General features: G+C 33.0%; 11 protein-coding genes and 1 long non-coding RNA gene across 26 annotated transcripts; 8 read left to right on the forward strand and 4 right to left on the reverse strand.

The window, feature by feature from the left end:
- Positions 1–33,893: 33,893 nt before the first annotated feature.
- Positions 33,894–41,710, forward strand: LOC148280426 (popeye domain-containing protein 1-like). The gene is made up of 5 exons (XM_088228398.1): positions 33,894–34,552; positions 36,016–36,210; positions 39,887–40,107; positions 41,031–41,231; positions 41,688–41,710. The coding sequence occupies exons 1-5, from the start codon at positions 33,894–33,896 to the stop codon at positions 41,708–41,710; spliced, it is 1,299 nt and encodes a 432-aa protein (XP_088084524.1).
- An 18,722-nt stretch (positions 41,711–60,432) lies between these two features.
- On the forward strand, positions 60,433–76,780 carry Dbct (Dihydrolipoamide branched chain transacylase E2). 3 transcript variants are annotated; one of them, XM_088228375.1, is made up of 9 exons: positions 60,433–60,653; positions 63,759–63,934; positions 67,342–67,559; positions 69,032–69,126; positions 69,295–69,537; positions 72,508–72,774; positions 74,050–74,178; positions 76,347–76,418; positions 76,545–76,780. In XM_088228375.1, exons 4-9 carry the CDS (start codon positions 69,115–69,117, stop codon positions 76,707–76,709), a joined length of 888 nt encoding a protein of 295 aa, XP_088084501.1. In that variant the 5' UTR covers positions 60,433–60,653; positions 63,759–63,934; positions 67,342–67,559; positions 69,032–69,114; the 3' UTR covers positions 76,710–76,780. The 3 variants fall into 3 exon arrangements, with proteins under 3 accessions (XP_088084501.1, XP_088084500.1, XP_088084502.1); XM_088228374.1 differs by having other exon boundaries at positions 60,433–60,649; XM_088228376.1 differs by lacking the exon at positions 60,433–60,653 and adding an exon at positions 61,966–62,650 and having other exon boundaries at positions 63,025–63,934.
- An 11,074-nt stretch (positions 76,781–87,854) lies between these two features.
- Positions 87,855–98,478, forward strand: LOC148280428 (beta-1,3-glucan-binding protein-like). Its single transcript, XM_088228378.1, has 7 exons — positions 87,855–88,073; positions 88,821–88,975; positions 91,964–92,127; positions 92,245–92,496; positions 96,042–96,193; positions 96,845–96,943; positions 97,939–98,478. Exons 1-7 carry the CDS (start codon positions 87,855–87,857, stop codon positions 98,053–98,055), a joined length of 1,158 nt encoding a protein of 385 aa, XP_088084504.1. The 3' UTR covers positions 98,056–98,478.
- A 1,343-nt stretch (positions 98,479–99,821) lies between these two features.
- On the forward strand, positions 99,822–115,146 carry LOC148280429 (uncharacterized). Of its 4 annotated transcripts, XM_088228385.1 has the most exons (6): positions 99,822–100,363; positions 100,972–101,170; positions 110,492–110,716; positions 110,879–110,987; positions 112,480–112,555; positions 112,666–112,697. In XM_088228385.1, exons 1-3 carry the CDS (start codon positions 99,986–99,988, stop codon positions 110,680–110,682), a joined length of 768 nt encoding a protein of 255 aa, XP_088084511.1. In that variant the 5' UTR covers positions 99,822–99,985; the 3' UTR covers positions 110,683–110,716; positions 110,879–110,987; positions 112,480–112,555; positions 112,666–112,697. The 4 variants fall into 4 exon arrangements, with proteins under 4 accessions (XP_088084511.1, XP_088084512.1, XP_088084509.1 ...); XM_088228386.1 differs by lacking the exons at positions 112,480–112,555; positions 112,666–112,697 and adding an exon at positions 113,301–115,146; XM_088228383.1 differs by having other exon boundaries at positions 112,480–112,697.
- Positions 114,838–125,163, reverse strand: LOC148280430 (rab-like protein 3). Of its 3 annotated transcripts, none has more exons than XM_088228387.1 (6): positions 124,822–125,163; positions 120,319–120,528; positions 119,057–119,199; positions 118,834–118,970; positions 115,758–115,812; positions 114,838–115,144 (listed from the first exon to the last, which is right to left on the reverse strand). In XM_088228387.1, the coding sequence occupies exons 1-6, from the start codon at positions 124,865–124,867 to the stop codon at positions 114,995–114,997; spliced, it is 741 nt and encodes a 246-aa protein (XP_088084513.1). In that variant the 5' UTR covers positions 124,868–125,163; the 3' UTR covers positions 114,838–114,994. The 3 variants fall into 3 exon arrangements, with proteins under 3 accessions (XP_088084513.1, XP_088084514.1, XP_088084515.1); XM_088228388.1 differs by having other exon boundaries at positions 124,932–125,147; XM_088228389.1 differs by lacking the exon at positions 124,822–125,163 and adding an exon at positions 121,531–121,964 and having other exon boundaries at positions 120,319–120,587.
- TfIIEalpha (transcription factor IIEalpha) lies at positions 124,730–148,876 on the forward strand. 3 transcript variants are annotated; one of them, XM_088228380.1, is made up of 10 exons: positions 124,730–124,873; positions 140,235–140,397; positions 141,629–141,745; positions 141,894–142,034; positions 143,090–143,268; positions 143,519–143,745; positions 145,238–145,454; positions 146,617–146,746; positions 148,474–148,581; positions 148,663–148,876. In XM_088228380.1, the coding sequence occupies exons 2-10, from the start codon at positions 140,274–140,276 to the stop codon at positions 148,836–148,838; spliced, it is 1,419 nt and encodes a 472-aa protein (XP_088084506.1). In that variant the 5' UTR covers positions 124,730–124,873; positions 140,235–140,273; the 3' UTR covers positions 148,839–148,876. The 3 variants fall into 3 exon arrangements, with proteins under 3 accessions (XP_088084506.1, XP_088084507.1, XP_088084508.1); XM_088228381.1 differs by lacking the exon at positions 141,894–142,034; XM_088228382.1 differs by lacking the exons at positions 141,629–141,745; positions 141,894–142,034.
- Nrk (Neurospecific receptor kinase) lies at positions 125,289–134,601 on the forward strand. The gene has a single exon (XM_088228379.1). The coding sequence runs from the start codon at positions 125,532–125,534 to the stop codon at positions 127,515–127,517; it is 1,986 nt and encodes a 661-aa protein (XP_088084505.1). The 5' UTR covers positions 125,289–125,531; the 3' UTR covers positions 127,518–134,601.
- Positions 148,877–151,341: 2,465 nt separating the features above from the next.
- LOC148280433 (putative ATPase N2B) lies at positions 151,342–162,352 on the forward strand. 5 transcript variants are annotated; one of them, XM_088228394.1, is made up of 8 exons: positions 151,342–151,960; positions 152,720–152,905; positions 154,069–154,313; positions 154,391–154,565; positions 154,651–154,794; positions 155,273–155,392; positions 155,528–155,686; positions 156,632–156,757. In XM_088228394.1, exons 1-7 carry the CDS (start codon positions 151,562–151,564, stop codon positions 155,648–155,650), a joined length of 1,392 nt encoding a protein of 463 aa, XP_088084520.1. In that variant the 5' UTR covers positions 151,342–151,561; the 3' UTR covers positions 155,651–155,686; positions 156,632–156,757. The 5 variants fall into 5 exon arrangements, with proteins under 5 accessions (XP_088084520.1, XP_088084521.1, XP_088084519.1 ...); XM_088228395.1 differs by lacking the exon at positions 156,632–156,757 and adding an exon at positions 161,920–162,352 and having other exon boundaries at positions 151,372–151,960; XM_088228393.1 differs by lacking the exon at positions 156,632–156,757 and adding an exon at positions 161,920–161,940 and having other exon boundaries at positions 151,372–151,960; positions 155,528–155,673.
- On the reverse strand, positions 158,642–161,104 carry Dus3 (Dihydrouridine synthase 3). The gene has a single exon (XM_088228390.1). The coding sequence runs from the start codon at positions 160,634–160,636 to the stop codon at positions 158,798–158,800; it is 1,839 nt and encodes a 612-aa protein (XP_088084516.1). The 5' UTR covers positions 160,637–161,104; the 3' UTR covers positions 158,642–158,797.
- A 2,573-nt stretch (positions 162,353–164,925) lies between the features above and the next one.
- Dera (deoxyribose-phosphate aldolase) lies at positions 164,926–171,724 on the forward strand. Of its 2 annotated transcripts, none has more exons than XM_088228397.1 (6): positions 164,926–165,765; positions 167,833–168,026; positions 168,456–168,618; positions 168,765–168,994; positions 170,019–170,165; positions 171,349–171,724. In XM_088228397.1, the coding sequence occupies exons 1-6, from the start codon at positions 165,735–165,737 to the stop codon at positions 171,553–171,555; spliced, it is 972 nt and encodes a 323-aa protein (XP_088084523.1). In that variant the 5' UTR covers positions 164,926–165,734; the 3' UTR covers positions 171,556–171,724. The 2 variants fall into 2 exon arrangements, 1 of the variants encoding a protein (XP_088084523.1); XR_015822606.1 differs by having other exon boundaries at positions 164,932–165,765; positions 168,741–168,994.
- Positions 171,725–172,337: 613 nt separating this feature from the next.
- Positions 172,338–205,598, reverse strand: LOC148280436 (uncharacterized). The gene is made up of 5 exons (XM_088228396.1): positions 205,374–205,598; positions 176,143–177,150; positions 175,635–175,731; positions 173,280–173,424; positions 172,338–173,194 (listed from the first exon to the last, which is right to left on the reverse strand). The coding sequence occupies exons 1-5, from the start codon at positions 205,392–205,394 to the stop codon at positions 173,023–173,025; spliced, it is 1,443 nt and encodes a 480-aa protein (XP_088084522.1). The 5' UTR covers positions 205,395–205,598; the 3' UTR covers positions 172,338–173,022.
- Positions 205,599–246,725: 41,127 nt separating this feature from the next.
- Positions 246,726–248,199, reverse strand: LOC148280437 (uncharacterized). Its single transcript, XR_015822607.1, has 2 exons — positions 248,047–248,199; positions 246,726–247,307 (listed from the first exon to the last, which is right to left on the reverse strand). It is a non-coding gene; the product is annotated as an uncharacterized LOC148280437 (long non-coding RNA).
- Positions 248,200–272,185: the final 23,986 nt, after the last annotated feature.

Genomic DNA, 272,185 nt, shown 5'->3' on the forward strand with positions numbered 1-272,185 from the left:
TCATACTCATGCCCACATTTATACGCAAATTCCTCGTCGACTTTTAATTGACACCATTAATAATGTACCCTGGGGCAATAAATAATCCATTTAGAAGAAACGGTGCGAACCCCATTTTTCATCAATTTATCACGACCACTAAAACGGCACTTTTGCTGTCAGGAACGCCCATCTACAGGTTAACAGGTTAACGTTATACATATGTATACAGAAATAATACAATGATTTTGTTCGTGCTTTTTTGAATCTGTGATGGTTTTGAAAAAAAACATCTTCTATTTATATAATCTTCTAAGACCAACTTCGGTTTTTATGCCCCAATGTCCAGAATGTGTAGATTAGTCAATTCATCACACCACTTGGAATTCTTTGGGTAGATCTTCCGGCTTTTCGTAGATCTCTTCGCGACTAAACAGTGTGGGATGAAGTTGGATTGGCATGGTTCAGCTCAAAGTTTTAGGTCTTTCGTTTTTTTAAATATATTGTGTACAATTATTATTTTGCCCTCGTTTGTCTTTGCTAAATAGTTTAATGTTCTTTTCGTTCACTTTCTTGCATTTATATTTTTTTATGTAACTGTTGTAATTGGCTTAGGCCGTGTATATAATAAATAAATAATAAAAAATTTAAAAACCTACAATAATTTCTATCTATCTGATAAGAGTTTTACACGGTATATGGGTATATTCAGATATTTAAATGTGTCTAACCCTTAAAAATCCACCATATTTCTGGAGTTTTGATCTAATTTGATTAATAATTTTTGAGATATTATAAACATTGATTAAATTCCCTAAAAAACGTATGCTCAGGACCAAATCAATTAAAGACCGTTATGATGGTGGTACCAGTATATTTATTTATGATTTTATATTAAGTTTCATTAAGGCTAAATGATAGTAAATATAACTGCTTGTTCACAAATCTTTTCGTTTTTGATAAACTATTGAATTTATTAAAAAATAGCATTAAAAATACATTAAACATTAAAAATGAACACAAACTTCAATTTCTAAGATCACGTTTTAATAATTTAGTACTAATGTAATAATTTATGAAAGTATTTAAAGAAATCTTTTTTTTATCCTAATATGGAATTTATTTTAAAACTCTTTACTGAGTCTATCAATACCATCCTACGTTTAAAAACCATATAAAAACCTTTTTATTTGATCAAGTAACAAAAACACAAACATACTCGTAATAATCTAATCGAATTATCAACAAACGTAAATTTTTATTTAAATTTGATTCTATAATGAGTTGTGTTTTAAATTCTTTGATAGACACGAAGTATTATTTTTTAAGCTTAAAGCCACACACTGACTGTAATTATCATTATTATAATTTAAGTAAAACAATTTATTCTGTCTTCGTCTGAAAACATTGAGATACCTCAATGTCTGAAAACGAAACGTAAATGGGTTAAAATGTTTGGCACGACGAGATAACGACCTCGCAATAAGAAGGTTTATTCGTTTAACTATAAATACTATTTGAATAAATAAAATCGTATTGCATGCTGCATACATGTTCTGGTTTATCTACTGGAGTAAAGTTGGCAAACGCAAGAACTTTTCAGTTCTTATTTTTTATTGAATAAACGACATTCTTAACATTTGATCACGCAACAATATTTATTTCTTTTATGAAAATAAAATTCTATGCTAAGTTGATTGCTATCTACATGCTCGAATATTTTTTATGTAGGTGGAGCGAACATGCTTTTCTGTTTTGTGTAAACTTATTGAAAGTGTTCATGATTAAAGTTGAAGTTTTAAGGTTGGCTTTGGAGTCACTGAGAATAGATATAATACGGATTAAAATTTGATAAAATAAAATTAAAAAAATGGATTTCTTTGTTAGATTTTTACGGTTTATAATGTGAAGGTAGAAATTACTTGTATTACTTGGAAACTGTAAATAATATTCCTTATTATTTTCAATAGTATTATTATTAAACAAAGTAATAAATGTTAAACAAATTTTTAAATAAAAATAACTGCACATATAAATAGTGAAGCGAGAGATTTTTTTGAAAAATATATGTAAATCAAAAAACGTAGTGTTTTATATAATTGGTACACATATTATTTATATTTTTATGTATTTCATTGCTTTATATTTGTTATATCATATTTGTACTATATTATTCATGTTTAAGTAACATGTATTCTTGGCACATATATAATTTATATTTATATAACAACGCTTTTTAATTTCTTACATTTGATTAGCTAGGCATAATTAAGTAGTTTTAGTTATTCTTTTTTATGTTATCGTTTTATTAGTATAAGACTACTTTTGCTCTAAAGATAGAAAATCTCCATCTTAGAACAGGCTGTGCCATGTTAGATGGAGACTATCATAAACAGAGAACACTCTGTTTTCATTTTACATTAATTGGTTTTATGTAGATTCCCTGTTATTAAGTATACATATTATTTTTTGCTATAAAATTATAAATAAAAAAAAAACAAAAAGATTTTGTTTAATATTTAAATTTATAAAAAAACAACAATAGCATATAAACATTAAAGAAGTACGAGGATTGATTGATGATATATGCTCTACCCCTGATCTGCTTCCAGTCGATCAACGAGCTGATATGCATGTATGCATTGTGTAGCCTGATATGCTGAATGAAAAGTTGAAATCTGTAACGGTTTAGTTATGACAGGCCGCTGCATACTGCAAAATGCTGCAGGGACCTGTCTCATCAGGATAAAGCTCCGACACGAAGTTAGTATCAATGCCTGCTATCCACGAAGATGAGTTTGAATAGGTTGAACACTTTTTTTATTAATCTGATCTAGCTCCCATACTATTCCCAGATTGATGATATATGCTCCACTCCTGATCTGCTTCTAGTTGACCAGCAAGCTGGTATGAATATTATGTATGCATCAAGTAGTCTGATATACCTACGTGTAAAATACCGAGCGACAAGTTGAAAACTGCAAGGGTTTAGTTATAACAGGCCGCTGACCACTGCACAATGCTGCAGGGACCAGGGAGGATAATGCTCCTACACGAGGCGTTAGTATTAATGGCTGCTATCCGCGAATCTAAATTTGAATTGGTTAAACACCCTTTTTATTCATCACCAGGCTGATTCTGTCACAATTTCGTGTTTCGTAAGTTCGTTCGCTCGTCATAAATCCATCTCACTCAATCCAATGAAAGTCGTATATCACTCTCGTTTTTTTTTTTTTTTTAATATATATTTAGACCCCTGTATTTAGTAGCCTTACGTGTCATGTACAAGGCTAAGGTACTCGGAAAAAATATTTTTTGTTTGTCTTGGAAATGGGATGTTCGATCACTGATTTTGGTTTATTACCTTTATGAGTCCAATCACCATTGTTGCAAAGTTCAAGAACAATGGCGCGTGATAACTACTTTCAACTACATTGTGGATATCTGTTAAGGATATTCCATCTTTCCTGCATTCTGCTTCAAGATTATAGCGTTGCAACTGAAAATGGGCACTGAAATAACAGATGTTACTCTGTGAAGAAATATCATCGCATGGACAATAGTCATCATTCCTTAATTTAAACCCATATAGATATCTTCTCATAGCTCCGTGTCCGGTAAAAATTTGGGTCTTTTCGAAATCACTCTCGTTTACTCTCATATGGTACGAATGAAATTACGAAACTAATTAATTACAGAATAAGGCCACTGATCTAGCTCCTAGTATTCACAGAGGAACCTTTATGTGTAATTTTTTTTTTACGACAATGAGGTTATGTGCTGTATAGTTGAGTGTGTGGCAAGGGTTGGACAGAAGTTCTACCGAGAAGCTTAATAAATATTAGACGAGCTCTAGAAGAAGTGCATGCTAGTCCAGGGAGACTACGTCGATAAATAATGTACTCAATATTTTTTTCTCATCTATTTACAAATAGGTCAGGGATAAAGCATAATAATCAGCCCTCGTATATTTATATATTACGTGCACTAGTAATGATGTAATAATATCATATCTACCTACCCCGACTATAAATTGTGCTAGAGAGACAAAATACATTATATTATAACTTCCAGCGGGGTATTGGGGATTTGACGAATGATAATACCCATTTTTAACTTAAAATTGTTTACATGTTTTAATTATACAATTACCATCATAATCTTATAAAAAATATAATTATCAATAAATAGGTTACTTGGACGGTATCAGATTTCTCATTTGAACTAAAAATGGAAGATATGCGGTATTTGCATTATTTATTACTTAATTAAAACTTAATAATACTTGGAAATCCTTCATTATTTTCATACGAGATTTTTAAAAATAATCATATGCAACCCTTTAAAACGAGATAAGGACAATTGAGATTAATAAACCAGGGACTTAAATTATACAATAAACTACCAGATAAAACTCAACAAAAGACTTTTCAAAAAATGTTAAAACTCTTATTACCAACAACTGAGTATGAAAAAAAAAATATCTAATGTATATTTTTTTTTTTAAAAGCGATCAAAAATTTTTTTTTCTTGAAAAACATACGAAATATAATAAGTAAAAAATACAATTGAGACGGTGAATCGTAAAAATGATATCATCTTGTGGTGAAACTATTTTTAATTATTTCTGATGGTTTTTCATATAGTTTCTTTTACTTTCAGCCTTTCTTTGTAAAAAGAGAAGGTCAAAGGAAACTTCATGTATTTTGGTATTCTAAGATGTGGTTGGAATCCATCACAAAAATTCACTTCAAATAAGGCCTTGTGGTACACGTTTCAAAACCTTTACATAAATAGCCACCAAGTCATTAAAATATTCCATTGAGCATGTTGGAATCATGTTTTTTTTTTCGTCTGCGTAGTTTAATAAAAAAAACAAGAGCCGTATGGAAAAGGGTCGAGCTTCTTTGGCAATCGAGCGTTATTAACTGGGTAATATTATTTCTCTGTTTTTATTATTATTTGAGTGAGGTCCCTCTCAAGGTACTTCTACTCGATTTACACATTGTGTTTTTTAACTAGATAAAGTAGAGCATTGGACAAGAAATTATTGGTGTTCTGGTAGTTAAACCGTCCAACCAAAATGTGATTGGCTGACCGTCCTTATCGAACATATTTCAGTTCAGTGCCGAAATACGACGTTTATTGGCAAAAAAAGTACATACTTTGAATACAAAATAAATATTTGACATGTAAAAATTGCAAGAAAATATTCGTAGCAGCTTCACTAGATACAAAAAATACCTGTTCTAAAGCTACATATATTTGATAAGCAATCAACCAAGCACGATTTAAATATCGACCCTACTGGGTCTGCCTCTGTTTCGTCAAATCAATAAATTATTGTATGTCTTTATTTTCCAAATCGAATATTGTTATTATTAACATATTACAACACAGATGAATAACAATTTAGAGAAGGTAAAATAGAAGTCTAGGCATCTACAGATGAAAAAATTGAAGGAATATAGATGTTCAAATATGGGCCGAATTGGGAATGTTACACAGTGTGTAAAGTGGCCACTTAAACCAGCCAATGACAGGTCATAAGCCTTATAGATTCCTATACTTCTATATTACCTTCTCTAAATTGAACCTAGTTATGCAGAAAGCAGCCAGCCATAGAAAAGTGAAACTGAGATAATAGCGCTTTTGTGAAAAGGGTGAATAATCGAATCTACACAACAGTTGGAATGTTTTTGACTTAAACAAATGATAAACAATGAGTACACTAGTTTTTTTACAAGACAAACAAGTATTTTATTACGTATTTGACCAGTGTTAATAATTTGAACGTACCGTAGGATTTTTCTAGTGCTGTGGGTGTTTTCTGCAAATTGAGAAATGCCGTTTTTGTAATCGACACCATTTTCAGAAGGTGATTTTTACAGTTTTTTTTTTGTATGACAGCAGTCTGGCTGTTTAGTAGAACACAAAATTGACCTGACTACACCCGATAACATCAATATCTATTTTTTTCAAAATTGTGGACTGGCTGCTTTTTGCATAACTACGTTCAATTGTTCTTCATCTCTTTTGCAACATGTTAATACTAACAACTCCCCAGGAAGTTCAATCCAGTCCTTGTCTACAAAAATTTGGACAAAGTTAAAAATTGTGTGCATTAAATTAGGTTTAAATTCTGAATATACTTTTTTTGTGAGACTGTTGGGTCCATACCCACAACACCAGTCACACTTGACTTTTTTAGGTATTTACAAAAAAATAAAAATATATTTAAATGTGGATTAAAATGTAAAGCGAGATACGGATGAAAAGGCGTTTTCTTGATAATTTTCCTTAGAAATTTTGTACATTTGCGCCAAAGAAGTAAAAATTGGTTCAACATACAGTCGTGTAGACGATTTCAGCAATCATGAGAGGGGACGGATGGAGGTTGTTTAATACAGGATTTCCAGTTATACATTTCTCTGTTTTTATCGGTATTTTCGACTGGTATTGTCCGAGATTGAATGGATGAGACTATGGAGTGAAAGACTCGACCGTTTGTATTTGTCCTGTATCGCACAAACCATTTATTTATCTCCATCATTTTTCTGCACACCTGTAATTTAACATTTCCCACAGCAACGTACCTTGTCGTCTATACTCATTTTGCAAAAACTCGTTCCGCTTTACCGGTCTTTAACCGTTATATTTAAAGTGTAAACCTTTCTCTGGTCCTAGGACATTATTTTCCGAAAATATTTTTAATTCGCCTTTTGTTGATTTATGCTGTTGATATCGCAATTTCGAAACTTTTATTTATTGCAAAATGTTCTTATGAATGAGACACTCTTCCTTCTTTGACCGACGATACCCAATGTAAAGATTTCCTCTTTTGCGGAGTTCTTCTTTGAGATTGGTTGGAGATAAGCATTTTATTCAAAATTTAACCGATGTCGCTTGACTGGTATCACTTATTTGCTTTCTTTGTATGTGTCGTCTAGTCAGCGTTGCCATTACTACCGATTTTTCAGTAGATCTACCGATTTTGAGAGCAATCTACCGAGTTCTATTGAAATTCTAGCGATTTCTATACATTTCCTTGTTTTATTTAAAATCATTTATTGTTTGTTTGCTCACCTAGGTTGCCATATGTCTGTTAAATGTAAAAAAAAACTGCTTGTCTATAGTACATAATATGTATATATAATGAATAATATATTTATGAAATAAATTGGTTGTTCTTGGTGAAGGGTGATTCCCAGTTACTTTCAAATACCGGCCTATATAATATTGTGATAAAATAAAACATGACCACAGAATTTCGTGACATTATTAAAAAATGTATATATTTTTTTGTTAATTTTATGAAGAGAAATGTAAGAAAGATCACCTTTCACATAAAAATGACAGAAATGGTTTTTCTTCAGTTAATTATTTATTTTCGGTTTAAATTAAGTTGAATCGTTGTTTTAAGTAATTTGTTCGGTACTTTAGCAATTAGCAGTTTTTACATTTAAAGAATTTGAAATATGAATTATTTCTTTATTTGGCAATTTTGTTTGACAACAAAGTTTGAATGATGATTGTAAAAATTACCAGGACATGGAGAGACAGAGAAGAGCCATCGATGTCAAGGTCTGCAAGACCTGCAAAGAAAACCTATTTATACCGAGTTATTGATAGGCTAACAATACACAATACTTGAATTTCATTATTAATAAAAATCATTGAATATATAATATGAAAATAAATTCAACCGATGTATCGGTGTGCATAAAAAAAATTGCAAACATAGGTAACTTAGTGTGATTTGATTAGTATTTATGCCTTCAACCCTTGAAAAGTGTGTATGGTTACACAAAAAACAGTATTGTTAAAATAGAAATTAAAATATCAACATAACCTCGAAGTAATAAAACAAGATTTACCTGTATTCTGGGCCAGTTTTGCAAGCCAGACTCAATATATTTTAATGATTCACATATTGCAGTCCTTCTGGTTTAAAATTGTTCATTTATCAAGCGTTTTCGACTTTTTACGGCCTAGGGCGAAACGGCGCTTTAATTTTTAACTGTGGAATTTATCTTTGTCCCCCCCCCCTTCTCACCCCCTCCGCCATGAATTTACCGAAATCTACCGATTTATTTTTCTGAATCTACCTATTTTCGCTTGACCCAGTCTGGCAACCCTGCGTCTAGTGAAAATATTGCGAACTTAGTGACTGACTGTAGTAAGCAACTGACGTAAGTGAAATTCGATTTTTTATCGAATTTCACAAAAAAAAAATTGCTGTGTATGTATGTCGCTTAGGCAATATTATTTCTTGAGTAAATTTTACTATGGTTTAACTGTATCTTTATGTTCCTACGACGTTTCATCCAAATTTATGGACCATATTTGAATCGGGAAAAATAAATAGCGCACTTTCAAGTAGAGTCTATTCAAACATTTAATAACATCCGCTTTTGTGTGCTTAACAATAAGTTTCCTAAAATCATTATATTTTGCCTACTTACAAACGGAATGACTAGGTTTACTCGGTTCACCAAGAAGCACTCGCACATTAAGATTTGAAAGCATTGTACCTACGTACGTTATTAACTCTTCAATGGGTGTGAAAACTTCCCTTGGGTGCGGTGCTGTAAAATCGTATTACATCAAGCAAAAGACAGAATATTCTGAAGTTCAGACATTTGAAAAAAATAAACAACATACTGTTAATAATAATTGCACAAAAAGCTTTAATTAAAATTATCTTAAAAGTCCCAATCAGAATTAGCTCTCTCGGTGTAATCATAAATCTTAATGAAACATCTGTAAAACAACTTTATGTAAAAGCTCCGTTACTGTACACACACAAACATTCTTCTTTCCCTTCCATAACTCATTTTACGAATACAAGAGTCAACAATATTTTGAGTTTGTTCAAATTTTTGTAGACAAGGACTGGATTCAACTCCCTGGGGAGCTGTTTATATTAACATATTACAACAGAGATGAAGAACATTTAAGAGAAGGTAATATAGAAGTCTAGGCATCTACAGGGTTTATGACCTGTCAATGGCTGGTTTAAGTAACCACTTTACACACTGTGTAACATTCACCATTCTGCCCATATTTGAACATGTTTATTAAAATAGTGTCTTAAACTCATGTAAGTATAGACTTTGAATTTATTATAAAGTGCAAAGCAACCTTTTAAGGACAAAGTGGGGCCACGCGTGGGATGTTGGATGTAGGATTTCGATCGACTCCCTACACCATATTTTAGCCTGTAGCACAGGACTAAAAACACCTACGCGTAGTGTATACACGCTTATAGACCTGGCTACTGAGCCAATAGAAGAGTCGACAATTAGCAGATCGCTAATGAGTGATCTTCACCACAACTGGTGATCTACACCACAATTAATGAGGAAGTTCAGTGTTTTTTTTCAAATGTTTTATTCGTTAATAGACTGTTAAACTAAAACCATTTTTTTTTTTTTTAATTTTTACATATCGTATTATCGGCGCTACGATTTTTTAAAGTTTTGTCTTTCTGAAATAACTCCGCGTGTGACGTCAGAGGTTCATTTCCGCTTATTCCCATTCAGTTCTTCCTATTGGTCCAGAAGCGACAAGCAGACCGGAAATCTTCCATATCTCTCAGATCATAGGTTGATTCACATGAACCAGTGACGTCATTTAAAGTAGTGTGTTTTTATCAAAATATTTTTTATTATTTTTTCTGTACATTTTCAAGAAACTTTGCTGTACAATTTAATGCTCTAATTTTTACCCCGCGTAAGAAAATATTTTTTGTATCCAATTTCCCGTAGGGCTGAAGTTCCTCATTGGTGCCTGCCACACAGTAAAACAGATTTATTGTTGCATTGGCGTCCCTTTTTTATATTCTTTCGATAACAAAGATAAATATTTTGTTACAAAATCCTGCATATTTATTCAAGTTTTACATTCCGAATAAAATTACAAAAAATCAACTTCATAATTAAAAAAAACAAGAGAGATAGGTTTATCAAGTCTACAAGAATTCAAATCTAGTTATTTCAATGAAATCTTTTTTTACAATTGGAAAATGGATCGAACATACTAGCGCTTACAGTTTTTTTTATTAAAAAACTCCAAATGTTGTACTTCTAACTATAAATTCAGTTCATTACTATCCATTGAATAACAAATCAAAAATCAAAGAATAATGTTGGACCAGTTATTTTTATTCAAATTAATAAATAATAAAATTGATTCTTCTAACCTACTTGAAAGACTTCGATTCCGTGTGCCATCTAGACCGACAAGACAAAATCTTCTGTTTTACACAGAAAACGCGTCAACAAACTATTTTAAACAATCTACAATACCTAGAATATGCGACCAATATAACAATATACGAGTATTTACCGATGCTGATATTTTTTGTGACAATGTATGTAAATTTAGGTAAAAAATATAGAAATTTTGAGAGAAGCACATATTTAACTTTAACAACATATGTTTTCATTTCGTTTCTTTTACATTTATTATATTGAACATAATTAAAATTATTGTATTAAGTTTAAACAATTTTTTTGGTGTGTTCATGAGTGTCTTACACTGATATACAAAGAAATTGACAATATTTGTGTACACACTGTCAAACCTAATGAAATAAATAAATAACAATTTACCCAAACACATTTTAAAATCATTACAAACACATGTATGTGACATTATAGCTTTAGAGGGACACTTTATCACTTAAATATTTTCGCTGTCTCAAAAAAGTATATGTGTATACACTACATCGAGAAATAATAATGGCTTTCGTGCGGTGAGCAACAGGAATCGGAAATGGTGAACTTCCTTAGAATCCTACGCTTCACATACTACGTTGTGCTCGCCATCCAGGCTCCGGTGTTAGATCAAAGTAATTGCTTAGTTTGCTGGACTGTGTCATAACGCCCCCGCCAATATACGACATGGAAAACCTTTCGCCCTATTCTCCACAAAAATGACCGCTATGAGGACACGCCCTTCTGTCATCCGTCAAAGAAAGGGAAATAGAGTGACAGTCGATTTATTGAATGTCGCTCACAGAATAATGAAAAGCTAATATTTTTCCTCTCTAGGGAAGATATCTACCTGTATGTAATAGAAATATGCCATCGGTAATCCAATAACTTTAATCGGATTATTTATCAACTGCCATCCGTGTTCGGGCGGATAAAGAATACAGTTATGTATGTGATATAGAACAAGGGTCCTGGACGAGCGCTAGCGACTCGACGGTTTCTATGGTAAAAATACTGAAAAAGGAAATTGATTAAGAATAAGTTGGCCTCGCATTCGCCTATCAGTTTTAAGATTTCCCTGGACTGTTGCCTGAAACAAATGACTGACCATTTTACTCTCCATGTAAGATAAATTATCTAGATACGCTGCGATCGTAGTGCCAATAAGTACAGTACGCTATGTACCACTGGGCAGGGACAGTGAAATGATTATTATTTTATATAAAGTTTATATTTGAAGCACTAACTTTGTGGTTATTCATTATAATAAAATAAATAAAACAACTTTGTTTTTAACCACTAATTTTTATGTTTCACCGACCGGTTTCAAAGCAAACAAGCTTCTTTGTCAAGGTTTACGTAACTAATGAATTGATTTCTTTTTATTTTATTTCTATCATGTTCACTAAATACTACACGTAGACCCAAAAAATCAAGTGGTTTTTTCTTTTTGAAATTTGAAATTGAAATTTTCAAGAGAAGTGTACAAGTTTAGGTTAGGTTATAAATATATGTTAGTCAAAGGGGAGAGACCATTGCAGGAGACTGCTGCGAAACATTGCATATATTTATATAATAGTAAGCGTGTTGTCCAAATGTTTAAAAAAATGTTTATGAATTAATTTTTATTTTGGGTATTCTTTAATAAAACGCATGCTTCCAATTTCCATTATGTTGTATCCCAACTCAACACAGGGCTCTTGGCCTCATAAAGAGAAGGCTACGATAGTGTCGCGGATTCAAGGATCAGTAGTCACAGGTTCAAACCCCACTTCACCCCAACATGATTGCCCTTTTCTAATGATGCGTTATTTTCAACTTGAAACACTCGGGTAATTCATCAGAAAACATTTTTTTTTCTTTTATTTTTTTTTTCTCTTCCTTACTCGCGACAGAGGCAGTCTGATTTTCTCGCTGCAGAAAGTTTTAAAAATCTGAAAAAAATCCACTGTTAATCTAATAATACATAATATGTAAGAAGAGTTTACAAAACTGTATGAGTGCGACGTTTATATTCATGTGTGTGAATGAATGTGTGCATTTTTCTGGATTTTGCCGCATGTCGTTCGCACTCTTTTCCGGTGTTTCGAATCACATTTCATATTACATCTTGCACTATCTATTTGTAACTATATACTCGTATACTTAAGATTCGTACCATGTCGCAATCCCCGAAAATAGGAGCTTTAATGCGATACGGGACATCGGAGAAAGCTCGAACGACATACGGCATAATAACCTAGAAAAACTGATTGTGTAGACTTCCACAATTTATAAACGGCTGTCATAATAAATTGAATTGCAGGCTTCGTAGTACAATAACGTGACAAATAAACAGCGTTTTTGCGCTGTGCCGCCCTTCGCCACTATTACAGTCGTTCAGATTTGGCATTTGGAACAACAAAGGCTTTGTCCAAGCGAAAATATCATGGTTCGTCTGAAACATTATACGTAAGTATTTATACCCTAACCTCCCATGTCCAACATTCAGTTTGTAGAAGCTTGGCTATATTTTTATTTTCAAGATTCAAATTAGTATTATTTTCGCTGTGTCATACAAAGTTCATATTTTTTTAATTGAGTGATTTTATTTTTGTTTTCGGAAAGAAAAACGAAGATAAACTTTATTTTGTCATTTTTTTCATGAAATTATTTTCTCCGGGTCTAATCGAGCGACGCATGACGCGACGGGAGTGCAATATTTCAACTGTGGACGGATAATACTCGTATTATTTGATTATAAATTTTATCAATACCTTTCAACGGGCTGAACCCGGCAATGCTTTGCTTTTGCTAGATTTGAGTATATAGATTAAATGATGACAGTAGAAAAATTATTGGATTAAATTATAGTACAAGTTCAATTTTCAATTGAAATTTACTTTAAACTTTACTTTGACGTGACAATATTAACGTGTTCCGTGTTCTTAAATAAAACCATCAATCTATTAATACACATAGACGCACCCTGAGAACTCTAAATTTATGACACTTAACTCATGCCCAAACACTCAGTCATGCTCAACGTGTATTTAGCCCTTATTGAACCGCCCAGCAGGCTTTGACGTCAGCTTGAGATTTAATTAGAAACCAAAATACCTGATTGTGACGTAAAGGTAAAAACGTGTACCTAGGTACTTATTTATGATTGATTTCGTAAATCTAATAATAAATTATGTTTATATGTATAATTATTTTTGCAAATGTCAAACTCTGCAATTAATAAAAAAAAAACAAAACGGTATCAGCATGCCAACGGCGTTATTTTTTTATATGTCAAAATTTACTCTTTTTACCAACAGGGGTGCACTTAATGTAGGTATATGATTCTCGAAAATATATCAAATGTCAGTTCATATTATTTTAGCCGAAAATCCGGTTTAAAGAAATAAATTAATATAAATTTTGCGGAATTTAAGGAAAGAATCTGATTGGGAGCCATAAAAAAACGAATGTTGCTTGTAAACATTCAAAAACATACTTTTTTATGTACGAAAAATAACATCTTTGCAATTTTTTTTAATCCTAAGCTCTCTATTAAATGTTCCTTCAATTTTTTTTTTGAAATAAACCTCTTCCTCGCAATCCTCTCATTTTATCTAATTATAGGCATAATTCATATTTATGGTGAACTTTCGCTAATTTCAAAGCAATTACGAAATCATAAGACACAAATTTATTTGACAATAAACAAAGCGGCGCGGCGTCTGCTTTCCGAGTAATATGACTTTTTCTTTTGTTTGGGTTATTTTACTGCTTACCTATCACTTTTATATTTTAGAATATATTACCTTACTGTGCCTATGGCGCGGCGCTACTTGTGAAAATCTGTAATATTGTCTTATCTGTTATTGTTTTTTTATGAACAAAAATTGAAGCTGCTAGTAACCCAAATAAATATGTATGTTTGTAAATATGTATATATATAAATATATTTATATGTATATATACATATAAATATATATTTATATATATAATAATATGCATATATATATATATAAATATATGCATATTTTTACTAAAGCTTGTGTATTTGGTATAAAGCTTTAATCTTTAATATAAATACTCCCGGAACAATGAGGAAATTTAGACGTTTTTGTATTTGTTGTTAAACTATAAAACTTAGCCAAAAAACATATTTTTTAATCATTATGTATCGTATTATCAGCGCAATGATTTTTTACGTTTTGTATTTATAAAAATACTGCGCAGTGACGTCTCAAGTTCTCTTCCGCTTCTTTTCGGTCTGTTCTTCCGATTGGTCCGTTAAATTACCGTAAACTGGAAATCTTCCACAACTCGCTTATAATTGGTTGATTCATATGAACTAGTTACATCGTTCAAAGTAGTTCGTTTATATTTTTTAATTGTTTTTTTTCGTACATTTTCAAGGAACTTTGCGTTACAATTTAATGCTCTAATTTTTAGCGCGCGTAAGAAAACATTTTTTGTATCCAATTTCCCGTAGAGCTGAAGTTCCTCATTGATAGCGCCTGTCCTGGACAGGCCCGTTTGACATCCATACTAATATTCGAAATGCGAAAGTGTGTTTGTGTTTCCTTCACATCTTAACGGAGCGACCGATTACGTATTTTTTAAAAAAATGAATAGCCGGAGAGGTGAGAAGTAAAACAAGATCGTTTTTATCCCGAATTAAAAAAAACACAAAAAATATATAATATGTCACCAATGAGCTACATTATACAAATACTCACTACACTTATAACCGTGATTTTCACTGTCACAACAACCTATTCAGTGGTCACAACAAAAGACAAAGACACAATTTACATCCACCTGATACTCGTACTACGAAATTTGGTCTAAGTATCTGCTGTACCTGGCTTGTAGGGAATATAACAGGCTTCCTGAGGGTATTCGAGGCTCTAATAATGTGGCTAACAGCCTAAAGCTGTATTACCTCAGGCAGGATGTGGAAAGTGTTAATAATTAATATATTAGTGTATTTGTATTTCGATCTTTATTTTGCTGGTTATAATATTTTTGTGTTAATAATAATGTGTTCTGTCGTGAATGTATATGATAATAAATGTAATTACCTTAATGCCCAAAATGAGTTTTTAAATATTGAATACAAGCTACTTTCAATCTCGAAAAAATATTCAATTCAATTAATTTATTAAAAAATAACGTATACATTACAAACATACATTCAATACGTACATATTATAAAAAATAAAAAAAAACATGAAAGAGACTCATGTCAAAGTAGTATGAGAATCCTGCTCCGGAAAACCCCTCCGGATACATAGAACATATCAATATCCAGAGCGATGTTGTTAAGCATGGCGGTAGCCCTTCCAACAGGCATAACCACCGGAGGTTGGCCCAGTAGATCGGAATATGAAACAACCTATGCTGACGCTGTTTTAGGTAATTATAGGGAATAAACAAGCCGATGCTCATCATATTCTCAGTATTATCGACCATAGCGCGCAACAATCGATAAAAATGTGCAGTCTAATACACATTCCTTCTAGTCTCTAAACTGTTGTAGCCAAGCATACCCTGGAGAAACTCGGTCGGGTAGAACCAAGGATAATACTCATAATTTATTGTTGCATCCGGAATATTTTTATTGATAAACGACAGAACAAATCAATTACCTAACTTATTTCTACCTAATACCGTGCGAGCGTAGTCACGGGTAAAAGCTGTATTTTTTTTATCTGTAAGGGTGAAATTAGGGTGGGTGGATACTTATTATTCTCCTTTTTTGTTTTGTTTCTTCAGTTTCTACTCGCGGATGAAAATTTTGCTAAAATAAATCAAGTACACCTGGTCCATAAAAAGTATAGAAATTGAAAAAATAAGATTATCAGGCGTTGCCTAGTATGTAGGTGAAATAATTCAATTAGATGAATCTCACCCGCATAAATAAAGGTTTCAACTCTTTAACTTCACAAACATCAACAGATGAAAGAATCGAAGGAATGTAAATGTTTGATTTTGGGCAAAATGGTGAATGTTATACATTGTGTAAAGTGGTCACTTAAACCAGCCATTGACATGTCATAAGCCCTGTAGATGCCTAGACTTCTATTTTACTTTCTCTTAAATGTTCTTCATCTCTGTTGCAATATGTTTATAAATCAAGTAGATATAAGTCGGGCTCCCACTGTACTAGTTCATGTGTTTACCTGCCAATTAACATTTTGTATCCCGGAGCCGTGTAAACACGTGATTATATGACCACGCGTTGCGTCCCGGTCCCGTGTTTTCACGTGGTTTACCAGCTGTCTAAAAAAGTGCATTTTATTGACATCTAGTGACTTTTATTAGTATTTTTTACTGCTGGTAAACCACGTGAAAACACGGGACTGGGACACAATGCGTGGTTATTATAATCACGTGTTTACGCGTGCTTATAATAACCACGCGTTTACGCGAGTCTTAAACCTACAAGTAATTTTTTTTACAAACTATCGTACCTGTAAAAATAAAGACTGAGGCAAAAGACGATTTTAAAATATTATTTGATTACGTTAACGTTTTGCCTATTAACAAACAGTGTTAGTATATGATAAAGACAGATCATTTCCTCGGTTGCAGTTTTAAATCCAAAGTAACCCAGCAAATCGTGACCCGACAAGTATCGGCACAGCAGCTGACGGTGCCACGACAGAAGAACTACTATGGGGAATGTAGTATCAAAACTGTTTAGTTACCGATTGAAAATCGTAAGGAAAAAAACCTAAATACATTGTTTTTAAATAGTTTTTTTTTATTTTAATTTTTTTTTTTTTAATTTTATTTTAAAAGTATGATTAAACATTTTTACAATTTAAAAAAAAATTCACTTGTTATATTTTAACTAAAACTAAAATCCTACCAAGCCACTTCCTGTAGCTTGTTGTCAAAAACTTATTAAAAACAGCTAGTGAACTTTAAATGTGCACATAAATATATTCTCTTTATCTATTTATACACTCTTTACCTACCTTTTATAAATTAAAAATAATATATATATTGTAATGCAACCCGCAGACAAACCTCGGCTTTGCGGGAACAAATATACAAAAAAAAAAAAAATTGTCAACAACAACAACAACAACAAACCATTACGCCGTTTCTATATTTGCATACAGATCTCGCTTCCTCTACATTTATACATCTTCTCATGCACGCGCGCCGATTATTCCGACTTTTGACATGTCCTTCTTTAAGTATTTGTTTGATTTGGTCATGCCATGTCTTTCTCAGTCTTTTTATATTTCTGCATCCATCAACATTCGCATTGTAAATATTATTAGCCGTTATTTCGCTGTCCATTCGCTCTACATGTCTAAACCAGCGCAGAACCCTTTCTTGATTTTGTCGATAATGCTTATCTCAGCCTTATATAATGTAAGGATCTCTTGTGCATCTATCTTACATAGTTTTACCACACATTCGCCCGAGAGATCGCATTTCGACAGCATTCAGCCTACTTTCATCCCTGTTTTTCCAAGTCCATCCTTCGCTCCCATTCATCAGGGTCGGGAACAGGACTCTATTGTGAACTGCTAATTTTAAGTCTGGTCATGTCAAAAGCAAACGCAAACAAATGGCACGTATGAATGTGAAGAAGCTAGGAATGTACGTCAGGATAGGTGGCGGTCAGGAGGGTGAAATAGCGTGATGGTAGTAGTAGCACAATTTTTGAATTTATATTTTTTAAACATGTAATATTTCTTAGCCTTCTGTTCGAATTTTGATATTCGTAAGAGTTTGATATAAAAAATTCCTGGTGGTATTAGAGTTTTTTTTTTCTAGAATAATGCCAAAAAAAATATTGTGGTTTAATTGTTTGTTATTTAAAAAAAACTTTAAACAAAACACAAAACATCCATTATCTTCTAGCTACACTTTTCAGATTGTCCTACTGTTGCATTGATGTAGCTCTAAGGCAGTGGTTCTTAACCGGTGCTCCGCAAGCATGTTGCAAGTGCTCCGCGAAATAATGAAAACCAAAATTTAATGTTTACTAATTTGCTGTGCAGTTTGCAGATATAATGGCTAGATGGCAATACCCTTGCAAAGGTGCACACATCTTACAACAGAGTTTTTTTTTTCACACACCTTACTTTATTAAGAACCGTTGCTCGGTTACTAGCACTTCAACGCAGGGTATACCCCTTGCGTTATTGCGTTTTTACAGGGTGTTCTTTGAACCCTGTCACATCCGAAACTGTAATGATCAGTATGGGCAAAAATACATATTAGCATATTAAAAAAAATATTTAGAACCAAGAAAATTTTTAAAAATAAAATATTTAAAAAAACAAATGGTTGCTTACTTCTGCAGGGGAGAAGTGAGGAGAGCACGGCGCAGTATCAACCTCTTCCCTCCTCCCTCCTCGTTTTTCCCCTGCAGAAGTAAGCAACCATTTGCTTTTTTCGATATTTATTTATTTTAAATTTTATTCGTTCTAAAGAAATAATTTCATGTGCCAATATGTCTTCTTGCTCATACTGATCATCTTGGTTTTGGATGTGACAGGGTTTATTGAACACCCTGTATAGCTAATAGACAGACCCTGTGATTAAATAATCTTTTGTGTGTTTATTTCGATAGTGTTGTGGGTATACTCTTTATAACATAAGTGCATCATTAATTTTTTTTTTTAATTATTAGTTTTCAACCCCATATTTGTGTGAGCTAAGTTTCTTGAAATTAACCAAATTAAAACAAAGAAACGCAAAACCCTTAGGAATTTGCATGAAGAAATGAGAGTAGCTATATAAAATTTTAAACCTAATATCGCTGAAATTTGTAAAAGCCGACAAGCTCAGTGGTCACATTAAATCATTTTCACCACAAAACGTTTTGTTGGCGTATTTCTATATTTTTTTTTTATTAACTTGTCTGTAATAAAAAAAATGGTTGATTTTTATTAAAAGTTATCTTTGTATGTTTTTTTTTAATCTTTAGTTTTGGTGTACAGCGAATTTTCCTTTTGAACAAAAGTGCTCCCTGACTTCAAAAGGATTCAGAACCACTGTTCTAAAGCTAGGGGGTGTAGGTGGTCCAACACAAGGCAGTGCCGGCTCCTACTCCTGCCCTTTGCACGAGGCACGACAACGGGGCGACTCGCACATAGCGATAATTATATTTGTTAACGAATCGATAAGCGGCAGGAGCAAACACTGGCGCCGCTATCTGATGTCACACGATCCGCATTACCTAATTAATACGTTCGCCCTCCCCTGGCCCTGTAACCACTGTAATTATAATTACCGCACCTGTAAATAAATGCTCTTTACTTTGATCGCCGAACACTGCATATGAGAAGTTTTATTTTTAATCAATTAATAATAGGACTTTTTTTAACGTGTTGAAAGAGTTCTACTCATAGAATCAAGAATAGTCCAGAAGGAGCGTAGAATCATATTTGAATACATCGGACTGTGTCCAATAATTCCCCCACTATGCTTCACTTTCGCCGCGTGCATACTTTAAGTCTGCGCGTAATATTGCCAGATTGCGAAGAATTCAACCATAACACAAATGTAACGTTAAAAAAAAAACAATTTTTAATTTTTCCAAAAATTTATTGTACACTCGGAAACATTGATTGACACAACAGAGTAGATAAGTAAAGGGTTATTTAATAAGAGTAATTGAATTAATGAACTTTGAACTTAAAATATAAAACAAATTTTATTTGACATAAAACGGATATTTTTATATCATGTTAAATAATGTTTGTTGTTTAAAATATAATGTCGTTCAAATGTTCCCCACGGCGTGGTTTAATCTGAGGTCTAATTTTCATTATTTTTTTTATTAGATGAGCAAAGTAGGGTAAAAAAATTTACTACCCTGGCAACACTAACGAAATTTCCATTTTGTTTCTTCGACAATCTGACAGATGGAAAAATAATATAATTTTTAAGTAATGCATTTGTTATATACACATTCATTTGCAAATTATATATGAAATTTCTTTAAGATCCTAGCAGTATTTCTAAACTTTAAAAGGACACAACACAGCATAGTTGAATTCAAATCAGAAGTTGCGTACTGAGCGACGTCTACAAAGAAACTAATGGGTCCAAACGTAAACCTACTTATTTATGAGTAGTTGAGTCGCCTTCTGTTTGATGGGCATATGCGGTTTCTGGACTGTTTTTAATTCTATGGTTCTACTGTTGCAATTACTTATCTTTATATACATAATTCCCCTGTACGAGTGATGTCACTGAATTCATCCTAAACGGCTTAACCGATTTACGTGCGGTTTTCAGAGAAATATAGATCTTTGCGCTGTGCGTGTTTATAGATATTAAAATCTTCAATCTAATATGTAAAAAAGAAGTAAGGAGCATAAATGTTTTATTCATCGATCTACCAGGGTTGCATTCGAGGAGAATGCATTTACAAAAAAATGTAAAGATGTTGTTTTTTGTGAATAAAAAAAGTTTGTTTTTGAATGTTTACAAACAGCGTTAGTTTTTTGTGGATCTCAATTAGATTCTTTCCCTAAATTCCTTATGATTTCTACCCATTTATTTCTTTTTACTGGATTTTTGGTAATACTTATTTAATATTAAATTCAATACATTAAAAAAAATAGTATTCCTATAAAAGTACACCCCATTGTTGGTGAGAAGACCTGAGTTTGACGTTTGCAAAAAGATTTTCCATATTTGAAAAAAAATATATATTTATATTTTGGAATTCAACCATAAACAAATACCTAGGTACCTACTTAAATTCAATATTTAAATATTAACAATTTTTAGTTTAGGAATTTAATCACAAACAAATACCTAGGTACCTACTTATCAATGAAAAGTATTTTCCCAACGTTCGGGCAGGACAACGTCTATCGGGTCCGCTAGTCTGTCTATATAATTCTTCTGTACGTGTGATGTCTCTGAACTCCTCCTAAACGGCTTTACAGATTTGCGTGGGGTTTTCAGCAAAATGTAGATCTTTGCGCTGAGCCTGTTCGTAGATATTATACTTTAAATCGAATCTGTAGAAAAAAGTTAGAAGCATAAATCTATTTTTCATCGATCTAACAGGGTTGCATTCGACGAGAATGCATATACAAAAATGGAAGGATGTTGTTTTTTTGTGTACAAAAGAAGTTTGTTTTTGAATGTTTACAAACAACATTCGCTTTTTATAGATCCCAATCAGATTATTTCCTTACATTCCTTATAATTTTTTCCCATTTATTTGTTTTTAGTGGATTTTTCGTAATACTTAAATAATATTAACTGACATTCGATACATTTTCGAAAATCACATTAATAAATAAAGCGCACACCTGTTGGTGAGAAGAGCCGAGTCTGATATTTTCAAAAAGAATTCTACGTTTGAAAATTAATTATATATTTGAAAATTAATTATTTTTTCAAAAAGAATTTTATATTTGAAAATTAATTTATTTTTATTTTAAAAAAAAATATTATTGTAATACTTTGCTCTTGTCGTGTTATTAGAATGTTTCTTTACAGTTTAAGCATTGAAGTCCTTAGCGGTGAAGCACTTCATAGATCGAACCATCACGGTTTTTTTAAAAATGCGAAATGTATCCACTAATCTTGATGAATTCACAGATAGGGCATCAGATTGACGCTCAGTATCCAGACTTTAGCAAGTTTTTTGACAAAAACAATCAAAAAATCTTTCTTCATAAATTACAATGTTATTGCTTTCGCGGTTATCTTCTACGTTGAATTTAATCATATTTAAGACATCGCCTCCAATCAGTTGCACTATTAAACTACCAGTATTCATTTAAACAATGCTTTTTCAGTGTTTTTCCAAGGATCCCACGTGGGTTCATTATTGTTTTGCTTTTAAATCAATGATAAGGAAAACATCTAGAAATTTTCCAAATACAAAATATTTGCCGATGGTACAAAACTATACAAGAAAGTCGCTTCTCCGCAAGATTGTCTTGACATGCAAGCAGACCTTGAAAACTTCTCTACTTATTTTGTGAATAATAAATAATAAAGAGAAATGGCGTGATGGTTATTTTTTCGTTTGTTTATTTCAAAAAAAATATTTTCTCTTTACATGTAAAAGGCAGAAAGCTTTTTAAAAGTATTTGAATAAAATTTTGTTAGGCTGATCTCCTAACCTTATAATTCACAATCAGGAAAAAGTTTATGGCATAAAAATACGGTGCCCGACGTACGATTACGTTTTTATAAAAGAAAATGACGCGTAAGATAAAAAAAATGTATAAAAAGTTTGATTTCGTCATCATGGGAATCATTACGTGGACTGCTGAAACGTCACACTTTCATCAATCAATATCTTTATCTTCTTTTGTCTTGTATCTGTCTGCCCCATTTACCCTGACTAGTATCTATGCGCCATTACGTCATTATTAGTCCTCACGGAATAAATGCTTTCAGTTAATACAAATGAAATGGCCAAGCTTTTTTCACATAATTAAATTCTGTAATAGTAAGCGTACTGTACAGCGAAAATTGGCCAAGTCGAATTTTGCAATATTGAAATTATTCTACCAAGTTTAAGTGCTGGACTGTATCTTTTGCTGAAAAATTGAATAAATATAAATTTATGTATTTATTTATTAACGGACATTATCCATGTACACAATTTAAAGGTTTTAAATAAAACAATAAAACAATAGTTAAAAACATTTCCAAAAAAGAAAAGAAGCATTGACAAACATAAGGGACATCAAGACAAGATCTAAACTATTTATTCAATGCTCGTTTAAATCGTTGAAAACTTAACCAAAAAAGTCTAGATCTTGTCTTCAGTTAACAATACGACAAAGACGGGTTTGTTTTTTTTAGTTTTTTTTATTAGGAATAACCCACTAAGCCTGTATTTTGAGGCTTGTCAGCAGGTGAGATAGAGGGGATATGGAAGGAGGTAGTGAAAAATTCACTACAACACCCAGACCAGTTGAGGAAAAAATCAAGAATTCGCGAAAATCAAACCCGCGACGCTAGTTTCACAGTTGGCCGTCTTACCAACTGCGCCACGGCGACTGTCATTGGAGAATTAAGGCCCTAGTTTGTTCTATGCTGATCGATGGACTGTACTTCATTGTTTCTCAACCTACGATTTGGAATATTGAATTTTACCTGCCCCAGTAAAGATGGAACACCGATTATACCATTTAGTATGCCGAACATATATATGGAATCAATATAATAATATTTACCTCATACGAAAAATATTGCCAGGGTTTATGTTTTGTATATTAAAAGAAAAAAAAATGCATCAAGAAATTACTTAAATTAATTGTTAAGAATCAAAGAAAAATCAAAGGGAATATTGAATTATTCAAATTTAGCAAATAAAATTGGCAAACATTTCTAGCTTCATCCACATTCATACATCGGGGGCTTAGGGTCATAAGGGCGAAACTACAAAAAATTCTGTTTTGTGTTAAGTACTAATCTGATATACAAACAAAATATCCTGTTAGTGACAAAAAGATGAAACTCATCCGATAAGTAGTTACCTAGATAAATTTGTGTGAAACTACAAATGAAGCGTTTTGTTTAAAGTCAGAAGAATAAAACGCCTTTTAAATCAATTTGGTAATTTACTAATGTAAGCGCAATTTAGGGTCATATAGACGAAAGCGTAGTTTCATATTTTTGTCTCTAAAACATTTTGTGCTCTATTAACTGTATTTTTTATTTTCTTTATTTGTTACCCTTAAAAGACTGTATTATTTTTTGAAAACTGTTTTATCATTTATCTCAAAACTGTGTTTTTGTAGTTTCGCCCTTATGACCCTTAACCCCCGACATGTCCTTTGATTCTGCCTGCTTTTGACATGACCAAACATAAGATTTAGGTTTGTCTGATCATGCCACGTCTTCCTTGGTCATCCTCATCCCACGTTACCGTTCATTCTCGCCATATATACCTGCTTTACTATTCTTTCATCATCCATTTGTTCTACATGGCCAACCATCTTAGAGACCTTTTCTTAATCTCATCAATTATACATGACTCAGATTTACACTCTCGCCTGATTTCATCATTCGTAACCCCGTCATACATTGATTTTACACACATTCGTCTAAGAGATCGCATTTCAACCGCGTTCACTCAGCTTTGAATATTAGGATAAGTATGTTTATCTGAAATCGACATTTTTCATAAAAAACTATATGGAATATATCACGATCATTTGGTCTTTACACACTCCAGTACTATGGAATTTACCATTTCACTCATACAAATTTACTCACACTCACATTGACACACACTCATTAACATTCTGTCAATAAAGCACACACATTTACACTACAAACACTAACGCCTACAGTACACACAGGAAGCTGGTTTTTTTAATGAATTTTTTAACCCCTTCAGACCTGAATTAATTTCAGTGGATTCAAAAATATTTTGTATCCTGTACTGAACACTGGATCTCAAACTGAAAACTAATCAAAACAATTCATAAAAAAATATTGTTTTACAATAATCAATTAATGTAAGTTCATCATCATCATTCCCTTTCCACACCTAATGGTGCATAGGGCACTGCATTGGTACACCAATCGCCGCGTATCTTGATCATTTTTGTTACATAAAGGTAAGGTGATCAGTCATACGCTTCAGGTACCAGTCCAGGGACTATGAAATGTTCTTGTGTAAAAACACCTTTTAAAATAAATATTTCATATCAACCATGTCGGGAATCGAACTCGAGACCTCTTGCATGGTAGGCAAATGCGCGGACCGTTACAACACGAGGCTGACCAGTGTAACATAAATCAACATAGTTAGTTTAAATTTATTTATTTATATTACGGCACGTGGTGCCTTTTTCTTTACAAAAAATACATATTGTGTAGAAATAAACACTTCAAATAATATACAGTAGACAAATGAGGAAAAAAAAGCATAAAAAAAAAATACATGTACATATTAAAACACAATGGTTTCATTCAATGAACATGCTAACATATTGTGAAAAAAAAAAATCCTTAAAAGGAATATAAAAATTAAAAAGTACGAAAGAGTTTTTTTTAAAAAAAGGGCAGGTAGGTATATCTTCAGTCATAAATACATTTAACTAAAAATATTTTCAAAAAATTACAATATGTAATTGTATTAAGTTTAAGAAATATGTTTTTTTTTAAGTTAAAATTTAGTTTATTATAATAAAATTCTGTCTTAAATATAATTTATAATAGACTATATAAATTCTTTCTGCCAAAAAAAACTGCCAAAAGCCAGCAGTCAAAAAAATACTTTGGAAAAAAAAATTGGAACCTTCTTACGGATACCAGTAATCAAAAAATAAACCCGCCACTTTTTAATTTTGGAGGTACGCGAGGAAATATTGTTTTATTTAGTGTGTATTCTAATACGAGTATACGCCAGGGATGAAAAGATTTTAATAAATGTACATAATTACAACATAGAGTAACAGTTCCTTCAAAAAAAAATTTAAGAATCGTCGATAATTTATAATGTACATGAAGGTAATATGATCAGTCTGAGTGTTCAGGCGCCAGTCCAAGGACCATGAAATTCTAAGGTGTTACCACCCATTAAATAACTTTTTGACGTCGATTTTTCCGGAAATTAAACCCTGGACCTCGGGCATGATAAGCAAACGAGATACTGAAAGACAACTAGGCGTACCAGTGTCCACTCGATTTTCTTTCCAAGGATATTTCATGATGATAAAAGGCTTAATTTAATTTTATAAAAGCATTGACTTTGTGGTAAAAAAAAAAAAATCAATTATGTTTGTAAATAATTTATTATATAGTCACAAAATAAGGTATCTGCTAGAGAATTATTAATATTTATTATCATTAGTAGTACCTCCGCGTCTGGTTGGAAATAACACTCGAGCTCTCCGTATGAAATGTTTTTAACTCAATGGCTACGTTGGACGAAATCGAACGGGGGTTAGTCCCGTAGTCTAGTGGTTAGCGCATTTACATCGCGTTTGCCATGCAAGAGGTCCCGGCTTCGATTTCCAAAAAGATCGACACAAGAAATGTATTTTAAAAGTTCTTTACACGCTACGTTATTTCATGATCTCTGGACTGGCACCTGGGCTGCTATTCCAAACGCTCTCGAGAGCATTTGAAATAGCAGCCCTGAAGTGAAAGTATGTCTTACATTCACGTAATAGACGATCGGTTTACGCTGCTTTGAAGAACAGACCCACGTAGTTGTGACCTACATACCGTCCTACAGCGCGGATAGAGGAATGATGCTGTGAACTTATTTATGTGTTTCCAGCAATATTATTTATTTATTTATTTCCACGTCTTACGCCTTAGACAAAGTATAAAATAATATTCAGAAACAATTATAATAAAACATAACACCTGTACACAGTATAGAAGATATATATACATAAAATAAAATCAGCAGAAAATAAGAAAATAATTAAGAAATATTAAATAAGAAATTATAACATAGGTACGCAGCAAATTAACAATAAATAAAGAGTTTAAATATAAAAATTATTGAAGTAACAGAGGCGATGTAGCATGGCATAAACAGTAAAACAAGCACAACACTTAGTACATTTTTATAATTTAGAAAAGAAGTGATTAAAAAGTAATGATTTTAATTTGTATAAAGATAAATGAAATAAATCTAAGTTTCCATGTTTGTTTGCTAACATGTGGAACCGTGGAATAAGTGAGTATTTAGCTTTGTTTGAACTACACAAATAAAAAGCAAAAAAAGTATTTTGTCTCGTCCCATTATTATGTTGAATTGACCAAACCGTATTAGTTTTATTTCCGTTTTTGAAGCAGTTTTATACACAATTTCATAAATAAAGTCCTGCTTAGTTGCATACATACAACTCGTCAGCAAGTGTAACAAGATACTACATATTGTATATTCTTATATGTAGTTACATAGGACTTGCGTAATGTAGAAAAGTTATTATTACGTACTGTTTTATTATTTCAAAAGAGATGCAGCCTTTTGCCTAGGACCATAAACCAGAAATAATTTGGCGTCGATGTAGGAAAGCGAAGAAAATTCTCGATACGCCCTATTTCCCAATTGGAATTCATCCAAGGCCTTTTTATTACATCTTCTAGCGCCAAGTAAATAAACCGTTAATAACAATTTAAATTTGATCGCTTTGTATTTGTTAAAAAGATTTTAACTCCCGCAGCATATGAGCTCTGTTCGCCACCTAAAGTTACGAAAAAATGTGAATGAATGCTGTGTGCACAAACTTTCATTTCATTAATAATTTCATTTTTTCCTTATTATATTACTCGAATTATCAGGGTTAAATCGGATTAATTTAATTATTACTTTAACATTAACAAATTAGGTACAACCATGGTGGAAAACATTTCAGAGAAGTGGCTACTTATCACACTTGTAACATTCACATTTTTATCTATGTTTGAACATCCGTATTTCATCAATTCCTCCATATGTTGGTTTTAGTAAACATCATCATCTTTTCCTTTCCGCACCTAATGGTACTGTATTAGTGCATAGGCACTGTATTAGTAGGGGAGACCGAGGAGAGTTGAAACAATGACGATTTCGAGAAATCTGTGATTGATGGCAAACTGGCAACATCGAGCATTTATTGTTTTTTTTTTTACGTGAAACTTGATGGAGTCTGCAACAGCAGTCTACAGGGAGTGGTTGTGTGTATACGACATCTGGACGGAAAAAAATACCCAAAGCAAGTTTTTGGACAGTATTTTGATAGCCTGTTATTCGATACGTATTACGTCAACGCTGACATGATATTATTTTTTATATGCACTGACTATTCAAGTTTCAAAGCGTGATAAAAATTCTCAACAAGGTCTGATTTTTTGGGCCTAGGAGAGTTAAAACACCTTGTTTCAACTCTCTTCTGTTATTTATTGTATAACTTAAATGTTTTGTGGAGTGAATTTGGACACCGAATTGTTAATTGTTCTTGTTTCAGAGTGCCCAATCAATGTGTACGAAAGACTAAATTGCTGTAATTTATTATTTCTGCACGATAAAGCCTAACCAATATATTTTTATTGATTAACATATTAACGGTTGATTACAGCAGTTAAATTTGTTTCACGCGTATTTTTCCAAATAATTTTCTTTATTTAAAAAAAAACATTCTTTTTATTAGAAAAACGTTATAATCCCCAAATACCAAACTGTTACAACTTACCTTAACCTCTGTTTCAACTTACCTCGGTACTAGGAGAGTTGTAACGCAGAGAGTTTTTTCAGTTTTATCTGATTTTCAACGATTTTCACCTATCGACACCAATTATTTTTTTCTGTTAGTTTACTTAGATTATATATTGTATAAAATTGGTTACTTTAAGATATAAAGTTCATTGAGGTAGGTCTATTTTAGGCTGAGATATACTAAGAAATGTTAAAACTGTTTCAACTCTTCTCGGTCTCCCCTACACCAATCGTAGCGTATCTTGATCATTTTTGTTACATGAAGGTAAAATGATCAGTTTTACGCTCTAAGTACCAGTCCAGGGACAATGAAATATTCTAGTGTGAAAAAACCCTTTTAAATAAATATTTCAAATCAACTTCAACAGTGTCGGGAATGAAACCCGAGACCTCTTGAATGGTTGGCAAATTCGCTGGCTTATTGTAATTTGTTAATCTTAATTACTCCCTCGGAGGTGAAATCCAGTCTTCTGTCCACAAACGTTTCGAAGAACTCAAAATCTTGTACTCTTTACCAATTTGGCCTACATCACGATACACACGTAAAATAATTTAAGACCCGTAGATTTTCACGGTCACTGTTATCAGTGCGTGATACTTTTACTTATACGCTTTGACTCAATTTTAAAATGCGGGAAATTTAGTTTCTAAGGCTTTGTGAAATTATTAATTATCTAGGTACAAATAGACTGCCTCAGTTAGTGATAACCGCAATACTGTTTGCTTTGTCGGATGGAGTAATCCCGGATCGGCTTAGTGCAGCAAGATATCGCCTATCTGTTTCTCGCAACAATTATTCTGTCATAGAAATTCTGGCCGTGTTCGATAACTTGACTTAATTAACGTATCAGTAACTAGTAACATGTCAGAATAACATATTATCAGAATAGTTTCTCTTTATTAGGAGATAACGTTTATCCTAAAATGTAAATATCTGTCACTAACAAATAACAATCGATCATTTTTCTTTGATTTTGATCAAAAAACCGATCAAAATCTTATTCTAATACTTCTGGCTAAATCTGAAATCATCGAACAAAAATTTTCCTATTTTACCGATTTGTAGGGTAATCGATCACAGGATATAAAAATTGTTTGACTAATCTTTTCTTTAGTTTTCTATTTGAAGGGGTATTTAATAAATCAATTGTATATCCATTATAAACCGAATTTTTTAAATAAATTTAATTCATTTTCGAAGTTAAGTTTAGAAAGAGGAACATTTATTAAACGATGTAAAGTGACGACGGTTGAAAGTTTAAACTATATAAAGAATAAATATACTATACATTAAAATAAAAAAAATATGGACAAAACGAGGAGATAGTGGGAAGGAAAATAAGGAAATGGATAAAGAGTGGTGAAGGATGATTGAAGGAAAGTAGAAGTGGAAAATTGCATTTGATTTCATGATTAAGAGGAAGAACAGAGACAAAACGTCTAGTCTCTGTTATTTCCAATCAAGTCTATTAGTTCTCTTCTGTACCTTTTATATGGAGTGTTAAATATATCAAGACTATTTAAATTCTTGTTAAATGCTCCACATTCACGAGGGATCGTAGAATGTTTCCGATGATTAGTTTTATTATTACGAATATGGAAAATATCAGAGAGTCTAGTTGGTCTGAAGGGGACACGGTAAGCAAATAGATGAATTAGTTTTGGAGAGACAAATTCATTATTTACAATTTTGTAAAGCAGGATCTGATCGAAAATATCTCTTCTGTGTGCTAATGAATCAAGGTTATGAAATTTTAAAGAAGCTATATAATTTGGAAAATGCAAATGAAATTTGTATTCTACTTGTTTCAGAATTTTTTTAATACTCTCGATTCTATTGATATTTTATTTATAAACCGGGGACCAGATAGCAGTGCAATATTCAAGATGAGGGCGTACTATGCATGTGTAAAGTGTTATAATTTTACGTAATTGATATTATGAATACCAAAAAATAATTCAATAAAGGAAGTCTAGTCATCTCAGAATTTTCTTAGTGACAAATTTAAATACGCCAGTGAATAGAAAAGTTTCGATACGAAGAATAATTTCTGAATAATTAAAAATTCAATTCCCACATGGCGGTTGTTCGTATTTTTCATTTTCCGCCGCCACTTTCCCAAATAATACTTCATATAATATTTGTTTAGTGTTTGGTGATAAAACTGTTTTACTATCTTTTTTGTCATGTTTACCTATTCCAAAAACGAAATTAATCAAATAATAGTTTTTATATCTGAGTCGGAAAAAGTAGCCAAATAAAATCAAATAATTTTGATCCGCAGATTATTAATAAAACATAATTGTCTCAATGATTTCATGTATTGTTTTTCCTTTTAATATTATACTATTATCTGGTGACGCAATATTCTTAAATAGAGACATACCCCAGTAGTTTATACGATAGGGCCCTGCTTACAATGGAAAGTAACAGCGTTATCTTCGACTGTCTATAAAGAAAAATCGATATTTGTGAACGAAAATGAGATATTTCTTTAAACATTTATAGTATCGTCATCGGTAATCTATAATTGAACATGTTAAAAAAAAAATGAAAGCATATTCTGTTTTTCATACAGAAAACTTAATTTTACTTTGTTGATAAAATTGTAGATACATGCTAACTTCCCAATGTAATCGGGGCCCTGCTTTGCATTGTGTTATTATTCCTTTAATTGATTTGATGTAGTTGCATCTCCAATAACCACTTTTCCAACAATGAAAAATTTATCAGTCTCTTTTGCTCTTAACATTTCTTTTCAAAAATGCTCAAAGACTACTTCGAACTACTCATCGATATATTACTTGAACTTTGAACTTTATCGCAAGTCATGTACAGCGCAATTTAATATGTAGATATTGGATTTCAATACCGAATCCCCTTTTCAGGGCCCCGATTACAACGGGATGTTAACAGAGTTATCTTCGACGGTCTATAAATAAAAATCTATATTTGTTTATGAAAATTAGGATATTTGCATGAACATTAAAAGATCTTCATCGGTAACCTATAGTTGAACATGTAAAAAAATATATGCATATTCTGCTTTTCTTACGGAAAACTTAATTTTACTATGTAGATAAAATTGAAGATAAACGTTAATTTCCCATTGTAATCGGAATCCAGGAGTACCTATGTACTTACAATTCAAAACAAGCATTCATTAACTCTCCGACATTGTATAGAATTTGAAAAGTAATTTTCATCTAAAAAATATTTTCTCTCTTTCTCGCCAACGCAAGATTTCGTCCTCTTTTTGACGTTCTCTACAATTTAAAAGTTTTTTTTTGTACCTAATGTACTATAATATGTTCCATGAAAAACATTAAACGGCGGCCTCCGTGGTGTAGTGGTCAAGAAGCTTGACTCACAGACGGAAGGTTCCGGGTTCGATTCCCGGTGAGAACACAAAAATTAAATGTGATTTTTCTCAAGCCTGGGTGTTCTGTGATGTTATTCACCACTGTAATTGGGCCTCCTAGCCTGTTGTGGTGCAAAAAATAAAAATAAAATTAAAAAAAATTAAAAATAAAAAAAAATAAAAAAAAAATAAAAAAAATTATTTATTTATGTTTCGCATGGGCTATCTTACTTTTATGTTTTACTAGCGAAAACAGACTGTTACACACTAAAAAAATTGGCTTTTTCGGCCTCATCTAATTGGACTTCTGGGCATCGTTGATTAATTTCTCTTACACCTAGAGTTATCGTCCGTTTAAGCCTTACAATATTTTTTTTTGTTTTTCGGAGCAATCGAAACGTAAAAAAAAGAATCTGTCACTCTAAAGCACACAAAATAAACAGATACGACGATCATTTAGTCTATGGTGACGTAGCATCGTTATTCTGTTAATATTAATTTATTTTTTACAAAGATTTCGTTTTTTCACTAAGAGTTTTCACGAGAAGGGTAAAATTTAGCACATGACACTTCAGCCTTCCGGTTAGCTTTATGCAAAGTATGACACCTTTCAATCCCTCCGTTGCGACGTGAAAGAAACACAAAGAAACAGACAAACTAATAAAGTTTGCCGCAGTACCAATACAGTGTTCTATGCCCTATTAGGTGCGAAAAGGGAGTGATTATGACGAGAAAATAATTAAATTTAATGTACATAATTTTTAAATCTCTCTAAGTCATTAAAAATTTGAGCCCAAATAATAAATATCATAAAATATTACGAATTATATTCGAAAAGGAAACATTTTTAGGAGTTTTGAAATATTATTATTTTGGATACTTCCATCAATAAATAACCAATTAAAAGTATATGGTAAATTAGACAATATTTTATTATTGCTTAGGCATAAAAACAAAAATCCTAAAAAAGCATATTATGGTTTACATTATTGAGAAGTTTATAAAAAATCTAGGAGTAATAATTGACAAACATCTATGCTGACGAGCTTATACTTATGAATTAAGCCGCAAAATATTTTTCAGTCTACATTCAATTAGAAGGTTGTAAAAATTCTTACCCGATAATACTAAATGCACTCTTTTACGAGCATTACTACTACCCATTCTAGATTACCCTGATGTTTCCATGACTGATTTAAGCTGAAGAAGAAATGTATAAGGTATATTTTGGGTCTTAGGAAATATGACCACATTTCTGATTGTAGGCAACTGAAATGGCTCAAAATTAGACAGCGGAGAGACTATCACTCCCTCTGACTTCTCTTCAATGTACTTCATGGTCCTAACGCTCTTATATACGAGAACATCCGTGAAATTTTTTGAACGTTTATCAGTTCACGGTATACCTCTTCGTTCTAATTCTCAAAGCACTCTTAATACGCATCCACAATTTCTTTCTTCTCTAACTCATGTAGTGTCCATGCGGCTTGACTGTGGAATCATCTCCCATCCACCATCAAAGTTGTTACTAATGTATCTCTGTTTAAATCACGTCTGAAGAAACATCTTCTTTCTCCTTACTTAATCTCTCCTCATTTTTTGTTTCCTCTTTTCCCTTTTTTCCATTGAATAATGGTATTCATTTAAGATAATTTATTTATATTCCTATTTATATAAAGTTTTTTTTAATTTTTTCTATTGAATATGTTTCGCAACTTGAATTTTAAAAATGAAACATTTATTTTATTGGTTGGTTAAAAGAAATTGGCGTTTGGCAATAAGCCCGCCAATGTACGCCACATTACGTACAAAAAGTCAATTTAAAAATAATTATAAAGGGACGACAGAGACATGGTACAAATCCTAAGCTCACATAAATACATACACAAATTAGATCAACCCTGATTATGGATGCTGTAATATGATCCGAAACTTTGGAAAACAGTCCAAACGTCTTAATAACCCAGAAAAACTAATTGTTCAAAAACGCTCTCTAATAACTATTACTTTACCTACTTAGTTTAACGCAACAAAAAACTTTATTTTTGGGTGTCAAATTTCGAAGTAGAAAATATTTATAAAAACTATAAGTTGCAAAACTTTCGTAAAAAAATTATTTTTTTTTTAATTTCAGATCGATAAATCTCATTAGAGTTGCTAGCAGATGTTGTAATGGAGACTCTAATGATAAAATCGCGATCGTCCATACAACATTTACTCCAGGCGCTGAACTCGAGCACTCTAGGCCCCCCGGGGGGGCAGTCCCCGCCCCCAGCCCCCGCGCGGGGGACCGCAGAGCCCCGGCCAGGGGAGCCCGCGCGTCCGCCGCCTACCATGGGGCACAACCACTCCATTCCAACCCCGAGCCCCACTGACAAGCCATCGGAGGGCTCTTTCACTACACCGGAACCTACCAACTTTACGTACAACAGAACAGACGACTACTTCCCTAATTACTGGTCCAACACGGACGATCCCCTGTGGAATGGATCCTACTCCAACTCTACTAATGCAACAGGATACAACGCGAGCGATTACGAACTTGCCGGTATCAGCAACAGCACTAGTGTGCAGTACGGGTTCTGGTTCTGCGCGAAGTGGGTGGACGCTCAACAGGACCTGTTCCAGGCAGCCAACTTGTGCCTGGCTGCCGCCTTCCTGGTGCCCAAGGGGTTCAAGCAGAGCATCCTCCTCATGCGTGCACTGGCGGCTGCTGGCTTCCTACTCTTGGCAATATGGGCTGGCACGGAACTATGCTCGCCGGATGTCTTGGCGTGGAACATCACCCTTGTGATCATCAATTCAATTCACACAGTTCTTCTCGTTATAAGGTGATTACAATACAATACGTAAAAGTGATGTCATTAATTCCTTTCTCGTCTTGTCAGTAATATTTTAAATAGCAACTGGCGCCATGGCGCAATTAGTCAGATATGCAACTGTGAAACTGACAACGCAGGTTCGATTCCCACCAGTTGTCAGGAAAAATCTAAATAGTGTTTAATTGATCCGGGGATTGTGGTGCTGTTTTCATATTCTTCACCTGCTGGCAAACCTCTAATATGGAGGTTTAAAAATAAGCTTGGAGGTAATATGATTATTTATATAATTACTTTAAAATTACATTACAGGGCCCTCCAACCCCAAATTAAATAAATGCAGAATCCCTCATCTCAGCTTATTGAAAAATCATAAGCATGTAGATTTACATATTTTACATTTGTATTCAGCTAAAAAAATATTTTCAACTCCATATTTTTGAGGTAATTTTGGAAAAAGCTCTCAATATTTCTTCACTGTTTCTCTCAATATTATATTATTACATAATCAAATTCCACCATTTATTAGTCAAAACTGTTTTCATGTGTATATAAATATCTCTTTACTTTTATTTTATTTATGTAATGGTCCTGATTGTAACAACCAATTTATTTTGTTTTACGTACGTCCTTTGATGTTAATTTTTACATATCTGCAAATAAATGGATCGCCGCGACCGCGCTGTATGCTTACAATAACAACATACGAGTACATAATACGAGGGTTGCCTTTTATATTTCGAGATTAAAGTTTTAAAAAAACGTAAATTTGGGATCGAAAATGGCTTTATTGTTTTTTGAAATATTCTCCACGATGATTAACACACTTTTGCATCCGTTTAAACCAATTTTCCAAGCACTTTTGCCACTCAGACTGAGGTACCTCTGAAACATGCATTTTGAACGCATCAACCGCTTCTTCATGTGCCGAAAAACGTTGACCTCCCAATTTATTTTTGATGTTCGGGTTTAAAAAGAAGTCATTGGAAGCCAAATCAAGACTATATGGTGGATAAGTCATTAATTCGATGTTTTGACCTATTAAATATTTAATTATTTGTGCCGATGTCGTTGTTGAACAAACTGCGGCCACAATTGAATTTCGTGGGTACACCATCGATAAATACTGGTCTTTGATAGTGTTTTATTGTCAAATGTCAAATTAAGTTCATCAATGCACTTTTGTTGAGTTAATCCACGTCGAAAGACGTAAAAAATAATCGCACGAAAATGTTTACGTTTTAATTCCATTTTTGCAGTGATATGAAATTTTGACAAACTGAACAGTTGAAAATAGTGACCGTATGATTTATTTTTTTGGTAAATATAATTTCTAAAATGTCAAAGTCTACGGTAGAGGTGTCAGTTCCCAGATAGCAGCACCAGTGTTGGTCAAATCTTGAAAAATAAAAGGCATCTCTCGTATTAACCAGAGGCATAAGGTATTCATAAATATTATTGAATACCAATTTCAGATTCCTCCCCCCGGCTCTCTCTTTGGAGTTGACAGAGCTCTACCTCCGGCTGTTCAAGCCACTGAAGGTGAGCAAGAAACACTTTAAGGAGCTGGCGAGAGAGGCGCGTGTCCTGCGCCTTTACCCCGGGGAACCTTACGCTGTGGAAGGGGTTACTACCGCTGATGAGCGCCTCTCCATTCTACTCAAGGGAAAGTATGTATTGCTTTTTTTAAATTTACCATGTAAGAAAATTTATGAATATCAGTGGTACTATTCTAATTTCTCCTCCATATTTAAAATAACCGTAACGTAGGACGAGAATGACCAACAAAGAACCAGATAAACCAAAATCATAAGTCTGGTCATGACAAAAGCAGATACAACCGAAGGGCATGTATAACGAGATGCATGAATGTGGTAGAAACTAGGAATGTATGTCAGGATAGATATGTTTTCAGTCCATCCTCTCCTCCTACCCCATTTATCCATATGGAGAAATGTTGTGATGGTGGTAGGTCAGTTTTTTTAACAATAACAAATTGCTAGTAACGCTTACTTGTAAATACATACAAAACAAAATAAAATTGCGCCAGTAATTCTTCATAACTGTCAACAGCATGCGAGTTACAAACATCACAAGGAATTTAAAAAATGAAGCAAAAAATAAAATATTGAGAAAGAAACATAAAACTCAGTGGCCAGATCATAAAAACGGGAGGTTTGCTTGTAAAAGGTCATGCTATTTTGGATAGTCTGCTGTTTGTTACTAAGCCCTAAAATTCCCAATTTGCTTATTTGGCTAGCCTGTGCGCGGGTCAGTACCTAGACCACTGTCATCTCACTTTTTAATGATTTTGCTATGGGGATTGTTTTAGGGATTGTCAAAATCAATAAATCAGTCTTGGGAAGCGGGGTTTAAAATGACAAACCAGTAAAATGCCATTAAAATTGTTATAATTCATGTGATATCAGTTTGAAAAGAAAACACGAAGCGATCCGCCAAATACCGTAAACCTTAGCTTGGGGCTTGTCCTCTTTTCTATTTTATATCGAAACGAAGAAAGGGTTTCATAATATTACTTTACCCTTAAAAAACTGTGGTAAATAATTCCTTTGCACGCGGTGATGTTAACATCGTTGTACCACAAACAAAAGACGTAATATTCAAAAGTTCTGACCTTTCAAAAAAAACATCGAGAAATACTGTTTAATCATTCTTTTTCCATAATTTATAAAAACAAACATTCAATTTATCCCAGTTATAGAAAAATAAATTAAAAATTAAACTCGTTATTCGATCAACTTAATTGGTAATATAGAGATACATATATAGTCGAGGATACAATGTTGTAGAATTGTGTAATCAACTAGCGTATGTTTACTTTAAGAAATTAAAATTGTTGTGCTATAAATGAAAGATCCAATAAATGGAATAATAATACTAACATTATTATTGATTTTGAAATTTTCAATGGATGTAGATATATTATTTTTTTATTTTATTTATTTATTAATATACACGGCACGTAGTGCCATTTACTTTACAAAAAATATATATTGTGTAGAAATAAAAACTTAATATACAGTAGATAAACGAGAAAAAAAAACATAAAAAGTTTATAACTACATATTATGGTTTTACACAATGGTTTCATTCCATAAACACGCTAACAACGTGTGTTAAAAATAAATCATTAAAAGGGATATAAAAATTAAAAAGTACGAAAAATGTTTTTTTGGTTTAAAGATTTTTAAAAAAAGGACAGGTATTGCTAGTAGATAGTGAATAAAATTTAATTGAGGGCTTTTAAAATAATATCGCCAAGAACCAAAACCCCAAATAAATAATGTTATGTATTTTATTACGCTTATTGGTTGATAATTCGTTTTATATTATTTCATAAGAAGATAAAATAATATGTTTTTATTTTATTTTATCTTATTATTCTAGATCACGGTTATCTGATTTCATGTTAATTAATATTTTCTCAACAACCCTCTGCTTTATATTAATTCTTTTTTAAATATAATTTATAATAAATATGTATAATTTCGGTGGCTGAAGGTTGGTGGAACTCCTACCCCAGTCTCGGGTAAAGAATGACAGAAGACATGAGGTTGCTGTTTAATGCGTTTTTATTACATGGCGAATAAATTGTGAATTTTGTTGCGCGAGTGTTACGTCGATGAGGAGTTGAACTGGCTGCACTTAAACTACATGCTGGAATCGAGTGACTGCGTTGAACTGACTGTTCGGGCTGATTGGGGCTAACTGACTGGGCGTTAGCACACCCCGTGGTGTCTTCATAGACCGTATTCCTTTGTTGTTTATTTCTCCTTAGTAGAAATAATATTAATGTACTGCTAGACGTTGATCTCGTGGTTCGCAGAATGTTATATATTGAATTCAATAGAAAACGCTGAGTTTCTTCTTGGAGTCGTGATCAGTGATGTAGTCCTAAATAAAAAAAGTACCAGAGCGCACCGCTACCACTATTGTGAAGTGGGAGGGAAGTGAGAGAGGGGAGGGGGTACACATGTTTAGACTTTTGCCAGTTATCGGCAATAAACACGTTTGTCGTTATTTTGAATTGTTTGAAGAGACTTAAGTTCGCGCCGCTCCGCTCAGATAAAAAGTGCCGGAGCGCCGCTCCGGTGCGCTCCGGCCCGACTACACCACTGGTCTTGACACTATATTATTTCAGGTGAAATTGTTTATCACGTATTGTGTAAGTCGTCGATCATGTACGATGAACCCTACAAATATGAGCATGATCTGTAGTATAATTATAGTCTTAGAATTATGAAGTAGGCCAAATAATAGTTTATAAAGTGTAAAACAGTCAAGTCTAGAAAAGCGGGAGATACGTCCATCACAAAGAACGACAAGAAATAATAAAAATTAGTAGGGAAGCCACAACCGAACAACCCAGATGGAACAAGAAGTGGGTCCAGGAGGTTAATCCGAAGATGATTGGAGTAAACTATTTGGGAGAAAGGCTCAGAGTCCGGCAGGGAGAGTGTGAATGAAATTCCAATAAAATACAGAAGAGGAATTATTCGGGACATACGCGATGTAAACACTCAAGTCGCCGAGTCCAAGTTGAAGGTTAAGGGCGACACACGGAAAATTCACGATAAACGATCAATTTCACTAAGTCCCCCAAGCCCGGAGCGAAACACGCTGCTGTCAGCCGTACGCCAACGTTACCAAGCACAATTTTGAGCCCAGAGTAAATACTTACCCGATTAAACCATAATTGCTTCGGGGAATCATCCCGCGTTCGTAAACGCCTATTTAAGAAAAGCCAAGAGAAGATCTTCCTGAAATGACCACGTTGAGTTCTTCAGCCGCTGACCTTTGTGCCTAAGGTCTCCATTTCAGTTGATGCATCTAGATCCAGTCACCAGAGCCTGCCCGAAGACGCATCCAGCTTCTACATGACGCTCTCAGAACCTTCTTTCCGTTACACACTCTTCGTCAGGTTATATTTAAGTTTATTTAGAAGTTTGTTACTAAGGTTAGATTAATGGTAATGGTTGTATTATTAAATGTTGTATTTCTCTAATACATACCATTTATTTTACGAAGCCGAAGTCAGATTTCATATTTTCTATGCCAATATTTTGTAGAGGGTCGATGTCAATTAAAAAACTTAAATATTTAACTATTTTATACACAAATATATGTGTTGTAATGTGTTTTATTCATATTACAACCATTACTTTCTGTGTCCAGTTAAAGTAAGAAGAAGAAATTAAGTGAAGGTAAGTCCACCTTGTAGTGTACATAGTTGTGGATGTATTCAGTGCCCTATGCATCGTCGGATAGAGATAAAGGGACGATATTTTATGATGAATGGTTGAAAATATTGAAATAAATTTCTAGGCTGAAGGTGAGTTGCGAGCAGACCCAACTGCACATGATCCACCCCCAGCAGTTCGTGGACTCCCCGGAGTGGGAGGCTAACCACGAGCAGTCGGACGACGTGTTCCAGGTCACTATCGTGGCTGAGGAGCCATGCACTTATCTGTGCTGGCCACGCATGCGCCTCGAGAGGGTGCTCCGCCAGAGGCCGATGCTGAAAATCGTACTTGATAGTCTTATAGGTGAGGTTCGACTCAACCAAATTAAATATGTTTACCTTTAAATATGTTTACCTTATCATTAATGACCGTCACTGTTTATGGTAAAACCAACTTAGCGTTCAATGTTTTGACTTTCTTTGTATGGACATGCGATCCCCAAAAATGACAAATCATAGAAATTTTCAAAGCTTTTATTGTACCGCTCAGTGCGGTTCTGTCAATATGCGATATATGAAATATACGTGATCTTCGTTGATCCTTGTTTAAGTTCTCCTTTACGACAGTGAACAAATAGTGTGTCAGTTTCAAATTAGGATCGCTGACATACTTCCCAGATCCCGCTTCTAAAGGAAAAAGAACGAAGCAATCCAAACAAAATTAACAGTCACACTAAACTCCCATCTTTATATATATAATTCTTCTGCACGTGTGATGTCACCATACTCCTTCTAAACGGCTTAACCAATTTACGTGTGGTTTTCAAAGAAATATAGATCTTTGCGCTGTTCGTGTTTGTAAATATTAAAAATCGAAAGATGTTGTTTTTGGTGTATAACAAAAGTTTGTTTTTGAATGTTTACAAACAGTGTAACAGACGCGGCGGATCACTGGCTTTCGTAGCAATCGCACCAGTCACAAGAACTGTAGGGGCTGATGTCAACGCAGGGTGGCCGGGCGTAGGCAGGCCTCGGTCGACGAACGATAAGCTCCGGGGGAGGTATCGCTGCCTAAAGATCCCGTGTGGGGTCGCTAGTATAATATATATTTATGAAACATTCGCCGAATTTGCCTAGTACGGCACGCAAACAAACAACGAAAAAAAAAAACAAAACGCATTTCAAAGCATCATTTAATTATCAAGACCCTATTAAACTCACCCTAAATTCCCTTTGGTCTTAACATTAATCCGGGGATTGTTAGCGACATTCCATCTCCCGTTCCAGGTAAGGACATTACACACAAGCTGTACTCGCTGAATGAGCAGCAGCTGCAGGCGGCCAGCGAGGTGGCGCAGGCAGCTACTGCTGCCCAGGTGCGGCCGCTGCCGCGCTCCCTGTCGGCAGACACAGTCCACGTGGGCGCGCGCGGCCGCGTGCGCTCGCTGGGCTGGACCGCGAGAGAGCGCCGCACGGGGACCACGGAAAGTGAGTGCCAAAACAATAATAAACATTTAAATATAACCATATAAAGCAACGATTTAAACAATACAAAAAATAAAATGATAAGTAACTAAAATAATCTCAATAACAAATAATAAAATTAATACTGGCGAAACAAGGAGGCAGTGGGAAGGTAAAATATGATATGTAACAAAAAGTAGTAGAGGACAAACGATGGAAAGTGGGAACGTAAAATTGCATTTTACTAACGAAAATAGTGGAATTAATGATGACGAATAATAAAGAATACAAGAAAACAAAACCTCTTTTCTCTGTTATTCTGAATCAAGTGTGTTAGTTGTTTCTGTACCTACTATATCGTGTTAAATAAATATACACTATTGAAATTATTGTTAAGTATTTTGCAAATGGGAGGGGTGGTAGAATATTTCCGGAGATCAGTTTTAAAGTTAAGAATATAGAAAATATCAAATGGTCTAGTTCATCTGGAGGGAACACAGTAAACACTTAGACTGATTAATTTTACTCGGGAAAGTTTATAAGTAGTCGTTGCTATACTGTACTTTTTATGTGCATTTTTTATAACTAAAATACTAAATCTTATAAGTGTTTTCAAAAAAAATTCTTCAGGGGGGTTCTTGGCAGGTCCAACTTTTTTTTATTTACAAATTCATCCACGGTTGGACTATAGGAATCAAAAAATTTCTTTATTCTTCCGACTCTCACCTAAAACCTACGGATTCTGCATTCTGAAACATTTCTTTTGCACTACTACGGTACCTGAAAAAGTAAAAAATTTAGTGGTTTTTTTAGTAGTTTTCTTTCTTTAATTATTAATTATATATATTTACGCGTATGTAGGTCTGTATGTGTATTTGTGTGTGCATATATGTATCTGTGTGTATATAAATGTATATAATATTAAATATTGTTGGTATATATGAATGTGTGAGGGTGTGTGTGTGTGTGTGTGTGTGTGTGTGTGTGTGTGTATATTTGTTTTCATTTTATTTTTGCACTGTTTTATATTTACTTAGTCTTTCTTCTTCCTTTTTCCCTTTCTTCCCTTTTTTTCCATTCCACTTCCTTTTACTCCTAGCAAACTCAACGTTTTGGTTTTCATATTTTTGTTCCTATGTTCCCAGAAAATTGGTCTTGTTATTATGTTTGTATTGTTTATTAATATGACGGTGTTGGTTTCACAAAAATTAAATAAATAAAATAAAAATAAAACATAATAAAATCTGGTAAACCTGAAGAACTGTCTATAGAAACACATTCTTACATGTCATTATTTACGAAATTCGTGATCTTGCCTATTTTATATGTATAAAATGGTGCTCACTGGTATAGTTTCGCTACATTTGAAAAAATAATATATAACTTGAAGTAAAAAGTAAAAAATTTAAAAATCAACTACACGCTGTGGCGGGTCGACAACGACGGCACGAGCCGAACATTGCCGAACGCCGACGTAGAGCGTACGAACGGGCCAAACCGGCAGGGGAGAATACTACCGGATTCCGACCTCACCGCACGCGTCTTCGAGGCACAAAATTACCGCCAATTTAGATTTACCAACTTCATTTTATTTTGCCTAATATAGTTATTAGAATCCTTCTTTCAATGTGTTAGCTTCAGTAGTTTAGTTTCGTGAATAAATCTTTGTGTAAAACGTAAGTACCCTGTTTTACTTGCTCTCATTCTGTGCACCCACATAACTTTGTACATCACAAAATTAGGCCACCAACTAGGTGCCTACATAAAGGTGGTACTTACACCACCAAAGTGGTATACCCCGACGTTTGAACACGAAAACACAACATTAAACAATCAATCACGGTGACCCCATTCAAATTCCATAAAAATTGCGCAAAATTTCAGACAGAAATATCTTCGCTTGACAAAATTGTACAACAATTACTTTTTTTCGGTCGGTACATGAAAAATTTAAAATTTCATTTTTAATTTGATTGCACTTTTAATTTATTTGTAATTAATCAAGGTTAATCTATTTCAAGGTTAACTTATTGTAAGGTTAATTAATTTAGTATAATAGAATTATATTATAATAATTATAATATATAATAGAATTAGATTTTTCAAAGACCGAGCGAATCGAGTGAATTTTTCTGTCGGTAACAATCTTCAATGTAAATGTAACTAATGTAAATGTAATTAATGTAACTAGTGAATTGATTAAACTGTGATTAATTTCTTAACAATATTACTCGGCCGGGATTAATTCAAACAGGTGATTCATAATTTAACTAAAATTATTATAAACAAACATAATATAATACGTTCGAGCGACTCGCTCACCAAAAATCGCACGCCGAGTAATACATTCCTACAACACATATAAATTTTATTTTTTTTATTTTTCTTGAGTCGAACACACAAACAATTCACACGAACATTTACATAGGGTGCCAGATTGAGTAGAGGTACTTACAGGGTACCGGAAAATAATTGTTATTTATAGTTCTTAAATTTTGTTTTTTTTTTTTTTTTTTCAAAAATCCGGTACATAATTATTTTTGACAAATATTATATGGCGAGACAAGCGTGACGTAGGCATCCGAAAGTTTTCTCCTTGTGAACGCACTGCGGGAGTAAGTTTTTTTTTTTACCAGCGAAATCTATCGGAAATATTTTTCAGCTGGCGCAGTCGTTCACAATACTTGCAATTTGTAAAATTTTATTTTTGTAAACAACTTGAAACTATCAAACAAACAGATATTCGGGCGGCTAAGCCGACGAATGTTTAACTTAGTACGTGGACATTAGTATCCATACTTTTTTTCTATATACATTATATTGTGTGACTGTACTATATATGTTTATATTTTTAACCTAGGCTATGCATGTTATTATGTGTTACAGATTTGAAGTTTTACCATAAACATTTTTAAACTTGATATATTGTACAACGGACAATCAAAAGGAATATTAATATTGAGGGGACCACTCAGGCTTGGAGAATACAAATACCTAATAGTTGGAAAATGTGTTCCGCCGTATGGTAAAATAATTATTTAAATTTTCTGTTTTTAATTTTCTTTTCTATAACTTGCACAGTACATACATAACAAATAGTGACTCTGACATTTAAAAAATAAATATTTTTGTTTGAAATTTAAATTTAAATTTAAATTTAAATCTAATAATTTAAACTTAACTTTTTAATACAACTACACTCATTATTGAATACTTTTATTTCAATATTTTAACTTATACTGTAATCATTATTACATACATTTTTCTGAATTTTTTTTTTTTTTTTAAAAACGAATATTTTTAAACTGTAAACAATGGCTAACAAGGACAACACTGACTTGACAAATATCAACACAGCAAACAACATGTTCCACACGGATAGGATTAGCGTTAAACTACCACAGCTATGGGTGAACAACATCGAACTTTGGTTTAAACAGATAGAAGCACAATTCGAGTTGGCAAACATAGTTTCAGAAGACGCACGTTATAGTCACTTAGTGTCAAAACTTGAACAAACGCACATAGAACAAGTTTCAGATATTTTACTCATGGAACCGAACCGAGCAAAATATACGAGGCTGAAGGAAGCTATAATCCAACGCATGGGCTGTCCACAGGACAGAAGGAGAGAAAAACTGTTTTCTTCCTTACAGCTTGGGGATCGAAACCCATCCAGCCTACTTAGAGAGATGCGGACGCTAGCAATAGGTTTACAAATAGACGAAACGACGTTGCAATACTTGTGGATACAACAACTGCCCAAGACGATCCAAGCGCATTTAGCCATAAGCGAAGATGACTGGGATAGGCAAGCGACGATAGCAGATCGCCTAATACAGGTGTACACACAGGATAATGTAGCGGTAGTAGGTACCAACAATAAAAATAACATTTGTAGTTTAGAACAGTCCGTACAAGCTCTAACCCATAAGGTAGAGAGTTTATTTCACACAATCAACAAACAGCATAGTCACAACAACAATAACAATAGATTCAAACACACAACAAGTAACAGCAGTAACAATTTCAATAACAACAAATACAACAACAATTTCAACAAAACAAGCTATAGGGCCAACGGAAATAACAAGAAAACTATTCTTTGTTACTTCCACACAAAATTTGGCGATCAAGCTAAGAAATGCGTCACACCATGTGAATTTAAACCGCATCTAGCTTCAAAAAACTAGATGGTCGAATCATAGCGGAGGCGGCTGATTCAACCAACACAACACGTCTCTTTGTTAAAGATCGTGATACCGGTGTGTCATACCTCGTTGACTCCGGATCGGAAATATCATTAATTCCTAGATCTTTACACAAACGCCATGGAGAAAAGTCTAAGCTAATTCTCTATGCAGCGAACGGGACTACGATCCAGAATTTCGGAGTTACCACGGTAACACTGAATCTGGGATGTAAACAAATGTTTACATGGAAGTTTATAATAGCGGATACGACACGCCCTATTATAGGAGCAGATTTTCTCCACAACTTCCACCTGTTAGTAGATGTTAGGAACAAACGGTTAGTAGACAATACAAACGGCAAGATAGTCAGAGCATTTGACATCTCCACAAACAACAACATAACATGTTCCATATCATTAACAGACAAAACCAACATTTACCACTCACTCATATTGAAGTATCCACAACTAGTAGATATCAATAAACCATACGCAGGGCTGGATAAACACAACACAATCCACCATATAGATACCCGTGGCAAACCCGTTATGTGTAAGACTCGTCGGCTGTCCCCAGAACTACTGAGGCAGGCGAAGCAAGAGTTCGATCACATGGTGGCTCAAGGTATTTGTAGACCCTCCAAGAGTGAGTGGGCCTCTCCATTGCATATGGTGAAGAAGAGCGATGGTACTTATCGCCCTTGTGGCGATTACCGTAGCTTAAACGCACAGACGGTACCTGATCGTTATTCCTTGCCACATATCCACGATATATGCAATGACTTATTTAACTGTAAAATTTTTTCCAAAATTGACTTACAACGAGCATATCACCAAATTCCAATTAATGAAACTGACATTAAAAAGACAGCTATAACCACACCATTCGGGTTATTTGAATTTGTAAGAATGCCATTCGGACTATCATGCGCTGCACAAACATTCCAACGTCACATCAACGAAGTCACAAGAGGTCTAGAAGGAGTACACGCATATATCGACGATATATTGATCGCTTCACCAGACGAAGAAACACATGTGGAACACTTAAAAGCTTTGTTCCAGCGACTTCAAGATCATGGAATGGTGGTAAACCCATCTAAATGCGAGTTTGCCAAGAAAACACTGTTATTTCTTGGTTATGAAATTTCGGCTGAAGGCATCGGACCCTCGCCAACAAAAGTGGAAGCCATCACGAACCTCAACAAGCCAGAAACCATTAAGCAGTTGAGAAGATTCTTGGCCATGGGAAACTTCTACCGAAGATTCATACCACGAGCAGCACACAAATTGATACGACTACACGATTACCTCAAGGGAGCAAAAAAGAATGACAACAGAAAAGTAGAGTGGAACGAAGTCACTACACACGATTTCGAAGAGGTCAAGAACTCGCTGATCAACGCCACTAAGCTTAGCTACCCAGAGGAAAGCAGCAAGATGTCAGTGTGGACAGACGCCTCAGATTACGCAATCGGAGGCGTGCTACAACAAACCACAGACGGCATCAACTACAAACCGATAAGTTTCTTCTCAAAAAAGTTGAACAAGGCTCAGTGTTCATATAGTACGTACGACAGGGAACTACTAGCCATTTTTGAGACTGTAAGGTACTTTCAACATTATCTGGAGGGCAGAGAATTCTGTATATACACGGACCATAAACCACTACAATTCGTGTTTAGAAGGAAAAGTCACGACAAAGAAAGCCCCAGACAACTCAGATATCTAGACTACATCTCACAGTTCAGCACGGACATCAAATACATAAAAGGAGAAGACAACGTCGTCGCCGATACCTTATCAAGAATCGACATGATCGAACAAGAGGCAAACATATCGTTCGAAAAGATCCATAAAGAACAAAGGCAGGACAACGAACTACTCGCACTCTTGGACGACAAGAACACTGCTCTGAACCTGATCAAAACCAACATGCAGGGACAAGAAATCGTCTTCGATCTCAACAAAGGCAACATGCGACCGTACATCCCAAAAACGCTACAGAGATCTTTCTTCAACCAAGTGCATAACCTCAACCATGCAGGAGCCGACGCCACGACCAAGACCATCAGTCAAAGAGGCGTCTGGAAAAATATGAAAGCAGACTGCGCAGCTTGGACGAAGGCCTGCATACCCTGTCAGAAGAGCAAAGTCAACAAACACACGAGGACACCGATCATCAAGATCGACATGCCGAGACAGAAATTCTGCGTGGTCCATGTCGACCTCATCGGACCTTTTCCACCATCAGAGGGACTGAGGTACTGCCTCACATGTATCGACCGATACACTCGATGGGCGGAAGTAATCCCTATCGCAGATATCCAGACCCACACAATCATCAGAGCCATCTGGGACAACTGGATTGCGAGATACGGCGTACCGGAGAAAATTATAACTGATCAGGGTAGGCAATTCATGTCTACGGACTTTAACTTGTTTTGTTCCAGATCAGGCATAGCACACTCCAACACGACGCCTTACCATCCACAAAGTAATGGCATGATCGAGCGATTTCATAGAACGCTGAAGACGGCCATTAAAGCTCACCACCCTGTTCCGTGGACAAAATCGATCAGCACCATACTACTCGGACTGAGGGCCACACTGCGCACGAATGCAGAGCACTCAGTAGCAGAGATGCTGTATGGGTGCAAACTAAAGTTACCAGCAGACATCCTGGAGCAGACGAACGACTACATTGACCCGGACTCCTACACTAGGCAACTGGTAAATTTCATGCAAAACGTCAAACCAAGGCCAGTCGAGCACCACAATAAAGGTAACGTTTTCATCCACCCGGAACTAAAGAGAGCCACACACTTGTTTCTGAGGGACGACAGAGTGTACAAACCCCTGATGCCGAACTACAAGGGGCCCTACAAGGTCATCACCAGGGCGGAAAAGACGGTAACACTGGACGTGGATGGCGAACATAAAAAGGTTTCGCTGGACAGGTGCAAGCCGGCGTTCCAGACAGCGGAAGAACGAGCCAGTCCAGCAGAAACGGAAACACCAACAGAACAACCGGCATACACAACGCGTAGCGGCAGGAGGGTGATACAGCGTCAGTTTTGAAAAACAGATTTCAAAACTTGGAAGGGGGCTGTGTGGCGGGTCGACAACGACGGCACGAGCCGAACATTGCCGAACGCCGACGTAGAGCGTACGAACGGGCCAAACCGGCAGGGGAGAATACTACCGGATTCCGACCTCACCGCACGCGTCTTCGAGGCACAAAATTACCGCCAATTTAGATTTACCAACTTCATTTTATTTTGCCTAATATAGTTATTAGAATCCTTCTTTCAATGTGTTAGCTTCAGTAGTTTAGTTTCGTGAATAAATCTTTGTGTAAAACGTAAGTACCCTGTTTTACTTGCTCTCATTCTGTGCACCCACATAACTTTGTACATCACAAAATTAGGCCACCAACTAGGTGCCTACATAAAGGTGGTACTTACACCACCAAAACGCCTTGCTATTTTGGATTACTAGCTCCATTATATTTATTGCCAAGCAAGCCAAATCAATCATTTATTTGATCAAGAAGGCATTCCAATATAACTGCAGAGATATTCCTTAAAATATACAACCCCTACATAAGACCTCTATCGAAGTATGGTTACCGAGTGTAGAGTTTCTACTTCACTAAAGACATCGAGCTACTGGAAAGCTCAAAGATGTGCTACAGAAATCCTCAAATTACTCAAAAGGATTCTCTATCACGGTGACATTGATTAAACACACAACACTTTACTTTACACTTTCCCTTTTCAAAATAAATGGCACTGAAATTCCTTTCATGATTTCTGTCAAAAACTTAGGTGTTATCATAACTAAGCATTTAGAGTGGCACGAATTGCTTACCAATTAAGCAAACATAGGTCCAGAGCTTACTTCTCCCACTTCTTGATTATGAAGATGTCTGTTACCCAGATGCTAATTCTGAACTGCTTGATAAGTTGGAACGATTGCAGAATGTTTGTATACGTTATATCTTTAATCTTCAAAAATTTGACCCCATAACCGAATACCGTACCCAACTACACTGGCTCAGTATCAGGCATAGAAGAAACATTCACATTCTATCAATTCTTCAAAATATTTTGAATAATCCTACTTCGCCTGTTTATCTGAGAGAGCTTTTCCAACCTCTATCACAACGTGGACTATCTCTTCACTCTAGTAACGAGAGAACCTTTTGAATTCCTCTTCACTACTCTAATTTTTTTGCCTACTCTTTCACAGTAGTAGCTACTCAATTATGGAATAATCTACCCACTAATTTGAGAGATTCTTTATTTACATTTAAATCAAGTTTGAAATGTCACTATATAAATGTTTAAGGTGTTTCTTTCTCTTTCTTCTTTCCATCCTATCACTTCTGTTCATAGTATAGAGTAAATTTTTGAGTTAGTTTTTGTTTTAAATTGTTGTATTAAATTATAAGACTCTTAAAATATGTCCATGTACTTGTAATTTTCTGAAACTGAACGGTGTGGGTAGGTAGGAAGAAATTGCCTTAAGTCAATATGCCCGCCCTTACATGTATATAAATTGTATATGTAAATAAATAATTAATAAATAAATATAAATATTTAAATTAAAAGCACTACGTTTAACATCATTGAAATGAAAGAACGGCAGAAGAGAAGGGACCTGATAGAAACTTACAAGATACTAAATGATCGCCATTACTGCCTCCTGCGCGAGATGTATCAATTAAATCCCAACACTAACTTTCGGGGTCATAACTGAAAAGCCTATCGCCCCAGTTCCATCCCGATCCCAAGAAAAACTTCCTATCCAGCAAGGTGGTTTCAGACTGGAATGAATTGCCAAGCTTAGTTGTTCATTCCATTTCGTTCAACCAGGTCAAGAACCGTTGGGATACTTTTTTGAAGGACGAAGAACGCAGACAAAAAGCAGTACACGAGGTCTAGGCGCACCAGCAAAGACCGCCTGCCTATAATAAACAATAACAAAATACATATCTATGGAGTTTGAAAAATATAACAAAAACTAGTTACGTTTTATATAGTTTTCTAATGTTGGCAATAGCCGAATGAGAACTTCCAAATATCTATTGTGATTTGCAGAATGCTCTCCATTGTCGTCCCAGCAACATCAGCAATGGAGACCCGTGGCGAGTCAGTTCCCGCGCAGCTCGCCTTTCCCCGCGCGGAGGGCGGCGCCGCCCCCGGCGCCCTTCAGCCCGCAGGCCTCCTCGTCCAGCCTGCCCTTCCCCTCGCCGGGCGCGCCGCTGCTGACCCCACCGCGGCGCGCGCCCCGCCGAACCGCCTCCTCCCGCCGGACCCGCGAGGTGAAGTTCGCGGAGCCACACGACGCGGCCTTGTGACGCTCGCCCTCGCGCGCCCCGCCCGACCTGCCCCGCGCCTCCTGATGGGCGGCGCCCGAGGATCGAGCGCGACTGCTCGACTCCTGACTCCCGATTCCCGACTCCGGACCGCGATAACTACCCGTCAAATGGCAGACATTAATGTAGACTAAACCCTTTTATATCCTTCGTCAAATTGTACCTAACTAAACGTACTGTCTTATGCGAACATGATAAATCGTCAGATTGAAAGAGGATTACAAAAATTAATTCTAGTTTGTGTTGTGTGTTCATTGGACGCCGATGTCGTTTGTGTATCTAAATGTTTTTTGCGAATATATTTTTACAAGTTAGCGTATTTTTACGAAAAATATAAGACTTCCAACCACTACACCACTAAACTACGAACATTGATAGAAAAATGTCCGAGTTTCAAATTCGTGATACAAGTAGGTTATCTATAAAATTCGATGATTTTTCATTTACTATCCAAAATTCAGTATTGTGTTTCATCTTTCACCTTTTTACCCGGAACAAAATATATCCTACTTGTACCTACATAATATTATAGATGGTGTAATTTAATTCTTTAGACCTTTTTGTTATACATGTATATATTCTACCTATCGACGCTAAATGTGTTTATCCAGACCAAGGCCTCAACTACAATGGGAAGTTAACATTTATCTTCAAAGTAAAATTTCGTTTTCTGTATATAAAGCAATTATTTTACATACATTTTTTCTTCTAAACATGTTCAATTATAGGTTACCTTTGAAGATACTTTAAATGTTCATGCAAATATACTGATTTTCGTACAAAAATATCGGCTTTTAAAGATAGACAGTCGAAGATAACTCCATTAACTTCCCATTGTAATCGGGGTCCAACTTCGTACAAACCACTTGATTCGAAATATTACTGGTTATCTTTTATGGTGACTTGTCCTCCGCTTTTATGAATAAATGTGTAGAATAATTTGTAAATTAAAAGTTCACAATTGGCTCAACTTTTTTAATGATAAGGAATTTTCTTAATCACACATATTTCTATTAGTTATAATTTTATAAAGCCTGTAATACATAAATTAACCAAATATTTATGAAAAAACCGTCAATGCGATGTTTTCTCGATTTTTTTTCGTTTGGCGCGGTACTTTAAAATGGCTACTATATTTCAAGACTGAAAACCAATCACGATACAGTGCCATTGTTTCGTTATGTTTTAATATCCACTCTTATTTTATAAGTTTCTTATTATTTCTTTTAATTATAACTTTATTTAAATTTAAATACTTTATTTAAATTTTAAATTAAAAATGGTAATCATATTTGAAATATCTCTCACATTAATAAATTCGTGTTTATTTTGAAAACACGCAATCTTATGGACCTGTGAAATAAACCACTGTGAATGAAAGCAGCCAGCCATTGAAAAGTTAAACTGAGATACCTGAGCACCTTAATGAAACGAGTGAAGAATCGAATCTACACAACAGTTGGTATATTTTTGACTTTGACAAATGATAAACAATAAATAGATTCGTTTCTATATTACAAACAAGAATGAATGATTTTTAAAGTACCATCAGATTTTTAGAGTGCTGTGGATGCAAATAGAGAAATGCCATTTTTGTGATCGACGCTATTTTCAGAAGGTGATTATTACAGTTTTTTGTATGAAAGCGGTCTGGCTGTTTTTAGCAGAACATACAATTGACCTTACCGCACTCGATAACACTAATATCTCATTTTATCACAATTGTGGACTGGCTGCTTTCTGCATAACTACGTTCAAATGTAAATTGAAAAAATACATAAAGTTTTCACCGTTGGCATTGCACTATTGCCCGCACTTGGGATTGCATGCAGTATAAATGTGCCTATAAAATCAGACACCCTTTCCTTTTCTCTTTTTTTCCATAAATCTCTCAAGTTTTTTTTGTATAATACGTTGAAAACCATTGTTTTATGCGTTATTTTTCTTCGTATATCGATAAAGAGTACATTATAAGCACTGATTAGTTTGTTTTCAGTACATTTCAAAATTGTTAAATTGGTCGTAAATAACCAATATGAGAACCAAGTAAGCCTTATCATTATTTTGTAATCGAATTGTGTGATGTAGGTTATACCTAATAGTAATAATATCGGTACAAAAATGTGTTAAATATCTAAATAGTCTATATTGATACCTAAACAAAAAAAAAACAAAACAAAATTTTCAAAATCTATTAAATTAACACATATTGGAAAAAAAAGTATTTATGTATGCATGATAGAGAAAAATATTTTATCAAGTACCTTTCTGAATTTAGAATTTTATCGAAGAAACGCGCAATAGCTCTGATAAAAAATATGCATCCGTAGCGTATTTATTATAATCTTAAGGTATGAATTTAAATGACCCGACGTTATGTGTGGCAGTAGGAGAAAGTGGTGTACTTTGGTCAATTTTTTTTTTCGTTTTCGTTATTTTTTTCTCGAATGTTAAAGATATAGATGTTTTTTTGTTTCTGTCTCAGATTTATAATTTTATTGCCATTAACCCACTAATTTTTAAAATGCTAGAAATGACACCCATTTTCTTTTATGACGATTTTAACCCCCGACACCTAATCTTCGTATGCCGCCTCTTTTTGCCGCCCACGCCGATGATTGTGTTTTCAACTCGGTGCTGGCCACAGCCTCTCGAGAGACATGTATGTCCAGCGGGTAAGCACACAATTTTTTGACGTATTGCCAATATACTTGACATTTCCACGAGTGTTTAGGGTTTGCGTTTACTTTTTGGTAAAGTCGTGATACTTCTTTTGCTGTTTTTTACTGAGACTTTAAATCAATGGTGATATCACTCGTTTTTTATCAAAATTTAGATTAGAGGAATCATTTGGCAGCGAACAAGAAGACAATGTGGAAGTTGATGATGTGGTGATATTCAAAACGACCCGTCCGACAATGACGCCAATCAACTGAATGCGGGCGATTCTCACCAGGTTTACTGGATCGTATGTTGCAACCACAATCACAGCTAACTCTATTGGAAGACAACTCCGGCAATTCATAAATCTTGACTTTATCATTATGAAATATCCACAGTCAGAACCGTCGTGTTTAGACTTCGAATAAAGGGCGTACTTCAGGCAGAGCAGCTGCAATAAATTAATATTGTAGGAGTTTCCAGAGGAACAGCTTGCGCTGTAAACAATATGGTAGATTCACTGATATTTGACCAATACGTTAATAGACAGATATTATAAGAAATTGTGAAATGGACGAAACAAGCCTAAGCCGTCAAAAATGCTTTACCTATTATCTTCTTGTGATGAAGATGTTATAGTTAACTCCATAACAAATTAACCGCTTATTACTAAATTTTATAACTGTTTAAAAGGTGGTTTATACGAGTATACATTTGGCCAAATGTGCCCTGTATGCCACACAGCAGAAAAACCAATGGTTGGCCGGTGTGTTTTTTCTAGGGCATGATAAATATCACATGTCTTACAAAAATTATTTACTGCCACAATGGTTCTACCCTGAGACAAAATATAACGAGCCGTCGTGATTTTATGAAGAATTTGCATTCTCAATTTATAGAACCGTGACTCAAAATCCAATTAGAAAGTTGCACAATGCCGATGCACAAAAATACTACAATTCGAGATATACCAGCTGCAAAGACTGATGAAAATCAAAGCGAAAGTCAAAACATATAGTTGATTTTTGCCTTACAAAAGTTAGCCTTTACATTATTTTAGGGTGATGAGGACCTTATAATTTTAGTTCGATAAAAGAAGGCTATTTTACGTTTTTTTTTACAACTATATACATACGAACTTATGATTTGTTAACTCTAAAAACCAGTGCCATACTAAAAATTATTTAAAAAAATGTGTGTTTTGAATAAAAAATTTATAAATAGTTTTTTTTTCATCAATATAACCTTTGCTGAATACATGTGTCTAATAAACATAACAAATTCGTGTGTTTTTAATTTAAAATATCCACCTCAAAAATTATTTGTCGAATCGATGAATGGTTAGATTTAATGAGGTTCGAACGAACGTTAGGTTTCCAGGGTTAAAACGGTACGTTTTTGTCCACAGGTATAGTCCACACTCCACACGTTTATGTCCACATATGAGTTGTACCTGTGGACATGTGGAAATAAAAATAGTTTTTAAATTAAAAGACAAAATGGTTTGTACAAAAAAGGTTTTACAATATTAAAAATCGCACATTGACATGAAAGAACACAAATATAAAAATATAGGGAGGTAGAAAGGTATACAAAAAAAAGTAAGAACTAGAAAAGGAATGACGGGATTTTTCATTTTGGATGTCAGAATAATTCATGAAACTCTTCAAAATCGAATGAATTGGATTTCGGAAGAATTCAATTCATTCGATTAAATCTCCTGAATCTGTCCATGGCTACAATAAAAATGTAAAACTTAAATTTCAACAGTCTTTTAAAACACATGCTTAAACAAATAAAGAACACTTTCAACTACACATAATATGTAATATAAAAACAGTAAAAACGAGACTTTATCGTGTGGTAAAAAAAGTAGCTAATATAACATGAACACTTACTTTTTGTTGCAAATAAATTCAATTCACAATAACAAACACGTTTTATGGGTGATGTAAAAGTTTGACAGAAACGTGTGGCCGGCTGATAAAAATGTAATCCCAGTATATTTTTAGGGAATTTTTATCTACTACTAGCTGAAACCGGCAATGCTTTTCTATTGCTATATTTTAGTATTGTGTATGTATGTATAATTAACCCATACTTCTACACTAATTTATATATGCGAAAATGTGATTTTTTGCATTAGGATAGCCGAAGAGCTAAAAAGTTGAGCCGGTTACTTATTTGTCATCTCAAAATTGAAGAAGTACACCAAAAAAATATTAAATATACCGACAATGAGCGACATTCTTTGAAAATAAGTAGGCGGCAAGGTGGATTGTCAACATTTGGAATTTATTATTTAAATTTCCAAAATAGACTTTCTTTGCCTGTAATTAGTTTCTTTTGGTTTTGGTTTTGTAGTAGGATTTTGGATTTTTGTGAACTGAATAACCGCCATAGACTAACGGATCGTCGTATTTATTCATTGCAATAGTTGGAAGACCGGCAATCGATACAGGCTACTTTGTATCCAGAAGAAATATATATTGTTTCATCCTTAAATTTATTATTTAAAGCTAAACAAAAAAAAATATTATTTTCTAACTAAGTTTCCTTAATACCACGCGAACGAAGCAACGGCTAAATAAATTAAATGAACTCAATTGAATGTTTCATATTATCAATAATTATTGCACGGGTAACCCTCCTTCAACACGGTAAATAGGTTCCTATAAAATACCGTGTTATGTGAAACTATGTTATGATACTCAAAGCCAGAACATAAAGGCGGGTTACGATAAAAAAAAATCAAAAAAATATATTTGTTATAAAAAAATATCATATTTATACATCAAATAGTAAAAAATTGCTTTTCCAATTTATTTATTTATGGTTTATTAAGTAAGTTTATAATATCTTAAGAGCTTATATAAACTTTTAATAACATTGCAATTTTTTTATCATAATTTCTCAATAACATATTTTTTCAAATTAATTTTAAATATTTCGACATTTTCAATCTCCTTTATTCCTTCAAGTAACTCATTGTAAAGCTTCAATCCCTTGTACAATGAGTTTTGAGATTCTGTTTTTCTTCTCATTGGTAATCTTTTTTTTATCCCTTGTTTCATATGTATGACATTGTTGGTTTAATTTTATTATTGTTTTTATTTTATTCATCCCCTTAATTATTTTATGCATAAACATTGCTACATTATATTTAATTTGCTGCTTTACTGTGAGTGAGCATTCTTTCTTTGTGCATTCTTTCTACATTAGAATAGATATTTCTTTTGAGTATAATCCTCATCGCCTTATTTTGAAGATTTTGTATATTTTTAACTTCTCCTTCATCACATAAAAAAGAATAGATAAACAGTAATTTATGTGTGAACATATGATTGTTTTATATATAAGAACACTTCTCTTTAAATCTATTACATTTCGCATTCTTCCGCAATTGTTAAATCTTGATTGAATCTTTTTTTCCGTCGCTGCTCGATACTTCTAAACGTAAAAATATTTTAGGTATAAAAATAATGTCATCATCCTTACTCTCTGAATCTTTTTTATCATTTGCGCTTTCCGCTTTCTTTTAAAAATTGTAATTTTGGTTTGCTTGCGGTTCCTTAAAAGGTCGTCGTAGATCTTCTGGAAAGGAAACAGGTAATTTTCCAGCTGCCTTTGAATTTTCGGCTTCTTTCAGCGAATGGTCCTTTATTTCAAAATTAATATTTTAATTTTTTGCTAGGTTCAGGCCTTCTTTAATATTTTGAGTTTGTCCAAATGTTTGTAGACAAAAGACTGGATTTCACCCCCTAGGGAGTCATTAAAATTAACAAATTACAACAGGGACGGAAAACATTTTAGAGAAGGGAATATGGAAGTTTATGCATTTCCAGGGCTTACGATCGGTCATTGGCTGGTTTAAGTGTCCACTTTACACACTGTGTAACATTCACCATTTTGCCAATATTTGAACATCCGTATTTTTTCAATTCTTTCATCTGTTGATTAAGCGAAGTTAAAGAGCTGAAACCTTTATTTTTAACATCGCTAAAATCAACAGATGGAAAAATTGAAGAAATACAGATTTTCAAACATAGGCATAAACACTTAAACCGGCCAACTATTTTCAAAAGCGGAATTATGGCCTGGGTTTTACTTAGTGGGAGGGATTTTAGTGGGAAACTCCTTGTGTGTGTCCGATGTGCCATATATGATATGATATATGTTTTTTTGTTTTTTTTTTGTTTCTGATCCTATATTTGTGGTGACATACTCATGTGTCTGTGTCAACTAATTGCTCGCCCCATCTCAACACTGGACTTTAAGTCCCATGGAGTTGGTACTTGTCTCAAATAATGTGGAATAAACTACTGTATGTAAATAAATAAATAGATAAATCATAAATGACAGGTCATAAGCCCTGTAAATGCCTAGACTTCCATTTTACCTTCTCTGAGATGTTCTCTATCTCTGTTGTCATTTGTTTAAGTCAGTTAGTTTATTTCACAATCTACATGTCCGTTGTTCTCATCCTTGAGATCAATTTGAATGTCTTAAACCATTTTCAGCAAACCCGTTCCGTCAATTTCATCTTCCATTTGATCGCCCTGGATGCTCATATCGTCTAAACTAACATCGGAGCTTTCAAGCTGGAAATTCTCAGCATTCAAGAAACACCTAAAACATTACTATATATATCCTTAAAACCCCATCATTTCAATGTTTTTTTAAAAATATTTTTTTATTCCTTTCTTTTCATTAAATCATCTTTCTCTCTCCTTCCAAACTATTAACCTGATTCCACATTCTGCATCCTTTAATATGTAGGTATAACAAAATGTACTTTTATTTAGGTTAATACCCCATTAAAAAACAGCTATTATTTTTAATGAATTCGTTTTTTAATGTATGTATCTGTTGATACATATTTTGTTTTTGAGAACAATTTTTGACCAACTCTTCTTTTGACAAGTCTGTTTTTTGGTTGGCTGGAAGATATTGCTTTTAGCAATATGTCCTCTGAAGTTTATTATTTTTTGTATTTAACGATTTAAATTATTTTTTTAAATATAACTACTAAGCCCGGACGAACAGAGACAAGTGGTTATAATAAATTATAATATGCCAATGTGAATATAATGGTATTCAAATCACGCGAATTATTTTATCAAACATATCTGGGCAGAGTATAACTAGATGATATTCAATGTTTTGTGTGTAGCATAATAATGGCCTCTTTAATCAACGATATTCCAATTAGTAGCAATCTAAATGTCTATACTTACAGCTTATTCTAATAATTGTTCATATGTTTAGTAACGTTAGGTTTGTCATTATCCAACTTTTGTAGAAGAGACAACAGTTTGACTTTTGTAAACGCAATTTGCCCACCGACGAAGTGTATATTTATTATACTCACGTTATATATTATCGATGTCGCATTCATGCCCTAAACGCCTTACTCGTTTATGTATAGTAAAGTTGTACAGACTGCAACAACCAACGGTCTAAAGTATTTTGTATTTTTACAGCTATCGGCACCTTGTGTGTGAAATAATAATAATTGGTAATATAAAAGTATAGAATTGGATGAATACCTGTGTTGCAAAATCGAATATTTCTGGGTAACCGTATGTACATTCAACCGCAGAACTACATATTCGCTATTTACTTTATCAAAAATATAAAGATTGTTTTAACGAACTACTCTGAGTGATGTTTGCAAGTTGTTTGCTGTGATACGTGTTATATTATGATTGTTATTTTATACGTGTTCTTATTCGATGTCTAGCCCCCTTTACATTGTGTAAACCGCCCCTAATGGGGGTGGTTGTATATAGATATTCGCTGTGATTGTAATATTACGTTACCACATATTGTAGATACCTATATTCAATAATTCATTACTTATTTCATGTACCATTGTTTTCGTTTGTTTAATAAATACAAATTCGAAACCGAAAAAAGTTCTCCTTTTCCTGCTTTCATCCATCATCTGGCTACAGTATACTATGATTATCCACTTGCAATTTATTGCATGGTTTAGCAAAAAGCTTTAGGTTTGTATATGCTGTTCAAATCAGCTAGGATACCAATAACAAATAAGGAAAAACAGTAACTACTCTACAGTTTTGGTAATGAATTGAATAAATCGGGTTGTGATCCAGTGGCTAGAGTCTCGGACTCACGGATCAAAGGTGCGTGGTTCGAATCCCGCTCTACTTCAACATGATTCCCATTTTCTAATAATGAGTTATTCACAACGCGTTGAAAATGGCCCTCAAAATGAAATATTTGGGTTCATCATAAAAATGCAAATATTTCATCGCTAAAAAAAATAAATAAATAAAAAACAAAACAAAAATAAACATTTAAAAAAAATATATATATATTTAAAAAAAAAAAACAATATCGATGTTTTGCTGCTATATACCAAAATTTAAAAAAACGTTGTTTTTAATAACAGCAACAAATTATCGGGTCTAAATAAATTATATAAATTTTTGCCATATCATGTTCGAATCCCATTTTTTATTTCTGTTTATATTTGTAAATAATAACATCGTAAAATAAAATTTTAAAAAAATGTACGTATGTAATAATTGAAAAGAAAAAAAACCCACGTCATCTTATCTACGTCGTCCTCACTGCTGAGGGTCGTGACAGTCCTCCCTTATTGTCTTGAACGAGCTATGAATCGTTGTTCCCCACCCCTTCGGACATACCTCGGAGTTTTTTCAAAACTCGATATTCGCTGTTATTTTATGTCTACTTTGATGGTTCCTTAGAGATAAAAATTATTATTTATCTGTTCTTGTCATATTTGACAGACATCATTTGAATTGCAAGTATTTATTTTTTTTGCCAATAAACGCCGTATTTCAGCACTGAACGGAACTGAACGGAAATCTGCCTCAAATAAAACAGTAAAGTTATTCTGGCTCATGAACATTCGTTTATCATATAAACCAAACAACAGTAGTCTCCGATATGAGTTACCCGGTGCGGGTACCTAGTGCCTAGTACCTACAGTCCACAGTGTTATCAGTACTCGCCTCTGCTATGAACGTGTCAAAAACAACTCGTTTCGGGCCGAACTGAGGATCGAAAAATGTGTTTGTAGTTTTTATCAATCAGTGAGCTGTGGATTGCAGATAAGTGAGATAGTCAGCTAAAATGTCTATTTTCGTTAGGAGAATTTCAACCTCAAACTGTTTTACAATGGCCAACTCAAGTCTCACGGCACGAATATTAGTAGGTATTATCGTTCAAATTTCAATACTTCGTAACATATTATACTAAAGTATAGCTTATGCAAGATCGGAAAAAAAACATACTACGATAACAAAGTTTGAATAAATTTATCTTATATCTTATGTAATTCATTACCTATTAGAATTCTGAGTGGATCATGCTGGTTAGTTATTTTCATAATTATTACTGGCCCAATAATTTGCTGCATGGTATTAGGTACATGTACGATTTTTACACCCGATAAAACATAAATCAAAATACTCTGTTTTTTTTATCTTATCCTGCTTTTGCGTGGTAATATTAATTCAGAATAAATAATAAACGGCATTATTCCAAATTATTATTGCTACCGCAATGACCTTTGAGAGAGGCTTAAAAATAAATTACGTACTTTTATATTTTACAACAAAGTGTTATCGATAGACAACTTCTTGTCATGCAATTTAAGAAATATGGATGTTCAAGCAGAAAAATGGTGAAGGTTACGCAAGTGTTAAGCGGTAACTTAAAATAACCGACGACCGTTCATAAACCTTATAAACGCCCAGACTTTCATATTCCCTTTCCGTCTCTGCTGAAATATATATAAAAATACATCGGTTACGCTTCTTGCCAAGAAAAAATCTAAAAATACTTACTATTAAATATCGTTTTGCTCGACATATTTTATTGTATTTACAACACATGCCTTCTTTCGAAACCAACATTTATTTATTTTTTAATTAATTATTTCTATTTAGGTAAGGAAAATAATGTATTTTAAATTACCCTTCCGTCGCCATCGGAACCAATTTTATTTTTACAAGCCTCCTTTTAATTAAAAAAAATAACATGTAAATTTAGTTAGACTTGGTGGAACTGCATTTTTATTATATGAATAAAAATACAGTACATATAAAGTTTTGTCTGCTTAACTTATAATTTTTACAGTAGTTATACTTGTTATTTAAAAATAATATTAAATTCTTGAAACAAAAAGCGGCGCTTGTTCGTGGATAGTTTCCTGGACTATTAACAAAAATGATGCTGATTACTCGTAGATAGTTTATATTTATGTAAACACGAATAATTAGATTCTACATATGTATATACTCCGCACATAATAACTTTTACGTATGTATATAGAGGTCAAGACAAGAGGTTAAACTGAGTATCCGTTACGCATATGTACATGTGTGAATGCTGGGTATTAAGTATTACTTTCATGTTTATGCAAAGTTTAGTTATCGCGTACTCGCCATTCAAAGCCGCTTAAACATTTATTTAAAATCTTTACAAATTTGACTTCATCACCGAGTACCGTAACCAAAATCACTTCTTATTAAAATTGAAAATAATTCCACTTCGCCTGTTTATCTGAGAGTGTTCTTTCAACCGTTCTCACAACATAGGCCATATTATCGTCTTAGTGGCGAGAGAACACTTGCAATACCACTCGCCGCTCTTATTTTATTTCCTCTTTCGCTGTGGTAGCTGCTCGGTTCTGGAAAATCTTCCCTCTCATGTCAGAGTCGCCTCTTAATTCTTCACATTTAAATCAAAGTTAAATTTTCACTTTTTGAATATTCGACGTTTTCGTTTCTTTCCTTCTCTGCTTCCAACTTTCAATCCCTCATCTTCTAACAGTGGATATACTGTAGATTTTTGTTTTTTTTTACTTCATTTTTTTTTCCTTTTGAGCAGTATAGGTAGGTAGTGTGAAATTGCGCCAAGGCAATATCCCCGCCTTTTTATATATGGGTACATACAGATATATGCATTTATAAAAAGTGTATGAATGTATGAAAATTCACCTTTAATGACTTTTGTTTTTTTTTTTCTTATGCAAACTGGAACGCATTTGTGTAAGTAGGGGCATGGGGTACATTAGTTTACTTTTTTTAAAACCCCGTAACTCTGAAGTTTATAGTTAAATTCTGGTCTCTCTATTAAAATCGAAACAAACATTAACAATCTTTAAAGCAGTGGTTTCGGCTTGTTCAGTTTCTCAATTATTTGATTGTTCTATATATATATATATTTATATATATATATATATTTATATATATATATATATTTATATATATATATATATATATATAGTTGGATAATTTATATAGCGCCATTTTTGTGAAAATCACCTCAAGGTCACTGTACAATTAATAAATATCCCAGTCGTCTTGCAGCTACAGAGCGCATGGACGGCTGGGATTCTAGTTCCTCGTTTTCAATTAAGATCAATAAAAAAATATAACAGATAGGAGCTAGATTACAGGACGTCTTGCAGCTACAGAGCGCATAGACAGCTAGAAATTTAGCCCCCATTTACACATTTTAAAAATTGACAAATAAATTTAGTGTATTAATGATACTAAAAAAAAAAATATATAAACCAGGCCTTAAAAATAAAAAACTGCATTTTATATTTCTAGTCTATTTAGGGTAAAGTTGCAAAAACGGATTTCCCTTTCCGTCTTAAAACTCTTCCCTCTTTTCTTAGACCCGCTTTCGATAATAAACGAAACTGGAAACTAGCTAGTTCCTCTCCTAACGAATTGAAATAATGTACTAACAGTATATATATTTTGACATTGACCAAAAAACGGAAAAATCAAACCTTGCGACTTTCCCATCCATATAAAAACAAATTATTTTTTAAATACACCTAAAAAAATATTTTTTTCTAACGTATTGACCGAAGCATCGCCGCATGTCCTCCAGCTCTGATGTCCTGAAGGTAACTAGTTCGGCAGAAGGGGGTTCGAAAAAGTGTCAACATAACATGTGTCATCTTGTATAATTTTTAGGTTGAATTTTTTTATAAATCTCGGGTAAAAGGAAATTTAAGTTTTTTTTTTTAATACTTAGCCAAATATGTTGGTATTATAAATTTTTGTAAAAGGCAGATTTGCCGTTTATGTTAATAAAATAAATAACGTGCATTTTTGTGTGTGCGTGCAAAAGTGATTGCAAATGATCCACGGTAACCTGTGACCCGTGATCCACTGTTACCCATGCTTCCCTATCTAAGGACTTATGAAATTATGCCATAGCACAAACATATTTTTAAATCTATAGAACGCGCAGAATACCTTTAAAATAAACAATAATATTTCAATTTTTTTTTCAGAAAAGACGAAAATGTTTATCCTACGGAAAACTATTATTTAATCAAAATAGAGAATTACCTGTTTTTAACTTTCATCTAAATAATTCATTGCACACATCAGCTTCATTGAGCAAAATTATTCCGTATATCCTTTCTGATATAGGAGAAGGGATCAAGGAAGTAAGCGTTAAAGAATGGTAAGTTTATTTTTATTTAAACACGTTCACAGAGCGACCAGTGGCCTTATTTTGTAACTAATTTGTTTCGTAAATTCATTCGAATCGTATGAGATGAAACGAGAGCAAAATACGATTTTGATTGCGTTAGAGCGAGATGGATATATGACAACGAACGAACTTACGAAACGAAACTGTGACAGAATAAGCCTACTGCATCTTCGACTATTCTCTGAGTATCGATGAAATTACTAGTCAACTAAACTGGTTTTATTCAGGCGTGATTCAAGTCGTGAGCGGACCATATCCATAATATAAGATGGATAACAAAGCAATGAAATCAATTCACCCCTTACGAGTTGATTCATTGACTACGAGAAGACGTTTGATAGTAAACTATCCTTCTGGAATATTCTCGATGCGCACGGAATCCTTTCCAAGATCATTGCTGTAAGGCTCTCCATGTAGATATAAATTATTGTCGTATGAGAATCGGCAGCTCTTATTAGAATTATTGGTTCGGGGTCTTCACTGGAGAGAGGCAAGGATGCGTCCTCCCTCCATTCTTATTTATTATACTGATAGATTACACTTCATGTAAATCAATACCACCCGACTGAGGTAAAGAAGTGAATTCTTCCATAAAAATGTGTGAATTGGAGGACGCTGTTGGTTGCAGGGGCGAATCGTCAAAGTAAGCGATTATGCACAGCTTACCATTATATTTTACTTTTAATAATAATAATTTATAGTAACCATGTTTATGGGAAAATAAATAAAGTAATGGTTATTTATTATAAATCACCGTTTAAATATTTCTACAAAAAAAATTCTATGAAGTGCGCCCAGCCCATTCTTACTGAACGATGAAACTAGCCGATTACCTCAGCTTATTCTTCCATACAAAAAAGTACACTGTATTTTTCGTCTTTAACTCAAGTCGGCTTTTTTAGTACTAAAACAAACTTGCAGATTACAAATATTATTAGAAGATTCTCTATTTGGAAACTAGTATTTCGAACGTTATGTCCGAAGTACTATTTTTCTTTGATGGGCTACCGTTGACATATTATGTATCACATAGGACAGGTGGCGTTCGCAGTGGCCGTTTTAGGCATTATTCATTTTAAAAGAAATCGGCCAGTGCTCAAGTCTTGACAGTACTGTCAATGACAGATCATAATAGAAATATCTGCGGAATGTCATTGTGGTATTTGTTAATAAACTTTTGAACAAGTATTGTATAAAAATAGTGTAGAATAAAGCCACGTTTATCGCGTGGTTAATAATAATTGTTGTTTGAGTTGATTTTTACAGAACCACAAAAAAATAGTCATTTATAATTACATTACTTACATGTTATGTAAGTACTTATATGTAGTACAAATTAATGAATATTTTTAATAGATTACCTATAAAATAAAGCACGGATCGCCACTGGTTGGTTATTCTCGGAAAACCTATGGGTGATTTTTAAGAAATTGTTAATCGACAGCAGGAAAATTCTTCTTGTCTATCAGCATTAAACACCAAAAACACCCAGATTATAAGAAACAAGTCCTGTTCTGATAAGCATCACCCTTTTTTTAACAGTAGAGAAAAGAATCTAAAAAAAATGACAGGTTCGAATACCTAGTGGGCCACATAATTAAAGACAACGGAATGAACAAATGCAGCAACTTTTAACACGATGCGTGCAGTCTAGAACGTTGTCAGTGCTAAATGCCGACTTTTCAACTCTCATATAATGCACAGTACTTCATATGGGTGCGAATCCTGGCCCCTCCCCAAATCTTAAAACACAAACCTTCTGAGTTTGGAGAGATAGTGCTGGAGAAGAATATTAGGTATATGGTGATTTGATTGTATAACCAACACCAAAGTCTGAGATCGGACACAGCAGGCTCCCATATTGAGCATCTTGAAGATGTGGTGGGGAAACTGGCTTGAACAGGTGCCTCAAGAGAGGCTTAACAATGAAAAAGACGTAGCTACGATCATTGACAAATTAAATAATATCTATTCTCTTACTGCAGATTTTTAACCGACGTTCTTTTTAAAAGGATGTGTAGATTTTTTAAAGGGGCCTCTTTGTATTTTATTTTATTTATCATTAAATTCAAAGAGTCTTTCAGAATGCTAAATTAAATGACTAGCCACCTCCAAAACTGAAAAAACGTTTAACATAGCTTTTTTGCATAAAAAATTTTAAGTTCTTACCCAGGTGTCCCTCAAGAATCCAACGTGGGCCCATTGTTGTTCTCTATTTTTATTAATTTAAAGTGTTGTAGTCAATTTGCGTTTTTTATTATTTGCGGATGACTTGAAGCTATTTTCGAGGGTTACAGCTTTGGATGATTTTTGTACTCTTCAGGCGGACATAATAAACGTATCTGAACGGGAAAGACGAAATAAATTAATCTTTAATATTTCAAAGTGCTCAGTTATGTCTTTCAACTGGGCCCACAAAACGCGTTTTTCCGCTATATTACCATTACATTTTCAATGAACTTTACAGTACAATTCAGTGCTCGAATTTTCACCGGGCGTAAGAAAACATTTTTTGTATTTAATTTCCCGTAAAGCTGAAGTTCCTCGTTACGAGCGCTAACTGAAACCGTCCATTTGGTACACGTTTGTAGTTAAATTAAAAACCTAATTTGTTATTAACTGTATTTATTTACGAGGAAAACAAAAAACAAACCGACACGAGCGTTGACTTAGAGATTAGACACGCGCTGACTTATGACTACGATAACTTAAGCATGTTCATTATTGTTCATTGTGATCGCTCAAATGCTTAGCATGTTTTAACGCACGTCGATAGCTATTTATGATTAGTTTTGACAAAAAAAAATTGAACGTTTTTGTCCTATGCAATGGAGCTTAAGGTGTGCTCTAGAAAATTATAACTCTGAAGTTTGAATCAATAATTTGATGAAGCATCATCTCTATTTAATTTTACCTCAGTGGATAAACCCTGGGTCATTCAAAATCAACAAAACATTACTTTTTGCAAAAAAATAATATAATGCAAAAACAAAGCACTTACAAACAAAGCAGGTACAATAGTACCTACTTGTTAATACATTTTTATCTCCACATATGAAAAAAGGGTGTTTTTATAAAACTAAACTTTTCTTTCTATTCTTTTTTTCTTTTAATTTTGGATTCTTATGATTTACCCAAATATTTTATTTAGCTGGACATTTTACAGGAGTTGAAAATAACTCACTATTAAAAAAATGGGAATCAAGTTGTGGTAGAGCCGGATGCTAACCTCGAACCCTTGATCCATGAGTCCGTGACACATCCACAGGACCACATGCCGATTCTAAGATTCTAGTTTGAAAAACTAGCATTCCGTTCTAGTTTTCAATTCATTTTTGCAAAACGTTAAAATAAATTCTAACTTTTTACGTTTACAGGTTTATCAAAGAAGGTGATGTTATAGAACAATTCCAAAATATCTGCGAAGTTCAAAGTGATAAGGCGTCGGTCACTATCACCAGTCGTTTCGATGGCAAAGTGACTAAAATATACCATAAAGTGGAGGACATAGCGCAAGTTGGTCAGCCCTTAATAGACGTTGATATTAAGGATGAAGAAAGTAAAACAACCTCAACTCCTGAAGCAAGAATTCAAGGTATTGTTCTAAAAATATATTAAACACTTCATAATTTATGTAATTATGTTTTCTCGGCCTTTTAAATTCTGCAAAAAGGAGTATTAATACACAGCATAATAACACAGAAAAACCTCACAAGAGTATATATTTTTTTTCTTTTTTTACCATAAACATAAGTGATAGAACAGAATATTCAAAAAATAAGGCATAATTACACAGCAATGAAACACATATTAATAGTAAAAATAGAAAAGAAAAAAAAATCCCAAAGGCATGGCCTGTTCGTGGGTATACAAGAAAATGTTAATGAATTTTTACTCCTATAATATATAGTGGAGAGTTATAATATTTTTGTGTAACATAAGAGAGAAAAAATAAAATATTCTGTTAAAGATTATTTGGTATTTTTTTTATAGTAATTAAAAAAGGAAATAAAAAATATTTGAAAAAAACAACAAAATATTCTTTATTATTAAAGGGCAACAAAATATATTCTAGAAACAAAGAGTTCATATTTTTAGTTTGAATCCAGGATAGTGCATGTTTTTTGAAAGAAGGAAAATTTTGAAAGTTTGGAATCAATCAAATATTATCAGTATGTATTATTTTTTTTGAAATCAATCATTGTTAAGTTACTGGAAAATTTCTATAAGGCAATAAATAAATAAAAAGCAAAGTTAGATATATTTTGACGTAAACAATATACTTATGACTAGGTGCGTAGGTTTTCACGATCTCTGTTATCAATATGTATCTTTTTTGGATGATCCCGTGCAAGTTGGATACTTTCCGACGTTTCGGCTATCATCGCAGGAGCCGCAGGAGGGTAATCTGCGTGTTTCATTTTTTTTTTTAAATGTTTATGTACTAGTAATTTGTACCATGTTGCAGTTGGCAGTAGATACATTCCATATAATTTTTGTAATGTGGAGTGCCGGAAAACATAGTTCAATTTCATCCAGTCGGCGTCGTCTTTCTTTACGTTATTTGGGTGTTTGTGTATTTCAATTGCCTCTTTTATTATTGGTAAACTGTAATTTCTAGGTTTACGCTAAATCTTTGGTTGGAAGGTGAAAATATGTCTCGTTTCTAAAAAGTGTCAAGTATTCCGCCACTACAGATTTTTCAGGGTGCCCTAGCTTACACGCTAATTTATGGTCATGAATGGATTTCTTTTCGGTGCGACCTGTTTGTCAAATTTACACTCTATCACATCCTTGGCAGTTCAGTTTTCAGGAGGTTCTTGTCTTTTGGGTTTAATAAGTGGTCCTTCATTTTCACTAATTACTAGTAAATTAACACATTTTCACCATGGATCACCAAAAAAAGATACATATTGATTTACCTATGAGTTTGAACATAATATATGATAAAGTGTCCACAATTTTTTTTAAACAAGAGCCCGTTAAAAAGTACCAGAACAGTGAATTTAATAAATCAACAATGCACCTAAGTAAATAAATGTATTTTTTTATAATTATTATTTTCAGGTAGTACTCATAAATATGATCAAAAAATCACATCGGTCAATGCAGAAAAAAAGTTAGCAACTCCTGCAGTTAGGAGAATTGCTATGCAGAATAATGTAAGTGTTTTATACATTTATTAAGCAATAACTTATTGAATTTACAAATGCATTATAATGCGTAGTGTTTATTTAACAGCGTGTTGTATATATTTTTGAAGATTTCCATTAACAAGCTTCTAGAATATACATAATAGTACATGCAAACATTACGGCTTTTATTTTCAGTTAGACTTATCTGACGTCATATCATCTGGAAGGGGTGGAAGAGTATTAAAAGAAGATATTCTAAAGCACTTAAATATTTCTTCAGAAGACTCCAACAATGTGGATAAAATGAAAGAAGCGGCGAAGAGACCAATATCACAATCAGTCCAAACTTTTATACAAACATATCCATTAGCACAAGACAAAGTTGTGCCCATTACTGGTTTTACAAAAGCTATGGTAAAAACGATGACAGCCTCTTTGGTGAGAATAAAATTATATTATTTCAAGAAACGGTCGTGCATAAAAACTCGCGTATGATTAATTGATTACGTTAATATTCACGTGTATTATCATCACATACCTACAACAGAGACAAACACCTTGGTACCTTTTTATGAATAAAACAGTTTTGAGCGAGAGTATCTCGCCGCGAGGGTAGGTAAAGAGGAAAGAGCGCTACACCACTCTGTATTTGCAGACAATCCTGCCTTCCTCTATTTTCATACATCTCATGCACATACGTCGATTATACCGACCTTTGAAATGTCCATCTTCAAGTATTTGTTAGATTTGGTCATGATATGTCTTTCATGATCTTCGTCACATCGCGGCACCCTTTTCTTTTCATTTTCTTGATTTTATCGATAATAATTGTCTCAACCTTGGATACTGCTCATGCCTTAATATGTGTGCATGTATCGTAGATAGTTTTACCACACATTTGCCTCAGATATCGCATTTTGACAACATTCAGCCTACTTTTATTCTTGTTTTCCCAATGTAATTCAATATATTTAGGTCGGTACCAGTACTCATTGTGAACTCACCCTCCTTTCAACATCTTTCTGTGTATTACCATCCCCAGTAAACAAACGTCACAGATTCAAAAATTCTTCTGTCTGTTTCAAAATATACTTTCACAATGATCTCTCATTTAAGTCATACATACATATCTTCAAAAAGACACATTTTTTTTGTATCCATGGTAGATCTTTGTAATCAAGAGCTGCAGATCGTTGCTAGTTAAAAACACGGCGTCATCGGCATACAAAAGGCAACTGACAATAATTAAATCACCCATTTAGCTCCCATTCTTTTAATCCAGTCATTTCATTTAGCCATTGACGTATACATTATTTATTTATTTAAAACTTCAAGTACAAAGAATAAGTGGTTTAGCGGACTTGTTTCTAAAAACAATATCTTTCAGCCAACCTAAGCCAGTCAATTAAACAGTCACGGAGACATCGGACAATTCTGTTTGACATAAATGAAGGATCAGGAATATCGAACCACAATGTAAATGATCCATTTGACATTTAGGTGCTGATTTACTCTTATACTACATAATTGACCTTATCGGCTGTATCAGATTGCCGTTCACACCATACTCTTATAAAATCTTCCATAATCTCTCTCTGTCAACTACATCAAACGCTTTTTCTCTCTTCGATCCGTGCCTCATATCTGAGGATGGTGATTACGACTGACTCCAAATTTGGCTCGTCTGTGGACAGTCTCCCTCCATCTGGAACGGTCTTGTGCTCTTTTATAGGCATTCGTCAGTGATTATTCTGATAATTCAGTGACTGTGCCAATCCATTTTGTCGGTTGACGTCCACGCGACCTTGTCCCTTCGATACTTCCCAGGAGAATGGTTTTCTCCAAACTATCAGAGTTTCTCCTGGAAATATGCCCAAAAAACTGCAGGATTCTTTTCTCGCACATAGATGTTAGTATTTCTTCTATGTCCAGTTCCTGGAGTATAGATGCATTTGCACGTCTGGCCGTCTATAGAATCCGCAGCATTCGCCGCCAACACCAGATCATCAAATGCGTGGAAACGCATTTACAGATCATCAAATGCGTTTAAAATATTTAGTTCTTTTGTCAGAAACTTTACTATTATGTTTCGTTATGCAAATATTTTATTTATACATCCTCTTTCAATCAAGAAGCCACTCTGTATTTCCCACACTTCACTTCACTTCTCTTACTCTTTCAATCAGTATTCTACCATACATTTTGCCTAATGTGCTCAGAAGGCTGATGTACTTTCCGCACTCTACCGTCTAGCCTTTTCCCTTATATAGAGGCCTAACAATAGCCTCTCTCCTATCTGGGGGAATATATTTAGGAAAACATCACTTAAAAAGTCATACAAAATGTATTGTACCACCCGCCTTTATAAAATCTATCGCAACATTATCAAAACATTGCACTTTTCCATTCATCACATATTTGACAGCACTTCTCATTTCTTCAATACTGCATTATACTACAAATGTGTTTCATATACCTCCCCAAATTATTTCTCCTTCATCCATAATATCATTCGTTATCATTGTTCCATATTTTCCTATTACTGCTATCATTCATTCTCTTTCGCTACTGTTTTGAGAATTTACCGCTTTCTCGTATACTTTAATATTGTTTTGTAAATACCTAAATATATTTTTTAAGTTTAAATATCACGGAACTCTCTTCTGTTATATTAAATAAGCATTTAGTGCATTTTTTCTAAAGTTGAGTATTTTAAAATATGTACTATTTAAATTAATATCATTTAAAGTTGATGCCCATGAATCCCAATAATTTATTAAATATATATACCATATACTAACAAGCTACTAATATCATACGTAAATTAGCGATCCCTTTAATAAACTTACTTTATTAAGGTAATTTTAAACGAAAATATGAAACTAATTATTCATAGATGGTGCTTTTATTATTTTTTTAATGAAAAATGTCATTTTTACCTTTATTTTCAACGGAAATTTTACAAAACTTGGTTTACGGAAACTTTACACTATATTGATTGTAACAAATACCATAACAATATAATTACCAAATACCATAAAACAAGATGAATATTTTTTTTGTTTTATACACCATTTTGTGAAAATGACCGAAATTACATTGTCGTGGTATTTGTTACAATTAATATAGTGAAAAGTTTCCGCAATCCAAGTTTTGTAAAATTTTCATTGAAAATTTACGCAAAAATGGCATTTTTAAATAAAAAATGATAATTAGTTTCATATTTTCGTTCAGAATCATCTTAAATATTAGTTTGAAAACTATGAAATTTTAATTCACGAGAAATCCACAAGACATACAAGTGAGTTAAAATTTATTTTTTTGGTAGCATTAAAACAACAAAGTAGTATTTACAATTATTACACTAGGTTTAATAAACGTCATAACGTCCATTTTGTGGATTTCCAGAAAATTCCCCACTTCGTGTACAGTGACGAAATCGATGTGTCCGAATTGGTTGCTATCAGAGAAAAGACAAAGAAATCGGCAGCGGATGCGGGGGTGAAGCTGACCTTTATGCCCTTCTTCATAAAGGCGGCCTCGCTGTCCCTCGAGAAGTTCCCGATATTAAACAGCAGTGTTGATGAAAATTGCGAGAATATTACGTACAAGGCGACCCACAACATAGGGGTTGCCATGGATACCCCTAATGGGCTGATCGTGCCCAATATTAAGGTAATTTAAGTGTCTCCGCTTTTATAACACTCAAAATATGCCTGCGAAACGTACACTTGCGTCATCAATGGGGGGCCGATATTTGTTTTTTCGAATTTTGAAATGAAAGGGCTCTTAAAAGTTGCCTTTTAGATTACTCGGAATGCAAAAAATATTAAAAAAATATTTGACACTACTTTTGACCCTCAACTAAAGCTTGAAGTCCAATTTTTTTTTTATTACGCATCAAACATTATTCAATAAGCATTTAGGGGCGTGAGTTGTACTTTGTCTTGTAATAAATAGTTAGCATTGTTTTAATGACTTGTTTTCGTCAATATTAGCCAGGCGCTCAACGGAATCAGTTCTGCGGAGTGTAAACTTTTTCCATTCCGGTAGCTTTAAAACGTGTTTGGATTTGTAATGTGATTAAGTTATATCTTTACTAACAAAAAATAATTTTATCAATTTAGATAATTAACAAAATATTCAGACAGTTATAAACTTAGGGCCAAAAGTAGTATGGAATATATTTTTTAATAATGTTTACGTTTAATGTGATCCAAAATGCAACTTTTTAGACCCCTTTACTTTGATGTCTAAAAAAATAAAAAACTTCATACATCATCGGCTCACTCTAATGTAAGTGTTTACTTTATCAGTAGTGAACTCGAGATCCTTCAGAGGAAAGTAAATTTTTCATTATAAGGAAAATACAATTAATCAAATCTGGCTACCGGCCACCTATGTATGTATTGATTTCTTGAAATCGTATTTCGTTTGGAGGAATCTGAAATGAAAAATTAAAGAGGGGTCTTAACATTCTTATTTACGACATTAAATATAAAACTGTTGGCTTCATGGTCAGCGCATTTTTTTACCATTCAAGAGGTCTCGGGTTCGATTCCTGACATGGTTGATATGAATTATTATTTAAGAGGGTTTTTTAGCACTAGAATATTTCATAGTCCCTAGACTGGTACCTGAAGCGTATGGCTGATCAGCTTATCTTCATGTAACAAAAAATATCAAGATACGCTCGATTGGTGTACCAATGCAGTGCCCTATGCACCATTAGGTGTGGAAAGGGAATGACGATGATATAATACTTCCATTACTTCCTATGTTTGATTCTGCTTTGTCTACCTAATTTTAGTCTTAAGCCTCATAAATGCCTAGACTTCCATATTTCCTTCTCTAAAACATTATCCATATTTGTTGAAATATGTTATTTAGCACTATACAATTTGCTACACATTTTTTAAATTTCTAAAAATATTTCCAAAATTATTATAGAATGTCCAGCAGAAGTCCATCCTCCAGATCGCAGCAGAGCTGAACAGGCTCCAACAAGATGGAATCAGCAAAACCCTCAAACCAGATGACTTGACTGGAGGCACCTTTTCTCTCTCCAACATTGGCATCGTAAGCTAACCATGACACTCCTAAGTAATATGAAAAACCGATATTCTTCTGAAGTATCTCGGCAACCCTTATAGGTGTAGGTAAACTAATTAAAAAATATATTTAGTCAAAAGGTTACTTTAAAAATTAACCGTGTTTAATTTATCATCGGAGCTTTACAATGTTATGTAACTTTGATCGTGTAGTACTCAGCGCGTTGTTATATCTTGTATGTGGCTTCAGGTTCGATTCTCAACTGAATCATTAAATAATGTTCATTTTCGATTTCGTAAGTGACCTGCACACAGCCACATAGGGAAAATAGTGGAAATAGTTTTGTAAAAGTAACGACGCAATAGTACTAATGCGAATGGTATAATTTTAATTCCCCCACCACCACCGCGCGCCGGCGTTCTATGAAAATAATAATGAAATAAAGATACTTCAAACTTTGAAACGATAAGCTTTTGAAGTTTTGTTTTAACCCTTAAAATACTGTCGTTTTAAAAATCATTTAAAAATATAATTCATAAAATAAATTGAGAATGCTGGATTAATATTAAATAAAAATAAGTCCTACTAAATGAGTCTTTACTACCTGAATTTATTAGAACAGATGTAAAGAACATTATATTTATTTATTTATTTAAATACAAATAGTATTGTTGAACATTATTTGGCTATATAAGTCCCAACTCCATGGGACTAAAAGTTCTGTGTTGAGTTGGGACGAGCAATTTGTTGGCACAAACAAATGAGTATATCACCACAAATATGGGATCAGAAACACAAATATATATATTTTTAAACATATACAAGTACGAGTATATGGCACATAAATATGGTAAACGATAAACTCAAACATTCTAAAAATCATCAAGGAGTTTCCCACTCAAATCCCTCCCACTAATAAAAATCCAGTCCTTAACTCCTATCTTGAAAAAAGTTTTTGTCCTTGAGAGCTTAATACTCTCTTCCAAAATATTGATCAGTCTTTTTATATTAAGGCAATCCATCCTAAGAAGGATGATTTTTGATCACTCTCCGTACGATAAATAGGTTTTTTACGATTATTTTACTTTTTTATTGTTTATTATGTTAATGATAATTAGCGAAATTGGATGAATTACGTTTTTTTTATTGTTATTATTATGTTAACTTTGTTAAATAACTAATCTTAGGCATGTTTCACATTTTGTAAAATGTTTCCCTAGGCACGGGACACCCCAGTGAGGGAACATTATTCTGTATAAAAAAAAATTAAAAACAATGTAAAATTGTACACAAAAAAAAAAAAAATAGGAATGCCTCTGGGCAAAAGTCGTACGGGTTTTTGGTATGACATAATTCGTGCTCTAGAAAAACCGCGTACGGACACTTTGCTGCGATCTCTCCTTATTGTACGACCAGAAGTGTGTAAGTGCTTCTTTTAGGTACAGTTGTCTCATATCCAGCACCTTCGTGTATTGGAACAACGGTTCTGACGGGTATGTTGAAGGGCGCCGGAATATTATTCTCAATAATTATTTCTGTGAAATTATAAGAGGCTTTAAGATGGATGCCGCACACCCTTCCCACTATAGAAGGGAATATGGAAGTCTAGGCATTTACAGGGCATGTGACCTGTCATTGGCTGGTTTAAATGGCCACTTTGCACGGTGTGTAGCATAAAACAATCTGCTTATGTTTAAACATCCACATTTCCTCAAGTTGTGAAGTTAAAGAGCTAAAACCTTTAGATCTTAATAACTCCCTTGGGAATGAAATCCAGCCTGTATACAAACATGTGTACGTTTCCAAATCATTATTTATTAAACAAATTGGTATAAGATGTACGTTTATTTTCAAAAGTATTCAGGCGTTGCTTAGTAGGTAAAATAATTAAGCCAAATGAATTTCAGCCACATCAACAAAGCAAAAAGATGAAAGAAATAAGGAAATGTCGATGTTTAAATATAGGTAGAATGATAGAATGTTACACAGAGTTTAAAGTAGCACTTTAAACCTGCCAACGATAGGTTATAAGCCCTGTAAATGCATAAACTTCCATTTTTCCCTTCTCAAAAATGTTTTAGATCTTAATAACATCCTAAGGAATGAAATCGGGCCTGTCTACGAGCATTTAAAAATAATAATTGGTTCTTTAACCATATTATCTGATTTAAGTGACCAATCGATTATTTTTTTAGATTGGTGGTACATATACAAAACCGGTCATATTGGCTCCGCAAGTATCCATTGGAGCACTTGGAAAAATTCAGGTAAAAATTTAATACATTATCCAAAAATAAATTGTTGATTATAAATAACCAATCCGTATAAATTGATGTTAATATAAAAGCATAAATATTGTTCTTATTTTACTAAACACCATTCTTCCTCCACAGGTCCTGCCAAGATTTGATCAAAATTGGAACGTTATAAAATCTCACATAATCTGTGTCAGTTGGTCTGCAGACCACCGAATTATAGATGGCGTCACAATGGCTAACTTCTCCAATAAATGGAAGTTCTATTTGGAAAACCCCAGTCATCTTTTGCTTGAATTATGAAGCTGAAAAACAAAACTGTACACGAATCGAGGCAATAAAGATTTTTCCAAATCCGTACCAAATAAAGAAAATTGTTTTATTATTAATATACTCAATTTGCGAACTATACTCTATTAAAATAATAAATCACTGATATTTTAAGGTGTTATTAAAAAATCTCCAATGAGTAGGTTGAATGCTACGGCAAATTGGATATAAAAAATGATTTTTTACACACGGTAAAAATTAAAGCATTTAATTTTACCGCGAAGTTTCTCTAAAATGAATGAATAAACTAATCAAATTGATTTTAATAAAAATATGCTACTTTGAACTACGTCATAATTATTCCAAATCAACCAAAAGTAGTGAAGCCACATCACCAATAAGGAGATGTCCTAATGTGAGATGTCACAAGAGGGAATTCGTGACGTCATTCATGCGCGTCATCGTGGCGATGATAGTACGATACGAGTTTGGGAAATCTCCAACCGTCAACTTGCTGACATTTATCTGGTAAAAATCAAAGGCAAATCAAAACCCAATCAATTTCGATAAACCTTTGCAGATTAGGGATAGTTGCAAGGTTTCATACAAGGTAGCAGCTACAATTGCATCCGCTACCCTACAACCGGTTAAGTCTGTTTCTGGAAATAATATTTCTTGTATATTAGACAACGAGCTGAGAAGAGAAAGAATAAGAATCAGAATCCTTTTAACAAAAAACCTAATTATCCCAACATCAAATTATTCTTTTTCGATGGACTCTAAGACAAGACACTTTTTTGTAAAAACAAAAAATAGTAAAAATATTGCAATATTACTATATTTTCACACGTAATATTGCATATGCTGTCTACAAACATTTGGACAAACTCAAATTATTGTAATAAAACGAACTGGTCCAAGAAGAAGTTGAAAAATGGGAAAATTATTTTTAGGAGTTGCGTAGTATGTGAAATAATTCAATCAGATGAATAAATTAAACACAATTAGGGTTTCAGCTGTTAAATTTAACTAAAATCAACAGATGGAAGAATTGAAGAAATATTGATTTTCAAAAATGGTGAATGTTACACAACGTGTAAGGTTGCCACTCAAACCAGCCAATGACAGGTCATAAGACCTGTAAATGCCTAGTCTTCTATATTCCGTTCTCTAAAATGTTCTCCATTCCTGTTGTTATTTTAAAAAAATATTGTACACGAATAAAGGTTGAAGAGCATATAATTCTCTTGCCGGTTCCTTGGTGTTTTTTTTATATGTTTCTCTTTTAGAAGGCACTACTAGAATAATCTAGAATATTGTCAGTATATTTTCATTTTTAAAAGAAAAAACTCATAACAATCGTTGCAATTTTGCCCATCCTAAGAATCTTTTTCTGTCACTAATAACCAAAGACGACTGTAAAATAAAAGAACTTGGTTGCAGAAGAATTATAAAATCTCGTTCTTTTAATTTCTCCGGCATCAAAAAGAGCATGTTCCATTCCTAAATTAAACACAATAATCATCAAGGTTTGATTGACTAGCATAATGTAGTCCTTGTTTCGACAGAAATACCGCTCTTGCGAACCATAACGACGGAAGTGATAGTGCAACAACTAAACTCAGGCAATGTGAAGGTGTTGGACTTTTTGAAGATTCCCTGCCACACACAATGGCGATTCTCGTGGTTTTTTTACTAGCTAATAAATTTATATAATAACATTACATGACAATGAGTACTATTCTTATAAACATCACTGATGAAATAAGAGAGATATAAATGATTAAAGTCTGGTCATTTCAATAAAACTAAAAACAATCAAGGATGACGTTTTCGAATGATGTGTGACGTCTATTACTTACTATTGTAACCACTAACTTTCTCATTTAAATATAAATCAAATATAAGATTTCAAAATATTACGGTGATTTAAAAAAAACTTATGTTGAAAAATTTCTTGATAAATAGATAAAGAGGACAAACAAGCTTGCTTGCTCATCCAGTAAAATTATTCGTTATATTGTGTATTAGAATTTGTTCATTAACTGACGTTATTATCGAATCAGAAAGAGAACTTATTATATCCGTTTTAGGTATAGTAGAAACTTCATCATTTACTGCTTTGAAAACATTTATTTTACCAAATTACTTGGAATCTGTTACTTTTATTTCAGTAAAGCTATTCTTGAATTGAACGTGCGTAGCTAGCTTCTTACGAAGAAGTGAAACATACTTATTAGCCAGTATTAATTTGCCATATTCAACAGTGCTCGACAAGATTGCACAAGAAGTACAATTGAAGTGTATGAGGTTCTTCTACAAGCATTTCTTCACAATTAGCTGATTTACTTGATGAATAACTTCACAGTTACCACCGTTCAAGGACGAAGTCTCACATTTCTTCCGCTCATTTTTAAATGAAAATGTTTTAGGACAAAACTTTTTTTAAATTAAATTACGACACGTTTATACGAGTCAAAATATTTAAATTTATATACTGAAATCCTGTACGTTGAGGGGAAAACCCTATTCCTCACATTTTACTATCACTTGGTAAAGAAAAATTTCCTTCTGTTCTGGAAATACTGGCTAAAATACTTTTAAAGATGTTTAACTTTATATAATCTTACAGTTCCATAACATATTTTGTATTGGTTGGAAGCGGCCCGAAACTCCGTAAGAGTTTTTCTAGTATATAAGCAAAATATTTTTTGTAGGCTCTGCATCGAAACTTTTATTAAAAAGTGGACATCATGTCGCTCGCAAAATAAAAACGTCGAATAAATTATCAATTTCAGCCCATTTTAGAAAACCTCTTGTTATTTGTTAAATAAAAATTTAAATATGCGAACAATTGTAATAATGGACACTCAAAGGTACGAGTATTCATACCTGTGGTGTCGAGACAATGCAAATTACACGAAAGTACTTGTATCATTAAATAAATATTTGAAAAGCTAACATTTTAGTATTTTACTGATAAAAAATTTCAAAAACCAACTTCACTTATCAACTACAAATTTCTTAAATTCTTACTTGAAATAAAGTTATCACATAAACTTTATATTTGAATCACTAACTCTGTGGTTATTCATTATAATAAAATAAATAAAACAACTTTTTAATAAAGAAGCTTGTATAGCCTAAAGATACTGTTTTAATTATTTTATTAAAGTTAAAATATTTGTAATTTTTTAATTTGTTGCAACCGAGAGGGAAAACATTTTTAAGAACGGAATATGGGACTCAAGGCATTTACAGGGCTTATGACTTGTCATTGACTGGTTTAAATGGCCACTTTTTATACTGTGTAACATTCACCTGTTGCCTTAATACATTTGGATTCATTATATATATATATATATATATGTATATATATTATAATTTTTATTATTTAATTATGTAGGTGCTTCCACTTTCCATTATGTTGTATCCCAACTAAACACAGGGCCCTTGGCCTCAGAGTTTGGGATACGTCATTATTTTATATTTTTGTAAATGCATGTATTTTTATAAATAAATACTCGTAAATATATGCGCCATACAATATTCGAGAAAAGAGATGCCGACGTCTAATTATAAGAAAGATAAGTTTGTTTGTTTTTTTGCATATAGGTACCCCGTTTCATATTTAATATTTATTAAAAAGTTTTAAGAAGTGAAATAACTGCCATAAAAACGCATGCAATTTTTTTTTTGTTTGTTTCTGCTATTTCATGTTCGTCTAGACCAGCGTTTACTAACCTTATTTATCCACGGACCCCTAGGAAATAAAGCACAATTTTCAAAGACCCTCATAATAAAAAGAGTCACGACCCGCACGCACTTATTTCAGTAACTGACCAGCGATGCCATCTTGACGGATTTGCCGTCACATCTGGCGGATTGGAGTGCTCTTATAGCGGGAAAAATTTGTATTTAACGGGATTTTTAAGATGACGGAATTCCTGGAGGATTTGAAGAAATTAATGAAAGAAATGTTACAGAGGCATTTAAAAATGACAAGTTGGCAACACTGTCACTGACTCACTTCACTTCAGTCAGTCTCGCACACTGCTCGCTGTCGCACGTTCGCCGTGTTAAGTAAGCGCAGCGATTGCATTTATTGATTATTGTTAAATGGTCCAGAGATGAGACTGCGGACCACGGGTTGAGAAACACCGGTCTAGAGCATGACGCGTGACACACCTACTAGAACATTCCGGGTCTCCGACTATACAAAACATGTTTATACATAAACATAATATTGCCGATAACAATTCCAATATTAATTTTACCAAAAGTTTATCTAACTAATAATGAAGTCTCTTTATCGAAGATGATTGAAAACTGATTGTTATTTTATATGTTATTTTTTAAGTTTTCATAAGACTAAAGTTCACAGGCTTATTGTCATTCATTATTATACTAATACCTACCTACCACAATTTTTAAATCAGATACCCACTTAAAATTATTGATATTTTAATCATAGATGGGTGATTCTTTAAATATGCATACAAGGGTATCGAAGAGAGCGTAAAAAAAACATTTTCGAATTTAGTTCCTCATACGTTTTTTATTTGGTTTGAAGTATTGTCATGCCACTAATATGATTTGAACCGAGATTGGGCTATTATTTTTCGAGTAATTGATGTTCAAAATTTTTATCCGAACGGTAGTTCGTACCGTTCGGATAAAAAAGAACACGTAAATGGCAATTTAAATCCCATTGATGGTAATTATGTATGACGAAACGGTTATTTTAAATACAACGTAATATAAATAAAAAAACATTTGAAATGAACATAGTGTTAGTTTCATAAGCGAGAATAATTTTTATTTAAATTATTATGTAAATTACAACAACGCCATATTTATTTATATCGAATTTACATGTGATTTTAATGAGAACTTGTGTTTTCTTCGAGCTCGAGGTAAAAATTTGTCAAATTTGAAAACAAACATATCCATAAACATAAACATAAAACGAAACATTAAAAAATAATAACTGGAGTGAAATCATAAAACAGGAACACAAAATTCATTTGGCTTCAACTGGAAATATAATTAAAATAATGACTAACTAAGAAACTACCTCTTTAAATTGCGTTTTTTTTTAATATTGGTGATTTCGTAGTAGGTGTCTCTCATTTTAGTAAATTAGGACTTTTATTCTCTCGGGGCTCGATTTATACTTTTGTGACATGATTCGATGAAGATAATTTAAAAATCAAATTGTCCTCGACGTAAGACAAGAACGGGGGAGACCGGACCTTGCGTAAATTCCAGAAAAGTCACCGATATTGAATACGTTCAAAATCTAAATCAATAAAGGAATATACACGCATTTTATTGTATTTTATATCAGATAGCATTGTTGCATAAGAACCATTGTTGCCTTGCGGCTTCATCATATTTTCTGTCAACTACTTTGTTCTGTTTATCTGCCAACTACATCTGCTAATTATGCGTAGCGCAACGTTCCCATAGATTTGATATGATTGTAATTAATATTTAAGCAAACAAAACAACTAGTTTCTTTGAATATTAAAATATGTTTGGCTTCCTTTTGCCATGTGCTTTGACCGTTCCTTTTAACTCTTGTGATGTCACACTAGTCAACATACTATATCAGACTTGATATATCTATCTTTTTTTTTAAATATTAAGTTGTATTTTTTGCAATCTTCAAATGGACATTTTTACACCGGATTAAGAAAGCATTGCAATTAGCAATTTGTATCCCTATGGCGGAATTTAATACAAAAAGTATTTATCTTTGATATGCGAACAATGAATGTATTAGAGCACGAATATAGAACTCATAACTAGAAATAAAGAGACGCTGTTCTGTTGCCGGTGTTGAGAGAAACATATTTAGTCGGTTATTGACAGTAATGGGTTACGCACGCGTATAATATGAATGGCGTTTTTTTTTTTGCACCACAACAGGCCAGTCCCAATTACAGTGGTGAATTACATCACAGAACACCCAGGCTTGATGAAAATCACATTTTATTTATGTGTTCTCACCGGGAATCGAACCCGGAACAGGGCTTATGACCTGTCATTGGCTGGTTTAAGTGGCCATTTTACACACTGTGTAACATTCACTATTTTGCCTATGTTTGAACATCCATATTTCTTCAATTCTTCCATTTGTTGATTTTAATGAAGTTAAAGAGCTGAAACCTTTATTGATGCGAAGAGATTCATCTGACTGAATTATTTCACATACTAGGCAATGCCTGAAAACAATTTCCCAATTTTTCAACTTCTTCTTGGACCAGTTGGTTTCATTACAATATTTGAGTTTGATCAAACTTAGTACCCCCCTTGCAGGGCGAAAGCTGCGGAAGAGAAGGTCGTAACCGGGTGTGCGGTTCCTGTATTCGTCTCACGACGGATCACAGGGTCCTGCTGTCACACGGCTCCCAAACGAGGACCACCACCGATCGATATAGTACAAATAAGGAGTCAAAAACACGCGCGTGGACCAATTTAAAAATCGTCTTCATGAATGGTAATCAAAGGGAAACACAGGGACATTTTTTCACAGGACACGGAAAGTTCCGGGTGAGAACACTAAAATTAAATGAAATTTTTCTCAAGCCTGGATGTTCTGTTTTTTAATTCACCACTGTAATTGGGCCTCCTGGCCTGTTGTGATGCAATTTTTTATTTTGAAAAAAAAAAATTCTTAGAAAAACTCTATTAAACTTATTAACTTTAGTACATAACTGATAAAAATTTCGTATTAACTATATTGATTATTCTTTTCAAAAATTTATAATAAAAATCCAATCTTCAAAGTAGTTTTTAGGCATGTAAAAAATTACCAAAATCTGAGATTTGGGACACAAATGGTTATTCAATTTTCTATGGTTTTAAAAAAATAGGTAAGTAATGGTAAAAACAGTGTAGGGTACAAGTGTTTACTTTTAAAAACCGAATATTTTTTTTTGCTACGCTAAATCTAATATATTTTTGGCCATTTGCCGTACAATATGTACATTTTCAAAGAATCCCCATGTTCATATGGTGTTTGATAAGAATTTGCACTGTAGGTAAAAACAATATGTAATATTTCTTATACGATTCTATTTATCGAATTGGCGTTGTACCTATACTTACATTAAATCCAGCAATCAGTAAAATAACATAAAACTGGCAAAAATATTTTAACAGAGATTTAAATAAGTCACTAACATTACAAACAAAATAAAAATTCAGAAATGTAAACTAGAGAAGGTCGATTATTTGTTGTGGCTTTACCCTATAACTAAATGAAACATAAAGTTTGATTAGTGTATAATATGTAAAATATACGGTCAAAAGAGCGCATCTCGTAACTCTCAAAAAAAGAGACTAACTCTTGTGCTTGGAAAGTGACTTACACTGTTGTAGTTGTTTATTGTTAATTATAAGAGTTTATATAATTTTAAATACGAGTACATGAGAAAAAATTTGGTTATGTAAAGAAAAAACATTACACAATAATACATTCATACAAATTAAAATTTAATGTAGTTTTTACACGTGTTCAAAAAATTTCTTTAGGTTTAATTTAAATGTATTTATTGATATATTATTTTAAATAGTTTTTAGTTCATTGGGGAGATTATTATTATTTTTTACACCCCTGAAGACAAAGCTATTTTGACCATGACTTGTGTGAAATTTATGAATTTTAATATTATGTTGATATCTGAGTGACTTATTAATCTCAAATTCTTTTTAATTTTTTTTTATATATCTGTATAATATAATTTATTTTATAAAGAGTGTCTACTGAATGAACATTAAATATTTTAAATAGACTTTCCGTATTGAATGTTGAGGGTTTCTTTAGAATTATGGCAAAGACACTTAAAATCCTTTACTGTACATTAGTGCGAAGCAACTTAGAATATGCATCACAAATATGGAATCCTATGTACAATGTGCAGATATCACGCATTGAAAATATTCAAAAAAAATTCGTAAAGTTCATGTGTTTCCGGTTGAAACTTGAGTTTAAATCTGACCAGTATATTCATATATGTAAAAAACATCACCTACTGCCTCTGCAAAAACGTCGTGAAATAGCGGATATAATTTATTTACTTAAAATTGCCTCTGGTTCAATTGACTGTCCTGAACTACTTTGCAAACTTTCTATCAATGTTCCTTCCAAAGTTTTAAGAAATAACCCTCTTCTTCACATACCTCTTGTTTCATCTAATTATAGGCAAAATTCATATTTATGGCGAACTTTTAATAATTTTAATGTACTAAATAAATCATTTAACATAGATTTATTTGAAAATAATCTTAATAACGTGCGGCGTTTGCTTTCAAAATAACTCGTAGTATTTTTTTTCTTTTCTTTTAAATTAACATTTAATTACTATTCATTTTATGTTCGAGAATCTTTTTTAAATTACTGTGATGCTACTTGTGAAAACCTGTAATTGGCTTATTTGTTATTTGTTTTGTTATATAAATATGATATAATTATAGCTGTTGGTTATCCAAATAAATAAAATAAAAATAAAATAAATAAATAAATTACTTTAATAATTAATCTTTGTACTATTTTTAAGAGGGTTTAATATATTGGCAATTAAACCACCCTACAATACCATATTGTAACAAAGATTGTACAATTGAGTAATAAGCTATTTTTAAATAATTGATTTTTAAAATATTCCTTAATCTAATAAATATGTATATACATTTTCTAATTAGTTTAACTAGTTCACTAATATGGTCTTTCCATTTTTAGTTTTGGTCTATGTATACAGTGAGATATTTCATTTTATCTGTTGTACCAAGTACTGAACATGTAAGATCGCAGTAAGTTTTATTGCCTGATTCTAAATTTGTTGGTTAATAAAAAATGGGATGATTTTTGTCGTTTCCGTATTTAAAGATAATACATTTTTGTCAAACCATAATTTCAAATTAATTATAACGTCATTAGCTACTAAATTTAATGAGTATATCGATTTAAGATTAAATCACTCGTGTAAAATCAGGCAAAGTTATTTGTATTATTGTATTTTATCATTAGGATTATGTACCTTTACCGGTGAATTAATCGGGAAAGATAATCTATCGAACTATAATTACGTTTATTTATGGAAATCTCAAGAAGGTGTGTAATATAAAAGGTTGTAATATTTAATTTTTCATTAGTATCATTATCTATCCCACAGTTAAGTTACCATTAGTATCACGCAAACGAAACAAATATCAGAGGTCAGTGACAAACAAAAATATTTTTCATTTCATCGTATTTATTTCATCGTCATCATTCAATGTCCGTTCCCTAGTTGGAACATATATTTATTTATTTAACTTTTTGTACATAATGTTATTTGTACATTGGCGGACTTATTGCCAAATGGCAATTTCTTCCAACCAACCAATAAAATAAAAGTTTTATTTTTATAATTCAAGATTAAAAAGTTAAAAATATATAAAAATAGAAATAAATGTATTTGTTTATAAATTACCTCAAATCAAAACTATTACTCAATGGGAAAAAGGAATAAGCGGAAAGAGGAAAAAGGAAAGGAGGAGAGATTAAGGAAGAGAAAGGAGATGTTTCTTCAGACGTGATTTAAACAGAGATAATGTAGTAACATCTTTGATGGTGGATGGGAGATGATTCCACAGTCGAGCCGCATGGACACTATATGAGTTAGAGAAGAAAGAGGAATTGTGTATGGGTATTAAGAGAGTGCCTTGAGAATGAGAACGAAGAGGTAAACCATGAACTGATAAGCGTTGAAATTTTTCACACAGGTATATAAGAGCGTTAGGACTATGAAGTACATTGAACAGAAGTGAGAGGGAGTGATAGTCTCCCCGCTGTCTAATTTTGAGCCATTTCAGTTGCCTACGATAATCAGAAATGTGGTCATATTTCCTAAGACCAAAAATGTACCTTATGCATGTATTCTGAAGTCGTTCAAGTTTATCGAGTTGCTCACAGCTTAAATCAGTCATGGAAACATCAGCGTAATCTAGAATGGGTAGTAGTAATGCTTGTATAAGAGTGCATTTAGTACTAAGGGTAAGAATTTATGGGCATATAGTGTTCACAAAGAGCCTCCATGCATCTGTGTCTACTGCCAGCTCATGTGCGTCTTCCCAAGTCAGGTTCGCGGCCCGTAGTTCTGACATAAACTGCCAACGAGCAGTCGTCCAGGGATGGTATTCTAAAAGCAAAAGTGCACGTAGAAAACGCATTCATAACGCGTATTTACGTATTAAATACATGCTAACAGAGCGATCTCTTCGCGTGGAATTCCGTTCAGAATACCAGCCCAAGGGTGAAAATGCAACTATTTGAAAAATGTGTTATTGTCAACAACATTTTGAGTTTGTCCAAATTTTTGTAGACAAGGACTGGATTCAACTCCCTGGGGAGCTGTTTAAATTAACATATTACAACAGAGATGAAGAACATTTAAGATAAGGTAATATAGAAGTCTAGGCATCTACAGGGCTTATGACCTGTCAATGGCTGGTTTAAGTGGCCACTTTACACGCTGTGTAACATTCACCATTCTGCCATATTTGAACATCTATAAATAATTCAATCTCACCCGCATAAATAAAGGTTTCAGCTCTTTAACTTCACAAACATCAACAGATGAAAGAATTAAAGGAATATAGATGTTCAAATATGAGCAGAATGGTGAATGTTACACATTGTCTAAAGTGGCCACTTAAATCAGCCATTGACAGGTCACAAGCCCTGTAGATACCTAGACTTCTATATTACCTTCTCTTAAATGTTCTTCATCTCTGTTGTAATATGTTTATGTGTTATTGTCGCTTTTTATTTACATTATATACATGCGGAAACTGTATTGGAATTTTATATTCAATATGTATTCGTTTTATTGTGACTGTGTTTTTTCTTTATAAATTAATCAAAAGTTGCATACATTCGATCAAAATTATCATAAAAAGTTGTAAAAATTGTTTATTAGTTAAAAAATGTATCCCTTGGAAAAATACAAAAAAAGGTACCTATTGACTTATGTATGTATTGTAACAGATTATATGATTTTGACTTTTGATTTTTCCCAAAAAAAGTCAATAATATACATACATTTGAATACCCGTTTGCCAATTTAAAAATCAAATTTGAAACTCATCCGGGTTCAATGATAGTTTGGGCACATTACCAGATTCACGATGAGGAATGTAATCGCCGCAACCGCCGCCATGGCGCTGCTGCTGGCGTCGGCGTCCCCGTGCTCCGCTGAAGACAAGGCCTGCGACCCGAGCGCCTCGTGGGCGAGTGGCACGCACGTGCCCAAGGAGATTTGCTCGGGACAACTCATGTTCGAGGACAACTTCGACTACCTCGACAACTACAAGTGGCAGCATGAGAACACCCTCTCTGGTGGTGGCGTGAGTTGAGTTCTTGTTTCTTCGTCAGCTGATGAGCAATATGTCACGAGTGATAACTGAATGAACGACTAACAATGATGGCTCTGCAGTTGCAACAGCGCGCGGCTTTAAAGGGGACTTTATCGAAAATTGGTTACAATAAAAATATTTCTTTAGGCGTGATTAGGAATAAACATATTTTTGCATCGATTAATTTATGTATGAGATATAATTCGATTCGACTATTTACAACATATCAATTTCGTTTTCTAATTGGTATAATTACAGTTTATTGTTCAAGTAAACATTTGTGTTGTTATCATGTGTCTAAGCAAAAATTTTAAAATCCAGTTTCGGGTGGCAGAAAATTTCCTCATTCGTTTCATGAATTTATCTCGATGTTTGTCCAATAATGACTTAATAATGTTTTGATTGATTAGGCAGCTTACAGGTATGTAGGTATACCTATCTAATAATTAGTATTGGATAACATTGATAATTCCAATTAGATTACTCACGAATTTGTTATTTCCATATATGCTTACATAGCACTTTATTTTTGTTCGCTATATAAAGGAAAATTGTGACACTGTCGCGTTGAGTTAAGACAAAAATTATCCCGTTGATATTCAGGAATATAATTATTATTTTCTCAAATATCGAGTCGCCATTTTTTATCGAACATTACCGCATTGCTTCCGTGCGCCTTGAACGTAGACCCCTATATGTAATGTAGGTGAGTAGCCCTTTTCATAAGTATTTTTCCAGAACTGGGAGTTCCAGTGGTACAACAATAACAGAACCAACAGCTTCGTTAAGGACGGGGTCCTTCACATCAGACCGAGTCTCCTGTCAGACCAAACCGGAGAGGGCTTCCTGACTTCAGGAACTCTGGACATAGAAGGTGGTGCCCCCGCTGATCGGTAATGCTTTACATTTATAATGAGTAACAAACAAATTAAAATCCAAATAATTTCGTTTATTTTATTTTCAACAATATTTCAGGTTTCTCCGAATCGTTGTAGACATGTACCTACCTAGTGCCTGCTGAATTTAACCCTTGGGGGATTTTATCAAGGTTTACAGACGTTTCGGCGAAGATTTTAAATAAATTTGAGAAAGGAATAGAAGCCTAGAAATGTACAGAGCTCAATCAAGGATTCAACTCTTTTAGAAAATCAATAGATTTAACCCTCCGATGGTCACAACATACACTTAGCATTTTTTTTTGCCGGTGACAATATCGCCCCTACCATATCTTCCTAAGTCTAGGTAATGCTCCTGTTAGTCAGAAATCTGGAATCGTAGAGCGAGCGCACGACGACCTTTTTAGTGCATACGTCTGTGAGACACATTGCGAGCATTCGTGTTATATTTTGTGAATTGGGTTTTTTATATTTTAAAAATTAATTAATGTTTTTCGTGTGTGTTTTCAAGATTATTTTTTTTTATCAAAAAAAAAAGATATATTCAAGTTTATTCTGCGAGATACATTGCGACCATTAAGGTTATACAATAGTATGTCACCATAATATTTTATTGTTGATATTTTTTTTAAACATATCAGAATTTGCTTATGATAAATCATATTTCTTGATATATTTTTTTTGGGATGGCCAGCAAAAATGACTAGGTGAGACAAAAAAAAAAAAGGTTATTGCTAGAGGTGTCCATTCCGTCAGTATACCTTCTAAACTTAATAAATATGGAATTATATACGCCCTAGCTGATGTTAGCTTATAGCTAAGAACTCAACCAGATAGCCCTTATCTTATTGATGTAGTAAGGAGACTAGTGTTCACGATTTAAAATATAGGGCAAAATATCACAGCAGAAAATTTGTTTTCAAAAATTAAATACTTGTGAAAACCAGTTCGGATTACAGGCAGCTCTATCAACAGATATGGCAATATTTTCTGTAAAATAAATAGTCGCTTACTTTAAATTTTTTTTTTAACTAATACGTACGTGTGCTTTCTGGATCTGAGTAAAGCGTTTGACCGCGTAAATCGTAAAATATTGTGGAATAAAATGGTGAAGAGAAGAATTCCATCGTGTATTATTAATACTCTGGCAACTTGGCACACACAATAGGAAAATGTTGTAAAATGGGGAAGACAAGGAGGCTGTCTGTCTCCGGCGCTTTTAATGTATATCTGGATGATCTCACCGCGCTCCTTAATTCAACCAAAGTCGGATGTTATATGGATGATTGAACGGCGTCGATGCTAACAATATTAATTATGCAAATGATAAGGCATTGACCCCATCTATAATGGTATGCGATTGTTGGTCAATATTTACTCAAATTATGCCAACAGCAACAGTATGATTTACAATGTAAAAAAATCTACCTTACTTACATTGAAACACAACAGGTAATTTTTGTGCACCCATCACCACCCGTATTCCTGGACAACAACAGTTTAAAGGTAACTGCAAAAGTAAAGTATCTAGGGTACATACTGAAAATACGCAAAATTTGCCGGTTGATGCCGCCCGTCAATTAATAAATGCGTTTGTAGTGTCTAGAGTCGATTATTGTAATGGTATCTATGCAGGTCTACCAATGAACAAAATGACTCGCCTACAATCTGTATTGAATGCCGCAGCGAGACTTATTTTCGGAATCTCTAAGTTCAGTCATATCACTTCACTACTTTGGGAACTACACTGGCTACGTTTTCCACAGAGGGTCGAATACAAACTCTGTTGGCTTATGTATAAGTCACTGCACAACTCGGCTCCGGAATATCTAAGGGAACTATGCATTCCAGATGAACTAGCTGACAGGCGTCTCACTACGTCTACGGCGAGAGGAAAAGTTATTATACCTCTACGCAAACAGCGCACTTAATTTAGTGAACGCGCATTTGCGGTCGCAGGCCCTATGGCATGGAATGCTCTCCCTGCAGAGGTGCGAGGCTGTGAAAGTGAAGTGATGTTTCGGAAAAAACTTAAAACCCACTTGTTCTCTAAATCATTTGAATAAATCCGTAGCACGTGACAGCAAAATAAATTATTTTAATTAAATAACAAATTTAAAAGCTTCAATTAAATTAACTTAACAATAGAATCACCATGTAAAGCGCCCTTGAGGTATTTTATTACGAAAATGGCGCTATATATGTTATCCATAATAATAATAATAATAATAATAATAATGACTGATGATTGTAAAGATGATCAGGACATAGAGAGACAGAGAAGAGCCATCAATGTCAGGGCCTCTACGCTAGCAAGTCGCTTCTTTCAGTGCAGTGACGAAGTGGAGAAAATCCGCTTTACATCGTATTTGATGTCGCATGTATACAGCGGAACTATGGAGCAATTATACGCAAGCAGCGTGGAATAAATTAAGGGTTCACCTTTAACAATGCATACAGGCAATTATTTGGACTGCCTAGGTACTGCAGTGCCTCCGAAAAGCTTACAGCTGGACGGTTAAACACCTGTCCTTCACCAAAGAGCCTGGAGCATAGGCTCCCATAGGGGAACGCCTGAAAAGCTCCAACAACACGCTTTTCCAAGCCACTTCAGGGTAAATTCATTCACCCCTGTTCGAGCTATGGCTATAAATGCTGATACTACAAGCACATTATAAGATAATTCATTTTATTTTATCTCACTTATGCAAAAAATCATTAAATTATTATTTTATTTTTATTCTATTTTTTTCCTTTCTCTCCATACAAGTAGATATTTTTTATTCATTTTTGTTTTGTACTTTAGTTTCAGTTTCAATCTTTCAAATTTTTATTTAATATGAAATATATATTTTGTAAGTTATCTCTACATTGTTATATCAAAATTAAATATGTTTTTGTTTTCTATGGTAGAATTGGCTCTGCAATATTTAGCCATTTTACTGGAATAAAATTTATTAACATTATAAACTATTACAATTTCAGTTGTACCAACCCTGCTTATTTTGGATGCTCCCGTACTGGTTCACCTGACAATATTTTAAACCCCACGAAAAGTGCCCGTCTCCGCACTGTACAATCCTTTAACTTCCGATATGGCCGTGTTGAAATCTCAGCCAAGATGCCTGCAGGAGATTGGCTATGGCCAGGTACGAATCCATTCCATTCTTTGTCTTTTGCGCAAAATGTGAAATATTAACTTGTATCATACCATATTATAATCAAGTTTATCCGCTTTAACTAACAATTAATATTTTATCGTGTAGCGATTTGGCTCATGCCCTCGTACAACCATTACGGCACATGGCCGTCTTCAGGAGAGATCGATATGATGGAGTCTCGCGGTAACAGAGACCTGACAATAAACGGAGTGAACATAGGAGTACAGCAAGCAGGATCTACCATGCACTTCGGACCATATCCCGGACTCAACGCCTGGGATAGGGCACACTTCGAAAGAAACGACCCAGCGGGCTTCCACACCTCCTTTAAAAAATATCAACTGGAATGGACACCAGGTATGTAACCATTTTAATTATAATCGTTTTTAAACCTTTTAACTAAAATAAAATTATGTAATTTAGGTATAGATAAGTTTATTTCTTTTGTACGAATACCTCCCTACATAAAACATTTCCTTTTTCTGCATAAACACCTCACTAGGCACAACCCGTACATACATTTGACTCATATTCAAACAAACAAACCCATTACCATTAGTATGCCCCACCACATTATATTTGTATGCAGATCTCGATTATGCACGCAGATAGATTATTCTGACTTTTGAAATGTCCTAGTATATTTTGTTATGCCATGTCTGTCCTGAGACAAGACTGATCTTCCTCATTTTTGCATACATGAAAATTTACACTGAAAATCTTTTGATCTTTATGTTTGCTGTCTATTTGCTCTACATGTCCAAACCAATGTTGCAACCCTTTCTTGATTTGTTGATTATGCTTGTCTCAGCCTTGCATACTAGGTGGAACTCAACATTCGTGATCTTATCATAGATAGTTTACTAATGTTATTATTAATTGCACATTCGTCTGAAATACTGTATTATTTATATTATAAATATGGTATATTTTTGCACCTTTTTTCAATTTCATACTTTGCTTAGAGTCAGTGCCAGAACTTCATTGTGAACTGCTTATTTTACCTACCTACTGAGACAAATATTTATTTGTTAACTACTTTCAATATCTTTCTTTGCATCCTACGTTCTCTTCCATTCACAACGACACTTGGTACATCTCACTCTATCTTTAGACAGTTTTCTTACTCTCTCAACTCTCAAGAACAATTTTACCCTCCATTTGTCCAACGCCGAATACACATAGAATTTACCACGAATTTACCCTGTGCCCGGCCTATTTTTGTGAAATTCCATGCTTTGTGAAGGGTTTCTTAAACGTGTCATAATCATGAAAATGCTAGGTTAAATCAATTCTAGCTTCTCGTATTTTTTTGGAACAATTTAATAAGTCATTTTTGCATGAAAGCTTTACCAACATTGGCCTTTATGGAAAGCCACATTGTAATGTTCGCACATATACCTACAGCGCCTCACTCCTTTTTTGTGCTTTGTATCCCGGAGCCGTGTAAACACGTGATTATAAAAACCACGCGTTGCGTCCCGGTCCCGGGTTTTCACGTAGTTTACCAGCAGCGAAAAAGTACTAATAAAAGTCGCTAGATGTCAATAAAAGGCACTTTTTTAAATAGCTGGTAAATCATGTGAAAACACGGGACCGGGACACAACGCGTGGTTATATAATCACGTGTTTACACGGCTCCGGGATACAAAGTGTTAAAAGGCTGATAGCTCTACAATTTTCTCATTCCACTTTAGTACCCTATCTCTTATATACGAGCATAACAGGAGCCTACTCCAATCTGGGAGAATCTATTCCTTCTCTAAACATCAGGTCGATTAACTTCTGCAGCAATACAAAAATTATTTCACCACCCGCCTTTATAAACTGTGACAAATTTATATAATTCTTCCTCTTTTTAATTTAACATCCTATTTTAGTAAAAGACGTTATATTATTTGGTGGATAAATCATAGGTAAATATTATAATATAACTACATATTTAGTAATAGAATAGGATTTATATTATTTAACATGAAAAATCACATTCAAATATTAATTTTAGTTTATACTTTTGGATACCATAATTATCTCTAAGGTAACCTAATAATCCGAAATATTAATGTTATATTCATTTTAAGCAAGTGGCTTAAAACTGGAACGCTTAAATCTATTCTAACGAAATTTAGTTGTTAGCGCACTTTACCTTTTCCGAAACAAATCTAGTCCATTTTTTAACCCAATGAGATCAGCTCTTGTGGCAGCTTATTCCAACCATCAACAACCCGATTGCACAGTAAATGCTTCCGTAGATTTAAATTGACTATCGTTTTCTCCAACCTGAGACTGTGGCCTCGAAGACGAGCATCTTGTTTAAGCGTGAACACGGGATTCAAATTTAGGTAGCAATAGTAACTGTGGAGTATACTGTGTGCTATGTGTCTCTATCAGGTCACCCCTTTCTCGCCTTTCTTGAGGGTAGGTCTGATTTAGAATTTGTATATTTTTAGTGGCATATTCGGTGTTATATATGCGAAGGCTTCTTTTAACAAGTAGATTGAATTGGATTTTTTTGTTATGTTCAATATGTGACAATGCCATTTTAAATCATTTGTTATTGTTATTCCAAGGTATTTTTGTTGTTTTACAGCCTTCAAATCTACACCATTTGAATTATAAATAAGTTTGGGGTTTTTTGAGTCGATATTAAAAACTGTAGATTTGATAACATTGAGTGTGAGAAGCAATTTCTTAGTGCATTCATGAATACTGTCCAGCATAACATTAGAAAAAACACACACATTTTCTTGCAAAATTAAATGGTTTGATGTTTAGATATTTTTTTTTTTTAAATTGCGTTCTTATGATTTACCAAACTTGAAATATTGGCCATTTTCAACATGTTGTAAATAACTCCCTATTGGGAAATAGGAATCAAGTTGTGGTAGAGGGGGGTTCGAACCTCGGACCTCTGATCTGTGAGTCCGCGGAACTAGCCACAGGACCACAACCTGGGTATTTTTATTGAGGTTTACACATTTCTTAAAATTAAATGTTAAGAAAAAAAATCATGTATAATACAATAATGTATAAAATTCCTTAATATGAAAATTTGTCTCTTTCGATACAAGCTTGTGTTGAAGGATACGAATGTAATAAAATAGAAACGAAATTAGCTATTATAGCCCTTAAAATGTAACATGATTAGAATGGCGGCTTCCGTGGCGTAGTGGTCAGGACGCTTGACTCACGCACGGAAGGTTCCGGGTTCGATTCCCGGTGAGAACACAAAAAATAAAATGTGATTTTTCTCAAGCCTGGTTGTTCTGTAATGTAATTCACCACTGTAATTGGGCCTCCTGGCCTGTTGTGGTGCAAAAAAAACTGAAGAAAAAAAAAACGACAGTTGTCAGAAAAAGTGACGACATAACTTTGTAGTAACGTCAAAGAAGTTATTTATATTGACACACTAAAAATCATTTGTATCCGACGTGTTAATTTATTTTTTTAATACAATGCTTGAAACATAAACCAACATTTATATATAAAATCAGCTTTAAAACTAAAAGAAAACAAAAATAAACTTAATTATTAACGACGTTTTCACAAGGTTACATCATTTTGCAAACGTTAGAGATGGGACAAATTGATCAATGTAAATTGATCGAATAAAAAAATAATTAATTTGATGTTGTTCATGAAAAAAGTATAAATGTCTCATTTTTTGGTGAATAATTATGTTAAACACACTATAATAGGCTTGTTTTTGTTTCATGGTTGCATGAAATAACTGACGAAAACGATTTGATCAGTGGTCAGTAATTTCCCATCACTAATGAAATTAGTATGACAGCTCTCATTCTAATCGAGCTATATTTTAAGGACTATGGACTAATAATAAATAGTACTTTGTAGTTGACAAATAATTTGGTAAAGTAGAATATTAATTTGGTTCGTTTAAGATTACATGAAGTTCAGCATTGATGGTGATGAGCTAGGAAGAGTTACTCCGCCAGCAGGGGGATTCTGGGCGCATGGAGGCTTTGAAACGGCCGCACCTAAAGTTGAAAACCCTTGGAGGTTCGGAAGCAAAATGGCACCTTTTGATCAAGAGGTAAAGTATATTATTTATTTATTTATTATCATTATATTACATACACAAAATTATAATTTATGTAAAGTTGCTTTGACTGTCTAACTAGGGTTATTTACCCCGTTCTAAAACAGTCAAAAAATATAAAAAACAGTAATCAATTTATAGAAACAGTTATAAAGATACAGGACAAAGTGAAAAACAAAGTAAAAAATGGAGTAAAAACATGGTAAAAAATGTAGTAAAAACAGAGTAAAATGTAATAAAAACATAGTAAAATTGTAGTAAAAACATAGTAAAAGTGTAATAAAAATGTATTAAGAAAAAAAACGTAGCAAAAAAAATAATTTATAAAAACAAAGTCATAAATGCAGTGAAAACATAGTAAAAAAAACCATGAAAATAGATAAATATGTCTGTAAAAATATTTTGAAACTCAGTAAAATGCGAAATAAAAACAGAATACATAGTAAGAAACATATTTAAAGTCATAATAAAAAAATGAATGTATGTTGTATAGCAAAAAGCATATTTAAAGAAAGAAAAAAAAAACAGCATTTTAAAAAATAAAGTAAAATATGTAATAAAATAAAATAATTATGGACATTGAGTTTACGCAAAATATGTTTAAAACGAGTAAAAATAAGTGTTAACCGTACTTTGTTTTTTTAGTTTTATATTATCCTAAATCTGGCCGTTGGTGGAACTAATTTCTTCCCAGACAACGCAAACAACCCGGATCCTAAGCCATGGAACAATAACTCACCGACGGTAATTCAAAACTTTATTTTAATCCAACAGATGTATATAGAAGACAATTCTCTCCAATTTATGTATCCACAAGCCTTTTCAAATGTTCATATTTTTAAAAACGCATAATTTTTTGAGTAAAAATTGAGTGGGCGAATAATGAACTGTAAAACAATAAGGTAATAATTATTCATCTCATTATGCAATGGTTAGCACGTTTGGCTACATATGTGATCAATTTTCTTTGAGTCCGCGTCGGATTCCTGACAAGGTCGGGTGTTTTTTCAGTATTTCGTAGTCCCAAACGGACTTCTGAACTTAATCTTATTCTTTCTTATGGCATAATAGGATGGGGAGAAGCCTAAAATAATCATATTAAGCCTTTAGAAACAGTTCTTCATAAAAATTCAACTTTTCCCTCCATCCAATTATTTCAGGAAGCTGAGCTTTTGAGGCTACAAGAAATCTATTCCCAGCAATGTCTAAAATATGTTTTTATGGGCCAACATTTATTTTCTAAAACTTCTAATAGATCTTGTCAAAGATTGAATAGTTTACTTGAAATCCCCTATTGTAAATCCAGACTCGGGCAAAGACACTCGTTTTTCATAGCTCCAAAATTGTTCAATACATTTCATAAGTTGTTGATTTGGATTTGTTGAAATTATGGATTTTTTAATAAATAGCATATACTTTTATCATTTTTATTGTCAAAAATATTGTGTTCTAATATTAGCATTTATTTTTTATTTTTTGATATCTATCGTTTTCTTCAAGTAGCTTTTATTTAAATTTCAAATAAAATGTGTACCCACACACAGGACATGCCTTTGTGGGATTTTTTGCGGTGTTTATTTAATAGTTTTTTTTTGTATTTATAACTTATTTATACCTGTTGTAAAACGCAAAGAAAAAAATGTACTCAATAAAATAAAAAATCTTTTCAGCAATAATAATATTTAACATAATTGTGTAATGATGACTTATGTTTATATTTTTATTTAAAACACATACAGGCAATGAAAGACTTCTGGAGTGGAAAATCTAAGTGGCTTCCAACGTGGAAACTAAATGAAAATGACGGAGCAGATGCTTCTCTTCAAATTGATTATGTTCGAGTATGGGCTCTGTAAATCTTTGAAAAAATCAAATACTGTAATAATGTTTTTTTTTAAGAAATAAAATAATTACAAAAAACAAAATTTATCCATTTACATCCATATATGAGCAACCACCAGCTCGCGGGTTGGATCCGGCCCAAAGCTATTTTGTCCGGCCCAAAATCATCTCGACGAAGTAATAGAGAAAGAAATTAATAGTTCCAGGGAGCGAATAATGGAAATGGCATTGCGTATAATTCTTAAGGAAGATAAAGAAAATAAGGAAAATCATTTGTCTTTTTGACAGCACTTATACGTGTGAACAATTTTTTTCAAAGATGTAACACGCTAAATCAAAAATTTGAACAAGTATAAAAGACGAAAATCTCAAAAATTCTATGCGATTATCCTTAAGCAATACCAATGCCAATATTTATAGTCTCGTAATTCAAGTAGAAGGCCAATCTTCACACTAAACTTTTAAATCAGCATATAACTTTAATATTATGTCTTTCATTATATAATTAAAAATATATATGAACAGTAGCAACGTGTTTTATTTAATTTAATATTACTTTATTTTGTTTAATAAATAATTTGGTCCGGCCCTTGACTCGGAGACATAATGATAATTTGGCTCCAGACCGAAAAAAAGTTGGCCATGCATAATTTACATAATAATTTATCAAAGCCAAATTTATTTATATCAATAAATAAGCAACAAAACTTTAAAAACTATTTTGATAATTCCATGCAAAAGACAGTCCACCTACTTTCCAATTTATCGAACAAACAGTAGGTCCTTCTATAAAATTTATTGAAGTGCAATTAACGTATTTAATATTCTTGTTAGTGCATTTTATTCAACAATATTAGTCAATTTTGCGTACAAATAAAACAAAAAACTTTCATTCAAAAACTGTTGGCTTGAAAAAATATTATTTGTGGGACTCCACCCACCGTTATTTGACCTGCTTTCGTCTTAAGGACAGTGCAGAAATTGAATCACACACTTCCTGTATTTAAACAATAAATAACAAAACATCAAAACTACTGGTGTCAAATTGTTTACACGCACGGATATCAAATTGCTGACAGTCAGGGAAATAGAAAATTCCCCACTAGAAAGTAATAAGAACACAACAGACAATTAGTACAAAAGTAGTAGCACCCTTATTTGTAGTTACTCGTTTAATCAGTTATGCAGTTGCTCCATCAGTTACTTGGTTCAGTCAGTTAATCCATAACTGATTATGTGTTATTCAACATGTAATAAACACACATCGAAGCATAATTAGCAGGCGCTGTGGCGCAGTTGGTTAGACTGCCAACTGTGAAACTGGCGTTACGGGTTCGATTCCTGCCAGTTGCAACGAAAAAATTCAAGTTTTTTTTTCTCAATTGGTCTTGGTGTTCGGGTGTATTTTTTATAACTTTCTTATATATCCTCACTTTCCATCAGCTGATAAGCCTTTAAAATAGAAGCTTAGCGGGTTATTCCTTTTAAACAAAAAAAACTTCGTTTTCTTCGGAGTTTAAATTTTTTGCACCTTATTGCACCACATAAATAAAAATAGAAAAAGATATGTTTTTCAATATAGGCACTTGCAAATGTAAGCATATGAATACTATACGAAAATAAATAAATGTATGTACAACAATGCATTGTTATTATTAGAGCACACAAAGGAATATGTTAATGTGTGTGCACTACTTCAAGATTCTAATTAAACATTTGAAAATATACAACAAAAAAAAATGTATCTATGGTACACAAAATTAAGAATAAAAAATCATTTAAATTATTTACATTGTTTTGTTTTAAAAAATCTAAATTGACAATCCAATATGTCAAGTAAATATAAAAATACTTAAATGTTACAGTAAAACAAGAAATATGGACTCAAAATTCAAGTGTAATATTATATAAAAATTACTTAGAGAAAAGATAACATGTTTGCAGATGGCTTTAACATTTTTGATGGCAGCCAAAAACATTGGCAAATATAACATTCGCCTCCAACAAATAATAAAGTCAGATAAAAGTATTCAAAATATAATATTTAACCAACCCTTTTTGAACCAACCCCAAAATAACGTCAAATTTCTTCTTTCGGAATGGAAAAATTCACCCTTTGAATGTACAGAAATATTTGTAAAGAAGCGACATGTTAGAAGATATTCTAGTAAGAATAATTTTACTCCTACTCCACCTCTGCCCCGTTTAATGTACTTTCAAAATCCATTTACATGGATAGTCAATAAATTTGATTTGAAAATATTAGAGTTGGCCTGGGATCCAACATTCAACCAATCAGAGTTTATCAGAGGTACTAAACAGGTATAAAATTATGCTTCTTTTATAATACTCTTAACTTTATTAGATAGTAGACATTATTGAAATTACATTATTTGTCTTTGCTACATAGTTTTATGTTTTTTTTTGTTTAGTTTCTTGTGCATAGTTTCTTCATATAACTGTTGTAGTTGGCTTAGGCCGAATTCGAGAAAAATACGTTTGAATTAAAACAAATTAAAAATGTACTTATTTACTATTTAAAATCCATTCCCTGTGGAATGGACTCCTTAAAATAGTTATATCTTAAATTTGCTTACGTAGATCTTTCCACCTTACATAGTAAGTAGACATGTTATTCAGGCTTGTTCATGTGAATTATTATAATTTTTATTTTATATTTTTACAATGAATTATCTCACACATGCAGTAAATAATAACCACTTAGTGGACAAGTTCGTGCTTCTGAACTTCATTTAGTTATCTCTCTGCCAACTGTATCGCATTTTCTTTACAATATATTATTTTATGTAAGATACAGTAATAACCTATTTCAAGTTACATAAGTAATAAGAAAATATCTTTGTATCTACATCATAATAATACATATGTATATGAAATGTTAGCATCAGGTACACAATTTATTTTACTAGGCAATATCGAGGGTGACTCAGTTGGTGGCCGAGGGTGACATGATAGAGCTAAAAGGACTCCTGACACGAGCAGCTCGTTCCAACTTAGACACTGACCTTGAGCAGCTAGAGTCAGAAGTTGTCTGGCCACTCTTGTCCATTGAACCAGACAATATTAGGGTAGCTGCTCCTAGAAGGATTCGCTTTCTCAAATATAAGGGTACTGCTAACTTTTAATAATATCTTGATTAAGTACTTTTATATTTTCTAATGACAGTGAAAGGGCATGAGGGTTAGATAAGGTCACGTTAAGTCTGTATTGGGGTTTGCCCAGTATTTTCTTAATCATTTTATTACGGATGCGCACACTCAGAGTGAAATTAGTTAGGAACCCCAGTATCTGATAGCTGAGTGCTGACCCTCAATAAATATAAGGGTTTACTTTTGGGTCTGGCCTCAGCGATACCAGGGAAAACATTGTCTAAACATTGCATGAAAAATAATAGAAAAATTAATTACATATGTTGTAACCCAAAAACAGCCAATAAAAACTTAATAGTAATGTACGAGGGTCAGTCAAAAACTAATGCCTCCTATTTTTTTTCTCCTCTTTTTAATTGTGGAGAAATTAAAATGCTCTAATTTTGTTGCAACAGAGAGGGAAAATATTTTTGAGAAGGGAATACGGAAGTCTAGGCATTTACAGGGCTTATGACCCGTCATTGGCTGGTTTCCTCAACTCTTCCCTCTGTTGACTTTTGTGAAGTAAAAGAGCTGAAACGTTTATCATTATTATTAATTTATGGATAACTTATACAACGCCATTTTCGTAATAAAATACCTCAAAGGCGCTTTACATAGTGATTCTTTTAAATTTGTAATTTAATTAAAATAGTTTATTTTGTTGTCACTTGCTACGGATTTATTCAAATGATTTAGAGAACAAGTGGGTTATAAGTTTTTTCCGAAACATCACTTCACTTTCACAGCCTCGCACCTCTGCTGGGAGAGCATTCCATGCCATAGGGCCTGCGACCGCAAATGCGCGTTCACTAAATTTAGTGCGCTGTTTGCGTAGAGGTATAATAACTTTTCCTCTCGCCGTAGACGTAGCTGACCTAAGCGTGAGACGCCTGTCAGCTAGTTCATCTGGAATGCAAAGTTCCCTTAGATATTCCGGAGCAGAGAGAGCGCATGAGATTCATCTGACTGAACCAATTCACCTTCAAGGCAACGCCTGAAAACAAATTTCCAATTTTTATACTTCTTTATCTCTCTCGGTGAATGTTACACAGTGTGTAAAGTGGCCACTTAAGTCCGCTAATGGCGGTTCACAAGCCCTGTAATTGCCTATACTTGTTTATATAACAATCCATAAGGGTTCATCTAATAACCTGTGGATTGGTTTAAATAAAAAAGTAAAATTCCCTTCTCAAAAAAGTTTTACCTCTTTGTTGCAACAAATTTAGATTTAAATAACTCCCAAGGGAGGAAATCCAGCCTGTCTAAAAAAAACATCTGGACATACTCACAACATTTTTTAATTAAAATGCAATTACATAGGTTGAAGACCATACTATTGACGATTAGATGTATATATGTTATGCATGTCGGGGTCACGGACAAAATGGCCCGTTTGGGCACTAGGCGCCACTATTTAAGAGCGCTGCGGCCGACACGGGACCTGGAGTAGTGGGGGTAGGTAGGTACCTCCTCCCCATGAAAGCTTCATTATAAAACTTTTACCTTAAGTGTGGGTGTTAACATAATTTGTGTCCGTTTTTTTCCAAATTAACAGGGGGACAAATTACAACAAATAGTCTATTGTATTTTCCATTATTTTACAATAAATTGGTAAAAAATGTATTCTCCTTCAATATTTTAAAACAAATTAGTCAATCATGTATTCTGCCGTCATAAAAAAGAAGGACGCATCTAACATTTTTTTCGAAAATGAGTTAAACACATATTCGGAATCGGGATAAAAATACGCATCTACTAAAAATACATATATCATCCTTAAATAACCACAAACCTATTATTTTCACTAATAAATGAGACTAAACTGCAAAAAGTCTTGAAGATTACTAAATATAAATGGCTATTCTGACTTATATAGTTATTAAAGACTGATTAAAATACTTATTTTTTCTTCTATTCCGTTTTTAAAAACATCTGAGATGAATGTACCTACTTGTTTTCAATTAAATTTAAGCTGTGCTGGTAATTTCGAAGTAAATTGATTATTAGGTCGGCGTTACTAGTTTGAAAAACAGTAAATGGCCAGTAACATATATTTTATTTAGATGAGTAGAGTCAATAATTGGCATATTAACACTAAAAAAGAAAGACGTTTACTTAATTACCAAATAAAAAAGGCGTTTCTAGCCAGAAACGTCCTTTTATTGAAGTATAACATATTTTCTTGTATCTTTTTTATTAAAAAGAAGATGAAAATGTTAATTTTAAAATATATAACGCTAAATTTAATAAAATTAATATATATTCCGTTAGGGCAAACCATAATACATACTGTCGCATAATAAAATAGTTGATTTTTACACAGCTAATTTTTCAATCTCCGAGTAACAAAATATTTATTTTCTCCGTTTTTTGTTTTATGTAGAAACGTCCTTCTTTCTTATGACGGTAGTATTATCCTTATACGTTTAAGAGGTGTCGAAAAGGCTCACTTTCCCCTACTTGACATTCCATTTTGAAGGCTTTTAATAAAATAACATAATACATGTAACGATGTAACGTAAAATATAATATACGTTTCTTCATACGATTGGTTGGGAGGAGTCAAAGGAACTAATGACTATTGCAAGAAGATAAAAATTGTAGCAAAAAATATATCAACAGAGAGGGAAACATTTTTGAGAAGGGAATATGGAAGAGATTAAGTGGCCACTTTAAACCAGCCAATGACAGGTCATAAGCCCTGTAAATGCCTAGACTCCCATATTACCTTCTCAAAAATGTTTTTCCTCTCTGTTGCAATAAAATTGAATATGAACAACTCCTTGGGGAGAGGATCCAGCAGGTCTGCAAGCATTTGGACGTACTCAAAACTTTGTTAAAAATATATCTGTTTATTTCTAAGTGCGAGTAATATTACGTATTGCCAAAAAAAAACAATAAATGGGAAATTATCAAAAGACATAATGTCCTTTGGTAATCTTATCTCTTTTTATCCCTTGGTATGACATTGTTGGTTAGATATTATTATTGTTTTTATTTTATTCGTCCCCTTAATTATTTTATGTATAAAAATTTCTACAATATATTTAATTTGCTGCTTTTCTGTGAGCGAGCCAATTTCTTTGCCCATTAGTTCTACATAAGAATAGATATTTATTTTGAGTATAATCCTCATCGCCTTATTTTGAAGAATTTGTATATTTTTAATTTCTCCTTCATTACATAAAAAAAGAATGGAAGAACAGTAATTTATGGGGTACAGTGTACAGTGTATAGTGTTATGGGGTATATTTTTTCTCCGAATATTCATATATTTTGTTTTTGAGATATTGAATTTTAATTTATTCACTTTTAACCTTTTTGATGTATTTCCTAAATCATAATTAATCTTATTTATCACTGTATGATAATTCGGTAGTCAAATTGCAGAAGGGACCATCTGTATTTTTGTCAATGTTTTAGTTTTCAAAAGTTTTAATTGATATTTCAGTAAATACACGCAGCAAAAAAAAAATCAGCGGCTTTTAGAATGGTGATTTATTATTGAAAAGCAACACTAAAATATTTTAGTTTGTAATTGAGACGTATTTTAGTTCTCCTGAACATTTTTGAAAATTACAGATGGTCCCTTGTACCATCTGACTACCAAATTATCTCCTGATATGTAAACTAGTGCATCATCTGCAAAAAGTTGGATTTCACAATATTTTAGAATATTTTATTTTATATTTTAATCTACATATAAAAAAAATACTTGTCGGTCGTAGTACGGGAACTAACCCTAGTTAGACAGCCAATTATATTATATTAATTTTAAATATATACAGGGTATTCTTTAAACCATGTCACATCCGAAACCACGATGATCAGTGTAACCAAGAAGACATATTGACACATTAAAATAAATTTTTAGAATGAATAAAATTTACAAAAATTAAATATTTAAAAAACAAACGGTTGCTTACTTCTGCAAGGGAGAAGCGAGGAGAGGGGAGGGGGAGTCTGATACACCGTCAACCACATGGCAAAGCCCTTCTCGCTTCTCCCCTGCAGAAGTAAGTAACCATTTGTTTTTTTTAATTTTTTTTTTTTAATTCTGCGTTCTAAATATGCTAATACGTCTTCTTGCTCATACTGATCATCGTGGTTTCGGATGTGACAGTGTTTAAAGAATACCCTGTATATATATTTATATATTTAAAATTAATATAATATAATTGTCAGTCTAACTAGGGTTAGTTCCAGTACTAAACCGACATCTGGTTTCCAAAACTCATCTCGCCGTACTCTTCGTATTATTTTTATCCACTCTATTTTCCTTCTTTCATCAGCAGTCAAGCTAAAATTCCACTAATTCAATTAAAACCAATGCTCTTATTAATAAAAACTAGCATAAAAAAATTTACTACCCTGGCAGCACCAACAAAATTTCCGTTTTATTTGACAATCTGACAGGTGGAAAAATAATACAAAATTTGAGTAATGCATTTGGTACTTACACATGCATTTGCTACTTACACATGCATTTGCTACTTACACATGAAATGTGATCCCATACTGTTTCTTGTTGATCCCAGCAGCATTTCTACATTTTAAAACGACACAACACGGCATAGTTCCATTCAAATCGGTAGTTGCGTACTGAGCGATGTCTACAAAGAAACTAATGGGTCAAAACGCAAAACTACTCGTTTAAGAGTAGTTTAGTCGCCTTCTGTTTGATGCGCGTATGCGGTTTCTGGACTATTCTTAATTCTATGGGCACAACCAACGTTAACACCTAGTACAAATATGTTTTGGAATGCGAATTTGTTTTTATTTATTTAACTTTTTGTACATAATGTTATTTGTACATTGGCGGGCTTATTGCCAATTGGCAATTTCTTCCAACCAACCAATAAAATTATAGTTTTATTTTTAAAATTCAAGTTACATAACATATTCAATAAAAAATAAAGATTAAAAAGCTAAAGATATATAAAAATAGAAATAAACGTATTTGTTTATAAATTACCTTAAACAAAACTATTACTCAATGGGAAAAAGGTAAAAAGAGGAAAGGAGGAGAGATTAAGGAAGAGAAAGGAGATGTTGTGTGTGTTGTATTGGGAACATTCTGAAAATGTTTCTGATGTGCGAGAGTTGTGTTTAGTTTGTATTATTATGTTCTACCTTTCAAGGCAGGATCCAGGGGGAATGGCTGCGACACAATCTCGAACTAACACTGTATTCCATCACCGTCATACAGAGAAACTAGAATAAGGTTAATGTACTGAATGTATTTGATTAATCAGAAATTAACAATACTGCAGTGAGGAGACAAGGAAAGCTTAGTTTTGTTATTTTTTTGCGGATAGATTGTAAGAAATATTACATTTTTGCTAAATTAGTATGTAAAAAATTCATAGTGAATATGCAAAATGAAGAAAGACATTAGCATTTATGATCAGTTTCAGGAAAAGGCAAGCGCTTTTACTATAATGATGGTAGTGATACACTGATATAACAAGAACATGGAAAAAGCATGGATAAACTAGAAAATTGATAAAAAAAGAAACTATATGACTGCATCAGCTAATTTACAAAAGTGTTGCTAGCACATAATTAGTACGAAAATTATGTGCTAGCAATGCTTTCTCTACCCCCGCGAGAAAGTTCAGAATCGCACTGCTGGCCGTAAATCTGCTTATTAGTATGAAAATTACATGCTAGCAACGCATTCACTACCCTCGCGAGAGCATTCAGAATACCAGCACAGTACTACTTGTGACCTGTTTATTGGAGTCGCCGCAAGTCGATGGCTACCTATAGTAATATTTTCATAAACACTGTTTTAATGGGATGGAATAATTATGTCAGTTGACCAATCCATTATATTTCTTAGTTGTTACACATCCATTTACATAATGTGTATTATTGGCACTAAATAAGTATTGGAATAAACACGATTCACCTTATTATTATGTGCAATGACAGTTCTAATTTGATATGTGTAAATCTAGGTGCACTTGGTTTTAAATACATAAAAACAGAAAAAAAACAACATTACACATTACATTTTTTTTCAAAAGAAGAAATATTTGCGTTCTTGTGATTTACCCAAATATTTCAATTTTGGGAGTTGTAAATAACTCACTTTAAGAAAATGGGAATCAAGTTGTGGTAGTGTGAGGTTTGAACCTCGATCCTCTGATATATATATATATATATATATTATATATATATATACAGTGCTCGATTTCAGGCGGAACGCGGCGGAACGGCGTTCCGGAACCTCTCTCTGTAAAAAAACTAAATTATTTGAAAACAGTTAAATTTAACTGATTTATTAAACTTATGTTATTATCTATTATCTATTACGGTAAATTAACTCGCAATTTATTAATAAAGCATATAATTGTAGCTCGAAGCTAACAGATAGACTCATCCGCCGCCGCGCACGTGCAGTATAGCTTCCTCCCCTCCAGGTTAGAGATAGACTCGTCCGTCTGGCGTCTACTCCCCACTTCGTTCATCACTAGATGCTCAGTTGCTCAGTCGTAGTCCCGTAGTCGGGAGTCCGTGTTGTCCTGTACTGTACTCTACTACGCGCTACCCACTTGCACACACGGTCTTCTTTTATTTATCTCTGTTACGTTACTGTTACGTGTTATTGTTGTGAAATAAGATGAACAAAAAGTTAACCGATTTTTTTTTACCCTCGGGTGATACTAAGAGACTTAAGCGAACCATTGATTGTGAAGACAACCTCACGCAACCATCTTCAACGACCTTACAACTGTCAACTAGCACTGAAAAGGTAACCAGTTCAGATTCTGACGAACATCACTCTAAAGAACAAGGACAAAAGGTTGAGTGTAACGACAATGCCTTGCCAGATTGTTGGACTAATTTTCAAAAAACTGAATTTTGCGAAAAATATCACTGGTTGTTAATTAAAAATGGAAAGTTAGGATGCAGTACTTGTAAAAAAGTAGGGATCTTAGATAAGATTAACAGATGTTAAGAAAAAAACAGGTATGAAAATTTCAAAAGAATGGGCAAATGTTGAAATAGACAGTTATGGTGACACTAAACAGAAAAAGCAAACGTCTTTAAGGAAAAAGATTTTTGACCACAAAGAGAGTGCTGGTCATAAAGCAGCTGCTGAAATCCTAACCGAAAGTAAAGACGGAAAACTGGAGAAAACTATTTTGAGACAGAACTCTCATGAAAAAGAAATAACGGGGAAAATTTTCCGAACGGCGTACAAGGTTGTTAAAGAAAATCAGTCTTTTAACAATTTTGAAACGGAAATTGATTTGCAAGAACTAAATGGGATTAACATGGGTCGCATTTTACACTCAGACAAAGCCTGTGCTAAAATTGCTTTGCATATCAGTAAGGAAATGAAAAAAACCTTTGTAGATGAAATCATTTAGAATGATACAAAACTTGGTTTGATAATTGATGAATCCACGTCCTTAAGTAATAAGTCAAGTTTAATAGTATACGTTCGGTGTTCTTTGCCTAAAACTGGTATGAGTGGCTCCACTAACGTCTTTTTGGATCTAATAGAACTAGATGGCGTTACTGCTACAGCTGTTTTTGACTCTTTGATGAACTGTCTTCGGTCTAATGGAATATCTGACGTATTTTTAAGTAATAATTTAACAAGTTTAACTTGTGATGGTGCTGCTACTATGATCGGTAAGCACAAAGGCGTTGCAACATTATTTCGTGAGAAATTTCCTTCTGTTATTGTTTGGCACTGTGCAAACCATAGACTTGAGCTGTCAGTGTCAGACGTTATTAAATCTGTTTCAGGAGTTAATAGGTTTAAATCTTTTATTGACAAACTCTATGTTGTCTATCATGCTTCACCAAAGAACAGCAGGGAACTTCGAAGCTGTGCAACTCTTTTGGATACAGAAATTTTAAAAATTGGAAGAGTCTTGAGCACCCGTTGGGTGGCATCTAGTTTTAGATCTGTGTCAGCTGTTTGGACGTCATATGAAGCATTAGTCCAACACTTTAAAGAAGCTTCAAATGACCCGTCTAGAGACAGCAAAGATAAAAGTACTTTTTCCGGACTTCTTAACAAAATCACAGAAACTAATTTCATTCTAGACCTGGGATTGATGGCAGATGCTTTGCAAGAACTTTCAGAACTAAGTGAAGCTTTACAACATCGGAATGCAGATTTGAACTATGCGAACAGAAAATTGCTAATCACAGTTGGTTTATTTGAAGAAAGAAAAACAGTTCCAGGGTCCTACTCAACAATGGCTCAAGAAGCAGTAAACAACTTGTCTTTTTTCGAGGTTCCTCTCCACACAAAAGAAGGGAGATCAGACAATCAGCCGTTGAACCCCAAAATATTTTACGAGGCCCTTAAAACTTCTATTGAAACGAGACTACTTGATGACAAAGATGTTGAGTTAGCTACAACTCTTGAAGTTATGGATACCAAAACCTGGCCGACGAAACTCCCAATAAGTTTTGGGGAAAATGAAATGAGGAAACTTGCTTCCAGGTTCAAACTTAACGAAAGACAGTTAATTACAGGTTTACGCGAATATATCTACTCCAGAGAGTTACCAGAAAGCCTCAATCCTGTAAAACAATCAATTGACTCGGTTGCCATTTCATCAAGTGAATGTGAAAGAGGATTCTCTCAGATGAACTTAATAATTACACCGCTGCGATCTTCACTCAACATAAGAACGGTTTCTGGCCTGATGTTTTTGAAAATTAATGGACCTCCTCTTAGACTGTTTGATCCAGAGAAGTATGTTAACTCTTGGCTGGTTTCTGGACACCACTCGGCGCTAGCTGTCAAGAGTAAGGAAAGATCAAGAGAAGGCAAATACGAAGAAAACATGATGAAGTTTTGGAGTATATTTTAAGAACAATTTTTGAAACAGTTATGTTGTATTGTTTTACTGCTTTTCATTATGTTTATTAACATGTTACATACATAAACATGTATGTTTATTAACTGAGAAGTAAAAACAGCCTAAAAATGCGTAATTTTAAACTGAAATTTTGAAAATTTTCCGAGGGCCCCCGGACCCCCCTTTAGCTGGGGGGGTATGGAATACCCCCCAGACCCCCCGGTGTGTCCGCCCTTAACAGAGTTCCGGTACCTCAATTTTTAGAAATCGAGCACTGTATATATATATATATGATCTGTGAACGATCTGTTAATAAATGTAAATTTTTATTGATCCCCAACATTACTCAATTTGTCAATTAGTTCTTCCTGTAAATATTAATTAAAGTTTAATGAAAAATAAATATCCTTACAGGTGAATTACTAGGCACATTGTAATCATGATATCTATGTGTATTTCAGATCAAAAATTTTGCGATGTGGATATGATGTTTGTCGCCCTAAAATGGGTTTCACCCAAACAGGCAGATGGTCTTGTGTTCTTGGAAATCTTCGCCAGCTTCCGGAGGGAGTATACTCCACACTCCATTCCAGAATGGACAATAGCATATTTTAAAATTATTAAACTAAGTGTACTGGAAAACAGTAAATAGTATTGTTGTAAGGACTAGGACTGTCCAAAAAGAGGTTTAATATTTTATTTTCAACCTTGATAAATTTTAAACCATTCCATAATTGGATATTATTGTCAATGAGAGATATAAGTTTAGATTATTTACAAGTTTAAGATTCTGTAAAATGGATTGCTTTGCTCAGAAAAGTGTATCAATTTTAACATATTTTTTTCAGTTTTAGCCGTATTAGATGTCATTGTACCCGGAAAAAATTATAATGCAAATGAAAGCAGAAAGTTCAGTGCTACAGGAAATTGGATATACAAAAAGGTTTCTTGCACGAGGTAAAAAATAGAGCATTTAATTTTATGGCGAAGTTTTTCAAAAATGAACGAAAAAATTAACCAATCAATTATAGTGTTGTTGTGATAGATTTCTGGTTTCTGGGTAGCTATGTTTTTCAATGTTTATAGTCTAGTTCTCCTAAGGATGTCCAGGTTTTTATGAAAGCTATGTTATTACTGCCCACGACTCCACCTATGAACGCTCAATCACTTTATGGTATTGGTTGGAATGCAAATCGTTTTTGTTTCTTTTTTTAAAATTTAACCATTTATACAGACCCACAAGTATAAGTTGGCACGATTAAATGGCGCTGAAGTATATTTTAGGGTTGCCAGACTAGAATGTTTCCAGATATCGATGTTTAAAAAATATATATACATATGTATGCATAATATATATTGAATTAAAGACGTATCTTATAGGAATATTACAAAATGCCTTTAGCTAAGAAAATTCACCTCCAGAAAATAACTAAAGCTTTTTGTTTCTTTAATTTATTATTTATGTACATAAAATACAGGATAAAGTAAAACAATAAATTAATACAGAATAAGAATTAAATAAGTGTGGTCAAACAAATGGATGCCTGACATATCACCATCATCAAAACGTTCACTTTCCGTTGAGTCTGAGTCCGATTTAGAAAAGGGGAGTTGGTCATCAAGGTTTAGATAACCATTTATCCTATTTTTCTTCTACACGGATGAAGTGGTCACAGTGCGCTTTCCATTCTGCTGAAGAAATAGATTGAAATGCCTCTTCAATCAATTTTGGGATTTCTGCTTTGTCCCTTCCGACATTCTTTTCTGCAAGCTTTCTTTTAACCGAGCTCCAAATCAGCTCGATGGTTCAGGTCACAGTGGTACGGAGGCAACTGTAAAACTATGACCATTTTGAGTAAAAATATTGTCAATTTTATACACTGGAAGCTTTTTATCAAATGAAATAATTTCTAAACGTGCCGGTTTACGCATTGTAGGTAGGTACGATAAATTGTTTTCCAATAGCCAGTTGCGCAATTTTTATACCTTGATATTTTAAGTGGGTGTTTTATTTAATTTGATGCTATGGTATGGAGCATTGTTCGTAACAATAATTGATGATTCCGGTAAATTTGGCAAGAGTTTCTTAACTAGCCATTTTGGGAAATTTTCGCATTCATCTCATCGTGGTTATCACTACTTTTTGTATTTTATTTAAAAACCAAGGAAGCATCTTTAACAAATTCTGCTTCACTGCCAGCATTTACAATTATCCACTGCGTACCCAATGAAACATCTTTTAAAATTCTGGGTGTTTGCCAAAACTTATTCATTAAATATGACGAGTGGACGAATGTCTCATCAAGGTATATGACTGGTCGTCTATCATAACTTAATCGGTTCATTTTTAATTAGAATAAAACCGTTCCTTCCATGCTTAGATATCATTCCGTTCCATCATAATTGCTCTTTTAGAGTGACTTTTTTTAAATTTGAAGTTAATTTCCAGAAGAATCATTCCTAAAGTTTCACGGCTTCCTTCAAAATTAATATCGTTTCTCAGATCAATAAGAAGTTTAGGAATGGTAGGTACTTCCTTTTTTACTGTATAAAACTCTTTAATTTTTTTGTCTGATGGCACAGTAATCAATGCTGTCAATTGTGATATTTGTTTTTATATTTTTCTTCTTTCCAGGAGTTGCTATTTCTGTTGAAGAAGCCTCGAGGGTAATTCAGGGCAATTCAGGCAAAACAGGTCGCTTAGATACACCTACAAAAAAAAACATTAGTTTGATATAAAAATATGGATTAATAAATTTATAAAACACATTTAAACAAATATTATTAATTATATTTTTTATTTGCTGCATAAAATCTATCTATTAAAAAAAGTTTTTAATAAGTAGGGTAATTAATCTTAAGGTGTGACAACACCTACCAATCATAGCAGCAATGCGAGCATTCACTTTTTCAAATTGAATTAATGGTCCATTATTTCTTAGTTCCCTTTCACAAAATGCTTTAACTTTTAGAATAGTCTCTCTTATACCACTTTTCATAACATCCGGCATTACTACAGAGTATTACTTTGGGGTCTGTTAGCGTCCAATAACTTGAAAAAAATAAAACACAACAATGATGACAGTAAAGAAGTCCATAGATAAATCTCATAAAAAAATTAATTCATGCTTATGCCACCGCCGACTTGTACTTGTGACTCTGTAAAATAGATCATCCAATTTTGTCAGATAAAAAAATATTTATTATTTATGATTTTATTATTAATAGTTATTATATATACAATAAACCCCCCTTTTTACGTTTTTCAAGGGAGCAACAAAAAAAGTTTTAAACTGAGGAAAACGTGAGAAAAGTGAGGAAATTAAAAATGTATGAAAAAATGAATTTCATAAAAATAAAATGAATGTTATATTATAAATATACTATTAATATGCTAAATTATAAATATACTGGCAGAAAAATTGTAAAAACGGTAATAATTGAGGACTATGAATATTTTTACCTACTTGCAAGTATTTCATTAAAAATATTTTGTATTTTTTTAATCAATATTATAATATGCTTTTTTTATTGAATTTATAAAGAAAAAACGTGTTTAAATAACTGTATGTAGGTACTTAAATTTAAAAACACAAAAATAACATTTTTAATATGAATGAAACACATACAATGATTTTTCCCCTAAATGTTTTAAAAATTTTAGGGGAAAAAAAGGGAAATTTTATTTACAAAACACAGAATTTCAACCAGTAAATACAGCGGGGGAAAACTTAGTGTTTTACACTTTTATTCAGTTGCCATGTTGCCAACTCTACTGATTTTTCAGTAGATATACCGATTTTGGGAGTAATCTACCGAATTCTATAGATTTTTAAAAATCTTGAACAATAGGCTTTTATGACATAACAGTAGCCATCCTCTCCTCCCGCCAGTTATTTTTGAGAAACTGTTCCAGCTGATAACAAATCTACCGATTTCAGCTTGATGGAAGTTTTTATGCTGCAGTTTTATTTAAACTTTATAACTTTAAGTAATAACACACCACTGACTAATAGAGTCGCCCATACGGACAAAAACCATTCAACGATTATCGGCCATGAAGTTAACTACAGTTTACAGCAATACAACAGGCCGTAGGTACTCAGGTCGAGAACTGCAAGTGCAAATCAAAACCGTCCATTAAACGTTTGTTGTTAAACTAAAAACCAAACTAAAAATTTGAAACGCTTTTGTTCTATGCAATAGAGTTCAGTATAAGTACTTACATCTTAAGTCTTTGCAATAGAGCTAAAGGGCTTCTCTAGGGAATCATTACTCTGAGATTCAAACCATATTCTTTTCACATTATGTTCATCACTCCAAATAATATTTCTATTGCACATTTTTAATCTTACTGCATCGTAATTTATTGGTGTAAAGGCTTTATCTTCCTACACATGTGTCAACTGCGTGTCACAATTTATTCAAATATATTGAAACAAAAACACCAGATTGATGGCGTTTTTGTTTAAAAAAACATATAAGAACATAATGAAAAACTAACCCAAAGAACATCGGAATGTCACGTCGCGTCACAAGATTGTATTTGATTGAAAACTGCATCCAAACTGGATATAGGCATTTAGTTTTTTTTAATAAAAATTGCAATAACAGTAACTGTTAAGTTCCCGTTTTAGAAATAAAGCTGTTCCGTCTTCACGTTTAAAAAATAACAGTTTAGTGCAGTGCTCTCTGTCCCCAATAAACGTATGTACAATTTTATTAAAAAACAAAAAAAAAATATGTTAAAAAGGACATTAAATTACGTATAAACTACATATAAACAACAAAATATACAAAGAGGTAATTATATTCTCAGAGAGACACATTGCCATTGCCTCGTCGATAAGTTCATCTTTCGAAAAGTGAACTAATTATTTATTGATATTAAAAGATTTGTAATAGTAATTACAGAATATTTCAAACATAATTTTATAAAAACTTTTAGAATAAATAAATAAAACTTAATCCATGTGATAGAATTTGGGACTCAGTAAAGGAGAAGAATAAGTGCTCGAAGGTGGAGAAGAGTATGGTGATACGAATGGAGAAGTCATCTTCTTGTCTGCAAAAGGACTCATGCCATCCCTTGAGTAGTAACGATGCTCAATCACCTGTAAAGGAAAGGCGAAACACATAGGTTTATTAATAGTATTTTTCAAATTGAAATTACATTCAGAAAAAGTATATCTAAGGTCCTGTTGTTTGATCGTTAGTAATACATAGTTTAAAATTAATAATAGCTAAAAAAAGACAAAATAAACATTTTAAACACTGAATATGTTTTGTAGGAAGAAAGAAATTTTTCAAAACTTTTACTAATGATCAAACAACCCGGCCTCAGTCATACAAAGTAGTACCTATTATTTACAAAATTTTCATTATATAGAGAGAGAACTCAACTAGTTTTTTATGGCCTCACTTATAATAATGTTTAAATTCATTCTTTTAGATACTTGTGATGTTTTACTGTGTTGTTGTGCTGTGTATTTATTCTTCTTCTCCCTGACACTTCTTACAGCGTTACAGTGTCCACCATCTGAACTGGTGTCGTTTTTTTGAGATAACCGAAAAAATCAGCACTAGCTGAGCACTATATAGAGACCCAGAACCACCTCCCAGACCCAACAACCCAGAAAAACATTAGTAAATATTAATTTGGCTACACGTGACCTACAGCCACAAAATCAAAACTTTAGGTCTACGGGTAAGAATAGAAATAACTACCTTATCAAAAAATCTACTTAGTTTCACAGCGCTAGAAGTTCCAGGAGCCAGAGATCTAAGAAACAAAAATTGGTTTTATAAATAAAAACAATTCCAGAGCAAGATCCTTATGTTTAAACATAATAACTAGGGGTGTAATGGATGTGACTTTTTCGACATCAGCGGATGCGAATTTTAGATATTGACATCTGCGGATGCGGGTATTTTGAGAAACAGTATAGAAAAAGAAGCACACGCAAATTTGTAAGAAAAATTATATTTTTTTTTATAAACAAAATATAACAAAGGCAAAAAGTAATATAAAAATAGCATTTTTGTTTATTTCTGATAGGTTTTAATATTTAATCAAAAAAGGCAAAGCCACAAAATTTAATTATACAATTGTTTTATGTAATAGAAAAATACAAAAAGAAAGGAGAATACCTAAATTTAAACATTACGTTAAGGCGTTTGTGTAAATTTAACTTTTTCTGTATACATAGGTATCAGGTGCGTGCGGTGATTATTATCAGTAGGGATGCTGACAAAAAATAATCATGTTTATACATTTAGAGGGTGTAATAGTATATATAGGTAGATATCTAATTAAAATAAATATTGCATACAATCACTTTTGTAAAGTGCGCTTGTAAGTTTTCCATTATAATAATAATAATTAATAGTTGATCTTGTATAAATTAACGGAGCTCAGGATGAGGCACGTCGAGCGGTGAAGCTGTAAAAATTTGGACAGTACCTAAAACTCAAGATGTTCTAAAGTTTTGGTTAAATTTCAATAACACGCTATTTAATACTTTATGGTATACGTTATTAGAGTTGTTTTTTCTTTGCAATACTCAAGTTGGATGCTCTTATCTCCGTGAGTCTCATAGAACAATAGGACAGCTTTATGAAGTTTAATGCCTGCGTGGAATTTTGAACATTTGGATTAATAATAAAATACTGGACTCAAAATGAATAGTAGTATCCAGATTCCAGCGTATCAAATGAATACTATTAACTATCAAGGCCAAGGTACCTTGATATAGGAAATACGCATACTTATTTAGGTACGTATACTGAAAATATTGTTTGAAATTGTAAATTGCGTGCGCTCGAACATTTTCTGCGATAATTTTAGGAATACTTTTAAATAGGAGCATCTACAGTACGTTTGTACAGAAAGCGCCTGATAGGTCGAAAATTTTAGGAATATTTTTAAATAGGAGCATCTACAGTACGTATGTACAGAAAGCGCCTGATAGGTATATAATATATACCTACCTAAAGATCACATCTTATACATAATAATACTTTGATATGTGAAAAAATAAGTTTTATTTATTATTTTATTTATTTTTGCACCACAACAGGCCAAAAGGCCCAATTACAGTGGCAAATTACATCACAGAACACCCAGGCTTGAAAAAAAACAAATTTAAATTTTTGTTTTTTCACCGGGAATTGAACCCGAACATTCCGTGCGTGAGTCAAGCGTCTTAACCACAACACCACGGAGCTGCCAAAATAATAAGTATTAAGTTAAATAATAATAAAGTTTTATAACATTTAAAACAATATTATCAAAAATAACAACTGAAAAGTACTTGTTCAGTAGAATACGCATCGGTTAAACATCAACGATAATTTATGCAAAACTGGATGCGGATCTTCTTAAGTAAGCGGAGGTTCCACAGATGCGGAGCTTCGTTACAACCCTGATAATTACTATGAACAGATACCAATAAGCAAATTATTTTTTTACCGTAGTTTGAACTCGCTACAAAACGACTCTAAGACACAATATTAAATTTTGGATTTTTAATAAAACAATAATAATCCAATGAAATGTCAGAATAATATAAAATATCTTTGGGTATATTAATTTATTGATGTAAATATTTAGAATATTATCAAAAGGGAAATGGAATGACTAAACCTACGTGTGCTGGGTGTATGTGAAACACATTGGACTGGATCAGGCCATTATAACAATGACATCTGTCAATCGGGACACTAGTCCGGAAGTGCGAATGGTGTGGCTTTTATAGTCCCATAGAATATTAATAAGGTGGTAATTGGATACAATCTGATAAATTATAGAATTATGAGCATAAAACTAAACACAACATCGGGTTGTGGTCCTGTGGCTAGTGTCTCGGACTCACGGACCGAAGGTCCGTGGTTCGAATCCCACTCTACCCCAACTCGATTCCATTTTCTAATAGTGAGTTATTTACAACTCGTTGAAAATGGCCCTCAAAATTAAATATTACATAAACATATGGGTGTATGCCTCAACATCTTCCACTTATGACGAAGCAATAGAGGATTCCTACCAACTCTAGATAAAACATTCAAAGAATTGCCTCGTCGATAACTGACTTTGAAACAAACTAATTTTTAAATTGTATCCTACCCAACACTAAAAGATAGGAAAATTTCCAATCACACCAAAACTAATTCGCACTCTGATATTTCTAATATTTCTCTACATCTCTCTTAAAATCCTAGTGACTGTGCAAGAATTGGCTCTTTTAAAATGTGGTGTTGGCGTCGTATTCTATGGACTGCAACTATTGAATTCTTACTTTCTTATTTACCTATTTGCATTTATAAATTTAACAATTAAAAATAAATACATTATTCAAAGTTTAGTTTAATGTTAATTTGACTTATTTTGTAATGTTTATTTCTTTTTTGTACGAAAACTAGTTAGCGTCATTAAATAATACAAAACAACATGCAGCATAATTTAAATATGCAAAATACCTCTAGCTATTCATCTTATAAAACAATAAACCATAACTGAAGTACATTGTCGTTGGCTATTTTTTTATAACAAAACCATTAATTTTATTACCAATGAAATTGTTATGTTCATAAATATATGGTAAAAGTTTAAACTATCTCTACACTATCAGATACGGCTATCAGATACTGTAAGTATTACTGCCAGATGCAAAGTGAAGTAACATTAGGTGACCCTCTACGCTCTCGTACTCTGTCAACTTCACGATTCGTGTACAGGGAGCTTTAAGGAAGATTTTTGTCTATTGTGTTTGGTAAAAATGAATGAATATCATGGCAAGCAAACCTTGTTTGGTGACAATTCACAAATATTTCATCGGCCCCGCATTGTTCCGCTATACTTCCAACCATTCTTCTATACTGATTGTTTCTCTGTTTTTCTTCAGCTAAATCCCATTTGGTACCTATCACTAGAATTGGAATCTAAAAAGGAACGACAATCACATTACCAAGATTACCAATTACACAGTGAATTTCATGGACACACACCAGAAATAATAACACCAAACCTGAGTGGTTCCAACAAACTGCTCCGGGTCAACATCCACGTTGCTTGATTTTCCTCCAGATTCTCGGTTCAACACTTCTGTTAACCATTTCTGCAAGTTTTGTTGGCTTTTTCGGTTTGTTAGATCGTGAACTAGAATCATTCCTATTAAACACAAAACCCTTTAAATATATGAATACGCTAAATAACCATGTTGCAATTCATCACATTGGAAAACGGGGTGAAATCCTACACCATGCCCATGACCAGTTTCAATTCAGTTCATTGCTGAAAATCGGCGTTTATTTTTAAATAATTTATATTTTACAGAAATAATAGTTTAAGAATAGACTTTTTACAAAAATATACAATAAATAATTGATTTTAAATTCAAACATATTACACATTTGAGCTTAGTGTAGGTAGCTTGTATTATATGGTGACTATAGTTTCAAGGTTAATTGCATTTCTACTACGAGTTGTAAAAGGTTCTCAGTACGCGTGTATTTTCAAAAACCCTGGCAGTACACAGTAATATGGTATATAGGTTAGAAGAGTAAGGAAGATGCATGTTCTTCGCATCTTGGATTGGTGTTTTATTATATTATCAAAGACGAAAGAAAAGCCTGTTACTTTTTCAAGGATCGAGGGCTTAGTTCTGATCAGTTATTACATTATGTTATCAGTGGTCAATGTGTCTGATTCTCAGCCACTGATGGAGCATTGTTCATATTCCAACTATTTACAAAAGAATAATTTATTACGAGTGTTTAGTGAAACTTCTTAGTTACTGTAAAGTGTTTGTACACTTTTAATGACTTCCGTGAAAACTGAATGCCGCTTTTCAATTTGAAAAGAATAAAGTCGTTTTTAAGAAATACAATGTCTTAATGCTCTACATGACTACAGTCACTATGTTGAGTTTTTAAAGAAAATTTATTACTTCAATATGAGATTTAAATAATGAACAGAAAACTAAATAAATAAAAAAAACTGTTTAACAGCACTTTTGTTGTATTTGCTTCAAAATAAAACATGTGAGTCGAAGTCCTGTAAAATTCAACGCCAAAATTTTATAATTTTACTGAATATTTTTTTTCTCATGTTAAAGATGATGTTAAAGTTGTTATTTGTTGCAGTGAGATTGTAAAGAAATATTACATGTTCACTAAATGAGTACACATACAAACAAATTATATTCAGAAGAAATAAATTGAAATTATACTAAATTAAAAAAAAATTGGATAACACGCAATGACAAAGTATAAGATTGATTATTCTCACCATGAGTTGGCTGGTAAAATACACCCCGCGCGTTCCGGTGGTTACTGAAGCCACCTACGTCCCACAGCTCTACGAAGTAAGTGTTCTGCGCTTGGGTCCCCTCCTTGTACTTATGCAGCTTTACTTCTACCGAACATCCAATAGTCCAGCCAGGAGAAGTCAGTGGCTCATTTTGAGATATCAGATGATTCAATGAAGTTTTACCTACACCTGATATATAATTTATGCGATTTTAGTAGAAACATTAGGATAGTGTTGTTGTGGACTATCTGAGGAATGGTAACTGGGCTATAATCACATACCTGCACCGGCTTTAATCTTTGTCTAGAGGACTACACACTCCGCTCGATTGAAGAGTGGAAGTTGTTGCCTCTACATTTAGAAGAGAGAGTAAGAATGGTGATGGAAGAAAAAAGAGTAAAGGGAGCCTTTATGGCATTGATATATACACACATATGTATATATATATATGGATATATGTATATTATGTACATATATATACTAGATGCAGCACTACACGCCCGACTTGTGTTCCATTCAACCTAGGTTCTGGAGCATGTCTTGTATTTGGTGGAAAATTGTGTTTTACAGGCAGATGTTAATTTGTTCTATAATTGCATTAGTTAAATTTCCATTAAATTGCCGTAAGATAATGCAAAAATACATCCACAAATATTTGGAAAGCTGGTGGAATATCATTTCATCCAGTAAATGAGTCTTTATTTAGTTTAAATTAATTTTCTTTCAAATGTTCTAAAACAGGGTTGTCAATTATTACACTTCAAGTTCTGATTTGAAATTATTTTTGATTATGATGATTATGTGTAATGAAGATTTCAGGATTGCATAAACATAAAAAAATAGATTTTTTTTTCTTTTACTGTTATATTTTATTTTACGTTTCAGAAATTGTCAGGAGGGAAATAAAACATTATTATTATTATTATTATTATTATGGATAACTTATATAGCGCCATTTTCGAAATATAATACCTCAAGGGCGCTTTACATGGTGATTGCGCAGCCGTGGCATTATCAAGCGTCGTATTAAGTTCATACCTGACTATGAGCCAGATATCGATAGTCAAAATACAAAAATCTAATACAGTTGAAAAGAATATGAACCGAGCATGAACTGTGAAATTAAAAAAAAGGATTTAAATTTATTTTTGGTCAATATTTTTTTTTTACTAAAATAAAAGGTAAGAATACCTGTTCCGGACGTCAACACGGGAAAACGGCCTTTCTAGGGACCGCCACCGCGCTAAATTATGTGATTAGCATTAGGGACCTTGGTATGTGTTAGAAATGTGCTTCCCTTCAATAAAGACTAGTATTTGTTGCTTACGGGGGTGGCCTTTTCCATACCAGGCATTTAGAATACGTATTTAGTTTAAATAAATTAGTTTAAGGATTTTTTAATACTCATTGTTTCGCGCTGCGCTAGCGCCGCTAGACTGCCGTGAGAGTTATTATTATTATTCATTAAAGGCATGCAGCCTTTGCTGATGCGCCTATATCTTGTGTACTGTTTTTTGTCTGCGTACTTCTTTTTTCAAAAAAGCATCCAAACGGTTTTTGAACTGGTCGACTAAAATGGAATGGATAACTAGACTGGAAGGGGGAAATGCGTACATACGTGACAGGGAGGGAGACAGATAGAGCGGCCGAGCGGCCTCCTCTACCGCTCTCTCTCTCTATGTGGTATGTGACGGCCTAAGGCTCACGCTGCAGGGTTGAATGGTGGGGCATGCAGCGCCGACAGTATAAAAGATGTATTTTCAAAATTGAAAGATCACTCGCAAATACCCATTTAATAATTTCGTGTCTCCGAAAGTCTTGCATTGGAATTTAATCATAAGATTTAGAAAGCTAATTATACAGAATCAATTAATTCCTAATCTAAATATCATAGAATTAAGAATAGTCCAGAAGGAGCGTAGAATCATATTAGAATACATCGGACTGTGTCCAAAAATGTCCCCACATTGCCCCACTTTCGCCGCGAGCATTCGTGAAGTCGCCGCGTAATGTTGCCAAATGGGAAAAAATATAATCGCAACACAAATGTAAGGTAAAAAAAAAGCAATCTGTTAATTTCTCTAAAATTTTATTGTGCACGCGGAAATATTGATTGACACAACAGAGTAGATAAGTAAAGGGTCATTTAATAAGAGTAGTTGAATTAATGAACTTTAAACTTTAAATATAACAAATTTTATTTTACATAAAACGGATATTTTTACATCATGTTAAATAATATTTGATGTTTTAAAGATAATATAGGTCAAATGTCCACCACAGAGTTGTTTAATCCGAGGTTCAATTTTAATTATGTCTCTTATTATATGAGCAAAGTAGGGTAAAAAAATTTACTACCCTGGCAACACTTACGAAATTTCCATTTAATTTCTTCGACAATCTGACAGATGGAAAAATAATTCAATTTTTAAGTAATGCATTTGTGACAAACACATTTATTTGATAATTACACATGAAATGTGATTGCATCCTGTTTCTTTAAGATCCTAGCAGTTACACTTTAAAAGGATACAACACGGCATGGTTAAATTCGAATCAGGAGTTGCGTACTGAGCGACGTCTACAAAGAAACTAATGGGTCAAAACGTAAACCTACTCATTTATGAGTAGTTTAGTCGCCTTCTTTTGATGTTCGTATGCGGCTTCTGGACTTTTCTTAATTCTATGCTACATACTTAAATTTCATTGATAGTAAAAAAAATATGAAAATCCTCAAAAATTTTAAAAATAAAGAATTTCATTACAAAAAGGTGATTTGTAAGCAGCATCAACCCTGGGTCTTGATCTGCAAGTTTTTTTTTGTACAAGCTAAGCAAATGTGAAACGGTGCGAAATAGCATACATATTAAAATTGATTGTGAAGCGGCATAGATCGTTAGTCCTTTTTACTCTACAACGCGTATTGCATGGCAATGTTAATGCGGCATATTGAAACCAAAATGCCTGCTTGTGTCATGAAAGCATTTAAAAACCTTTTGGATAAACATTGTAAAAAGGATTGTATAACTTTTCATTGTTAAATATTTGTTCACGAGTGATTAAAAAGCTCAAAACAATTGATATTAAAATATAAATATTATTTTTTTGGAAACATCAAACTATGACTAGCGGCGCCGTTGCCAAGCTCTTACAGGGCTGCACTGATAGAAATACGTTTTAAAAATATAATAAATGTGAGTTAATATTATTTTTGCATTCCCCAAAATCCAGTGAAAAGAAATAAATGGGTCGAAATTATAAGGAATTCAAGAAAATACTCTAATTGGGACCCACCAAAAATTCATCTATTTATTATTAACGATAAAATACGAACTATTTACATACCAAAAATGATTATCCTCCAATTTTTGGTAGCATTATTTTTGAATGCAGGCCTGGTTTAAGAAACAAACTAAGTAATTGTAGGTACGTTTTCGTGTCACAGCCTGTTAACATATTCTACTCTATAGGGCGCGTCTATGTATAATTATGTCAATGACTTGAGCCAATGCATGAAGCATCATCTCTATTTAACTATACCTCAGTGCTTTATGGTCATATGTAATGTACTGACACGTACCGCTGCTAGAAGAATGAAGCAGCAAAATCGGTAACCAATCCATCTATAAGTTACAGGTCAGGTATTAGTTAGGTATTAAAATCGGTAACCAATCCATCTATAAGTTACAGGTCAGGTACGTTTTCGTGTCACAGCCTGTTAACATATTCTACTCTATAGGGCGCGTCTATGTATAATTATGTCAATGACTTGAGCCAATGCATGAAGCATCATCTCTATTTAACTATACCTCAGTGCTTTATGGTCATATGTAATGTACTGACACGTACCGCTGCTAGAAGAATGAAGCAGCAAAATCGGTAACCAATCCATCTATAAGTTACAGGTCAGGTATTAGTCAGGTATTAAAATCGGTAACCAATCCATCTATAAGTTACAGGTCAGGTATTAGTTAGATAGAAATAGTCACCCACGGCATGATTACGCCATATATCGCACGAACGATGAAAGAGTAGGTAAATAAATAAATATCTATATATGTAGCGAGTGTGAGTGGCAATGTAAGATGAAGACAGCCAAAAGACTTGGCATGGTAAAATAACAAATAATAATATAACCCTAATAAAGTATCATATAAGGATTGTATTCCAAGATAGACACACAATGTGGAGTTTCATCATATGCCCTATGGGGAAAATGGCGTGATAGTAGTATAAACATACCAGTATCTCGTTTTTAATATGCACACGTCATTATTGTTTCCTAAATTATAAAGGTTCGCCAAAAAATTAAGAACGCGGGAAGCATTTGAAAATTGTTTGTTAGGAGTACGTTAAGTTGGTTAAAATGTTTATCTGTCAATTTCAATTTGGTGGTGGCGGTCAGTGCTGTCGCGTTGAGCTTCTAAAGGCCGGATGGCATATAAAGATGCGCATATATTTGGATTAGAGAGAAATATGTACCAGAATCTCCTACTACAATCACTCTCACTTTGTCAATAGCAGCCATCACATGGTAAATACACTTTTAATCATATTTTTATTGGCCAATCTACCCAACAAAATAACTTCACCTCACAGAACCAGCGCAGAACGTCCCACCGAAGAACTACACTAACTTTATTTAGCTTCGCTATGTTGGTATCTTCAGTGTCTATGAAAATTACCAGTAATGTTATTATAATATAAGTTTTGACTGTTTTCATTTATATATTATTTTTTACATATTTGTATATTTCAAAAGTGACGTAGATCAATGTAACGAAGCCTCTTACCAGTTTACTACCAATAAAATTAAATGTGATTACTGATACATTTTAAATAGTTTTTGGTGCTGCCAAATGACAATATAATGTTTTCCTCATTTTTATTTACAGTATAAGATTGTTTATACATTTTAATCAAACAATAAAAACAAACCGATTGGAAGGTCGTATTTTTTTTATTATCAATATTTTTTGTTGTTATTTTATTCTGTGTTTTTTATCCATCGTTTGTATTATAGGAAAAATACGATAGTTTGCGTTTTCACATCTGGCAATGTACCGAAATCAATATCGAATTTGTAATTCGACTGAATCGCTGAAAGGAGTGTTTGTTTCGCAAGTCTGCGATCGAAACATTAAACCATGGCTTTTATTTATTGCGTAGATATTCGGTGAACTGTTATCAAAATGCCGAATTTCAACTACCCCGTAGTTTGTATTTTGTTTATAAGTTTGACGTCTCATTTTTTGATGTCGGCCAGCGAAGAAATTGAATTGACACAGCACAGTGGATTTTGTTCTCTTTATGGAGGTAATATTTGTAAAAATTATACCAATGGTCTGGTATGGTTCAGTGCAAAAGATAACATGATGAGTGGGTTAGAAAATGAAAGAATCACGACAGGTCTCTGGAAAGAAATGATATCGGGACTCGTCGGTCCCTGTCGAAGTGCGGCTGAGAAAATGCTCTGCGCTTACGCCTTCCCTAAATGCTCCATCAAGGAGGGCGTCGCTATCGGATTAGATCTGTGTTACGAAGACTGCATCGCTGTCAAAATGCAATTTTGCTACAACGACTGGGCTCTGATAGAAGATAAGAAGCACAGGGGAGTGTATTTCAAATCAAAGGGTCATTTCAGACTACCGGATTGTGACACACTGCCCAGATATCCAGGAAAGGGAAAGTATCCAACTTGTTCCTACATCGGTCTCACTGAAATGAAAACTGACGAAATTACTACCGACTGCATCTTGGGAAATGGAAGATTCTACCAAGGTACAGTCAATGTGACTCAGTCAGGACTCGCCTGCCAGCGCTGGGAGTCTCAGACTCCTCACGAACACCTAAAACCGCCTTTGGTGTTCCCCGAGGTGCAAAACTCCGAGAATTACTGCCGCAATGCCGGTGAAGAAGTGAACAAGCCATGGTGTTATACACTAGATCCTAACGTGCGATGGGAGTATTGCGATATTCCTTCGTGTGGTAACTCCTCCGAGGATAGCGGGAGAAACAAAATTCAAATGGAAGCTTTCTTCACTCCCCTCTTTATACTCGTCGCTTCTTTTACAGGACTGGGAATAATTCTAGTTGTATTGCTGATAGCTCTGTTTTGTCATTACTTGTTTAAAAACCGTTACTCCGTCAATGTGTCTTCGGCACGCCGGGCAGATGCGGGTATCGATCTCGACAAGTTGCCGAGTAATTTGGCTTACCACAGTACAAGTGCCCAGCTCAATCCCAAGCTAGAAAAGCTAGAATTTCCTAGAAACAACATCATATACATCAGAGACCTCGGTCAAGGAGCTTTCGGGCGAGTCTTTCAAGCCAAAGCTCCCGGATTAACTGCCGAGGAAGAATTTACTCTAGTTGCTGTTAAAATGCTCAAGGAAGAGGCTTCCGAAGATTTACAAGTGGACTTTGAGAGGGAAGCGTGTCTTCTCGCCGATTTCGACCATCCAAATATAGTAAAACTTCTAGGTGTCTGCGCTATAGGCAAGCCTATGTGTCTGTTATTCGAGTTCATGGGCCGTGGAGATCTTAACGAGTTTTTACGAGCGAGCAGCACGGCCGACGGCTACTCCGCACCTTGCAGCGAGCCGCAGGAAGACACCAAATTGTTGAAGCGTATTCAACTGTCCCACATAGACCTGTTAAATATCGCTAGACAGATAGCTTGCGGCATGGTCTACCTCTCTGACCGCAAGTTTGTCCACAGGGATCTAGCCACCAGGAACTGTTTAATAAATGACAGTATGGTAGTGAAAATTGCCGACTTTGGCCTTTCGCATAAGATTTACCTGCAAGACTACTATAAGGGCGACGAACACGACGCTATTCCGGTGAGATGGATGCCCCTAGAGAGCATTCTGTATAACAAGTACACGCTGGAGTCGGACGTGTGGGCGTACGGAGTGTGTTTGTGGGAGATCTTCTCCTTCGCTCTGCAGCCGTACTTCGGCATGACTCACGAGGAGGTTGTGCGCTTCCTGAAGGAAGGGAACATGCTGGCGTGTCCGGACAATACTCCGCGCTGCGCGCATGACCTGATGCGCATGTGCTGGCACCACCAGCCCTCCAACCGACCCAACTTTAGAGACATTCAACAAGCTTTGGATAAAATCCAGCTCCAAATTGAAAGAACTCATGTTTCCTACTCCGGAGTGTTTCGATAAATGTTTAATCAGACCCCAGAAAACAATTACGAACTAATTACGTAAGCATGTATATTCGTATTCTTAATTTTAATAAGATTCTATTTTTACACTTTGTGGATCTTGTAGAGTTAACCGAGTGACTTGTTTTTTTTAATTTTATTGTAACACTGCCAAAATAATTATGTTGAGAGAACTTTATTTTTTTACTTTTCACCGGTTTCAGTGATTTTGTGTTGATTACATAAATTATTAATTAGCTTTACAAAATATGACTTGTGTAAGGACCGAGTTGCCGCTACCCTTTTAAGAATTTTCCTGGGCTTGGAAATCAACTTTTTTTTTAAAGGGGGCTTATCATTATTTTATTCGGGCTGATCGATTATTTTATTTGATTACAAGCCTCCAAAATGGAATGTCAAGTAGACGAAAGTGAGCATTTCCGACACCTCTTTCTGTTTGCATTCAATCGAGAGAATGACGCTGCCAAAGTTGCTCGTGGTATTTGCTCAGCGTATGGTGAAGATGCCATGAATTATCGACTAATTTGTTGTAAAATAATGAAGGAGAAAACAGTTTTGACTAATTTTTTGTCCTTTCTTTGTGTCCTCTTGCTCTCTTCTTTTGGAAAAAAACGGACACAACTTATGTTAACATCCAATTGTATTTTTTCCTCAACTTGGTGATATTCCAGGTATTTCTTTTGAAATATTTATTTATTAAGCAGTTGGTTGCTTGTTAATTTAATACATCACATTATTTTTTTTAACTTATTGTCACTCTGCAAGGCATAATTTACTTACTATTTACATATTTCATTAATTTCTTACTGTTAAGTATTTGCATTTAATACATTTTAGTTATTTTGGGATATATATACAAGTACTCACAGGTTTTAAGAAATAAAGTTTCCGATGAGAGTTAATGTGAAGTAAACAAATTATCTTTCATTTTTCTGTCTTATAGGCAATGTGGAACTTAAAACCCAAGTTTCTTATTCCGGCTAAGACTTTTTTTTTTTGTTTATACATTTAACCATATTAACATTTTTTTATTAGAAATTTTGCCCAGCTTACAAGAGTACATACCGCATTCCAAGCTAGGCAATTACATTTTAATATATTATTGTTTACAAGTTAATTTGTTTCAAAGAGAGAAAAGACATGTACAATACAAACTTAAATATATACGTTAAGGATACACTTTTTTTACTCAATATGGGCAAAACTTTTTGATTAATTTTAGTTTTTTTTCATTTCTCTATATTACTAACAATATAGAGTTCTTGCCAAAAAGACTTTAAATGCACACAAATTAATGTTCTTTAATTGCAAAAAGTGTAAGCGCAACTCCGGTTTAAGTATAATTATATGATTTATAGTTTTCCTATAGATTAATTTATATTTTTCTACTGAACAATGTTATATACTGTATCTTTTCAATAAAATTAGGGAGTTTTTTTTTTAGTGTTCAGTTCTTTTTATTATAAAACGGGATTATATACTTAATTATATTGATCTTTTTTCTTTGGTATTAATTTATGCATACTTTAACGGTTGGCATTGTAGAATGATCAGCGCATTTGCCTACCATTCAAGGGGTCTCGGGTTCGATTCCTGACATGGTTGATATGAAATTTTTTTAATATTTTTTTTTATAAAGGAATAACCTGCCAAGCCTCTATTTAGAGGGTGTTTTCACACTAGAATATTTCATACTTCCTGGACTGGTACCTGAAGCGTAAGACTAATCATCTTATCTTCGTGTAACAAAAATGATCAAGATACGCTGCGATTGGTGTACCAATGCAGTGCTCTATGCACCATTAGGTGCAAAAGGGAATGATGATGATGATTAACTGATAGATTTGAAATTAGATCAAAATTTGTGGTTCCAGTATTTTGTAAATAACTGTTTTTCTTTTAAAATTAAAGATGTTATATTTTTCCATTTCATGTTATTGTGTGTGAATAAGTGGACGGTGTTTTGCAATACTCATTTTAGCACTAAAATAAAGTCTTGTGTAACAAATTTTGTTTATTAAATCCAGGGCCACGATTACAATCGGAAATTAAGGACGTCGTACTTTCACCGTGGTAGTATAGTTGAAGATAAATTATTCCCAGCGATTACGAAGATACACTACTGACCTTAAGTAGGAACATCGATATGTACCAAGGGGACGCATCTAATTTTAGTAAAATTGAAAAAGTTTTATTTTAATTTAGCATTGAACGCGGAGTAGTTAAGTTTAAGTAGTCTTTTTAAGTTTCGGCGTCACTTATTGGTCGAATATGATCATATGACGTAATGAAGACACGTATCGACAGATGGGTAGAGCATACCAAGGTAGATAGAGATAGTAGGAAAGTTAAATATGCTGTCTCTGTATATACCGATGAAGATTGCGTTTGTAATTGCGGCCCAGATTATTCATGTAATTTTTCTTCTGACATATATATATGTTTTCCCTTTAATCAAAAACTTTTAACTGTTTATTACAGAGTGAAATATGGATCTTAATTTTAGGGTTAAATTTAAAAACCGGAAAACAGAATTGTGTCGTTCAATTGACCATTGCATAACACCGTCCAAGTCTTGTTAGTAAAACAACATCCCGCCATGTTAAGTGCATGTATATATTTAAACTCAGTAATAACAGTAAAAAAGAGGCCATGAATTGTTGCTATCGTTGGCGTGTTTGTTTACCATGCAAAAGGTCTCCGGTCCAATCCTTACATAATTGGCAAGAAATATTTATTAAAAGAGGTGTTTTTACACCAGAATATTTCATAGTGCCTGGATTGGTACCTGAAGTGACTTATCATCTTACCATCATATAACAAAAAATATTAAGATACGCCGCTGTTGACATATAAATGCAGTGCCCTTTGCACCATTAAGTCTGGAAACGGAGTATGATGTTTCTGTCTTTAAATTTTTAAGAAAAATATTGTTTAGTATTTTGATGTCAACAAATTCTATGTTTACTATCGATGAACCCTTGTGTAATATACATGACTGTAAGATAATCAGTCTTGTGCTTCAAGTGCCCGTCCAGGGACTATGAAATATTTCAGGGAAACTTCACATAATGCTTAAATAAATACTTCACAATCTCAGCCTCACCGGGTATTGAATCGCGTACATTTTTCTCAACTCAACAGCTGCTTAACCAGATTGTTGCACTTAATACATTGACATATTAATACACATAGACTTGCCCCTCAAAAATCATGACACATAAACATAACTCATTCCCAAACGCTCAGTCATCCCTGATGCGTATTTAGTTGTTCTTCGACCACCAGCCAAAACCAAATGAAACCAAAGAATCAAAACCAAATGCCTTCTTGTGTCATCAAAGCGCGTAAAAACCTTTCGGATAAACATTGTAAAAAGGATTGTGGTAACTTTTCATAGGTAAATATTTATTCAAAGCTTAAAACAATTATATTCAAATATGAATGATTATTTGAATATAAATATAAATGATTTATATTCAAATATAAATCAATAAAATCTTAACGTCAAACTACACCTAGTGGCACAATTGCGAAGCTCTTCCGACTTACAGGGATGCACTGATAGGAATATGTTTTTAAAATATAATTATATTATTTTTGCATTCCCCAAAATCCGGTGAAAATAAATAAATGGGTCAAAATAATAAAAAATGTAAGGAAAAATCTGATAGGGATCCACCAAAAATTAATGTTAATGTTTACATTAAAATACGTATACCAAAAATGAGTATCCTCCAATTTTCTGTAGTATATGCATGCTCGTTGAATGCAGCCCTGGTGTAAATAAACAAACGCAGTAACTATGGATACATTTTTGTGTCACTACTTTTAAAATTATTTTATTTCTATGTATTAATATGTCAATGACTTCATGTTTGTTTAATTTATCCAGTGGAGTAAATTACGACAATACTTGATTGCCTATAGAGTCGCACCTCTGACACAGGCTTTAAAAATAACATTTTCATAATTATAAATATGGTAGAGTATGTTTTATGGTCTGCGGTTTTTCATAAATATATCCAAAAGCTAGTTTTATATTTGGAAACAACTTGTATCCTAATAACGCTAACATGCAAATTATATTATTATTATCTGAAGACTTAAAACTACATTCCACAAATACTTCTAACGATTATCAGTAGACCCTTATTGTTAAAAAATCTTTAAAATGAATATATCTTATCTGCATCGAAGCTCAATGTACTTTTATTTTTGTTAAGAAGAAACTTCAGTGTTGTGCAATATTTACTAGGTTAATTTTTTAGTTTAAGATTTTCTTTATATAAAAAGTTACCCTAAAGATTATTTTCTCCCTTTAAGTTATACCGCTGTAAATATTGTGGATATACACATATAGGTATACATTTAAAAAAAAAAAAACTTGTTTGTGCTGTATCTATTCATATAAGCCAAAGTGAAAATGTGAGGTACATTTATAAATATTTAATAATATACATCGTACATTCTTTTACTACTGACCCATCGGTCAAAATAAATGTAAAAGAGACTGAAGAATATATCTACTTTAAACATTTTATGTAGTAATAAAAATAAGTACAATAACCTAATATTTCATGACAACATACATATTGTCAGCCTAACTTCTAAAACTCGTAAATCCCAAACATACTTTTTTTCAGGGGTGTGCCAAAACAATTTCCACTTCAGTAGTGAAGTTCGTTTTCCATATAAATATATTTTTAATAATGCAGCAGTGTGTGGATTAAGTTTTAAACAAATATAGATTATTTGAAGTCTTAACAAAAAATGTCAAAATATCATTTTTATATTTTTTATATTTATGAGTTTTACGAGTTAGGGTGACGTTAGTGTGTACTTTTATAATATTCAACATTCCTCTCACCATGTTTCTATAAAATGTGTAATAATACTCTGACCACTCTTATACTGCCGGTGAAAGAAGTCGCGTCGATCGCCAGTGATATCGCCAAAATAAATCAAAATACCCAACTTTTTGGGAACTAAAATCTGCTTAGTATGAAAAAAATTAGGATTGAACTTTTTTTTTTATACATAATTTATAAATATTTCAATTTATATGTGACCACCAAAGCATGCAATTCTTACAAGATATGAAATGTCCTAAATATTTCAATACTTACTAAATATTATATCGAGCAGAATTCTCTATTTTCGGTAAGGCAATCGGCATATCGATGTTTTCATTCCACGGAGACGGGGGCGGTAGACTCTGGTAATCTGGTGTTGATGGCTCTTTTGGACATGAGTGCTGCATTTGACACTGTAGATCATAATATTTTGCTTGACGGTCTGAAGAAAACTTATGGTGTCCGTGATCAGGCACATATGTGGTTCAGTTCATATCTTAATGAAAAAGAATGTGCGGTTGTGTTCCAGGGTAAAAGCTCACCCAATTTTCAGGCGTCTACTGGAGTACCTCAAGGGTCAGTACTCGGACCACTCCTCTATCTCCTATACGCTAAAGATATAGAGAACATTATCAAAGAAAGCGGATTGTGGTCTCATTGCTACGCAGATTGTTTTTTTTGCAAACCAGGCAAAAGAAGTGTGCTTGTTAATTTAATTGATGGATGCACTGAAAAAATAGGAAACTGGATGGCTGAAAATAGACTTACATTAAATCCATCTAATACGGAACAACTATGGATGGCTTCAGCCAGACAAAAGAATTTGATTCAGGATACGGCGCTATCTGATGAAAGGAGTACCCCTTTACCCACCGTTAAACTACTGGGAGTCTTTCTTAATTCTGACCTTTCTCTTGACGCTCAAATTAGTAGAACGATAAGTTCATGCTTCTATCAACTGAGGCAAATTTAATACCATGCGCAAAAATTTTCCGGTTGATGCTGCCCATCAATTAATAAATGTGTTTGTAGTGTCTAGGGTTAATTATTTTAATGGTATCTACGCAGGTCTGCCAGTGAACAAAATGACTCGCCTACAGTCTGTAGTAAATGCCGCAGTGAGACTTATTTTCAGAATCTTTAAGTTCAGTCATATCTCTCCACTACTTCGTAATTACACTGGCTACGTTGTCCACAGAGGGTGGAATACAAACTCTGTTGGCAAATGTATACGTCACTCCACAACTCTGCTTCGAAGTATCTAAGGGAACTATGCATTCCAGATGAACTAGCTGACAGACGTCTTATGCTTAGATCAGCTACATTTACGGTGAGAGGAAAAGTTATTATACCTCTACACAAACAGCACACAAAATTCGGTGAACGCATTTGCGGCCGCAGGCCCTATGGCATGGAATGCTCTCCCAGCAGAGGTGCGAGGCTGTGAGAGTGAAGTGATGTTTAGAAAAAAACTTAAAACCCACTTGTTCTCCAAATCATTTGAATAAATCCGTAGCATGTGGTGATAACAAAATAAATTGTTTTATTTAAATTACAAATTTAAATGTTTCAATTAAATTTATATGTCTATTGGATCAGTGTTAAGTGCCCTTGAGGTATTATATTACAAAAATGGCACTATTTAAGTTATCCATAACATCAAGATGTGTAATAAGTATATAGTTATATCGCGGACTTGAATAAGTTCTCGCTATTTTTTTGTGAAAATGCTTTTTTTTTTAATTAGTAAAGAACACGTCATTGAAAATATTGACCATCGCTAGCGACTACTTTCTCCCTTCTTTCTGGCAGCATACGAATACCATCTCGAAAGAATGACTCATCTTTTAAGGTAATCCACGAATCGAGCCATTTTTTGGCACCTTCATAAGAATGGAAGTGCTTCTTCGCCAGGCCATGAGTTATCGATCGGAACAAGTGATAATCAGAAGGAGAAATGTCCGGTGAATAGGGCGGGTGGGGTAGGACTTCCTATTTGAGCGTTTCCAAGTATGTTTTGACTGGCCTCGCAACATGCGGCTGAGCGTTGTCATGCTGCAAAATTACTAAGTCGTGTCTCTCCTCGTATTGCAGATATTTTTTCTTCAATGCTCGGCTCAAACGTAGCAAATTTGGTTGGTAGCGATCTCCAAACATGTTCAATTATAGGTTACCGATGAATTTACTTTAAATGTTCATGCAAATATACTCATTTTCCTACACAAATATCGATTTTTCTTTATAGACAGTCAAAGATAACTCTGTTAACTTCCCATTGTAATCAGGGCCCATAGCATGAGTTTGGAACCATGGATATTTGGCTTTGCCGTCGATGTTAATCCATGGCTGGGCTTACGCTTCGGGTTGCATAGTTACTCCACTATTCATCACGATACGATGCAAAAATCTTTCTTTTTGTATTTCCGTAGGAACTGATAAGCAATTGGATTCCTTTCTTACCCATATAATACACTACACAAAAACATAAAATTTGCTTTAGAAATAATAAAGATACCTTTAATTTCTTAAATCTCTCAAAGTTATAAATTATAATTTAGTATTTACCGTAAACATACACGTATCGATACTGTAATTCCTGCAAATTCCTTAGATCCTATTGCACCCAAAATGGCCAGTTTTTGTTCTTTGTTAAACCGATTAATTAATATTTCCTTTAATAAAATAAATTATAACTGCAAGTTAAATATAATAAATGAAAAAATAATCGATACAATAGTCCATTTATAGAAAAAACTTGTATTCCACAAATAAAAATATAAAAACTTCTATTCACCAGTTCAACATCTTTAAATAAGCATAACCCGCATTCTATACAAACAATTTAGGAAAAATTCTTGGCAACTCCAAATCAAAAATAGACCTTTTATAAAAAATTGCATGTGGAGATTGTAATAGTAAAATATTACCCAAACTGCATAAGTTAAAGAGCACTGGTAGACTTTCCAGCAATAGATAAATAAAATAAATAGCTTCTCTAAATTTGCAAATCGTATAAATATAAATCATTCTTTTCATTCGCATGAAATTAAACTTTTGCATTCTGTTACAAATAATGAATAATTAAGTAATCCAAAAAAAAATTCTGACAAAACTTTAATCAATAATATTATGTTCATTGTATTTAAAAATTCTTCTTCCCTGCTTTAAATATTTGCCACGACTATTTGCAAACCCTACAAAATCCATATTTATTTATTTTGTACAAATCACAAAAAACTGATACAATAATTGCTTCAACTTCTTTTTTATACTTAAAATTTTTATTTTAATCAGTTTATATTTTATATGTAACTAGTGATGAAATAATGATCATTATGTCAAGAAACAATATTGAAACCATAAATCTAATTTTGAAGATTGCCAACTTTGCAATACTCGAGTAGAGGTTGCCATTTGCAACAAACTTAATAATTGAAGTCAGATTCTCGCAAATAAAGCCGTATTTTGAACTGATAATTTTATAATTATTGTTATCAATTGTATTCTGTACAAGTTTCAATTCATATCTCACTTTTTTAATATTTTGGATTTTGCCGGGTTTGCAAATAATACCCTCAAATGAGAAAAACCACCCTTTCTCACCTCCTATCCAACCCTATAAGTGCTAATCTGTATAAAAACTTTGGTTTAGTCATTTACACTTTATAATGCGTAAATCAGAATACCTGAATCTAGTCGTGTTCTGATATTAACCACTCGGTTGCCGGAGTGCAAATCTCAGCAATCAATTTTGGTACCCGTTACGTGCCGGAGTGCCTTCAAAATATTAAAACGGAATTTTCCTTGTTATTGCGGACTTAAGGCCCTAAAATTGATTTTTGGTACTGCTTATTGAATAAATGAATTAATACCATCCATCAAACAACATCATTGCAGTGCTGAAAACTGCATTCAACAGATTGTGATTTTAACAATGTATTAACTGTTAAATACTTTTTACAAAAAAGCCCATGGTGAATTTATTCTATGAACTGTTACTTTATTTTTATTAAAACTATCAAAATACTGACAATTATGGCAACATTATTATTTGAATCTATCCCTAAATACAATCAATAATTAACAAATACTTACATTTGTCATCTTTCTGAAATAAACACTGTTATTTAACAAAATTTAAAAGCAATAAATGTTAAAATTCCGATCCTGAAGGCGAAAAAAATCATAATACCTACCAGGAATACCACAGCTAAAATGCTATAAACACCACATGGTGAATTAGTTTTTAAAGTTGTAATTGTTTATATAACAGTTTCATAATATTTCTCTTTTTCTGCAAAATTCATACTTTTTTTTTCATAAAATACTGTTGCAAGAGGATGCAAAGCGCTGCTTTCGGTGTGATGCATTGAACAGCACTGATCTCATGTCGCGCCACCCTTTATCATGATAATACAGTGGAGAGTTGGGAGGGGGAATGCATGAAAAATGTAAAGCACAATATCCAGATTTTTGTGGTTGGAAATATACACCTGAACAGCAAAAAGCACACTTACAAACTGACAAATCAACTATCAAAGAATATCAAACTGTAGAGTGGTGAATTTGAAACTTGAACTGGGTTGTGGTCCTGTAGCTAGTGTCTCAAACTTACGGATCAGAGGTCTGAAGTTCGCACCTTGCTCTATCAAAACATGGTTATATTTACAACTCGTTGAAAATGGCCCCCAAAATTGAAATATTCGGTAAATTATAAAAATGTAAATATTTCTTGTTTGTTAAAAAAAAAATTAATGCTTACTGTTTACACGGGGAAAAAACAAAGACTAATGTAAATTATTTTTGAAAGAATTCCCCAAAAATTGAAATCAAATAATTAACAAAAAAGATATTGATAAAATACGCCACCTGGGAGACCCTAGATACCCCCCATGGACCCGAAAGGGTTAAATTGTACATGAGTGCAATGTTGGATTATTGCAAAAAATACTTAAAAATAAGCGTAGAAACAAAATTTTAGTATGTAAGTAAGTTATTATTTTTGGGAACAATGTGGGTTTAAATTATATAATTTCAGAATAAGGTTACTGGCATTGTTTTTTACCAAATCCACTGAATAGGTTATGCTAAAAAGTTTCTATTAGGTTTAAGTGAAAAGTTTATTTCTATGAATCTCACTATGACATATTAGACTAAATGCAAAGTTATGCATCATACTATATATGTCATGGTATGTACAAAATATCACTGTCTACTTTTTTACTATTTATTTATAGTCTTAAGTACTTTAAGTCATAATTAATTATAAATAATTTGATGTAAGGTGGTTTTTATAATATATTTGATATTTTACAATTGTGTTTTCTTCTGGCCCCATTTTAATATCCTCTAATACAGGTTATAAGTGCTGTAAATACCTAGACTTCCATACCTTTCCCTAAAATGTTTTTCATCTCTGTAGTAATATGTTAATCCTCTGAAACCACCCATACATAAATATTTAAAAATGTAGATGTTTGTACAAAAATTTCTGTCTGTTCTGATGAAGCCCAACTAGCATCACCATAAACTTTTTCAGTGTTTTCTTGTCTACCACTATTTGAGTCGACAATAGATGAAAAACGGGAATTGTTAAATTGTACTTTCTGTTCTAGTAACAGGAGAGAATGAGAGTCCCATAGAAAGACCCAAAAAAGTCCAGATTAAGCTGTGGTACATTAGTAGATCTATATATGTCAGGAGCTTCTATAAAAGCTACTTTTTGCCAAAGTTCTACACTGGCAGATGATTATGAAAATGTGATAGTTATTAATGTAAACATATAAAATAAATTGCTTTTAGTTTGCTGATCAATTTTCATAACCAGAAAAAGGTTATAAGTGTATGCCGTTCGTTTTTCATTGTACCCCTGGTATTTACGATCATTATTAGTAATATGCTTACTTTTTTCTTAAAGAAAAAACAAATATTTGTGTTCTTATGAATAAACGAATATTTCAAATTTTCAATGAGTAAATAAGACACTATTCAAAAATAGAAATCATGTTCTGGTAGAGCGAGGTTTGAACCTCAGACCTCTGATCCCTGAGTCCGCAACACTACCAATTGTGGTGTTGTGATGTTGTCCGTGTTGTGATATTGATCACAACACTGACCAAATTTCAATTCCGGCTTCAAATATGTATTTATACAGGTGAGGCAAAAGGTGTCGGGACAATAAATGTCAAAAATCAATGTAAATTATGGGAAAATATTCGGGATCAATCACCTGTGAAAACTGACTCCTTTAACACCTTTGACGCTCCTACTGCTGCAACCAAACATACTGCAATTCACCATAGTCGATTTTTATTTATTATAAGGTAAATATCCAAGTTATTTACAAACAAAGCCAAGCATAGCTAGAAAAGCATCCGATCAAACTTTTATGTTTATGTTGTCAAATAAAACAAAATGGCCACCAATTGGTTGCTAGCCAACATACCAACATTGCTTGCGTTCTATGAAACACAGTGTTAGGGCTTCTCTCTAGGTTACGCATTATTACTCCGAGGTTCAAACAGTTTTTTTTTTCACATAGTTTTAAAAATGATTTCTGCAAGATGGCGGCCTTCAGCAGCGATACAATGTTGTTGTCGTTTTCTAAAGTTTCTGACAGTATTTTAGCACATCTCAAGCGGAATGGCGTTCACTTCCTCGATAATTCGGATCTTCAGTTCGTGTATGGTATGGGGTAGGTGCTTGAAAACTTTTTCCTCGAAGTACCCCGCAGGAAAAAGTCACATATGCTCAAATCAGGCGAGCGTGCGGGCTACCCCACATCACCCCTCAAAGAGACGAGACAAGCAGAAATGCGGTCTGTATGCTGTAGCGCCGTCTTGCTGGAACCAAATGTTCCCCAAACTGATCTCCTTGTTCAACTGCTGTTATCGAGGCTCAAAAAAAATTTCTAGCATGAAAACATAGCGTTGTGCCGTAACTATCACAGTCCGGTCATTTTCCTTAAAAAAGTAAGGCCCAATGATCCCAAATTTGGATATGGCGCACCAATAGTGAGTGAAGAGGCCTCTCATTGAGTTCCCTGTGGGTTTGTTGTCGGACCAGTACTGAAAATTTTGTTTGTTAACAGCACCAGAAAGGTGTAAATGGGCCTCGTCAGTGCTCCAAAAAGTTGACGTTTCAGGGATTCGGTTGAGCATATCTTGACAAAGACTAAGACGGTTTACATAATCAAGGGGTGTAATTTCCCGAGTGAGCATGATCTTGTAGAGGTGAAATGGCGGATCATTATGCAAAATCCTCCTTACAATGCAACTGCGTGCCTCTGAGCAGAGCGCCTAGGTGACTTTTTGACTGCTGCCCTCACCAAGGCCACATTTTCAGGTGTTGTTGCAGTTGGGTCCTTCAGTTCTTCCAGGATCCAGTTTCTTCTAAAGCACGATCCTATCGTCTGATTGTCTTTCCATCAGGGACCGAAACGTTACGTGGAATGTTGAAACACAAGCGCATGGCTCTCAGCGTCGCGGTGACAGAATGGACATTTTGTAAAAAAAATTGCTGCAGCAAAGCCACGATGCTCTCCGGTCCAAACCATGATGTGTACTGAAAATGGTAGAGTGTAACGGTCACACCCACCAGCCGCGGAACGGATTTTTATAACCCGGGCATAGCTTTTGCCCCAACTGTATATAAAAATGTAAATATATATACAGGTTTGTATATACTCGTAACTCCACCCATGTCCTTAATGGAACACAATAAATCCGATTTTTCGTCGCAATAATGAATTAAATGTACATTGTCATATCACAGGTTCTAGAAGAAACGATGACAATCACCTGTGATTCAATATAAATTTGGTTTTACTATTTACCTAACAAGCTTATTGTTTTTCTCAGATCGAATTTTTTAATTGGAGAATTGGAAAAATCTAAAAAATGTCCGAAGAAAGAGTTGTCACTGAAGTCCCTAGTAGCCTGAAGCAACTAGCTCGACTTGTGGTGAGAGGATTCTACTGCATAGAAGATGCCCTCATCGTCGATATGCTTGTAAGAAATCCATGTAAGTATACATATTATATTATACCCCTATGTACATGTTACTACATAGAATTCAATAGGGATGTAACAGATGTAACTTTTTCGACATCTGCGTAACTGGGTGCGGATCCAAGGAGATGTGGATGTTTAGAAAAACAGTTAAGAAAAAAAGTACAAACAATTTGCAAAGAGAATGACATATTTTTTGTAAACAAAAGATGACAAAAGCAAGTTGTAATATAAAAAAAGCACTTTTTTATTTTTAATAAAAGAAGGTTTTTTAAAAGAAGAATTTTTTAAAATAGTGCAAAGTTCAATTTCATACGATGTGGTATATTTTTTTTTACAAAATCCAAATTTAAACATTACGGTATTGAGGCGTGTTAATTTATGAACTGCTGTTAAATAGGTTCCTATATTATATAATATAATAGTCGATGGTAAATGAAATGAAATTATTAACATATAAACAAAGAATATTTTACAATACAATGATATTTGTTCATAAAACTATAAACTCTAATAAAAAAACAGAATTTTGGAAAAAAATTGATCGGAACCAGCATGAACACGATCACAATACTAGAGAAAAGAACAAAATTAGACTTCCATTTAGGAAAAAGGCAAAGTCACAAAATTCAATTTTATTTAAAGCAATTAAAAAGTATTACGAAATGGAAAAAAATATTTATGAAGAAAAAAACATATCAAAATTTAAAATAATGGTCAAGACATATGTGATAAACAATTTATAAATTAAATACATTTGCAATGTTATTATTAGAACACACATAACAATATGTGTGCCCTACTTTAAGATTTAAATAAAAAAATAAAATAATAATAATATTTTTGATCCGTGATTCTACGATACTAGCCACAGAACAACAACCCGATTCAATATGAAATCATATAACACAAAATTAAAACAACAGGACAATTAATACAATAATTATATTTGTATCATATTTATTTAAAAACACTATATTTTTTATCTTTGTTGCTTAAAAAGTAGGTACACAGGGAGTGTTTAAGTTCTCTATATATTTGAGATGAGATTTTACTTAATGTGTACAATATCTATAACATAACTCAAACTTTAACACTAATACAATAATTGTAGATACGCTTTTTAAATGAATGGTGTTTTTCTTATTTATGGATATTCATATTCACAATTTTTCCAAACTCAAAACTCATCGTCCCCTCACTGTGTTCAAGGAGGGTTAATAATTGTAATTTTAATATTCTAGGTATGAAAGAAGATGACATTTGTGAACTCCTGAAATTTGAACGTAAAATGCTTAGAGCCCGAATATCAACCTTAAGAAATGATAAATTTATTCAAGTTAGATTAAAAATGGAAACAGGTAGTTATATCTTTTATTCAAATATGACCCGGAATTCGTTAAAAACCAACTGTAGCTCAATTATTCATAAATTTTTATTTTATCCCCTCCAAAGTTACCACTATTACAGGCACTACACTTATGCCAACATTGTTTCTTATCTTCATAGCACTTCTCGTTGGCCGATTTTGGAATGGCTTAAGAACCCTCTGGCAATTTTTAATTATCATCTCAATCGATTCAAAACACTTCCCGCAAAGTTGCAATATGAGTTTAGGGAACAGGAAAAAGTCACATGGAGCCAAATCAGGTGAATATGGTGTCTGGGGAACAACTTATACTTTGTTTTTAGCCAAATAATCGCAAACAAAGAGATGTGTGAGACAGTGCATTATCATAATGTCGCGATGAAAAACTAATAATTGTCTTTCAATAAATCTGGCCTTTTTGACGAACACCCTCTTTCAAACACTTGAATACGCCTAATTAGTATGCCTTATTGACGGTTTAGCCTGTTGGAAGGAACTCCGAGTGCACAACATCATGATAGCCAAAGAAAACAGCAGGAAGATCACCTGAATATTTTAGTAACTTTAGCATATTTTTTTTTTGGGTTTTGACTCATTTTGCAAGCGCCACTCTGATGATTATCTACTTGTTCCCACATCATATTAATACACCCACGTCTCGTCACCTGTAATGATGCGCTGAACAGCCGTATTGTCCATAGAAAGCATCTCTTCTGCGACAGATTTGCATTGATCTTTTTGAAGAAAATTAAGCAATCTTGACACAAGTCACATCTCAACATGTCTCATGTCCAAAATATTGTATATATTGATGTCCACTGATCCAATTGATATCTCAAGGTCGGCAGCTAACTCTCTTATAGTCACTCGACGATCTTCAAGCACTATTTTCTTTACTTTTTTCTTCCAAAATTGATGTGGCTGGGCGTCGGCCCTCTTTGAACGCTTTGTACCACTCATAAGCCTGTGTTTTTGACAAAGCAGCCTCCCCATAGGTGCTTTGTAACATTTTCAGTGCGTTTGCATATGAAGTTTCGTTAAAGACAAAATTTAAGGCAAATTCTTTGATCAACTAATTTTGACAAAGTAAAATTCGCAGAACGCACCAAAGATTGACCTGTTCACACAACTGCCTCAAACTTTATGACAGATCGCCCTAAAAATGGACACATATTTCTATGACAGATTAGAAGAACAATTACCAATATCTTGAGGATGGTTCTTTTAAATTACAAATTCCGGATCATATTTGAACACAACAGTACACCGTATTTATTCATTTTAAAAATATAATATTCAATAATATACAATGATAGTTTCTTTTGTTATATTTTAGGTCCTGATGGTAAAGCTCAAAAAGTAAACTATTACTTCATAAACTATAAAACTTTCGTCAATGTTGTGAAGTACAAATTAGATCTTATGAGAAAAAGAATGGAAACTGAAGAGCGAGATGCCACCAGTCGCGCAAGTTTTAAATGTCCCGGTTGCTGTAAAACTTTTACAGATTTAGAGGTACCAATATATTACATAATTAGTTACTAAAATAAAGCCTGTAATGGACGCAAAATATTTTCATCTGATACATTTTCAATCTTCACTTCTATGATCACAAAGTATTCTACACAAGTATCTAACTTATTTCTTGTCAAACAAAGAAGATCCCTTTATGTTCTTCACTCATTAATATATAATTGGTCACTCTTTGTCTGTTTATCTGAGAGAACAATTTTTATAATAACGTTATATTTTAAACCTTCCGCAGGCAGACCAGCTGTTTGATTTTATGTCGCAAGAGTTCCATTGCACATTTTGTAATTCAGTCGTAGAAGAGGATCAATCTGCTCTACCGAAAAAAGATTCTAGATTACTTTTAGCAAAATATAATGAACAACTAGAGCCACTTTATATACTCTTACGAGAAGTGGAAGGTATTAAACTGTCACCGGAAATTCTCGAACCGGAGCCTGTGGATATCAATACCATTAGGGGGTAAGTCAGCCAAATAACCATTTTTATGAGAAAAGTTATTTATAGTGACCTACGGAAGTTTTGACTGAAACTTCGGCTCAGCCGATGGTCTGATTACGTTCGACTGTACAATTAGAGATATTGGATTACTGTCTATTCAAATAATTAGTTATTGTATTGCCATTATCTAGCATAAAAATTAAAAACTAGACAGATTTTGTGATTTGTTGACTATAGATACTAGTTGCAAGATCTTTCATATTTATATTTTTGTAATTCCTAATTCCTTTATTATTCCTATTTCTTTAGTCGGCCTCTTGGCGTAATGGTCAGTGCATTTGCCTACCATGCGAGAGGTCTCGGGCTCGATTCCTGACATGGTTGATATGAAACTTAAAAGGGTGTTTTCACACTGCAATATTTCATAGTCCTTAGACAGGTACCTGAAGCGTGAGACTGATCATCTTACCGTCATGTAACAAAAAAATGAATGATCAAGATACGCCGCAATTGGCATACGAATGCAGTGCCCTATGCACTATTAGGTGCGGAAAGGGAATGATGATGATGATGATGATGAATTCCTTTATAGTTGATAAGTTAAAGTTCCTATAGCGTACATTGAAAAACAGTTACATATAAGTTAATATCGTCATAATGGTAGAACAACGACGCTTGTGATTTTCTTCCTTTATATGAGAGCGGTTCAATTTTTTTTTTACACTTTATTTCCCAACTTGATAAGTACAAAAATTTATCATTTGAATGTAGTAGTTATGCAGAAAGCAGCCAGCCATAGAAAAATGAAACTGAGATAAAAGCACCTTTATGAAACAAGTGAATAATCAAATGTACACAACAGTTGGAATGTTTTTGACTTTGACAAATGATAAACAATGAATACATTAGTTTTTTTTTAATATTACGAACAAGAATCTAATTATGAATTTAACCAGTTTTAATGATTTTTAAACTACCGTCAGATTTTTCTAGTGCTGTGGGTGTTTTTTGCGAATTGAGAAATGCCATTTTTGTGATCGACACTAACTTCAGAAGGTGATTATTACAGTTTTTTTGTAGGAAAACTGGCATACTGGGTCTCTTTTTTGTATGGTCTGGCTGTTCTAAGCAGAACATTGACAGAATTGACCTTACTGCACCTGATAATACCAATATCTCTTTTTTTGGACTGGCTGGTTTCTGCATAACTATGTTCATTTGATACTTGGGTTAGTTATACATATTTTTTTTTTCAAATCTGGAAAAAAAGGCTTTATAAAGCTTTTTCAAGATCAAATATAAAAGAAAGTCAATATTGTTGTTCTACAATCTCGACGATATATATAGTATAATGAACCAAACAGTGCTAAAAATAAACTAATTTTCTCGTTATTTTTTTTTAAATGAACCCAATAAACTACTCATTCTGATACAAAATTGGATTGACCTCTTATTCGTTAAATAAAATGAAACTTGTATCTACTTACTTCTCATTAAATAAACCGTATTTCAGCATTCTGAATAAACAATCAGGACTAAAGCCTGGCAGTAATGAGATTTGGTCGGGAGAAGCGTCGCGCCGAAGTGGTTTTGCCAGTGAGGAGACGAGAGTGGACATCAATATCTCGGGAAGTGCTGCAGCTGCCGGAGCGGCACAAGATGCGGCGCAACAACGCAAGGAGCGCCCCGTGTGGATGGTTGAGAGCACCGTTATCGGAGCTGATGCGCAGGTTACTCTACTAAATTATCCTAGCCGCTTCCTTCTGTACCGTTGCAGTCATTATTCTAGTTTTCTTCAACAATACCATAACTGATCTAATAAAGTGTTTCTTTATCAGATATTTTATAATATACTTAATTTGATCTAGTAGGCGGATTATATAAAAATGATTTATTTACTAGAAAAATATCTAATTTGCCAACTGCGGGTTAAAAAGGTAAACAAAATTACTAATACGATAAGATATTTTACATATTTCTTTAGCATCACAATGTACGATAGGTGCGTACATTATGTAAGGCTGAGATAGGCATTTTTGACAAAATCATGAAAGGAGTTCTGCGTTGGTTTGGACATGCATAGCGAAAGAACGGCTGAAAATATTTACAGTGCGAATGTTAATGGATGCAGAAATCGAGGAAGACCGAGAAAGACATGGCATGACCAAATCCATAAAATACTTGAAGATGGACATGTCAATAGTCTGAATAATCGGCTTGTATGCATAAGAAGATATATGAATGTAGAGAAAGTGAAATCTGTATCCAAATAGAGAGTGATATGGCATTCTATCCTCTCTGCCTACCTTTACAGAACATGACTTGATGGTTTGTTCGTGAAACTCTCAAATTATATTGATGTAAATGAACAAAATTTCATTAATATATTTCAGTATTCTAAAATATGTAGCTATTTAAATTATTGAACATTAATGTTAGTTTTTTTTATGAGCAAATAAATCCTCTGTTTCTTTTTAATTTTTTTGCATATTTTAAAAACTCATTAACAAATATTTCATCATCATTTATTATCATATACATTATCATCATTGCGACGGCAATATCTGTTGAGTGACATTTTGATTTTAAAAAAATTACATGTTTATTTTTTGACTACAAAAGGGAAAAATTCATCATTTTATTTTGAAAAAATATTTTAGTACTTTTTGTTGAAACAAGACGTTTGTAATCTTAATGAGAAATAAAAATAATAAAATAAAATAGTAAAAATAAAAACCACTTAACAAATATTGCCAGAGGAACGATTATATCAGCAGAAAAGTTTTTCTTAATGTCCTTACTTTTCTTGGCAAAATAATATTTTACTATGATTCAATTAGATTTACAAAGCTATTTCTATGCATTTTAATATTATGTTTTTCTTTTCTTCAGAACGATAGCAATCACTCTTCTGATGCAATATTGGAAAAGGCTGCTTCAAATGCAACACAAAAAACCAATCCCAAAGATAAAACAGATGATATTATGTCAGTTTTACTTGCGCATGAGAAACAAAATTCTGGTAAGTTAATATGTGTTTATACCCGCCACATCCACACGCTCCTTCATTTTGTGTGCTACCTAAAAATATATGTAGCTAAGCTCTTCAGTAACTTTGAGATGCTATCTTAATTCTGTACTTAATGGTCGCTCCTTATAGACCAGGGGCAAATCGTCCTCATAAGTGATTATTCACAGATTACCATATTTTTTGACATCGATGATAGTATATTTTTTTACATATCTATAACATAATTTTTTTTTTTTAAATACATTACACACCATCATTTGCATTTATTGCGTCAGTAATTTTTCATCATATTTAACTGCTTAGTAGTTTTTCGAGAGTAAACAGAAATGCCGTAATTTATATTAATAGGGACATGAATAAGTTCTCGCTGTTTTTATTTATTTAATTTTTTTCCCAACAGATGGTGTTATCTTAGCCTTTTTACATCGGGTAATATATCAGCCAACTTCATCATAAAACTCTTCCATTAATCTTGAAATGACGGTATATCTTATTCAGCTGAAGTTTTTTTCTTTTATTTGTTTTTTTTTTCGCTTTTTTTACAGTATACATAAGAGGTAAAACAGAGAATTCAAAAATAAACGATAATTACATGGTAATAAAATACATATTAACAGTAAAAATAGTGAACAAAAAAATCCCACAATGGCATGGCCTGTTCGTGGGTATACAAGAAATGTTTATGAATTTTTGCTCCTTTAATAAATAGACAGTCAAAAATAAACATAAAAATGTTAAATAAACATTTTAAATTTCATAGTAATTGCGTGGAATTTTACTGCATTACTTTTTTCGGTGTTGAAACCGTTTTAAGATATAAACTATTTGAAATAATATTATTTTTTATAATCTCTGGTTTGTATATTTTTTGTGGACAGAAATTCTAAACTGATTACATAATGTCTTGTTTTATATTAAAAAATGTAAACTAAAAAAAGATTTTATTCTAACCGGTAAAGTACTAGAATAGTAATATTTCTTTGTAAACAGTTTTGTGATTTTATAGTCAGCAAAATTTACATGGGGGAACTGTAGGTATTTCAAAAGGTAATATTATGAACAAGATATTATCTTCATGTACTTGTGCTAACAGCGTGTGCAAATCGATACACATTTTAGGTGTTTTAAAAATTGACATACGTTTAAATTATAAGAGCTTAAGCGACTAAACCGTGTTAATTTTTTATTATGATTTATTAAGAAAAATAAAAATATAATTCGTCATTTATTTTAAATAATACTTGCTCCTTTAGCTCCTATTTTTTCAAAGACTCAATTTGATATGATTTTGCGGCAAAACTTCAAATAAACTATTTTTAAGCATTTACAAATTAATTTACACAACTTTTTTTAAAAATCCACGTTTGTCAAGCAAAAATCACCACGCGTTGAAGATCTCATTCTGCGCACGACCATTTGTGTTTTGACGCGAGCAAGATTTCAGATCACACCTGATAAGATATTTGACCTTTTAATCTCAAAAGGGATGTTTGATGATATCGTAAAATACACTAATATCTTGATAGGATCTAAGAGTGGTGTTCTCGAGAAAAGGACACATGTTTCAAAAATAAAAATAAATATATGAAACACCTTTTAAAATTAATATTCCATGTTAACCATACTAGGAATCGATCCAGAAACAGCTATTTTGTATTACTTATTTTAAATGTATCTTTATTACATCAGTTTCATATTAGTATGTTTTCGCTCTACAGGAAATAATGCCGCTGATACTCTAAAGAATACTGGACAAGATAGCTCTGACTCTAGTGATGATGAAATGAAAGATCCTTTCAAGCAACGAGAGGAAATTTCCACTATAGGTATTATGTTTTTCTAATATTCGTAATATATTATTAGTACAAATATTAAACAATTAATGTTATGTGTACTTTTATTTTTAGCTGAAATGGAAAGCAATGATTCTGATTCTGATGATAATGCTCCTACTGTTATAGTTAATGGAAAATCAATTCCTTTAGCAAACGTTGATGATGATATTATTGCCAAAATGACTCCATCAGAGAAAGAAACGTATATTCAAGTTTACCAGGAGTATTATAGCCATATGTATGATTAAACACTATGCGTCCATATAATAAATATTTTTCGCAGTAATTTTTCTTTCATTCTATAGTGTAAAAATGTTCCCAACCATTATATCATTGATAATCGAAAAGAAGAAACATTCACTTTTTGAAACGCATTCTGTAAGTGGGGGCCCAGCGTTGCCAACCTCCATCAAGTGAAAATCGGTAGATTTATTATCAGCCTGATTGTCGTGGACAGGGAGGTTGGGGGTGACTAAAGTTACCAGCCTCAAGGTTTTCAGTCGAATTCGGTAGATTTAAAGATTACTCCCAAAATCGGTAGGGTTACCGTTGCGTATGAGCTACAAATTACTGGCCTGAAAATTAAAGCCTTGACAGCTTTATGATACTGAAGTTTAAACTGCTGGTTCATATTTTTTATTTCATATTAGAAATAATAAAGCCATTGCTTCAATTTAAGTTGTAGATTGAGAAATTTTCTTTTATTTCTCTATCTTAAACCTCTGCAACCAAAAAAGCATGCTGCAATGCAAAATCAAAAGTAAAACTTTGCAAAATAAAAAAGAGTAAAATATGGATATAATGTAACATCAATATTTAGGTTTCATTTTTTTATTGTTATTATTAATAGAGAAAAAGAGAAATACTCGAGTTCTTATTATTTACTGAAATATTTAAATTTTCAGACCATTTCCTAAAAGTCGCAAACAGCTGGAAAAATTAAAATTGAGTAGAGTGGGGTTTCAAGCTCGGACCTTTGGCCCATGAGTCCACAATATTACCACGGGACCACAACCCTGTTATGATATGCATTGAAAACAAAAACAATAAGCGGAAGAGAACCTTTGACGTCACACCCGGAATCATTTCAGATATACAAAACTTTTTAAAATGGTAGCGCTTATAAAACAATATATAAAAATTGAAAAAAATCACTGTTAGAATAGATAAAATCGAAGTTTCTTTGTACCGTTTTCCGCGTCTCAAAAGTGCACCGATTTTGTTATTTTTTTAGACAGTATCAGAATAAAAATTTCCCTATCGGAATGTTTTTCAAAAATAGTTAAATTTGTATACCGTGCACGCGAATACAGCGGATAAAACTTTGCGTTTTTACAGGTTTTTTAATGGTTTTAGTTTATAGTTAACAGTTTTAAAAAAAAACAAAACAATAAGGAGATGTCGTAATCCAGAAAGAAAATACGATTGTATGAAGAAAAGTTGGACCACGTTTCCTCTTAATATTTAACATTATTAAGTATACTTACGAAACTTTACTTCATAACGCTTTTGCGTAACCATAGAAACAGATCTGGTGTTATTAAATATGACCATGTCCTTAAATATGATCTCTGTTAGTACACAGACTAAGTTTATGACATTTAACGCATGCCCAAACGCTCAGTCTTGCCCTGCGCGTATTTAGTCGTTCTTTAACCACCGCGTTAGCTGGTTTTTGACTTGAGCTTGATATTTCATTTTAAACCCAAATGCCTGATTGTGCACGAAAGCGTGTAAAAACTGTCCGGATAAAAGGAAAAAAGACGGTGCGGTACAAATTTTCGTTGATAAGTAGGAGCGTTCCAAATGTAAAAATAATTCATATTCAAATATTTAATTTAAGTAGGTACCTAAGTACTTGTGTATGGTTGAATTCCAGAACATAAAATAATTAACAATCAAATAAGTATTTTTGCAAATGTCAAACTCTGCCCCTCTCACCAACAGGGGTGCCAATTGGTAATTCTACGTAATTTCTTTTTTGCTGATGTTATCGTGCTTTGGTAGAAGGCCCTAATAAAGGGGAAAAAAACATGAATGCACTTTTATTTAGGAATGCGATTTTCAAAAATGTATTGAATGTCAGTCAAAATTATTTTATTATGCTCAAAACTCCAGTAAAAAGAAATAAATAGGTGGAAATTATAAGGAATTTACGGAAATAATCTGATTGGGATCCATAAAAAATTCATGTTTGTAAAAATCGAAAACAAACTTTTAAATACCAAAAAATTACATCCTTCTAATTTTTAAATATATGCATTTCCGGCGAATGCAGCACTGGTAAACGAGGAAAAAAAACGTTTACGCTTCTAACTTTAAGCGCGTACCGCCCCACGCGTAGGGGGGAAAAATCCTGTTCAAAAAGCGTTCGTCCCCGCGGTTGCGACCAAGTACGTATTTCTTTATAAAACCCATATACTGTCTAAAATTTGATTACTGTTGACATATATGGACGATTCGCCAAAAAAAAAATTGTTTTTAAAATATTTATTTTACCGACTGAGTTAGTCATTTTGAAGTGTCAATAATATCTTAATACTATAGAGGTTAATGTGCTCAAGGCAAAGCTCTACATTCCGCTGAAAACTACACGTAAATTGGTCCATTCAGTCTATCGAGAACACATACGAACATTACTTTTTATCTAGTCATTGTTGGCCAGATAGTGAAGTTATATTTTGTAATCATCCTACCCCATTTTTTTATGTTTTTTTTTTATTGGTTAACCAAATTGTAAGGAAAAAAAATATCCTTAATGTTTAAAATGTAAACACCACCACGACTGTCACTACTACTGTCAGTGTTACGTCAATTTTCGTGTAGACGGTCAAAATTTTCGACCTGTAGTAAAATGATCTAAATTTGTCTTTTTTAAATTTGAGTTCTGATATGACGAGTATTTGGCCATGGAATATTAACATGTGATTTATTACATAATATGTCATTCGGTCACCTTAATACGTAAATTATGGCTATTGTTTACTGTTTGGCAAATAAATTTGGCTACATTAGCCTTTTTCGGCAAACTTTGAAGAACTCATATCTCGCCCCCGTATCCCAAATAAAAACTCTTGCAAACGAAAATTTATTAGATGCGAAAAATGGACCTTCCGAACTTTATTCTAAAAAAATTTCTCTAGGTGAAATAGAAAAGGATGACCACCAAAAAAATGTCATCGAAAAATTGCAAGGTGTATATGAAAAACTTCTGACATATATTCCCCCTGATAAACCGCAGTTATCGAGTTTTTTCGATATTTTTTCGTCAAAAAAAGTTCAAGTAATAGCCCCGAAAGGATTATACATCCACGGCAGTGTTGGGGGTGGGAAAACTATGCTAATGGATCTATTCTTCGATTGCGTTAAGGTAAAATTACTTATGTGTTTAATTTTTTCAAGTGATCATAATTTTTTTTCTTAATATTTGTCTTAAACTTTAATGAAACCATAATCTTATCATCCCATTAAATAGTATCGGAGTCATTGAATTATTTTCAAACGAAATAAAACAATTTAATTACATTTGGTAATGTATCCGAAATAAAACAAGTTAATGGATTATAATTCTACTTTATTTTTATAAAATATTCAATGGGTATATCGTGACGCGTTTCGTCTTGTTAGGACATTTTCAAACAAACTCTCGGGTTTGCGTGAAAATGTCCTAACAAGACGAAACGCGTCACAATATACCATATGTATATTTTATAAAAATAAAGTAGAATTATAATCCAATAAACTTGTTTTATTTTGGATACATTACCAAATTTAATGTGGAATTCTACTAATTGTCTGCATACACAATAAATAATTTAATTAAATATTAGAAAATTAATATGGGGAGGGGATTCAAGGTGATAAGAGCTAAGTTATTTTGACTAAAAATAAGTTGCAGGTGTTTGGGCTTTACCTCATAGTTTAATGTGTCAAATATCAGTTCCCGCTTTTTAAAGTGTCTATATGTCTTGACAATTTCAATTTAAGTTGGTTATTAATTTTTTAGGTGAATGAATATATTTTTAACTTATTTTACAGGAATGTGTTATGAAATAAGATAAATATACAACAACAACAACAACTTTGATAATTTTAAAAGCAATAATATATTTAATTGGATTTTTTATAGACTAACTCAAAGAAGAGAGTACACTTTAACGCTTTCATGTTAGATGTCCATTCTCGAATACACAACTTGAAAAAAACAGCAGCAATTGATGACAATAGCAAAAAGCCTTCAAGATTTGATCCCATCCCTCCTGTAGCACGTTCTATATTAGAAGAATGTTATCTTCTGTGTTTTGACGAATTTCAGGTACTGAATTAAGATTGAAAAATCAACTTTCTACTTCACAATTCATAGATATACATCTTGAAAACTGAAATTATTATTTCTGCTATTGGATGTTATACAGGACCAGTCTTTTGAAAATAATGAAAATTCTTTCAGCCTACAAACCAAAATATTTCTAAATAACAATTTGCATAGATTATTAAAATCACTCATTCAAGATAGTAAGCCGGCTAGTTTTGGAACACAACTTTGTCAAATAAATATTTTCAGCATACTTACCTTACCTAAGTCTGTGTATTTCCTATACCAACCCCAGATAGTGGAAATTGAATACGCCGGATACTGTTCATTATTTTGAGTTCAGTTCTGTACCAAAAATTAGGATTTTGCTCGTGCTCATTTATTTTCAATTTTTTTGTTTACATTTGTTACGTTTTTTGTTGCATTAAATGACATAACTTTGTCGTTTTGTTCTATGATACACACCAAAAAGAATATACATCCAACTTATGTATTGCAATGAAAAACTACTCTTAATAACGTTATAGCATGGGGAGTGTAAAATTTATTTGTAAATTTGGACTAAATTGTGTCTTGGAGATTTTGTTTGTAAGTTAATTTTTCATCAGCACCCCTGATAGAAGTGTTATTATGGCTTTCCTCTTATGGTAAGACTTAAAAAATAGCAGTACTGAAATATTTTGTCGTGCCTGGTGGTAACTTTTATCATAACCAATCACAAAACAAGCCACTTCTAATTTGATATTTCCTGTGTGAAATAATTTCTAGTTTCGATTTTTTTAAAATTTTATTCACTTATTATTGGTATTATTATAGATAACTTATTTTGAGCTATTTTTGTAAGATAATCTTAAGGGTGCTTTATAAAATTAATGTCTGTGTAATATTTAATTCATTTTAAATTTTTTGTATGAATACAAGTAAATAATAAAAAATACCAAAAAGTTTAAGGAAAACTCTTTTCTCCGTTGATCTTTATTCCAAACATATGTATGTATTATTAATTAATTATTTTATATTTGTAAAATAAAAAAAAACGTACGAATTGGGTTGTGGTTCCATGACTAGTGTTGCGGACTCACGGATAAGAGGTCCGACGTTCGAACCCTACTCTACCCCAACTTGATTCCCATTTTACAATAATGAGTTATTTACAATTTCAGGTGACTGATATCGGTGATGCCATGATTCTGAAGAGACTTTTTACTGAGCTCTTCGATATAGGATGTGTAGTAGTTGCCACTAGTAATAGAAAACCTGATGACTTGTACAAAAATGGTTTACAGCGTTCAAACTTTGTGCCTTTTATACAAATTTTAAAAGATCATTGTGATGTTTTATCGCTTAATTCAGGAATAGATTATCGCCGACGAACAGCTGGCAACAAACTAGGAGGAACATATTTTGTGTAAGATATTACATATAAGATATTTATTCATAATCCTTTTTTTATATTTCATATTTACCTATTTAGCTAACTTTCAGAGTCTCTAAGGAAAATATAAATGATAATCCAGTTGACAAGTTATTCAAGTATTTAATATCAATGGAGAATGATGTTGTTCGACCGAGAATAATAAACATTATGGGTAGAAATGTCGACTTTAAAAAGACATGTGGACAAATTTTAGATTCTACGTTTTCTGAGTTGTGTGAAAGGGTAACAATTTACATAATACACACAATCAATAATCACCATATTTGACTAATTTCTTTCATGACACATTTTCTCTTGTCGAATACAGGCCCTCGGTTCCAGTGACTACCTTATGCTAGGTAGATCTTTCCACACAATTTTTATAAGAGATGTCCCACAAATAAAAGCAAAACTTCCTTCTGGTAGACGATTTATAACGTTGATTGATAACTTGTATGACAACAGAGCTAAAGTAAGTATTAAGAATACTAATTTATACATCTCTTCAAGGTGTGATACATAAATCCACTTTGTTACCAGATTTTCGCTCTGTTCACAGAAAATTTATGTTATAATATACTTGCCCTTATCAGTTGTCAACTGTTAAAGTGTGGGGCTAAAATTTCAACCATTTATGCAATCTGCATCTGCAAGATGCTTAGTCCTTGAATGTAAAGAACTCTTGAAATGGTTTTCACAAAAAATTACTGCCCCAAATAATAATATAATATTAATTCAGCCCAAAACAACCCCATATTTTTCGATACCCTAAACTGACAAATGAATATACTCAGGAATTTGTAAAACAGAACTGAAAAATCTTCATAATAATAAATCCAAACTATCCATTTTACTCTTTGCATAAACATCTAAATTTATGTCATTTTTAAAACCTATAATTAATAACAAATTAAACACCAAAATAAGATATATGTATGACTATTTTTTAGTTGGTCATGTCATCCGAAGTACCACTAACAGAATTGTTTGCACCAGAAGATAATAGAGATGTTGGCGATGATAGAAATGCTCGGATGTTGATGGATGATCTAGGGATAGATAAAAATTCTGTAAGTGTAATTCAAATCAGTTGATATTATGCTGCTTTGAAAAAAAAGTTTTTGGAGTAATAATATTTAATTATTGTTATTTGAAATTAAATTTAGACTATTGACACAGAAATCATAATTTTATTAAATTTTCAGGAAAACGCTAATGCCAGTATTTTTACGGGAGAAGAAGAAATATTTGCTTTTGACAGATGTTTATCTAGAATAGTTGAAATGCAAACGCAGGAATATTGGAGTAAATGGGACACAAATAAGTAACAAGTTCCTATAATGCTTCATAGGTGAATTTAAAAGGTTTATTCAATATTTTCTTTTTAATAACCAATGAAGTATATTGTACGTCGCCATTTCGTCATCAACAACGTACTTACATTTAATGCCTCAAACAATTTTATATTCCGTTTTAATTCTCTTCTTTTTTTACATCCTCTCCTAAGTGGAGCATGTGAACATCACCAGATGTCTCCAAGAAACCCACCCTATTGCTAGCCTACACTCTCGCCTCACCCCACGTCCCTTAGTCCTGCCAAATAAAACCAAAAGATTGTCATCGACAATCTTCCAGGACGAGGAGAGCTCACAGGTGTAAAACAGAGGCTATAGCTGTTAATACTTACACAATATTATTTTTTTTCAAATAGTTTATTTAAAATAACTATTTATATTTTTTTTAAGTTTCAATTTTTATTTTCTATGTTTTTATTCTGTTATCATTTTAACCATACATTTTTAAAAATAACCAATGTCATTTTTAATCTGTTCTGATTAAATGGTCAGTGATAATTTTCGAGTCTGTAAGTACCCAATAAAAGACCGCTTTTGCATGTCAACAAGAATATAAAAATATAATAATTCTTCATTGTTTTTAAAAATATTACATATATATAGAAAATCTGTTTTATCCACCTTTATATGTACAAAATGATTGTGATAACAATTTGATTTAAGATATTTATTTTTTATGTTCGTTTGTCTACCCAAATTACATAAATAGTTTTTATATGATCTTTTAATTCTTTCCACCCAAGGAAATCAGTTGATACCTCCGAAGACATTACCTGACCTTAAAATAACATTCAAACAACACTGTTGTAAAGAAATACGCAGATGATTATTATTAAATGCCTCATGGGTTTAATTTTTTTTATTTAGATTTTTTTGCACTACAACAGGCCAGAAAGCTCAATTACAGTGGTGAATTACCTAAGTAGTCACCTTTAATTTTTGTGTTTTTTGCAGGGAATCGAACCCGGAGTATTCGCATGAATCAAGCGTCTTAGCCACTAAACCTCAGAGGCCACCAAATTGACACACTTACACATAATGCATTTTGCAAAAAGTAAAAAGAAAAGAAGTAGTCCTGTATTCATTGAATTCATATTTAAACCCATTTATTGACATCGCACTGATTACTATCTCGGGAAGATTTCCCATGACTTGTTATTGTTCATTATGAAATTAGTTTTAGGCATATACAGGGCTTATCGTATATCATTACCTGGTTGAAGTAATCACTTGTAACATTTACCATTCTGAATTTTTTCCACCCAACAGGCCAGGAGGCCCAAACACAGTGGTGAATCATAGCACAAAATACCCAGTCCTTTGCGTTCTCACTTGGGGTCGTCTTAGCCACTACACCACGGAGGCGTGAAGTTTGAACATCCATATTTCTTCTATCTAGTTGGGGTGCAGTGGCTAATTTCATGAACTCCGCTTTATCACAACTTAATTCCAATTTTCTTGTAGCGAGTTATTTACAACTCGTTGAAAATAGCCACCATAATTGAAATATTTGTGTAAATTATAAGAACACAAAAATAGTTCAGATCTGTAGATTTTCTTGAAGTAAAGAACTAAAACCATTATTGGCGGTGGGTGAGATTCATCTAAATTAATTTACCTACTAGGTAACGTCTGAAAACACTTCAATTTTTATATTTCCGTTTATACCAGTTGCTTTAATCATTCTCCAGTTGGTTAAACCCTCACAGTAATGCACGCATTACCGCTTACAGAGATGCCATTTCACTCTCTTGCATAGAAGCGTTATAAATTTTTGATTAACAACTTTACTCTGCTGTTGGCCATTATTGTTTGGTCTGACAACGGTCGTGTAGTGGACACTTTCGTCGCTGTGCTTGGCTTTATTCATAAATTTTTTCCTTATTATAATGAAAAATCGACAATTTGTATAAAAATTTAAGTAAAACAATTTTGTCATGAAGAAAAACTGCAAATATATATATCAAAATAACCCTATGACGAATTGGATATATAAAATACTAAAAATAAAATTTATTCAAAATAGATCCTATGAAAGATTATAAAATATGTAAGAGAGTAATAGAAATATAATTGGAATAACCCCGCAATAATTAATATGTATTACCTACCTTTTAAGGAACTAAAAACATAAAAGTTTTTTTTTTTTTTTTTTAATTTTCTAAATATTATTCTTTAAAAATTTATTTCTCACTCCTTATAGTTAATATTAACATATTACAACAGAGATGAAAAACATTTTAGAGAAGGTAATATAGAAGTCTAGGCATCTACAGGGCTTATGATCCTTACAGTTAAGTTAGTAGTAATAATTATTATACAAATAGTGTAATCATATGTTTCAATGTAAAGGATCTTCACCGAAAAGCCATATTAATTGGCATGGTAAGTCCTGTAATACAAAGCAAACTAATGTCGATTTGGCAATTTTCTACCCGAGTACGGCCCATTGTTTTGATGCAAACCTTAATCTAATAATTTTTATTATATTAATTTTAAGCGAGCAGCTTAAAGCTGATATGCTTAATGAAAGTTAGCTGTTGGCGCACATTAACTTTTTCGAAACAAATCTAGTCCATTTTTGAACCCATTGAGACTACGCATTAATATCTGCTCTTGTGGCAGCTTATTCCAACAATCAAAACCCTATTTCTCAGGAAATATTTCCGTGGATTTCGATTGAATCTCGTTTTCTCCAGCCTGAGACTGTGGCCTGTTATGTTTGATAATCCTACATCAATTCTCATGCGTATGGGCAGCTCTATAAGTGGTAGCGCACGCGTTGTTACTCCTGAGGTTAAACACAAAAATACCAGTATTTCATTAAAAAAATTGGACAGGCAAAAAAATGATAATGATCAGTTTTAATGTTTGCACAGACATCCATCTGTCAGGATTTTGTCCAAACCTGATTTTTGTGTAACGATTTTCATCGCATTGAACATTTAAAAAAGAAAACACGACTGCAGTAAAAGGATTGTATTTATGAAAAAAAAAAGAATGTTTATATATTTCAATTACTTTTCTACACAAAATTGGTAACCAAACACACCCCAACTAATATTATAATTGTGACTGATTGTTCTGTAACACAGCAAAAATGCCATAATGCTGGCTTGCTCAGTAAGAATTAGCTTTGTGCTTAGGTAAAAACTGAAAACCACTCGGAACAGGTCCTATTAACATTTCACTTAACTTTATCCAATCTGCGCAATTAGAGGAAGCCATCATTGTTTCCAAATCATCCCTTCCCGTGTAATAAGGAGGCCTTTCATTTATGCGCTGAGGCGGTCTTTCAAGTAAGCCGACAGGAACATACCGATAAAGGAAGGATAACCATTCTAATAAAAATCGACGCGTATTTTCAACACCTTTATTATCTGAACCCCAGTGTTCGAGTCCATAATTTGTGAACTTTTTTAAAATTTCGAATCGTTCAGAGCTTCGTATGTCCCAAAGCTTTTGTTCTTTTATTTCTGTAAATATCCATGGTTTAATAAGTGCCCCACGTCCTATCATTACACCAGATATATGAGGAGCTGTTTCTAATGATCTCTTGTAATCATCATATGATAAAATATCACCATTTCCAAATACAGGGCAGGGGCTTGCAGCTTTGGCGCACATGTCCGCGTACACCCAATCTGCGTACCTGGTATATCGTTGTTCCCTAGACCTGCCATGGATAGTCATCATAGAAACACCCCAATCTGCAAATTTAGGTGCCAAGTTATGGGCAATTCTTGTGTCCTGATAGACCCCTGTGCGTGTTTTTATAGTAAACGGTATTTGTAATACTTGTGACGCACACTTTATGGAAGTTTCTAAACTATTTGCTCTCAGGAGTAGCCCGCACCCTCCTCCTTTTTTATATACAAGATCTATGGGACAGCCTAAATTCAAATCGATGAAATCAACAGTTATTTCCTTTTGCAGGAGATAGGCGGCTTTAGAAATGCCATATGGATTATTACCACAAATTTGAACTCCGAAGAGGTCCTCAGTTTCGTGCCGTTTTACTAGAGCCCACTCTTGTTTTATTCCTTTCAATAATGAATCACATAATGCCATCTCTCCGCATGTTATATCTGCTCCGAATTCTTTACATATTCTTCTATAAGGTAAATTACCTAATGTTGTTAATGGTGCGAGATAAAGTTTATTTTTCCAATTAATCTGTTTTTTTTCATTTGCACGAAGAAAAATTAAATCTTCATCAGTGATGGCTCCAGATGTAAAGACAGATTTATCCATTTCCGCATTATCGATTTCATCCTCATTTTTCAGAATTATTTCTGGTTTGGCAGATAATCTATCCTTCTTCATGTTACTAACCATATTCTCAGCGATGGATAAATCATATTTCCTCTTCTGTAATTTTGAGAGCACATCAAATGATACAGTATTCAATTTCACACTCTTCCATTTGGATAATTTGTCACGATCAACAATATTTTCTCCTAAAGAAGATGTGTGACTTTTACCATATCTACAAGACAACCCCCAGGGGCATTCGCCTTTTAGTTCATAAATATAACAAGTCCCTCCATTGCACATAATATCGGGCATTTTATTTTTGATAAACTCTAAAGGATCGTGGATAAACTTGCAACCTGAATAACGGCATGGCTCAGGAGATGTGCCCTCCTGAATATTAACAATTGAAGGACAAGGCCGTAACTCTACCGCCTCTCGAACAGGTTTTGGTCGTCCTTTGTTCTGACCCCTAGGCTTCTGTTTGGCCTTGTAATCTACACGGTTTACTGTCGTAGCGACTGCTGAGCCATCACTTTCGGCAGAGATTTTAATTTTCTTGACTGGTGGACTATCTCCATCTATTGGCTTCTCTCTAGCGACTTCATCTTCGGACTGGTGTTCGTAAATTTTGGAGCCTAAAATACGATTTCGATCAGTGATAACATATTCTTTCTTAATTTCGCATATACCGATTCCAGCCATTTTTTAATTAACCATCAACAAATATTTAACCCCACGCTTGAAAATATAAATTTTATCCAGAGCGAATCGACAAGATGGTAATATAGAACGTTTACAATGTTTACGTCCAAATATATTTGAATTTAAAAAGGTCAAAGTCTGAAGCTTGAAAATAAGACCTTTAATTTATTAAGCTTAATTCCGCTTTCTTTAAGTTGTTCATAACCTCAATCTCGAAACTCAATTGCAATTTATCTTTCATATAAATGTTTGATCTGGTAAAATTAGTAATTCGATTTGCTATTTATAATCCACGATTCATTACGCACGCATTACACAGAATCCAAGATAACTAATATAAAACATAAAATGGGTCCACTGTAACATTACAACCAACACCTAGAAAAGAAATAACATTTAAAATTAAATTGACATAAATAATACATTTATATTTATTCTATGGACAATGGACATGACCATAGATAATTTTGTTATGGTGAGGGAGTCGCTCTATACTCTAAGCTCTGATCACTCCACGTGTTGCAATATAAATAAAAGTTCCAAAAGGAACAAAATATTAGTGACCGACCGAAACAAGAATTTCAGCCGAAACCGAATTTTAGCTTCTGTCTAAAAGGGTCAATGTGGGATATAATTTATTTCCTTATCAACATTTTTAGAGGGTTGATGTAAATACACGTATTTAAAAATATATATTTACATATACATTAGTAGTGGTGTTTTTTTACTGAAAATAGTTTCAAACACCTCGGTTTGTTATAACGTCACAACATAGCTGTAAAATAACTCTACCGTAATGTTGTGATTTAAGACACAATGATATATATCACGTATTCATATTTATTTGAAGTTTAATTATGAGTGTGTCCATATATAAAGCAAAGTGTAAATGCACACAAAAATTAAAAACCCAAAATCAATCACTATCTAGGGGGTAGAGAAGATTCAGAATACCATATCAGGCCCTCATCTGGACATTGCACCTCTAGCTGCATTTGCTCTAAGCTAAAAATGGGACAATGCTTCAACAAATGAGGGACATCATGGGGTATCTCATCATCACATGGACAACTATTGATTTCTGAGAGCTTAAAACGGTGGAGATAGATTATAAATCTACAGTGGTCTGAGGATTTGAGTCAGTTCGTAGCCAACTTGTAGCGTTTTCCTAAAATCAAAGGCATGAAAAATTGTTTTAAAAAATATTTTTGTTATTTTCCAGTAATTCTTTTTAAACACCGGTCGTTCCAGAGCTTAAACATTATGTTTCTTATATTTTTCAGCAAAACTTAAAAGAAATTTGACAAAATGAGCTTGAGATGGTTTTTCAAGACTTTTCATCTGCTTTTTCATTGACTTGGATTCCGCAGTGGCCTGTTATTCATTCGATATACACATTCTGTGATCTGGATATTAGTACAAAGTCGCAAGTATAAGTTGGCGGTGGCATAAACATGAACTATTTTCGTAATGAGATTTATTTACGGACTTTTTTGCTGTCATCGTTGTTATGTTTTATTTTTTTCAAATTATTTGACGCTGACAAACCCTAAAATAATGGGTCATTAATTACAATATTTCAAAAAGTGAATGCTCGAGTTGCTGCTATGATCGGTAGGTGTTGTCATACCTGACTTATTACCCTACTTTAAAAAAAAATTAAATATAAAGATATTGTGTAGTAAATGAAAAATAAAATAACTGTATTTTTGTAAATGTGTTTTATGAATTTATCAATCCAATTTTTTTTATTGAACTAATGTTTTTTTGTAAGTGAATCTAAATTGTATGTTCAGAGAATTGCTCTCGAAACAGGTTAAGCCGAGGTTTCTTCAACAAAAATAACAACTTCTTTAAAAAAAAAGGAAGAGAAAAATTTACCATCCAAATTTGCAACTTTGATTACGGTGCCATCCGACAAAAATTAAAGAGTTTTATGTTGTGAAAAGGGAAGTACCTAACATTCTCAAAGTTCTGATTGATCTGCGAAACGATATATTAATATTGAAGAAAGCCGTGAAACTTTAAGAATGATTCTTCCGGAAATGAACTTCAAATTTAAAAAATATCATTCTAAAGAGCAATTATGATAGACGACCAGTCATATACCTTGGTGAGACATTCATCCACTCATCATATTCATTGAATTTGTGTTGGCAATTTAATGAAACACCCGGAATTTTAAAGATTTTTCATTTGGTACGTGGTGGATAATTTCTAATGCAAGCAATGAAGCGGGTTTTGTAAAAGATACTTCCTTGGCTTTTAAATTAAATACAAAATGTAGTCTGTACCGCGATGAGATGAACGCGAAAATTTACGCAAGTGGCTAGTTGAGAGACTTTTGCTAAATTTGCCGGGATCATCAATTATTGTTATGGACAATGCTCAATACCATAGCAACAACTTAAATAAAACACCCATTCGAAACAACAAGATACAAGAATTGCTCAATTGGCTATTGGAAAAAAATTATCGTACTTATCTACAATGCGTAATCGACAATATTCTTACTTATAATGGTCATAGAGTTTTACGGTTGCCTCCGTACCACTGTGACCTGAACCCAATCGAGCTGATTTGGAGCTCGGTTAAAAGAAAGGTTGCAGAAAAAAGTATTGGAAGGGACAAAGCAGAAATCCCAAAATTGATTGAAGAGGTATTTCAATCCATCACTTTAACGGAATGAAAAGCACACTGTGACCACGTCATCCGCGTAGAAGAAAAATACGATAAAAGAGATGTTTGCCTTAACCCCTATGACCAATTTTTTTTCACTTAATGGTAACACTGAGTCGGACTCAGACTCAGACGTTTTTATGATGGTGATATCTCAAGCATCTATTATTTGTTTTATCACTCTTATATTTAATTCTTATTCTTATTCTATATTTAAAATGAATAATAAATCTATTTTTTACTCTATCCTCTATTTTATGTATATAAATATATTTTATGTATGTATTATATTTAACGAAACAAAAAGTTTTTGTTATTTTCTAGAGATGTATTCTCTTAGCAGAAGGGATTTTTAGATATCCCTATAGAATTTCCATAACATACGTATTTCATTCAATATGTATTACACATTTGTGTATATTTTTTTAATTTCTGAAATTCCATACGAAGTCTGGAAACATTTTAGTCTGGTAACCCTAAAATATACTTCAGGGCCCTCCGACAAAGCCCCCTCTACAAGAACTCGTAGAGGGGCTTTTGCCTCCGATCGCGCCAACCGGCAATATTTTTACGGCTAAACGGGCTAGATGCCACTATATATCTATAGAGCAGCATCTAGCCGTTTGTTTTAAAACAGACAGTCAGCGTTGTCAGATCTACCGATTTTTTGGTAGATCTACCTATTTTGGGAGCAATCTACCGATCTACCGAATTCGATTGAAATTCTACCGATTTTTATACATTTCCTTGTTTTTTCCACAGAACAAAATTTCAATGCAAATAAAACGAATTCATATTATAATAATTTATTGCTTGTTTGCTCACTTCAATTGCCATCAGTTGCTTATTTAAAAAAACTGCTTATCCATAGTACATAAGTAAACAATGAATGATATTTTAATTATGGAATTGGCTAGTATTGCTGAATATAAATGATAAAATAAATCATGGCATAGAATTTCTTTATTGAAAAATGTATATATGTCCATTTTATGAAGTGAAATGTAGAGGGATCACTTTTCATATTGAAAATAATATAAATGGTTTTACCTTTAGTTAAATATCTATTTAAATTGAGTTAATCATTGTTTTAATAATTTGTTCAGTACCTACTTTAGCAGTTAGCAGTTATTATTAAGTTTTAAGTTGCATTGAAAGAACTTTAAAACGTTAATTATTTCTTTGTTTGACAATAGAAATACTATATATTTTGCTAAAATTGTGTCATTCATTCAATAAAATAATATTTTGAATTTTAATTTATGTATTATATTATTATTTTTTATAAGAACCAACTCAAATATTGCTTTCTTCAACGAATATTTGAGTATTGAAATTAAATATTGTAATTTTACATTGTTTTGTAAGAAAAAGAAGACATTATAAATCACGTTATTTTGGTGATTCACTTATTGCAGTCCTTTTGGTTTTCAATTGTTCATTTACCAAGCGTTTTCAACTATTTAAAGCAACGGCCATAGGCAAAACGGCGCTTTAATTTCGAACAACTGTCAAATTTATTTTTGCCCCCCTCTTCCCCCTACTACCGAAATCTACCGATTTATTTTTCTGAATCTCCCTTTTTTCGCGTGATCGGATCTGGCAACGCTGCAGACAGTGTCATTATACATTGTACATATCGCACACTGAGTAGAAAACTATTGTAGCTCAAAATGTATCGATTTTGAGTTTTTGAGTTATGAACGCAATCAGAAACGTGAATTTCATTCTGCATATTTGACTAAAACAGTCGTCATTCTATCACGAATACCTGAGAAATTACACCAATTACTTCACTTTTCTACATTCATTTTTTTTATTACATATTTTTATATATTCTGTATTTAATCAAAATAAATACACTGTCATTTACTCCTGATGTACCTACTACAAATACATCATATAAAAAATATTGAAAAACCTTTCACTTTTTCTTAGATGTATAATTTTATTTATAGTGAAACGGAATTTTTGCTCTCCTGTAAAATCAGTAATTTTGAGTTACAACAGTATTTTACTCAGTGTGCGATATGTCAGAATTTAGTAGGTTAGTCCTGTCAGAATTTAGTTCGTCTTTATCGACTAATTTGACTAATTTTTCTTTCATATGTTTTAAAGAAAAAAATGCCCACCTCAGAACGATGGATAATTTTAATACATCGTAATTAAAGTAGTAATTTTTACGCGTCGAAACGTGTATGCTCACCCAAGCCACTCTAAAATACCTAAATACAATTTAATTCAAATTCCGTAAGAAGTTAGATGTGATAGCTTTGCTGATAACAGTTCATATAGTTCACAGTCATTCCTCATATTTTTTGTAACCTTATCTAATAACAGTCACGTCTCACGACTGATCTCTGGTCACGTACACCTACTCGTTTTAACTCTTAACGCAAAATAAAACTCGAGACTCGAGATGGTGAAAAATGAAATTATGGTATCATTTGGTGAGTATTCTGCATTTGATTGACACCCCTGAAGAAATAAAATTAATGGAAAGCCTTGAGATATTTCAAATCAATTAGAAAAAAATTGTTTTCCACAAATTTTGTTGGTACCTACAATGTAATGTTATTAAAAGTTTATATTAGTTCTTAAAATGTTATCAGTTAATTTAATACATCATAAATAAATAATCGACAATCAATATTACCTTTAAGTCTAGTTAAGATACAGTTATTTTTCAGTTGAAATAAAGTTATACCCTCAGAGTAACAGTTCTCTAGAGAAGCCCTTATGCTCTATTGCGTAGAACAAAAGAGTTCCAAATTTTTGGTTTTGTTTTAGTTTGGTTTTTAGTTTTACAATAAACGTGTAATGGACAGTTTCAGTTTGCGCTCGCAATTCTCAACGCAAGTGCCTACGGTCCGTTGTATTGCTGTAGTTTGTAGCTAACTTCGTGGTCAATAATCATAGTGCTTTTTCTCCGTATTTATTTTTGCATTGTTTGTATTCTTTTTTTTATACAGAATAATGTTCCCTCACTGGGGTGTCCTGTGCCGAGGGAAACATTTTACAAAATGTGAAACATGCCTAAGATTAGCTATTTAACAAAATTAACAAAATAATAACAATAAAAAATCGTTATTATACCAATTAACCTAATTATAATTAACATAAGAAACAATAAAAAACAAAAATATTCATAAAAAACATAACCAATTTATATAGACTAATTTAAAAAAATCATAAACAGTGCATACATTTTACATATTTGGCTTGATCCACTCATCGATCCGTGCGCAACCCACCTCCACTATCCATTTCTTAATAGCAATTTTATATTCTGAGAACTTACTAATTGTCGTTATGGATAATGGAAGTAGATTGTACACTTTAACCGAGTAGTGGGTCAATCCTCTTTGAAGGTTGTATTTATTTTTTTATTTGTATGGGCGACTCTATTAGGTTATTACTCTAAGGTTATACCTAAGTAAATTTTAAAACATTTCTTAAAATCTAACGGCAGATCTATTCGAAAATCAGAAGTCAGTACTTACTTAACTAATTAAATATTCCTTTTCCACTATAAATATACAACTAACCCAATATTTTTTAGTAATTATCTAGTCTACCTGTTACAAAAGTGCCAAAAGAGCGATCTTACAACTGAATTAGATGAATGAGCTTATACAGGTGTTTATTAAACCATGTCACATCCGAAACCACGATGATCAGTATGAGCAAGAAGACATATTGGCACATTAAAATAATTTTTTGGAACTAATAAAATAAAGTATCTAAAAAAGCAAATGATTGCTCACTTCTGCCGGAGACATTTGTTTTTATTATATTATATTTAAAAAAAAAATATTTGTTCTAAATATTTTTTTAAATATGCCAATATGTCTTCTTGTCCATACTGATCATCGTGGTTTCGGATGTGACAGGGTTTAAAGAACACCTGTATAATATTATTATGCTTTTAGGAGTATGACTACTCATTGCAGTTATTTTTTAACATGCTTTTTAAAATCTCGACAATAACAAATACCTAGGTACTACTAAGTCATTTATTGTATAAGTGTATACCGAATTTCCCATTATGTCCCTCGTGCATGTACACATAGAAAAAAAACGCATGGTGAGAAGAATACATAGAGGGTTTTATATTAGTAATAACAAATTCAAAAAGTATTAAACATGAATCCACTTTTATTGTTTAAAAAAACGTTACGGTTAAAATTAAAACATTTTTTTTGTTCTCTTTCTATCCAACATCTGTTATTTAACTCCCAGGGTGTACTTCTTTAAGAAAATAAACCGTCATATACTGTTATTTTAATATTCAGGTTGGTGTATACTTTTTTAATAACAAAAAAAAGAATGGAAGTATGTAGGTATTTTTAAAAAAAGTCATTCTTTATTAGATGTGAATAGAAAATTGAATTTAATCCCATTATATCAATTGAATTAATTTATTATTGTAATACTTTTTGTGTCATTTATGCTGCACAAGAACAATTATTTAAGACTAGACTGAGAGAATTTTGATACACAACCCTTTTTTGCAGATTCCAAATGGATCGACAATGTCAGCATCAATCTCCATAGTGTCAATAATACAGTCAGTAATATGCTTTCTAGCTATAATATTCTCGATAAACATAATCGAGCTACTTGGCTTTTGAAGGCTGTGGCTTGTATTGACTTGACAACTCTCGCTGGTGACGATACTAAATGTAATGTTCAACGACTCTGTTATAAGGTTGGTTGCAGTATTTGGAATATCATTCACTGTATAAACGGTAAATTAGGTCGCTCCATCCTCGAAGTGAATCGTCCATATAAGCGATTACGCGCAGCTTACCTTTACATTTGAATATCTATAATAGTATTTTATAGTAACTACATTTATAGAAAAACAAATAAAATATCTCTCATTTATTGTAAATTACCGCCACCATTTTTATTTTCTTCAAAAATAATTTTTAATATCTAAAAACCTCATCCAGCGCTCGTTCCCACTGAACGAAGGAACTAGCCGATTACTTCAGATTAGTTCATCATATGACAATGTGTGCTATGTTTTAGATTTTAACCCCACTTGTGTATATTTTGTTCTGAAAACTTACAGATTACAAATACAAATGACCATCCGTGTCAAAAGTTAGATAATTACTTGCATTTTTTTAAGGCAGCAACGCCTCTACCAATAGACTGCTGCAAACAACTCACAAATTTGAATGAAGAAAGTCTATCATCACTTACAACTGCCGCCGTTTGTGTTTATCCATCCCGAGTTTTGGATGCAGCAGAAGCTATCAAGTCTATGGAACTTAAAATCCCAATAGCTGCAGGTTAATAAAATTTAATAGATTTTTTTTTAATTTCTTGAATCTTTTTGATATGTGTATTTTATCCATCCATTATAATGTATTCACATGAAAATAATGTTTTTAAATCTTCAAAAAATATGCAGGTACCTAACTCCAATATTTTATAGTGGCAACAGGCTTTCCTACTGGTCAGTACTCTCTGGAAACTCGTCTTCAGGAAATAAAATTTGCAATAGAAAATGGTGCATCTGAGATTGATGTTGTGATTGACCGAAGCTTAGTTCTGACTGGAAACTGGCGATTGTTGTTTGAAGAACTTCTTCAGATGAGGACAGCGTGTGGACCAAGTAACATGAAAGTAATCTTGGCCATTGGAGAGCTGGGTTCTATGACCAATGTAAGGCAACTCTTTAATTAGTAATTTTAGTTTTAATTTTATTCTAATATAGATTAAATATTTTATTTATTATAGAAATAAAAGATGTGATACTAAAATTTGGAATAACCAGTGACCGGTTTCATCGCTTTCGTGACATCTCCTCTATCACATTAACTATCACTTGTCTTTTACTTCCATAATAAATTTAAATAAACTTGCACCAAGAATTGTCACTAACAATTTTGAATGCTTTAAAATATTGAAAACTAGATTTTGCAAACTAATAGTAATACAGACAAACAGAAAATTATCTCCTTTTAAAAAAAAATAATGGCTGAATTTAAAAAAGGAGAAATAAAGATTTAACATTATACTTTTACATTTTGAATTCTTGATTTTTGATGAGGAAGTCTTTAACCATTTGCTTCTTTGCTCCAGACTAGTAGAGCCCTTCACTTCCGGGAAGCTTGTATGAAATGGATAAGGGAAACATAGGAATGGAAAACATACATGTTATAATAATACAATTTATAAAAATAGATAGACGATAAAACGTAAATTAAAAAAAGTCTAGGTGGTGAAATAACCCAATTAAAATATACCAAATATCTCTTTTGCCACTATGAATCTTTTACATAATGTATTCATTTGAGATCAATTCATAATTATAAAGATATCATTAAAAAACTTCTTATTTTATTTTATTTCATTGGAAAGCCAACAGACATTTATAAATTTATAAGATACAATTATACCATAAATACATATCATAAAGTCCAATTAGAGGCTTCCACATAATATTGTTATTATAAATGTTGTCATATAAAAATTATACATAACATAAAATAACTAATCATACAAAACTTATAATATTACTAGAAATGTGAATGTAATACATATTATTTAAAATATATCTACTTTTGTATATCTACTTTTTTGTAAAATATATCTTTTTTATTTTACCAGTATAACATCTACAAAATATGAAAAAAAAAAAAAATAAACATTTGAATATTAATGATTGGCAATATGTTTTTTAAAGGTCTACAAAGCAGCAATGTTGGCTATGTTTGCTGGTTGTGATTTTATAAAAACTTCAACAGGAAAAGAGGGAGTCAATGCGACATTGGCAGTTGGATTGGTTATGTGTAGATCTATTAGAGAATTTTATCAGTTGACTGGAAAAAAGGTATTTTTTATATTTTATGTATTACTTACATCTTGTAAAATTATTATTATTATCATCTACAATACCCCAAATTTGTAAAAATGTTTATTTCAAAAAACTATCGTCGCCGCTCAGGCGAAAGTCAGTAACAAATCCAAAAAATGTTATTTTGAGAAATTGCATTTAAAAGTTTGGAGACCAAAGAAAAATTTGATTTTTTTGTTTTGGAGATTTTATGTACACAACATAATAATTCATTCTTTTTTTAAATTCCATTGGTAACTTTTTTCTTCTAAGGCATTTTAAAATATCTAGGCCCGTATTCTAATAAGAAGTTAAAATTTATCTTTATTTTAACTTCAAAGTAAAATTTAGTTTTCTGAATGAAAAATAGAATATGTTTACAATTTTTTTTCCAAATATATTCAATTGTAGGTTGCCGATGAAGATACTTCGAATTTCCATACAAATATACACATTTTCATACATAAATATCAATATTACTTTATACCGTCTCGATATGTACTGATGAAGATAGCGTTTATAATTGCAGCCCTGCAAGGTTTTTAATGAGGCAAGGTGGCTAAAATTTGGTTAAGTGACTTTTTATTGTTTATAATCTGGGCAATGCAAGCTATAGAGTTAGTGAAAGGAAGAATAATTACAATAATATTATAAAAATAATTATTATAATTTTGTCAAATATTTATTTTTATTAAAGGAAATATTTTTGTCATGTTTTCTTTAATGTTTTTTTATATAGTAATATAAATTCACATAGCAAAAAAACAAATAATTCTAATTTTAAACTTTTTTGTTATTGACTTTTGCCTGAACATTGACAATATGAAGTCTTTTTTTAAACCAATTGGAATGTTTAACATATTTATAATGTGCTTAAGAAAATCTGCTTTTAAAATGGCACTAGTAAATTATATTTACATAATAGTATAGTAATGTATTCCATAGTAAAGTGTAATTTCTTTTAGTTCATTTTTGTTTTAAATTGGTTATATAAAATTGTGTTCTGTTAAAATATGTCCATGTACTTATAATTTTCACAATCTGAACGGTTTGGGTAGGTAGGAAGAAATTGCCTTAAGGCAATATGCCTGCCCTTATATGTAAAATTGTATATGCATATAAAGTGTAAAAAATAAAATAAATAAAAATCTACAAAGGGTATAATTATTTTACATTCTAGATTGGTCTGAAGCCGGCGGGTGGCCTGAGAACTTGTCAGGATGCCATTAACTGGTTAATCCTTGTAAAAACTCAACTGGGAGATGAATGGCTTACTCCTGCACTGTTCCGCATTGGAGCCTCTGGATTACTTGGAGACATAGAAAAATGGTTTTATGAGTCTGCAAATAATATCATTTGTCCTAGTAGTAAATTTTCATTTATCTAAAAAAAAAAATTATTTAAAAAAAAAAAAATTGTACAAAGTTATATCCCATTTGAAATATTTTCAATTTCTAAACCTACAATGATATACATTATTTTTACATTGTTCTATGTATTTTTTTATTAAACCTAAAAGTTGAAATAAAATTAAAAATATAATTATTTCAACTGAACATTGTTATTATTGATTAGGTATCTCATCTATAAAATCATGTTTTGTTCCATTTTGATAACCTTGTACTCGATATCACTCGCTCTGTACCCGCCTCCGTCTTCCTTCCACAAAAAACCTTCTATTTACATAATTATGATTATCAAATTCTTATATTTAATTAGCTATGCATTTATAATTAAGTAATTTTAGTTCTTTTTTGTTGTTATTGTTTTATTATTATTTTTTTGTTATATATATGTATTTCTATGAATATATAAAAAAAAAACATTTATATAGAACTACTTATCTTACTGTAAATCATAAAAAATCTCCATCTTAGAACAGGCTGAGCCATGTCATATGGAGACTATCTTAACCGGAGGACGATCCGTATTAATTTCTAATTCACTAGTTTTAAATATGTGTACTTTTTAATGCAATAAATATATAAAATAAATACAAAAAGTCGATTCACCCACCTAAACTTTCTGACTCCATAACTCTTGGTCCCTCACCGCAAGAATAAAGGAACATATTCCAGCTGATGTGATTTTCGACAACTAAAGATACAATTTAATATGTATGATTATGTAAAGTAGCAATTCAATACTTTCACATAAAATAAAATACTATTTATTTAAAACATGTTTATTTTATAAAAAAGTATAACTTATACATTTTTTGTTATTTTCACTTCTCAATTTTTGTGTTATTAAATCTTGGTCAGTCAATACCACAATGCTTGAATTTTATGTTTGGGAAAAATAAATCATTCCCTATATACCTTTCTTACTGAATTTATAAGAAGTTGTTTTTAACACATTACATCAGAGACAGAGAACATTTCACATCAGTATTTTTAGTATAAATATTACATTCCTATCTATTATTATGTACAAACTAGTGAAATCACATAATTAGGTATCCTACCTTATTTCTGAATTTGTTACATTCAAAAACCTGCATAAACTGATTATTTTATTGACCGACCATTTAATGAAAACTTAGTTTTTTTATCTCATTCAGTTTCCTAGATCTACATTTTTACCTGTGCATACATAAATATACATATAAGTGGCATGTGGCATGTCTCAATAAATTTTCTTTTTAACATTAATCAAAAAAAAATTTATAAAAGATTTCTGAATAACAATTTCTCTTCTTAAATTTTACATATGTAATTTTTTTTTTAATAAAAATTCACAGATATTTAGAGTAAAACTTATATTCTAACTCTTGCGTTTTATTAGAAGTTGTAAGAGTTTGTGTTTGTTAAACCACTTTGTATTCTTGATGATGAATTATAATATTAAACACTTACATCTTATAAAGAACTACACTTTTCCAAAGGATCCTTCTGCGTGGAAACCATGATCCGGATGAGCATCGTAGTTCACTACTTGAAGTTTCCCCGTTTATCGTAGAATCCGTAGTGACCCTTGACATATCCATCATTATCTCTTTCTTCGTATCGGAACTGGCGATTTTTCTGAAATAAAATTAATTATTTACACACCTAGGAAAATTGTTGACTTTGCGGATGTACATTGGATATGATTGAAGTGTTTTATTACCCCTTTCCTGTGTCATATCCAAACTTGTAGCTGTGCGGTCCGTGTTGTCCGTGCATCTGGAACTCTGTACGATCTCCACCAGCTTCGTGGCTGACATCACCAAGTCCTGCTGCCGTATGATGAGATGGAGATGCGAAACTATTTTCTGTAAATTTCAATTACATTTTTGGTTTTTATTCATTACAATTCTAACGTACTACTTATACAATCCTTGTGGATTTTGGAATACAATCATTGTTGAAATACGTTTACAAGAAATACTTGGAATTGTGGCACGTCGTTGAGAAAGCTGTTATCAAAATCGTCAAATAATTCATAGTGAACTTTCATCATCAGTGCTCCAATATTGAAGAACATCCCATCAAAGGTAGATTCATCGCCGCGCTCCTTTCCTTTATTAAAATTCTCTAACTTTGTACAAATTTAAATGATATTCGTTTTTACATCATACAGTCGGCTTTTCGTTAACATGATGCAAAAAATATAGCAAAAGGACAAATATTTGGTTCTGTATATTAAATTTGCCAATCTTAGAAATAGTATCTACTACCAAAAGTGATAATGGCAAAATAAGAGAGTGGCTCGATCAGGAGTTTAAAAAAACTAATTAAAAACAACTTATGGGTTCGCTCCATTTTAGTGTACTTTTTTACACCGCACTGCCATGTATCCTCCGTGTTAAAAGAGGTTCCAGTGTACATATGAAGACTGGACAGTCGATAATAGTTTTTGTTTCTTTTTATCTTTCTTTCACTTTTCTTATTGACTTATCATGTTTATCATGACTTATCAAAACTTTTTGACCACTTTGTTGATGACTAATAGTGTTTATTAAGTTTTTTGGGTGACAAAACAGTGCATACAGTCAAAATGTACAAATTGGCATATTTAATTCTAATTCATAAACAAACTGACCAAGCATATTTCTTCCCTCCAGTCCATTATATTTCATGTATTATATGAAGTATTAATTATGTTTTATTTTTATTTTGAGTAATACATTAAAAGTATGTTTATATAAGTGAAGATATATTAATAAGACTACTGAAAAAACAATAAAAAAGTATGCTTATTTCCATTATCACGCTTTACCAAATATTTTTTTTTTTGGGCCGTTTTTAACAATAGTAAAAATTAACAGATTACAATAGCAGCAGCAAACACAGTTACTATTTTGACTATTAACAATATTTTGAGTTTGTCCAAATTTTTGTAGACATAGACTGGATTCAACTTCCCGGGGAACTTGTTATATTAACATATTACAACAGAAATTAAGAACATTTAAAAAAAGGTAATATAGAAGTCTAGGTATCTACAGGGCTTATGACCTGGTTTTTGGTTGGCAGAAGATATTGCTTGTTGCAATAAGCCTGCCAAAGTACCTATGTGTATTTTTGCACTCGAGGCTTTAAATAAATAATATATTTATAAATACGTAATTGATTCCAATATTTTTAACACACAAAATCCCTACAAATCAGAATGCTCAAATTAATAGTCAGTAAAAAATAATGTCATAATGTAAAGAAAAAGAGAAATTATTACTATTAATTGTTTTAGTATTTGATCAAAAATGAATACTAGATCCAAAATGTTTATAACTTGTGAGAAATATAAAAACGCTAAATTAATAATGATACTTAATTTATTTACTATGTAGAACAATCATTACCAGTTAATGGCATCGGGGTTACAAAGCTTCATTAAAGGGCCACAATAGAGTACACATATTGAAATAGTTAAAGCTTTTGAATATTCACCTCTCATTTAACTATTGTAATATATATGTATTTATATATATATATATATGTATGTAGCTACCCAATTTCTTTATAGTATTAAAGCATAATATAATATTATATAGATAATTATTTTAAACTATTTTATAATAATTACAGTTTATTAATTACTATGCTTGTAGTTACAACTATAGAAATTCATGTATAATCTTAGTATATGAATAGCAGAATCTATATGTATATGATAACCAACGATTTATTGAAATTTGTTCTATAAATTAACATCACTAGCCACTGTATAGAACTTAGAACTGAATTGAAGCAAAACGCTCTTATAATTAAACTACAAACTGCAAAGTCTTATTTAAGTACTGCGGTATTTAAGTAGAATACTAAAATCAATAATACTTTCTGGCTAGTATTACCAAGAATTGTATAATAAATAAAAAAAAAAGAAATATATCATATTCCTCGGTGTAGTAAAGTGACTTTTGTAATAACAGAAGATTTTGAAGAACTTTTATCAGAACAGGTATGTATATAAAATTAAAAGATGGTTTTATTTTAAATACAATAATTGTTTATTCATATATTATATTACTTATTTACTCACCTGGTCCATGATGGAAATTGTTGAAACCAGATTCAGACGCAACGGGCTCGCTGTTTGATACAGATGCTCTAGCCACTGTTTCGTCTACAAATAGTTGCTGAAATAACAATATTATTTAATTTTCAAGCATCATAACAGGTAGGTCAACTCAGAGTTCAGAGTTTTGAAACCTGGAAAAACATTGTATTTTTATTATTGCGACATTACTGGAAATTAAACTATTTTGTCATAAGGAGTTTTTATTTTTGAAATATGTAGGTACATAAGTACCCATGTTTATTTTTGTATAATAACTATTATTAGCTGTTGTGTTTTCTAAAAGTTCTTATTAGGTATTTACCAAAATATTTGAATTTTCAGACCAATCATCAGAAAAATGGAAATCGAGCTGCAGTAGAGTTGGATTAAACCTCAGCCCTTTGATTCATTAGTTTCACCCAGTTTATACTTTAATCCACCAATTTGTGTCATCTTTTATTTCTATTATAAAAAAAGCATTATTTATTACCTGCTGTCTGGATTCTTCTTCCTTCTTAGCCTGAATTTTTTTTTGCGCTTCCTCAAACTTATGTCGTTGTTTTTCAAGTTCTTGTTTTCTTTGATTCTTATTTATTTTAATATCTGGTTTTTCAGATTCAGCAGGACTCGATGTAAGTTTTTGAAGATGTTTTTGGCCTATCTTAATTTTTGTGATATCAACATCTTCAACAGATTCAGAAACTGGAATATTTTTAACTAACTTCTTTGGTGCGTATTCATCTGTATTTGAGTTATATTTTTTAGGGAATGTTTTTGTTGGTAACCTCGAAGGCTTGATTGATTCACTCTTTCCGAGTTCTAAAGTTTGCGATAGTGTTGGGTACGGGGTTTCTAATGATTTGGATGGTACATTATGAATATCTTCATTTTGAGAAGAATATTGAAGCTGAGGCTGAGTGTTAGCCTTGAAAGGAGTGAATGGCTCAAATAGAGGAACCTGAAACTTTAGAGAAGGTTTAGGTGGCTTGATAAATTGAGTGTTAGGAGCACTCGGTAATGGAAGATCTAATTGCTTGGACAGAGGATTTATAGGGATGTATGAATCAGTACTAGGGATGGGTCTTAAATATTTTGGTTTATATATCAAAGTTGGAGTATTGTAAGGTTGAGCAATGTATTCAGCATTAGCATACAAAGGTAAAGGTCTACCCTGTTCTGGTCTGGTTTCATAACTAGCAAATGAGTCCATAGCTTCAACTTTCGGTGGGACTAGATTGGATGATGGAACTGGTGATAGAAAACTGGCAACAGTCGTTCTGGTTTCTTCAATAACTTCCCGGGGCTCAGATTTATCAAAGCCCTGAGGGGAGTAACTGGCGTAATCTTGTAATCCTCCAACATAGCCATTTTGTCTGAATAGAGGTGCTTCCAATATTCTCGAAAGTTGTTCTTGGTTATGTTTAGTCGCCGTGGAGTTAATTTTCTGGATATCGTAAAACTCTTGCGCAGAAACTATGGAAGTGGTTATCAACAAGCCCTAAAAAATAAAATGTTTAACATGTAAGGATATAATCTGTTTTTGTAATACTCATAATAAAGATATAACAATAATCTCGTTAAAAAATAATTTTCTAATAGTTTTGACATATATCCTCAGTTTTACCCCTTAAACTCATTGAGTACCTACTTACAGATTTATGGTAAAATGACTTTATTTCACTAAGTCCTTTATTTTTCTACAATATCTTTCAAAACTGTTGTGAGTGAAATTGAATGATTGATTCCGAAAATGACCAAAGTATGATTTCAATGACTTTACAAAAGAAAAAAAAGATAATTCCAATCAACACTTATTTCAATTTCATAATAAACAAAACTAGTTTGACTTGCATGAACTTAATTTGTACCTTCCAATAGGTTTAAATAGATATTATACATTTTCAGTTTTATCATTTTCGAAATTAACAATTCAAGTACCTAGGTACCTACTTACCAATGAAAAGGTAAAATATCTGTTTTACGTTTATCTGAACGGTTTTTGCTAAAGATTTTTCAGTAAAGTTTTGTAAGTTGGTATCCTTAATAATATTCAATCTTAAGAGGACACGCGGTGCGACTTTTCCTCATGCATACGTACTTTCAATTTTTTCTCTCTGGATTATGGCACTAGAGCAATGTTTTTTTTACAATAACAACAAGTATTTGTTGGATTTAGTCGTGCCATGTCTTTTTCGGTATTCCTCTATTTCTGCATACATGAACATTCGCATTGTAAATATTTTTAAGCCGTTCTTTCGTTGTCCATTCGCCCCACATGTCCAAACCAGCCCAGAGCTCTTTTTTACACATTATAGATACTTATCATTGGCGTGTCCCTAAATTGTTTCGTTTTTTAAAAAAATGTTTATTATGGGAACTAGAACCATCTAAACCAAACCCGTAAAACAATACAGTTTTATCTGCTGTCTTCGGGCGCACGGCGCTATTTTATTCTGATACTCCGTCTAAAAAAATAACAAAGTCGGTTCGGTTTTGAGGTGCGGAAAACGGTAGAGCGAAGCGTCGATTTTGTCTATTTTAACAATAGGTCTGACATGCAGTTGTCTTTTTCGCACAGTATCGGGGAGGCATCTGCAAGACAGTGACAGAAAAACAAAGTTCGATCACCTATTTATCAAAATTCTCTGTCTTCACAATTTATCTAAACCGAAACACAAAAACAATAATGTATACGTACATATCTAATTTGGACTAAATCCTCGTACAATAATTGATACCAAATTTTCGATTGTGTTCATTTAACCTATTTAGCAAGAACTCAAATCTAGCAATAGTAAAGCATTGCCGGGTTTATCTCGTAAGTTATATTTCAAACAGAATTTAATACAGATATGTCTTCATTCATCTAGCTTCCCATTTCAATTTCATCTTATTGATTTATATTTCCTTGCGTATTTTAAAATTCTTTTTTATAATTCTTGCAACTAGCATGCTATGAATTACCGATTGGTTTTGTTATTTTTTTAAAGAAACATTTACGATCTTATGATTTAACAAAATATTTAAATCTTGATGCCATTTTCAAAGAGTTGAAAATAACCCTCTATTAGAACATGCGAATTAATTTGGGATAGAGTAAGGTTCGAACCTTATACCTCTGATCCGCAACACTAGCCACGGGACTACTTTCCGATTCAATTTTGTTTGTAAGGGCCTTATGTAAGTGTTATTGATAATTATTGCTAAGTACTGAATAAAATAAATGAAGCCCGCCGATAACGCGAAAGAGTAGGTAGAGAATATAACTTTTTATTGTATATTTTAAAATACTTATGTACCTATCTGTTTTATATTTTTTAAACGTTTTGAACTTTTATAAGCAGTAATTTTGTAAAACACCCTTGCGCAAAATTAGCAAATTAGAAGTTCTTATTTTTAATGAAACTTAATTAACATATTTTGTGGTTTTAATAAAATTTAACTTGGCATGATCAGATCAAATCAGATCAGATCAGATCAGACCAAAAACTTAAGTTTGGTCACGTCAAAAGCAGACAACCGGAGGGCATGTAGAACATTTATGACATGAAATTTATTAATTCATAAACTTGCTTTGCTGTATTCTCCCACGATGTTTTCCTTTTTTATACTGGAGCGTTCACTTTTGCTAACACAAGTATTTGTCAATTTAGGAAAAAATACAGAGTCAAGTTTCAGAGCATAAAATGGGTTTTCAGATATTAGGGGAAGAAGGGGTATTACCGGTCACTTAAGGAGAAATAATCACAAATCAGCTATTCATCAATATTGGTTAATGAAACGTCTTACTAATTATACTTTCAGTATTCTTTTAACATAATCACAATCATTGAGATTACAAAATTTTACAATTTTGGCTTAATCAATATTTAAAAAAAAAAAACGGATTTGACCGGTATTAAACACCATGGCAGGTAATACCAGTCACTTGGTTGGTAATACCGGTCAAGCTTTGTTCAGATAGAAGTCGCCAATATGGCCCTCGGGAAAGTCATACCCGGAGCAATCAGCATGAGTCCAGATACCACATAGCACACACCTATACCAAATTTCGTGATTTTGTCCATAATCATCACAGATTATACATTTATTATTTAAGTTCTCATCAGCATCAGTATCTTCATCTCTACGCAGGTCTGTCATTTCTATTTCCGAGTTCGACTCACTACCATCACTCTTGTCTTTGTCTTAAAGTACTCTCTTCTTAGTCTTTTTTACATTAATCGATTTAAATTTTCTTTTTCTAGTTGACTTTTTTTCAGATTCGATATTTCAGTTTCAGTGCTGCAGAGTAGCGTTTATTTTATAATTTAAAAAAAAATACATACAAGAATTTGCTAGCAACCAAGTCTAAAGATTTTTCGGTGGGACACATTTTTTTTTATGACAGGTTTATATTACATTTATTTTATTTATATTTCACAAATTTATTTATAAACAGGCACTATCAAGTATCTAGAAGATATTTCTTCGTACTTTTTTTTATTTGAAGATTTTTCATGTTAATGACGGTTTGTGGGAGATCATTGAACAATCTTGGAACAACGCAATTTAATGTTCGCTCTCCGAAGTAATTTGTAATTCGGGGAACAAACAGGGAGCCCTTAGTTTTTAATCGAGTGTTGTGAGTGTGGGAAACTCTTTTTTTATATTCCGGATCGACAAAGTGATCTAAAATCAATTTATAGTTACTTTTTTCTACTATCTTGACATTCTTCTATTTTCCTTCTCGATTGTTGGGAGTACCTGTCAGGACTTTTGCATGCTATTTATTAGAAATGTGTTTCTTCTAGTCTCTTGATTTGTTTGTTGTTTGGTGAAATCTGCTAAATGTTTCAGCCAATCTACGTATCGGTCAGCTTGATCGGCATTGCCCGCCTAGAAACATTTCTGTAAAAACATTTTTAGGTTAAAAACCTGTTGAGACAAGTTTCGAATTGAAGATTAATTGAAATGCTTGATATTGACTAGAATAATTTTAACTTACAATTTAAAAAACGTCATAAAACCAACGCTCACCTCTTATTGTCTGACGACGAACATTTACATCAATTTGGCGTGAAAACAATTAATGCTCATTAATCCCAAACGTGTGCTTGGAACTGAGCGGCTGTCGGTGCAGCGGCACGGGATATAATTACGCCACCTGTTTTATATGTGTGCGTGCGCGGGAACGTAGAAATACGAGTGATATTGTAATGACCGGTATTACCTCCTGACTAGCGTTACCCGGTTTTACCCTAGTCTAATAGAAAAACTACAAAAACATAAACTTTCTAAAGACACTAAAAAAATAAACTTAAATTTCCCTCTCAATTCATTCAAACGAAGAGGCTCGCAGAGAATCCAATTTTATTCGGTTACAGAAAAGAAAGTATCTACCGTGGCGTCCTACATGTACGAAAAAAAACGTTGTTCTTATTTATGGCGTGCATTTTGATGCCATAGATGTACTGGTGATAAATGCATGCCAGAAATCATAACCTTTTATAATATTACATAATCTGGGCTGGTATTCCAAACGCAATTAAAGCGCGGTGTAGCGCGTTTTTACGTACTAAATACGCGTTATATCGCGCTGTAAATGCGTTCGGAATACCAGCCCCGGTGTAGAAGTAGTCGATAAAATGTTTGCAGCACATAATGTTGTTCGAAATAGCGGAGTTGGAAAATGGTGGTTTGGTTTTCGATATCAAAATATCAGCGCTGTAAATTCGCAAACTATTTACAATTGAAATAATAATCAAACAAAAAGCAGGATACATTTTTTGAGATATCTATCGAATGAGTTAGTACTAGAAAAACTACAACGAAGATGCATTCTAGCAAAACGAATCCCAAAGAGCCTTCAAATGAGATTATGACATTTTTAACCGATTAAACAACGAATAATAACGAAAATAATGCGAGTGTTTTAAACGTTTCTTATAATAAAAGAAAGCGCTGCATACCGTGCGCGCGAAACTAAACATGAAGAATAACGAAATGTAGAAGTAAAAAACGGAAAGACTTTTTGTGTTTGGAACACTTTGTTTCGAGGCTATACTAACAGAATGCATTAAGTCAACAGTCTTTAAAAATTTTAACATTTTTAAATATAGGCACAAGATGCTGATTTCAAATTTTATGCTATGCCTAGAACACTAAGAATAGTCCAGAAGGAGCGTAGAATCATATTTGAATACATCGGACTGTGTCCAAAAATCCCTCACATTGCCCCACTTTCGCCGCGCGCATGCTTGAAGTCGCTACGTAATGTTGCCAGATCGAGAAAAACATAACCATAACACAAATGCAAGGTTTTTAAAGATATTTTTTAAAAAGCAATTTGTTAATTTCTATAAATTCTTATTGTACACGCGGAAAAATTTATTGACACAACAGAGAAAATAAGTAAAGGGACATTTAATAAGAGTAATTGAATTAATAAACTGATATATAAAAAAAACCTTCTTTAAAACATCGCCAACCATTTAATATTTATTATATAAATAAAACACGAATGATACTTTAATCCACAAATTTGGAATATCCAGTGACCGGTTCTTTCGTGACATCTTCGAGACTGGCCTCCGTGGTGTAGTGGTAAAGACGCTTGACTCACGAACGGAAGGTTCCGGGTTCAATTCCCGGTGAGAACACAAAAATTAAAATGTGATTTTTTTCAAGCCTGGGTGCTCTGTGATGTAATTCACCACTGTAATTAAGCCTCCTGGCCTGTTGTGGTGCAAAAAAAAAAATGTATCTTTATTAAAGGGTTGAATGTATTTATACAAAACAGAGGTAAGGATAGATAATTCAAAGTTATATGTAAGTAAATTAAATAAAGTTATTTTTATCTTAAGGATCATTATCAACAAATGTTCTTTGGGTTAACTAATGAGTTGATATAATGCTATTTTAATGAGTTTAAGTATTTTATTTTATTTTTAGTGTCCCATCCTTCGTGAGTGTGGTTTTTCAAATTACAATGAACTTCCATCAAGAATTTTCACTTACAAACTGAAATGTTTCATTTAATATTTGATGTTTTAAAGATAATGTCGGTCAAATGTCCACCACGGCGTTGTTTAATCCAAGAGGTCCAATTTTCGTTAGTTCTCTCATTAGATGAGCAAAGTGCTAGTCCATGACTGGAAAGTTAAACTAAATTCTCAGATAGATACCGAGGTGCCGGGTTTCGAAAAATGTTATATAAAAAAGAAAGGAATTTAAAGTTTATGCCAATTCTAAAAGAAAGCCATTTTATTTCTTTTCGAGAGAAAGACATCACCGATTTTTTTCGAATGAAGAGTTCAGTCAATTTTTTTTACTAATTCCTCATTCCTATAAATTGTACCTTTTTAATAAGAACATATCAATACAGTCTACCTGATAGTTTTAATTTCCCCTTTGTTAAGTAAGTTTTTTTGTAATATTGCCTTTTAGAAACAGAACTCATAATTAGAGTTTTACATTTAGATAAATGACCCTTTGTGTCATAAAAACATTTTTCCTCAAAATGCATTGAACAAATTATGCTTCGCTTTGTTGGTTTCCAAAACTCATCTCGCCGTACTATTTGAATTATTTTTATCCACTCCGTTTTCCTTTTTTCATCAGGGAAGCTAAAATTCCACTAAATCAATTAAAACCAATGTTCTTATTAATAAAAAGTAGCGTAAATAGATTGACTACTCTGGCAACACTAACATAATTTCCTTTTTAGTTTTCTTTCACAATCTGACAGGTGGATTTTTTTTTGAGTAATGCATTTGCTACTTACACATAAAATGCAATCTCATCCTGTTTCTTGTTGATCCCAGCAGCATTTCTACACTTTAAAACGACACAACACGGCATGGTTGAATTTAAATCGGGAGTTGCGTACTGAGCGACGTCTACAAAGAAACTAATGGGTCAAAACGTAAAACTATTCGTTTAAGAGTAGTTTAGTCACCTTCTGTTTGATGCTCGTATGCGGTTTCTGGACTATTCTTAATATTATGGCCTAGATTAAAGATATCAAAATGCTTTGAAAGAGTCTCTTTCAAAGCATTAAAAAGATGGAAATAAAATAAAATTGTGGGAGAAATAATACATGCATAAAAAAGCTTTAAATAAAAAAATAAAAGAAAATCGTGGGAGAAATAATGCGTTAAAAGAATAAAAAATCTTTAAATGCGAATCTCGGAACTTGTTGTAATGACTTAACGCATTCTGTCAGTAAAGCCTTGATTTGTTTGCAGGCAGAAGATGAAAGTAATATCGTCGGCTAAATATAACTTTTGTTTCATTGTTCCTTAAATTTATTTTCATTTTATTTTCTAAAGTTATACATAAATCAATAAAAAACAGCAATTTAAAAAAAGACCAGGAATAAAATGTGTATTTTCCACATACATTGCGACCGTTTTTGTCTCATTGGGTATTGCGACAGTAGGTTTTTAGGTACAGGAAAAAAAATCCCATCTGCAAGCATCGACAAAGCTTCAAAGCTAAAAAGCTTTTTCAATTGGACCAGAATATAATTTACCATCTAAGTCAGAGGCCTTTAAACATTTTTGTCTCGTAGACCCCTAGATTTTTTCTATTCCGCGTAGACCCCGTGCTTTCACAATTTCTTTTTCAGAAATTCAACTTTAAATGTGTTTTTGAAGTTAATGTAGAACTATTTACTTTTATAGGGTTTACTGTACGGCGGAAGATTTTTAAATAAAATAAAAATGCTAATTTTATAGATGTATCTTTACTAAATAAAACAATCCTGGGACCGACTCTGTGGAACGTCCTCTATGATGACGTTATGGCAGTAGATGTAGCCGAAGATGTCGAACTGGTACGCTGACGACCTTACGATATCTGTCACAGCGGCAGCGGCGAGAAAAAGAGAACTAATGGCAAAAACTAACGGAGCACTGCACTCAGTCAAGCTCTGGATGGAGACGAATAAACTTGAATTTGCCCCAGAAAAAACGGAAGCCATGATAGTTGGAAAAAATAAAAGATTCTCAGATGTCATTTTTCAAATCGATGGGAATACGATCAAACCTATAAAGAATATTACATATCTCGGGGTCACTATTGACAGACGCCTGACAATGAAAACACATATTAAGAAAGTTTTTGAAAAAGCTCAAAAAAACATAAGGGCTTTTAGCACGCTACTGCCAGTCGCCAGTCAGTCTGCGCCGCCTGCCGCAAGCTCGCAACAGCCGCAACATGATCTCTGCTCGCAACGCTGTCGGGTGTCGGGTGCGTGACTTGTAAAAAGAACTTATAATAACAGAGTTTCTTGTTTTCAAACTGAATGCTGACTTTTTAAAGAACAATGTAAGTAAATCCACCCAGCTTATTAAAAATGTATTAAAAATATTTGATGCTTGGCTCTAAAATTAGTATGTTTCTGTTTTTTTTTTACCTAAAAATTGCTAATTTTACCTAACATAAAACTGCTCATCTGTATTGATATTTAAATTCTGGTAGACATAATGTTGATTTGTTGAATTTTATGTGTGCAGTGTCAGTTTATAATTTTATCAAATGTTAATTATTATTTTAATGCGTTTATCTGTGTTAATTTGTAAATACATACATTGATAGATCATTGTTTTTGATGTATTTTTTTAAAAGACTTTTAAATATGTAAAAGGCACTATGTGCCGTTAACAATAATAATGAATAAACAATATCCAAACGCGCAATATAAATAATATTATTCGGATGATTGTTTATAAATTTATTTATTTTTAAATACAGGAATTGAGCTACATTTGGTTGTATAGATTTCAGCTCTTAAGGTAAAAACCTATGTTGAGCTGAAATTTTTTACAAAATTAAAATATCTATGATACAATACTTAACTTGATCCGGATACTTTGGATTACAGTACATTTTTTTTTTTTTGAAGTATAAATATGAGTAAAAATATATATGACTCCTGCCTTACATAGATTATTTAGCAAGTCAGGACTTGTAAATTGAGCTTGTGTCATAAAACCTTTTTTTAAATCCAAAAAAATTAAGAAATATGGATACGAAAAATGTAAAAAAAACTATAAATTATTTGTAATGTACCTATAACTCTTTTTTTATTTGTTTGTTTCAGTTAAAATTTACATCGACTAGTAAAGAAAATTGATCAGAGAGGAGAAGAATCACAGAAGAATTGAGAAGTTTTCAAGACAAGTGGACTATAAACTGATAAAATAACTTTGTTTTTAACTACTAATTATTTTTTTTCACAGACCGGTTTCAAAGCAAATAAGCTTCTTCGTAACGACTATAAACTATTTTTTCGTGGAATTTTAAATAGAGCCCATATGCTTGATATGCAACGACTCTGTTTCTGTCTTGAAAGAGTATAATTAATGGCATTACGATACTAAACATGCGAATAAGTTTAATAAGTACATAGGGCAATTTCGACAAGACCGAGTAAATGACTTGAAAATTTTTTTTTTGCACATCAGATTTAGTAGAGTGGCTTCAAAATCAACATCCTACGTAAAAGCGAGTTATGCAGTATTTCAGTGCGGTGAAATTTTTAAGGAAAGTTTGGAGGGCGTTGCAGTAATTCTAGTCCAGAAAAGAAAAATGATTTCACAAAAATCAGCTTCTCTCGACAGACTATTACTAGGGGTAAGGACGACATTGGAGAATATATTGAAAACCACTTGGAAAATCGAGTATCTGAGTTTATATATTACTTTCTAGCATTGGATGGAAGCACAGATATGACAGATAGCGCCCAGGTGGCGATTTTTATTAGAGGTGTTAATATCCATTTTAACAAAACAGAAAGATTCGCGGCATTGTATCTACTTCAGGACACTACGAACTTGCAAGATTTATTAGGAGCAGTAACATCAAAATCGCTTTTCATTACAATTTAACAACCTTTTGGGTTCAACAGCAGATGGTGCTCCAGCAATGAATAAAAAACACAAAGGTTTAGTAAACTTGATTGAAAATGAGGCATTTAAAACTGGGAATACTTCGATGCTTAATTTTCCTTGTATCATTCATCAAGAAAATTTATGTTCAAAGTCCCTAAAAATTGACCATATCATTAGAGTGGTCGTCAAAACAGTAAACTTCATTATGTTCAAGGGGTTGAACCACCGAGAGTTCCAAGAATTTCTCAAGTCTTCGGATTCATATTATAACGATGTTATATTTTATGTAGAAGTAAAATGGCTGACTTGTCTTAAAATTATGAAAATAATGTTTGATCTAAAGTATAAAATACTATCATTTTTCCAAGCAAGTCAAAAAGTATCCCAGAGTTTGAGGGCAAAGAGTGGGTTTGCGACTTTGCGTTTCTGGGCTGGTATTCTGGACGGAATTGCGCGCGAAGGGATTGCTCTGTAAAGCTAGGGTTTCCTAGGACAGCGGTGCCCGTATCTTAACGGCCGTAGTGAACGGTGATGCGGTGGACAGCCGTCGTAGTGGTGACTAGAGAGTGGTTTTATTTTTTAACGGTGTTATCAACACCATTTTTATAGGAAACCACTCTTTAGTCACCGTTACGACGGCTGTCAACCGCATTAATGTTCACTACGGCCGTTAAAATACGGGCACCGCTGTCCTAGGAAACCCGAGCTTTACCGTGTATTTAGTACGTAAATACGCGTTAAAAATGCGTTTTCTACGCGCGCTTTTGCGTTAGAATAACACCCTAGCGGTGATATTCTAAACCGGTCTCGCGGCCGTTGAAAACACCTTTATCTCGCGTATTTACAAACAAAAGCTTTTTCTACGGCCGCGAGAGCGTTTAGAACATCACCCCTGGTCGAAATGACTAGCCACCTAAATACCGTTAATATACGATGGAAGGATCAGCTTATTAACAAAATGTATGATCTTATTGCCGCATTTGAAATAAAACTTAGGCTCTAGGAAGTACAGTTAAGGGCAAAAAGCTTTGCTCACTTTCCCTCATTGTTGTAATTGCAGTCAGACATAACACAGGCGGCGCGCGGCGGTGGATAGATACTCTTCGTTGATTAATGATTTGAACCGTGAATTCGAAAACCAATTTCAAGATTTCAAAAACATAATGTGCTTTTCACTGCATTTGCAACGCCATTTTCCGTAGACATAAATTAATTACCGGCAAATTTACAAATAAAAATTGTGAAATGTGTTGTGATGCACAGTTAAAGGAGAAATTCTTTCAGGTTGGTTTGGAAGAGTTTAATAGAACGTACTTGGACATGGAAAAATATCCCGCGTTTTACAAACATGCTCTGATGGTGAATTCGCTGTTTGGAAACACATATATATGCGAACAGCTTTTTAGTCGGATGAAGCACATCAAATCAAAAGAGCGAACAACAATTACCGATGAACATTTGGAAAAATCTTTGCGTGTAGTAATGATCTGAATGGAAATCAACACTGGCGCTCTTAGCTCTGCCAAACAGTCTCAGACGACTCACTAATTTCTTTGTTTTTTTAATCATAACAAATACGTTTTTTTCACGTTTTTGCTGTATTTTTTCAATTATATCTATATTTACGGATATACATATTGGTTATGCGGCCCGGCAGAAAAACTCTTTTCGAAAATTTGACCCGGCTGCTGAAAAGGTTAGCCACCCTTCGTCTAAATAAAGAAAACATTCTTCGCAAATAAGGGAAATATGATCCTAAATGACTCCGATCAGGGTTCTTTTTTTTTCAATTATTAATGTTATTATTAATCATGTCCCTCCTGCCGTCAAAATAAATGCTTTCGACACGCTCACTGGAAAGACTTTGTTGCATGTGATCCTGAACTTTATCACTTGCTTTAGATATTTTGTTCTCGACGATGGCATTACAAGCATTTGTACGTTGTGTCATAACTGGGTCGGAAAATCCAACCCTCAACAACTTTACCCCACACGTGTCCAAATTTCAAGTGTGATTAAGTTATGTCTTTACTAACAATTAAAATAGTTTTAAACTCATAATTGTGTATTAACATAAAAACTAAATAAATTTATCTACGCCCGTCACAAGATGTGGATTTTCCCATATTTGGGACACCATCAAAGCTCAGTGTCATTAAGCTATCAACTTCGAACAAACTTCGTTTGAGATATAACTTGCAACATCTAAAGTCTGGAGAGCAACCACTGATTACAGAAGTATTGGCTATCGTGAGCAGAGACGTGTAAATAATTTAAGAAACTGCTTTAATACTTATCGAAAGTCACATTTGATTTATTTAAATATTTTATTTTTGAAAATTTAATTCGCTCAAAAAAATTATTTTAATGTTCCAATATGTCTTATTGCTCATACTTATCTTCGTGGTTTCGGATGTGACTGGGTTTAAAGAACATCCTGTATAGTTAAACAGGCGTAATATCAACCGCCTATAAGGAATATTCTATATTTAAAACAGGAGAGATGAAAAGTGTCTGCGTGGCCGGAGAGAACAGTATTATAATAATGGCATGCTCCATGGAAAAAATCATTCTTTCTTGAATTTGTCTGTGGTATTAGCTAGTTAAATGTAGTTTGGAGTCTTTTGTTGGGCACAAAATATTCTAAGAATTGTACGTATCGGGTAATCTATGACATTTTTCACAGGTTTAAATTGGAACATAAAAACTCTCGCAAACGAGTGGAGGCGTATAAAAAAAATTTAAAAAAAACAATTATTGACCTCCAAGCACTCTTTTGTACTCCAGAGTTTGAGTTGCATTTATAGTGCAATAAAATATGTTTGTATTTTCTGTATCCTTTCTAGGTTGATAATATATATTTTATATTAGGAATTCCATATAATAAAAGCATATTCCAAACTCCAACTGACTTCTCATAAATGTGTTATAAATCTAAATGAAGTATTTTAGCTGGTTTGATATTCTTGCACAAATTAATATCTAAGTGTATAGATGCTCAAGATATTGTTGCTCAGATTAACCTCAATGTACCTCACCGTAACTTGCTTACCAATGCTGTCTTTGCTGTGGAAAATTATAAAACCAACTTCGGATTCTTTTCCCCTCTGCCGAGGATCTTTAGAACAATGAACAAATTCTTATTAAACGGTACTATCGATGTGTTCCAACAGCAAAGGCAAGCATTCAAGAAGCAAGCGGTGCTGTCACTCCTGACTCGCGATGATACACTTGCCATGTCCGTCTAGATTATGCCATAATTATACCTTTGTAAATTTAAATACTCTTTTTTTTTTTTTTAATTTTTATTCCAGTAAAATGGCCATAAATTGCAGAGCCAATTCTACCATATAAACATGAACATAAATATAAATATAAACAAAAATATAACAATAAACATAAATATAAACATAAAATAAAATTTTATATTGCAGCACTTATGGTGGTCTTAACATATCGCGCCATCGCTTGAACAACGGTGATTGGATCCACTCGGCAGTTTAAGATTGTTTAGATTAAGTGTTATGATATAATAAATAGTCAATAATGCCAATCTGTTAGGGCTTTCATAAGCCCGTTGATTGGCTTGAAAAAAAAACAGTGTTAACATTTTGAAGTCGTTAGGCATCGGCATTTAAAAACCAAGCATCTTATATGCCTTATTTATAATGTAAATAATGTGAATATCGATTCGTGTGATTTACTTCTCAGTACTCATTTACTCAGTTCAGAGACGACGAATACTTGACAGGGCGTTTAAGTTTTGGCAAAAAGTTCAAGTGAAATAGATTATTTCCTTGTTGTGAAATCGTCCAGAAATGGCGAACCTACCCATGTTTATTGTTTACCGCCGTAACAGCTGTGGCTTTAGCTGCAAATAATTGCCAAATAATGATCATTCGAATTACTTTTATCCTGTTTTTAGTGAAACAGATAAAGCAAGACCGATTTAAAACATTTGGAAATGTACGACGAAAAAATACCTATAAACTGGCGCAAAATAGGTACGCTAGCAGCTACGCTGCGCTGGCGGCTGGCGCTGCTAGAGAACACACTTCTTTTCCTCCAATTTTGACAAGTGAGATTCCGATTACTGATTTATTTTGTTTTTAATTTCCGCTTAGGTACACACGCTTAGGATGAGATAAATCAAAGGTCAGGGTATTTTGTAAATATACAAACCTAATGGACCTACCTAAATATTCAAACGCATTACGCATCAATCAAATTCACACGACACTGTAAAAAATATTTGGGTCGATTGCTATTTATTAATTTAAAAAATACATATTTCATTGAAAAAATCCAAAAGTAAATCAAGCGGAAATTAGTCTGCTTCGAGGTGTATTACCAGTTATATAATACAGAGTGTTCTTTAAATCCTAACACATCCGAAACCACGATGATCAGTATGGTAAAAAAGACATATTAGCATATTTAAAAAAATATTTAGAAAAAAGAAAATTAAAAAAAATATATATTAAAAAAAAACAAATGGTTGCTTACTTCTGTAGGGGAGAAGTAAGGGGAGCGCGGCAGTGCGGTTGTTGGCGAATCAGACTTCCCCTCCCCATTCCTCGTTTCTCCCCTGCAGAAGTAAGCAACCATTTGCTTTTTTTAAATAAAAAAAATATTCGTTCTAAAAAAATATCTTAATGTGCCAATATGTCTTCTTGCTTATACAGATCATCGTGGTTTCGGATGTGACAGGGTTTAATGAACATCCTGGATAAGACATGCTATACGGATGCATTCCTAGTTCTAACGTGCTTGTCCTCTTTGGATTTGGAGGTCCAGCGACGATCCCCAAATGTCCACTTAAAAATAAAGCATTATTGGTGGCGTCCGTCTATATTTACACCCGACGCGCGACGACCCAACTAAAGGAATGTCTAAATCAGATATTTAAAAAAATCGTCGTCGTAAATGCTTTTCTTGATCAACAATATTTTGAGTTTGTTGATAAATCTACCTAGGGTGCTATTCTGAACCACTCTCGTGGCACGACAAAACAGTTTTTCTCGTGTATTTTGTATGTAAATACACGAGATAATCCGCGAGAGCGTTTGGAATACCAGCCCAGGTCCATATAGAAGTATAGAAATTGAAAAAAAAAATTCAGGCGTTGCTTCGTATGTAGGTGAAGTAATTCAATTAGATGAATCTCACCCGCATAAATAAAGGTTTCGGCCCCCTAACTTCACAAACATCAACAGATGAAAAAATTGAAGGAATATAGATGTTCAAATATGGGCAGGATGGCGAATGTTTTACACTGGGTAAAGTGGTCATTTAAACCAGCCAATGACAGGTCATAAGCTTCTTTATTACCTTATCTTAAATATTTTTCAGCTCTGTTGTAATATGCTTTTCTTGATGTTTGGCAATCGCGATGGGAATCTCCCCCTTCAGAGAGGGTAACCTTTTTTCCCCCAATCCATCTCTAAAGCTAGGGTTTCCTAGGACAGCGGTGCCCGTATTTTAACGGCCGTAGTGAACGGTGATGCAGTGGACAGCCGTCGTAACGGTGACTAGAGTGTGGTTTCCTAGGAAAACGGTGTTATCAACACCATTTAACACCGTTTCCCTAGGAAACCACTCTTTATTCGACGTTACGACGGCTGTCCACTGCATCAACGTTCACTACGGCCGTTAAAATACGGGCACCGCTCTCCTAGGAAACCCTAGCTTAATCACTGGACTAACAAGTTTTTATCAGGTCACGGGCTTGCTACTATCCGTGGCCCTGTAACAGGTCCCGTTGGATATACAGATCTGGTGGCTTCCGAAAAAAATGCAAGGCTTTTAAAAAGTTTTATAATGATTTTTTTTTAAATTTTTTTTTTTTATTTATTAATAAAACATATAAGATATGAATATCATGATATTATATTCCCAGGAGTTGTACGAGAAAACTCATTTGGGACGGTACATAAAAAAAATAGTACATTTCTTGTAACAATACATAGTATACATTTAAACAATAAAAATTTAAACAAATTTTAACAATCTATGAACTTAATATTAAAAAAGGAAAGAAAACATTTAAACAATCTGTGAACTTAATATTAAAGAAGAAAATAAAAACATTCAAACAATCTGTGAACTTATTATTAAAAAAGAAAAGAAAAACATTTAAACATTCTGTGAAATTAATATTAAAAAAGAAAATAAAAACATTTAAACATTCTGTGAACTTAATATTAAAAAAAGAAAAGAAAAACATTTAAACCTAAAACACAATATATAGACTATTCACAGAAACTGAGCTAAAAACTATCACTTTCAAAAAGATTCAAGAAATAGGTCTTCATTTCTGGTCTTTGAGATTTACCACTCGACATTTCATTTTTAAGGTCATCAGGCAGTTTATTAAATTGTATACGACCAATGTATTCCAGAGACCTTTTGCCGAACTTCGTGGAACAAAATTTCGGCGAGTTGATATGATTGATCATGTCCAATCAATTGAATCCCAGACAGGGAAGCATTGACTTCCCTCTTTTCCTCAATCCAATGAAGTACATATTATCGTGTACTTCTGGCTTACCTTATTTAAAATAATTTTCAACTCGGTACATTTTGTTACATATTTTGAAACACTTGTATTTCTGTATGGTTCATAATAATAATATACTCGTACGAGAAACGCAACTCATCTGCAACCGAACTCTTAGGAGTTAGCAAAAGCCCCTCGTAATAGAAGAGGAAACTTTCAACATATAAGGAGATTATTTAGAATCTAAGCAACCTGTTTTGATTTGAAGATATAGGTACGTATCACCATATATATTATATAGCCTGCTGGTCTAAAACTTTTCGTGAAAGAAATTCAGTAGTTTTGTTTTTTGCTCGCGGTAAAAATTAAAACATTTGATTGTACGGCGAATACGACCAAAAAGGTATGAAAAAAATCATGAACTACTTTGCAACGTCACAGATTCATGCGACCACGTGATTATAATAACCAACAAATTATATCGTAGTTATTTTGCTGTGGCAACTAGGAACAGATTTCGGTTTCCAGAGTAGCCATGTTTTAACATTTAGATGGTACAAACAATTTGATACCATACATGAAAATAAAATATTTATATTTTTGGCTTAGTTTGATAGTCTATTGACAGACATTTTGTATTATTTTTAAAACCACTAAACATTTGACGGCGACAGCGGAGACGCTGAAAACTAAGCAATCTACTTTCACCCTCTGTCCGGTTTCACTCCACCTTTCCCCTACTTATATTAGATGTTGGTATTATAGTATGTGTTTTTTTACGTGGGCTTCCATGTAAACAAACAAAATGGGTAACATTCACGTGATCGAATAGGGCCCAGTTTTTCAATTCAAACTATTAATATCTCTCGCGTTCCTTTTAATAAGCAATATAAAATAACATGTCTGATACAACATCATCACTCACAATTTTATCGATAAAACCTATATCCATCACTCTTTTTGACACGACTTTGTCTTGTCAGATGGCTGCATGCACGACTGTCGTTGAAAACAGTTATTAGCATAAAATGCAAAAGTATAGTGAATACTTTAAGTTTCGCAAACATATTTTTATATTCCCTTCTGTTTCATTATCAAAATATAAAAATAATACGAAAATTCTCCAAATTGTTTAATGCCGGTATATTTTTTTGATACGTCAAAGATGCCCCACATAAAATCAGATGAATGAAAAAAATGGTGGTCATTTGTTGGGAAAAATAGTTTTTTTTCCAAAAAGGAAGTCTTTAACTTTTGTGTGGCTGTGATGTCACACTAGTCGACATAGGATACAAGACTGGATTTATCTTCCTTATTTTTATGTACTAATTGTAATCTTCAAATGGACATTTTTACATCGGATTTTGAAAGTAAAATTTGTTTAACAATGCTGGATGTTAATACAGAAAAAATATTTATCCTTGCCACGCGAAGAATGAATGTCCGCTAATTCAGCAACATATTTGTATTAGAAGTACGAAGATAAAACTCATAACAAGGAAAACAGAAACGCTGTTTAATTGCGGGTGTTATGTCAAACAGATAACAAATTAAAACACAGGGATGGGGGACGCACGTGCGTAATATGAGCGGCGTATTTATGATTTTTAATTAATTTTGCTATAACAGGGCTGAATTATATGTTTATTTTCATAAATTGTGGAAAAGAAGTTATTAAACAGTAAGTCTTCACGTTCTGTTTTTCAAATGTCTGAACTTTAGAATATCCCGTCATTTACTAGTGGTAACGCGATGTTACATCACCGCGCTCAAAAGGATAATTTACCACAGTCTTTTAAGATTTAAAAAATATTTAAATGTTCAAGATATAAAATATAGTGACTAAAAAAGTAGGGAAAAATAAGTAGCTGTGATGAGTTAGTTTTTTTATTTTACTAGGAACGGGCTGGGCTGCACACGCTTTATCGTTACTTGTATTTGTTTTTCGAGTAAAATACAAAAGTTGGAATAATGTTTTTCTTTTTTCATAGAAAAATATTAGAATAAAACATTAACATCGATACTAAAATATCATAGTAAGCTGTGCATAATCGCCATTCACCATTAGATAGGACTCGGGTTGAATTCCTAAGATTGTCAACTTGAAAAAATTGTTAAAAGGATCGTATCACTCTGTTATATTTTATCATTATTAAACAAGCGCCAGAAGCGTCAGACCGACAGTCTTACTTTATGCGGTGCAAATTAAAAGCGAAAATTGCGGTGCGTCTTATGGTCCACTGCGCTGTACTGTCCATACCATATTTTTTTCCTGAAAATTGATATTTAAATTTTTGGGTGCGTTTTATGGTCCGATAATTCTTTATGTTTTTTTTACCTTGTGCAGATTTCTTCATTAGTTTATGAATGTAAAACGAAATATCACGGTATATGAATAATATCAACCAATCTATACACAATCTTTACATATTACCTATGCACATATTTTTATTTATCATCGTTATTATTAAAAACAACATTATTTGAAACTTTTTTTTGCTTAAAATACTTTGTACGTTAGTGTGGAGGATACTTTATAATATATTAGCCGAGGCAAAAACAAAAATGGCCGACATTTAGCACGCGCTTAGCTCGTGGCCCGCACGTGTAAAGCGCTCCAGCCTCGGTGAATATACTTTAGATGTATGTTCTGTGCTGAAAAACGCAAAACGAAAGAATACACAAACAAAAACTTGGACCCAAGCTGCCATAATTGTGTGAAAATGAACAGTAAAAATGAACAGTAAAAATGAACAGTAAAAATGACACTAAATTAGACATCAAACATAAAGTAAACAGTCTAAACTGTACAATTAGAAATAAAATGCACCAAATTGCATGAAAAAAAATAGGCTTTTCATTAAAAAAAAATGTTAAAAAAACCTAAACAAATATGGATGAATTTATAATCAACGAAATCGACCATTATTAGGATGTTATGGAATTTATCCGCGAGAATTTCGAAGAGTGTAATGTCACCTTGAATAAAAATGACCCTTTCTTCTTAATTGTGCGTCAAAATAAAAAAAGCATACAAAATAATTTCGATGAATTTCTTGTCCTTTTGAATTTATTAAAAATAAAACCCGACTTGTTAAAATTGGCCCACCTGCGCGATTATAACAACACACTTTAGTATGGTATTCCTGACTAAACTTATTATGCAACAACAAAAGTTATAAATAAAAACAGTGGCATTGTAGTTTTTGTAAAACCGAAGTATAATAATATTTGTATTCCTGAAATAAGTGTGAATCTCGTTAATTGTCTAAAAATAAGATTGAAATTAAATACTCTTAGTTCTCAAATTTACGGAGTATATCAAACACATAGGTAACATATATATATATATATATATATAGATATATATATATTCAACTTCGTGAAAGAATACGAAAAGATACTATTTAACAATAGGGACTGGTCAGCGATTTTAACATTAGTATTGATAAATATATAAATAAAAGTGATAAAGATTGATAAATAAGAAGGCAAGAAAGAAGGATAAATATATATTCGAACCGGGTTGTGGTCCCGTGGTAGTATTGTAGATTCACGGGCCAAAGGTCCGAGGTTCAAATACCACCCTACCACAACTCAATTTTCAATTTTCCTGCACAAGTTACTTACGACTTTTAGGAAATGGTCCAAAACTTAACATATTTTAGTAAATATTAAAAACTCAAATATTTATATTTTTAAAAAAATTGAATAAATATGTAAATGATTATGATGGCACAATTTAAATGAAAAAAACATTTTCTTCGATTTCGGTCATGTTTTCTTGTATTTTGTAAAACTAGATCAGAAAGTCGATATAAAAAGGTTTCGATATTGGAGTGACGGAACTACCAATAAAAACTCGTAGATTCGCAAACACTCGATTGAAGTTGTCTCATGTACTCTACGACGTGATGTTACGTCACAGGTATGACGTCACTGAGGTAAACGTTTCAGGGCGAGTACAAAAATCCGAAGTTTGATATTGTTTATTTCGTTTAATTCCTAACAGGGCTAGTGGCTTTTTTATCTATTTTTTGAGCTAGTAAAAAAACGTTATAATACCCTAGATACGGTATAGTGATAAATGAAACGGAAGAATCTTTGTCATCAAGGATTTATGATTGATTTTTATATTTCATGGAAGAATGTGGTTCTAATACAGAAAATATATGCAAGTACGTGGGGTGATTAAGAAAAACATATTATAGAACTCTTTATCAAAAGTAAAAATGAGGGTGGCATTTAAATAACTCTTAACATTTTTTTGCAGCAACCACCTGAAAGCACATAAACACGCTTTAATATCTTAATTATATATATTGAGTAATGAATATTTTAAAACGGAATTTTCAAACATTCCACATTCGCACATGTTTTCGGAACACAATTATCCTTAATTTAATTTTTTAAATTATTTTTTTGCACCCCAACAGGCCAGGAGGCCCAATTACAGTGGTGAATTACATCACGGAACACCCAGGCTTGAGAAAAATTGCTTTTTTTGTGTAAGCGTCTTGACCACTACACCACGGAGGCCGCCATTATGTGAGAAAGTCAAGGGCCTCCTGTATGTCTATACACTACATATATCCGAATAATTCTGTAACGATCGGTTCTTGGCAAGATGAGTTTTTAAGTAATAAAATTGGTTTAACAAATTACAACAGGGATGGAGAATACCTTAAAGTAGGGAATATGGAAGTCTAGGCATTTATAGGACTTATGACCTGTCGTTGGCTGGTTTAAGTGGCCACTTTACACACTGTGTAACATTCACCATTTTGTCTATGTTTTTGAACATCCATATTTCTTAAATTCATCAATTTGTTGATTTTAGTGAAGTTAAAGAGTTGAAACCTTTTTTGTTGTGAAGAGATTCATTTGACTGAATTCTTTCACATACTAATGCATAATACTAGGCAACGCCTGTATGTGAAAGAATTCAGTCAATCTCTGTTGTAATTTGTTAATCTTAATGACTCCCGAGGGGGTGAAATCCGGTCTTTTCTCTTCTTACATTTGGACAAACTCAAATATTGTAATACAATTGAGGTTTTTATAGCTTTTTAAATATTAAAGCAATGCAAAATAGTTCAAAATGAAATAAACTATAATTAGGATTAAAAATCATCATGAAAATATAACTATTTACTAAATCGATTTTGATCTTTTTTCATTCAATAGTAAATATAAAAATCCATGAACTTAATTGCTGAGTTGATTACCTTAGACATCTAAAACGGTAAGTGCTGCTAAAACGGTCTCATCTGTGAAATTTTACTTCTTTGGGAAAAAATAAAAGTATTTTCATGAACGTATTTATTTGATTAATATTACTTATACTAAGTTATTAATTTGATTGTATTTTCGCACTAAAGAAGTAAATTATGCTCACGTGGCATAAAATAAGTAGGTAAGTAGGTACCTTATAAAATATAAAATACTTAGTAGCAATAAACTTTTAATTTATTGCCTATTGAATCAATTTTCTTATTCCAAAACAGTCACACTTCAACTTTATTTTCCGCTTAAATTATTAAAGTGCCTACGAACTAACTAAAAACTTTCCATTCATTTATCTACCTCTTATTAGTTCCAAATAAACAAGTAAGTACTAAATCAAATTGTTCACCAAAAGTGTATAATTCTGTCATTTCACATTTTCGTTTCACGCTCGATCGAACGAATGGACCATTATTTTGTACAATATAACATAATGACTTTATACCGCGTTGCCGGTAGGTGCTCCGAGTGAAATGAAAAGTCTGCGGTGGGTTTTATTTTTATAGTTGCTTTATAGTGGTCGTCTTCTTTACAATGAGATGGCCGTGACTTGCGGCATGGTCAAGGCGAGAGTTATCGACTCTTACTCTTGCTTATTGGCAAGGTGTATCATTATAATCACTACCTACTATACTGACTTAGACTCGGCACAGAGTATCTATTCCGAACACCGGGAAGTTTAAGTATATTGCGCTCCGTTGACTGATAATAACCTTATTTTAAATTACAATATTTGAGTTAGACCAAATGTTCGTAGACAAAAGACTGGATTTCACCCCCTCGGGAGTCATTAAGATTAACAAATTACAACAGGGATGGAGAATACCTTAAATAAGGGATAAAATAATCAACAAATGGAAGATTTAGTACATAGTTTGATTTCCATGATGATTTTTAATCCTAATTATAGTTTATTTAATTTTGAACTATTTTGCATTGCTATAATATTTAAAAAGCTATAAAAACTCCAATTTTATTACAGTATTTGAGTTTGTCCAAATGTTAGTAGAGAAAAGACCGGATTTCACCCCCTCGGGAGTCATTAAGATTATCAAATTACAACAGAGATTGACTGAATTATTTATTACTAGGCAACGCCTGTATGTGAAATAATTCAGTCAAATGAATCTCTTCACAACAATAAATGTTTCAGCTCTTTAACTTCACTAAAATTAACAAACGGATGAATTTAAGAAATATGGATGTTCAAACATAGGCAAAATGGTGAATGTTAAACAGTGTGTAAAGTGGCCACTAAAACCAGCCAATGACAGGTCATAAGCCCTAGACTTCCATATTCCCTACTTTAAGGTATTCTCCATCCCTGTTTTGTTTTGTTCATTTTAAATTGTTATATTAACGATCGACTGATCGATTGTTAAATCTATATTTAAATTTGTTACAACAGTGAAGGAAAACATTTTAGAGAAGGGAATATGGAGGTCTAGGCATTGACATATGACCTGTAATTGGTTGGTGTAACATCCACTATTCTGCCTATGTTTGAATATCTACATTTCCTCAACTCCTCCACCTGTTGACTTTTGTGTAGTAAAAGAGCTGAAACCTTTATCACGTGCAACGCCTAAAAAGAACTTTCCTAATTCTTCTTTTACCAGGCAGTTTATTCAACAATTGAGTATGTCAAATAATTACAGACTGGCTGGATTTCCTGCCTAAAGAGTTGTTCATATTTAAATAGACCTCCATATTCCTGTCTCAAAAATGTTTTCCCTCTCTGTTGTCACAAATTTAAATATGAACTCCCTAGGGAGGAAATCCAGCCAGTCTGCAAGCATTTGGAGTTACTAAAAACACTGTTAGATTGTTAAATCATTCCGTTTTTCACTAGTACTTATCAGCCTATACCGTCTACTCCTGGAGCAAGGTCTCTTCCATTCTCCTCCACGTCGCTCCGTTCTATGCAGACTACATCCACACCGACATCTCTCCGCCTGCACCTGGTTTTGTTGTTCGAGGTCTCTAAGTCACAGGCTTTTTACCCATTTCTCGTGGTCATTTACTTAATAATTAGGTTTTAATTTTCATTGATTTTTCGTGCGCCATTTTCATATAAATTTGTACGAAGTAAACCAAATAAATATTGTTGACTGTCGAGCGCAAACTTGGCCTATATTTTTTTTATTTGGGATAAAGACTGGAGCCGGACGGATGTTGAGGTGCTTGAGGTATTGCAGATAACGTAATTTCCTTTCAAAATAAGTATCTACTAGACTAGTCTGTGATAATGATAAGCATCTAACACGTGAGATAAAATGTACTGTCTTGTGTCAGCATTAACGCGATGAAAATGTTTTACACGCATTCAAATATTGTAAGTTATTTTTCGGATTGTGAATTATGATTATGAATTAATTTAAGCCATGTCCCAAACTAAAAAAGTCATCCGTCTAACTTTTAACATATTGTGTGAAAAAACTTTAAAATACCTCTAGGGATACGGTATTTTGTCAACAAACATTTGTACTTAAAAATACAGTTATTTAACTAACTGGTCCAAGAAGAAGATTAAAAATTGAAAATTGGTTTTAAGGCGTTGCCTAATATGTGAAATAATTTAACCAGATGAATCTCTTCACACAATAAAGGTTTCAGCTCTTTGACAGATAAAAGAATTGATGAAATATGAACGTTTAAACAAAGACAGAATGGTGAATAACAACACAGTGTGTAAAGTGGCCACTTAAACCAGCCAATAACAGGTCATAAGCCCTGTAGATGCCTAGACTTCTATATTACCTTCTGTAAAATTTTCTTTATCTCTGTTGTAATATGTTAATATTAACAGCTCCCCAGGGAGTTGAATCCAGTCTACAAAAATTTGGACAAACTCAAAATATTGTAGGTACATAATTTATTATTATCTCGGCAACTACTTCGTATACTAATCTTCAAGTAGACAAGAATATGAAGAAAAATAATCAAATTTTTAGGTATATTAGACAATTTTAAATTAAACTGGCTGTCACCGGGATCCTCAAATATGACCAAATATCTGGTACCCTGGGCCGCGATTATAAAAGCTATCTTCATCGGTACATACCAAGACGCTATGCTTAACTTCTGTACTGTCTCTATCTACCTCGGTATGTTCTACCGACTCATCATCTCGACATCATATGGTAAATGCCATTCTGCCCAAATTCGAACATCCATATTCCTTCAATTCTTTCATCGGTTGATGTTTGTGAAGTTAAAGAGCTGAAACTTTTATTTATGCGGGTGAGATTCATCTAATTTAATTATTTCACCTACATACTAGGCGACGCCTGAATATCTTATTTTGTCAATTTCTATACTTCTACATGGACCATGGATCTGTTGATGTTTAACTTCAAAAGCATCTACAGATGAAAGAATTGAAGGAATATAGATTTTATGATTTGGGCAGAATGATGAATGTTACACAGTGTGTAAAGAGGGGACACTTAAACCAGCCAATGACAGGTCATAAGCCCTGTAGATGCCTAGACTTTTATATTACGTTTTGTAAAATGGTCTTCATCTTTGTTGTAATATTTTAATTAATTATGTGCAATATGCAACGCCGGTTACATTACAGGAACGGGTTAAACATTTTAGACCTGGCCATTGTCCCGTAGATTAAGGATTAAAGGTCAGAGGTCCGAAGTTTGACCCCCGCTCTAACGCAACTTGATTCTAATTTTCTTTCTCGGTTATTGTCAACTAGTTAAAAAACCGTTTTCCATATAATGCATTCGGGAATTCTTCACCATGCCGACGCGCGACGCGCCGATGTCTTCGTGTATCCAAAATAAGTCGGACTGTATTTTACGAAGAAACGAGTCGGCTATCTTTACACTTTCCAAACAATTATTGTTGATCGGCGATGGTCGCGGTCAGGAAAACGCGGGAGAAAATGAAACTGAGCGCGGGAAAAAATGCTAACGGTTATTACTTCCTACTTGCTAAACCGGAAACAATGGAACAGTTCAAAGTAAAATTAGAAATATCGCCAGTTAATATATATAATTGTAACGACTACATTTTACGGCTAATTATTTTTACGTAACATTTTTTATACTAGTCCGCCGATTAATTACTGGAGAGGCAGTTGACATTTCAGTATTTGTTTAGGAGTCCGCCATTAAAAATAATAACATAAGAAGGTATGACAACAATGGTATCTTATCAATATCTTGGTATTTTGATATGAATCTACGATAGGAGGCTCAGATCCAGTCACTGACTTCTAGGTTAAGAAAGCTGTGCCATATTTTCTGCTCTCTTAAGAGACATTCTGGATATTGGCACTCTCAGAAGTGTGTACTTTGCTCTGCTTCAATCCACTGTGACTTATGAAATAGCTGGCTGGGGAGGTTGTGCGGCATACATTTTAAAGCCTCTTATTAAATTATTATTTCGCAGAAATTGTGAAAAAAAAAAGAAAGTGTGAAGCTCTCAAGGACAAATTAAAAAAAAAAGTTTCAGGATTAAATCTTTCTTTCCTGAGCAGAATTCTCCTACTATTTTTACAAGAGTCTCTTGAAGAGAGAATTTTCATAATATGTGCGTCTTAAATTTTAGTTTGTTATGTACATGTTATTTGAAATAAATTAATTGAATTCATTAATTGAATTGGACTGAATTAGTGACGTCATACAAAATTGATCGTTTTCATTGGTCATTTTTTTTTTGCATTTTCAAGAAACTTAGCCTACAATTTAATACCGAGCGTAAAAATACATTTTTTACTTCCTCATTAACTGATATTAAAGTTATTGTGAAACATCTATAAATATTCATTTATTTATTGTATATACTCCCAATGGGCATTTTAAGGACATGTTTATACATAGAAAATTATTTTAAACAAAAAGTAGAAAGACACAATGGTATACAGTGCACTTGGTGGGAGTGGAAGCGGGAGCGAGGTGTTTAATTATAATTGAATTTGATTCAGTGATCGTTTGAAAGAAGACAACTTGTTATCAAAGAAATCAAGACTGGTATGTTTGTTGCAGACCTAAGAATTCTGGGCTTAGGGGGAATGAAAACCATAGTTAGTTCTATGGTTATCGGTATGAAAGAGAAGTTTTGTCTGAGGTTTCTAGTAAGGATATTTAATTTTATTGAGCTCAGTAGTTCAGGCGCATCAAAGAGTGAGTTGAGAATTTTAAATAGGACTAGAAGGTCGGATTTATTTCGACGGTCTTGTAGAGAATATATATTTAAGCTAGTTTCTAACTCATTATACGTATATTGGTCTCTGGATAAGCCCAACCTCCAGCCTATCTTTCTTAAAAAATGATGTTGGACTGATTAAATATTTTTGATGTAAATATAAATATTACATCTAATATTCGTAATTATAGAAATAAAAGACGAGTGATACTTTAATCCACAAATTTGGAATATCCAGTGACCGGTTTCATCGCTTTCGCGACATCTTCGAGACTGGTCGATAAAAACGATGAAACCGGTCACTGAATATTTAAAATTTGTGGATTAAAGTTTCACTCGTCTTTTATTTCTGTAATGAATTACAATGAACATCCATCAAGAATTTTCTTACGAAAGAAAAGAAGAAAAATAATATTTACAACGACAAAACATGTCAAAGTTTTGAAATTAATGATTTTTTTAAATGTTTGTAGTGTTTAGTATGTCCGCCACGTGGTTCATGGGTCAGCGCGTTTGCCTATCATGCAAAAGGTTTCAGGGTCGATTCTCGACACGGTTTACATTAATAATATTTATTTGAAAAAATGTTTTTTTAAACAAGAATATATCATAGCCCACCGAATGGCGGTACCTGAAGCGTGAAACTAATCAGTTTACCTTCATGTAATAAAAAAATGATCGAGATACGCTGTGGTTGGTGTACCAACGCAGTGGCCTATCCACTATTAGGTGGGAAAAGGGACTATTGTTACATTGTCAAACTGTTAATGATAGTTTTTAATGATTGATATGATTAGCATTTCCGAAAATAAATTCAGGCAGGTACTTATAAAATAATTTTTTTTACCAAATCTTATCAAATACCTACGTAATTAAAAAGAAAAGCGATTTGCTGATGAATGTCGATAAATCGAATGTGATGGTTTTTGAAAGAAATGAAAGTATGACTAAATGTGAAATCACTGCGAATGTGTTATACTAAAATAGGTAGAGGAATTTGTGTATCAGGGAAGTATGTTTACTAGGGATGGAATGACTGAGAAAGATATTGAAAGGAGGGTGAGAGCCGGGAACAGAGTGAACGGTGCACTAAAATCAATTCTGGAAAATAAATATTTGTCGCAGGACGCAAAATTAGCAGTTCACAATGGAGTCCTGGTCCCGACCCTGATGTATGGGAGCGAAGTATAGACTTCGAAAAACAGGGATGACAGTAGGCCGAATGCTGTCGAAATGCGATCTCTCAGGCGAATGTGTGGTATGTAAGATAGATGCACAAATGTTGAGATCCGTACATTATGTAAGGCTCAGATAAGCATTATCGATAAAATCAAGAAAGGAGCTCTGTGCTGGTTTGGACATGTAGAGCGAACGGACAGCGAAAGAACGGCTAAGAATATTTACAATGTGAATGTTGATGGATGTAGAAATAGAGGAATACTGAGAAAGACATGATATGAACAAATCCAACAAATACTTGAAGATGGACGTGTTAAAAATCGGAATAATCGGCGCGCATGCATGAGAAGAATGAATGTAGACGAAACGAGATCTGTATGCCTAGTGTATCTTTATAGAGTGATGTGGCGTTCTATCCTCTCTTCCTATCCTTACGGGGAAACGGCGTGATGGTTTGTTGTTGTTTTTGTTGAAAGATTCACGTTTGGTCCTTTTCAAATATTTGTTTTATGTATCTACTATTTTCATATTGTACTCGTAAGTAGGTTTATTGAAAACTTTTTGAAAAGTTCTTAGATTTCAAAAAATTACATCACTAAATCATCAAAACACGTTTGTTTACTTTATGAAGTATTTTCCTGATTATATTATTAAACATCATTCAATGGCGAATTTTTTTTCTTTAAATTTCGTAACGTAAAATCGCAAACTTACCAAACTCAGGAAGAACGCCATTATTATTTCGCACTGCCGAACTATCGATCACTAACTTTTCCTTTCTACCGACACCCGACACTGTTCGCCTCGGACTATCGCGGGGCGAGTTGTTACAACTGTTGTAGGGGTAAAGCGGTAATTTGTCGTTTCGAATGTCGACCGGATCGCGTTCTCGAACAATCGGCGGCGCGCGCACTTCGCGAATTCTGCGCTCGTTGTGATGGATCGCGGGTTCGCTGTCCATTTATATGGAAGGTACTTGGCTACTTGGACCTGATCTACTCGGTGGTTGGAAATACAATGCTTCCACCCGTGTCTAACGCGCACCACATTGCAATGAAGACTTTGTGTTTACAATAACATCACATTAAGTACTTACAATTAAAAAATGTTACAAACACTAATTTACAAACAAACGGCGTTTTATATCAATAAGTATTTTTTTATTATTATTTAAAATTTTCATTAGGTTACATACATTAAGCAAAATATTTTTACTTTCCAAATTCACATTCTACTGTAAATAATAATATTTTTAACATCTTTTGTAAAGGTTGTCTGAGTCTTTTGTTTAGTTTTGTCTGGTAGTTTATTGTATAATTTCAGTCCATGGTTTATTAGTCTCGATTGTCCTTTTCTCGTTTTAGAAGGTTGCATATGACATTTTTCTGATATTCTCGTAGTGTTCATGTTTACTACAGTTTTTTTCAAGTATTTGTTCTTCGTCTATGTTATACCCTATGGTGGTATGTAAAGATCAATAATAAGACTTATTATGGAACTATGTGGTTTATTCTAAATGCTTACTATATTGTGCTAAGAGAGCGACTGTTTGCTAGGAGAGACAAATCTAGAATGACTTGCCAAGCTTTGTGGGTATGCAGACGACTGTAGATATATTGTTGTCACCAACAATATACCTACATTCCTTACAGTCTACAATTATATCAGTGGCTAATATATTAATAAATTTTAAGGATTCTAGTTTAAAGAGTTCAGTTACATTTAATTGTTTAGTTTGATCAAAAAGTTATTTAGTTGCTGTTAGATAGGGTAGGTCATTTACTAACTTTAATATTTTATTTTGCTGTCTTTGTAGTCTGTTTATGTCATTTTGATTTCCTGTTCCCCATAGTAACATATTTTAATTTTTACATAGGCTTCATACATATATTTTTTTCCTTTTTTGAAACAAAGTTTTTGAACAAAATTAGTTGCATATAACATATTTTAATTTTTACATAGGCTTCATACATTTTTTTTTTTCCTTTTTTGAAGCAAAGTTTTTGAACAAAATTTGAGTACCTACACTGCAGAGTGATGAAAATATAAATTGATTGAAAGAAATAACTTTTTTACGACATTTTGTGCTGATTTAGTTATGTACCTGGGGTAATATTCCAAACGCTTGCGCGGCCTTAGAAAACACTTTTATCTCGCGTACTCGCGAGCACGGTAAGGTCATCCATATATATATCTAAAAGTGCCGGAGACAGACAACCTCCTTGTCGGACTCCACATTTCAAATAAAAAGGCGAAGATGTAGCATCTCCCCATTTTACAATATTTTCCTGTTCCATAACACCCATGTGGCAGGTTGCCATAGTTATTACAGAGCTGCGATTAAAAGTATAAAAACAAGCCAAGGTTTTTTATGTATATCTAATATCTACCCAATTCAAAGTGCAGTTTTATTATTTAGTTTCTGTCGAAACTAAAAGCAGGCCGAAAGCAGAGTTATTATTGCCGATATCAAATAATGTTCACTGAAATTTTGTAAGTGAGGTTAGTCGTAGCTATCGTTGGTAATGAATACTGTGTACTCAACAATTTGACAACCGATAGTTTTCTTAATAAAAGGACAAAAAATCGTAATAATATTTCAATGGTATATGCAGCTATAGCCTATATTAATTTATTATTTATGTAAAATATTTTTTATCTCTCATTGAATACAATTTTGTTGTTTTCTTAGGTTAACCTTTTCTTTTATTTCTTTTTATTTTATTAACATTTTTTAGACCTTAATTTTAATAGGTTCTTTTAATTTTCATATTATTTATTTTTTCTGTAGATATGAATTGAAATTTTAGATTTACTTTGTTTTATTTTTTATCTTGTTTTGATTAAATTTATGAGCACACGCTATTTATAGATGTTTATATTTTTTCCCCATATTAAAAATACTCGTATATCCAAGTAAATAGCTATTCTTTATTTTTAACTGTATTATTTTACTCTATTTTCTTACTTTTCTAAAAAATATTTCTTTAAACCATTTTTATCTGGTTTTGTTGAGTTTTTTTTCTTCTTAATAATATTTTTCAAAGCATCAAAAACAAAATGATATATGTTCATTATTTTATACGTATACGGTATTATGTATGTACTCTTTTATTTGATTATTAATTCAAACTAATGTCTGAGCACCCGATGACAAACTATTATTGAATAGTTTATCGGGACAAAATGTATTTTAATATTTTGGTTTCTTTATAATGAATTTATATTGTAATAATGTGAATATTTTATTGAATAAAGACAATGGCTTGGAGAAGTGCGTTATTAGAGGTTTTCGGGCGATCCTTTATTTTTAATTTCATACACATTTACAATAAAGGTAGTTTATAAGTATAAAAACATGTCAATGCAGCAGAGGAAAAAAAAGAATAATAGGTAAGCAAATAATCTTTAAAATTTGAAAAAGCAATAAAAAAAATATAACTCCGTTAACTTCCTATTGTGATCAGGGCCTGGTTCAGGCTGGTTCGGAATCGCAAGTTCGATAAGTTGTGCAATTCCATAATTTCTCATCACAATTCTTGTGGATTTTATGGTTTATACCCCCTGACTGATATCGATTCCCCCCTCTCAGGAACTCTGCGATCTTGAATATATATTTATTGTTGACGAAAAAAATGGGATTCGGACAACAACGCCGCGCAACACAAAGTGATCGGTCTAAAATTTGAATAGGTATGTAATGAATTGTTTTCAACCGCTTACCTACAAAAGAACGCCATTATTATATTCATTAAAACAATATACCAATTATTTTTTTGTTTTCAATCTCGTAATTGCGATTAGCGATTGGGGCATTTTGGAATGATCCTACACAGCTATGTTAAAAACATTTAACTCCTTGATGCGGGGCTCCGCAATCAATTAGGAACAGAGCTTTTTTTATGTGTGTATGTATAAATGATGTATAGAGGAATCACAAACTCAAAAAAGGCGTTTACAGTGTGTGATGAAGATGGATTGGCACGGTTTAGCTCGAAGTCTTATATGTTTATCGTGATTATGAATATATTGTATACCATTATTTTGTCAGTTTTTTTATTTATTTTCAGTTTATTAGTTTATTTATTTATTATAAAACAAGGTACAAAAGAACAATAAAAAAAAGTAAGACCAATTACAGATTTCACACTATTTTTTTATGAATGCAGAAGGAGAGGGGAAAATAATTGAATTTTTAAAAAGTAAAAATATAAATATTAAATAAAAAGTACATAAAAAGAAGAAGACATTGTATAGCTACTCTAATTTCCTCCCTCTCTCTCTGCTTCCATGAACATTCAAATTTTTATTGCCATTGTTTGTCTTTGCTATATAGTTTTATGTTATTTTTGTTTCTTATATAACTGTTGTAATGAGGAACTTCAGCCCTACGGGAAATTGGACACAAAAAATGTTTTCTTGCGCGGGGTAAAAATTAGAGCATTAAATTGTACGGCAAAGTTTCTTGAAAATGTACGAAAAAAATAATAGAAAATATTTTAATAAAAACGCACTAAAAAATACGTCACTGGTTAATATGAATCAACTTATGATATGACAGCTATGGAAGATTTCCGGGTTGCTTGCCTTTTCTGGACCAATGGGAAGAACTTAACGAGAGTAAGCGGAAATGAACCACTGACGTCACACGCGGAGTTATTTCAGAAATAGACAAATTTAAAAAATCGTAGCGCTGATAATACGATAGATAAAAAATGTTGAAAAAAAAAATTTGGCTGAGTTTAATTGTCTATTAACAAATAAAAAAAAATAAAAAACCACTGAACTTCCTCATTGGCTTAGGCCGCACCGTACAAAAAAAAATCAAAGGGCCCCAAACGGCAAAATATTGAGTTTTGAGAAAAGATGTCTCAAAAGAATTTTGGGTGGTGGTTTGACTCTGTAAGGAATGGAGTAATAAGAGAACGGACGCAGAAAACTTGGCTGACAATTGTTTTTTTTTCCAAAAACTGCTTTACTAAAATTGGAATGTTTTTTCACTTACCGCAAAAGCATTCTGTATGGAAAATTCGTGAAGCATTTGAATTGTGTTGAACACAACATTGTAAAGTATGGAAAATATGAAAACCCTTCAATTTTTATCAAGCAGCGGCGATACAGATGGTTTGGCCATATACGAGTAATGCGGATGCGTCCTGAAAGTCTTCACCGGGCTTGCCTACTTTACATCAGGTTCTTGACGTCATGGACGTTCGCTGCGACGCGACGGTTCGTCGGCAGTTCATGTCTGCGGGACGTGAACGTGATTTGGGAGGATGCACAAGTGCTGGAGGATCTTTGCGGGCACCATACGCTCCAGCTGGGTAGCGGGCATGGAATGATTATGATGATAATGGACACGTAACCGCCACTCCGCTGCAGTTCTAGTACATTATACATATTATAAACAAGTTTCAAGGCTAGACCGCGGAACTTTAGAGGGACATACTTCATTGCAAATTTTTGAAAAACTCCTAATTTTTTTTTTTAATTCCCTTTTTTTTTTGTTTTCAATAATTTGAAAATGTAGTAAATTCTTTATTCCTTGAACTCCCCATCAAATTTCTAATTCAATCACTGTTAACAGTTCAAATTTGAATTTCAAGCATATTTAACTTGCCTTTTATACTAAAAATAACATTGGAAAATTACCAATAAATTGTACACATAAAAACGATGTATTGAACAACTCAGGGGTGGACCAATAACAATGCAATACATGTTAATCTAGGTATATTGGGAGAACGTCACGTAGCTTTAATTTTCGCATTTAAGAACACATGAGATGTTATAAAAAAAATCAAGTTTAACAATCACCACATAAATTAAAATCATGATTTTAATAAATAAACAGGAGTCAAAATTTTACATTCAAATAATAAAAATGGACTTAAAATAAACAAAATGGAAGTATTTAACATTGAAAAAATAATATTCCCCTTTTTCTTCTAGTGCCTTGCCGGATCCCCTTGACGTTGGCGATCACTGCAGCGAAAGCATATGTATCTGTCCTGCGCTAATTTTACGTTTCGCAGCCAGGACAACTGCTTATTGATGTACTCGCCGTAGTGATTCCTGGGAAAAGATGACCAGAGTGGTTTCCCGTTGTCTTTTTTGTTGGATTTTTCTGTCGGGGTTATCTTCCCTTAGCTGGCTGGTTTAGGTTTTAAGGCGCCAAAAACTCCTTTCATCCTCTCGTTATCTGCTGTGATCACACCGCTACGCATGTGATCTCAATGCCCAGGGTTCGCGACGTGGACGCTAACGAGTTGGACTAGTTAGTAGTGCTGACGATGGAATGTAACTGGGCGTTTGCAGCATTTTATAGAATGGCATCTTCCAGCAAGATGTGACTCACTGCGACCCTACTGATAGTTCGAACCCCAATAAATAATAAAATGTATTTTCAATAAAGCCCACTTTTTTATTTTAAGATGAACCAATCGTATAACGTTTAACCCCTTAGCTCCTCACCTTCCTAATCCCCCCCACCACACATTCTGCAACATATTGCTGAATATTACTAACCTAATTTTAGCGCATGTTCGGACATGGTGGTGTTTGCATCCCCTAAAACTCAGAATTTAAATTATATATTTTTTCGTTAAAACTATGTACACTGCGGTGGTGGTAAAGGCGAAAGCGCAATTTCATATTTGTTGGTGTAATGATTGTCCTGACGAAGAGACGGGTACGTCTCGAAACCGGTAGACATAAAAAGTCGGTAAGTGTTTGAATACACTTAATAATACAATAAAATAAATATAGCAGGCTTTGGATAAAGGCAACGTGAGAATGTTGTTATTGTTTGTGATTTATGTAGGCATGAAAAGCGTAATTAGAGGTTTGTTTCATGTACCTGCCTGCCTACCTAATGCCAATGGTTTGAAGAGAGGTTTTCAGTGATTATTATGTACCTATATATACGTTAATTTGCTTATGGATGCCTACCGTTGTAGATGTTATTTATATGTAGATAACTAGCGGACCCGACACACGTTGTCCTGCCCGAACGTTAGCTTGCGAATAAAACTTGTTGGAATAAGAGTTTTCATTGATAAGTAGGTACTTGTTTATGGTTGAATTCCAAAACATGAGATAATTAATTTTCCAACATAGAATTATTTTTTCAAATGTCTAACTCAGCTTTTCTCATTAACAGGGGTGCTCTATATTCATGAATGCGATTTTCAAAAATGTATTGAATGTCAGGTAATATTATTTTAGTATTTCTAAAAATCCAGCAAAAATAAATAAATAATAAATTTTTTTAAGGAATGTAAGGAAAGGATCTGATTGGGATCCATAAAAGGGAATGTTGTTTGAAAAAATTCAAAAACGAACTTTTTTTAAGCGCAAAAAACAACATCCTTCCATTTTTTCGTATATGCATTCCTATCGAATGCAACCCAGGTAGGTCGATGAAAAAATATTTATGCTTCTAACTATTTTATTACAGATTCGATTGAAAATTTTAATATCTACGAACACGCGCGGTGCAAAGATTTACATTTCACCGAAAACCACACTTAAATCGGTTAAGCCGTTTAGAAGGAGTTCAGTGACATCTCACGTACAGAGGAATTATATATAAAAAGATAAGTAATAACACAGGCTGTTCTTTTTGGCCCCTAATCTTCACCTAGGGTTAACATGTTGAAACGTATATTTTTTATCTAGAATGTTTTGAGTATGTCCAAATGTTTGTTGACAGGCTGAATTTCCTCCCTAGGTATTTATTTAGATCTAAATTTATTGCAACAGAGATGGAAAACGTTTTTAGGAAGAGACATGGCCACTTAAATTAGCCAATCACAGGTCATAAGCCTGTCAATGTCTAGACTTTCATATTACCTTCTCAAAAATGTTTTCCATTTCTGTTGCAACAAATTCATAATATTAAAAAAAAAAAAAAAAAAAAAAATCTTGAAATAGGACACACATAAACATATTTTTATATGTGGTCTAATATTAACAATATACATACAAATATTTCATTTATAAGTTGTTTAACACATATTTCGTTTGTATTTTGACATATTTTTTTGTTCATAAATGTTTTTTCCAATGTTATAATATTTTTTACTGCCTTATATGAAATTGAATTTTGAGATTTCACCTTTTTTCTAAATGGGAGTCTAATTTTTAACTTTACTCTGGGCCCCGATTACAATGTTATCGTTTATCTTCAATTTTATCTACACGGTAAAAAAAAAGTTCTCTGTATGAAAAGCAGAATATGCATCCATTTTTTTTTCTAAACATTTTCAATAATTATAGGTTACCGACAAAGATACTTTAAATGTTCATACAAATATTCTCATTTTCGTACACAATTATCTGTTTTTCTTTATAAACAGTCTAAGACAACTCTGTTAACTTTCCATTGCAATCGGGGCCCAGGTATTGTGATCATGTTCATGTTGACTTTGATGTATATTTTTTTGAATTCTGTGTTGTCTTTAGAATTAATAATATTATACACAAATATAATCGTATTTGAATTTTTTATTTGCATGCATTTTAGTACTTTTAAATCATTTAACATCGAATTTACACTTGTGTATCGTTTTTTCAAAAATTAATTCTTAAGGCTTTGAGTTTGTCCAAATGTTTATAGACAAAAGACTGGATTTCACCCCCTCGGGGGTCATTAAGATTAACAAATTACAACAGGGATGGAGAATACCTTAAATAAGGGAATATGGAAGTCAAGGCATTTACAGGGCTTATGACCTGTCATTGGCTGGTTTAAGTGGCCACTTTACACACTGTGTAACATTCACCATTTTGCCTTTTGTTGTGAAGAGATTCATCTGACTGAATTATTAATAATAATTGTGTTGTAACAATAATTGTGTTGTAATTTTTTTCGCATGAATCCTTATCAATAATTTTTTTATTTTTCCCAGAGTTGAATATTTTTTGCTATGTTTTTCGTTATCATCTACGTATTTTGATGAAATATAAGTTTCGAATCCATAATTACACTCAAAAATGTATAGCTGCAAGACCTGTGATCCATGAGTCCGAGACGCTGCCACGACCATAACCACACCCCGTTCGCTGAATTTAACCTTTTAATATCCCAGGGCTGGTATTCCAAACGCTCTCGTGGCCGTATTATCTCGTGTGTTTACATACAAAATACACGAGGCAAACTGTTTTCTCGTGCTGCGAGAGTGGTTCAGAATAGCACCCCAGGAGGATATTCCAAACGCTCTCGCGGCTGTAGAAAACACTTTTACCTCGTGTACTTTGTAAATATTATATAATGTAAATACACGAGATAAAAACGTTTTCTACGGTTGCGAGAGCGAACCACCCGCACCCCTGCGGCGCTATTCTGAACGCAAAAGTGCGCGTAGAAAACGCATTTTTAACGTTTATTTACGTACTAAATACACGCTAACAGCGCGATTTCTTCACGCGCAAATCCGTTCAAAATACCAGCTCAGGGTACGCATTCGGATGGGAAGTTAAAATTTATCTTCAATATTATCTACAAAGTAAAATTAAGCTTTCTGTATAAAAAATATAATATGTTTACAATTTCTAAACACGTTCAATTACCGGTTACCGACGAAGATACTTTGAATTTTCGCACAAATATACTTCATACATAAATATCGATATTAGTTTATACCGTCTCAGTATATACCGATGAAGATAGCTGTTCATAATCGTGGCCCAAGGTCCGTATTCTAATAGAAAGTAAAAAATTATCTTCAATTTTATCTACAGTTACTTAAATTAAGTTTTCAGTATGAGAATAGTATGTGTTTACATTTTTTTTTCTAAACGTGTTCAATTACAGTGCCTCGATTATGATCGCTATCTTAATCTGTATATATCGAGACGGTATACTTAACTTCTGTACTATCTGTATCTTACCTCGGTATGTTCTAACTACTTGTCATATCGACAAATGATTAGTCCGCGTTCCTTACGTTATTAACATTTAAAACACTTCTAATTTATAGTTTAAATAGGCTTCTGTAATAAAAAATGCTCACTTCAAAGCGATTATAAACTCCAATAAATCCTAATTCAAGCAAAAAATGCTCGCTTGAACATGAATTTTGTATGACTTTTGGAAATCACCTAGACGGTACGTTTAACGATCGTCTGTATGTATCTACCGATCGACTACAAAGCCGGCTCCTTTAACGTCTCGATAAATACACTCGGAAAGATAGTAAAACAGATGGAAAAAATATAATAACCAAATAATTTTTTTAGAGTGGTAACTTTCTAACTAAGGTACTTTTATTTGTTTATACGACAGAATCTAGCGATATTATTTTCACATCTCGGCGCTCGTTTTGTTAAAGTGACAGTTATGTCAGAATTGAATTCGACTTCAAAATTTACTTATTTCTTTCTCATATTTTTAATAGGCTTTTAAGAAAAAAAGTGCCAACCTCAAACCGATTAACATTTTTAAAAAATCATAATTAAAGGAAAAATTGCTCGGTGAAAATTTTGTTTTGACATTTTTAAATGAAGAGGGGGAGTCTAATACACCGTCAACCGCGCGTCTGCGACCCCATCGCTTCTCTCCTGTAGAAGTAAGCAACCATTTGTTTATTTTAATATTTCATTTAAAAAAAATTCTTCTAATTAATGACTATTTGAATTTTCATACAAATTTACACATTTTCTTACATAGATATCCATGTAAGTTTATACCGTTTGCTATAAAACGATGAAGAAAGCATTTGCGGCGCAGATTATTTAAATTTTATTTCTGGTACAACTCTTCGTCATTATCGTCTCGCTCAATTATGAGCGTCTTCGGCGTCGTCGTCTCCGAGAATGTCATACACCAGGTGAACGCTACCCCTCCATTCCTTCTAATCTTGGGACAAGTTGAGGGCAGCGTTTAGCGAGTAGAGCCCCGTCGATTCCTTAGTTAGATCAATTTATTTCGTAGAAGACTCTCCTCTTGCTCTTCAACCTTTGACAGTCTCTGTTACCGCCAGTTTCTCGCGACTCTGCTCGTACTTTCTGACAATATGTCCAAAATAGGAAAAAAACTATTTCTGCATATCGTGGAAAGTCTTTCGGTTTTTGATCATTCTAATTCATAATCGCGGGGCGAGGAACACTTTAAAAAAAATAACACATTATTTATTTATAGTATACTAGCGGACCCGATAGATGTTGTCCTGCCGGAAGGTTCGCTTGCTTGCTATTAGCTTGGAAAAAGACTTTTCATTGATAAGTAGGTACCTAGGTAATTGTTTGTGATTAAATTCAAAAACTAAAAATTGATAATATTCCAATATTGAATTTAAGTAAGTACCTAGGTACTTGTTTATGGTTGAATTCCAAAACACAAAATAAATATTTTTTCAAATATGGCATTCTTTTTGCAAACGTCAAACTCCGGTCTTCTCACCAACAGAGTGGTGCACTTATGCAGGAATACGATTTTTAAAAATGTATTGAATTTAATATTATTTTAGTATTACCAAACATCCAGTAAAAAGAAATAAATGGGAAAAAATTACAAGGAATTTAAGAAAATAATTTGATTGGAATCCATAAAAAGCAAATTTTGTTTATAAACACTCAAAAAGAAACTTTTTTATACACAAAAAAACAACATCTTTCAATTTTTTTGTAAACGCATTCTCCTGCAACCCTAGTAGATCGATGAATTAAACATTTATGCTCCTCACTTCTTTTTTACACATTGGATTGGAGATTTTAATATCTGCGAACACGCACAGCGCAAAGATCTATATTTATCTGAAAACCGCACGTAAATCGGTTAAGCCGCTTAAGAGGAGTTCAGTGACATCACACGTACAGAGGAATTATATATTTAAAGAAAAAAAAGGGGAATTAGCCTTCTCAAGGATGAAAAAGTAATAAATACTTAGAGCCCATCGCGGCAAGTAACGATTGGAGGTGGATGGACATTAAGTAGGTATCTATCAGTTTCCTTGTCGTCATTGATAACATGTAAAGATAGTCGTTTATAATTTACCTATGTGGGTACGTTTGATGATAAATAAAATACGCAATTAGAGTCAAATTTCCTGTATTTTTATAGCTTCGTACGCAATGACGGTCATTATTTATTTTCATGATTTTAAGCTTATTTTTTACTCTTGTAAATAACAAAAAAATAATTTGTTTACTAGAATCATTTGGTTTATGCAATAAGCTGAAGATCATTGGCACGAGTTATATTTTAAGGTAGGTAGGGTAGACCGGGGCCTGTTGAACCACTTTTTATAATTTTTGGTTCACACACGAATTATACATAATTTGGTAATTTTTGCTTTAAATGATAATTTGGTAATGTATCCAAAATAAAACAAATTTATTGGATTATAATTTTACTTTATTTTTTATAAAATATACAAAGGGTATATTGTGACGCGTTTCGTCTTGTTAGGACATTTTCAAACAAACTAACTTAAATATTTACAAATTTTCCTTACATACTAAAAATAATTGCTATTTTATGTTTGTGGATTTATATACAAGCCAAAATAAGTAGAGTAAATAAAATTCAATTAGGGTATACTGAGTATGTTAGAGGAATATTTTGGTTATATTGGGCAAAAACCTTCCATTATTTAAAAACATTTGTAAGGATATGACTTTAAAATTAATATAATAATTATAAAAATATTGATTTCATTTATACAGGTTTATTTTGAAAATTATTGTTGAAACTCTAAATTGGTGTTTTACACAGGTTTCATTCACGTTTAATGTTAACTAAGGTAAAATACGTTCAGATTTTATAATATTATTTCATTTTAATTTAATTTATTGGGAACATGACAAGTTTTTATATATGTAGAAGGTATATAATTTGAAAAATCAATTATTATACTCGTACATAATATGGAATAACAAATTTACAATTACAAGATTACAATTAGAAATAATTTAGTTTTTATTTTTTGAAAATATTAAGTAAAGGTGAATTAACTAGGTTTAACTGTTCATTTATAAGTATATTAGCAGGGTTATTGTCATTTTTTATTATTTTAATATACCCTTTGTATATTTTATAAAAAATTAAGTAGAATTATAATCCAATAAACTTGTTTTATTTTGGATACATTACTAAATTAAATATGGAATTCTACCAATTGTCTGCATACACAATAAATAAATGAAAAGATAATGTTTTTATCTGTCTTGAGAACGATAAAAATAAATTACAAAAAATTTCCGGAGTTATTACAAAATTTTAATCTTTTCTGAGAGGTGCTAGCTTGTTCAACTGTTTAACACGCTCCGTTGTCGGGGAGTGTTCAACTAGTATGCGGGTGAGTTGAACCGCTATTTGATACATATTAATTGGGAAAGGAATAATAAATACAACCAAAATATACGGATATACATATATTTCAAACATAATTTATTTGCAGCTTTATACCACAAAAAAACAATCAAGTCCTAAGTGCCGACATTAGTATATATTTTAGTAATATATTGTAGTATTTGCATGTTGGTGTAGTGAGTGTCCTGATGAAGATACGGGTACGTCTCGAAACCGTTAGACTAAAAAAGTCGGTAAGTGGTTAAATACTAACATTAGTTAATATATATTAAACAACAATCACATAATAATTTTTATTTAAAAAAAAAAGTTAAATTAACAACAAAACAACAAAATTAAATGGTCACAAATATTTAAACTCTACTCTGAAATAAGGTGATATTTGTACCATATTCTGCTGAGATCATAGAGCCTTTTGCCCTTTGCAGCTTCAATTTTAGGTTTGAAATTTTTTGTCACATCAGTTTTATCAATGTTCAAAATTCTCGACGCTGTAAATTTATATTGGTTTTCCACTGGGGCTAGTAGGCTTTGCTTTTATAATAGTAGATAAACTTAAATTGTTATTTAATTGCATGTACTGTAATAAAGCGAAAAAAACAAAATTAATTATGTCAATCACTTTATATCAATTTCATTGCATTTTTTACCGGAAAAATAGCAACCAGCTTTTTTAATTTATTGTAATGAATTTATCAATTTAATTTATTGTAACGAGTATCAAGGTACCAAATATGTAGATGACCAAGATACCTACCTTTGTTGTAGCGTCTGGTAGACATAATAATTTTGTAAATTCCTCAATCGTCAGACTTCACCAGCTCGGAATAAAGTATGGAGAAATTGATGTGTTTCGTTTTACATGGTCTGTTTTTAGATTTAAAATGTTTTTACATTGAAAGGCGATAAAATCAAAATAACTTACATTATTCGAATTCTGTAAAAATAACTGACTTTGTATTTTACTTCTTACCTACAGTTAAATAATACCTATTGTTTACTTATCTTTTTGGCCTTAAATTGTTACAATTTTGAAAATATTTAATTATGTACCTACTACCTACTTACTTTTATGTAATATTTTTCGCTTCGCTCAAAGGCAATATAGTTTTATTTCACCCAGAGTGTATGGTCAGTTGGACAGTTCTTTGAAAACCACAAACAACTTAAATACGTTTAAAGTCAATATAATCAAATGGATTGCTGCACAGGACTACAAAAAAAAATTATGATATACTCCAGGCTATGCAGCGAAGCCCACACAAAATATATTTCTAATTTCTCAATAATGCTTAATGTATTTTTTTATGTATACCTTTATTATCACTATGTTCCATTGCAAAACAATAAACTCACCATTCGTTAGCCTTACAAAAGACTATTGTCTAGTTGGGAGACAAATTCTGAATTGCAAAAGTAAAAAAAAAAAAATTCCATAAGTACGTAAACTGTTTCTTCTTGTTTCTCTTCTCTTCAATATATAATATTTAAATATGTATGTTTGTATGGAAATCTTAATAATAATAATTTTATCTTTATTTATGTGTATATATAAAGCATAATGTAATTTGATACTTTAAAAAATGTCTATATTTATTAGACCTATATTTCAAATTTCAACCTTTGTAATGAAACACTCAAATTTTGTACCTGTCATGTAAAAGTTCTTTGACCGTTTATAATTAATAAATAATTTGTAAATTAGGAACCCACATTACCGTTTTATACTATTTATTTGTACAATATACAAGGGTCTTCCATAGAAAAGGTTTCAACATTTATAGTTATTATTGATCGAAAAATGCTTATATGTCATTGAAATTCACAAATACATATTAATTTATTTTTCAACGTAATCGCCGTCGAGATCAAGAGATTTCTGTAGTCTGGGCACCAGATTTTGTTTGCCAGTATCGTAGAAATCCGCCAGCTTTTTGAGGTGCTTTTCTTCGACCCCCTGATCTTTGAAAAAACGTTTCTCACCTAAAAACTCTTCATTATTATTGAAAAGGTGATAGTCCGAAGGCGCCATGTCAGGTGAACAGCCCGATGTCAACAGTTCCTGTGTAACTCGCGCGGTGTGGGGCCTGGCGTTGTCATACAGAGGCTTATTCCCGGGTCAGCATTCCCCTTCTGCGGTTCTGTATGGCTCTTTTGAGTTTTTTTAGGATATTGCAGTAAGCCTCTGGGTTCATGGTAGACTCTCTAGGCATAAAATCAACCAAAAGAACCCCTTTACAGTCCCGGAAAACTGATACCATAACTTTTCCGGCTGAATGGGCCGTTTTAAACTTCTTGGTGGATGGGGAAGATGAATGACGCCACTGAAGTGATTGTCTTTTGGATTCTGGGATGAAGTGACACGTGACACACTCACGCCTCATCCCCCATCACAATAGTCTAATAAAGCTTCTTCTTCCCGTGCAAAACGATCCAAAAATTCACGCGCGGTGGTCACGCGATCTTGACGGAGCTCTGGTGTACGCATTCTGGGCGACCACCTCACACATAACTTCTTGTACCTAAAAATGTTTTTCCCGATACGATTTCACCAAAGAGGCTTCGAGAAATGCCAGAAAAGGTGTCGTGAAAGTTGTCAAGCGTCACACGGCGGTCCTTTCACACTTGTTCTTTATTTTTTTCCACAAGTTCGTCAGAAATCACTTATGGTCTTACACTCCTAGAATTGTAATAATAAATACGTGTATGCACACAATATAGATTGGGTTGTGGTCCCGTGGCTAGTGTCTCGGACTCACGGCTTAAAGTTCCGTGGTTCAGATCCCACTCTACCCCAACTTGATCCCATTTTCTAATAGTGAGTTATTTACAACTCGTTGAAAATAGCCCTCCAAGTTAAATATTTGGGTAAATCATAAGAACGCAAATATTTCTTTTGAATTTTTTTTTTTCAAATTAAAATTTGTACACTATCTATGTACACGTGCAAGTGTGATTTCATAATTCGTAACTCTGTCATACATTGATTTCCCTCGTCCAAGAGATCGCATTTTGTTCGCGCTCACTCTGTTTTTATCCTTCCTCTGCTAGTTTCACATATCACTTCCATACATAAATGTTGAGACTAAAACTCCACTGTGAACTGTCAGTCTAGCTTCAATTGGCTCCGTTTATCCAAACTCCATTCATTCGGGTTGCCAAATATCAAGACCGTTATAGGGAAGGAAAAAATAAAAGAGACGATATAATAACAAATAAAAAAGGGCGCTGGCAGCCGGCCCGTTTCTCTGTTAAAGCAATTTATCTTTGCTCGACATGTTATGTGATAAAATCTGGCACTCGTTAATCCGGATAGCCGGAGTTTTTCAGTAGTATGTAAATGTAATTAAGAAAATGTTGTAATAAATGTGACGCCAACATCAATATACATACTCGGGTAAATTGTTGCAATAAACTAATTAGAAAAAGCGATAAGAATTATATAGATTTTTGTTTGTATAGTAGTTTTGGAGAAACCTAATTTTGTAATGATTGTTTTTCGAACAACGCGTGGGAACAGAGTTTTTTTATGCATAAATGTTACGTTAAATCAATCAATTTATTACGGCTGGATAATGTTATCTTCGGAGAGTACGGCCGGTGGAAGTAACCGCCAAGCAGTAGCCAGTAGCCAGTAGCCAGTAGCCAGCAATAACCGCAAGTTGGTGTTGCGTCACTTAGTATTCTGCGCGGCCGAGCGTGATGGTAATAGTATATACCATTTACTTATTATTGATCATGTCTCGGAAAAACAATGACACGCCTATTTGATTATTGCATAGGAATATATAAGTTTTGCCACACAAAAAGCGTTACTTTAACATAATCGGCTTTTTCGACAGCCATTTTAATCGAATTCACTAATATTATGACACAAATTCGTTTACTTCCCTAGGCCTTGTGCTTCCCCCGTCTTAATTAATAATTAACGCCATTAAATGAAAATATAATTAAATGTTTCAGTATTCATGAAAAAATAATATTATTATTTAGGTGTGTAGGTATAGGTACGCATTCAGTAAATTGTTTATTTGAAAATAAAAGGTTTTATTTTTGAGACTAAAACTGTAGCTCAATCACAAATAACTATCGACCTTAAAACATGTCAAGTATTTGAGCGATCACAATGAACAATAATGGACATGCTTAAATTATCGCAGTTATAAGTCAGCGCTCGTGTCGGTTTGTTTTTGTTTCCTCGTAAATAAATACAGTTTACTGGCGAAAATTCGGAGTTTACTATTAAAAATAATACAATATATTGAATTTACAAAATAGTAAGGAGTATCCAATTCAAAAAAGTGAAAATGAAATTACAATCACTAAGGCGATTGCTTTTCTTGACATTTGGCTTACCAACCGCCTGCTAAATGCAATAAATAGCATGATTGATAATAAATAAATAAAAATAGCAGTTTTAGAATATTTTCCATATTTACACCGGTGAAATTCAAATATGTGATTACGCAGCAGGATTATACGTTGCGAAACGTAAATATTTTGACATGCAATATTAGGTATTCACGGATGTTGCATTGTGATCGCGAATACGATAAACAACCATGGTGAGAAATGGTTATCGCATCGCTTATTAGCACGTCGATAGTTATTTGTGATTGAGCCACTGAAGCATAAGACTGATCATTTTACCTTCATGTAACAAAAAAATTATCAAGATACACTGCGATTGATGTACCAATACAGTTCCCTACGCACCGTTAGGTGTGAAAAGCGAATGATGATTAATATAAAGATTGTTGGAACAAATTATTTTAAAAAAAAAACACAATTTGGAAACATAAAGTTAAAAAAACTTATAATCTATATAATTTGATGTAGGTAAGATATTACTATAATAAATACACCTTTTTCCTCATATATTGCGTAAACGGGTGGTAAGTGGTAACACATTTTTGAAAATAGGTTTATTACTTAAAGCATGACACCTTGTAATATAATTATTGTAAATAGGTATGTGTTTATATGTTTATTTAAAGAACATTTTTTGTATAACGTCACACAAAATGATTTTGTTTCGTTTCTGTAAGTTCTATCAAATCTTAAAAAGAAAATTTAAATAATTCAACTTTGTTTTTAAACACTATTTTTTTTAAAAATAAAGTTTATATTTGAAGCGCTAACTTTGTGGTTATTCATTATAATAAAATAAATAAAGGGTAGTATTTAGTGAACATGATAGAAATAAAATAAAAAGGAATCAATTCATTAGTTACGTAAACCTTGACAAAGAAGCTTGTTTGCTTTGAAACCGGTCGGTGAAAAATAAAAATTAGTGGTTAAAAACAAAGTTCTTTTATTTATTTTATTATTTTACTATTTTTTTTTGTTTTTCGCCGATCCCTACAAACTGGCCTATCAAGGTACAGATACTTAACAAATTAATATTATCGTATTTTATTTTTAAAATTGTTATTATTACTAAATATTAAATCTAAACACGTGGAGGTAATAAGTGAAGCCTTTTTGTCATGTAGTATTTTGTATTTGTAAAGGTAGGGGGCGGGATGAGGGGGGTACGATTTTTATTACTATTAGGAGTGGACTATATGAAATATTGTTTTTTTTTTTGTTATTATTTATCCTTTTTTTAATTTCTAATTTTGATGTTTTATTTTCATCATGTAGACTATAAATCCGGCTGTGGCGGTGAATTAGTTTGGGAAGTGCTGTTAATGTACCTGGACGCTGATTGTTGTTTTTTTACTCTCAGTTTATAGTAAAAGAAAAAAAACAAAGCGATTCTATCAATCCGTGGCACTTATCCAAGGCGGGTAGTTCCTAAATATAAAGGTGACCCCACACTAGCGGATTATACTTGTATTAACATTGTTTATCATTAAGAAAAAATTCACAAGAAATAAATTATTTGCTAAAAATAAAAGAAACTCAATCATTCAGTTGTCAGTTTATTAAAGCTTAAGTAGGTAAATATTTGTGTATTTATGAATTATTTACTTTGAGCGGGAATTAACTGCATTTAATTACCTATTTATTTGGAGATTTTAAACTGCCTCTAATGAGACAAATCATTACCTACTTCATGATGGCTGATGCTGATAATGGGTTTCCTGGCACTGTCCCAACTCCATTGCCTGGGTAGGCTGTTGGGTGTCGAGGTCGGCTCTCTGTATTGTAATAGGTCAATTGGACACTAATTTTATACCTATGCAGGCGACGAGCCGTGGCGCAGTTGGTTAGACGGCCAACTGTGAAATTGGCCTCGTGGGTTCGATTCCCGCCAGTTGCAAGGAAAATTCCAGCAAAGATTTTTCTCAATTGGTCTGGGTGTTGTGGTGTATTATTCGTAACTTCCTTCTATATCCTTTATTTCCTACTTGCGGACAAGCCTCTACAATAGAGGCTTGGCGGGTTCATTCTTTTTTTAAAAATACATACATTACAATAATGTGTCTGTAACTACATTATTTGTCAAGTTTTCGAGCTTTTCCCTCTAAACACTGAAACATATTACCTATATGTATAAATATATATCGTGAGAAAAAGGAAGGTTTATTAAATTTAAAAAATACATGTATATATTTAAAAAATATATATAAAATTATAATTATTGTAAAACTCCGTTTATCCGAATCCAGTCATCCGGATCATGCCAAACATCAGATCGAAATGTTATAATAACAAATAAAAAGGGGCGCTGGCGGCCCGTTTCTTCGTCAAAGCAATTAGGTACTTTTCCTGGACATATTTATTTAAGTTAGTTTTATGTGGTACACTGCAAATCAGTTGTAAACCGCATTTTTTATTGGTGCTTCATAAAGGGATTCTCGGCATGGGTGTTGAGTTAGGCCTTTTCCAAAATCGTAAAAATTCATCCAGTGCAAATCTTCACGTGAAATTTCAACTTTATCATAAAACAGCTTTTTTAAACGGAAGAGCAAGGGCGTTTAAAAAAGTAATTTATGTTACAATACACAGTTAGAACTATAACAAAATACTCTGTCGATTTCTTAACTGTTAATGTTTTGACAATTAAAACTTAAAAAGGTACCGTAATATGGGGTGAAGTGAACATGCTGGGGTGAAGTGAGCCTCAGAAGCATCAGTGGACCACTTCAGCTGTTACATTTGAAATACGGTCGCAATGATTCTCGTTCGTCTATCAGCGGACAACTGTAAACGCATGAACATGTTTTTGTCTCTGCACTTCATAAAGTTATTTATTATTCGTTCTGACGCCCAAAACTCTGGAAAGAAACGTTGACCGTATTACAACTACTGTACAGGTAAGTCCATGGACAAACAGGGCGCACAGCAAAGAAGAGAATTGACGAACACAAAAGAGCGTGTAAACTTGGGCACCCAGACAAATCCGCAATAGCGGAACACTTTATAGACACAGGATATTTTTTCGCCTTTGAACCAAAAATTCTACATAAACCTAGTAATTATAGTGCACGAATAATAAAAGAGGCAATTGAAATACACAGACATCCAAATAATAAAAACAAAGACGACGGGCTTAAATTAAATTCAACATGGTTCCCAGCACTACATATGACAAAAACGAATAGGAATGTGCCTACTGCCGACTGCGACACGGTACAAATTACTAGTACATAAGCATAATTATTCTTTCCTACAAAACTAGAAATGTGCCTACTGCTGACTGTGACACGGTACAAATTACTAGTACATAAACACATACATTTCTCTATAAAACACACAGTTTTCCCTGAAGATGGCTCCTGCAATGGTAGCCGAAACGTCGGATCAAATCCAACATACACGGTATCACCCAAAAAAGATACATAATATTGATTATGGTTTTAGTTTTTATTTAATAAAAAAATTACCCAGGAGTTTCAAATATTTTGATAAGTATGATGCTGTTATAAAGGACATATTTTTGAAGGTTTATTTATTCGAAGTGGTCAGACTAGAGATTTATAATGAATGAACCACTTCTCCCTAATCCTGGGGTGAAGTGGGCCCTAAAAAAAAAATTATAACTTTTTTCGGTTTTTACCTTTTGATGTTGCATTGCCGGTAGTTTATTAACAATTCAATGTATTATCTATATTAAATAAGTGAATAAAATTGATTACAACTTACAGAGTTATGAGGGGAAAATATTCTAAATTCGGCCCATTTCAGCCCATCTTACGGTAGCCTACACATCACGTTTAAGAACACATGATAAATTTACAGGCAGGAAAAACCTGCTCTGGCAAATACCTGACTTTGGGTCATATTCCTCTTTCTCCTACAACATATTGGACCAAGAGCGCAAAATGGTTTTAAAGAAAAAAAGGTATTTCGTTCCTAAATCAGACATTTTAATTTGTACATATACGTATAGGTATATTAGCACTATCGTGATCCTTCTATTCCTCTTCCAATTATGGCCGTTCAATCATAATAATGATTCGCTTACGTCGTAGGAAGTTATTTTAACACGTTCTAAGAGTTATTGCTGGTAAATAATGATATCCATCACGTACTAATTTGAGAGCAGAGATCAATCATGATGGGATGACGGATGACGCGAAACCGGTTTATATATTCAAGATCATGAAACCGCCTTATTAAATTGTTTCATAGTACCTAAGATATTTCAATAAATATTATTTTCGATCTGACGTACGTGAGAAATCACAATAGGCTATTGTCATTAAAGAAGAGAATCTTATATAAATATATTTTTTCAATTAATTAATTTGGTTAGATAAAATGATACATCTTTTTTTTTCTATTACAATCTACTTTTATAGATTTAATTCATCTTCAACCTGTAATTTTCTAAAAAAGAGATTAGCTCTTGTGCCTGGAGAGTGGTTTTTGAATTTTAAGTTATATAACTTCAAATACATTTGAGAATAAAAAAAAAATATTTACGAAATAAATAGAAAAGCAAAAAATAATAATCCAGTAATACTGATTAAAACAGGAATGCTGTTTTTACTCGAGTTCAAAAAAAATATTTTAATTTTCTTTGAATTTGTTTAGTGATATAATATTTTTTAGTTCATTGAGGAGATCATTATAATTTTTTATACCTTTGAAAACAAAACTCTTTTTTTTTTACTTGTGTGGAATATAGGAATTTCGATAATCTTTTGGTATTGATTGACTCGACTCAGGGTCTTACTTATATACCTGGTATAAAATTACGCCCAGGCATAGTGATAAAATAAGGGTGGTATAGTAAAAATTCTTACTTATAAACCTCGCATAAAGTAATATCCGATAAAGAGCTGGGATAGCAACCATAGAAACTTATTCCACGTTTATACCTTCGTCCGACGTAGTATAACACTGGAATAAGCCTGTGATATTTGATCTTTCACATTTTTCAGTAGTAAAATGGATTGATTTATCTTGAATTTAAACAATTTAGAAAACACGCTGTCTTTTTGGAAATTTTAAAGTCAAATATCGATTGCATAAAATAATCATCAAATTTATATAACATTAAGATAAATTTTATTTAGCATTTGTTTTGAAAATGACTCGTCCTCTTTCTTATACCGCGAAACAGATTTATTTCGGTATTGGCATCACTTTTATTCCTATAATATTAATATTATTTTTTTTTAGCGATAATCACAACTGCACGATCCAACTATTGTTTCCCATTAGAGAAAATAAATTATAATATTAGAAGTAAACAAACTCAGTTCACACTGGGAGTACCTATGGATGATTGTAATTAGCGATTAGAGATACCTTGGGCAATGTGAGAATCTCACTGATTTAACCGTTTATTGTTTAAAACATAATTGTTTCATGAAGATATTATACTTATATAATATATAAATATTTATGAATTTGACCGTGAATTAGGACGAATAACAAATATTATTTATCAGGCTGCTAGCATAATAGAGGGGTAATAATATAACTACCTGACATGGGCACGTTCAAGCAGATAGAAAAAAACACGGTTTCCTTGGGTTTTTCCAGCAAAGGTTAAAAACATTGTAACTTACAAGTACAACGCATATCAACTACGCAATTTACAATTAAAACGTATTCACTAGCATATCATTAAGTTGATATATTTCGTCTGTCTTTATATAAATATAGGTTAAGTATTCAAAAGGTTATGAATTAATTTGTATAAAATTTCTTAATATTGTTCTTTATTTACTTTTTTTTTTCTCATGTATCTCTATAATAATGTATAAACTTATATGTATGTGTGTATGTTTTCATATGTAAATTTATTAAATATTTTTCTATGTACCCTATACCTATGTTGGTACATTTCCTGATTTTTACTCATTATTGTATCTTTTAGCTTTTCTTATGTTATCTTTAATTTCAACTAAATTTACATACTTATGTTTCACTGCTGCACTCGAATGTAATTTCTAATATATGTAAAAGCCCGTAGGGCGTGTAAATAAATAAATTATTGTAAGTAATATTGGGGCAGGGTATTTTATTATTATTGTATCTACGTAGGTCTCGGGCGATGGTTTGTCGGCATATATTTGCCTGTCATACTTAAATGAGATCATTAACCCGGCTCCTGGGGTGCAATTATGAATCTTCTCTATCCCCTAGAGCAGTGGTCGGCAAACCGCGGCTCGCGAGCCGCATGTGGCTCTTCAGCCACTCGAGTGCGGCTCACTCAGTTCAAGTTTCACTTTAAGCCTTGAACATAATAAGCAAGGCAAAAACTCCCGTATAAAAAATACATAAAAAATTCCAAGTTTCACTTTTCGGTTAATTTGGTTAATGGGTCCTAATAAATAACTTTTGGGAATACTGCCACTGAAAGGTCAATCGTGTGGCGAGGATATTGCAAATGGTGTTAATCAATGCACATAAAAACCTCATATTAAACTTCATAAAATTGTTTCAATTTTAAATATTTAAACAGATGGGCCAAAAAGTATGACCGGAGTGAGATGAGGTTTTGTTTCTGTTTTGAAGGCAAAAATAAATCAGGAGATACTTGTTTAACATTGCATCATTCAGAAAGAAGCGCTTTGTGCGTGTGCAACCAGAAATGTATTTTTTTGGAATTGGTGATCAAGTTTGTCAGCAAAAATGTCGCTTAAGCTATTTATTATCGCCAACTCAAAGAATAGGGAAATGTAAAGTTTTTTTTACAATTTTAAATTAACATAGGTCTATTTTAAATATAATTTTCAATTCCCGCGAAAACGGTCCATTTCGACAAAACAACCTCGCCCCTACGGCACGTCACGATTCCATTAAATTTGGAACTTTGTTTGTGACCGCTTAAATTGAAATAGAAAATCGCCACGAATCTTAGCGTCACAATTGTAAAGGCCAAACTGGTTGCGTTTTTGTAGGGACATGTTATTCAATATTTTTATTTTAAAAGTTATGAAGGGAAACATTATTTCACAACATTCATGTTGATTTTGTAAATACAAACAATTTTTCTTAATCCATTTTACATATTTTTATCGGTATTCGTAGTTTGCGATATTTCCCTATTCTTAGTTGAAATGGAGAGTGAATTCGCAGATCTTCTGCTGCTTAACAAGTTTCGTTAGATTTCAAGAGGAAACGTTTTAAAACAAAAATAAACTTAATAAACTAGGCTCTCAAAAGAAATCTTAATTATTGTATTACCGATCTTTGGCTCTTATAAGTTTGCCGACCACTGCCCTAGAGAGTGGTTAATTTGGGGATATTTTTTTTTCCATGCGACAAATTGGTGCTTCATATATGGCCACGCTGATGATTAAACGTCAAAAAATATGAACTCGTGAAATCAAACTTGATGGTTTTCATTTCTATTTCAACAGAGAGGGAAAACATTTTTGAGAAGGGAGTATCTATTCTGTTGAAATAAATTTAAATATGAATAACTCCCTAGGGAGGAAATCCAGCCAGTCTGCAAGCATTTGGACATACTCAAACATTGATAATGATTTTCATTTAGAACATTATTGCGACCTTAAGCATTACCCAAAACACTTAAGTAGGTTGAATTAACCAAACCGTATTAGTTTTATTTCCGTTTTTGAAGCAGTTTTATACACCATACGACGTTTAATCATCAGTGTGGCCATTATATGAAGCAAAGTGTGGTCACATAAAAAAACTTCAAATTAATCACTCTCTAGGGGGTAGAGAAAATCTAGAATATCACCACTAAGGGAACTGAGTAACTTTCTCAGTTTTCACTGGAGTAATTCTCGTTCAGCGCGCCCACGTCCCTGGGGTGGGCACCTTTAATATCAGTAGACTGAAGTGTTAAGGTGGCTAAGTTTGGGTGAGGACCCAGTATTGCAGGGCATAGCGCGATCCTTTGCCCAGGGCTACGGGTGAAGACCTCAACGGCTGTGATGGCGGAGATGAAGTCATCAGTGCGGCGGAACAGGCGGAAGGGATACAGATCTTCTCTCAGGCCTCCCGGACAGCGGCGTCAGGCAGGACGTTGTGTCGAGTATGGCAGCGGAGGAACAATAGTCAACGGTGGCATCCTAAGCCCCAGTTAGCAAGAGGGGTTACTGTCTCTACGTCGGGTGGTAACCGGCCGTGCAAAACAAACCAAAGAACAAATCTAGTCCGACTTGTAAACTGCAGACTAGGAGGGCCGACCCCAAATAAATAGTAAATAGGACATATGTACATACAACCAAGAGTATACGCTTAAGCAAGTACATTGCACAGAGCTGCATGTAACATTGAAATATTTTAATGAATTTTTGTCCTTTTATTAAGAAAACTATCGGTTGTCAAATTGTTGAGTACACAGTATTCATTACCAACGATAGCTACGACTAACCTCACTTACAAAATTTCAGTGAACAGTATTTGATTTCGGCAAAAATAATAACTCTGCTTTTAGTTTCGACAGAAACCAAATAATAAAACTGTACTTTGAAAATCTTATATTTAATGTATTATAAAAGGATTACATGCATAAAATTAAAATAACGCGGAAATAAACGACAAAGTGTTTTTTTTAAAATATATGTATAATAGTTACAGCAATAGCATTAAAATTAATCCCGTGTCTGGGCGGGAAGATTTTTGTTTTCTGGATTTTAACCTGAGAGTAGCTATTATGTCGAAAATACTCGTCCAGAAGGCTGGTTCTGCTTCTACACACACATGTCACACACATAACTGTATTCTTTATCTGCTAAAACATGGGTTAAAATATACTTACATATTATATATATCAGAAGGTATCTAATGCATCAAATGTTTATGTCCCCGTGATGCAAGGCATTAAGACGTTTAGCTCGCATACTCTGGATCTGAGTTCGATTCTCATTTGAGAACTTAATAATAAATTTATTTACCACTGTAGTTAGGTCTCTTGATCTGTTGCTGAGCAAATAATGTACAAACATATTTCAAACACTAAAATAAAGTTTTGTAATTTACAATGCTTTATACAAAAACGTTCATATGATAACATACCGGGCAAAAATATTTTTAAAGGGTTTCGAAAATAGGCATACCTAAACTATTTTTTTTATTTTTAAAGTTCAAACCTCTTACCAAGCTCTCTCCTTTACCCTCTTCGATATAAATACACGTTTCAAAATAAAAAAAAATTACTTACGCACCAACACACGCACCCTCACCTTTTCATTCGCACAAGCACATACTCACCCTTTCTCATAAACACACATGAATTCATCGCACTTAAACAATTATGTAAACTCTTTCCTTATATATTATGTTTTATTAGATTATCAGTGGATTTTTTATTGGCTCTAGAGTTGTTGACATATTTTTATGTAATATATGTAAAAATCCCGAATAAAATAAAATAAATCAATTAATAAATAAACTCCACGTACCATATACATATTTATAAATATTGGGGTACATATGTATTATTTAATTACATATATAAGATTGTTTAAAATAAAATATCATTATCGACAATTTTTTTCACCCCCCGTGATTTGAATTTCTGATTTATTAAAAAAAACCTGAACTGTGTATCGCATTACATTATTGCCCTTTTGTGATTTAAAAACGAATGTTAATTTGAAAACCAAATGTATGAAAACAAAAACGACTGCAATATTTCTTGGTACAAAACTAAAATCCAGTCATTTTAGAACTTTTTTCGTTTTCTTTTTAGGTATCGGACGGACGATTTATCTGCTATTGTAAATAATGTAATAATTTGAACAATATACCACATTTACTCTACATTGAAACCCGTGACAGTTGACACGCGTGTGTACAGAGGAGCCGAGATGGAAACTGATCCCTTTTTGGTAGTATCGAGAGTAATCTTGTTCCAAGGAATGGTGGTCCAAAACTCATGCGCCTTCTAGAGTCGACGTTAAAAAATATTCAAAATGATGGCATAAAAGATAATTTTGAAAGGGCGGTTAGTCGTAGACTGATAGAGGTGAGTGAAGAAAGTATGACCATTGATGCCATGTGGAAATATTTGAAAAAAAGTATGTGTGAATCACCAACGGAAGTATACGGTTTGGCAAAACGAGGAAGAAAGTAAGGTGATAATAAAATAGCACGTTCAAGAAAAGAAGAAAAAGTTATTCAACTTGTTGACAGTAAGTAATACGGATGCCAGTTAATATGTATGTAATCTGAGAGTGAAACAGTGTGTCTGTGAAAGAAATAAATTGCTGAAGGAAAGTCGGGGAATATTTTTTTTAAGCATTAAAATATTCTGGAAAGCGGTTAAAAATTTCCGAAACAGTAATGATAGCGAATGTACGATAGCAGTAATAGGAAAAGATGGAAAAATGGTGACGAATTATCGTGGAATTAAAACGAGATGTAAGGAATATTTTGAAGAGGTGCACGAAACGTACACAGGAAATATAGCCAGCGCACCACCTTTTCAAGTTAATATAAAAGCAGATGAAAATGGGGATGATATACGTTTGGAAGAAATTTAAAATTTTGCTAAGTAAATGAAGAATGCGAAAGCACAAGGTTCTGATGAAATTGCTTCAGAGTTTATAAAGGCAGGTGGTAAAATATTTTTGTGTGCCGGATAAGCTTTTTAACCTATGTTAAGAGGAGGAATACACTCCCTCAGATTGGAAGAAGGTTGTTGTTATGCCTTTTTAAAATTAAAAGGAAAGAGGCTCAAGAGGGAAATGCGAAAAGTATAAAGCCATCAGCTTTCTAAGTGCTGTTGGCAAAATGTATGGTAGAATACTATTGAGAGATTAAGTGGCTAATGATAGAGTATTGGATATACAAAATGGCTTTATGAATGGAAGGGGATGTATGAATAAAATATTTGTTCAGCGAAGTATGACAGAACAAAAATTGGTCAAACACCTAATGCTTTTCTGCGCATTTGTCGATCTCCAAAAACCATTTGATAGAGTTAGAGTGAAAAATTGTCTAAGGTTTTATCGGAGTACGGAGTGAATGGTAATCTGACACGGGTTATTGCGTCACTGTATAAGGACAGCACTGCGTGTGTGAGGCCATTCACACCGTGGTTTGACATTCTTAAAGGAGTCAAAAAGGGATGCGTAATGTCACCATGGTTGTTTAACGTATGCGTCGATAACTGTATGAAAGAATGGGAGCAAATATGAGTGTATATAATTGTTAATTGTATTTTGTATGCTGGTAATGCCGGGCTTCTTGGTAGCAGCAAAGAAGACCTGCAATTCTTGGTTAAAAATATCTATAATGTATGCAAGAAAAGCGATTTGCTGATGAATGTTGATAAATCAAAAGTATTGGTTTTTGAAAGGGGTGAAATCATAACTAAATGTGAGATCACTGTGAACGGAGATATTTTGATTCAGGTAGATGAATTTGTTTATCTGGGAATTATGTTTACCATGGATGGAAAAAAAAAGAAAATTATTGAGTGGGGGTGAGTTCTAGGAACAGGGTGAACGGTGCACTGAAATCTACCTTGGTAAACAAGTGTTTGTTGTAAGAGGAAAAACTAGCAGGTAACAATGGATGTCGACCCTATTGTTAAATGAAATCCTGGGTTAGTAAAAACATTGCCATTATGAAAAATAAATATTATTATAATATTTTTCCCATGTTCTTCCTATATTTCTGACAGCACGTATCGAGATGTTGATAGAGCAGGCTTTGTAAAACCTCGGTAAATATAGATAAACGAAAAGTTAACCATGCCTTCTGGGAATAATTTTATTTATTTTTTTAATAAAAAGAAACATTTGCGTTTTTATGATTTACCCAAATATTTAATTTTGAGGGCCATTTCCAACGAGTTATAAATAACTCACCATTAGAAAATGGGAATCAAGTTGGGGTAGAGTAGGATTCGAACCACGGAAACTTGTTAAACTTTATATAAAATCATGTTTAAGCGAGTATTTTTTTGCTTTAATTGCGATCTATTTTAATTTTTAATAGCTTTATCAGATTAAGCTTTTGATAAAAACCTAATCTGATATAACAGAAGTCTATTTAAAATACGAAAAATAAACACTCTAATTTTTAAGTTAGCATTGAACGCGGATTAAAGTTTTAGCGTCACTTATTGGTTGAATTCGATCATGTGATGTAATGAAAACGCGTATTAACATATCGGTAGATCAAAATTCTCCATACTAAAGAATGTACAGGTAGTTGAAAAGTTAAATATTCCGTATCGGTATTTACCGATGAAGACAGCGTTTGTAATTGCGGCTCTGGCCAGCACCATGCATGTTTTGTCTATCGTTTTCTAAGATTTAAGCTACTTATCTGTAATTGTATTTATGTAACTAAAACACCCATTGGGGTAAAATAATATTACATTTGTTATTAATTTTTCAAGCATGAATGGTTTGGTAAAATGTTAAGTAGTTACCTACAAAGTAAACCGGATTTTTACACCGATTTTTCTTTCATAACAATAATCATACAATTCCTCATTAAAATAATGATCTTACATAAAGTACGATGAATAAAAACTGCTGCAAAACTGGCCCAAGTTTTATGATAGAAAAATATTCAAGTATCTACTTTTTTAAATTTTTATAGAAAACCTTAAAAAATATTTTTTAGCCGACATTAATATAATAAATAATTATTACTCTCGGTTACTGAATGCATGTTCGCTCCCTAAATGAAGGATTTAGTGTCAACTCCTGTACATCTTCCCAAGTCAGATTCGCTTCCCGTTGACGCGAACTGCTGGTGAACCGTCAGCCGACCACCTGGTGTCTCGCAAGCACAACATGTATTTTTTAGATATTAAATCCACTTCGAATCTAAGACGGATTTCATAATTAAAGCATTGGGTAGTAGTATTGTATAACCTAATAGTATTGTCGGCCTTGTGGTGTAGGGCTCAGCGTTTGCCTGCCACGCAAGAGGTCTCAGGTTCGATTCCCGAAATGGTTGATATGAAATATTTATTTAAGAAAGTGTTTTTACTGCTGAATATTTCAGAATCCCTGGACTGGCCCCAGAAGCGTAAGACTGGTCATCTTACCTTCATGAAAGAAAAATGATCAAGATACGCTGCAATTGGTATACTGTGCACCGTTAGAATGAAGAAGTAGGATAGTATTTTTTTTATTTTTTTATTTTTTATTTTTTTAATTTTTTTTTTTTAGTAGGATAGTGCCTACATTGAATTTTTGCATAAGGGGTTACGTCTCTAGTAAGTTGAAGGCACCATCTACATCCTATGTAAATTATTGTTTGTTTCTAACATAGGATTATAAAAAGAATGTTATTAGACCATTTTCGTTTTGGAGGTGTAAATTTTTCTATTAACTAACATTTATTGTTGGCGGGTACCGTTTTCTGTTTTAGAGGCATTTTGCTCATTAAAACAGGCCAAGCACCGTCTGTACATTTTGCGAGCACTTTTTTCAGAATTCGTTCTCATATTATTAAAGCCAATCAAGACTTTCTAGATCGTGGTTTTATTGTTACATAATTTTACCTTTTAGTATTGTGCGGTTGATATAATGATCACATTTACATAGGTAACCATAATACATTTATTTTAAACATATTTCACAATCAATTTTTTTATAAAATCCTGTTTCAATATTCATGTAATATAATATGTAATTCATACGCAAACTATTTGAGCTGATTTTAAATATCCGAAAACACATTTATCAAAACCCAAGAAAAAACACTGCCTATTAACTTCATTTTTATAAAGTTATTGTTTGGAATCCATATATTTTCCAAATTCAGAAGCTGCCTTTTTTTGAATATGTAGGCAGGTACTCGAACTTGCGATAATATGATTTGTCAATAAGGCGAAAATGTTGGCAGTAGGCAATGTTGATAACTCGGACCAATTTTGTCATGGAAAATAAATCGTAGGTAATAAGGTTTTTAAATAAAACATTTAAGTTTGTAAGTGAAAATTCTTGATGGAAGTTCATTGTATAAGGATCATTAACAATTTTTTTTCGGGTTAACTAATGAGTTGATATAATGCTATTTTAATGAGTTTTAGTAAAGACCTTAACCTTATTTTTTTTTGGTGTTTCTGATCCTGTATTTGTGGTGATATACTCATGTGTCTGTGTCAACTACTCGCTCGTCCCATCTCAACACAGGACTTTTAGTCCCATGGAGTTGGGACTTACGTTTCAAATAATGTGTAATAAACTACATGTATACATAAAATAAATACAACTGCCTATAGGTAAGTAGTAATTAAATAGATACAAATTACACGAATTAAATCAAATGATTGAATTAAGGATGACTTTTCGAATTTCCGTGAAAATTTTCAGAGAAATTAAATTAAGTGGTTTACTAAGAAAGCAAAGAAAGAAACCCTAATCGCTTTCGAAAGGGCTGGTCTAAAGGTCACGAAAAAGTCAATAAAATATTGTTTTAAATTGAATATAACAACCAGAATTATCTTCTTTTTTTCAAAAAAAGAATACAATCCTATAAAAAAAGGTTTCAACTAAAGTATTTCAATAATTTTTTTTTTTTTAGTATAACCGAAGGCATAATTTTAAGTAGAAATAAAGGAAAATGTCACAAATATGTATGTGATTTATATTGCTTGTATTTTTTTTCAAAACCAAAAAATCAAAATTGGCCGCGGTCACCTTTATGTTAAATTTATTATCTTCAAATTTTTACAACAAGTTTTTGTTCAATACCTTGTTTTTATTGAAATCCCAGATACCTAACTTTAGTCTAAATTTGAAATGGCGTAATTTGCCGGTCTAAAAGTAATTATATTTTAGTTACATAATTTTTTAAGTATATTTTTTAACAGAAATACCTTAAAATTTATTTTTTTTAAATCTAATTTATGTTTTTTTATTTTTTTATTACTGCGCGATTAAAAAAAACATTTGTTTTAAACTGGCAAAATCGTATGATTTCCTAATTTTGCGTTCGTTTTATCAGACTTCAGCCTTAAGTAAGATATAAACACTTCATTAATTTGTATTTTTTTAATACAGTCTTTCTGTAATTTCTGAAAAGTTTACACTGACTGACTAATGGGGTTTTCAGATGACTCATTCAAATATGTAGCTTTAATATTCTTTAGGTTTAAAAGGATAATAATCATTTATAATTTTCACAACCAGACAACTCCGGTCGTGAATACTATAGAAGTAGATAAAACTAGAGTTATCGATAGCGACCCACTAAAAAGTAAAAACGCAGTAACCCATTGTAACGAATAATTTGTATAGCACCGTTTTTGTGAAAATCACCTCAAGGGCGCTGTACAATAAACATCTTAATACGTCTTGCAGCTACAGAGCGCATGTTTAAACACCTTTTATACATATACAGTTTACATAAATAATCAGAGTTATATGAGCATATTGTTGGTAACGTTGGTATATTATAATATTTTCATTATATAACAAAATATTGTTAAACAAATGTATGTAAATATATATTTTTTAAGGAATAAAAATTGACTACATATTTACACTATACTTCGAAGAGAGAAGGAGGTAAAGAGGGAAGGGAAGAGGGAGGAAAAATAAGAAAGGAAAAACTTAAATATTCAGGAAGTGACATTTCATTCGTGATTTGAATGTAAATAAAGAAGGGGCGTCTCTGACATGAGTGGGTAGATTATTTCATGATCGAGCAGCTACTACGAAGAGGAGGCAAAAAAACTAGAGCGGTGAATGGGTATTGAAAGGGTTCTCTCGTTACTAGAACGAAGAGTTAGCCCATGATGTGATAGAGGTTGAAAGAGCCCTCTCAGATAAACCGGCGAAGTGGGATTGTTAAAAATATTTTGAAGAAGTGATAGAATACCTTCTGTGGCGGTTAGGCGGTTAGGATTTCCTCTACTTCCTCTTTTCCAATATTGATAAATTTTAGTAACGTGCGGGAGCTAGATTTCAACAAGTCCTGCAGCTTCAAAGCTCACGGGCGTGGTTAGAAATCTAACCGCCATTTACATTTTACAAAAAAGTGACTAAAGAGTTTTGAAATAAAAGTAATCACAAAATTTTAAAAGAAGTGATTTTAACCAAATATAAACGTTAAAATATTAGAGAAAGATATTGATAGGAGGGTGAGTGCCCGGAACTAGGTAAACGGTGGACTAAAATCAACCTTGGCAAATAAATGTTTATCGCAGAAGGCGTAATCAACAGTTCACAATGGAGTCATGGTATGGAAGAGGTATGGAGTTTGAAAAACAAAGATGAAAGTAGGCTGAATGCTATCGAAATACTATCTCTCGGGCGAATGTGTGCTAAAATAATGTGTGAAAGATGAACAAATGTCGGGATTCGTGCATTATTCAATAAACAACATTCAACTGGAAAAAGTCATAGAGATTCGAGATCTTGATGTCATATTTGACGAAAAACTTCTAACTGAAACACATTACTTCTAAAAGTATGAAAACTTTGGGTTTCATTCTTAGAACTACAAAGAATTTTGAATCGGTTAAAATAATAAAACTCTTGTATAGGTATATCCTTGGTTAAAAGCCAATTAGAGTATAACTCTACTAAATGGTCCCCTTTTTACAAAATTCACACAAATAATGTTGCAAGAGTCCGGCGAAAATTTTTGAGATTCATTAATTTCAAACTGCATATTCCTATAGAACAAATTAACTAGGTACATGTCTTTGTTAAATTCTTTGAATTTACCTTCTCTGGAGGATCGCAGGACAATATAACTGGGTTAATATTTTTATATATAATTATTAATTCTGAATTCGATTGTTGCGAACTCCTGGATTCAATAAATATTAATATACCAACACGTAGGACTAGACAAAATACTATTTTATTATTTATTATTATATTATTGTCACTATTCTATAGTAACGATTAACCATTAGTTTGCTAAAACTACTTATGCTATTGATCTGCTGTTAATTCATTTTATGTTAATAATATACTGACTTTTTATATCTTTTGTATGCTAACATACATATATGTTAGCATACATAAATTTATTAAGAACATGTCCAATTGCATTTCCAGATAAACTGCGATGTTTTAATCCAAAAGAGTTTTGATTTGACCTAAACTCGATAAAGTCGAACTTTTGTCAGCCTGTTTCTCTAAATAAACGAACATGTCAACGGTAAGACGTAGAGGTATTATTTTTCTCAGATGTGGTGTGCGGTATGTGGTTTAAAATAAAACACACTAATGGTAAATTGTAGCATCGGCGTCGTTGAATTTAAAAATTAAATTAAATTGCATACAAATTAAAATAACAGATATTTATTTTTTAGAACCAATGAAAATTGATTTTAACTCGATTCTGGGCAAAGATTTTAGCTTTAAATAAATAAACACGAATACGACTGATATAATGACATTTTAGAGCATAAAGATAATTTGTCGAATTTATTATTGAACTAATCGGCGTAAATAATTATGTGTATTGAAATCGTTATATCTGCTGCTGAAGTGTTACGGGTTAAAGCGCCTCTACACGCTAGCCAATACGTATTAACCAACGTGTAGAGATAGCTTTTTGTGGTTGGCGTTGCTGGGATACTCACTTGCACATACGCTGGCGGGCGATCTGTCTGTTGTCAGTTTTTAACACACATCAAAAGGCGCTGGCTGAGCACCAGCACAGATTATATGTGTAGTCGGGCCGGAGCGCACCGGAGCGGCGCTCCGGCTCTGGTTAGGAACAAATATCACGTCTCAAAAAAATATCTACGTAAGTCTCTTCAAACAATTCGAAATAACAACAAACGTATTTATTGATGATAATTGGCAAAAGTCTAAACATGTGTCCCCCCTCCTACTTCCCTCCCACTTCACCATAGTGGTGGCGGTGCGCTCCGGTACTTTTTCATTTAGGACTACACCATTGAGCACTGATCGTCGCAACCACACGCTGGTTAAGCTTTTAGTACGCTACGACTACCGGAGAGGCGTACGAGATTTTTTGTGCGCTTTTGACGCCTGATCATCGGCCGGCACAAAGATACTGAACGCCCAAGTTGCCAATACGCGCGCCAGCGTACTGGCCAACGTGGTGGCCTAGCGAGTAGAGCCGCCTTTAAGCGTACCGCCAGTAACGCAGTAACTTTACTAAGGAAGTCGTAGCCAATCGCTGATTGTTTAGGTAAGGCTGAGGCTCGATTATTTGCAATCAACTTAAAGTCCCACGACTGTCTTCACGGGTATTAAGTATTATTTGGGCAAATACGTCTTTGTGCGGAATTAGCAATAAACCCGAAATTATTGGTCAGTGGATGTCGATGTGGAGTGGAAATTTCAAAATCGTGCGCGCGCTCAGTTATGGAGTGCAGAGTAAAAGAGCGCGGAAAATGAAACAATAGTCTCCTGTAATTACGCCATAATCACTGATAGACTTACTTATTTATATGATGTGTAAATATTTGGATTATTTTAAGAATTGTAAGAAAAACTTATCGTGGTTTAGTGGTTAATGCTTTGTGACTCCGATGACTCGTGAGTGGCGAATCGGAAGAATTAAGTTTGCTATTTATATCCTCGCAGTTTGGCAAATTGAGAAATGTAAAAACGACAACACAATAAGTAGACGATACATAATTGCAAAACTGGGTCGTTTCTTCGTTTCCGCAGTTGGCAAATAAACTATGTATTGAACTTCTCCACTTAATTACTGCCTTTGTTTTCAAGTAATGCTACATACCTCCAACCTATGGCCCGCATGTGTCGGGCATATAATATATACTGCCGAAATAACAAAATTGTCGTTTTTCACGATAATCGCCCAACTTTTGCGAATAATCTCTTAAGAATAAATTTTAGTTAATAAGTAGGTACACACGTAGAACTTATTTTTCATTGTCTGTATAAGAAATGTAAAAAGATATAAAAAAACAACAAATGTAATTCTGTCTGTTTTGTGGATTAACTAATACCTTCAAATATTATGTTTTCTAGTATGTATCTTTGTTGAATTACATTTTGAAATGAAATAAAAAATACTTACTTAGTAATTCTAGTAATTTAATATATATCCATAATGTAGGTACCAAGTACCACTTATAAAACATTTCGCTTATCTCATAATAAGTCTTTTTATTTTATTTAGTTTTTTTTATTTCTAGGGAAAAATATTTTGTAGAAAATTTTAACAATATTTTCTACAAAAACGGTGTTAGGTATTTTTTGCAACACTTTTAACTTTGTAGTTTTTTCTCTCTCCTACACACACCGCGCATTCTCAAACAAACAAACAAATCATCACGCCGTTTCCCCGTAGAGATATGCGGAGAGGATAAAACGCCATATCACTCTATCTTTGCATACAAACCTCGCTTTCTCTACATTCATACATCTTCTCATTCACGCACGCCAATTATTCCTACTCTTGTCATGTCCATGTCCATTCGCATTCTCGCCCTCTTTTATTCTAAAAATTGTACTCGTAATAATAGGTAAGCTGCGAGTAATGTACTTTTCGTATAAAAAACAGGTTACGTGGAATACCGTTCTGCAATAGCATCATCACCTTTTAACAGTGAACTTTTATTTTAATTTATGTGAGATTCTAATTATTTAAGGTTCTAAGAGCTGATCGACTGAGGCCCGTAGGACCGATTTAATAAGTCCATTACGACAGAATCATTAAGGCCCACAAGATTGGTGAAATGAGGCCCAAAGTGCCGAATTTATTAGCATGTAACTGTCGGCGATAGCTGACTGTTATTTTTTTAAATTACCGATTTTTATTCAATATTAATCGCTAACTGATCGAACTTTTTGTGTAGATATTTAATATATTATATCATGACATTTTGTGTGGTTTTGGTAGCATTATTCCAAGTGACAGATTCTTTATTTAGATTGCTCCGAACAGCAAAAAATCAATTGTGCGGCCTAATGGACGATATTTCAAAATGCCCGACATCCAAATCAACCGAGGTCCGAATCAACCGAGGTCCGAATTCCCTAGCAACTAGCAAGTAACTGTTGCTTGTTAATATAATCATATTGGAAAGTACTATTTTTAAAGGTGTTCCGACACTGCAATATTTCATCTGTAAAATTAAGAGTGAATAAAGCAACTCGATTTTTCACTGAAATGTTTCATTATAAGCCTTCCATACTATTTGCCAAACTCACAGTGAAAGGGCAATAAAAGCCGTAGAGTTAAATCCAATTAAAATTGCGGTTTATGAAATCGGCATTTTAAAAAACGACTCGTTTAACAAAAAAATATGTTTTTTTAGTATGAGTGAAACCGAAAGGAAGAACCTCGGACTTTAAAACGTTTTGGCAGAGGGAGTGCTTTCACTGAAAATTTAATTGTTCCATTTTTTTTTTTTTTTTTTTTTTTTATATATTTGGACTCCTGTATTTAGTAGCCTTACGTGTCATGTACAAGGCTAAGGTACTCGGAAAAAAAAAGTTTTTGTTTGTCTTGGAAATGGGATGTTCGATCACTGATTTTGGTTTATTACCTTTATGAGTCCAATCACCATTGTTGCAAAGTTTAAGAACAATGGCGCATGATAACTACTTTTTACTACAGTGTGGATATCTGTTAAGGATATTCCATCTTTCCTGCATTCTGCTTCAAGATTATGGCGTTGCAAACTGAAAAATGGGCACTGAAATAACAGATGTTCTATACTCTGTGAAGAAATATCATCGCATGGACAATAGTCATCATTCCTTAATTTAAACCTATATAGATAACTTCTCATAGCTCCGTGTCCGGTAAAAATTTGAGTCGTTTCGAAAGTACTTTGGTGATGATGACGGAAGTTTGCTGCATCAGCCAGCGTTGGGAAAAACATTTTAGTGATTTTACCTGCAGAAGAAGCGCGGTAATGATCCTCCCAACGCTGCTGCGTATTTTGTTTTATACAGCGTTTGGCAAAGCTAAGGGGAAATTCTGAGAAGAAAGGTGCCGTTCTTTTACAAGTTGCGGATCTTGCTCGTTCATCCGCTCTCTCATTTCCTACGATACCAGCATGTCCTCTTATCCAGCATATTTGAATGTTCATCCCTCTTATTTTTAGATGCTTAATTTTACTCTGAATATCTACAATGAATGGATTTACCGACCGAGTATCTGTTATAGCTTGAACGCCCGAACGACAATCTGATAATATTTTTGCAATAACCCATCTCTCTGGTGGTTTCTTTAATAACCATTCGAGAGCTTCTCGTATTGCGAGTAGTTCAGCCTGGAAAACTGAGCAGAAATTATCTAATTTAATTGTTCCATTTAACCTGAAGCGTATGACTGATCAACTTACCTTCCATGTAATCAAGGTTCGTAGGTTTTCACGGCCTTCAGAATAAAGATAGTGTTTTTCTGGGTTATTATGCCGTGTTTGTGGGCTTTGTATTGCCGAAGTTTCGGAGCACATTGCAGTGTCCATCTTCAGGGCTGAATGTATGAGTGTAGTTTTTAGTGTGTTTAATTGTGAGGAATTTGTACCGTGTCGCAGTCGGGAAATGTATGTGGTTAAGTGTGTGGAGTTTGTACCGTGGGCTTTGGAAGCACCGGGTACCATGAGGTTCGTAGTCGTAACCCATCATCCCTGTTTATGTTATTAGGATGCTTGTATATTTCTATGGCTTCCTTTATTAAACGGAATTTATTTAAAAAAACATATTCTGACAAGATGCGTGAGCTATTAAAAAGCAAGACATATGAAAAACTAAAGAAAAATCCCACCAATAAGATTGATAAAGGAATAAGGGAGTTAGTGAGGAAATCTGATATTCCTAAAGACTTACATTGGAAGATATTTACACAAGCTCCGAAAACTCCAGCACTATACGGACTACCAAAAATACACAAAGAAGGCACTCCTTTGAGGCCAATAGTAAGCACTATAGGTGCTCCTACATACAAACTCTCACAATACTTGGCAAGTCTCCTTCAAAAACACACGGGAAAAACCACTTCATTTGTCAGAGATTCTTCACATTTCGTGGATACAATAAAGGAGCTAAAAGTTGAGAAGGATGATATATTAGTCAGTTTTGACGTAGTGTCACTTTTCACGAATGTGCCCCTGAATGACGCAATGGTACTTATAAGAGAGATTTTTAGTGAAGACATGTGCGCTTTATTTGAGTACTGCTTAACAAATGGATACTTTTCTTTTGAAAATGAAATTTTTAAACAGTTAGAAGGAGTGGCTATGGGCAATCCTTTATCGCCGGTTCTAGCAAACTTTTTCATGGAGACATTTGAAGAAACGGCCTTGGACACAGCTCCATATGCACCCAAAGTATGGCTTCGATACGTAGATGACGTATTTGTCATTTGGAATCATGGTGCAGAAAGATTAACAGTGTTTTTAGACCACCTAAATAATCTCCACCCGGCAATACAGTTTACTATGGAAGTAGAGGAGGACAAAAGCCTATCTTTTCTAGACGTCAAATTAAGCAGAAAGGAAGATGGCAGACTGGGACATACGGTGTATAGAAAACCCACACATACAAACCGGTATCTCCATGCTACCTCACATCACCACCCATCTCAAAAATTAGGCATCATAAACACGCTGGCCAGAAGGGCAACACGTATTTGTGAAGAAAGTAACCTAGAAGAGGAATTGAATATACTGACAAAAGTATTAGAAAGTAATGGCTATGAAAAGAAGGATATAAAAAGAAGAATGTCGGTAACAAATCCAAAGAATATTTCCAAGATGGATGATGCTAATACGGATAAAAGAATAGCGTTTCTTCCCTATGTCAAAAATGTCACGGATAGAATTGCAAAAACGCTTAAGAAACGGGACATAAGGACAGTGTTCGGTACGACCTCAAAAGTAAGAAACTTACTAAAATCAGTAAAAGATCGGGACCCACTTGAAACAGATGGAGTATATAAATTAAATTGCAAAAGCTGTGAAACAGTCTACATAGGGCAGACTGCCAGAAACATAATGACAAGAATAAAAGAGCACAAGAGTGCATGCAAGTTGGGCTACCCGGATAAATCAGCTCTTGCAGAGCACTACATAGAAACAGGGCGTAATTTCTCATTTGAGCCAAATGTCCTTGGAAAGCCCAAAAATCATCAAGCCCGTTTAATAAAGGAAGCCATAGAAATATACAAGCATCCTAATAACATAAACAGGGATGATGGGTTACGACTACGAACCTCATGGTATCCGGTGCTTCCAAAGCCCACGGTACAAACTCCACACACTTAACCACATACATTGCCCGACTGCGACAGGGTACAAATTCCTCACACTTAAACACACTAAAAACTACACTCATACATTCAGCCCTGAAGATGGACACTGCAATGTGCTCCGAAACGTCGGCAATACAAAGCCCACAAACACGGCATAATAACCCAGAAAAACACTATCTGTTACCTTCCATGTAACAAAAATGATTCAGACATGCTGCAATCGAAGCATTAATGAAGTGCCATTTGCACCACCTCTAGGTGCGGATAGGGGATGATGATTAATAATTTAACTAGGATTATTATCTGAAGAGTAAGACTGATTATCTTACCGTTATCTATCTAATAATTTATCAAAATATTTGGAGATTGTAGTACCTACCTACATGCAGTTTTCGCCATTAGTAACACATACATCGGGGGTATAATGTTGATTTTATTTTAGGGACAAAATTCCAAAAATTATGACATAAATAGTTTTCAATCCCATGCATGATTTATGACAACCAAAACCAGTCAAAACAAATATGTACAATAGAAAACATGTACCTGAAAGTGATAACATTTATATTGTAAATATTTTTTTGCAGATAGGGTAATATTGTAAAATATGAAACACCGTACTAAAAAAAATATGGTGATATATAATACTATTGACTGAAAAATCTGCCTTAGCTTAGGAAAGGTAATAAATGACTTATTTTGAAATCATCATATTAATAATTGGTATTATAATAATCAGATGCAAAATACATAATGCAATATCCTTAGCCTGTGGTATGAATGAAAATTATAGCTAGTACATCCTTACCGCAATTTATTATTGAACTTTGTGAATGTCACATCACAAAATAATGGAACACCTAAAGAAACACCTCAAATTTATAAAAAAATAATATATATTTCTTCTTTCTATACATGCGCTCCTAAGTGGAGCATGTGGACATCACCAGACGCCGCCAGGAGACCCTATCGTAATCTAGAGCTTTTACCATCTCCAACGTCAATCCCGCGTCCCTTAGTTCCGCCGAATAAAGCCGAAAGATCGTCATTGATGGCCCTGCAGGACGGTGAGAGACGGCAGGCGTGAAGAAGAGGCAACATGGATTAAGGATCTTCCAAGACATCTGTTCACCCCAAATCTACCACTGCATCATTAAAACTCTAGCTATACGAGGCTGCTGCATCCGTTCTTTGACTTCTTAAGTATATTTAAAATAAACAAAACATTTTGAATAAAAATACATTTATTAAAAGCATACAATACTTGATACTTAATTACTCAAATAGTACTTTTTGGGAATAGAAGCACCCAAAATGATTATTGATTTTATTTGTGTAAAGATTTCCATGCACCAACTTAGAATTTATCTGGGTGTAATTTTATTTCTTCCATTATTCGTTTTTCTATAGTAGGAGTTGTAAATTGATCGAGTAATATATTGCAACTAATGAAGACTTGTTTTTGTAATTTTTGAGAGAGACGGCCAGCCATGTTAAGTGAGGTTCCTTCCAGAGTGCTGCCGACTATCTTTGATACTAGAGGTGATTTTTGAAAAGGCGATGTCATACCGAGGGATAGGTCTGCAAAGTTAGGATCCAAACCTTTCCCAATCCATATGAATAACGAATCCTTCATTGAAATGGTGTGGATACTAACTATTGATTCATTGCTGTCTATGTGGAAAGAATATAAATCTAGACTAGACTTAGTATACTTTATATCAAAACTTGATGACTTTTTTATTGGAGATGTTCTGGCTTCATTATATCCCTCGGGTAGGTCCATTATTCTGTAAATAATGATAATCCTGTAAAGGAAAAAATTACATATTTTAAATATAGGTTTAAAAATGAAGAACTCATAGAGCCACTAGCATTTATTACAACTGTTTATTTGTCAACAAACAAATTTTAAAAATAGACATTTATAATGTTTTTTCAAATCCAAAAATTCAAGTCTATAAAGTCATTTGGCATAACTCGATTGTTTAAATTTTGTTCCAACAAGAAAATCAATAGAACATTGCGGGTGATGATGTTTCAGTAAGAAATATAATTTTAGTGACAGATTTTCTAAAATTGAATGAATTGTGTATAATTTGCTCTAATTTATGATTCTTACAGATAAATAGAGTAATTTATACAGCACTATGCTACTAAAAAAAGGGGTGCTGCGTTGGTTTTGACATGTAGAGCAAATGGACAACGAAAGAACGGCTAAAAGGATCTACGATGAGAATGTTGATGGATGCAGAAAACGAGGAAGGCCGAGAAAGATATGACACGATCAAGTCCATCAAATACTTGAAGATGGACATGTCAATAGTAGACGTAATCGGCGTGCATGTATGAGAAGATGTATGAATGTAGAGGAAGCAAGATATGTATGCTAAGATAGTGTGAGGTGGCGTTCTATCCTCTCTGCCTACCCCTCGAGAAACGGCGTGACGGTTTGTTTGTTTGAAGTATAACCTAAAAATCTCCATAGAATCGATTTAAAAAAAACAAATTTCGTGCAAAGTAGACTAAATACGTAAAGTAACATACCTCAATCAAAATCCAGTGAATCTCACACAAAATAAATTAAAAATATAAAAAAGAAATAAATTGAAAATTAATCAACAAACAAAATAACCCAAAAATGACATTAAATACGATGACGTTTGTTTGTCAATTGCTAGATGTTGCCAGATAAAATATGCGATCTTTGATTGCCAGTGTGACGAGTGTGATTTCGTAGGTGTAGCCAGCCAATAATAAAAAAAGTCTCTTTATTAAAAGTAGGTACCCCCTTTCAAATACATTAAATCCCATTTTACTGCCATCTGTTTATTTTATTTTAACTTAACTTGGAGTCATGGAAAACATACGTGCAAATGTTGCAATGTATAATAAACAGATGTCGCTATGCTCATGTCATGTCGTTCTATAATACTATACTAACATGACACGTAGTTCGTAGTTCGGCGGGAATATCAAGTTGGACATTATTTATTTATTAAGTACTAGCGGACCCGACAGGCGTTGTCCTGCTCAAACGTTGGCTTGCATGTTATTAGCTGGTTAAACAAACATTTTTTTCGTAATTAATTACACATGTTGTTTATTTTGGACTTTTTTGAGCTATTTATATAATCGTAATAAGGGTTAGTTTTTCGTTTTATCTCTTCATGTGATTGGCTAAGAGGCCTCGTCGTGCTCAAATCAAAATCGTGCAAAAATCACTACTGAAAAGAAAAATGCCTGATTGTGTATTAAAAGCGTGCAAAAACTGTCCGGATAAAAGGAGAAAGACTTTTTATTAATACGTAGGTACCTAGATGATTAAATGTATGATTAAATTCCAAAACTAAACATTTTTAATATTCAAATACTGAATTTAATCAGGTACTTTAGATATTTGTTTATCGTTTAATTCCAAATCTTAGGATGATCAATTTTCAAATAAAGAATTCTTTTTGCAAATGTCAACTCTGCGCCTTTTCTGTTAAATAGGCACTATCAGGTTTTGGTGGGTTTTTCTGTTAGTGCCTATTTCAATTTATGTTGAAATTTTTGTTGGTTTGGATATGTGTTTATTATTACGATTAATATTTTGATGTTATTCTTGTTCTTATATTTTTGTTGTCTATTGTTTGTATCTATATTGTTATTCCTTTCTGTTTATGTTTTTCTTTTCTTAATTAATGTAACTTGTTTTTGGCCGATGTTATCAAGTTTTGGTAGAAGGCCCTAATAAAGGAAAAAAAACTCTGCGTTACTTACCAACAGTGGTGCATTCTGTGTAAGAATCCGTTTTTCAAAAATGTATGAAATATCAGTGTGAAACTATTTAAGCATTACTAAAAATCCATTAAAAATAAGTTAATATCTAGAAATTAAGAAATTGTAAGGAAATTATTTAATTTAGTATCCATTCAAAATAATTGTTGATTGTAAACGTTAAAATACAAGCTTTTTTAATAAACAAAAAAACAACATCCTCCGAATTTTTCAAGATATGCATTTTGGACAAATGCAACCCTGGAAAATCGATGAAAACAAACATATGCTTCTAACTTTTATTATTCTACTCAATATATTGAAAATGTTATTGTTTGTAAACCTTAAGTATGTAAATGAGAAAATTTTGCAAAAAATCGCACGTAAATCTGTCGAGCCGTTTTCGAGTTTTTGCGAGACACAACACGGCGATTCATTTATATATATATATATATATATAGAGATTTTATCGATAAAAATATACCCTTTTAAATTATTAGGTTATAATATATTCCTCGTTGAGACATCCCGTGTCAAAGAATACATTTTACATGTTTATTGATAAAGCATTTTTAAATTTTATTTTTATATATCTTTGGTGGGCGGACATAAGGGTATAACTGCATTTTTGTTCATTTTGTGATTTATATGCACAAATGTTCCTTGTACATGCGTGCATTAATGGTATAAACAGTACACTTCTATGACTACTCAAAACATAAATAAACAACTTTGTGCGTATTAAACTTTGGTTTTAATAAAATAATTATGCACGTTTGTGTCATAAGTGGCACAAATAGTATAAGATAATCTCAGTAATATAAGTAGACTAATTTCTATCATTCATTGAGTAGTACAAATAATATTAATTAGTTCTGGAAGTACAAGTAGACTCATTTCTGTCCCATCTTTAATGGTTCAAGTAGTATATATAGAATATTTCTGTTATTTGTACAAATTACTTTAATGTTGATACATAAATGAAATTACCTGTAAATAATAACTCGTTTTGTAAAATATGAGTTCTGTAGCTAAATAATTGGATTCACTTTTGCCGTTATATAATTATGTCCGCCCATCAAAAAGATTTTATGCATAAGTCCAATAAAATTTAGCACAAAATATATTTCTTCAATTTACATACTTAAATCAAAGGACTATTATACTATTTAATACAATAAAATCAGTAAACAAAATATACCACATACATTTTTCATGACCTTTGGCAAATAACCGTATTTTTTTAATGCCTATACTATAAAATTCAGCAAATAAAATATATTTTATACAATGTAAAAATGTTTATGACAAATACATATTTTTTTAGATTTGATAAATACGTTATAAAATTCAGTGAATTAAGTTCAGTACATACGTTTTACAAATGAATAGCTTTTTTAAATTTGAAAGATATACTATACAATTCAGTATGTACAACATACATAGATACATTTAAAATGTTTTGAGACAAATACAGATTTTTAAAAATAATTTTATTTGATAAATATGCTACAAAATTAATTAAAAATACATAAGTAGGTACACACTATTTCTATATACCTACAATTTACATGTTAATTGATAACTTATTTCTATCTTTTTTGAATTTGATAAATATCTACCATAAAATTTAGTAAAATAAAAATATATATTCGTAGATCTTTTTCAAAATTATTTTGAAATTCAGTAAATTAAACATACATACATACATAATGCAATCTCTTAATCTGTCTTCAATGGAGAGACGTAGAACTGAGATGGACCTTATATGCATTTTCAAAATACTTAAATAGTGATGTCCCATCTCTGTTGCAATCAATTTCTTTTCATGTTCCCAACCGTGTCACCAGAAGTCAAAATCTGCTATTTATAAAATCTTCAAAGAGCAACTTTGGTTTTTATGCCCCGATGTCCAGAATGTGTAGATTCATCACACGACTTGGAATTTTTTAGGATAGATCTTCCGGCTTTTCGTAGATCTCTTCGCGACTAAACAGTGTGGGATGAAGTTGGATTGGCATGGTTTAGCTCAACGTTTTTGGTCTTTCGTTTTTTTTAAATATATTGTATACTATTATTGTTTTGCCCTTGTTTGTCTTTGCTAAATAGTTTTATGTTCTTTTTGTTCAGTTTCTTGCATTTATGTTTCTTCATGTAACTGTTGTAATTGGCTTAGGCCGTATGTATGTAACAAATAAATAAATAATACATTTGACAGTTTTCTTGACAAAGAACAGTTTATAAAATTTGAGAAATATGCGTAGTAAAATTCACAAAATAAAACATAGGTACCAACTATATACATAAACTTCACACGTTCCGTGACGAAAAATTAATTTTATAAATTAATATGCCGTAAAATTCAGTGAATAAAATATACCTATACAATTTTTGACAATTAATGTATTTTTTATTTCTTAAATATAAAATACAGTGCATAAAATATAGGTACTCAAGGTAAAGGCCTACGTTGCGTTGTTGCCAAAATACGAATTACTATTGTTGTTGCAACTTATACTAACTGGGTGACCATATTTTCGAAAAATGTTGGAGTTAGGCTGTCCCTAAGTTTTAGTATCGTTTGCACGTGAATAATTCAATAGATAGGACAATATTGGCTTGTCCCAGCTCCGTGAACAGTCTCGACCGCGCAGGGTAGAACACTGGGACAATATAAACACTCGGCTGCAGTTCACTCTTAAGCGTTGCGCGAATAACACGATGGCGTTGATTACGGGCAAGCTGACGAAAAATATTATTTATATTATACCAAGATGGATTGGAATTTGTTAAAAAACGAACTAAATAATAACCAAGATTTTTTCTGTCCCCATTTTCAACAAAAAAAACGTGCGGGAGCGACGCTATTGTCATAAGGTCATGTCCGTGCGCGTTCACACTAAGACAACGCGGCCGCGCACGGTGGTACAGGTAATCATTCAATGTTTGGGAACAATGTCCTGTCCTGCAAATTGCTGTTAACACGCAGAGAATGATCGACAGCAACTGAACAATATTGTATTGTCCGCGTGTAAACGGAATGTGAATTTTGTCAAAATATCACAAATAACGCTTCTTGGGGAATATTTGACACCATCTTAGATTGAAATTTTCTTCCTTCGATGAAATTTTCAAATTAGCATTTAAGAGAATACGGTTTTATTTTAATTCGGAAAATTACAATGTTTGGAATTTGCTAATTGTAAAGCAGCGATTGCCTCCTGGCATCTCACTAGGTAAACTTATATGGTATTATCGCCAGAATTTAAATACATATGAAGAAATATAATAAGACAAAATAAAATATAGGATTTGCAGTTAGGTGGGACCTGTTCAAACAAAAATTACGCAAAAATGTAAGAAAATCTATCTTGGAGCACCCGTGACATAGTAAAATAAAATAACCATGACGCCAATTTTGACGCCCCACGGGTTGGCTTGGCGAACTACGTCTTGCTTGATTTGACTCTAGCCATGCTATGGAATGTTTTTTTTTCTCATGAGTTTTGAGTTTTGACAGCGTTTACGGAAACGGTCGCTCAGCTTTTTAATTCTGTCGCTAGACGTCCGCCTTATGCATCGTCAGGCGAATACAAAATCCGTTTTCCGTGCCGAGTACTTCAACCATTATAAAATATGTTACAGTTCCCATAGATACTTTAACAATGTTTATATCTACACTCTACCTTCTTGATAATAGATCCACGTGTTCAAGCAAATAATTTATTTGATTCGATGTGAAGGCTTTTAAACATCGTCATTTTATGCAAAATTACTTCCCATTTAGATAACTTCTCATGAAGTTTCCAAAGTGATGTCATTATTAATTTTCACCTTTGTTAGTCTTTCGCGATAATCGCAAATAAGTCGAGCTAATAACCGCGGGTGTCGACAGAGAGACGCCTGACAAAAGTCCTATTCATCTTATTCATAAGTCTCCGCAAAATAATTTCCGCGTGATCGCTCTGTCAGCAAATCGCTTAACTGAGTGGGGCGCCAGTGGGCGGCCCCTCAACCCGCCCTTCTAGAAATACTCACCTCGCCCCGTGTTACGTGTTACGCACGGGAGGCTCGTGGATATGCTGGAAAGAAAGTTGCACACCTTGCATCCTCGACACTGGGTGCGACAGTACGTAAGTATTAAGAATGATTTTATTGATTTATTTTGCATTGCAGTTAGCCATGGTTTACATGTTATTATTCGACTTATTTTATCTATTTTATCTATTTTATCTATTTAATCCATTTTATCTATTTTATCTATTTTATCTATTTAATCCATTTTATCTATTTTATCTATTTTATATATTTTTATCTATTTCATATATTTTATCTATTTTATCTATTTTATCTATTTAATCCATTTTATCTATTTTATCTATTTTATATATTTTTATCTATTTTTTTTTATTAAGTTCATTAATGGAATTTATTTTATTTATTTCAATTATTTTATTAATTTAATTAATGGATTTTTTATTTTTCATTTTATTTATTGTATTTATTTTATTTATTAAAAGAAAACAACAGCCATTATAACAAAAAAAAAACAATACATCCAAAAAAGCAAAATTATAGGCCAATTATAGTTCTCTATTCATTTCTAAATACAATGTCAAAAAAAGAAGAAGAAAGGCGTACGTTTAAAAATCCACTCCGCATCATTCCACACGTTATTAAAAAAATATATATTAATGAAATAATAAAAAATAAAAGGAAACGTTTTTTTTTGTTTTGTTTACTCGGACTTAAAAATCCTTGCGCCGGCAAATTCATACGGAGTAACCCCAGATCAGCCTTCCCTCCTTTCTCATTATGGATAACTTACATAGCGCCATTCTTGTAATATATACCTCAAGGGCCTTTACAAAGTGATTCCATAACTAAATAAATTTAATTATAAGTTTCTTAAGTTGTAATTAATTTATGTAAAACAATTTACTTTGTAATCACACGCAACGGATTTATTCAAATGATTTAGAGAACAAGTAGGTTTTAAGTTTTTTCCGAAACGTCACTTCTCTCTCGCAGCTTTGCACTTCTGCTGGGAGAGCGTTCCATACAATAGGGCCAGCGACCGCAAATACACGTTCACCGAATTCAGTGGGCTGGTTGCGTGAAGGTATAATAACTATTTCCTCTCGCTGCAGATATAGCTGATCTAGGCATAAGATGTCTGTCAGCTAGTTCATCTGGAATGCATAGTTCCCTCAGATTTTCCGGAGCAGAGTTATGCAGTGGCTTATACCTAAGCCAACCGAGTTGGTATTCCGCCCTGTGTGGAAAACGTAGCCAGTATTATGTGTGCCGTGGTCGAGTAAAATTTATGTAGAATGCATTTCTGATTGTGAAATAGACCAAAACCCAGGACAAGTGTAGGCATTCAGCTCGACGCAACGCGACTCACTTTTAGCTAAAAATCCTGAAAAAGGAAATCGGGTGGAGATTATTTCGCCTTAGAATATGTTGATTAGCGGGTTTGCCTACCGTGCGGCGGAGGTCTAAAAAATATAATAATAATCTAGATACCTTACGAGGTCGACATAAAATATTGATTTAAAAGAATAATTTTTATTGTGATTTTTTAAATTATTTTTTATTTATCAACTTAAAAAAAAATGGTACATGTTTTATTTATTATAATGCAAATCGACTTTTATACATTTAGTAAATGTTATAACTGTTACTTAAAAAAAGAGACTAGCTCTTGTGCTTGGAGAGTGACTTACACTGTTATAGTTATCTACTTATTTATTAGAATTTATATAATTTTGAATATGCTAGTACATGAGAAAAAAAACTTGTAAGATATAAAAAGAAAAACCGAAAATAATAATATATTAATACTAATTAAAATAGAATGAAGTTTTTGCACGGGTTCAAATAATTTATTTAAATTCAATTGGATTATTATTATTATTCTGATATTAGTTTTAATAATTGTTAGTTCATTAGGATTATTGTAATTTTTGATATCTTTGGAAACGAAGCTATTTTGACAATGACTTGTGTGGAATTTAGGGATTTCAATATTATTTTGGTATCTAAGTGATTTATTCATGTAAAATTCTTTTATTTTTTCTTCTTTACAAATAGTGGAATTTATTTTATAAATAGTGTCTACTGTATTAACTTTAAATGATGAATGTTAAGGGTTTCTTTAAAATTATTTTAATAATAAATCTTTGCACTATTTGAAGAGGGTTAAATATATTGGCATATGCACCACCCCATCCAATAATATCTACCATACTGTAACGTAGATGGTACAATTGAGTAATAGGCTGTTTATATACTGAATCGATCATGTAGAATTAATTTACTCCCTTTCAGTAAAAAAATCAATTTCCTCTTTTTTTAAAATCCAATAACGTACATATTACGTGGGAACTTCTGAATTATCATCTTTAAGCACAGAGATGCACAGACTATCGGATTACAGTGAGTTTTTCTCGTTCGGCAACGGGCAATTTTTCCTCGTATGTGGACGCCGCCAACGATATTTTCTCAGATGCGGTGTGCAGTATGCGGATGGCAAGCTGTATTTTTATTTTATAAATTTATTTAATGAAAGACGAAGTTTAGATTTTGAGTGTAAGATTTAAACAAATTTGTACACGACATTCCAATACAACCACTGGGTACATTTGAACATCATTCCTGCTTTTTAATACGAGAGTTGCTGCGTCCATTATCTGTGATCTACATTGTGCCTGACAGATATACCCCTGAAAAATTTTATGAAAAAAAACAACTCAATATAAATTCTGAAATTTCAGTATCTATCTAGCGGGATAGTATATCTGCAGTGGCTTTTTAAAATAATTTTGAGTATATATTGTTCAGTAACTGCCAACCGTTGCTACTACGCGCTTAAGAAAAATTTCGGTCCAGACTAGTACGAAAAAGTACTAAAATAATACTGAACAAAACCAGACTAAACCCATCTTGACATATGCCGCTAAAACCTGGGTTATAATAAATACTATTGCAGCTTTCGAAAGAAGAATCCACAGCATTGTCTATGGCCCTGTGAGAGAAAACAGCCATTGGCGTCGTCGCTACAATAGGGAGTACATGAAATCCACGGAGCGCCCGATGTAATCAACTCTATCAAGATGTGGCGCATTAGGTGGGCTGGTCATATAATTAGAATAGACGACGAAAACCCCATAAAATGCCTTACTCTCTCTGTGCCATAAAGGACGAAGAAGACCAGGAAGGCCGAAAAAGTGATGGATGAACTGCATCAGCGCAGATACGACAGTGTTAAAAGTGATGAACTCGAGAGGAACGACAGCAGACCGGCAAGAGTGGAGGAGACTCCTGGATTCAGCCGAGACCCACCCTGGGCAGTTAAGCTTAAGATGATGTTGATTATTCAGTAGGTAAGCATTTGTTGTTGGTAGGTACTAAAACCAGAAGAGTTAACTTCGTGCATATTTCCTTGTTTTATGTTAAAGTCTGAAGTGCGCCCTTGCTTCTTCTTCCCCCGACTTTACGGGGTAAATGACAATACAGGAGACAGAATAGGTCTCGGAGATGGAAGACGGGAGACTGGAACAGGGGGATCAAAATCATACTGCTAAGGGAGTCTTACACCAGACACCAGGCGCCTACTAGGAATATAAATTAATTTTATCCAAAACATTAATACTCTAGAATTGATTCATTGCGTCTGTCCATTATACTCGCGCATTGGAATTTAGCCTTATTTTCGTGGTATCACTGCTAAATCAGGGTCATTTTCGTTTGTTAAAATGTAATATTCGAAAGGAATAATAATTGAACGTAGTTATGTAGAAAGCGGCCAGATATAGAAAAGTGAAACTGAGATAAAAGCGTGAAAAGTGTGAATAATCAAATCGACACAACAGTTAGAATGTTTGTTACTTTGGCAAATGATTAATAATGCAAAAAAATAACAAATCATGCATATGACCCGATTTGATGATTTTAATGACAGCTAGATCTAATATTGAATGAAACTTCATACAAACTCTGTATGAGGTAACATTCATTTTTATGACATTTTGACATCAGAAAATTTTCAGAAGGTGATTATTACAGTTTTTTTTGTATGAAAGCGGCCCGGCTATTTTTTTTTTCGCGCTCAGACGCGCTTATGTGCTTGACATAGACAACTATTGCTTTGTTAGTTACTAAAGACACGGTTTCAAAATATAAACAAGATGCTTCTGTTTGCGTCTAAATTTCGCTGCGATTCTTAATAGTAAAAATATAACAATTTAAATTCAATGTATGGATATTATGCTAAGGACCAAAAACACTGGTTTATAAATATTTTTTTTTTCAATTAATCTAATCATATATACGTCAATTATCTACTGCTGGCGCGTTCTCAAAACTTACAAAAACGCATTTTTAGTGTGTAGAATGTTGTTTTAAAAAGTCTTAATATAAAATTTATTCAAATGTGCCATGTCTTTAAACAATCTATTTTGGATTAGAAGGTTGTAGGTGTGTGAAAAAAACCACCAGTTAAGAAAATGTTCTATATCTATTTATTTTCAACCAAGTACATTTTTTATCAAACATTTTGTATTCATAATAATAAAAATTAATACAGAGTTAAGAAAATGCATGGTACAAGTTAGAGAAAATATATGTAGGTACACACTTATTTATGAACAATAAATCTCATGGTTTATACACTTAAAACAATTTACTTTAAAAAATATATACTCTGATATGCATATACATTGTATTTATTTTTATTATAATATAATGAAAACAAAATATTAAATAAAAAAAATACTCGTGTAAAAATGAACATTTATCAATTGCGTTTCCTCAACCCGTTGTTTTTTTTTTCAAATACACAACCTTGTAATCCAACAGAGATATTTAAAAAATAGCACATTTAGGTAAAATTTAATATAAGCTTTATTAAATCACATCTCGTAGACTTTAAATACGCTTGTGTGGGTTTTGTCAACGCGCCAGCTCTTATCAATCGATCTGTACACATGATTTAATTTAATAAGTTCAAGTGGTCTCATAAAAAATGTATCTCTACACCCAGTGACGCATAAATTGCAGCGTATCTTGATGAATTTTGTTATGTGGAAGGTAAGGTGGTCAGTCTTATGCTTCAGATACTAGTTCAGAAACAATGAAATATTGCAATGTAGAAATACTTTAAAACCAATATTTTACATCCAGGAATCGAACCGAGGATCTCAAGCATGGTGGGCGAACACTTCAACCACTACTCTACGAGATGGACTTATCTCAACTCGATTTCCTGTTTCAGAATTTTACCGGAGAGTAACCGTCGAGTCGAAAACGCGCGTCCGGGTTCTGACGCTCGGAGGTGTATTCTTCATCCACCCGGACACATACAATATCATTTTTTAATTTTGGCAGGTGCGGGTACACGAGTAAAATATTAGGCAGATACAACCCTGGAATTCAAGAGAGAGCAGAAAGATTATTCTTAACGGAACGCTCCGATGAATTTCAAAATGAGTGTCATCAAGACCCTTGTCAGAAGAAATTGAGCGACGATGCCCGCCATTTGTTACCCCTCTCTCCTCGTTCCTCTCACCGCTACCCCCTCCCCCGAGCCTTAGGGCCGACAGATTTGTACCCCAAACTCTGTCACCCGCGCAGAGCCCTTTGTTAGGAAAATCAATGGAAGTATCTCCATTCGCCTCCTGAAAATCCCTCGCACTTAAGATTATTTTTATGATCCTCGAGACTATCTAAGGATATACTTTTCTTTTTAGACAGTAAACATACATAATATCTATTTTGATGTGTAGATGCCTATGCTACCTTTAGAGATGAATGATTTTGATAAATATGTCAATAAATCTTGAGTGGTTTATGCTATGTATATGTGCCGCATGTAATGTACATGTTTGTGTATGTTTTATATGTGCGTTCATGTGTGTGCGTGGATGGCTCGGAGTGTACATTCGGTATTTTTATTTATTTTAATTTATTACCTCCATGGAAAACGCAAATGTCAACAATTATTCTTTTCTCACTTAAAATTCTTATTTATTTTTTATTTTTTGTCACATTTAATGTTTATATCTTTTTAATTTATGAAAACTTAATTGGTCTTTTTATGATAAAAAAATTGTTGTTTTTAGTACTTATTTTGTATAACTGTATGTTTTCTGAATAAAATAAAATATAAAAAAATAAAAAACCGTGGTTAGCGTTATCTTTGACTAACGGGCGTTTTCGCGTAATATAACTTAACGAAAGAGCTTCATTAATATTTATATCATAATCATAGAATTAAGAATAGTCCAGAAGAAGCGTAGAATCATATTTGAATACATCGGACTGGGTCCAAAAATCCCCCCACTATGCCCCACTTTCGCTGCGCGCATTCTTGACGTCACCGCGTAATGTTGCACGAAGGGAAAAAATATAATCATAACACAAATGTAAGGTGAAAAAAAGGCAAAAGACACAACAGAGTAGATAAGTAAAAGGTCATTTAATAAGAGTAATTGAATTAATGCATTTTATTTTACATAATACTGATATTTTCATATCATGTTAAATAATATTTGATATTTTTAAGATAATGTCGGTCAAATATCCACCACAGAGTTGTTTAATCCGAGATCCAATTTTCATTAATTCTCTCATTAGATGAGCAAACTAGGGTAAAAAAAAATACTACCCTGGCAACCCTAACGAAATTTCCATTTTGTTTCTTCGACATTCTGACCGATGGAAAAATAATTCAATTTTTAAGTAATGCATTTGTTAAATACACATTCATTCGCTAATTACACATGAAATGCGATTGCGTCCTGTTTCTTTAAGATACTAGCAATATTTCTACACTTTAAAAGGACACAACCCGGCATAGTTGAATTCAAATCAGGAGTTGCGTACTGAGCGACGTCTACAAAGAAACTAATGGGTCAAAAGGTAAACCTACTATTTTTTGAGTAGTTGAGTCGCCTTCTGTTTGATGTGCGTATGGGGTTTCTGGACTATTCTTAATTCTATGGTTGAATACTTAAAATCTATCAGTGATAAGTTGTGATGAATGAAAAATATTTTTTCAGCATTTGTTGGTAGCAAACGATTGGGCTTTTTCTCATAAATAATACCTCGTGAAATCTTATTGTTATACTTACAGCAAACACACAGCCAGTTTATTATCTTTACGACAAATCCATGTGCCATGATATACAGTGAACAAATAATAACTAATTACCAATAATTATTACTAATAAGGACGGCAAGTAACACAGTGTGATGTAATAATGGGAAGCTAACTCTTCATAATAAATAATATATGAACTGATTCTTTTAAATGTTACTGTAAGTGACAGTCCAGCAGTGTAAAAATATAAACGTTTATAAGAGTTTAGAAGAATAGGTATAGGCCACTGGTGGCTCCTTACCAAAAACATTGGCAGTGCATTTCTTTACATTTTTTCAACACATACATTAAGTTTCATAATATTATGGTATTATGAAAGGTCTGACGCGATAAACGAGCAACAGAATGATAGCCCGCACATCAGAACCAGAAACGCTAAATGCGCCCAACATAATACGCACGTTATAGGTAACTAAATTTGTACTAACATAATGTCGTTACGCATGTTCAAAGTGACATTACAAACGAACTTCAAAATTCAAAACTGCGCTTGCGTTGGCAATGCCCGGAATATGCATATTATCTTCTCCCTTTAACGCACAATTCATCGGTATGAAGCGTTGTCTGTCTCGCTCAAATGACGATTTTGGGAGATATGGTATATTTTATATAAATTCAGGATAAAGGATTGTGCAAAACAGAATATGCTCTGGGACGATTGCGCGTGCGTAGACAAAATGAGAAAATCGTCCGCTAGAGTCGATTTCGCTAGTTTTTTTGGCGCTAGTATTGAATATTATGATGTTTACGAGTATAATATTGCAACGAATCCCGGTTTCTTTGTAACTAACTAATAACACAGTTTTACTATCAATAAAATTACTAATTTATTTACACAAATGTTTACTTGGTAGTGCACTGCACTTATGCACATACTCAGAAACCGCCTCTTGTATAGGCACTTAAAGTAATTTATAAATAGTGCAACATTCGCCATTTTGCTTATAATAGAACACCCATATTTTTTTAATCTTCCATCTGTTAATTTTCACGAAGTAATAGATTTGAAAGCTTTATTGATTTCTTAAAAAAAAACATTTGACCGTACCTTTTCAAAATATTTAAAATTATAATTAGACTCATGAAGTGATGAATAATATAAAATGTAACTACCTACCAACGTACAAGATGAAAAAAATAATTCATTACGTATGTTTTACGAATAGTTTTGTGTGTTTTATTTGATTTATTCCGAATACGAACAGATGTACAGGTTAAATGAATATAAATAAAAACTATAAAACATGTATACATACTAGTGCCTGCCATCTAATAGTATGTATTCACTAAATTATACTACAATAAAGCGACGACGGTTTAAATTATATAAAGAATAAATATCCTATATTTGAAAAATAAAAGAAATATGGATAAAACAAGGAGATTGTGGTATGGTAAAGAAGGAAATTAATAAGGAGTGGTGAAGGATGATTAAAGGAAAGTAGGAGTGGAGAGACAATTTATCTATTCTCTGCTATTCTGAATCAAGCCTATTAGTTCTCTTCTGTACCTATTATATGTAGTGTTTAATTATTTTTTTTTATTTTATTTTTTTTTATTTAAATTTTATTGATAAACCCTTACGGGTTACGTACATTTAACAAAATGTTTTCACTTTTAAAATTCACATTCTACTGTTAATAATAATATTTTTAACATCTTTTGTAAAGGTTGTCTGAGTCTTTTGTTTAGTTTTGTCTGGTGGTTTATTGTATAATTTCAGTCCATGGTTTATAAGTCTCGATTGTCCTTTTCTCGTTTTAAAAGATTGTATATGGTATTTTCCGATATTCTCGTATTGTGTTCATGTTTACTACAGTTTTTTTCAAGTTTTAATTCTTCGTCTACAATTACATCAGTGGCTAATTTATGAATATTTTTTAAAGATTCTAGTTCAAAGAGTTCAGTTACGTTTATTTGTTTAGTTTGTTCAAAAAGTTCTTTAGTTGCTGTTAGATAGGGAAGGTCATATACTAACTTAAATATTTTATTTTGCTGTCTTTGTAGTCTGTTTATGTCATTTTGATATCCTTTTTCCATAGTAGTTGCATATAACATATTTTAGTTTTTACATATGCTTCATACATTATTTTTTTTTCCTTTATTGGAACAAAGTTTTTGATTTAAAAAAATAGACTTGATAACGTCGCCACTTTGCTAATTAAATTGTTGATATGAATTGTCCATGTCAATTGTCTGTCTATTGTTAGTCCTAAGTATTTAACATGTTCAATTTCAGTTAGTCGTTCATTATTTATGTAAGCATCTACTTTGTGACATTTTTTTTCAATATAAATCAAGACTAGCAAAATTCTTGTTATAATTATGAACAAGAATACCGATTTATGACAAATAGAACCGGAACCCTGGTGGTTAGCGACGTCTCTGGTTTGATTCCTGGCAGGATCGTCGTAAAAATGTTTAAAGTGTGATTTTACACTGAAATATTTCTCTGTCTTCGGGCTGATAGGTAGCTGAAGCATAAGACTGATAACTATACCATGGTCGATACGGTGCATTTGGTATCCCAATGAAGTGCCCTGTACACCATCGTGTGCGGAATAGGAAATGATGATGACGAAGTAGGTATTTACACTTGAAGTTATAATTCGATTATTAAAAGCAATAATTATTCGGTTCCTTCAAAACGTTCCGCTTGTTGCTCATTTTGGCGAATGGCGCTAAACGTTGCGTTGAGTTGTGTCCAATAGGTAGGGGAATGTAGTGCAAGACGGATCCCTTAACGTTAGTTAAATAAAAACTGATTAAAATATTTTTTTGATATTTAAAAAATTAACACAAGTTAACATCGTTTCTTTAGTATCCAAAATCTGTATGATTAGGAAAACTACGAGCTATCATTTTTAAGTAAAACTTACATTTTTTATGAACTTTAGGAAAAGCCGTTGTACGCCAAACTTTTTTGAAAACGTATAAAAAAAGTCATGAAAAATATTGTAATACAAACAAACTACTTTGAACGACGTCACTAATTCATATGAATCAACCAATTATAAGAGAGTCGTGAAAGATTTCCGGTTTATGGTAACTGAGCGGACCGAAAAGATGCGGAAGAGAACTTGAAAAGTCACACGCGGAGTAATTTCAGGAATACAAAGCTTTAAAAAATCACAGCGCTGATAATACAATAAAATTATTGTTTAGTATAGTTAAATAGTCTTTTAGCAAATGAATAATATTTTTAAAATAACCTCTGAACTTCTTCATGATAAACAGGTTTGTTATTAAACAATTGTTTGCGCATATAAAAGGCACTGAGAAGTCTTTCTAGAAATCAAATTTTTATTTTTTTGTTTTGTGAATTTGCACTGCAAGATTGGCCTTTGAACCGCACTGACTGCGCATAATATATGTTATTATAATATTATATTACACAAGTCATAATAACACAGCGTATTTATCTTCATTTTGTTTTTTTTTCGGGCTGGAAAATTTGTAGACGTGTATGTTTTACTTTCCCGGCACACCGAGTGGGACTTATTTGTCTACCGGGGGAGTAAGCTAACAATCCGTGCAAATGTTTTGTCTCGCTTTTGCGTTAGCAATCACACGTGAGAAGTACCCGTCTTGCCCAGCGTAACCATCTTGCCCGACCTTCCCCTGGGCACTTATATATAGAAACTGTGAAAATTGAGCGGCATGTAGTTTAGCTGAAAATCCATTAGAAAACATACGTCACGCCACACTACGGCTTGTTGGATAGTTGGATTACCGCCGCCGACAATTTGTGGAATCCGTTGCAGAATCCATGCGGTGCCATATTCCGAATGCCTATCCCAGCGTGGATAGGAACATCGTCAATCTGTCATCTCTTGACCCAATTTCTTCGTCTATACAATGCCAATCTATATGTATAACGTTTACATTTGGAATTTTTATCCTTTATCATCAAATTTTGGAGGTACCTACTTTAAAGGAAACATAATTCAATGAACACATCTTGCGTACTCTGTAGATATTATTTATTACGTATTAATAACATTATTTTCATTGAGAAAACAACAATATAGGGACAGTCCATTCAAATCTCTAATAACCCTCACTTCATGTGTGCGTAACAATATGATTTTTACATAAATCATTCAAATTAAAATAGTATGCCTTCTAACGCAAACGAAATTTGAATGCTTACTGGAATCGCCCACAGGCACCAGTAGCGAGCCGTGATTTATTTTATGGGTAAACTACAAAACATAATCATTAATTAGTACCTTTGATCCATTAATTGTAATAATTCTATTAGATTGCATAGAATTGTATAAGATTGTATAAAATTGTAGAAGATAATATAAAAGTAATATAATTATAAATTTATTATATAAATAACAGACGAGTGATACTTTAATCCACAAATTTGAAATATCCAGTGACCGGTTTCATCGCTTTCGCGACATCTTCGAGACTGGTATCTTTATTAAGGAGTTCAAAGTATTTATAAAAAGTCTCGAAGATGCCGCGAAAGCGATGAAACCGGTCACTGGATATTCCAAATTTGTGGATTAAAGTATCACTTGCCTTTTATTTATATAATAAATTACAATGAACTTCCATCAAGAATTTTCTTTTACAAACTTAAAAAAATAATTATTAATGACTTTTTTTTCTGTGGTTCTGTGAAAATCGACTCAAACAACAATTATTTTTAACCACGCGATTAACGTAGCTTTATTCTACACTATTTTAATGCAATACTAGCACAAAAGTTTATTAATAATATCACAATGACATTCAGCGGTAACTGTCAACACCGAGCGCCGGCCGATTCCCTTTAAAATGAATAATGCCAAAAACGGCCACTTCTAACGCCACATGACCTATGTGATACGTCATATGCCAACGGTATCCTATCAAAGAAAAATAGTCCTTCGGAAATAATGTTCGAAATACTAGTTTCTAAATAGAAAATCTTCAAATAATATTTGTAATCTGCAAGCTTGTTTTAGTACTAAAAAACCATACTTGGGTTAAAGATGTAAAATATATTTTACTTTTTTGTATGGAGGAATAAGCTGAGGTAATCGGCTGGTTTCACCGTTCACTGAGAACGGGCTGGGCGCTGGGCGCACTTCATAGATATTTTTTTGCAAGAAGATAATATAAACGGTGGTAGTGATTTATAATTAATAACAATTGTTTGATTTATTTTTGTATTAACACATTAACTATAAAACATTAACATCGAAATGTCAAATAGAATAGTAAGCTGTGGATAATCACTTATTTTGACGACTCGCCCCTGACAGGCACTAACATATAAAGACAGGGTTATGAAACATTGAAACACACTGTAGGTACCTAGATACAATTATTACCTTCAAGATTTTTCAATTCAAGGCCTTTAAACTTCTGAACGGGTTCATTTATAATCCCAACATTTTGGAGCGCATAAAATTATATGTACCGAGCAACTATTTAAGGGCTAGGCAACACAGACCATTTGTTCTTCCAGAATGCAGGAAAAATTTACCGTTGATGATGCCTGCGGGGAGAATGATTGGTCTGTTGAACAGCCTACCGAGAGAGGTGGATCTTTTCCATGCTAGGATTAACAGTTTTAGACTCTTCCTCTCTAACTGTGTATCATAATGTGCATTAGTGACTTATTTGTCTTTGTTTACTATTGTTTTTATGAACTATTGTTGTTTCTCTTGACTCGCGATGTCACACTTGCCATTTCCGCCTAGATTATGCTATATTTATTTATACTTTTACCTTGTTTGTATTCTATTTTTTATACAGAATAATGTTCCCTTACTGGGGTGTCTTGTGCCGAGGGAAACATTTTACAAAATGTGAATCATGCCTTAAATTAGTTATTTAACAAAGTTAACATAATACATACCTTTTGTTAATTATACACTTTGTTAATTTAAGTAGATTTTAAGAATGTTTAGATTAAGTATTACTCATTAATGCCAATCTATTAGGGCTTACTTAAGCCTGTTGATTGGCTTAAAAAAAACAACAAAAAAAACAATCTATTGGACCATAATAATCTTTTGTGTGTTTTTTAAAAAAACATGCTTTTCTAATAACCTAACAAGTTAAGATAAATATGTAGCAGTGGTGAGCAGTTATTTTTTTATAGGTAATCTGCAAAAAATGATCATTAATTTGTACCTACATATAGGTACATTATACATTGGTACAAACAGTTAATATGTAAATGACAATTTTTCTGTAGTTCTGTGAATATCATCTCTCTGCTTAAGCTGTTGGCAACGGAATATTATAACCAACACTATATCAAATCAACTCAAAATGTATAAAATTTGGAGAAATAAAACTTATACTTTGTTTTTTGATACACTCACTTTATTTTTACCAACTAGTTTCGGTAACCAACTGTTACCTTCTTCAGGGTATTTTTATAACTAAACATACATAAAAGAAACAGTGAACAAATTAGTGGGTGTCGATAAGGATGAGGGAGGGGGTAATTGTGTTTAAGGTGGGGGAAGGGAAGGGAAGGGGGTAATTGCGTTCAGGGTAGAGTTCGATTTTATAGGAAAAATATTAAAAATGGGACTATGACTTAAGTTCAATTGATTATTAATTATGTCTAAGTTCTGTTTTACCGCTTTTTTTATTTCTAAAATTTCAAAGAGATTAATTAGTTTATTTTTATTATTTAAATGCAATATTTAAATTCCATTTTCAAAATTAAAATAATGATTATTTGTTGTAATATGGTCAGCAAATTCAGAAAAATTATTGTTATTGAGACATCTCATATGCTCCTTGATTTTTATATTAAATGAACGCGATGTTTTTCCTAAATAAAAGGATCTGCAATCATGGCAAGTTAATTTATATACCCCTGATTTATATAATTTATATCTAATTTAAAAAACAAAGTATAAGTTATACTTTATTTCTCCAAATTTAATTTAAAATGATACACAAAGTTATTGCAGAAAATATTAAAGATACAAAATGTATTACTTATTAGTATCTAACTTCGCGATAAATGTTCCTTTATTCTACATTATTTTAATACAACATTTGTACCTACAAAAGTTTATGAAAAAATAGCCTGGTATTCATTAGGTATTATTTGCATTATGATTGCAATGTCAACACGAAGCACCGCGTCGGTCCTTCTACTAATGAATAATGCCAAAAAGGGCCTCGTCGAGCGACACATGTTATGTGTCATATGCCAATTGTATGATATTAAAGCCTTAAGAAATCATGTTCGAAATACTACTTTTCAAAATGGCAATCTTCAAATTATATCTGTAGGTAATCTGCAAGCTTACTCGAGAAGAAAAAACACCAACCGCGTTTTAAGAATTTAAATACAGTAGGTACATATACCTACATATTTGTATGCAGAAAAAAGCTGATGTAATCTGCTAGTTTCTTCATGGACCGGGAATGGGCTGGGCGCTGGGTGCCGATATTTATATATTATTTTTGGAGGAATGTATAAACAGTGACGGTAATTTATAATAAATTTCAAAACATAATTATCGACAGTCAAATATAATGGTAAGCTGCGCGTAATCGCTTATAGAGACGATTCGCCTCTGCTACCTCGTTGGGTAATTACCCACTTGACACTGTCATAGCTATAGCTATAGGATATTATTTACCAGTGTAAAGATGTTCCTAGGAAGTTTAAAGAGTTTATTAAAATGAGTTAAAACTATATTTTCTGTATTGACTTTATTTCACTACTTATTTACGAATAGGTACCTGTCGTTTTCGATAATTTACTATGTACTACCAGTAAGCAGGTTGCAAGTCAGTATGAACCGGTAGTATCTACCCCATTTTCCGACAAGTAAATTGTCATGCCTTCAGTTTCCTGAGAAAATACACCGTGTGCGGTAGTAGCCACCTACCTACATCTCCACCGCGAGGGCATTATAGCTCTTGCGCGTAAATTTTATAAAGATATGAATAAATAGTAATCGCCGCGGTATAAACAACTCCCCGAACAATAAAGTGCCTCCCGCCGCCGCAAAAACTTCGCCACTGGCCGCGGACGGGGAGCTATGCGGGGGAGGGGCCTCGGCGCGCGCCCCCATTGGCCGGAGGGCGAGCGCGCCATTGGCGCCCCGGCGGGGGGCGTGGCGCGCGCCAGGGGGCGGGCGCCCGCGCCGCGCGGAATGCCAGTCGAGTGCCGGTGGCTGCAGTCGCAGGTAGAGATATGCGCGTGCGTCGGCCGCGCGAATTCCGAGCGGCGCGTGCAGCGGCCCCGTCCCCCGCGCCCTGACGGCCGCGACGGTTTTTGCCCATAGTGATCTCGAGGGACTCTTCCGGCCCTCTCGCGACGTCCCCTCCCCTCCCGTGACCCGCCGAGTGAACCCTGTGCCGCTGATGAACCGCACGCGCACCATCGAGTGAATTATGTTCCGAATTCTGGATATTGGATAATCCGTTCCTAGGTAACGCTCAAATATTAGCTTTCCGCACCGACTACCTGTTTTTTTATAGTTGCAAAATATTTGTACTTATTTTTTTATTTACATAGGTACATAAGTTTATTACACATTATTTGAGACAAAAGTCCCAACTCCATGGGACTGAAAGTCCCGTGTTGAGATGGGACTAGCAATTAGTTGACACAGACACATGAGTAGGGTTAAAGCACCAATGAATGACCGTTTTAGGGTCCAGTTTGTAGTGTAATCCACATTAAAGGTATACATTTCATTATTTAAGCGTACAAAATAAAAGAAAACAATAAAAAACACATTATTTTTTCTAAGTACTTTTACTTTTTTTATTGAAATATGAGTATTACAATTATAATTAGTATTGCTCTAAAAATATAGCAGAATGACCACTACTTCCCCAGTAAAAATAATACTCGGATTTAGTTACATCATTACATTATAAAACACCCTAACACATTAGAACATGGATATATTCAAAGAATTGCATAAGAAATAGCATCAAATAAAACACTTACCACACCTTTCCTTATAAAAACACTATCAATCTCAGAACAATAACGGGAAGACGCACTATTACCTTTTGACAACTCACAGTTCAAAACTGATGGATTTGTTTCTTACCGAAAGATGTGTCCGCCTACTGCTTTTGTCATAGTTTCTAGTGTTAAAAGTTTTTTGACTGGACACATGTAGCAATTCTAATTGTATTGTGTTTTATTAACCAATGGTGATTTACTGGGGGGTGGTCATTTACTAGTGCTTTGACCCTATATCACCACAAATATAGGATCAGAAACATAAAAAATAACTTAAAAAAAAATACATATAGGTACCTATATATATATGGCACATCAATATGGTAAACAGTAAACTCAAACATTCAGAAAATCATCAAGGAGTTTTCTACTCAAATCCCTCCCTTGTATGTACCTACCTTGCTTTTGTTATTATTATGGATAACTTATGTAGCGTCATTTTCGTAATATAATACCCTAAGGGCGCTTTAAAAAGTGATTATAAAAAGAAAGAAATTTACTTTTAAATTTGTAATTTTAGAAAAACAATGTACTTTGACATCACACGCTAAGGATTTATTCAAACGATTTAGTGAAAAAGTGGGTTTGAATTTTTTTCCAAAACATCACTTCACTCTCACAATTTCGCACCTCTGCTGGAAGAGCATTCCATGCCGTAGGGCCTGCGACGTTCGCCGAATTTAGTGCGCTGTTTGCGTAGAGGTATAATAACTTTTTCTCTCGACGTATTTGTAGCTGATCTAAGCGTAAGACGTCTATCAGCTTATTTATCTGGAATGCAGAGTTCCCTTAGATATTCTGGAACCGAGTTGTGCAGTGACTTATACATAAGCCAACAGAGTTTGTATTCCACCCTCTGTGGAAAACGTAGCCAGTGGAATTCCCGAAGTAGTGGAGTGATATGACTGAACTTAGAGATTCCAAAAATAGGTCTCGCTGCGGCATTCAATACAGACTGTAGGCGAGTCAGTTTATTAATTGGTAGACCTGCGTGGATATCATTACAATAATGGACTCTTTTTTAATGAAAAACGCATTTATTAATTGACGGGCGGCATCAACTGGCAAATGTTTGCGTACGCATTTAATTTGTCTCAGCTGGTAAAAGCATGAACGTATCGTTCTACTAATTTGAGCTTCAAGAGAAGGGTCAAAATTAAAAAAAGACTCCCAGTAGTTTAACGGTTATGTGCAAGGTTCTATCGAATATATTATATCTTGAAGTTATATTATGCTGACTGTAACTTTTTTCAACGAAGATAACAATAATAAAAATAAAAGCAGAATCAGATTAATAAAATAAACCCTTGAAATATTACATTAATAAATAATAAAAAAATATATATTTATGATTATTTACAACATCTATAATGGGACGATTACATTTATCCAATTCTATATTTGAATTTGAATGAAAGCAAAAAATTATATGAGCTTGTATTTCTTTTTCAAATTCGCATTTAGTGAAATATTTATTTATTTATTTTACAGAAACAAACAGTCGACAACAATATAATAACATAAAAAAGATACGGTTTAAGGACAGACCAGCGAAGTTTCTAAATAAAAATCATACATCTTAAATTGTGGTACAACAAACGCGTGTGTATTTGTATGAAATAAGTGTATGGGTGTGTTTGTGGGTATATGGAGTAAGTGTTCAGGTGTGTGTAAGCGTGAGCATCATTAAATAGCAAGTGGGATCGTATCGCAGCCAGAAAGAATCAGTCTCTCAATCAGCGGCGTGTTAATATATCAATATATGGAAAAAAAAGCATATAGTTACAGCAAGAACGATAGAGGTTAGAGTGCTGTGCATAGTTAGTGCTACAGACTGGCAGATGGAATAAATACTTATTTCTTGTCACACGAAAGGGAACATTAATATTAATTTTGGAGAGTAGGTTAAAAGAGTTTACTTTATTATTTAATAAAAATATACTAAATTTATCATCGTGGGGATACATGAACAATTTAGTTTTTTTTATATGTTTATTACTATTTTTTTTATTTTATTCCTTCCTACTGCTTGCTCGGAATTGACCTGCTATTTAAGCATCTACCTAACAGTAGCTACTGTATTATGGGATTATTTTTTAAGTGCTCCTTACGAACTAAAAAATATTTTTCGTCAGTCCCAGCAGACACTAGGAACTTCTTTAACCAAGTCAGGCTGGTGTTATGAACGCATCTATAACGCGGTATAATGCGTATTCGCGTACTAAAACACGCTATAAATGCGTTCATAATACCAGCCCAGAAGTGCTTTATCCGTCGCACGCTAGCTCGGTACAGTTCCAGACGTGATTTACTATAATATTTTAATTATGTAGATACCTATGCATCTCATAATTACACCTATTTATGGAAAACGTTTTTTTAGTAGGTATATACATAGGATTCAATGGGAAGTTCAGAGCTACGGGAATTTGGATATGAAAAATGTTTTCTTACACGCAGTAAAATTAGATCATTTAATCATAGGAACGCAAAGTTTTTCGAAAATGTACCTATGTAAAATTGATAAAAATAAACTACGTCACAAGTTTACTCGGGTAGAGTGTTGTGATAGATTTCCGGTTTCCAATTCACTAATCAGCAGAACTCTCCGATGAGAACTTGTGACTTCACGTGTAGAATAATTTCAAAATTACAAAACTTTCAAAAATCACAGCCCTTATAACCGATTCATGAAAATTTTTTTTTTTTAATTCTGGTTTGGTGGATAGTCTATTAACAAACAACTTCTTAGCCAGCCACAATGTTTTCAAATACATTTTTAATATTATGTAGAA

The sequence above is a fragment of the Micrasema longulum genome, unplaced genomic scaffold (assembly GCF_059751315.1).
Source record: "Micrasema longulum isolate JH-2025_06_02 unplaced genomic scaffold, ASM5975131v1 h1tg000580l, whole genome shotgun sequence".
In the NCBI taxonomy this organism is placed as follows: Eukaryota; Metazoa; Arthropoda; class Insecta; order Trichoptera; family Brachycentridae; genus Micrasema; species Micrasema longulum.

Coding starts and splice junctions, on each gene's coding strand:
- LOC148280426 (XM_088228398.1), top strand. CDS start 33,894: ATGGAGACTCTAATGATAAAATCGCGATCGTCCATACAACATTTACTC. Junction 36,211..39,886: donor TCCATTCTACTCAAGGGAAA/GTATGTATTGCT, acceptor ATAAATTTCTAG/GCTGAAGGTGAGTTGCGAGC. Junction 40,108..41,030: donor CGTACTTGATAGTCTTATAG/GTGAGGTTCGAC, acceptor CTCCCGTTCCAG/GTAAGGACATTACACACAAG.
- Dbct (XM_088228374.1), top strand. CDS start 60,572: ATGTCTATTTTCGTTAGGAGAATTTCAACCTCAAACTGTTTTACAATG. Junction 60,650..63,758: donor GTCTCACGGCACGAATATTA/GTAGGTATTATC, acceptor TTTTTTTTTCAG/AAAAGACGAAAATGTTTATC. Junction 63,935..67,341: donor GAAGTAAGCGTTAAAGAATG/GTAAGTTTATTT, acceptor TTACGTTTACAG/GTTTATCAAAGAAGGTGATG.
- LOC148280428 (XM_088228378.1), top strand. CDS start 87,855: ATGAGGAATGTAATCGCCGCAACCGCCGCCATGGCGCTGCTGCTGGCG. Junction 92,128..92,244: donor AGGAGATTGGCTATGGCCAG/GTACGAATCCAT, acceptor TTTATCGTGTAG/CGATTTGGCTCATGCCCTCG. Junction 96,194..96,844: donor TGGCACCTTTTGATCAAGAG/GTAAAGTATATT, acceptor TTGTTTTTTTAG/TTTTATATTATCCTAAATCT.
- LOC148280429 (XM_088228386.1), top strand. CDS start 99,986: ATGGCTTTAACATTTTTGATGGCAGCCAAAAACATTGGCAAATATAAC. Junction 100,364..100,971: donor TTATCAGAGGTACTAAACAG/GTATAAAATTAT, acceptor TTATTTTACTAG/GCAATATCGAGGGTGACTCA. Junction 101,171..110,491: donor TCGCTTTCTCAAATATAAGG/GTACTGCTAACT, acceptor TGTGTATTTCAG/ATCAAAAATTTTGCGATGTG.
- LOC148280430 (XM_088228387.1), bottom strand. CDS start 124,867: ATGGCTGCTATTGACAAAGTGAGAGTGATTGTAGTAGGAGATTCTG. Junction 118,971..119,056: donor AGTTTGTTGGAACCACTCAG/GTTTGGTGTTAT, acceptor GTTCCTTTTTAG/ATTCCAATTCTAGTGATAGG. Junction 115,813..118,833: donor GTGAATTGTCACCAAACAAG/GTTTGCTTGCCA, acceptor TTTGTTTCTTAG/ATCTCTGGCTCCTGGAACTT.
- Nrk (XM_088228379.1), top strand. CDS start 125,532: ATGCCGAATTTCAACTACCCCGTAGTTTGTATTTTGTTTATAAGTTTG.
- TfIIEalpha (XM_088228380.1), top strand. CDS start 140,274: ATGTCCGAAGAAAGAGTTGTCACTGAAGTCCCTAGTAGCCTGAAGCAA. Junction 143,269..143,518: donor AAACTTTTACAGATTTAGAG/GTACCAATATAT, acceptor AACCTTCCGCAG/GCAGACCAGCTGTTTGATTT. Junction 146,747..148,473: donor GCATGAGAAACAAAATTCTG/GTAAGTTAATAT, acceptor TTCGCTCTACAG/GAAATAATGCCGCTGATACT.
- LOC148280433 (XM_088228394.1), top strand. CDS start 151,562: ATGGCTATTGTTTACTGTTTGGCAAATAAATTTGGCTACATTAGCCTT. Junction 152,906..154,068: donor TGTGTTTTGACGAATTTCAG/GTACTGAATTAA, acceptor TTACAATTTCAG/GTGACTGATATCGGTGATGC. Junction 154,795..155,272: donor TGTATGACAACAGAGCTAAA/GTAAGTATTAAG, acceptor ACTATTTTTTAG/TTGGTCATGTCATCCGAAGT.
- Dus3 (XM_088228390.1), bottom strand. CDS start 160,636: ATGGCTGGAATCGGTATATGCGAAATTAAGAAAGAATATGTTATCACT.
- Dera (XM_088228397.1), top strand. CDS start 165,735: ATGGTGAAAAATGAAATTATGGTATCATTTG. Junction 168,619..168,764: donor TAAAATCCCAATAGCTGCAG/GTTAATAAAATT, acceptor AATATTTTATAG/TGGCAACAGGCTTTCCTACT. Junction 168,995..170,018: donor AGCTGGGTTCTATGACCAAT/GTAAGGCAACTC, acceptor TGTTTTTTAAAG/GTCTACAAAGCAGCAATGTT.
- LOC148280436 (XM_088228396.1), bottom strand. CDS start 205,394: ATGGCGTTCTTCCTGAGTTTG. Junction 177,151..205,373: donor TGGCGTTCTTCCTGAGTTTG/GTAAGTTTGCGA, acceptor TTTATTTTTTAG/GGCTTGTTGATAACCACTTC. Junction 175,732..176,142: donor AAGAAGAATCCAGACAGCAG/GTAATAAATAAT, acceptor TTGTTATTTCAG/CAACTATTTGTAGACGAAAC.